General features: G+C 43.9%; 1 protein-coding gene across 11 annotated transcripts; it reads right to left on the bottom strand.

Annotated features, from left to right (window-relative positions):
- Positions 1-18,857: 18,857 nt before the first annotated feature.
- TMEM131L (transmembrane 131 like) lies at positions 18,858-178,522 on the bottom strand. 11 transcript variants are annotated; one of them, XM_022599715.2, is made up of 36 exons: positions 178,339-178,522; positions 177,601-177,671; positions 168,541-168,584; positions 105,548-105,616; positions 101,185-101,308; positions 99,734-99,850; positions 98,778-98,888; positions 77,954-78,031; positions 77,600-77,753; positions 75,940-75,998; positions 75,524-75,632; positions 73,836-73,926; positions 73,169-73,322; positions 72,470-72,640; positions 71,089-71,158; positions 69,886-70,003; positions 61,587-61,728; positions 61,020-61,129; positions 59,954-60,026; positions 57,166-57,293; positions 54,300-54,442; positions 52,447-52,633; positions 52,051-52,236; positions 51,199-51,348; positions 50,241-50,866; positions 44,225-44,373; positions 35,997-36,121; positions 33,137-33,303; positions 31,898-32,083; positions 29,150-29,228; positions 27,474-27,556; positions 22,976-23,096; positions 21,455-21,546; positions 19,961-20,100; positions 19,631-19,843; positions 19,154-19,266 (listed from the first exon to the last, which is right to left on the bottom strand). In XM_022599715.2, exons 1-35 carry the CDS (start codon positions 178,460-178,462, stop codon positions 19,673-19,675), a joined length of 4,722 nt encoding a protein of 1,573 aa, XP_022455423.2. In that variant the 5' UTR covers positions 178,463-178,522; the 3' UTR covers positions 19,154-19,266; positions 19,631-19,672. The 11 variants fall into 11 exon arrangements, 10 of the variants coding, with proteins under 10 accessions (XP_089768428.1, XP_022455422.2, XP_022455421.2 ...); XM_089912302.1 differs by lacking the exon at positions 19,631-19,843 and having other exon boundaries at positions 18,858-19,266; positions 50,241-50,863; XM_022599714.2 differs by lacking the exon at positions 19,631-19,843 and having other exon boundaries at positions 18,858-19,266; positions 35,997-36,118.
- Positions 178,523-219,232: the final 40,710 nt, after the last annotated feature.

Consider the following 219,232-nt stretch of genomic DNA (forward strand, 5'->3'; position numbering starts at 1 on the left):
CCCTCTGTCTGATTTTAAAGTCCCTGCACCACGCATTTCACTAGATCTCCATAGACAAATGCCTATGCTTCATAACCTTGCTAGTTTTACTCAATGAGAATAATACTATTCAATGAGAATGTGACTGAACCCTCAAATAATAGAAAAGGCTAGATTTTTCATAGTGCGTATGTAAGTGCCCCTATTTTGTTGCAAGATTTCTTCATACAAATGTTGACCAAATGCATTGCACAATTCAAGTGTGATTGCCTCATATGAGACACTTAAGCAAAGCAAACCTTGTCTGAAATGATACCATTTACTATTTTGAGAAGGAAGCTAAATGATGATTGTATGGGACCTTCTCAACACCAGTTGACTTTCCCTCCTGTTTAAGCGAGTTTATGCATATAATGTGCTTAACAGAAACCTGGCATACAAAGAGATCAATAACTGTTAGCTGGTATTATCATGCTCATGATCGTTATCTTTCCTGGCTCATAACAGCTTTTCCCTTATTTCCTGCATACTTACTAAAATATAGGTTCATAAGAATATGCTATTCCAGCTCTAAAGGACTCACGCGAATCGCTGCCATAAATCAGCTTCTGGACTGAATCAGTTCAGCCGCCCACCGTGGCCCATGCACCACAGAGCACAGATCCAAAGCCGAACCCGACTGGTTTCCAGGGCTCAGCATAACAGAGTCCTACCCCTCGTCCACAGCGTTATGGGGACAATGGAGCAAAAGGGCCAGAGCTTTGTCGTCGGAGAGACTCGCGTTCAAACCGCTTCCACATGCTAGCGTTATGACTGAGCAGATCACTAGACTCAGTTTTTACATCCGTTAAAGGGGAATGATAACTCGTAGCCAGGGTATAATGCCCAGAAGCTGGTACATGCTCAGTGTTAGCTATTATTTTTTAAGAGGCATTTAAACTGTGGGAACTTAGTTCCTGCTCTAGTTTGCTGTAGGTCAGCCAGTCTAATCCAATTGTTGATGGATCAGGAGAAAAATAATGAGAATGGGGGAAGGAATCTCACACAGTCACTTGCTCTGCCCACAGCCACCTTTCTATTTCCTGATTCAAGGGGCCATTGCCCCCAGCCCCCCAGTATCTGGGGGGACAGCAGAAATATCACCTCGACAACCACGAACCTGCCATTGCTACAGTGGGGTCTGGTCCTCCCTTAACTGTCCATCTGTCCAACAGTCCAGATTGACTTTTAGAAAGTTAGGATACTATGACTCTTGTTTGTTGTGAGAAATAATATTTCAAAGTCTTTTTAAAATAGGTCTTCCGTGAAAGTACAGTAGGGAGGCAGTGTGTGCTGTGGTTACAGATAGAGGTTGTGGGCCCCCTTGCTAACTGCGTGATCCTCTCCAGTTATCACCTCTGTAAAATGAACTTAATAGGGTTGTTATGACGATTAGGCAAAGTGCCTTCTGCAAAGCACAAGCAGTGCCTGGCCTTTGGGAGTGCTACGAGTTGTTTGTCAGTAGAGCCAAAAGAATAATTGTATTCATTTTGTGGAAAATCAACTGGAGAAATGAAGCTGCCTGTCCGTATCTGTGCACAAACATTCAGCATATGAATAATAATAATAGGTGACAAAAGCACACAGTGGTGGGGTGGATGAGAAGAGAAAGCAGGCTGTGGCTCTGCTGACTGAGGAACTCTTAGACCCATGAAATTGCAGAACTCAAAGATGTGCTGGCAGATAATAAAAATTCCGAGATAAAATTAAACAATATGAATGGGTGTGGATATCCGGGTAGATTTTTTTCCCCCCACTCTTTCCTGAAAAAGCATTTGTTTCTAATCTTAAGATGACTGCCAGGAAAACTACCAGATAACTGTTGCCACTCAGATAATCAGATCCCAAGCCTATCTTTCTGGTCCAATGAGGGCGGAAGACCCAATAGGTGAGGAAAGGCTGTATCCAATGTCAACCAAATATAAAGTCACCGACCCTCCCCCCATGTCACTCTCAAAAGAAGCAGGCGTTATCAAGAAAGAATTATTCCTTGAGGGACCTGGAAAGGACTAACTGACCAGAAATTCTGTATGAAAATGATGCCATAGAGAGCGTTCACTTGGACGAATAAGCCCCTTTGATAAAAGGTAAATACACTAAGGAATGTAAATATTATGGGGCTTCCGACCTTAAGATGAATATTGTTTCCCTCTTACCAACTAGAGGAGCTCAGTTTCTCTCAGAATATGAGGGTTTGATGACACAGGTGGAGGTGAAAATTGGGAGCAAAGGGTGTGGCCTCAGGCAGGTTCAACTGGGACAATGAAGGCAAAGTATTAGGGAAGAGGGGGGGACCCCCTCAGAAGCAGAGAATAGAGTCCAGGAAAGGGGAGGAGACAGAGGAAGGAGGAGGGGAGGAACCCACTCCAGGAACCCACTCCAGGAAACCCACTCCAGGGGAGGAACCCACTCCATTTGAGAACACGTTTTGCCTCTTTGTCAAGGGACGGCTCCAGGCCACAACCGAAGGCCCAACAATAGCATACTGTTCCTTTTGGAGGAGAGAGACCTAGGACTGCTCTGGGAGGGGAAGGTCGCTGCTCTCCTTTCCAAGACCGCAGGCCAGCTCTGCTGAGGAAGCTTCCCTGCACCGCGGGCACACAGGAGGATTAGTTCTGCTTGAAATCTCAGAAACTTGCACAACTGGACCAACCCCAGCTCTGCCAGGAAGCGGGCAGGACAACTCTGTCTTGCCGCAGGCTGTCCAGGGAGTGACTTCAGTCAGATTCCACTCTTGCATCACATGTTTCCAGAAATTTCAGTTTTAGGAAATGAAAGCGACTGCTCTGGGGGACCTGAACTTCCTATTGGAAACACTCCATGCCCAGCACAAGCCATCATGCGGGAAGCCAACCCAGAAAGGGGCGGCCTGCAAAGGGAGGGTGTCAAGAGACCAGGACTGTCAGGCACCTATGAGGGGCCAGACATTGGCTTTCTGTTGACAACGTTTACTCAGCGTGTCCTTCTGTCAGGCATGGAATTAGTTGCTGGGGTGAACAGCACAAAGTCATGGCCCCTGCCCTTGAGAAGCTCACAGTTTTAAAAAGGAATAAATTTAACAAAACAGAAACAGACTTACAGATACAGACACCAGACTGGTGGTTGCCAGAGGGGAAAGGTGTGGGTGAGAGGCAAAATGAGTGAGGGGGACTAAGGGGTACACACTCGTAGGAATAAAATAGATAAGATGCAAGGATGTACTGAACAGCACAGGGAATATAGCCAATATTCTATAAGAACTTTACATGGAGTATAATCCATAAAATTATCAAATCACTGTGTCCTACACCTGAAACTAACGTAATATTGTAAGTCATACTTCGATTGAGAACAAAAACTCACAGTCTTACAGGGAAGACATAAGTTGTGCAAGTAATTCCAAGAGGGACAACATGAACGTTACACATAAGGCGAAAGTCTCTCAGCATCCCTGTAAAAGATTTATGAACCCCATTTTTCAGATGGGCACACCGAGGCCCGTAGAGGTCAGAGAAGCTAGTAAGAAGCACAGTCAGGATCTGAACTCCAGTCACCTAATTCCATAGCCCATGTTCTTTCTATCCGCTGCCTTTCAGTCTCTACCATGTGCATATCACCAGGGTGAGAGCTTGAAAAACTATTTACTCTGAGCTTCATACCTTCCGAGGGTGAAGAGCTACGCAAATAGGTGGATTTGCCAAGAGTAGTAGAATGAAAAAAGGCGACAGGAAGTGGTGGCCCCACCCTCACTGGGTCAGTGGTCTTCTGCGTGTCAGTCAGTGTTTCTGGGCCTCAATTTCTTGGGGGTTGTTAAGAAGATTAAATTAGATGGTGGATGTGAAAAGTAGTTTGTAAGTTAAAACCACTGTTCTCATGCTTATTATTCTTACTACTACTTTTCAGCATTGGAAGATACAGTAGTACCTGCCTTGGGAGCAAAGAGCAGGCGTGCTTGCTGCCCAGTTGGAAAGGTTTGAGTTCCCCAAGCTCAGGGATCCTCTGCTGTCATACAACCCACTGTGTGTGCAGGTGTCACGGGGCCCTCGTCACCCGGCCCCATGGGAATCTGGGCTCAGTGAACCATGCAAAATGCTGGTACTCTAGCTGCTGCCGTTGCTGTAAGAAATTATCCTTTGTCACTGGTCTCCCGTGTTCTGCCAGCATCCATGGGACTGTGACAAGCCAACTGGTTAGCTTGCCTTTGGAAGGTGGAAAAGGCAAGGAAACGGACTTTTCTCCGGAAAGGATTTTAGCCCAGTGTCCGACCTCCAAAACTATAAGATTAAAATTTTTTTCTTATCTTAAAGACACTAAATTTGCAGTAATTTGTTAAAGCAGCAATAGGAAACTAATACAGCACTGTCCAGAAGTGATCGTATCTGAGGTTTTACCCCAATTGCAAGCTAACCAGTCAAGGAATGACCTTGACTCTGACACTCTGGTCTCCTTCTTTCATTTATTAACACACTTATGATTATATTGGGCCCCCCCCAGAGAATCTAGAATAATCTCCTCATTTCAAAACCAGCTGATCAGCCTCCTTAATTCCATCTGCAGCCTTAATTCCTCCTTGCCGTGTAACATAACATATTTACAGGGTCTGGGGATTAAAATGTGGATGTCTTTGGGAGACGATTATTGTGCCTATCACAAGTAGTAGGAAAGGAATCCACAAGTGTGACGGTTGACAGAGGGAAGCCACTTTGCAATATAACATTGTCACAAAATATCTACATGTTCGAGTCTGGCTGTCCCAATTTCCTGCATTTCTCAGGACAATTATAACCATCACTATGAAATAAATCCTTATGAAGTTCCCTACATGAGAAATGGCTTTACTGTAAATCAAGGCCTGTCCTCATGGCTTTCATTCTGAGGCTCTTATTTGACAACGAGAGTCCACTACGTGACTTCCTGTTGGTTATGTAGCCTATGTTGTAAACCAGACTATTCCAGACATACTCTCCAAGTTTGGCAAAAATACTAACAGCCAATTTCTCATGACACGGTTAAGACCAATGAAAGTTTTGTTTTATTTATCTGGATTAAGAAACACTCATTTTATATTGTCCTATTTTTTGCTTTAGCATAAATTTAGTTCCTACCATGGATCAAATCATATCATCCTTGTGCATAATGAGAATTGGAACTCAGTAAGAAACTCATGACAGAGTTTTAGTTGCTTTAGACTTTTCAAAACATACTATATTTAACATGTTATATTTAATGAATAATTTATTATAGGCAAGTGTCTCTCTCTTAAGTTAAACAAAACAAAGTTCTTTTCCATTTATTCGTTCATCCACTAAATATTTATTGAGTGCCCACTATATGCCAAGCAATGCTGGGGAATTAGAAGCGAACAAAACAAATCTCTACCCTCATGGAGCTTAATTCTTGTCAGGTGGGTGGGTAGGCCAACATGGCGGCGTCACTGGGTCCCCTGCTCAGGGTCTCATCAAGCTGAAATTCAGATACTGACTGGGGCTTTCACCACAGCCTAAACCAGGAAAAGAGTCCTTCCAATATTTCTCAGGGTTTTGGCTGAATTCATTTCCTGAAGCCGTGGGTTGAGGATTTGTTTCTAGCTCAGGGTCACTGTTGGCTCCTAGGGGCCATGTGAGCATCTCCAATACAACCATTTACTTTATGACAGCTGATACTTCAAAGCCGGAGGCACAGACAGAGTCTGCTAGCAAGACAGGGGTCTTATACAACGTGACATGATTATAGGACAGACACCCCATCACGTTCACCGCATTCTATTGGTGAGAAGTAAGTCACAGCTCTTGCCCATACTCAAGAGGAGAATATTATACAAGGGCATGAACACCAAGATTTAGGGATCGTGGGGACCAGCCTAGGGTCTGTCTGTCACATTGGGACCCAGGATGAGTCCAGAGGGGCCAGTTGTTGTGCACAAGGGAAACTCTGGAACACGGCCCCATCCTACATGTCCAGAGGGCAGAGAAATGGAAATATTTGGTGAGTAACATTAATGACCTCCACAAACAAACATGTAAATATACAACACGTCAAGTGATAATAAATACTATGGAGAAAATAAAGTAGTGTAAGGGGAGAGGGATTGATGGCATGTGGGAATGGGTATCAATCAGGATAGCTTAGGTTATGCTGCTGTAACAAACATACAGAGACCCCTGAGGGTCCAGACAAGTCTCCAGGGAGATTTTGCTCTAGGTAGTGACTCAGCAATTCAGGCTAATGTAAGCTGCACCCACCTGTGGTCAAATCATCTGGAACATGTGGTCTGCCCTCTCACTGCAGAAGAAAGCAAACATCAATATTACACATTGACTCTGAAGTGCTTCAAACCAGGAGTGATGCGACTTGTGCTCAAATTCATTATCCAAAGCTTCAAAAGTTCATAAAAAACAGAAGTAAAACCAACGCAAAACTTAAGTAGGAATTAGTAACCTCACTTGTCTTGCAAAACTAAGTTACAATAAGTTTTGCTTGTATGACGACTCAGGAAATTCTCAAGTCTAGTCTCCGTCTGTGTTTGATTTTAACAAAAGCAATAAAGGGCAAGGAAGTATAGTCTCCACGTGGGTGATAAGGTGAGACCAGGATAGAAGCTTAAAGGGAGAGAGGGAGTATCATGGGGACAGGTAGGGAGTGAGTGTTTTGGCTGGTGAGAAGAGCAGGTGCAAGGCCTTGGAGGCAGAAGCTTTCTTGGTGTCTTTGAGAGATGGTAAGGAGGCCAGTGCTTGGAATAAAGTGAGAAAGAAGGGCAGTGTGGGAGATGGGGTGGTGGGAATCATGTCATGCAGGCTCTTGGCGGTCATGGCTCTCAGGTGTCATGGAAAGCCACAGGTGGGTATGGCGTGCAAGTGTGACACGGGCTGACATATTGAAAGTTCCGGCTCCGGTTGCTCTGTTAAGAATAGACTATCTCAACACCTTGTCATTCAAACCAAAAGCCCACACACTCCATAACCCAACCTTTGTAGGTGGGGCAAGCAGAGCTCTCTCAAAGCTTGTCTCTCTCAGAAGTCACTTGTAATACGTCTCTGAGTATTGGATCTTGGCATTATTTTAGGTACTCTTTCAGAATGTATCAATTCTCCATTTCACCTTGAATAATTATTGGGCAGAAGCTTCCTATCCAGTCATTCTTAGAGATCTGATCCCATTTGCAAATAGTCACCTTTCAACGATGTGCTTTTTATGATACCATCAGCTTCGGAGGTTCTGTAGAAAACAGAGAGAGTAGGTATTTGGTTGTCTCTTTCTGAATCCCAGGCTGAAAGACAAGCCTCTATTTGAGCATGCCCTTCGGTGGCAGAGGGAAGCGTATGAGATAAACGGCCATGCGGCGCCTGTTAAATCTTCTCCTGGAAACGAGCACACTGTCACTCTGCCCACATTTCACAGCCAGAGCAAGAAATCAGGCCAAGCCTGACAATGGGGCGTGGAGTATATCCCACCCACAGGGGGTGCTGTTCAGAGAGGGAGTGGATATGATCTACCTCGGTCACTAGATCAAGTCAGTCTGGTCTGAGATTCCTTAGGAGGTCTTCAGCTTAGAAGCGCAAGTTCCAGCTGAGCGTGGGGCTCTTTGGGAAGGAGGAGAAGGTGGCGAGGGCCCAGTCACGCTGTCACTCACTCTTGGAGGAAGAGTGAGGCCAGGAAGAGGAGTGGTTGTGAGGAGCAGAGAAGCTCCGGGTCACAGCGTCTGCAGTAGGAGAGGTTCACGAAGAGAGGTGGTCTGCAGGAAGTGAAGGTCAGTTGCCTCAACGAGAGACGGCCAATGCCACTGGGGCTATCTTCCAGCCACTGACCTCCTGCTTCAAGTCACCGGGATATGGTAAAAGCAGCAGAGCCAAGTAACGTCTGCAGCTCAGCCTCCAGCTTTCGCTGGTGTGAGCTTTTCAGTCCCATCTCACTTTGCTGTGCACAGGTCACTGTCATTTGTTGGACTGCTGTGTAGCACCTCCCAGGGGCTAGGCGCCTCACTGAGGTGGGGGGAGTGGGGAGGGGGGGAGGTGTGATTCAGGAAGGGGCACGAGGCACTTGTATCCGTACATATGCTGAAAGCAGGATGCCCAGTAGGAAGATGTCTGAGGAACAGGAAGCCCTGCCCTGGGCCCTGTGTCCTGCTCAGTGGCTGAGGTTGGGCGGGGACCAGCTTTGGTCTCTCCCAGTCCTAAGTTTCCATGACCACACCTCTGTATTAGGCCAGCTTTTCTCACAGGAATGACCTGAGAAAAACAAAAGGCAACAAAACTTCAGTATTTAAAACATCGTGTTTTAGCAACAAGGTGGGGCTATTCCACAGTTTATTCTTTTGGCAACAAAACACACAGCTGAGTCTTCCTCTGGCTGACTCACGGCTGCTGACTCAGCTTGGGTTTAATATCACATCAAAGACCCCAGTGGTCATGTTCTCACCTAGGGTGATCAACTATCCTGGTTTCCTCTGGACTGTCCTGGTTTTAGCCATGAAGTCTCACGTCCTAGGCAACTCCTCCATCCTGGGCCAGTGGGGTGGCTGATCACCCAACTCATCCTTTTTTTTTTTTTAATTTTTATTTATTTTTAAGTTTTTACAATGTAGTGTTAGTTTCGGGGGTACAGCAAAGTGAATCAGTCATACATATACCTATATCCATTCTTTTTTAGATTCTTTTCCCATATAGGTCATTACGGAGTACTGTGTAGAGTTCCCTGGGCTATGTAGGTCCTTATTAGTTTTCTATTTTATATATAGTAGTGTGTATATGTCAATCCTAATCTCCCAATTTATCCCTTCTCCCCCTTCCCCCCTAGTAACCATAAGCTTGTTTTCTAAGTCTGAGTCTGTTTCTGTTTTGTAAATAAGTTCATTTGTATCATTTTTTAAGATTCCACATATAAGCAATATCATATGGTATTTGTCTTTCTCTGTCTGACTTACTTCACTCAGTATGACAATCTCTAGGTCCATCCATGTTGCTGCAAATGGCATTAATTCATTCTTTTTTATGGCTGAGTAATATTCCATTGTATATATGTACCATATCTTCCTTATCCTTTCATCTGTCGATGGACACTCAGGTGGTTTCCATGTTCTGGCTATTGTAAATAGTGCTGCAATGAACATTGGGGTGCCTGTATCTTTTCGAATTATGGTTTTCTCCGGATATATGCCCAGGAGTGGAATTGCTGGATCATATGGTAGCTCTATTTTTAGTTTTTTAAGGAACCTCCATACTGTTCTCCATAGTGGCTGCACCAATTTACATTCCCACCAACAGTGCAAGAGAGTTCACTTTACTGCCCACTCTCACCAGCATTTATGGTTTTTAGATTTTTTGATGATGGCCATTCTGACTGGTGTGAGCAGATACCTCATTGTACTTCTGATTTGCATTTCTCTAATAATTAGTGATGTTGAGCATCTTTTCATGTGCTTTTTGGCCAACTGTATGTCTTCTTTGGAGAAATGTCTATTTAGATCTTCTGCCCATTTTTTGATTGGGTTGTTTGTTTTTTTAATATTGAGCTGCATGAGCTATTTGTATATTTTGGATATTAATCCCTTGTCAGTTGCTTGGTTTTCAAATATTTTCTCCCATTCTAAAGTTTGTCTTTTCGTTTTGCTTATGGTTTCCTTTGCAACTCATCCCTTCTAGTGGATTCCGCAATGAACTGCAGGATGCTGCTGGGGCAAATATGTGGATTTTAGCATCAGGTAGACCCAAGTTCAAATCTTTATGTGTGCTACGTCACTTCCAAGCTGTGCGATCTTAGGGAAGTTACTTGTTATTCCAAAACAGAGACAGTATTTACCTTGTGTGATTTGTTACAAGGTCTGTTACAAGGTTCTCACCTCACCAGTCACCGTGTCCCCATCACTCACTTTCTTCCATGTTACTGGCCTCTGTTCTCTTCCTCAAACACACAAAGCTCTCTGTCCCCCTGTGCACTTCCTGTTCCCCTGTCAGGGAGGCCTGGGTATTCCCAGACAGGATCCTTCTTGTCATTCAAGTCCCTGTTTACCTGTTCCCTCCTCATGAGGTCTCCCCTGCCCGCTCACTCAGGAGTCCCTTTCCCAACACTCCCAGGCACTCTTTGTCTTCTCCCTGTTTCATTTCCTTCCGAAATGAGCTGGAATTGTCTTGTCTATTTATGACGGGGGCAGGCAACCTTCTAAAGTGGCTCCCGAAGGCCCCCACTTCCTACTACTCATCTCCTCCCCTTGAGTAGGGGGCAGGACCTAGGAACTTGCTCCTAACAAAGAGAATACGGCAAAGTGATGGCAGGTCACTTCTGAGATTATGTCCTAGAGGCATGACTTCTGTCTTCCCTTTCTCTTCCGATCTCTCTCTCTCTATTTCTCTCCCCCACCCCCAGCCCGCTTGCTTGTTCTGCTGACGCGAGCTGCCCTAATGGGGAGGTGCATGTGGCCAAAAACTCAGGCCAGCCTGCAGCCAACAACCAGCAAGACACTGAATCCTGCCAACAACTACATGAATGAGCTTGGAAACAAATTCTCCCCCAGCTGAGCCTTGAGGTGACTGCAGCCCTGACTGACACCCCAAACGCAGCTGTGAGAGAAACTCTGAGACAGAAGGCCCCAAGCTGAGCTGTGCTGATTCCTGACCCGAAGAAGCTGTGACATAATAACTGTTGTTATTTTAAGTCACTAAGTTGGAGGTCATTTGTCAGGCAGTAATCAAGAACTAAGGCAGTGATGTATCATTTTTTTTTCCCCCTCTAGATTATTAGCACCCTGGTAGAAGGGAGCATGCCTGTCTTATTTACTGTGGTATGTCCAGAGCACAAAACAAAGTGTGGCACACAATAGCTGCTCAATTTTATTGAATGAGCAAATCATGAGGACACGGGCTACCTACAGGGCACGTCAGGACAGATGAAACAAATATTTGTTGAATGAATGAGTAATTTAGTGGCCAATTAAACGTGAGGAGGGTTGGGAAGAGAGAGTGTCTGGGCTGACTTATCTGTTAACTATCAAGCACCTAGGCCCCTACTGTGAACTCAGAAGGTGGTAAATGAATAAGTTAGTAAATGAGCAAACTCAGGCATAGATTTAAGGTAGGGATAGATTAGAAGTGATAAGTTTCATGTTGACACATTGAGAAATATGGGTAAAATGTCTAACAGGCATTCAGAAATAAATCTAGCTTTTCATAGAATGTTAAATGAGAAAAGCAATTCACGGAATAGTGTGTATATCCTATTTTTGTAAAAACACATATACACGAGTCTCAAAGGAAACATAGCGAAATGCTGACTGCTGTTTGTGGGTGCTAGGATTACAGTGGTTTTCTTTTCTTTTTTTTTTTTTCCTTTTGCTTATCCATATTTTCTACAACAGACAGAACAAACAATAAAGGTATTTCCACTTATTCTTAAAACGTTGAGAAAGAGCCACGATGGATTTAAGTCAGTACCATGTAAGAGGTCATTCCCAGGGTGGAGAAGTAACACAGTGAGAGGGAGAAGAGAGGATTACGGTTGCTGTGGGCAAAACCCCCAGCATTTGTAAAGCAAGATTTCTGGTTGGGTCAGAGAAAAAGCATTTGGTGTTGACTGTCAGCAGCATGGCCACCTCCTCTGCGGCCAAGCTCCCTCTGCCTGCCCTGACAGCCCCCTTCTCTGAAACATGTCTCAGGCCTGCCCTTCAAATCCATTTCTGGCCACACCCCAGCCTAATCTGTCTTTTTCTCACACTTGCACGTCTACTGTTTCCTGCTAGCTACCAGCTTTTCCCAGCCCCGGAGGCTGTCTCGCATTTGACACGTAGAGTAATATCCCACGGTTGTTTTCATCATCCTTCTCATTGTAGCCTGGGCATAAAATCGTGAGCTTAAGACTGCTTCAGCCTTCATCTCATCCCCAGTTTAACTTGACCAGACTTTCACTTCCCATCAGGAAGTGAAACATAGGAAACCAACCTATTACCTCCTCCAGTATAACCACTATCCACTTCTCCAAGTTCTGTTTCAGATTTACTCCAGCAATGATCCCTTTCTTGGCTACCTGGGCTTCAGGCCTACTAGTTACTCTGGCAAACTGTTTTTGAATAGCTATTCAGTAATTGACATATATTTGTGCCTGTGACCTTAAACCTTATTTTTCTGAAGTAGAAGCAACACAGGGAGCACACCCTGTGTTTGAGGAACCAGGTTGGGCTCCTAGGGCAGACACATACCACAGGGACTGCGAGCTGCATCCAGTTCCCCGGGATGTAGAAGCCTGTCAGCGTGGGTGCCGGCCGGGTACACGGAACAAGCACTCAACTTTGAGGAACTCCCGGAATGGAGGGGCCGCAAGTCATATTTCCACTGGCACTGCAGGGCCTTCTCCCCACAAGGAGGCCCAGGCCTTGTTGGCTGTGTGGGGTTTAGACTCCATAAACCTCTGCAACTAGGGGGGAAATAAAGAAACCCTCTCCAAGACTGTAGAGCGTGGTTACACATTAGGAGGGCTCAGCGGCATCTGCTACCCGTTGCTCGGACAAGTGAAAGCCTCTCTTTCCCCGAGTGGGACCACGTGACTGGTTCCTGCCAACCAGCTGTAGGCGGAAGTGACGTATGGGCGTACTGTACGTCACTGCCGGGGCCAAGCCCGGAAGAGCAGGCTGGGTCTTGTCAGACCCTCCTGTGGATGTAAACGGGGAAGCTGCTTGCGGAGACGGTCAAGTCACAAGAGCACAGTGGCCTCGCTACTGAGTCCCACCAGAGGACAGTTGCCCTGGAGTGTCATTAGGGCCTGTTTGGGGATCCGTTTGTTTCTGCAGAGTAACCTAGCCTTTCCCAACTAATACACACTCAGCCCTGGATTTTGACACATTATTCTGATTTAATGAACTTTTTCAATTAAAGAAGGAAGGCAAACAAGTGGTTGGTTTCTTTTCAGCAGCACTGTGGTTCAGGAATAGGTGATGGATTGGGGGACGTGGCCTAACCCAGCGCTGCTTGCTCCTTTTGTGGCAGGAATTGCTTTTCATATTGAAATAGACTCAGTGGTCATGTTTCGAGCCAGTGTTGCAGCCCACCCAGTCCTGAGGTCACGGCGCTTGGTCTGTTCCTTCCATTTTTGTTGTTGTCCCTTCCATTTTTTAAACATTGTCAATAAGTTCTACATCTACAGCGAATGAATAAACATCCAATTGGAATAAACATCCATCCAGATGAAATGACACTGGGTAAAGTTTTTGTTTGTTTTCAGTTTCTAAAGTAAGAGTTTTCCTTTATAAATACTACATACATTCTAGGTAGACAAATAAATACATTTTATTTTACTGACATCTTCTCCATACTCCAGCGGGAGTATTAAGTTGTTCAAACGTCTGGGTCACACAGAAATAATTACTTTGAAATGTTAAATAGAGTTTGCATAAATATTATATGTATCTTTTTAAAGTTGTATTTAAAAGGTGATTTTTATAATACTTGCCCTGTATTTTAACTAATTGTAACTAGACTGCATTGCATTTTGTATGTTGCCTACGAGTGTTTAAAGATATTCTTATATGCCTTTAATCCTAGCCCAAGTAATTACTACATACCTCATTTTATAGGATTTTTATTAGGGAATGCTTAGTGAAAGTTTCACTTTGCCTTTGCCTTTAAATTATGTCATTTTATAGCACAATGTAAATTTTATTAGGACTTTAGCATTTGTTTTTAACATACTTACTTTCACCATTGTTAAATAAAATATATTTTCCCTTAAGATTTAATTAAAAGTTTTGGGAGGAGGTGGAGTGATAGTATTTACATGCTTATACTAGACAATCCAAAAAATATATATATCAATACAAAATAGGAAATGAAAATCACTCACAATCCCACCCACCAGATGCTGCAACCTCCCACTGCCCCTGCCCCAAATTCAGTATGGGCTCATACTGTGTATAAACTGTATCCTACCTCTTTCATTGCCTATGTCGTTCTCTCACAATGATTTTTAGAGGCTTCCTCATATTCCTACATCTGAATGTACTGCAATTTAAACCTATTCCTATCGTGGAACATTTATTTGCAATTCATCAGTGTTGTAAACACTGTAATGAATCTGCTCATACATCATAGGCAGAATAACAACCCTGCCCCAAAGATGTCCACATGCTAAACCCTGGAACCTGTGAATATGTGACTGCATAGCAAAAATATGCGACTTTGAAGGTATGATTAAGTTAAGAACCTCGAGATGGGGAGTTAATCTGGGTGGAGCCAATCGAATCAATCACGAGTCCTTAAAAGAAGAGAAACTTTCCCAGCTGTGGTCAGAGAAAAAGATGTGACAATGGAAGCATGGTCAGAGGGGTTCCACGTTGCTGGCTTTGAGGATGGAGGAAGGGGGCCGTGATCCAAGGAATGTAAGCAGCCCCTAGAAGCTGGGGCAGTCGAGAAAGGAGCAGATTCTCCCCTAGAGCCCCCACAAAGGAGCACAGCCTTGCCAACACCTTGATTTTAACCCAGCAAGACTTTGTTGGATTTCTGACCTACAAAACTGTAAGATAATACATTTCTGTTGTTTGAAGCCCCCAAGTTTGTGGGAACTTTTTACAGCAGCGATAGAAAACTGATTTTTGTGCACAATTTTTTTTTACTGTTTTCCTTGGGAGTCAATTCCTAGAAGAGTTTTCAAGGTACCTAATACACATTGCCCACCAACTTACCATCTCATCAGCAATGTACAAATGCCTGCTTCACTTGCCCCTTCCCACCCTGAGACTTAAGTTCCTATGTATCCTGTTGTTTCATGTTCTTTCATTTAAACTGGTGATAGCAATTATATGGAATACTGAAAGTAGCCAATTGAGGGTTTACTATGTGCCAAGCACTATCTAAAAGCTCATTCATTAAATCTTCCCAGCAACTCTATGAGGTATGTTACCATTATTATCCCCATTTTACAGAAAGAGTAAACTGAGGCATGGGAAATTTAAGAATGTGCTAAAGCTGGAGTTAGACCCCACGAAGTCTGGCCCCAAAGGGGATGTTCGTTGATGAGTCTCCCATTAAAATCAAAGCTCCTGATAGGCAGGGTCAGCCTCCACCACCTTACTTACTCTACTTACTGACTCTTACTCAGGTTTTCCCCGGTGGTAACATAATCCAATGTAGTAACAGTTGTCATGAAGAGCTCTGTACATGGAGATTGGTATGTAAGAGCATGTATGTATGTATGTGTGTTTAGTATGTAAGGAACTGTGGTAATTCTCCTGCCTTTGCTTTTGGTCAGCCACAGAATAATCGAAGTATTCCCTAATTATTAAGACTCACTTCTTTACTTCCAGATACTTATGCTCACACACGCCCCTCCCACTCATTCCTTTCCACACACCCCTGTGTATCAGACACTACGCCAGGCACCAGAGACAATACTGAACCAGACAAGAGAGGAGGGCTGTATTAGCGCTGATGCAGTAACACAGACCCCACACAGCAGTAGCCAAACAAGAGAGAACTTATGTGTCCCTTCCCAGTGCAGTCGGAGCCCAGGGCTGTGAGGGCAGGTGCCTCTGTGGTGTCGGAGACCAAGGTTCCTGCTCTCTTGTTGCTCTTCCGTCCCCTAGAGCAAAGATCAGCAAACTTTTTCTGTAAAGGACTGGAGTAAACATTTTAGGCTGTGCCCTGTTTGGAAGAGGAATGAGGAGTGGCTGTGTTCCAGTACAACTTTATCCACAAAAACAGGCCAGAGGCCATGATGTGCAACCCAAACCTGGGCGTCTTGTCACTTCTCTCATAAATAGACCTATTCTGCTCAGGTCTCTGCCGTCCCTCCCACCATGGGCGGTGAAGTGCCCCTGTCCGTCCAGGCTCAGGTGCCTGTGACACCCAGGGGCCCCACCTGCCCCCTCTCTGCCCGGGCCTCGCCCTCAGCACGCACGCAGCAGGCCCAGCGCTCTCCCACCTTGGCCTCGTGTCCCCGTGTCCGGCTCCCCACAGCTGGCCTTCTCCACTGCCACCTCCGTCTCCCGTGTCAACTGGCTGCGGCTGGAACAGCTGAGGACAGCACAAGGGTCATGGGCTGGATGCAGCCCTCAGGGCTCCCTCATCTGACGGGTGCCCCAGCCTTTGACCCAGCCTGGGCCACTGCCTCCCCGCTGGGCCTCTGACCTCTTCAGCGATTCCGCCTCAGTCTTCTCTGCCGCCACCTCCTCTTCTAAACACGGGGGCCCCTGGCTAAGTGCTCAGGACCCTTCTCCTCCCCGAGAGGCCCCAGGCACTCCCACTGCTCTAGAACCATCTGGACGCCGAGGATGGACGCCCCCCCCGCTCTCCAATCCTGAACTCCACCGACCTTCAGATTTGTCGGGGCCACAGCCTCCGTGCCGTCTGCACTTGGGTATGAGGCCTCCCACACCGAATAGTCCAGCACGGACCTCTCAGCCCCCCGCTCCCAACCAGACCCTCCCCCTGCCCCGGGGCTCTTCCTCTCGGTCAAGGGCATCGGCAGGACCCAGCTCTCGAGGCCCAGCAGGGGCACTGGCCTCCCTATGCCCCTCCACCCCAGCCTGCTGGCACCGTCCTGTCACCCGCTGCTGCAGGTGACTGACTGCTGGGACTGTCCCTCCCACCCTGCCCCCCAGGACCGCTCTCCATCCAGCCCTCAGTGTCTGTGACACTCAAATCAGATGACATTCCCTCTCCCTTAAGACACCCCAGTGGTGCCCACTGCCCTTCCCATCCTGTCCTCGGAGGCCTACGAGGCCTTAGGGAGGTGGCCTCTGCCCCGCGGCCTCTGTGCCTGTGGCCCTGACTCACGGGGCCCCAGCCGCCCTGGCCTCTCGCTGCGGAGGCTTTGTCCTCGCTCTTTCCTCTGCTGGAGGCTCTGGCCCGCTGATCTGGGCGCCGCCGGCTTTCTCGTCACCCAGGTTGTACCTCAGATGTACCTCCGCAGGGAGATTTCCCCTGATACCCCAGGTACCCCTGCCACCTCCCCTGCTGGTCACATCACCCCTTGGCCTCTCACCGCTTGCCAGGACCTGAAATACTCATTGGACCTTCTGCTTGCTTCTTCCCTGACCCTGCTCCTGGAATGTGCCAGCAGGACCTTGTCTGTCCTGCCCTCTGCAGCACCCACAGCCCCTGGACAGGTCCCAGCTCCTGGGAGGTGCCTGGCAAATATTTTTAAATGAATAAAAACTTCCAGTTCCCCCATCACTGATTTTAGTCTTATGGCTGAAGATAATATTCCCGCTAAAGCGCAGAGTTTTACTTTCTTTTGTATAGAGCAGAATAAAAACTTGCTTTGGTCTTTCCTGATGGGGAACTGAAGGATCAGTGAAAGCAGGAAATTAAATTAGATCAACAATCTGAGCAGAGAGAAGAACGTGCATCTAAATGTCTCAGACTCTCTCTGGTGGGGAAGTTTTGAACTTGATATTGAAAATGCTTTGGGGCATTTTTCATCAACCTAAATTATTTTATTTTGGTAAAATACACATAACACAAAACTTACCATTTTAACCGTTTTTACGTATACAGTCTAGTGGCATGAAGTCCATTCACAGTTATGTAACCATCACCACCATCCATCTTCAGAACATTTTCGGCTCCTCAAACTGAAACTCTGAGCTTATTAAACATTGACTCCCCATCCCCCTCCCCTTCAAGCCTCTGGTAACCTCTATCCTACTTTCTGACTCTGAATTTGACCGCACTAGGTAACTCATGTAAGTGGAATCATACAATACTTGTACTTTTGTGACGGGCTTATGTCACTCAGCATGTTTTCAAGGTTCATCCATGATGTAGCATGTGTCAGAATTTCCTTCCCTTCTAAGGCTGAATATCCTATTGTCTGTATATACAATATTTTGCTTATCCGTTCTTCCATCAATGGACATTTAGGTTGTTTCCACCTTCTGGCTACTGTGAATAGTCCTTCAGTGAACCTGGTGCACAAGCATTTGTTTCACTTCTTTTGGGCATATACCTAGAACCTAAATTACTTTTCAGCATTATTCAGTACTGGGGATGGGGGATTCCAAGTCGGTAGCCTGAGAGGTTTCCAGTAGCCGTGCATGCTTGGAGGTGCTCCTTGCAGGAGGGCAGTCCCAGGTTACAGTACACTCAGCCTTCATCCAGGGTCCCACACAGCCAAGGCAAAGAGTAAGAAAAAGCAAGTGAACCCAGCATTCCACTCAAAAATCTCTCCCACTCCATTTCCAATAAAGACAAAACAAAATGTAAAAATAAGACATTTTTATTAAAAGCTGAAATGTTTTCAAAGTTTATACATGCAAACAGATAATTCCATCACATGGATTTCTAAGATCACTGAGAGGCAGATACAAACCAGCCTAGCAAACACGCACCAGCACCCTCAACCGCTCAGTACTTGTACTTGGACTCAGCCTGTTCGCTCGGAGGGAAACCGGACACTTACCAGCATGTCCCTACTGCTGTCGTGCCCCTGGTGACTGGCCTGATGGCGGGGAGGGAACATCCCTGTCACACAGAACAGTGCCAGGCTCTCTGCTCCACCCCAGCAGCCCTGCCCACCAGGACTGGTCCGTCCAGGCAAGTGACTAGCAGCTGGCTTCCCAACACTGGAGGCTCGTTTCAATCAACGGAGCACTTGAAACAAAATCCTGGCTGCCTGAGCCACAGGCCCATTACAGCAGCATCCCTCGGAAAGCCACCTGATCAAAGTCACTTTCCGCAAGCTCCCGGGGAGTCCGATGCCCACGGAGGGGGCAATCACTGCAGTGCTTTCTTTCTCAACTCTTACCTTCTTAGAAGCCGCCCTGGTCCTGATTTAAACATTTGGCGTGTCTGACACGCTTCTTGAGTTATGAAGTTAGGACACACGGATGCTTCGTTTCTATCACTGTTTTGTGAAGGATTAAAAAAAATAGAGCACCCAGATTTCATTAAAAAATTTATTTTCATATAAAAGTGCCAAAATAACCACCAACGTCAATCTATGTCAACAACCAGTTTACACTAGTAATCAAAACACAAGCCTCTTTATTCACATTGTTCAAAACTCGAATCTTGTTCACACGTTCCCACAGTAGCTCGAGTCTCTGGACAGTGGGAAGTTTGCGTTCCTGTTCGCGGTGCTAGTCCATATGTCCAGGTCCATATAGGCACGGAATGGGTTAAACCCAGGGTAGTATTCCTTGCACATGACCGCCTGGTTTTCCATGTGAGTCGAGTGTTCCGTGGTGGGGTTGATGGGGCAGCAATTTTCATACACGTCGCTTTGCGGGGCCCAGATGGAACCAAAAAGTCCAGACATTGGAGACAAGCTTCGGGTGCTTGTGAGGTAGGGCTGAAGGGTACATGAGGAGAAGAAAAAAAAAATAAAGAAAGAAATGTTTAAAAAGATAAAGAAGCCCTAGAAAGGCAATGGCAAGGTTGACTATGTGCCCGTGGCTACCACAGTGTAATAAATCCAAGCTACCTGGACATTATGACACTATTCTCAACCACCTGGGTGGCTTTAATTCCATTTTTCTCAAACAGAAGGTCATGAAATTCCCATCAAACTATCGATAACCTTTTTTCAACCCAAGGAAGGACCCACAGGTGGAATGCCCTCTATTTGTAAAGAAGCAGCAGAGCAGGTGTCAGAGAAGCACAGAGGGTGTCCCCAGGCAGGAAGCCCTCCAGACCTGTCGCTGACACTGCCTGACCTTCCTGGAAGGTTCATCTCATCTCCTCCCACAGATGAAAGGTCAGCGAGGCCACAGGAACACAGCTGCATCCCGGAGGGCTTCCTGGCCCAAGTTCAATGTCATCAACAACCATCTCTCCTCAGTGTGGTTTGGGGCGTCTTGGCTGCTGGTGTCTGCAAGCCCCTGCCCATCTGACCACGTGTGAGCCCCCTGCAGAGCGTGGCTGGTGACCTAAGGGGAACAAGCCGGGCTCTGGCTGATCTGAACCCAACCCTAAAGCTACAGTGAGACCAGGATGAGGCAGGCACTGGAAAGAACCCAGGCACAGCAGGGCCGGGCGGCACTGACCGGAGAGCTGACGAGGCCAGCGTGTCCCCAGGCGGTCGGCACATTTGGGGGGCTGTTCCAGGCAGACTGGGAGCTGTGGTCAATGAAGTCTGTCTGAACTTCGGCAGGACAGGGGAAGCCATTGGGGTAGTTAATGTTTTCTACAAAGAATGGGAGACATCGACAGAGGTGAACATTTTTCTGGAGAGAATGGAATTCTCACTTTCAGACAGAAAGCTCTCAAGGCCTTACTATGTTGACAAGTTAAAGATGAACATAAAATAATTACTCCATGACACACACCACCTGGGAAGCCCTCAGGAAGTTCTTCCTCTGGGCTTAATTTTTTGTATTTGATAATTTGATGGGACTCTTTCTAATACACAGAATACACTAAAATACTGCTATACTTTTATAGTAGTAAACACTACCATAGATTTGAATAGTGTCAAGGTTCTTACCAGTCCTTAAAATTTTCTTTTACTGCCTGTCATGCCAATGTCGGCCATCTCCACGTACACCATATGCATTGATAAAGCAATAGGAAACCAAGCCCTTCTCCAACAGCAGTAAGAAGGTATAAACACAGCCTCACAGGCAGAAAGAAAGTTACCACAGCACCCCCTTGTGATTATCATAGAGCACTGCATATATCAAAACCCAGATAAGTACAAGCATCTTGTACTTATATTTGGGCCCAAGAATCTGCAATTTTTCACAAGTTCCCCTTCAAGCTCCTTCCCTTCCTTCTGCAGCACCATCCAGGGGCGTAAGCGTCAGGACATGCTGAGGAACAAGCAGGTAAATGATTCTACCTCACCTGGGACTTGTTTGCCTAAAAAGAGTAACTAACCCCAGCCTCCCAATGGATAATCCAATGGATAATCCACAGTTTAGGTCCACATAGATCCAAATGACCCCGTTCTACCTAATGTGAAGGACTAAATAGATTAGGGTTATTTGTACAAGTCCCCAGACACCTGGGTTTAGAGGGCTTTTTTGGGCTATATAAAATTACATATGGCAGGCGTGCTGGACCCACACGAAGGACTGACTCAGCAGTGTCCTGGAAGATCATTCTTAAAGGCACATTCTCTGCAGTTAGTGTCTTGAGTCCACACATCCTTCCTGCTTTGACTTTCTGAGAATAAAAGAATGGCACTGGGGGACTTCCCTGGTGGTCCAGTGGTAAAGAAAGAATCCACCTTCCAATTCAGGGGACGCATGCTCGATCCCTGGTCAGGGAACTAAGATCCCACATGCCGCGGGGCAACTAAGCCCGCGTGCCACAACTACTGAACTCTCGTGTCTCAACAAGGGAGCCCGTGTGCCGCAAACTACAGAGCTCACGTGCCCCGGAGCCCGTGCCACAACTAGAGCGAGAAAATCCACATGGCGCAACTAGAGAGAAGCCCGTGCGCTGCAATGAAAGATCCCGCGGGCTGCAACTAAGACCGACACAGCCAAAAAAAAAAAAAAAAAACAATGGCATTAGGATTGTCCAAATAGCTTTACCTTCTGGAAAGGCATTGTAGTCGTTCAATTCCAGGGGGCAGTACACACTGGGAAACTGGCCTTCACACGTTGCATTCCAATCAATGAAACTGCTACAAAAAACAAGGGGTCTAGTTTCAGAAACAGGATGTCAACAGATCAAGGAAAGGAAGAGGAGTACGATGTTATTGCCCAGCATCCTCATCGCTGCTAATTCCTCAACTCTGGAAAATTAAAGAAGTACTTTATTGTCACAGAATCAAGGACTTACTAGCTCAACGCTCATCACCCATGACACAGCACTGCAGGATGGATGGCTTGGACTGGATGCCCACTTCCTTTCAATGGGGATGTAATTAATGTACAGCATAGGAGACATAGTTAATCACACTGTGATACTCCGTGTGGTGAGAGATGATGACTAGACCTACATGGTGATCATTTTGTAGCGTATAAAAATAATGAATCACTATGTTGTACAACTGAAATGTAATACTGTATGTCATTTATAATTCCAAAGAAAGTCAGAGATGGAGTTTGATCTGTTGAGTACAGAGAGCCAGGGACTCAGGGAAAAGTGGGGGCAGGGGAGCTTTTCTTTAAATGAGACAAGAAAAAGCAAATAAATTATGCCTAGATAAGGGGAATGGATCAAAACCCCGCTCTCAGTTTGCCAGAGAAGTACTTTCACTTAGACTGTAAAAAACTTGCCCATGGTTAGGTGTAAAGCATGTAAGCAGGACCAAGATTTGAAAGAGAAAATTGCTCTCACTTTTAATTAAAAGGTATTACATTAAAAAAAAAACAAACTAAAACCCACCCACGTTTGTTAAGTCTAACCAGAGGCAGAGCCCGTGGCTGTGGCTTTGTCAGCACGTGGAGGATGGGACACTGCCGAGAGGGTCCCAACACCCACCCAGGGGGCTCAAACACATCCGCTACGAACTGCCACCTTCCGCTTGGGGCAAGGCCAGACTATGACTCACGGTAGATGCTTTGATCCCAACTGCAATCTGGATTTTCATTATAGAAATAAGAAAGTAACTACCTCTATAATAAGCTGAACTCCCCAATAAAACTTCAACTGGATTCTGAGTAAACACAGATATTAACATTTTCTCAAGGTCTCCTAATCGAATGATTAATCTAATGGCAAGTCTAAGAAGCTGCCACTTGTGGAACTATTTTTCAATACTCAAATTATTCGATCTTTAAAAATTTTAAACGTGTTCAAGATTAATGCCAAGGAAAAATGGAAATTTTTGTTCTGTTAGCGGGTAGGAATTATGAGGGACTGTTTTTGTTTTTTCAGTTTTGCATCTAATATATGAATAGCTCGTCTTTTCAGTTTAAAAAGGAAAACACTGACGTGGTCACCGGCTGTTACTTTTTTCCTTCCCTGTTTCTCTCAATTCCTGGCTTGTAATTTTTCAGACATCACAGCTCAACTCCAAAAAGCAGCTGGCAACACCCAGCTCAGGAGCTGGGGAGAAAGCCCGGACCCGGCCGCTGCTGCCGTCATCATCGGGATGGAGCGCATACCTGCTGTGCACCGGGGCGGGCGCGGGCAGCACGGCCGGACCGCTGCTCTCCAGGGCGCAGCCGAAGCCGCTGGTCACACACACGGGCTGTGCGGGCCACAGGTCCCCCGGGGGGTAGAGACCTGCGGAAGAGAACAGGCCTCTCAGCCCCCCTCCTTCTCATGCAGCCCTCGGCCACCCTTCCTGCAAGGACCAGCTCGACTTCTCCTCCCTCCAGGAAGCCCCGCCCCCAGCCCGTATCACCCGCGCGGCTTCACCGCTAGAGCCCTTCTGTCTGTAAAGTGCAAGGGCCGCGCGCTGCTTTGACCTGCACTTCAGACGGGACACAACCGTCTCCTGGCCCGGATTACGAGATCATGGTAGTGACTCAACAAGGGCCTGCCTGCTTCCTGCAAAGCCCCGTCAGGATTCCCAGGACACAGCAGTGAACACGTTGACATTCAAGTGAGCGGAGACAAACATCAAACAAAAGAAGTAAGAAGCTGGGAAAACGGTGCTGTTACAGCCCCAGGGATGAGACACAAGGATTCTGTGACAGTGGAGGGGGCCAACCTCAGCACCAGGGGAGAGAACACCCTGCACCCTGCAGGTACCGGGCGTGGAATGATGTGAGTGAGCCCTGCTTTCCACAACTGTACCTGAGCCTTCCTCGGGAGGGGCCCTGTCCCGGCTCGGCGCTCCCAAGCCGTGGAAGCGCCTGCCTGCTGGGTGTGCCAACAATATGGTCCTGACCTCAGTTTGAACACCGTCCCCCTAAACCTTTCCAGGGGACACCCGGCTCCTGCTCTTCCCAGCAAACACCTGCAGCACCTCTGCTTGTCTCCACCTTCACCACCACAGCCGTTGCTCATTCGTGGGATGCATGGATGGACGCCACTGGTTGGTGGCATGGATTAAAGGGGCAGACTGGCCATCTGCACATGGGCAGGAACTCCACAAAGAAAGAACAGACTCAACTATTCGAAATGCACTGGGAACCCGAAGGTCTACCAGCCAACCAGGCCACACGGGGATGGGGGGAATACATGGACAGGAATACGTGGACACAACTCTCGCTTTCCGGGCAGCGTGTGCGCCCCCAGGGCTGCACCCCCATGTGGGAGCCGGCGGCAATCAGCCGCCTGGAGACCCGGAGACCTGCAGCTCACGGTGGTCAGAGAGACCCTCGAGCGTTTAAAGAAACACCACCAGAGACCACGTAGCTGTCATAGCTGTGGGGGTCTCTCAAGGACGAGGGCCACCTCCTAAGGCCACCCTGGTGTTTGGGGCCTCGCTCAGCGGTTGGGCAGGCACCCTACGGTCAGTCCTGCAGGGCGGGGCATCCTCCCGTGAAAGTCCTGTTGAGAATCGCTGGAACCAGAGGCTGCATGAGCCGATTAAGATCAGATCAACCAAGAACCGCCTCTGCACTCAGGTGCTCATGACCAAATGGACCGGAAGCCAAGACCGCACAGAAACGAGGGGTGTGTATGCTGCTTCGAGAGAATCTCTGTGGGTCTCACGTTTCTTTGCTTCCTGGAATGGATGCTCTGACTGCCCACGATCTGACCTATCTTTCCAAGGATATTTGCTAAACAAAGCCTCAGAAGATGGAGACAGGATCTCCCCCTAGAGCAACGGGCAAGTTTGCTTCGTCCAGCATAATAAAGATAATGTCGCCCATCTGGGCGGCCCTGCATCGCCCCGAAGAGACTGGAGGCCTGAAGGAAGTGTGCTTACAAGATGCTCAGGCTGCTTGCTGTGCTAAGCGTCCTATTCTCTGACCCAGGAGTCTCTTGTCCTCTGGCAGGAGCTACAAAATCATGGCAGGCTAACTTGTTAGCTCGTAATAAGCAGGGTAAACGCCTCAGACCCTTCCCCGGTCTCGACAGTGATGTGATCTGACTCACATTCAATAGCATCCCTCTGGCTGCTGTGCTGAAAAGAGACGGTAAGGTGGTGGCGGATGTTCACCAGCGTTACTGTGGTGATCGTTTTGCAGTATGTACATATGATGAATCATTACATTAGTTATACCCCTGAAACTAATATAATGTTATGTATCAATTATATCCCCAAAAGAAAGAAAATAAAAGACAACGAGATAGTGAGGTGAGGTGAGGAGTAGAGAGATCTGTCGGGAGGCTGCGGCGAGAAAGAACGGTGGACGTGGGGAGAAGTGATCAGATTCTGGGTCTGTTTGGAAGGCAGGGCCAGAGAGTGAGACAACAGATCCCACGTGGGGATGAGGAAAAGAGTCCAGGATGACGCCCAGACTTCTGGCCTGAGCAACAAGAAAGCCCGAGTGGGAGGCTGTGTGAGGAGTAGGGCTGAGCAGGTGAGCGTTCTGTACGGGACACCGGTGCAGGCCCGAGGACAGGTGGCAATGGCAGCTGGCTGTGCAGCAGTGGGAGCTGTCGGGGGGCTGGAGGTGGACGGACCACCAGGAGAGCATGACCCAGACGAGCATGAGAGCTGGGGGAGCCGAGGGGAACTGCACCGGGACCCCCGAGGTCACAGCCCGAGCAGAAGGTCTCAGGAGGCCGGAGTACGGGGCCCCGGCCACGGAGATCACTGGGGTCCCGCAGACACTGCTCCGGTGTCACGGCACAGCCAGCCCCAGCGGTTTCAGGGAGAACAGGAGGAAAGGAATCTAAGCAGCAGGCAGACAACTCCCCCAAGCAGCTCTCCCAGAGAGGCGGGCACAGAAGCAGCCAGATAAGGGGGGGTCAAGGGAGAGAGTGGCTGCTTCTGTGTTAAGGACGGGACGGGAGGTCTCACGGTATGTAAGGATGCTGGTGGGGACGACCCGTTAGAGAAAACCCGACGCCGGCGCCGAGCCGGAGCGGGACCCCACAGAGGAGGGCAGCCTGACAACCCACGGGCCGCAGCAGGAGGGCAGCGGGGGTGGCGGGTGGAAGATGGGGCAGGCGGAGCCTCTCTCATCCCCAGGAAACAGGAAGCATCAGCTAAGAGAACCAGGCAGAGGACTGACAGGTGGGCACGGGGGGGGGGCGGGAGGGGGGGTGGGGGCCGCAGCTGCCGCGAGGGTGGCGGCCAGCTGGCTGTGTGTGCTGCTCTCCAGTCTCGCTCATCTGCACGGCACGGGGCAGAGAAGCTGGAGAACTGGGCAAAACCACGCCCGTGGCTCTGCAAGGAGGGCGCAGCGCAGGGGGAGGGGGCCCAGAGGTGACGTAACAGCAGGTGGGAGGACTGAGGCTGGGCGCGTGAGGGAGGTGCGGGCAGAGGAAGGGGACGGCAACGGCCCTGTGGACAGTGACTGTGAACAAGGGCTCTTTCTGTAGTGACTTTAGGGCCTCAACAGGGATTGTAACGGGTCATCAAAAAGTAGTTGCAGATTACTAACAAAGATGAGGTAAAAAGGCACTTGAAACAAACACACACAACATGGATAAGACACTAGATGACATACGATTCTCCAACTGACGACAAAAGCAAAGACAGGAGAACATGGCAGGCGTACCTGTTTTGACACAGGTTTTCTTTTTCCTCACGGTTCATTAAATCCTCTCTCCCCTCTATCACCTCAAAGAGAAAAGGCGGTACCTTCTAAACCTCCCTAAATCTTGCCTAAGCAAATTATTGAATTTAAGAGTATATTTTCATCAAAACCTTTTATCTTTATTGGACCAGTAAGCAGATCCAACTCACGAATAGTTTATTTCTGTTAATAATCTGACAGCAGATAAACTCTCTGTAACCACAGAGCTGGAAGCCTCCTGCCTTCAAAGTAAAAGTGCTCCACTGTGCTGGGCAACCTTTAGTCCAGCACGATTCACGTGAGCAAAAGCAAGAGCTCGACGGTGCCGCAGAGGGTAACAACCAGGCTCATCCTGCCACCATTCCTGAGCCTGGTTAGGCAGGAAGGAGGCATGAGGAGAAAAGAGGAGAAACGAAGGCAAGAGAGGTGAAGGGAAGGAGAAGGAAAGAGAGGGGGCCTGGAGTTAACCTCCGGGGCAGACCCTGCTCGGAGCGGCTTCCCTCCCTGGGCCCCGTGTCCAGGCTCCTGGGCCGCTGTCCCTGCCTGGCTGAGGCCGCAGAAGCTCAGCGCTTGGCCTCAGCACCGGTGCAGGAGGGAGGCTGGATCAGTGGACAGGCTTCTGAGACAAGGGGGAGGGGTGGGGACGGGGGACAGGCAGAGACACGGGAGGTGGAAGTCGGCTAATCGGGGCGCCGGACCCTCCGTCTGCTCCCCACTTTTCTGCCATCCTAGATGGGAAAGGGAACTAAAGGAGGAGGCAACCCCTGTAAAGGGGCCCCACCTTGCTCCGGGGCCACAGGCCACCTGTGCCTTGTGTCCCAGGACGGAGCTCAGGGTCCGTGCAGAAGGGGCAGCCGAGGCCAGGTGCCCCGAGGACACCAGGGGAGAGGACAGGGGCGTTCCCGACGCTCGAGAGCCGGGGCACAGACAAGCCAGCTCTGTCTGTCCTCAAGCTCCCCGGCCAGCAGCGCGACATGGACACCTGGCCGGTGTCCGGAGCAAGAGCAACGCGCCTCACCTTTATCTTCTTCAACAGCCGCAGGCCCAGCAGGAAGGCTGGGACAGGGGGCGTCCACGTGTCGGGGGAAGCTACTCACGTCTCTGCGGGGAGAGCAAGAAGATGAGCCACTGACCCTCTCTGTACAAGGAAATGCTGAATTTCTGTAGCTAAGTCCGTGTTTCTTTTCGTTTTTTTTGCGGTACGCGGGCCTCTCACTGTTGTGGCCTCTCCCGTTGCGGAGCACAGGCTCCGGACGTGCAGGCTCAGTGGCCATGGCTCACGGGCCTAGCCGCTCTGCGGCATGTGGGATCTTCCCGGACCGGGGCACAAACCCACGTCCCCTGCATCGGCAGGCGGACTCTCAACCACTGCACCACCAGGGAAGCCCCTGACTGCGTTTTTACATGAATTCTTCCCCTCAAAAACCATAAAGATACTAGAGACATAAAGGTATATACCCACAAAAGGGCTGAGGAATATTAAATTCCCAAGATCCAGAGAAGTCTTTTTTTTTTTTTTAAATAACATCTACCTTCAATCTTCTATTTTGGTGTAAGAGTATGTATGTATGTATGTATTCATTCATTCATTCATTCATTCATTTATTTATGGCTGCGTTGGGTCTTTGTTGTTCTGCACAGGTTTTCTTTAGTCGTGGCGAGCGGGGGCTACCCTTTGCTTCGGTGCGCGTGCTTCTCATTGTGGTGGCTTCTCTTGTTGTGGAGCATGGGCTCTAGGTGCACGGGCTTCAGTAGCTGCAGCACACAGGCTCAACAGTTGCGGCACATGGGCCTCAGAATGCGCGGACTTCAGTAGTTGCGGCACGTGGGCTTCAGTAGTTGTGGCTCGCGGGCTCTAGACTGCAGGCTCAGTAGTTGTGGCGCACGGGCTTAGTTGCTCCACGGCATGTGGGATCTTCCCGGACCAGGGGTCGAACCGTGTCCCCTGCACTGGCAGGTGGATTCTTAACCACTGCGCCACCAGGGAAGCCCCCAGGGAAGTCTTGTTTTAACAAACACCAACAGCACAATGCTAACTAAGGTAGTCTGCAGTTTCCAATCTGCCTTTCAGCAGCTGGCAGCAACCTCCCACTCCTGGTTTACTCTCTACCCCTAACAGAAAGAGCTCGCATAGAGCTTTCCTCATCCATTCCATTTTTATGATACCACCCCGTCTTCTCATGGTGCCTAAAACGTAACCACACTCCTCACTCTGAAACCCTCTCCTTCTAACATACCCTGCTCTTCTCCCTCTCAGTAAATGGTGCTTGTTTATTTTGTCCGATGCTGCAGAAATCATCACACAGTGAAAACGTAAACATGTGAGTGTCTCCTAGGTTCTTGCAAACTTTTCTGAATCATCAGTGCTCAGTTTTATTTCAAGTCCTAGAAAAGAGTAGTTGGTTCCCATCCTTACTGTTACTACTGTTCTTCCTACTTTCAGGAGTGACACCTTCTAACGCGGCCGTATCACTGAAAGGACCAGCGATACCAGAGACGTTCCCACACAAGCGTGTTGTCTTGGAAAGATTGCACGCCCTGAATTATTAATAAAATCAGATTTTACTTTCTCACATCCTTAAAAGGTTTTCCTATTTTAGCCTGCAGAACCAAGTACAAAGAAGAAACACACGGAATGAAAGAAAAAAGCAGTACCTGAAACATACTGTAAAAGCTGGAAAACTAAACACTTACGTGGGATTGCAGATGTTATGAGAAAGATTCAAGGAGATGGGAGCTTCAGAGGGAAAGTCATTTTGTGAAACACTGTCTCCTGCATAAAAACAAAAAGGTGATCACAAGTTTTTATAAGCGTAATTCAACTGTGTATATCCTGTGTTAAGATGCAGATCGCTAACATCATTAACCCCTAAGAATGATTTATTTTTCCCATTTAATGGATATTCAGTCAATTTTTTAATTAAAAAAACTTTTATGTATGAATGTGTATGAAACTTGGATCATACTTCAAAAATACTTTGTGTTTTTGATCTTTTACACAATTAATTATATTGGGGGGGACTTCCCTGGTGGTCCAGTGGTAAAGAATCCACCTTACAATGCAGGGGAAAATGGGTTCCATCCCTGGTCAGGGAACTAAGATCCCACATGCCGCGGGGCAACTAAGCCCGCATGCCACAACTACTGAGCTCATGAGCCTCAACTAGAGCCCTCGTGCTACAAACTACAGAGCCCACATGCTGGGGAACCCGCGTGCCACAACTAGAGAGAGAAAACCTGCACGCCACAACTAGAGAGAAGCCCATGCGCCACAACAAAAGATGCCTCATACTACAACTAAGACCTGACGCAGCCAAAAATAAATAAAATAAATATGTACATAATAAATACATCTTTTAAAAAATTATATTGGGGACATTTTCCTGATATTTATTATACAACCTCTGAACATAACTATACTGAGTCTTAGGCCCTGTGTTACAAGCAAGGCCATCACTCACCTTTCTCGTTCTCCTGCTGTTGGCCTTATCCCCCAAGCGAGAGCTGCGCTTCTATTTTTTTTACTGATGTTAAGCACCAATTTTAAAAACTCTCGCGTTAGCACCATCAGGCGTACTGCCTTCAGTGGCCAAGAAGACCATCCCCGCCACCAAACGAAACACCGCAAGCCGTCTTGCATCCAAGCCCTCATGGCGTTCTCCAGCACACAGTAATAAACAGATGTACGTGTATGTCAGTGGGGGGTCATTAGGCAAACAGTGTCTAAAAAGGCACCTGCAGGAAGGGCCAATGATGTGAAAAAGGCTGAGAAACGGACTGAAATCACAAGTGGGCATGTATCTAGGTTTTTATGGTGCCAGGGCCCAGGTCTCCCAGACAGGAGCTTCTTTATAGGTAATCATTGCTGGCAGGAGACACAGCAGAGGCCGCTGTAATGAGCGGGAGGTAGTGGGAAGTGGGCTGGGCTCGGGGGGAGTCAGGGTCCCAGGGCGCCCAACAAGCCACGTGACCTCTCTGAGCCCAGGTCCCTGGAGGCACGGGGAGCGCCCCCCATGGCCCTGAGTACAGAGTGAGCGTCCCATGGACGCCACGGTGACGCCAATGGAACCCCTGTCTCCCCCCTGTCCTGATAACAAAGCTTAACCTGTACTATGTTGACCATGACGGCGAAAAGGAGTGAATTAAATCTTTACGTAGACATGGAGGTATGACAAACAACACTGAGTGAAACAGCAAGACGCAGCATGCTTACTGAAGCGTCATCTCCGTTCTGTAAGTTAAAAGCAATTCTCTGGGGCTTCCCTGGTGACGCAGTGGTTGAGAGTCCGCCTGCCGATGCAGGGGACACAGGTTCGTGCCCCGGTCCGGGAAGATCCCACATGCCGCGGAGCGGCTGGGCCCGTGATCCATGGCCGCTGAGCCTGCGCGTCCGGAGCCTGTGCTCCGCAACGGGAGAGGCCACAACAGTGAGAGGCCCACGTACCGCAAAAAAAAAAAAAAAAAAAATTCTCTGTTTTGTTGATATATGAATGTAAAATAAAGTATGGATTAAAAGAATACACAGCAAGCCCATGACAGTGGACAGTGAGTCTCTCAAGCAGGAGGAAGTGGAAGACTATAAAATATTATCTCTTAAAAAAAAAAGGAGGGCAAATATGACAAAATTAAGAGTTATTAATTCTAGGTGACAGAAATATAGATGCTTCTTTGACCTTTCCTGTATCTTTAAATTTTTCAAAAACAAGGGAGGACCACTGTTCATAGAAACATTATTCATAAGATGCAAAAGGTGGAAAAACCCAAGTGTCCATCAACAGATGAATAGAGAGATAAAATGCAGTCTATCCACAGACAACGGAATACTTATTATTCAGCCTTTAAGAAGGAAGGAAATCCTGACATGTCACAACATGGATGAACCTTGAAGACACCATGCTAAGTGAAATAAGCCACTCACCAAAGGACAAGTATTGTATGACTTCACTTACCAGATACGAGAGTATTCAAATTCACAGACAGAAAGCAGAACAGAGGTTCACAGGGCTGTAGGGGTGGGGGAGGGAGAGCTACGGTTTAATAGGCACCGAGTTTCTGTTTGGGATGGGGAAGAAAGGCCCAAAGATGCATGGTGGTGACGACAGCACGACAATGTGAATGTATTTAATGCCACTGAACTGTACACTTAAAAATGGCTAAAATAGTAGATTTTGTGTTATGTATTCTTTACCACAACAAATGTACAAGTGAAAAAATAAACGTGGAAGTTCTTTGAACTGTTTCCAAGACACAGACTTTAAAAAATAATAATAACAATGGAGGGAGGCAGGAAGGAAGAAAGAAAAAAGAAAGTGGATAAAATGCAAAGCAAAGCAAGCACGGGAATGCAGAGCCCACCGCGGGCAGGCGGCACTGGAAGGCAGATCAGGCCCCTGTTCTGGGTGCCGGGGCAGGAGGGCCAGGAGGCCTCAGTCCCAGACTCACCAGGCGGCAGGAAGTGCTGAGGGCCCAGCATGGGCTTCTTGTCCCCGTCAGAGCTGCTGGCACTGCTCCAGCTGCCCCAGCTGCCCCGGCTGGCACGCACGCTGCCCGAGGAGCTGCCACAGTCCGAGCTGGAGTCTGAGCAGGACTTCTCCACGCGCTTCTTCCCCGGCTTCTGGAAGTAACCCTCTGTGGGAAGTGAGAGAGGAGTCGTGTTTCGCCTACAGAGTTTTCAACCTGATGCCACTTCCAGTAGGAGAGAGGCCAAGGTATGAAGAAGGCAGGGCTCAGCTTCAGGATCTGCCCCCTCTGCCCATCCAGCGAGAAGGAAGACGCTCCCTGAAGCTGACAATGGGCCCTGAGGAAGCCACGGGGGTGAGTCACGGGTCCCACAGGCTCTGCCGTGGGCCGGACAGTGAACGTGGTCTAGCCTGAGACAGTCAACACCAATGATAATCTCGACCTAAAAGTGGTTCTGGAAATAACAAGTACTTCTCTCAAGAAAATCAAGGCTACTCTCTCGGACTGGAGACGTGTAGGTAATTTCTCTCTCTTGTATTAAAATGTCCCCCAAGATATACGTATGACTGATGCACTCTGCTGTACACCTGAAACTAACACAACACAGTAAATCAACTAGACTCTAATAAAAAGTGTTTTTAAATGTCCACCGAGAGTTTCAGAGTATTATCTATGTGTGGGTGGGAAGAACCTCCAGGAAGACCGAGAAACAACGCACACGTGTCTGGAAATGTGCGTGTCGGTGTCCCACACCCCTCCCCCCCCTCAGTACTTTCCTCTCCTGCCACCCTCCACCCCTCCCTGGACCCAGCCCTGGTGCCCCCAGGTCACTGGCCGGCAGCCCTCGGCGGAGCAGCAGCCTGGCTCTGCAGGAACCACCTGGCGCAGGGGTGTGAGGACGGCCTCTGTTCTCCCCTGGCTTTCCCCTACCCTCCTCTTTCACCAAGGGAGTCCGGCCCTGAGCAATCACCCACGGTTGTTCAGCCGTCTGCATGACACTGTCGAGAATGGCCAGATTTTAGAGGAGTGGGAGGTAGGAGGGGCAACCCTACGGGCCTGCTCAGGCTCAGAAGAACCGCAGCCTACTGTCTCATCCGGACAGCTTTCCATTCAGGCTTGAGTGAAGTGATAAGCTCTCACACTGGGCACTTCCCCGAGGAAATAACAATCAACAACAATCCCGACAGAAGCACTGTTTTGTAGCTCCATGCGGTTCCATACCTGCCTCTCCCTGCGAGGCAGGTAAGCTGCTTCCAATGCCAGCATCTGTTTTACATGCTTCCCCAGGGTTTTCCTGGATACACCAGCTCCTTAAGTCGATGTCACTGCTCAGCTCAGACCTTTCAAATTCACTGCACACCAGCTTTAATTCACTCTGTTCCGAAGGCCTGGAAGAGCCACAAAAAAATCATGTCTGCATTTTATCGTGCATACACACATACCTGCTTTCCTTGAGACTTAGCAGAGGTGAAAAGGTGAATCTGGGACAACTTGAGCCCTCTTCTCTCTGGGTCTGCTGGGAGAAGACGATAAGTAAGGGAGAGAGATTAGGAAGAACAAGATTTTGCTGTTTTAGAACGAGAATTAAGTTGGAGCTCATTTAATCTCTTCATATTTTACAGTGAGAGGAGTAAAACTCCACAGGTTAAATGAGTCCCCCAAGGTCAACTGGTAAGTGGCAGGTGCAGGACCAGAACCCATGACTCTCTGTATGTCTTCCTTGGTTTTCGTGTAAAACATGACTCTCAGTAGATGAACCTGCTCCTTGGCGTCTGGGGGAACGTCTGAGCGTTAACTGAAATCTTTTCTCATTCATTCATTTAGCAAACATTTGTGGAGTGACGACCATGAGCCATGTACTGTTAGGAAAGGTGTGGCGTCTACAAAGAAGAAGTTCTTCCCCCAAGGAGTTCACAGTCCAACACTTCTCTAACTAGACTCTGAACTTGAGGGAAAACCTGTAATACAGCTTTATAAATGGAGACACAGAAATGCGTCAGAGAACGCTACGCGAAGACCTAGGTGATTATTTCACACAGTCCAACTTCCGCACCTCATGTCACATCTGTAGGAGGACAGGTGTGAGATGAAGCCGTGGTCTCAGTGGTTTGTGACCACTCAGGGTAAAGAGTATAGAGACAGAGTATAGAGACAGATTGGCAACAGACAATCCAACAACCACCACCTACGTAAGCATCATGTTCTCAAAACATTCTGATTACCTACAAGCTACTTGGAAGTTATTCTTTAACAACGTAATTTGTCTCTTTAGCATGTCAGAAATCTGCTTTCAAAAATATATTGTAACATTTAATTGGTGAAATTCCACCCTAATTTTATATCTTTCTATATGTCCACATCAGAAAAACATGCCACTTTAAAGCGACCACATAAGTCCATCAAATTTTTATGAAAATACAAGGTGTGACTTTCCTTTCTATAGGAGACCACATTGCAGCTTTCAAATAATTTAGCCTAGGGCTTCCCTGGTGGCGCAGTGGTTGAGAGTCCGCCTGCCAATGCAGGAGACGCGGGTTCATGCCCCGGTCCGGGAAGATCCCACATGCCGTGGAACGGCTAGGCCCATGAGCCATGGCCGCTGAGCCTGCGCGTCCGGAGCCCGTGCTCCGCAACGGGAGGGACCACAGCAGTGAGAGGCCTGCGTACCGCAAAAAAAAAAAAAAAAAATAATAATAATAATAATTTAGCCTAAATAAGAATAATTACCCATTAGTAAGTAGTATTTAATAATTACCCATCAATAATCTAATAATGCGTATCTTTCCTTTTTTCCTATTTGCATTTTGCTGATTGCAGGACACAGAACTAGAGCTTGAAGGCCCCCTGGGGTCGCCTGGCCCTCCTCCAGCAGAACAGGACATTCCAGGAAGGGGGGGCACGTGTTACAGGGCTGAATCCCAGGGTCCGAGCTCCTGATCGCAAAGGCGGCAGACACTGTAAGCAGCGTGTTACGTGCCTCCATGCGGGGGTCCTGGCCACCACGTGGGCGGTTCTGCCACAGTTCCCTCCCAACCACAAGAGCAACCACTACAGCAGGGTGGAGTCCCTTCCCCACGCAAATCTGGAACTGCTAGGGAACAAATCTGACAGCAACACATTTAAGTACCTAGCTGAGCTCACAAGAAAGAGAAATCCCCAGATGCCAGTGCTCAAAGGAAGAAAAGCCGGAGCGGTGGGGATGGAGGGGCAAGGTGGGAGGAAACAGGCTCCGAAGTCCACTCGGGACAGGAATCAGGGAGCTCGTCAGCGCGAGGGCCACCTGAGAGGCTCCCCAGGGACCAGGGCGGAGGGCGCAGGGGCACGGGTCTGCCAGAGGCACTCCGTATGTGACGTCAGAATGGATGCGCTACTGACCTGGTGGGAAAAAATTCTCGAGCTACGGAATTTCTGTAAAATTAGGCTTGGAGAGCTACTTCTGGGAACCCAGACACATGGGATCCGCACGAACACGTCAGCACCTTCATTTCACAGGTTAGAAAAGAAGCAAGGTTTCCCAAGGAGGCTGCCTGACTGCCTGGGGTCATGTCTGGCTCTGCCCCCCATCACCTCTGGGGCTTCAGGCAAACCTCGCAGTTATCTATCTGCAGCTCACTTCCCACAGCGGAAGAACCTACCTTCTGCTGGACGATCAATCGGGGCAAAGATTCTATGCGTGGGGACTATTCTCTTGCATTATCGGGACCCTAGATGGTCAGGGTCAAGCTGGGACCGTGGGCCTGCCTGTGCCCAGAGGTCCTCTACCACCTGCTCCACCAACGCCCCTGGTGTGGAGGGATGGCTATGCTTTTCCCCTAAAACCTGCTATAGCTTTTTACATTTTATTAAGTAAAATTTTAAAATTTTGCTCATCTTAAGGGGTTTTCAACAAAATAAATAAAAACATAACCAGAAGATATGTTACTTTTAAGAATATATCTTTATCTCAAAACACAAACATCTACACTGTCATATTATCTGTATCCAACGTAACAAAAATAAGATGGAAACATTAATAGCTAAATGTAAAATTATAGAATAAATAATAGATTAAAAATTTAAAGGGACTGTAAAAATCACACACCTCAAGACCTGGGCAGCACCCCTTTTCTTGTTTTTTCTACATGCTCGATTTTTATTCCAATTTAAATTTTGTAAGTTTCCTTCTTTTTTCTCCTGAAGCCTCTTCTTCCTATAAGGATCTTCCTGCTAAAGAGGAAAAAGAAAACTTTTAGTAAGGGTTTCCACTTACTAACACAAATAAAACCTGTGTATGGTTTTTTTCTTTTAACTTTTGAAGACCAACTCCATCTGAATTCAGAACATTCCAGCACTAGTGAAAACAGACATACATTTCTCAATCTCTAGTCTGTTTTCATTTCCCTTCTTTCTCTACCTCCCCTCAGCCTCTGCAAAAAGAAAAAAAACTTGTCGCCTATAAAATTTCTAAGGGGCTAAAAAGGAAAAACATCTGTTAGTAATTTATGGTCAGCTTGCCCGTTAACCTCAGCAGCAATAAATCCTCCGACCTTCCACCTGTTTATTTGGTATGTGCAATTCACATGAATTACTACTGCAGAAAAATCGTGTAAAAACTCAACTGAGGAGTGATTTGTGTATTTATGTTTTTATTTGTTTATAGATGAACTTTAGGAGAACAGGCAAAACTCCAGAGAATGCTCCAAACTAGTTTAAGCTTTTCAAGTAAATAATGCCAAGAATATGCTTGATGTTTTTTTAATGTGGTTCTGAAAAACTTAATTTAGCATGAGACAGAAATACATTATATATAATATGTATGCATATATATATATATATATATGCATATAAATAAAAATTTTTTTAATTTGGGTTTTTTCCTCTTCTAAATGTTAGGCATGGTCTACTAACAGGCCCAAGGGGAGGGGGATTCCCTTTTTAAGTAGCTCATATCTCTAATGTCTACTAATACTTTCTCCTTTTCTTCCTTCCACCATGCTGCCCCTTTAAAGCAGAAGAAAAATAAAAGGTTTTAGATGCCTGCACATTACATGTCTGGGGTACTGAAAGCCTCATGCTTCCATCAAAGCAATATGCTCACTACAATAGACGAACACTAGAAATAAAATGATATTTTAAGTGTACATGTGGTGGGATTATGGTATTTTTGCTTTCTTCTTTACACTCCTTTATTTTTTCTCCCAATATGTATTACCTTTTTTCTCATTCTGAAGGCATTTTAAAAACATGGTAAGTTAAACATACAAAGTCCTATCCTACAGGACTGTATGCTAATCGTTTAAGTTTGATGCTAAATAGACACATTAAAGACGTATGATCAGATGCGATCCAATGTTAAACATTAAATACAAACCACATTTATTCAAGTACTGCTCTCTGTGAATTTCCAACTTTTGCTGGGGGGGAGGGGGAGAGAGTCTGCCCCTCCCCTGCCTCACTCTGTCCACTTAAGGGCCAAGAAAGGCTCTTCAACACAGCCAGTACCTGAACCTTTCTGTCCCTCCAGGGTCACCCACAAATAAAGGACCAGCCCCAAGTGGAGCCAGGAAGGGTGATCTGAGCAGTAGTCACTCTGGACGTGGCTGCCTTCTCAGCACAGCCTGGTTAGAATGGCATAACAGGCCACAAGAAGGGAGGCACTGGAGGGCTACACCCAGCGGGGACTTGGTGGTCAGAAGCATCGCCACCTACTGTGAGTATCGGTGAGTGAGTTTCAGGAGCACGGGGGACATGCTGGACAAGGAGGTGTGGATGGAGTGCTGGAGAAGCAGCACACACAGGAGAGCTGGGGAAGAGGGGTGTGTGTGTGTGTGTGTGTGTGTGTGTGTGTGTGTGTGTGTGTGTGTGTGTGTGTGTGTGTGTGTGTGTGTGTGTGTGTGTGTGTGTGTATGACACAAAGAGAGACCGAGAGAGAAGCACGGGGCAGTGCAGAGGCATGGGGCTGGGGTCAGCGGGAGGACAGGCCCGCAGTGGATGCCGCAGGTGGGGCAGAGGGGAAAGCAACCTGAGAGCCAAAGCAACAGACTTGTCAGGAAATAGGAGGAAGAAGACAGGGGCAATCGGCTCTGTTTTCTGGTGGGGAGGTGCCACATGTGACGAAGCAGGACTAGCCGGGATCAGAAAGGGTCCACGCAGACCTGAAATTAAGACCAGTCTCTGAGGCCAAACCACCTGGTCTGAACCTCACTTCGTGTGACAAGCTGACTCATCTTGGGCAAGTGACTTAGCCTCTCTTTGCCTCGGTATCCCAGGTCTTCCAAAAGGCTGTTGTGAGGATTAAAGTACCTGACAGTAGTAAGCAGTTTACATAAGACTTAGCTATTATCATCATCATTGTTGAATTGTTTGAACTAAGTTCTCTGATCTCTCTGAATGAGGGACAATTTAACTGGCCGCAGGGTGGGGAAATAAGATTTCCTAAGCTTTAATAGTAAAAGAAAAGGAAGAAATCAAAGAGAAATCACAGATTGACTGCACAAAGGCATTCTTAAAGCCACTGTACATAAGTCAAAGCGAATAAAAATAAGAGGGAAATGACAAACTAAGAAAAAAATCTGATACTATTTGATAGACAAAGAGCTAATACCTTCACCTATGTTCTCATAGAAAACAAGAAAAAAACACTAACACTCAACAGAAAAGTGGGTAAAGGACATGAAATGCAAATTCACAAAAGAAATAGAGAAGGCCAAAAACATGAAGAGTTCCTCCAAAATATTTAATAATAAAGTATGTTTTTAGGAGAGACCAATTACCTCATCTTTCCATTTTGGCTTTAAAAACACAAGTGTGTTGACACTGCGTGTTTATGCCTGCAAACACGAGGACAGGCTAGGGAAGCCGCGTGTGGTACCACGTGTGTCTCTCAGCAGGGCAAGGTCAGACATTCACCTCTTAACTTAGAAAAAATATATATATTTTTAAATATATATATTTTTAAATGTCAGTGGCAGGATCGTGGATGAATGACTTTTTGCTTGTGTTTTTCAGAATTTTACAAAAAATTTTTTACAAAAAATGAAGGAAAATGCTTACTTTTCCCTAGTAAGGGAGGCAAACTGAGATGAGAAACAAAACACCATCACTTACCTATCCCGCTGACCAAGATTTTGCCAAAAAACGGTGCTGCTGGGACCAAAGTAACACAATGGCTGTCGTGCACCGGGCATGAGGGGAAACAGGGACCCTGCTTCCGGAGAGCGAGCTGGTGGCACACGCCAGGGGCCCTGACAGTTGACACCCTAATTCTATTTTTAGAAACCTATAGCAAGGATGTACCAGATATACAGGCCAGACTTAGTTCATCATGCTATTATGAAAATAAAAAGTTGCAAACAACTTTAATGTCCAACTGCTGGGGAATGGTTTGGATTACGGCACAGTTAAATGATGGAATGTTATGTAACCACTGAAAACAAAGTTTCCCATTAATTTCTAACATGAGAAAATTCAGAATTACGACATTGTAACAAAGCTCCATATACACAATAATAATTATCCCAAGTTTTTAAACACTTGCATAGAGAAGGAAGAGAATACAGAAAAATGCAAAAAGTGGTCCATTTTGGACAGATCTTGCCCTCCCTTCTTTATGCTTCTGTAATAATCATGAATTCCTTTTCTAAGGGGGAAAAAAAAAGATCTGCTTACAAGAAAATAAACAGCCAGGGCTGGGATTAAAATTTAGTTTGCAGCTCCCAAATCTGGGCTTCAACCTCCTTTGCCAATAAATCTGGAGGAATGTTCCCCATGTGCTATAGACAGATCTGTACAATTTTCTTAGCTGCAAAGTCAGGCTCCAAGAACGTACAAGAAAAACAAACACTGAGCACTGCACTTGGGAATGTGTTTATTGAGAATGATTTTCTCCAAATGAACAATGAAATGGAAAGTACACTCAAGGTGGTTTAAAGAAGAGCCTACAAAACTGAGAGTGGCCCCCAGAGCCAGCAGAGAGGAAAGCCCACAGCTCCGCCCCCATCCTGCCCAGGTGACTACAAGCAACCTCGGAGCCCCAAGCACAGCCCAAGCCCCCAGACCCTCGGCCCCGCTGCAGCCCCCCTGCAGCCAAGCCCGCTGCCCTCACCCAGAGCAGACGTCCGTCCTGCCCAGGATCACAGACCAGGAAGGGAAGGAGGAGCCTACCCAAGCCCTGGGACCAAGGCCAAGAAGTGTCTGAGTGCCACAGACAGGGATCAAGACACGGCCCGTGCCCCCCTCAACCTGGTGTGAAGACACGGCCGGGGGCACCGGCACAGAGGGCAAGTCTGGACGGGAGCCAGGGGAGACTTCGGGGCTGGGGGGCATGTGAGGTGGGGGCACGGCACCCACACACACGGAAGACGGTGCAGCATCCCCAGCCTGACCTCAGGGTCCCCTCCAGACAGCCCTGCACCGAGGGCCCTGCAGTGATCAGTTCCCACCTCTCTTCCCAGGACACATCTGGGAGGGGTCGGCACCACTCAGCTTCGGCTTCCACTTCATTGCAGGGCAGCACGGACGTCCCCGTTCCCAATGTGTCCAGTCTCTCCTCCCCCAGATCCAATGACTTGACTTCCGCTCCTGATTGCATGCCCTGTCTCCATGGCCCGGCCGGCGTGCCTGCCCTCCGTCACTATACCTGCTCCATCAAGCAGACTCGGGCCGCTGGTCTCCGTGCACACTTCAGAGAATTCACGTCACCCTTCAATTCTAAACTCCACGGGGACAACTTCCAAGTCCCAGGCCCGGGCCGGCCTCACCATGGCAGCTCTGGCTCAGTATCTCCCATCTACCAGGCTCTGCCACGTCCAAGTCCAGCCAACCCCCTCTGTCGGCAATGACCACAGTCACACCTGTCACCTCTTTGATTCTTACTACTGGGCAGTGCTTCACAAGTGCTGCTATTCTAACCACTTGCTATATTCACTCCTCCACTCCTCACAAACCTATGAGGGAGAGATACTATTATTACCCTCATTTTTCAGATGAGGAAACTGAGATGTTGAGTAACTCGCCCAATGTTACAGAGTAAGTGTCGAGCTGGGCTCACACCAGCTGCAAAGTCCATGCTGCTAACCACGAGGCAACACGGCCCTGACAAACATAAAAATGAACCCCAATTCCCCATCTTTTAGTTACCCAGACTTAAAACCTTGGAGTTGTTTTTTGCAAATGGCTCTGCAAGCAAAGCCAGCTCCTCCCCTTTACGCAGCCAGGTGCTAAGAAGTCCTGCTGGTCTTTCTTTTACACTGTCTCCTACCTCCTCTTTCCGTCCTTCACCCCTGCTCCTGCCCAAACAGAATCTTGATTACATCACACCTCCCAGCAGAGAAGCAGCCTCCTGGTGAGAAGAGAGCTGGTATCCATTTCTGCCCTCCCCAACCCAGCCTCCAAAACACTAGGACTGATCCTTCAGAAATGCATTATTCACACATTCATTCAAGCACTCGCTAAACCACCACACTGGCTCTTTGTAACAGGTGCCCTGCCCATCTCCATGAAACTGAACTGAAAGATACTCAATTACGACCTTCAAGAAGATCGCAGTCCACAGGTTGTTTTCCATTTCTTGTACACTCTCCTCTACCCGCCACCCCCTGCCCGGTTCAGGACCCTTCGACAGCATTCCATGATTTGCAGCAGGGTCCCTAAACTGGCCACCCTCAGGCCAAATCCTCCAAAAAGACTTTTCTGTTTGGACCAATGTGCTTTTAAAAATTTGATCCTGAAATTCCTGAGCAGGCAACCTTCCCTTCCTAGTGCTTACTTACTTCCTTGTGTCTCCCACTGAGATCCAGGGACTAAAGTCTAAACTCTGAGTTGGCATACGAGGGCCTTGGCAAGCGGGCAGGACTCTGCCTCTGCCCTCCCCTTCCTTCCCCCTCTTGACTGAGCTCCTTCTCGGTCAGACGACTCCCTCACTGCTCCCAACCATGCCACGAGACCCGGTGGTGCCGGCTGCCCCCTCCCCTCCTCTGCTTCTCTACACTCCCCCTGCACAAGTTCCTTCCTCCTCGGGGCTTCCCATGGCCCCTGCAAGCTAAGCTGGCGTTCCCATCTCTGCAATCCCCCCTACTATGCACTGACTTCAGCACTTGACTACATGGAAATGTCTTTCTCGACAGACCACAAATTCCTGGTTTGGAATGTCTGCGATTTTCTTATTTGGTATCACTCTCATTCCATTTACTTAAATGAAAAATGCATGCTTTTTGTAGAGTTTAAGCAAAAATTGAGTAGCATAAAGGAGGAAAAAAGAAATCATGCAAAATCCCATCACTCAGAAATAAGCAGGTTCTCCCACTGATTATTTGGCAAACCTTATTCTTTAATGTCTTTTTAAGAACCTATGCATACGTAAGGATGGGAGGACAGATGATGGGAGGAATTTAGAACACCAGGACCATGCATTATTTTTAAATATAAATTTAAGGCTCAATTTTATTTGAACTTAGAAGAAAATGAAGTAGAACCAAAGGAATGCCAACTTTCAATAACTGCTTCTTCTCCACATGATACATTAATTGCCTAAGGATCTCTCTAAGGTTAAGAAAAAGATGGTGAAAGATATTTTCGTAGGTTTTCACCCTTTTAAACTACTTGTTTCAGTTTTGCACAGGATTGGCTAGCTACCAAGATAAAATTAAAACTTACTTTCACTTACCTTTCAGTCCCACCCCCTGTTTTTGCAGATTTTATTACTATTTTTGTTTTGTTAAAGTTTTAATATTTGCGATCCACTTTGCCACCATAACTGCCCACTGTTTAACCAAAGTTCTGGATATAAAATGGAGAGAAACCTCAGAAGACCTTTAACACCGCTTCCTCAAACTTCTATCCCGGTTGGCTAAATTTCACTAACTTCATTTTTCAAGGAAGGCTCCCAAGTTCATTTGCGTTTACAGATGAATGTCTGTTGCTTTCGTGCCTGAGTGCCAGCTTCACTGGACATAATGTTCGTGTTCACATTTTCATTCTCTCGAAGATACTGTTCCACTGTTCTCAGACATTCGATGTTTCTACAGTCTGAGGCAAGCCTAGGTGTGTCTTTCTTGATTTTCCTGCCTTTTCCGCACAGTTCTTTAAGCTTTAAGTTCAACACCTTAACCAGGATGTGCCTATGTCCAGTATCACACATCAGCTTTCCCTGGTGTACACAGTGTGCCTTTGGATCTTTAAATTCAGTTTTTCACTCACATTGGGAAATTTTTCTTCTATTACATCTCTGAATACTTTTCTGATCCACTGTTGGGCCATTTACTGAGACAATCATTATTCTAATGTTGGACTGTTTTTGTCTTTGTCCCCTTATCTATCATCATCTTTTTTCCAAAATCTACAATCTCTTAAAATTTTTCCTCCACATTCATTCTGATTACCTCAAAGCCTTTCCTTCAGGTCAATAAGTCAATTTTTGGCCACTGAATAGGTAATGTACTGTCTACATTTATTCACTTAACTTTACAATATCTCTTCCAACCTCATCGTAGTATATTAATTTGCCTTTAAAAGCTAGAATTTTATTGAATTCATAGTCTATAGTGTGAAGTATTTTCAGAGTTCCCTTCAGGTCTCTGGATATGTTTTCATCTAGATTGGGATCTTGGTCTGTCTTCTGTACGTTCTACTCCTTTCCTTCATTTTTTACTATAGTATATTTGAACAGTTGCAATGCTATTTTTTTTCACTGTGCTTATGCTAATACACAGATAGCTCTGTCCTGTTGTGAAGCAGATAAATTCTCCGAAATCCCTTTCCCACCTTTATCTGGGAACTTTAGTTCCTATGAGATACAGGGCTGGGTTCTGCTTTCTAGACACTTTGCAGTGGCCTACACAGTGGGAAGGGAAAGAGCCGGCTGGGTCAGTGCACAAGCTTTGCCCTCTCTTCTGGGATTCTGTCACACCAGGGCCCATGCACTGAAGCTAGAAAGGCATCCCTCTCCTGTGGATCCTGGATAATGCTTCTAACTCAGCAAGATTTTGCCCTAAAAATGGATGTTGGGTAACAACTGGAGAGGCAAGATATGTGATCTGGTTCTACTCCACCATCTTTACCGAGGAGTTAATCCATTTGCTTAAGAACAGCTTCTCTTGAGAATAAAAGCTATCTGATATCACCAAAAATTGTTTTAGTATCTCCTGTATAATTAGAAGATAAATAAACTTCCTGAATACATGAACCTCACCAATTATCAATGTGGATTCAAATACATAACTATCCTCTTTGAGAAGTATGAAATACAGACGTACAGTTATTACATAGATATTTGCACTCTAAGTCCTAAACTTGGGTTTTGTTCTAATAGGCAAGAAAAAAAGGAATACAGACCTCGACTGAAGGTACGTCCTGCTTCTCAGAACATACGTCTTCTTTAGACGCTTTGTGAATCTTCTTTTCTGAAGCAGACTTTGTGTCAACCTTTTTCAAAGTTTCACAATTGTCTACTTCATTCTTGACAGGCACTTGCTGGTTATTCCCTTGAATAAATAAAAATGATTCAATTTCTAGCTAATTATTTCCATTCACATTCCCCACAGTTAAATCTTCTTCCTACACCAAACAATCTCATTTGATTTAATGAGGTTTAGACTTAAGGACTGTTTTGACATCCACAATGCTCTAGAAATTTATTTTGCTTACAGGTGAAAATGTACTTATATTACAAGTTTTACAAACAGTCGTTAAAAGAGGTCATGGGAAGAAAGAGCAGGGGCACACCATTATTCATAGCGGCATTATTCATGAAAGTCAAAAGGTAGAAACAACCCAAACGTGCATGGACGAATGGAAGGATAAACAAAATGTGGTAAATACCATGGAACACCATTAGCCTTAAAAAGGAATGATTCACTGCGCTACAGTGTGAATATAATTAGCATTACTGAACTGTACACACAAAAATGGTTAAGATGAGGGAAAAAAGGAATGAAGTTCCGACACATGACACAACATGGATGAACCTTGAAGACATTATACTGAGTGAAATAAACCAGTCACAAGACAAATATTGTGTGATCCTATCTGTTTGAGGGACCTAGAGTCATCAAATTCACCGAGATAAAAAGTAGAATGGTGGCTCCCAGAGGGTGGGGGGACGGAGTACGGGTAATTATTGCTTAATGGGTATGGAGTTTCTGTCTGGGATGATGAAAAAGTTCTGGAAATGGATGACAGTGATGGTTGTACAATGATGTGAATGTACTTAATGCCACTGAGCTTTACAATTTAAAATGGTAACTTTTAGGTTCTACATACTTTACCACAATATTTTTTAAGTTACGGGAGGGACAGAGGGAGGTAAGATCTTGGGTTCTGGTCATGACTCAGACACTAATTAGTTTTACTAATCAGAAGTAAGTCTCTTAAGCTCCCTGAGCTCCAGTTTCCTTATTTATGAAATGACAATACCACTTCCTCTGCCTACCCTGACTGACTGTTATGGAGATGCAACCGGAACAGACAGAAATATAAAGGGTCACCACCAATAGACACATGAACTGCTGGAGGGCAGGGCCTTCTCCTGCAGGAAACGCCCACCTGCCCTGGGAACAGCACCTGCGGGGTGAGAACCAAGTGCGAGACAATCACGCTGGCAAGGTCTGCACCGGCAGGAACCACACCAGAAACGTGACCTTTCCTTTGTTTTTTCAAATGACGTCATTCCTAAGTGTATTTCTTCTTCTATCCTTGACTTTGACATATGGTCAAACAGACTTCAACGCCACCATAACTGGGCTCAGTGTTCTAATATGAATCGGAAAGGATTTCAGTACCTTCCCCTTTTTTCTTTAACTGAAAATCCCTCACGACACCATGGCCATCTGAGAAAGTGTAGATGCCTACGGTGCAAATACATCACAGCAGAGCAGGCTGCCGGCTCCCATCCGGCCCTGCTGAGGGGCCTGGGGCTGCACGAGGCTCTCAACCCAAACGACAGGAGGGGTCAAACGCCCTCCAGACCCTGCAACCCTGAAGCTACAAATCAAGCTCACTCAAAGCAAGATGCATACATTTCAACGACGCTTAAAAGGTAAGCATTCTTTTATTTTGTTAACGGAAAATTATGTAAATATTACATAGCCATAAAAATGCTGGGGAAGCATAAATTCCTCTGCAACACAGATTGGGTGTGAGACGCCCACAGAGGAAACCATCCAGGACCGCGAATGAGCCAGGAAAAAGCCAAGAGCAAGGGAGACAGGGGTCCAAACAGAAAAAGACATCATAAACAAAGACATCACTTCGGATGCCGGAAGCCATCGGTGTGAACGGAATATAGATATTCTCCTCCAAAAATGTGCTGTGACTTTCCTAGGGTCTTAATTCATGAGAAAATGGTTTTCTTCAGGCCAAGAATCGCACTAAAAGTATTAGCCATCAAAGTTTCTTAGGAAGGGTCAAAATTTAATATCCAACACTAAACTACCCCCTAAAAAGGGATAAAGCACAGACTCTCCGAAAATTACTAATGCCTATTGTGGGGGCCAAGAATTAGGACCAACAATAAAATGAATTCAAATTCAGCCTTTGAGAAATTCTATCACGACAATATTCAAGAATCCAGAAATACCGTGAGCATACACTTCATTTAAAAATGGAGCCATCCCGTGGCATCCTACTAAGTGTGCTTACAGCATTATATGCTTTTCTGCCATTTATCTCACAGAGTAGGAGTATTTGAGCCACAGAGACAACAAAACAAATACAAGAACAGGAACAAGTTAACAGGCCAGAATCCTGCTTGGATTTCTACTGAATCAAATCTAATTGTATGATATATTTTGAGTAAACCACTAGATCTTCATTTCCAGTTGCCAGTATCTGTGCAAATGAGACTATTTTTTGAATTTCTGCAAATATTGGTATTTCAGAAATTTTGGAGGTATCTATCTAATTCAGTGAAAACTTTCAAGTGCTATTAATTTCAAGGTTTTAGGGTATTATTAAATTGAAAAGTTCATTATCCTTTACATTATTATAAGCAGAAACAACGAAAAAATTGCTAACTATTCCTGAGGCCAGAAGCAATTTGCCTCTAGCCCTAATTCTAAGTCTGTATTATTTTGATCATATAATGAAAAAATAACAGTTATAAACAGTTTGAAAAGAGACAAATTTCAAAAGATCCCTTACACGACACATAAAGCCCTGCTGTTGTCAGAGCATCAAGAGACTCTGGACCATGTAACACATGCTTGGAAGGCGTCGCTGTTTCACGGTTGTTTGACAGGCTGATGCCAAAAAACAAGTCAAGAGACTGCATTTCTATCGGGAATTTTAATTTATGATTTACTACAGGCCTCTCAGGAGGAGGCAGGAGAAAGAGCAGGAAAGGGGTGACACATTTTCTGTTATTCAGAAAACACTCTGTTTCTCCACAACAACAACAGTGAGCACGTAGCCAGAGCCATTAATATACAGCCTGGAAGATTTCGTTCTCACACAAGAAGTTACCCTCAGAAAAAAATAACTGTCTCAGAATAAGAAAAGGCCCAGTGCTTCAGGCACCTCCAGGAGTTCTGGCGGGTTCAGGATGCCATTTCAGGCACTCTCGGGAGAAAGGTCACCTCCCCAGTCCCCTTTCCCAAAGGTAGTCTTGTCACTAGACCTGGTTCTAAGAACGTCTGTGTACTTTGGGAGAATGGCTAGAATGTGGCACAGACACTGACTGGTTTCAACTGAGTGAGTGGAAGTTCCCGAGGGGCCATCGGTTCAGCTCGCAAGACTGAAGCTGTTTTCTTCAGATTCTAGAAAGGATCTTAAGATGGAAACACAAAGTGAAATCCTTTTCAAAATAAGAAAAGAACTGATGCTCAAAGTTGGAAGGAAAAACTTGGAAGGTTCTTACGTTTTTGGTTTTCTCATTCTTGAGTGTTCTTTACACCCTGTGACCCCCTGCCTGTCGCCATCTGCCAGCTTATTACAATGCTTTCCTTCAAATTCTGACAAAGGAACCCTGAACCCTCAGTATGACCAAAAGACTCCGTATCTTACCTTCAAACTACAATTTGCTTCCCCTAAATTTCTCAGTCCTTTCTTATTTTTAAAATTCTCAATTCTTTAAAATGTTTAAATTGTAAATTGATGGCAGGCCGCTTGTTTACTTTTTAACCTCTTTGATATTTTCCTAGAATAGTGATGTAAACAGAAAACAGTCAGAACCAAATACATGTCAGTGAATGGATTTCCCTGTGAGGAACCTCCTGCTGACAGATTAATTCTGGAGAGAAATACAGGGCTGCAAATTAGCACCTTTGAATTTGCTGGTATGAACATGGTGGAAAGCCAAAGTTCTTTCATCAAATCTTATGTGATCTGACCAGCAATCACCCTGATACTGCTTAACAGGCTGACAAGTCAGCTAAAGAGGAGTTTAAAAAAAATTCCTGAAGTGAGAGATTGGTTTTCATTTAAAGCAACATAAGCATACCAGTCATCTGTACAGGGAGGAAAGGTTCGGGGCGGGTTTGCCATCTACAATGATACAAGCAAACGCTATGTTTGTGGGCTCCCTTGTTAAATTTACTCACACTTGCCGAAGTGTTATTAGATACTATATGGTCATCTAGGCTCAACTACAGGGATTAAACAGCATGTACTGGACAAGAGTATCCAGGAGCACCAAGTCAAATCCTCTGACCCACCCTGGCACTACATGGCTGGCCCACGCCCTTCAAAGAGCTCTGATGCAGCAGAAGGCCTTCCCGTCCATCCACCCACAAGGCCACAGCCCTTGCGTTCTGCAGGCACATCTACCCAGATGTCTGATGGATGCACTGGACCACAGAAGACGCACTTCTGGAGGAACAAGTCCCTCAAACAAGTCTGATTTGAAGTTTGTATCAAGTCAGCCTATGTCAAATACTGTCCTCAGGCCTAAATGACACATGAAACAAGAGAAAAACCCAGCTAGACTCACTCCATAATTTCACCCTTTCACAAGAGTTTTGTAGTCTGGGCCCTAGACAGTGTCAGGACAGAAATGGATGAACAGACACCCCTCTGCCCCGCCATCAACACCCTCAGACAAGGAATGCTGTGACTTCATGGAGATCTGGTAGAGGCTTCATCCAGGGGGCGCACTCACACACTGGGGGAGAGGCCGTGGGGATAGCTGGCCCTGCAAACAGGAGTCCTCTTCAAGCGTGCGCACTGCTGCCAGGGAAATGGCACCAACAGGGTGGAACAAGGGGCACCGGGAGTGATGCACAAATTGCCCAAACCATGTTCTACTCAGAGGACCCTGCCTTCCTTTTGAATTAGAAACGTCCTTTGATGGAACATTTAAAATTCAGGTTGGTATTTTCCCTACTAAATGCATCAAGTTCATTAGAATCAGCCAATCTATTAATACAATCTTCTCTACAATACCAAGGAGTGAAAAATATGATGTTATTTATATTTAGATGTTTCAAATAAGATCAAAGGTAACTGATTCTTTCAGATTAAAAAGTGTCAAAAATTTGACTCTTAATGGGAGAAGAAATGTGCTTATCAAAATGGTCAGGATAAACACACAAAAATAAGCACAGGCTCTTATGCCAGAAGCCAGAGGGATCAGTTAAAGATTTAATGACAAATGTATGTGTAGGTAGGCTTCCTAGTCTAGCTTTGCTTGCATTTTTATTAACTGCATTTGCTACGAGAGAACATCTACCTTCTTTTAACCAAGGAACGCGACCAGAGAAGAACCAGGGAGAAGGAGCATGCAATGGTGGCAGCTGCTACATACAGAGAGTTGTTAAGTTTTGTTCCATCAGAAACATGCCATAGGCTGATTGATTTCTGCAAACAGTCTGAAAAGCCAAGATAAAAGATACTTCGGGGGCTTCCCTGGTGGCGCAGTGGTTGAGAGTCCGCCTGCTGATGCAGGGGACACGGGTTCGTGCCCCGGTCCGGGAAGATCCCACATGCCGCGGAGCGGCTGGGCCCGTGAGCCATGGCTGCTGAGCCTGCGCGTCTGGAGCCTGGGCTCTGCAACAGGAGAGGCCACAACAGTGAGAGGCCCGCGTACCGCAAAAAAAAAAAAAAAAAAAAAGATACTTCGGAAGAGGTGTCCGTAAATTCCAACAATACAATATGATATTCGCATCATTCTAATGAATGGACTGAAAAAAGTAAACTTCTTAACCATGATGCTCTAAAAACTTGGTGTCCCGTCCTAAACTTTCCTTCTTAGAAATGGTATTTCAACATTTATACCTTTGCTAATAAAACTGTGTGTGTGAACTAAAAATTCAGCAGCCACAGTTCAAACTAAAGTCATAGATGAGAACAAATTCCACTAAGAACAGACTGGAGACAAACAAGAGAGAAGAGTCACCAAGGAGGATGGAAAAATTACCATTATTTTTTCTGGAAATTTCTGGCAAGTCTGACTGGCACTGAGGTGAATTTCTCGGCAAGTGATTTTCAGGTAGTTTCTTAGGGGTCTTCAGAGGACAGACCTCTCGCTCCTTGAGTTCGGCTATGTTTTCTGAAATCTGAAGGTCCGTTTCCTTAGGAAACATACATGTCTGTACTCCTTCCTTCACGTGACATTCGGAAGAAGTATTACTGACAGCAATTGCGTTTTTCAGTGTGTTTTCTTCTTTACTCAGTAAGTTTTGGGGAAGAGTTAGATTCTTCTGCAGGTTGACGTTTAGGCCACCTGTGTACTTGAGGCCCACCCAGGTCTCGCCCATCCCGGCAGGGCATGCGTCCTCTTTAGCAGCAGCCAGGGAGCCGCCTGGGGCCGAGGCCTGCTTGTCCTCTGCAGGGGCGCTGGCACTGCCGGCAACGGCTGCACTGGCTTTGTGTTTCCCGTAATAGACCGAGCACTTGTGCTTTTTCTGCGAATGGCTGTAGGTGGCCGGGCTCCTCTTCGTTGCGTTCTGGATCCTGCTCTGCGGGGGGTTTACCGGAAGGCAGCTTTTCCCTCGACCTTTATCGGAGGGGCTGTAGGTATCGAGAAAGTTCTTGCAATTGCTTCTGGATTTAAGAAGAAAAACATTTAACATAAAGGCAAACCAGGTAAACCTCTCCCTCTCTGTTTCTAACTCCATGAGAAAGAGGGAGCAGTCTGGGGTACACCAAGGAGCTCTCACCTTTCGTTCTTCTAAAGCTCCGGGAGTTTAATAAACTAAGTCCTTACGTGAAGTCTATCTTATAATGAAAGAAATGGTGTAGCTGTCACAACAGTGACTTAAAGAAAATTGTACTGAAACAAATTTGGAACCAAAATGTATATGACCTTAAAACAAAATCAGAAATGAGTCATACCAAAGGTGAGAACCCTCTCCCCACACTACAAGAATTCTTACTTGTGAGAATGGGAGCTAATTACATCCATCGGACTATTGCTTTGCTGTGAAGAGGAGCTGGCATTCTGCCTCTGTCTCGTTTTCATGAACTCCATCAGAATGTACTGTGCTTGTTGGAAGGCTATTAAAATCACACCCAACAGGGACAAACTGAGGACGAAAGCAACGGGGTTCATTACTGCCTGGTTGTGACTGGCATTAAAAAGACTAGCTCACTAACACGACATTGTAAATCAACTATACGCCAATAAAAAAAAAAAAAAAAAAAACTAGCTCTACAGAAGAGTGGTGAATCAATCGATGGGAAAAGTCTAAAGAAATGCTATTAAGATTCCATATCTTACGGATATGGAATGACTCCATAATTTCTGACATCTCTTAAAGATTCAAAAAAACTGTTTCTGAAAATGTGAATATTTATAATTCTGACATACCAGTTCAATTTTTAAAGACATTTCCAGGATAAAATCACATTTTAAAGGGTCATTCTAGTCTTCTAATCTCAAACTGCCGTTGCACTGAGCTAATAACACATCCTATGTCACAGATGATGTTCATATATCCTAAATGTTACATATAACATTCACATCTTCCACCGGGACGGCCAATGAACATATATGGAACACAACTGTCCATTACACTCCTAGGTCCTATGACTCGCCTACAATTAGTTTAGAGAATAGTAAATTCTCTTCAAGCATACCAGGAACTACTTTGTCTACTTCACGAATGTCAAAATTCCACTCAATTCATATGCTTTGATCCCACCGGGCAATATCCATTTCCATGCAACTCGGCTGGATGGCGTCTCCACTCAGTGAGGGAGGAACAGTGGAGAAGGTGGCAGCTTACCTGACAAAGAAGACGGTGAGCCTCCAAAACGACTCCTCCCAGCTGGGTCCCGGAACCACGTCCGCACACAGAGGCAGCAGGTGATGAGGGAGGGTTACGTTGAGAGTGAAGCGAAACTCCAGGTCTGCCGCCGTGGCCAGAGTCAGCTCGCGGATGACCCAGGAAGAGGTGAAGTCTGGAGTAAACCTGACAGCAAGAGGCATCTTTATGAACTTTGATGGTTTTAATTTTAGGCACAAAACAGAATAATCATAATGGCAGCAGAATTTCTTACTTCTGCAAGATAAATACTAACATGAAAACAACTCAAGACATCTTATCAATGAAAAAAAGTTTTTCCCCACAATATAGTAAATGCGACCCTAAACTGAAATGAGGTTAAAGTCCAATGCTCACACAATGCTGATGTCCCGGGATGTGTTGGGGTCCAAGGAAAACTGCTGACAGTCTAGAACTTCAAATCCATAACCTTGGCAATTATACCCATTAATTTTCAGAGATGTCACAGTTATAGGAAGTGGTCCGATATTCTCAACCTTAAAGTTCTTCGTAATTGATAAAATTTGCTTGCTGTCTTTCAGTTCTAGTGAGGATGAAAAGTGATATTCAGTACAGATGAACTGAAAAATTTATTTAAAATAATTTACTGAATCAACATTTACTGAATCCACAAACCATGATCTACATGATTAAAATGTAAAAAAAAATTCAATACAAGCTCAAAGCATGATTCCTAGCTAAATTCTAGATTCTACTACCAGAATATGATAAAAATACTTAACTAGTCAAGGTTTTTCTTAAGTTAAATGATCTGCCTACGTACCCAAAGTAACAAAAATCTCTTCTTTGTTCTTTTACTTATTAAAGGTTAAGGTGAAAAGTTTATTCTTCTCAGAAGCTTAATAGTTTGGATTTACCACGAGCCACCGTGCACCCTGTGCCCCGGGAGCCTCATTCACACCCAACAGGACCAGTTTGGAGGGTGTGTGTGCTTCTGTGTAAAACCATCACGGACACTAGAAACACAGTTCAAACTCCCATTACATTAAGAGGTAGTAAATACTTAAATCCTTGCAAATAATGAGAGCACATTTCATGTTGGGAGTTTAAAAAAGGAAGACGTATCAATTTTTAAAATATTCCTATAAATTTATAACCCACAATTTATTCCATATTAGGACTAACATTTTATCTGGTTCTACGGTTTATACTCCTCCATAACTCTAACTTTCAAGGCAACTCTAAACTATTGAATGAATGAGTGAATGAATGAATGAAAAAAAACGAACACTTTGATGAAGATTTTGAATGCAAAATGGCCAGTCTTTTCAAACTCAGTGCTCATATAGCATAGTTTTCTAAAATAAAAAAATTCACAATCAGGCGTTAAAATAGCTCTACAAATTATCCAATGGTTTCACCAATCAGTTTTCTCCATAGGAGACATACTGTTACACTAAAATGCTTTCAGTGCGTTCCTGAAATTAAAAATAATAACAGGAAAACAAGACAGAATTTACCAAAAACATTCTACATCTATTGTTTTACTTTTGCCTTAGTTCTTAAGGAAGTTCTTGGAACTAATATAAATAGTTTAAAAGCATTTAATTTAAATACATGCAAAACTTAGAATTTTCTAATGGAACACTTAAACAAATTTCTAAATCTGCACTGTCTGATACAGTAGCCACTAGACACATATGGCTACTTAAATTTAAATTAAATTTAAATTAAATAAATTTAAAAATTGAGTTTTTCAGTCACACGAGCTATATTTTAAGCACTCATTAGCCACATGTAGCGAGTGGCTGCCATAATGGACAACACAGACGTAGAACGTTTCCATTACTGCAAAAGGGCGGTTAGTTCACCTTCAGCCTTCTCTCTACTTATCATTTTGGTGTGATTTTTTTAGGATTAGGTAACTGATAACCAAATTAACAGTTTCACACTATTTATCTTAAATATTTGACACTCTACTGGTAACTTAACATTATACTTTTCCCCCCATATCTATTATTTGAGTTGGGTTAAATATCTAAGGCTATTGTTCCTAATCAAGTGGTACCAGCCTACATATGCTCAAATGTTTGCCTGATTTAATTATTAGCATCAATACAATGAATTTACTGTAAATTTTTTAAAGAATCTTCTCATATCTCCTTTTGCTCTTGGCTTTGGCACCAAGCCTGTCCTGTCCAAGTGCCACATACACAGACCACACACACGGACCACACGCAGGGACTCACGTCTCCGGCAGCCCATCAGTGTGGACTCGGGCACCTTAAAGCGCAGTGAACCTCCAGTGCCAGGAAGTCTCCCGCCCACCTTCAGTAGCTCTCTTGCTCCAAATCCTTCCACGCCAATCATGTCGATAACAGTCAAGTTATTCCTACAGAGAAAGGAGATGCAAATAAAAATGCACTGCAGTCGAGTTGTCACAAGATACAATGCACTTGAATTTAAATATTCCTAATTAGCAAAACAAAATTTTTTAAGTTTTGAGAGAAAACTCAGTTTAAATAGTGTGGCGTCTCCCGCCATCTCAGAGCACAGAAGCTGCCAAGCCCGGCAGAGTCAAGGCAAGCTGAGCGGGCAAGAACCAGCAAATGACCATGATCACTCTCCAGTTTCCACCCAAGAATGGAAACCTATATTTTTCTAACCAGGCACCAGGGTGGTGATCAGACCTCCAAGAGACAAAAAGTGAAGGAATAAACTGGGGGGCCACAAAGAAACATTAACAAATTTAGACAAATTGACAAAAACTGTTCATAGGGTGAATTAAGGAGTTTTCATAGTAATTGTGACTGTAAGAAATTCTTCCTTAGGGCTAATTCTAGAAATGAAATCCTATCCTATCTTTTGAACCAAAGATTTAAAATACCATCCTACAAATAGCATGTATCTACTCAAGTTCTTATTAGTCAAATAGTAATTCAGACTAGCTTTTGCCTTTTCATTAACTGAAATCAGGATTCCTAGAATGGAAAGTTCAGTGGAAATGATGTTTAAATGATGCAGACTGCACTGAAAGTCAGTTGCCATTAAGGTAAACCCTAGAAGCAAAATACACTGAGATATCTTTACACCTTCATCTAAAGGATTAAAACCTTTATTGAACCACTTAAAAGCCTTTAAAGTGATGTTAGATGAGTGATATTGTTTACAGAAAAATATGGTGTCTCTCAATACAGAAACCACCAAAACTAAATTAACTACTATAAAAAACTGAGACTTTCTTTTCAAGCCTGACACAGCTTAAGCTGGGATGAGGTAAAGCTTATCTCTACACTTCCCATGACCTTAGTTCTTCAACAGAGAATGGGTTTAAAAGGACACACGTTGTCAGCAGAGCACTAAAATGCTTACTAGAACGTTAGTCATTCGTTTGTTCTAGTCAGCATTACTTAAAATGCTCAACAAAACAGTCTCTTTTTTTAATTTAATTTTTTATCGGAGTATAGATTTACAATCTTGTGTTAGTTTCTGCTGTACAACAAAGTGAATCACTTATACATAGACATATATCCACTCTTTTTCAGATTCTATTCCCATATAGGTCATTACAGAGTACTGAATACAGTTCCCTGTGCTTAGTTATCTATGTGGCAAATCTTTGATACAACACCAATATTCAACAAGTGAAGTCTCTTGAAGGTTCTTTATGATGTGAAATCTGAAACTATATTAATGAATTTTCATAGTTTGTTACATTAAAATCCAGTGGTCTCTCTTGCACATTTTACCAGGGATGATTTTTGGATTATCATAATTAGTTATTTGGAAAAGACGGTTCACTGTGATATGTAGATCTTCCAAATGTTGACACATTTCATTATACTTATAAAAATCACGTTTATTAATATCCTCACTGTGGTTAACAGAAAAGTACTTTAAGTACTGAGAAGCTGTGAAGCTCACAGTGGCAGATACAAGTTTTCCAAAACTCTACTTTTCATGCGAATGCTCAAATTTTATCATTGGCAACAAACACTACCCTTGAAGTGACCGGCTCACTTTGTTCATTTTCAGGAAAATGTTTGCCAAGTACCTGAATCTGAAACAACCATAGTTTTTCTGCTAATCATCCTTTCAAGTAAAAATGGTGTTCCATGAAAAAAAGTGGCTAATTCAGCTTATAATTCAAACAGTCGCCAACATATTTTTCTTGGAGACAACCATGGATGCAGTATGAGTGCTTTATGGGTACTTCTTTTTTTGGCAGGGGGCGTGTACAGTTGTTTTACAATGAACAAGCAGACTCTTTTAAGAACTTCATCTTAGTGCATTTTCTTTTTAGCAGCACTCACCTGCAGAAGAACAAACTCGTATATTAAAGGAAGTCCTGAATAAGAAAGTCTTTTGCCAATTGGTATGACACTGGAAAAGCTTAAAAGATATATATAACTAAAACGTCATTAATGAAAAAATTAAATTTGTGTTAGAAGTCTCACCAATGCAGAGAGGGCTTCAACAGAGATCTGTATTTACTGTAAATTTTTGAAAGAAGACTCTCAATAAAGAGTAAAGAGGAAAAAAAATTCAGAATGAAAAACATTTGGCTGCTTAAATCAGCTGGCAATAATTGTTCATTTAAAAGGAAGGAAAAGAAGTAAAACAAGCCAGTGGGCTCAACTAAGGACTTTTTCCATTGTCCTTTGGGGCTACAGAGAATTCCAGAAGCAAGAGAGACATGAGAACAGTGTAAATCCAAACACCACGGAATGAAAACGTATATGGCAGTGTTTCAATTATTCTTCTGAGCTGAGGACAGAAAAGTAAGTGTGGATGTGTGTGTGTGTGTGTGTGTGTGTGTGTGTGTGTGTGTGTTCATAGTGTGCTCTGCCCTCTGTGACGGTGGATGAGATGCCGCGGGAAGGGTACCGCTGCCCTTGGAGAGGTGGGCACACGCTACCCATGGTACAAGGCAGGAACCTGACACACAGAAGGCCTAAGTGCAGAGACTGAGGGAGCCGCTCTCCTCAGCCACTGCCTCTCCTACCCTTGGACACAGCTCATCACTGAGGGCCTGAGTGAGTCAACGTCACCTCTTAGCTAAAGAGATTCTTGAGAGAAAGAGTCAGCCAGCCAATGAGAAAGAGACACACCTACCGGATTAGGATGAGGGAGGTGACTTTTCCATAGTCAGCTGGCGTGAAAACTACACCAACCCTTTTCCTTTCCAAAGGTTGCAAATGTAAGTGGAGGATGCCAAACCTGGATTCCTCAGAATGCACACCCTGCAAGTCATTAATAAATGCAATTAACTCCTAGAGAACAAGATTCCATCTTCATTAAAATGCATAAACATGACTGCTGTTTCTTTAACGTCTGGATCTGACCACCCAAATCAACCTGTGGAACTTGTTTACCGCGAGAGTTCACACCCATCAAAGGTTCCCGAGCCCGGCTGAGAAGCAGAGGCAGAGGTTGCAGGACAACCTGACACAGAGGCTGGAAAGGGGACTTGCCGCCTGGACCAGATGGGAGCTGGGGCTACAGGCCTTTGATGCAAAGATGCTTTGGATGTAAAACATTACTGAGAAAACAGAGCAATAGCCTCTGCTTGAATGCTACAGGAATCTGACCAAACCACCTGTCCACTGCTGGACAACCCTAAATTCTCTTTAATATTAAGTTTATAAAGAAACCATCTTTATTTAGTTTCTCCATTTAGGAGAAAGATCTTTATTTATTCATATCCTCCTTTATTCTCCCCAAGATTTCTCACTTTCTCTGAATAAATTTTGTGTTCTAAATTTAATATTCAAGATTTAGTTCTTCGGGCTTCCCTGGTGGTGCAGTGGTTGAGAGTCCGCCTGCCAATGCAGGGGACATGGGTTCGTGCCCCGGTCCGGGAAGATCCCACATGCAGCGGAGCGGCTGGGCCCGTGAGCCATGGCCACTGAGCTTGCGCGTCCGGAGCCTGTGCTCCGCAACGGGAGAGGCCACAACAGTAAGAGGCCCGTGTACCGCAAAAAAAAAAAAAAAAAGATTTAGTTCTTCATCATTGTGGTAGACTTTCCCTCTTTCCAATGTTTTTTCTAGCACCTTCTCACTAAAAATAATTTATTAATTCTTTAGAACTGTAACCATGTAGTCTTCATAATATTTCTCTTTTCTATATTTTTAGTTTTTAAATTTGTTTTATCCCTCAGTTATTGCTCGCATTTCCCATACTATCTGAAAGAAGAAATAGCGATGGCATTTGATTCATTTTCATTAAAATTATAAACTTCATGAAGGGAGGAATTCTGCTTTATACACATATGAATGTTGAAAAAAAGCTGCCGATTTAGGGTATTAAAAGCATGATAACAACAGCACCAATTATTAAATAAAATAGTTCTTATATGCCAGGCTCTGGAATATAATTAGGCATATAAAATGCTAAGCATTCTATAAACCTATGGAATCTTCAAACATTATTATGAGTGAAAAAGAGGAGACCTGGAGAGGTTAAATAATTTACCCAGGACTACATGGAGGAGCCTGGCTTTGGAACTTTGAATGTCCAATGGTCTTAACCAAAGGGACCGCATTTCTAAAAATAAACCAACAAAACAAAAATGTAGTTCTTTCTTATATAGCAAAGAATTCTAATAAGGATTTTAAGTTAAATTTGTAGTGTCTCAGAGACATTGATACTGACTATTCTTTTTGTCAATGTAATAAATTAACAATGGTGATATCTCCTTTGTCACAAAAGGTATAACATTCTCAGGGAAAATCTTCAATCACAGATTAAAATCTTTTCGCGAGTTCCACCATTTGTTTAAATCTGAATAGAACACTGACATGTAAAAGAAACTGGCATTATTTTTGGAATTTCAAGTTACATGTGGTTAAGTAGTCGTGGGACAAAATACCTGTTAGCATTTTGGACTCATTTACCTCCCAGCAGTCCTGGGAGGCTGCCTGGTGAAGAGACGAGTGAGAGGGACAGGGCAGGACAGGCTTGCTAACACAAGACCCAACTGCCTAGACCACTGACAAAGGGAAAGGAACGCTACTGCTTGCGTGTTTCTTACTATAAATAACTCTCTGTTAAAAATCCACTTAAAAGCTTGCTTTGATTCGTTCTAACTCACAGTTGGAGGCTATCTGTGGCCCCCCTCTTTCAAGTTAATCTAGAGCCAACAGCGTATCTTTGGAGCGTTATGGGTAGAGAAAGAAGAAAATACCCAAGGCATTTGAATACGTGTGTGTATTAGAACCACAGTGACATGCATATGTGTGTCTGTGTATTTTTTTAAGAGATGCTTCATTTTTAATTGATCTCAAGCACAGAATACCAGTGACCCACAGGACGACTGCGTGAAAACTCAGAAAGCAGGCTGCCAGTTCCCAGTTAAGCAATGTCCTCGCCACGTGACATGTTTACTCCCTCCCTGGGTATTTATGCGAGACCTCATGAGGGCCCAGAGGCTCAAGACTCCCAGAAATCCTTTTTTATAGAGCAGGTGACTATCACAGAAACTGGGTGATCTGCTAAAAACATGAAGCCAGTTTAGTAAGAGAAGATTTCTTTTTAACATATTTGTTTTTACCTTATCTTGCCCTTAAAAGAATTTGATGGGGCCAAGGAATCTTAAGAGAATTATAAATTCTGGGATCTCGGGCTTTATGGTTTTCTACATAGCTCTGATTCAATTGTTATTTCCTCACTCACAGGAATCTAAATGATCAAATTAAAATGATTTACAGGCTCACATGAACCGTGGGCTCCTGCTGCATTAGTTAATTGGAAAAAGCTGCTACGTATACTTAACTCCTAGAGTACAAAAATAGAGAGCCACAGATATTACATAAAGACACTTGAAACACAAATCAGTGAGGCCCATATGCTATGTGTCTAGCTTGTCAGCGTTCTTTTTTCTGTGTAAAGATGACATCCTACCCGGTAAGGGCAAGCCTTGGTGAGCTGGAATTCACTAGTTGTGAAATTGATCATCTGTACATCGGTGCCAAACCTGTAAAGAAAAAACTGTTTAAAAGAGCATTCAGATCACCAAGGAAGAGGAGAACATACGTGCACATATAGATACGTATGCATGTATTTGCACACAGACCCAGTTCACCCTGACCTGTCACTCCTGTGTCCCAGCCCCCCACGCTGTACCAGGCATGTTGTAAGAGCTCAATAAATATTGTTGAATGAATCATGTTGGCAGCACAGAATGTAAAGAATCATATGGTGACAAAAGCTCCCAACATGAAGCCATTTTTTTTTCCCCCAAATGGTTCACAGCTATGGAACCTGATAGGAAGTGACTCTCAGCCATGGACCGTTCTATCTCCCAGTGGATATTTGGCCACATCTAGAGACACTTTTGGTTGCTGCAGCTGGGGAGGTCCCACTGGCATCTACTGGGTGGGAGCCAGGAATGCTGCTAAACATCCTTCAAAGCACAGAACGCCCCTACCCCCACCCCAAACAGAGACTCCTGTGGTCCAAAACATCAGGAATCCTGAAGCTGAGACCCAGGGATGAGGGCAGGTGTCACTGAGCCAGAAGAGGAAACATGCTAAGTGAAACTGTGACTACTGTGCAAAAATAAGATGTAACGGACGTGAACTATGATCATATTTTGTATAACAACACTAGGTTAAAACACACTGAACCACTAAACTCATTTCTTGTGTTGCCCAGAGGTCACTGTGATTTCAATTCTAAATTTTAGGAGTACATGTGAAAAATCATGATTGTAAAGGTTCCCTGACAAGAAAAGAATATTGTGCTGGGCCCTGGACTTGACATGGTAACATTCAAGACCCACACGGTACCCAGAACTGGGAACTGTCCTCAGGGGTCTGCACTGAGGAGATGGGGGCTGTGGTCACAGGCTGATCCCAGGCACATCCACACACAGGTCCCAGGGAAAACGCAAAGGACGTTAAATAATTCTGGGTCTTAACAGGACCTCCCAACACCCCGTGAGAGGTCTTCACCAGCTGGGCATTACCATTTGTGCAGCAGGCGCGCGGCAGCCTCGGGCTTCGGGTACAAGGAGACAGGCAGGAGCTGCAGGGAGACTGGCCATGAGGAAGGGTTCTTCACCACAAAGTACTTCACCTAGATGTGCAGAGAGGAGAGTCAGACCCCAGGGAAGGCAGAACCACTCCTGAGATGCCCCTGCAAAAGTGCATCACCTGCATCTAACCATGAACCATCACCCAGTCAATTCCTCTCCCCTCTGAACTTCAAACTCACTCACTCCTACTGAAGCCCGTGTTAGTCAGGATTTTCTGTTGTTGCAGTTGAATACTTTCTTAGCTGATAAGATTCTGAACTGAATACAGACTTCATAAAACGTGTTTGTTTTAAGCATTTTCAGTCTGTTCATGAGTCTTACCCCTTACTTTTGTTCTTCTGACACCTCCCTCCTGAAAGCACTGAATGGCATACGTGCGCCACTTAATTTCCACTAATTTTGGTTCTGAAACAGTATCTCAAGGTGGCGATACTCTGATAACATAAAAACCCAAGAGCTGGGGTGAAATGAAGAGATGAAAAGATGCAGGACCCTCACCACGCTGTTCCTCAGGGCGGTGGCGCTGAAGTTTAACACGAGGCCAGCCTCCGGGATCAAACGAGGCAGGAAGAGAGCAAAGGGTTCGGACTCCTTGGATTTCTTCGAGTGGGCAAACCGAGTCATTCCTAAAACGTTCCTCCTGTGTAATGCGTAAACAAAGAAATTATGAAAAATAATTTTGACAGAAAAAAAGGAAATCACTTCCACTAAGAGGAACAAGGGGATCTTGGAAAAAAATGATTTATTTGGAGTCTGGGTGACACAAACTACAAGATGATCCTGGAAGGTCCTGTTTTACTAGAGAGCAAGGAAGTGCTCAAAGAATGATGGGCACACAGCGCTCCCATCAGGCAAATCTGGGACAAGTCAGCATCAAAAATAATAACGGTGGTAAGGACCAAAGAATCCACAGTGATGCTCAAAAAGAGTGTAGAATGAACAAAATAATTAGAAACATCACCATTTTTGCAGCCATCAATTCAACAACTGATCCCAGGCAAGGATTATCAATGGATGCCAAAATCATGGGGTGAAACATTCTCAGGGAACAGGAAATGTACATGGTCTTGAATTATCATAGCACATATTACGTATTAATTGCAAAAGGAAAACCATCTACAATGGAGAGAGTCAAATGATTCAACTGAGCAATGTCAATAATGGGACAAACTGACATTTATGTCCCTCCCTCAGGTGATGAAATGATAAAGACACAACACCGACCAAGTAATTAGTACTCTTCCCCGAAATGCTTAACAGGAATGTAAACTTGAAGAACCAACCCCCAAAAATCCAACGTTTTGAATGTTCTATAAGACAACTGGCTAGGACGCTTTAAAACACTGACACTATGAAAGACGAAAAAAGGTGCAGACACTAGTCTGAAGAAAATTAAGGAAACATGACAACCAAATGCAATGCATGGTCCTTGAATGGACTCTGGATTTTAAAAAAGAAAAAAGAGAGGAGGGACCTTCAAGATGGCAGAGGAGTAGGACGAGGAGATCACCTTCCTCCCCACAAATACATCAAAACTACATCTACACGTGGAACTGCTCCTGCAGAACACCTACTGAACGCTGGCAGAAGACCTCAGACCTCCCAAAAGGCAAGAAACTCCCCCCGTACCTGGGTAGGGCAAAAGAAAAAAGAAAAAAAACAGAGACAAAAGAATAGGGATGGGACCTGCACCAGTGGGAGGGAGCTGTGAAGGAGGAAAGGTTTCCACACACTAGGAAGCCCCTTCACTGGCGGAGATGGGGTGTGGGCAGGGGGGAAGCTTCAGAGCCATGGAGGGGAGCGCAGCAACAGGGGTGCAGAGGACAAAGTGGAGAGATTCCCACACAGAGGATCGGTACCAACCAGCACTCACCAGCTCGAGACGCTTGTCTGCTCACCCGCCGGGGCACATGGGGGCTGGGAGCTGAGGCTCCGGCTTCGGTCAGATCCCAGGGAGAGGACTGAGGTTGGCTGCATGAACACAGCCTGAAGGGGGCTAGTGTGCCACAAGTAGCCGGGAGGGAGTCCAGGAAAAAGTCTGGACCTGCCTCAGAGGCAAGAGACCACTGTTTTGGGGGTGCATGAGGAGAGGAGATTCAGGTAACTGCCTAAATGAGCTCCAGAGACGGGCGTGAGCCGTGGCTATCAGCTCAGACCCTAGAGATGGGCATGAACCACTAACACTGCTGCTGCTGCCACAAAAACTTCTGTGTGCAAGTGCAGGTCACTATCCACACCCCGCCAGGAGCCTGTGCAGCCCGCCACTGCCAGGGTCCCATGATCCAGAGATAAGTTCCCTGGGAGAACACACAGCACGCCTCAGGCTGTTGCAACGTCACGTCAGCCTGTACCACCGCAGGCTCATCCCGTGTTCGAAGTGTAACTACTATACCCCTCCCTCCCCCCCCCCGGCCTGAGTGAGCCAGAGCCCCCTAATCAGCGGCTCCTTTAACCCCGTCCTGTCTGAGTGGGAACAGACGCCCTCCAGCGACCTGCACGTTGAGGCAGGGCCAAAACCAAAGCTGAGCCCCAGGAGCTGTGCAAACAAAGAAGAGAAAGGGAGATCTCTCCCAGCAGCCTCAGGAGCAGCGGATTAAATCCCCCCAATCAACCTGATGTACCCTGCATCTGTGGAACACCTGAATAGACAACGAATCATCCCAAAGTTGAGGCAGTGGACTGCGCGAGCAACTGTAGACGTGGGGTTGGCAGTCTGCGAGTGATTTGTTTCTGATTTCTATGCTTATCTTACTATAGTTTTTAGCAGTTGTTAACACTGGGGGATTTGTTTATTGGTTTGGTTATTCTCTACTTTTCTTTTTATTTTAATAATTTTTTAAATTATTTATTCTTTTCTTTCTTTTTTCTCCCTTTTCTTCTGAGCCATGTGGCTGACAAGGTCTTGGTGCTCTGGCCTGGTGTCAAGCCTGAGCCTCTGAGGTGGGAGAGCCAAGTTCAGGACACTGGACCACCAGAGACCTCCTGGACCCATGTAATATCAATTGGCGTGAGCTCTCCCAGAGATCTCCGTCTCAATGCTAAGACCCAGCTCCACCTAATGGCCAGCAAGCTCCAGTGCTGGATGCCCTATGCCAAACAACTAGCAAGACAGGAACACAGAGAGGCTGCCTAAAATCATACTAAGTTCACAGACACCCCAAAATACACCACCAGACGCAGTCCTGCCCACCAGAAAGACAAGATCCAGCCCCACCCACCAGAACACAGGCACCAGTCCCCTCCACCAGGAAGCCTACACAACCCACTGAACCAACCTCACCCACTGGGGGCAGACACCAGAAACAATGGGAACTACAAACCTGCAGCCTGCAAAAAGGAGACCCCAAACACAGTAAGTTAAACAAAATGAGAAGACAGAGAAATATGCAGCAGATGAAGGAGCAAGGTAAAAACCCACCAGACCAAACAACTGAAGAGGAAATAGGCAGTCTACCTGAAAAAGAATTCAGAATAATGATAGTGAAGATGATCCAAAATCTTGGAAATAGAAAAGAGAAAATTCAAGAAACATTTAGCAAGGACCTAGAAGAACTAAAGAGCAAACAATGATGAACAACACAATAAATGAAATTAAAAATACTCTAGAAGGAATCAATAGTAGAATAACTGAGGCAGAAGAATGGATAAGTGACCTGGAAGATAAAATAGTAGAAATAACTACTGCAGAGCAGAATAAAGAAAAAAGAAAGAAAAGAATTGAGGACAGTCTCAGAGACCTCTGGGACAACATTAAACGCACTAACATTTGAATTGCAGGGGTCCCAGAAGAAGAAGAGAAAAAGAAAGGGTCTAAGAATCCCCATAAGGTTAACAGCTGATCTTTCAGCAGAAACTCTGCAAGCCAGTAGGGAGTGTCAGCACATACCTAAAGTGATGAAAGGAAAAAACCTACAACCAAGATTACTCTACCCAGCAAGGACCTCACTCAGACTGGACGGAGAAATTAAAACCTTTACAGACAAGCAAAAGCTAAGAGAATTCAGCACCACCAAACCAGCTTTACAACAAATGCTAAAGGAACTTCTCTAGGCAGGAAACACAAGAAAAGGAAAGGACCTACAATAACAAACAATTAAGAAAATGGTAATAGGAACATATATATCAATAACTAAATGTATATCGATAACTAAATAACTTAAATGTAAATGGATTAAATGCTCCCACCAAAAGACACAGACTGGCTGAATGGATACAAAAACAAGACCCGTATATATGCTGTCTACAAGACACCCACTTCAGCCCTAGAGACACATAAAGACTGAAAGTTAGGGGCTGGAAAAAGATATTCCAGGCATATGGAAAGCAAAAGAAAGCTCGAGTAGCAATTCTCGTATCAGACAAAACAGACTTTAAAATAAAGACTATTACAAGAGACAAAGAAGGACACTAGATAGTGATCAAGGGATCAATCCAAGAAAAAGATATAACAACTGTAAATATTTATGCACTCAACATAGGAGCACCTCAATACATATGGCAAATGCTAACAGCCATAAAAGGGAAAATCAACAGTAACACAATCGTAGTAGGCGACTTGAACAGCCCACTTTCACATATGGACAGATCATCCACAATGAAAATAAATAAGGAAACACAAGCTTTAAATGACACATTAAACAAGATGGACTTGATATTTATAGGACACTCCATCCAAAAAAAGTATACTGCACTTTCTTCTCAAGTGTTCATGGAACATTCTCCAGGATAGATTGTATCTTGTGTCACAAATCAAGCCTTGGTAAATCTAAGAAAATTTAAAGTGTAACAAGTATCTTTTCTGACCACAATACTATGAAACTAGATATCAATTACAGGACAAAAACTGTAAAAAGTACAAACACATGGAGGCTAAACAATACACTAATAAATAACCAAGAGATCACTGAAGAAATCAAAGAGAAATAGAAAAATACCTAGAAACAAATGACAATGAAAACACAATGACCCAAAACCTATGGGATGCAGCAAAAGCAGTTCTAAGTGGGAAGTTTATAGCAATACAATCCTACCTCAAGAAATAAGAAAAATCTCAAACAACCTACACTTACAGCTAAAGCAATCAGAGAAAGAACCAAAAAAACCCAAAGTTAGCAGAAGGAAAGAAATCATAAAGATCAGATCAGAAATAAATGAAAAAGAAATGAAGGAAATGATAGCAAAGATCAATAAAACTAAAAGCTGGTGCTTTGAGAAGATGAACAAAATTGATAAACAATTATTAGCCAGACTCATCAAGAAAAAAAGGGAGAAAATTCAATTAAACAGAATTAGAAATGAAAAAAGAGAAGTAACAACTGATTCTGCAGAAATACAAAGGATCATGAGAGATTACTACAAGCAACTCTATGCCAATAAAATGGGCAACCTGGAAGAAATGGACAAATTCTTAGAAAAGCACAACCTTCCGAGACTGAACCAGGAAGGAATAGAAAATATAAACAGACCAATCACAAGCTCTGAAATTGAAAGTGTGATTAAAAATCTTCCAACAAACAAAAGCCTAAGACCAGAAGGCTTCACAGGCAAATTCTATCAAACATTTAGAGAAGAGCTAATAACACCTATCCTTCTCCAACTTTTCCAAAATATAGCAGAGGGAGGAACACTCCCAAACTCATTCTACAAGGCCACCATGACCCTGATACCAAAACCAGACAAAGATGTCACAAAAAGAGAAAACTATAGGCCAATATCACCGGTGAACACAGATGCAAAAACCCTCAACAAAATACTAGCAAACAGAATCCAACAGCACATTAAAAGGATCATACACTATCATCAAGTGGGGTTTATCCCAGGAATGCAAGGATTCTTCAATATATGCAAATCAATCAATGAGATACACCAAATTAAGAAACTGAAGGATAAAAACTATATGATAATCTCAATAGATGGAGAAAAAGCTTCTTACAAAATTCAACACCCATTTATGATTAAAAAAAAATCTACAGAAAGTAGGCATAGAGGGAACCTACTTCAACATAATAAAGGCCATATTTGACAAACCCACAACCAACATTGTTCTCAGTGGTGAAAAACTGAAACCATTTCCTCTAAGATCAGGAACAAGACAAGGTTGCCTACTCTCACCGTTATTATTCAACATAGTATTGGAAGTTTTAGCCATAGCAATTAGAGAAAAAAAAGAAATAAAAGGAATCCAAATCTGAAAAGAAGTAAAACTGTCACTGTCTGCAGATGACATGCTACTATACTGCAGAATCCTAAAGATGCTACCAGAAAACTACTAGAGCTACTCAATGAATTTGGTAAAGTAGCAGGATACAAAATTTGTGCATAGAAATTTCTTGCATTCCTACACAGTAATGACGAAAAATATGAAAAAGAAATTAAGGAAACACTCCCATTTACCTCTGTGACAAAAAGAATAAAATACCTAGGAATAAACCTACCTAAGGAGACAAAAGACCTGTATGCAGAAAACTATAAGACACTGATGAAAGAAATTAAAGCCGATACAAACAGATGGAGAGATATACCATGTTCCTGGATTGGAAGAATCAACACTGTGAAAATGATTATACTACCAAAGCAATCTACAGATTCAATGCAAACCCTATCAAACTACCAATGGCATTTTTCACAGAACTAGAAGAAAAAATTTCACAGTTCATATGGAAACACAAAAGGCCCCAAAGAGCTAAAGCAATCTTGAGAAAGAAAAACGGAGCTGGAGGAATCAGGCTCCCTGACTTCAGACTATACTACAAAGCTACAGTAATCAAGACAGTATGGTATGGGCACAAAAACAGAAATATAGGTCAATGGAACAGGATAGAAAGACCAGAGATAAACCCACGCACAAATGATCACCTTATCTTTGATAAAGGAGGCAAGAATATGCAATGGAGAAAAAACAGCCTGTTCAGTAAGTGGTGCTGGGAAAACTGGACAGCTATATGCAAAAGAATGAAATTAGAACACTCCCTAACACCGTACACAAAAATAAACTCAAAATGGATTAAAGACCTAAATGTAAGGCCAGAAACTATCAAACTCTTAGAGGAAAACATAGGCAGAACACTCTATGACATAAATCACAGTTAGATCCTTTTGACCCACCTCCTAGAGAAATGGAAATAAAAACAAGAATAAACAAACGGGACCTAATGAAACTTAAAAGCTTTTGCACAGCAAAGGAAACCATAAACAAGACCAAAAGACATCCCTCAGAATGGGAGAAAATATTTGCAAACAAAGCAACTGTCAAAGGATTAATCTCCAAAATATATAAGCAGCTCATGCAGCTCAATATCAAAAAAACAAACAACCCAATCCAAAAATGGGCAGAAGATCTAAATAGACATTTCTCCAAAGAAGATATACAGATTGCCAACAAACACATGAAAGGATGCTCAACATCTCTAATCATTAGAGAAATGCAAATCAGAACTACAATGAGGTATCACCTCACACCAGTCAGAATGGCCATCAACAAAAAATCTACAATCAAGAAATGCTGGAGAGGGTGTGGAGAAAAGGGAACCCTCTTGCACTGTTGGTGGGAATGTAAATTGATACAGCCACTATGGAGAACAGTATGGAGGTTCCTTCAAAAACTAAAAACAGAACTACCATATGACCCAGCAATCCCACTACTGGGCATATACCCTGAGAAAACCATAATTCAAAAAGACACATGCACCTCAATGTTCACTGCAGCACTATTTACAATAGCCAGGTCATGGAAGCAACCTGAGTATCCATCGACAGATGAATAGATAAAGAAGATGTGGCACATATATACAATGGAATATGACTCAGCCATAAAAAGAAATGAAATTGAGTTATTTGTAGTGAGGTGGATGGACCCAGAGTCTGTCAAAGAGAGTGAAGTAAGTCAGAAAGAGAAAAACAAATACCATATGCTAACACATATATATGGAATCTAAAAAACATAAAAAAGATTCTGAAGAACCCAGGGGTGGGACAGAAATAAAGACGCAGACGTAGAGAATGGACTTCAGGACACAGGGAGGGGGAAGGGTAAGCTGGGACGAAGTGAGAGAGTGGCATGGACATATATACACCACCAAAGGTAAAACAGATATCTAGTAGGAAGCAGCTGCATAGCACAGGGAGATCAGCTCGGTGCTTTGTGACCACTTAGAGGGGTGGGATAGGGAGGGTGGGAGGGAGATGCAAGAGGGAGGGGATATGAGGATATATGTATACATATAGCTGATCCATTTTGTTCTATGGCAGAAACTAACACAACATTGTAAAGCAATTATACTCCAATAAAGATGTTAAAAAAAAAAAAGGAAAAAGAAAAAGACAGCTATAATGGATATTTTGGGGTCAACTAGAGAAATGTGAATCCAGACGGTATATCAGCTCATATAATTGCATCAGTGTTAAGTTTGCTGGGTATGTAATGGCAGTGTAGTTATATGGAGGAGAACGTTCTCCTTCGAAAAGAATGTCTTTCCTAATAAAGTACTGAGGGTTGAAGTATCATGATGTCTACAGCTTACTTTCAAATGACTCAGCAAAAAGAAAATGTATGTACGTGCACATAGATACAGACGTAGAGAGAGAGAAAAAAGCAAAAGTGGTAAAAATGTAAACAACTAGTGAGTCTAGATTGATTGGGAATATTTGAATATTTACCATACTATACTTTTCAAATCTTCTGAGGTTTGAAATTTGTCAAAATAAAAGGCTAGATATTAAAAATTCAGTGTTGAAATTTCAATAAAGTATTAGGTCACAATGTCTCCCCAGTGCTGAACAAAGAGAGGTGAAAACATACTTGCAGACGTCACCATTTTTTAATTTCTTCCATCTTTCATACAGTGTATCTGCAAGTTCGGAATCCACATGCCAGGTAGACCAATCCAGAGAAAGGCTCCCTTCCCAGTTAGGATTTTCTACAAGTTAAATCAGATGTACTATTTAGATGTACGGAAAACACAATTCACTTAGTAAATAATGCCAAGGGCTGAGGGTTAAAACTTCTCAAACTGAGAGGACGGTAAAGTGATCAATGCCCCCCTGTCCTCGGATTGCTCTACTAAAAGTCCCTCTAACTCAATGGCAAATGATATATCAAATCAAAGAAACGTATAAAACAAAACTAAATCGAATTATGTGAAGGTAATAACATAAAAGACACATGGCTCATGAATACAGTCTGAAACAAGTTAAAAATCATACTCGGACCATGTTTAACAGCTTTATACCTAAAAGGCTAAACTGCTTCCACGTAAGCGCTAGTCATCATCTAAGCCGGGTTACTAGGCAGAATGCTGATGGGCAAACAGCAAGCCTCAGAAGAGAGCCCAGAGCAGGGCTTAGTCTAGAGAAAGTGCGTGTTTACATTTGTAAGCTGGTCTCCGGCTCACCTTGCCCTCTCTACTTATCTGTTCTGTCTTGTCTGTGCTAAAGAGCATTATCAGGGCGGAAAAGTGGGAATCTCCCAAAGGAAATCTCTGTGCTATAACACTGTCCTTAGATTATATATTTTAATAAGTCAAAAAGCAGGAAGAAAACCAGGAACAGCTTTCTCTATCAACACTCTGGCCCTCAGGCTCAGACAACAACTAGCGCTCCCTATACGATGTTTATGCTCCTGTACTAGAGTCTTCAAACACAATTCCAAATTAGTTTTTTACTAACTTCTAGTCAGCCCTTTTATAAAAGAACCAGAATCTTCCAATTGTTCCTGGCAACAAGGTTGCTATGATGATCAAATAACGTGTCTGAAAAAAAATCCCTTACAAAAGTACAGGCTAAGACTTAAGGGGGCTTTAATTACACAAGCACTCGGATGTTTTTGGAGGATTCTTAACAATTTCAAGTCGTTCTATTAATGATCATGCTCTTAAAGAACAGAATATGATGCAATGACGTTAATAGGACTAATTATTCCATCTACAAATACGAATTTTCCTCACTACTTCCCACCCAATCCCAAACTAGAGTTCTACAAAAAGCCTAAGGGCAAAATACTTACCCGCTTTTGATTTTCTCATGAAATAATGCATGCCACAATGTGCTATCACTTCAAAACCCAGACTCCCTTCCTAGATTGAAAAGTAATATATGAATAACTTACAACACAACACTAAACACAAAAATCCTAATGCACTCAAATGCGTAGCGGACGTTGGCCTCCACCTCAGCGAACTTCCCTTTGTCCAGAAGCCAAACTGCTAGAAAGGGGTTTCTTGGCTTCCTTTCTCCTTGAATGAGAGCTCTAACTGTCTATCACAGGCAGGGTCACTACAGTGGATTCTGTGCAATAATCAATGCCCACAGTGACACCCCTTGGGCCTGACAGACACCAAGCTGCCTTCTGAAGTCAAGATTAAATTAGTCTCAGGACATTCTTAGTAGGGTTTTTAACAAACTGTACTCTAATCCATAGTAACTCCTAAACTACTCAGGACATTTAAATGAATGTCGCACGTCCTAGGCTTGGCAAGCAGACCTGCTGCTTCCACACATTCCTGCAGCCTGCCTGCTCCCTCCCAGTCACGCTTCCAGTATGCATCCTTTGATGGGAAAAGGAAATTTCCAAGAAACCTCCCCTGCTCAAAATATGGATGAATGAAATTAACCTTACATTTTGTTTAGCGTAATTTTAGAAGCCCTATCTTTAAGCTTTTAGCAAAACATAAGGCACTTCTATCTATGAAACACCAACGCTAGTAAGTGAGAAAAATCATAAAGATGGTTGCATGAATGTCTCATAGTGAAAAATTAGAACCCAGCATTATACAGAAGAGCTTGGATCAAAAAGAAGCAATAACAGTAACTAAATGAAAAGAAATAAACATTAAGAAAAAATGAGGCATGTTTAAGATAAGATCTAAATTAAATACAATTTACCCAGATTTTAGAAAGCATTTTCTTAATTGTGAACCCTTTCAGACTTTAGATTTGGCCCGCTAAGGAAATTCAAGGATTATGAGCAGCTGGGAGCCAGTTACCAGAGGTCTAAATAAAACATTTAACGATTTAGTTTATTTGAAGTCATTGCAAGTATGTACTAAAAGCTCAACTGTGTTTGCTACAGCAAGCACATATTCCTTGCTCCATACATTTTGGAAATAAGTGAAAATGAGATCTATCGACCTGTAATGCCTTATTTCATTTGAAAATTACCTCATATCACTTTATGAGAAATAGAAACTCTTTTCAAATAAAGATTTCTGTATCTGAACAATTTATCATTTAAGACTGGCCTGGTAATATCCTTCAATTTCTTAGGCAGCCTTAAAAAACATAAGCTCAACTCGGTCAATAAAGTCCAAGCACTGTAAGATAAGTTAATAAAAAGAAACAATAATTATTACAAAAATTATAACACATATGTACTGTGTAAACAATACCTTGGTCGGCGCCAAGTAAATCTGTAGAGGTACTGCAAAAACAGCACCTACGTTTGTAGTCAAAAATACACGGGTGAATAGATTTATGGCAAAGTCTTTAACGGCAAGTTTCAAAGAAAATATTTTCCAACAGCCTGGAGGTAGAAATAAAGGGCCAGTGAAATTCAGAATCTAAAAAGAAAAGAAGTAAGAGAAATTACTTTCCTAACTAACGCTACTTATGATTAAAATCATTATAATGTGTGATACTAAAGTTTTTCTATACTTTGAGAAATACAATTTTACTCAGTTATTTCCAGGTCCAATATTGAAATATTTTTATATAAATGATAGGTTTCACTTAATATTTAGCATGCAACTGTTTTTAAATTTCACAAAAGTAATCTTGAAATGTTCATAGGCAGTATCTTACAAAAACCTAGTATTGTATCATGAACCAGGCTTCTTTTTACTAAATATAATCTTTTTAGAATAAATTATAATTTATAGTATTTTTAAATAATGGTAACAGCAAATATCTCTAAAAGATGTATCCTGGTCCCTTTGAGCTCCTTGAACAATAATTTGAAAAAAATAAAGAGAGCCTAAAGCTTTAAAATTCATAAGTGAAAGTACGATTTTGTAAATATCAGTTTCACAGTATTTGACACTAAACAAATCTTAAAATAGGCTAAACTTGGATAAAAATACCATGTGTACCTTTAAAACACGCTTGGTCTCCTTGGAAACAAACACATCATTCAATACAACACCACGGTCAAAATGGTTGAGGTACCACATTGACCAAAGCCCCGACGTGTTCTCATGAGTCTCTATGTGAAACTGGGTGGCAGAAGAGTCCATTCGAAAATACCTGTGAATACAGGACATGCATGCCATCAGCCCTGTGTGTACAACAGCTGTTAGCCTGCGAATGAGCCTCCAACTGCAAAAATGGTAGCCGCATAAAATGTCAGAGAACAAATGTAAGTACTGGCAAGGACCAGACAAGTTGCCTTCTTCAACCTTCCTGCCCACGAGTGGAGCATCTGAAGGCCAGAGGGTGCAATAGAGCCAGGACCAGGATGGCTCACAGAGGCCACCAGGCAAAACCAGGACCTGAATGTAACTCAGAAACTGTGCAGGAGTACTTCTTCCTTCTCCCACATGTGGCCGCCTGGCCTGGATCTGATCCACAACCTCCGTCATTCAGCTTCTTCCCTCCCATCCTGCAAACCACCCTTTCACTTCCTACTAGCAGTGCTAATGTAGGGAAGGCAAGTCTAGAGAGAGAATCATGCAAGTCTCCGTTATATTTTTAAATCATCTCTAGATGGAGGGGGTGGAGGGGAACCACTCAATACCAGAGAAAGCGAAATTCACCCACCCTTGAGCCACAGGAGAGGAGAGGCACGCTTTTAGTGTCGGAGTGTTTTTTTTCTTCCTGTCTTCTCTCATCCCACTGTCACAGGATGGAGCTGTTTTGAGGTAGGAGGAAACAAATGTGAAGTATCAGTATCTTTTCTTTCATTATGCCCAAACGAAAACAAGATAAATGTTTTATTTATAATGTTTTAGTTCCTTCACTCTTCTGGCTCCAATAAAATCCTTTCTTGGACACTATCTTTCCGCCTTCCTGGCTGGGTGCCCAGGAAGTTACCGAGAACGTGGCGTCTACCTAACCACCCCTCTTTCCTAAAGCAACCTCTCATTTCTTCCTTGGCAGGGGGTGGGGGGGAGGAGAGAGTCAACGCTTTGTGGCTCTCCTTTCACAAAGATCTTAAGTAAGAGGCAAGTCCTTAGGTCTGCAGAGATGACAAAAGTGAACAGTGAAGAGGCGTGGTGGAGATGTGAGTGAGAAAGGAGCAGCTCAACCTGAGAGCACGGAGGAGATCACAGCCAAAGTGGGCCCGCGCTGCAAAACACTGCTGAGGTATCAAATCACTTTCAAGCATTCCTTGAGCCATGGCAGAACATCAAAACACTGGTACTGAATTCTTGACTCTGATACTAATACTCAACTCTTTTTTTTCTTTTAGCTATATATATGGTTCCCCCCAAACTTCAAACACTAACAAAAAGATGTGAAAATACAAGTCTACCTTTCCCCCTGACTTCCGCATTACCTTAGACAAAGGAAACAACTGCCAACAGACTCCCAAGCATCCTTCCAGGTGCTCTAACATATACAAATACACAGATACCCTTAGAAGAACGACACTGCTGATACTGCACACCCATGTATGCTTCTTAACACCTGCAGACGCTAGCCCCCCCGCCCCCAGAGATGAACTACAATTCTCTGTCAGTGGAGGCTTATACCGTTCTGCTGCCGCAAACAATGCATATTCCTGTATTACAGTTTTGAACATCTAGAGTGTATCTCTAGATAACCTTCTAGAAGTAGAATTAAGGATCAGAGGCACATCTTCAATTTTCACAGACTGACAATTTTCCCTCCCAAAAAGGCTGTATCAATTTTTACCCATGTCAAAAATATGAGGTTTGTTTTCTTCCCAATCATTACCAACACAGAATATTAACATTCTGTTTGACCTTCATAGATCTAAGTCATAAATTATACCTCACGTATTGCTTTAAGTTAACATTTCTTTCAGTGTAAGTGAGGTGGTGCTTGTTTTCTTATGTTTAAAATGCATTTCTTTACAGAAATCTTTTGAACTATAAGTAAGACCCTGAAGATAGGATTGGGTTTATACTCGCTAGACTTTCTGCATTGATTTCTACACAAAGAAACAAACCTGGGGCAGCTCAACCTCTCTGTGAAAGCAGTATGTCCATCAGACTCATATACAACCTGGTCTTTCAAATCACCAACTGAATTACGATCTATAAACTCAAAATCCTGCACATGGGGCAGAATAAAGGCAGCATCACCATCACTTCTTCCATCACGCTACCTCTTATAAGTCTGTGGAATTGAAACCGAGCCCATTCACTTCCTAAAGCCTTGCCTACGCTGTAGTTGTGAGTCATTTCACAGGAAGAACTGCAGGCATAACAACTGGATAAGGAAAATAAAAAGACAATCTCCAATATTTTTAAAATCCGTACCTTTGCAAGTAAAAGAGGCAATTTTTGTAAAGTTTGTTGTGGAAGTAGGTAGGAGTACTGGTTCAAACTGCAGAGACAGGGCATCTCTCTGTGAGAAATGATGTACATCCTGTAACAAAAAGCAATCCACAGTACTGCTCTTAGCTGGAGAAGACTGATCCAGTTTGAATCAACCCTGTTAAAATGACTAAGTAGCTCAGACTGGCATACAGAACAACTGCTCAGCAGATGTGCCTGTAATGGTACAAAGGGGTGCTGACAACTTTCATCCAAATATGGGCTCGAGCAAGGGAGAATGGGTTTAAATGAAAGCAAAAGATAATAGAGACAAGTATTTTCTCAAAAATCCTCATGTTCTGCAATTAAATACACACTTGTAAGTTTAAACTACACTTTACGAACGTATTTACAATTACCTGTATCCATATAAGGCTGTTTCCTGAATGCAATATATACATATTCACTGCCGAATCATCTGTCCAAAAGAATCAGAGCAATGAGATTAAAAGAAAGGGACATCTCATCCTCACACCTTAATACAGTAGTTAAAATACCACATTACACATTTCTATAAAAAAATGTAACTCACTTTTCCACACTAAAATTGAAGTGAGGAGCTATTTTCTGTTGATTAAGTCACAAGAAAAAGGAACCTTGGCAAAAAGATTGACCTGTCAACACAGGCTCTCTACATGATGAACTACCAGTAGAAAAAGTCTGAGTTTAGGGTCATTGTACTACTCCCCTGGATGAAACTAACCAACTGGACAGCTTCAAATAAAGTTAAGGTCTCCTATTGATTAGACAGCCCCTCATTTCCTTATTTCACAACCACATCTGGGAAAAATAAAACCCTGGATCTCAGAATGCAGGCTTCCCTTTAATCCTCACCAACAGAAGTGCTCCCCATGGGACAGGAGTCTTCTCTACACTGATGTCTACCTGGCCATTCTGGGAATCACCAGAAACTATGAACCCAAGGACAGGAAAGCTCTCCTGCTGACCCATGTCTACTACAGCCAATTCTGAGGACTGGAAAGTAAACAATGTTTGACCAACAATTAAGACTGCCAATTTAAAACTATATTTTGGTACCATTTTTTTCTCTGAATGTGTATATGTGTGTACATACACACATACTCTCACTTACCAGAACAGTCTTGATAACCAATGGATAAGAGCAAACCCTACACGATAAATCACATGGATCATATGTGTCTCCTACAAAATCTCTTAGAAACTTAAACTGATAAACTAGGTTATTTTTGGTAAGTAGGACACACAATTTCAAAGATAAAGTTCATAGAAATGAACACTGGAACTCACACTACTCTTCCTGATCAGGAATAAGCAGCAGACGACCAACTATTAAAAATATAAACAGCATGATCTGGTCAACTGAGCTTCTGCAAATCAGTAAAACAGAAACAAGAGACACAAGACTCCAAATACTTCGTGAATATTTATATTAGATTGTCGTGCCCATTTAATTAGTTTACTATCTTCAGAACGCCAAGAAAAATTCTTCCCAGGGAAACACAGAATGGTTTGCCGCTGTCACTTAATTTATTATTTATTTATTTGTTTGTTTGTTTATTTATTTTGTTGCTGCACGCGGGCTTTCTCTAGTTGCGGTTAGTGGGGGCTACTCTTCGTTGCGGTGCCCGGGCTTCTCATTGCGGTGGCTTCTCTTGTCGCAAAGCATGGGCTCTAGGTGCACGGGCTTCAGTAGGTGTGGCATGCGGGCTCAGCCTGTGGCACACAGGCTTAGTTGCTCCACGACGTGTGGGATCTTCCCGGACCAGGGCTCAAACCCGTGTCTCCTGCACTGGCAGGCAGATTCTTAACCACTGCGCCACCAGGGAAGTCCGTTGCCACTTAAGTTACCCCAAAATAATACAGCCTTACTAGCAGGTGCAGACTGAGAACCAGTTACTACTACACTGTGCTAATAATGAAAGCAAAGCCTCTCTGTCTTAGATTGCAATGATACGATCTATAAGTAAATGATATAGAATGATGACACAGGTTAATCAAAATATGTTGTAACAGAAAAGTTTAAAGATTCCACCTTACCTGAGGTCTCAGATTTATCTGTAGCTACATAAACAATAGAGAGATGATCTAACAAATCTTGTGTGTTTTCTTCAAATTCTTTCGAGGCGTTTTCCATTGTTACAATTATGCTCATTTGTAGCCGTAAAACATCGTCTGATTCCACATAGCAACTCTGAGTTCGGAGGGATGGAAAAAAAGGAAAAACTCAAAAATATCATCTGAATTTTTTTGTTTTGAACTTCACAGGGAAAAAAGCACTTAAGGTAAAGGGCATGTGCATTTCTGAGAACAGAACATGCTGTTTTATTTTTTATTTCTAAGCAAAGAGGCAGGAAGGAAGGCAGGAAGAAAACACTAAATTTTTTATTTTACCTTTAGTTGCTGACACACTTTATTATGTAAACTGCATTCCAGTTGCACTTGCAAGAGGCTAGTGTTAGTGGTTTCTGCCTAAAAGCAGAAAAAAGGGGAGAAAGAAATTAAAAGGAAGCAAAAGGCACAATCTACTGTCAGTAATAAACAATCTATCATTTATACAGAAAGGACATTTCTTCATTCATTCACCATATATTTACACGTCTGCTAAATGCTAGGTAAAATTCAATTTACTGGAAATACAATAGTGAATAAAACAGAGAAAAATCTTTTCTGTCACTGAGCTTACATCTAATGGAAATCATAAGCTCTCCCTTGGGCAACATGAAAATTCCTATTATGGCAATAAGCAGATAAATATGTTCTAAATATACACAGGAACACTGTAGTTTGGCATTTCTTATACTTTTCAAACATTTTGTTCCAACGTAGGAGTCTGCTCTTATTTTAAAGTAGGTTCACCCAGTAAGAGCCAATCAACGGTTCTGATGTCTGCCTCCCATCTGCAGAGTGAGCTTAGACGCTATGAGAAAACCACAGGAGATGCCCAAAATTCAACCGGCTATCATTTTTCACGTGTGGAAGAGACGTGGATGGAAGAGACAAAAGTATATGCAAAGACTGCAGAATTTCATAAAGTTCAAAGATCTTAACAGCCACATGGGATGATATCGACATATTGTGAAGACAAAGAAATGCAAAGTCAATCCAGGGATACAGCCATTTGGGTGGGAGGGCGGGGGCAGCAGACGCCGAATACACAGAGAAGTCAGGTAGTGCAGCACGTGAGTCTAAAGGATCTCCGCTGTGAGATTTCCCCTTCTGTTCAGTGTGACGTGTGTCTCGCATTGTGGTTATAATCAAGGCACTTGGCTTGGCAGTCACAGTCGGAACACCCGAAAATCTCAGCAAGGTAAGAAGGCATCCCCCAAATCCTCGGCTGACTTTCGTTTTATGTGGAATCACCACAAGTACGTTTAATTTGTTAGATTTATAAGAACCACCTAAGTACATTATATAAAAACACATGTTTAACCACTTCAATTGTCATTCAGCAATTAATGTACAAAACAAGAACAAAATACAGTTGATCCTCTGTTCCATGGATGCAGACCGGAAGGAACTTGAGCCTCCTTGGAGTGTGGTATCCGAGGGGGGGTCCTGGATCCATTCACCCACAGATGCCGAGGGACCAGAGCACATTACTTTTTTTTTTTTTTTTTCCACATTACATTTTAAAGTGTAGTAAAAAATAGTTAGGGGGTTTAACCAAGCTTGTAAATAGGACCAAACATTAACCAAAGGCTCTTTTAAAAAGTAATTGCAGGTTTCCCTGGCGGCGCAGTGGATAAGAATCCGCCTGCCAACGCAGAGGACACAGGTTCGATCCCTGGTCCGGGAAGATCCCACATGCCATGGAGCAACTAAGCCCGTGCGCCACAACTACTGAGCCTGCGCTCTAGGGCCCATGAGCCACAACTACTGAGGCCTGCGCACCTAGAGCCCGTGCTCTGCAATAAGAGGCACGCGTGCAGCAATGAAGAGTAGCCCCTGCTCACCACAACTAGAGAAAGCCCGCGTGCAGCAACAAAGACCCAACACAGCCAAAAATAAATAAATAAATTTTAAAAAAAGAAACGTTTAAAAAAAAAAAGTAATTGCTAGTATCAGTTAGACTTAGAGTAATATCACCTGTAAACTGAACCTCAAATCTTAAAGAAGAGCTAGATCTTCGAATACGTCCTTCTGTGAGCAGGTCCCACATTAAAGACATACACAGAGAAAGCCCACTACTCCCTGAAGCTGCGTTAATCAAAGTTATAAGTGACCCCCTCGTATCCAAACCTGACAGAAACCTCTTTGGCCCGACCCTTCTCCACCACGTCGCCTTCTCTCGGTGTTCCTCCGTCCTCTTAGGCTCCTGCTTCGCTGGCTGTTCCTCCTCGGGCACCAGCTGTTAGTCACTCCAGATTCCACCTCGGCCCCCTTCCCTCTCTCCCGCGGGGGGTCTGCGACACGCTGAAGCCCCCCACGTTCATCTCAGCAGCGCAGGCCTCTCCGCACACCCACACAGGGAACCAGCGGCTGGGCGCCCCTCTGAATCCTCACCCACGCCCAGAGAGCCAGGTCCTTGCTGTGGGTCTCGTTACTCATAAAGTGGTTTAAGCCAGAAACCTGGAAACCAACTTCACTTCGCCTCCCTCACTCAGCTCCAGCAAACAGACCCAGACCCCAGGTTTGCTGACTGGACCTCCTCAGCAGCCCCTGGATCTGTTCACTTCCCTTTATTCCTAACAAACACCTGAAGGATCAGGGGTCAACTCGCTATGCCGGTAGGCCGAATCCAGCCTACCAATAATCTAACTATAGGTCTTAACCTGACAAGGCAATTTTCTTGCCTAAAATATTCCTTCACATGTTGAAATTATGTTAAAGTTCAAAATTATGACTTTGAACATGATTAAAAATCCTATCTGCACAGTGATTTGATGTGATTTAAAGCCCAATATTTTGTCATTCTTGGTGACAAATTTATAATTTACTACGAATGAATTTATAATTTACCATGTTAAGTAAGATTCTTCTGTTAGCTGAAAACATAACAAAAATAAACTGCAACATTGTTTCGTTTGCTGTACAACATATTTCAGACTCCCACCAGGGGGAGTTCCTATACCTCCAAACGGCCCTTGAAGCATGCTGATTTTTCTCAAAGAGAAATTGAAATGTTCATGTCTTTCTCTCCCAAAAGAACAAAAGTATTGCAATCTCGACTTAAAATCAGAAACTATAACCAAAACATGAGCCACCTGGGGCAACCACAGGCACACTGGGATTACAAATTACCTCTGAAAGGACCCCAGCTGTTTTGACATTTGTTTTGACCCCTTATGCAGAAGTGTGCCGGGCAGATTATAAAAGAAAAACAAACAAAAACCTACTTTTGAAACCTCCCACATTATTTTAATAAATTAATTCCTAAATTTGACAGCTAAAAGAAACAATAATTCCTTAGTAGTTTTTTTAAGATTTTTTTTTTTTTGATGTGGACCATTTTTAAAGTCTTTATTTTGTTACAATATTGCTTCTGTTCCCTGAGGCATGTGGGATCCCAGCTCCTTGATCAAGGATCGAACTTGTACCTCCTGCATTGGGAAGCGAAGTCTCACCACTGGACCGCCAGGGAAGTCCCCTAAGTAGTTTTCACATAAGTGTATGATACTATTTTAGAAGATGGGAAAAGATGTGGTTTGGAGGGGTTAAATGACTTATCGAAGGTCCGAAGGTTAGTTAGTAGAAAAACAGAAAAAAAAAAAAAAAATAGCAGGTCTTTTAACGTAAGTCATCAGTATTTTTTCCAAGTAAATCTGAACGGGCCAAGTCTATTTCTCCTAGGTACTTAAAAGCCTAAAAACTCTTCAGCATGAAAATATGTCTTAGAAAACCATACCAGGAGATAATGTAACAGTCCAGAAAATAGCCCTGTTAAGACTTCTTTTGTACGGCATGTATTTTGCGGAGAAGAAGTATGAATTTAGGGAATGGGATGAAAGAGAAAAAAAAATCACCTTCCTCTACTTGCTAAAAAATTGGTCTTTGTGTACCAGGCCAGGGGCAGAGTGTGATTCCGGGGGTCTGTGTGCAATTAAACAGGAAAGAAAATGATAGACAAAGTTCTAAGTCATCTGAGATGACTTTCACTAACAAGAGTAAACCATAACCTGACAAGAGTATATGAGAGTCTATAATGCATTAATCCAGAGAGAATGAACAACAGATTTGAAATTATGATGTTCCCAGTATTGATCACATATGAAAACCGTTTATTTCAGGAACATAATGTATGAAATATAAAAAAAATTACTTAGATATATCCCAACCTGAGAGTTCTCCTTCTCATTTTTCTTCCCTTTCACAATTCTGAATGCTAAATTGTAGAGGCGCTTACAAAGGTAAGTCTCTTATACCCACGTGTGTCTCAGTTAGGAACACAGAGCCCACATAAGCCATGTGACCATTCCAGCCAGTGGCCCACACATATGGTGCTACGTACAATACAGCAAATCATTTTGTATAAAATGAGTGCTTTCCTGGGTCCCTTCTACACAACACTCACACTCTTTAACTGAACTCCTAATTTAGTGTCTCCTGCATAACAGACAGGCTCAGCTGAGTTCGGTTGCTTCACCCTAATATTAACCATCAGTTGTGTTTCAGCCCTCACCACTACCACTAACCTTCTGGTTCTCAGATCTGTAACCACTGAAACAATATCAGATCTGTAACCACTGACACAATATCAGACCCACTCACGAAAATATTTGTAAAACCCTAAGAACTGGCTGAAATGAGTTGTTTTTATTTGTTTTAAGGGAAAAAGGGTTGACTATTAGCCATGAAAAGGAACGAAATTGGGTCACTTGTAGACATATGGATGGACCTATAGTCTGTCATACGGAGTGAGGTGAGCCAGAAAGAGAAAAACAAGTACCGTATATTAACGCATACATGTGGAATCTAGAAAAATGGTACAGATGAACCTATTTCCAGGGCAGGAATAGAGATGCAGACATAGAGAACGGACATGTGGACACAGTGGGGGAAGAGGAGGGTGGGATGAATTGGGAGATTAGGACAGACATATATACACTACCATGCATAAAATAGATAGCTAGTGGGAACAAGCTATAAAGCACAGGAAGCTCAGCTCAGTGCTCTGTGATGACCTAGACAGGTGGGATGGGGGGTGGGGTGGGAGGGAGGTCCAAGAGGGAGGGGATATATGTACAATGAAGCTGATTCACTTCATCGTACAGCAGAAACTAACACAACATTGTAAAGCTGTTAGACTCCAGTTAAAAAAGAAAAGTGAATAGTACTTGGTCAGAGCAACAGAGTTCTTTCTAATATATAATTTAATATTAGACATAAATAAAAATCAATTTTATCATTAAAGAAAAGCACATGTATCACATTTTTCCTTATCCACATCTTTTTTAAAAAGGCAGTGTGGCCAAGTGGCTTTGCAGTCAACATGGACTGAAGATGAAACCTTGGGGATAATCCCTACCTTTTCCAAGACTCAGCTTCCTCTTGTATAAGACAGTTAATGGACTCACAGCCATGCTACCAGCATTAAATGTGATACATATGCCAATCACAGTGCATGAAGCAGGCCCTCAAAAGGGAGCATTAGCTTTTTCATTCACAATTCATGCATTCATTTAGTAAAATTCCACAACGAATCATTTAAATGCTTCTAGGAAGCATTTTCCCCACATCAAAGTTGTTAGAAGGGAAACTCCTCTTCCCCAGTCCTTTGGTTTCCAAGAGAAGGGATTTTTTGTCTTAAACGTTTCAAATTCTTCTTGTCTTATTTCATAAATGGTTCAGAACCCAAGAAAAGAGAGAAGGGTCATTTACTGCACACCATCTCCCACCCCCCTGAAATGTGCCAAAAACCATTAAAGACAAAACACAATGTGGAGAACAAGTTAACACTGAAATATTAATACTTTTGGTTGGACCAAGTGGCAGTGGCCTGCGTTGTGCAATACCCTGGACTTTTACACTTTGGCAGCTGGCCCTTAACGACCACAACCTGGGCTGGCAGTTCCAGGACAGCCATGTGGGATTTCCACCTTGGTAGGTCATGCAGCGTACAGAAGTGCGATCCAAAGACAAGCAGCTATTTTTATACAATTGGCTGCCGCTGGGCCTAAAGCAAATGGCAAGTGAGCCCTGAAGGCCTGGCTCAGCCCTTGAGCTTGGACCCACACTCGGCCCAAGTTCAGGCTCTGTGATGCAGGCTGCTGTGGCTTGCCCTTGAGTAATACAGCACGGCTTTGACCTAAGTAAGCATGGCACAGACAAGGATGTGAAAGAAAGGGTGTTGCAGTGGAAAACAGTACAGTGGTCCCTCAAAACTTTAAACACAGAATTAAAATATCCAGCAGTTCTGCTCCTGGGTTTACACCCAAAAGTGACAGGAGGGGCTTGAACAGGTATTTGTACACCTATATTCACAGCAGCATTACACATAGTAGCCAAGTGGAAACATCCCGAAATCCACCAATGGATGAATGAATAAACAAAACACGGGATATATATACAGTGGAATATTATTCAGCCTTAAAAGGGAAGGGAGGACTTCCCTGGTGGCGCAGTGGTTAAGAACCCGCCTGCCAATGCAGGGGACAGGGGTTCGAGCCCTGGTCTGCGAAGATTCCACATGCCGCGGAGCAACTAAGCCCGTGCACCACAACTACTGAGACTGCGCTCTAGAGCCCACAAGCCACAACTACTGAGCCCACATGCCACAACTACTGAAGTCCGCACATCTAGAGCCCGTGCTCCACAACAAGAGAAGCCACCACAATTAGAAGACCGCGCACCACAACAAAGAGTAGCCCACGCTCTCTGCAACTAGAGAAAAGCCCACGCGCAGCAATGAAAACCCAATGCAGCCAAAAATTAATTAATTAATTTTTAAAAAGGGAAAGGAAGGGAATTCTGATGCCTGCTACAACATGGAGGAACCTTGTGAGCTAAGTGAAATACGTCAGTCACGAAAGGACAAATACTGTATGAGTCCATGTACGAGGGGACCTAGAATATTCAAATTCATAGAAACAGAAAGTAGAATAATGTTTATTAGGGGCTGAGAGGAGTGGGTAATGAGGAATCACTGCTTAATGGGGGACAGAGTTTCAGTCTGGGCAGACGAAAAAGTTCTGGAAGTGGACAGTGGCCATGGCTGCATAGCACTGTGAGTATAATTAATGCCACTGAACTGTACACTTTAAAACGGTTAAAATGGTAAATTCTGTGCTATGCATATTTTACCACAAGAAAAGAAAAGCGAAAAGGCAGGGAAGGAAAAACAAAACAAAAACAAAATGGTGTCCCAGTCAGGGCTCTCCTCAAAATAGAGAGAGCTTCCAGAATACTATCTGGTGCTTCTATAGCCCGATCTTGAAGAAACTGTGTTGGGTCCAACTCCAGGCAAGCGGTATAGATAGGCTGCTCCAAATTCTGTTCCTTTTTATGCCTTATCTTTATGGATACGAGTCGGAACTGTGAGAAGGTTTATTTTAAGTTCATGTGGTTGGTCCACAGACTCAAGAGTTCCCCTCCAAATCCCTGGCCCTACAGCTATTAATCACCTAAATGCTAACCGCTGCTTCAGATTTTCAAGATCCAAAGTGGAAGATACATAGATGGGGGCAGATTTTAAGAAGCAATAAGGATAATCTTATTAAAGAGATATGCTGTCATCTTGGGTTGAGTCAGAAAAGCAATTTGACAAAATTATTGCATGCACAAAGAAGGCAACCACTAAGGGCTGTCCTTGGAATGATTAGGCTCATTCCGGAAATCAGAAAGGTGCTAGAAGCTTAGAGCTTAGAACACTCTCTCATCTTCCTATCAGGACGAGAAGAACAAAAACAAAACAGCAAAAATAAGCAAGGCAGGTTGATGAAACAGGAGGCAGAGGGGGCCACCCTTTGGAGAAAGGTTGACATCTTGGGGCATAACTGGACAGAGCTGCAACAGAAAAGGAGACCATGACACCCGGTTCAACAGACAGAGACAGGGACAGCCTGGAGTCTAACTCAAGTGAGGGAGCAATATCTTTGTGCTTGTTTGAGCCTTAAAAAAAAAAAAAAACCTCTAATAAAGGAAGACAAGTGAGATCTCAGAGGACTGGAATTGCTCCTCCTAAAGGAACCAGGATTCAGTTCTAGGAACTGTGGAGAAACACACTTCTAAAGCCAGGTACAAAACCCACAGTGAGAGCAACTGAGGACCTACCTGCATCTCCAAAGACTGACACAGCTCTACCAAGGGTTACACAAACTCTGGACAGGCTGTGAGGGGTGGGGGTAGCAGTGGAGATCGGAGATCAGACGAAGATGCTCGAAGCACAGCAGGTGGAGGGACTGTCACCGCCTGTGCCCTGAGGGAACACACTTGCAAAGTTTATGGAATTAGGACTCAGTCTAAGAGAAGGCACAGCATCGAGGAAACCTACTAAAGGGGAACCAGGGAGAACAAGACAGACTGATGCCAGCCCTAGATTAGATGCTGGTCTATTGGGAGAGCGTCTCCGATGTAAGAGCACCCAATGCAGGGAATAGAAGAAGATTCGGCAGCCCCAGAACTTAGCAACTGTATCTCTCTTGCCTTGGGAGAAATCACAAGAAAATATCTAGAGGAACACCTAGAGGAAAAAATAGATTTAGACCAAAAAGGAAAGAAAAAGGTTTAAAAAAAAGAAAAAGGAATGCAGCAATTCCAGCAAACAGCAGTAGCTTACAAGCATTAGGGAAAAAGAGACCGGCAAAAGCAGCTGGTTAAACAGCAAGAAACTCATCTAAGCCTCCCTGACAGGAAAAGGGGACAGGAAGAGACCAGCACATCCTGCAGGCAGAACACAGCCTAGAGACAAAGAAGGGCACACGCACAAGCTGGAGGAGACAGCGCGGGGCTCGGGGGCCAGGAGCTACCTGCACTGGGCCCCAAGCTCCCCAAGTGTCAACAGCAGTTCCCCGCCAGGAATCTGCTGCGAACAAGCTCCACTTGAAACAAGCCAGACGAAAAGGGAAAAACCTTCCCAAAGAAGCAGGTTCCAGAAGCCTCTGTGTGCTCCTGGTAAGAGGCAACGGAAACCACACCACAAACAGGTCTCAAAGTCCCCACCCACAGATGCTCCATCCCTTAACAAAGCGGGGACACCACTCAGCACAGGAGTGCCGGAATCAAGGGCTCCCTGCAAAGAGGAGAGGACAGACATGCCTGGTGACTGGACTGCCCCACCACAAGGCTCTGACTCTGAGCACAGACCCGAGAATCTGAGCATCTCGGTGTCACTTCCGAAGAGAGGAGGTGGCTCCTCCCCAAACTCGCCTCCAGACAGACAACCTCTGCCCATAGAGTTTAAGGGCGCAGGTCTTGGCCTCAGAACAACTGGCATGAGCTGAAGCTGAAACCAAGGTGATGGTTTCAGCCTTCCATCCCTGTCTTTGGCAAAGATGAAGTACTGGGAACAATCCTGCCCAAAATTAGTGCCTTGAGGGCTGGGGGGCGTGTTTTCCAAACTTGGTGGATGTAAGGTTGATAATCTAATATTCCTGTGTGTCTTGTTAAGATTCTAGACTCGGGCTTCCCTGGTGGTGCAGTGGTTAAGAATCTGCCAATGCAGGGGACACGGGTTTGAGCCCTGGTCCAGAGAGATTCCACATGCCGCGGAGCAACTAAGCCCGTGCGCCACAACTACTGAAGCCGGTGTGCCTAGAGCCCGTGCTCCACAACAAGAGAAGCCACTACAATGAAAAGCCCACACACCACCACGAAGAGTAGCCCCCGCTCGCCATGACTAGAGAAAGCCCGCATGCAGCAAAGAAGACCCAACACAGCCAGAAATAAAATAAAAGAAATAAATAAATTTATTTTTTAAAAAAAAAAGATTCTAGACTCAAGCTCCACTTGAAGCAAGCAGAGACAAGAGAGACTTAGTGTTGAACTACTGTAATTTCTGAGAAGCCCTGGGGAAGGGCTGGCGGGGGGCTTTCCGAGAAGTCCTGGGCGGGTGTGGGGGGAGTTACCCCAGCTGCACACAGGCATGGAGAAGCTCTCTGGCTAAGACCAAAAAAAAAAAATAAATAGGAATTAGGGAGGACTTCAAATTCTCTGCATGTTAACTCACAGGCCAACATAATTTGATGTGGGACTAGAACCTTGAACTTTCATGTCTTGCCAAGGATTACTTCTCTGAATTTTAAATTTCTCCCTGAGAGTTTCGTAATAGGAGAGGGTTTATATATAAAAACTTTTTTAAGTGATACATGCATTTTAGCTATGTGCCAGATACTAGGTTCTAAGCTTTCTACATGTATTCATTTATTCAATAACTATAGCACTCCTATGAGGTAGCGCTATTGTCTGTTTTATAGATAAACTGAGACATGAAAGGGTTAGGTAAACTAGCCAAGACCACTCAGGACCAAGACTTTTACCCAGGTGGCCTGGTTTTAGAATTCACTTTCTTATTCACTTCACTATACAGTTCTGTGATGGGGCATCCTTATAAGGCTGGGTTGTTTTTTGTTTTTGTTTTTTTTTTTGGAGTATCTTAATTCTGTTATTTGATCCCCTTTCAAAGCTCTGGTAAGCTTTATTGGATACTTGAAAAGAATTCGGGATGGGAAACAGATGAGGATATGAACTTCAGACCTGGGGCACAGTGTGGCTTTGGAGCAGATTATTGATGAATTATTATAATGCATCTCAGAGCTTTCCAGGGGAAAACTCAACTGTGCATCCCAGTGGTCCACAGAGGATCGACAAAGCAGGGCTGGTACCAGTGGGAGAAGGAACAGGCTCAGGAAGGCAGGAGCACGGCCACGGGAAGTCTGCTCATCTCCGTGCAGAGAGGGAGGGCCATGGGCTTAACAACGGGTAAGCCCAAAGGGTCGAAAGTCCAAAACTGAGGAGCGGTATTAGGAAAGTAAACACTAAACACTAAATACTCCTGATACTCCTGTTCCTTTGCCCCAAGCCTTCCTCTCCCCTCAAGGTAGAGGCAGTTGCCTATTAGTGAGCCACAGACAATGACCCTGCAGTGCAGGCAGGGTGACAGGGCGGGGGCTATTGGAGGAGTTGGTTTCTTTTCTCCTTCTCTCTGTGTCCTGGGTAATGGTGTTTGTCCTTGATTCAAACATCCCTTCCATAAGAGGAAATGCAGATGGTCAACAGGCACGTGAAAAGATGAATGCTAATCATCAGGGAAATGGAAGTCAAAACTGCAATGAGATTATCACCTCACACCTGACAGAATGGCTATCCTCAAAAAGAGCACAAATAACCAAACGCTGGTGAGCATGTGCAGAAAAGGGAACCCTGTTACACTGGTGGAGGGGATGTAAGTTGGTGCAGCCACTGTGGAAAATAGTATGGAGGTTTCTCTAAAAACTAAAAATAGAACTACCACATGACCCAGCAATTCCACTCTTGGGTATATATCCGAAAAATACTAATTTGACAAGATACATACACCCCAATGTTCATAGCAGTTTTATTTACAATTGTCAAAATACGGAAGCAAACTAACTGTCCAACAACAGATGAATGGATATGGATAAAGATGTGGTATATATATATATATATATATACACACACACAATGGAATACTACTAGCCATGAAGAAGAATGAACTGTTGCCATTTGCAACAATATGGATGGACTTGGGGGGTATTACGCTAAGTGAAGTAAGTCAGACAGAGAAAGACAAATACTGTATGATTTCACTTATCTGAAACACAAAACAAACTAGTGAATAAAACAAAAAAGAAGCAGACTCCCAGATATAGAGAACAAACTAGTGGTTACCAGTGGGGAAAGGAAAGAGAGGAGGGGCAAGACAGAGGTAGGGGATTAAGAGGCATAAACTATCATGTGTAAAATAAGCTACAAGGGCACACTGTGCGACACAGGGAATAAAGCCGATATTTTATAATAAGTATAAATGGAGTATAACCTTTAAAAATTGTGAATCACTATATTGTACACCTGTAACTTATGTAATATTGTACATCAGCTATACTTCAACTAAAAAAAAAGTCCCTTCCCATGGGCCACACCACAGTCTACCTGGGGGCCGGGAGTTAGCAACTCTGACCCTCTTACGTCAGCTGACACAGAATGTGGCTTATCAGTAATATAAATTTAGTTTTCTAGCTTCTGATTCTTATATAGCCACCAGTTCAGAACCTGAGGAAGAGAGGTGCTATTTATTGAGCACCTTCAAGTCTTCTAACAAAAGTTTCTGGAATATTCTAATATAGTGAATGTTGGCAGAATTATAATTTCTTGCTTTTTAAGGTCATTTATTCAATGCTCAATCATTTATTTACTATGTGTTCTGTGGCGAGGCTCTGTGCTAGGTGATAAGAAAACAAATACTGGTTAGGACACGATTCCTGCTCTTTAAGGAGCTTATAATCTTATCAAAGGAAAACACATACACAGAAACAAAAGCTTTTGCATACTATCCTTGCTAAGACACGGGTCTCTCAGGGCTTTCAGTAAGGAACTAGTCAATTCTCCAGGAGGCAAAAAAGGGACTAAGCAAGTGCTGAGTTAAAAAGAAGGTCCGAGGGTTTCCCTGGTGGCACAGTGGTTAAGAATCTGCCTGCCAATGCAGGGGACACGGGTTCGAGCCCTGGTCCGAGAAGATCCCACACGCCGCGGAGCGACTAAGCCCGGGCACCACAACTACTGAGCCTGCACTCTAAAGCCTGCGAGCCACAACTACTGAGCCCACATGCCACAACTACTGAGCCCACGCACCTAGAGCCCGTGCTCCGCAACAAGAGAAGCCACAGTGATGAGAACCCCAAGCACCCCAACAAAGAGTAGCCCCCGCTCGCAGCAACTAGAGAAAGCCTGCACGCAGCAATGAAGACCCAACACAGCCAAAAATAAATAAATAAATAAAAATTTTTAAAAAAAGGAGGGGCCGAGAAACTGTTCTCTCCTGGAACACTGTTCTGTCCTGCCCAGAGAGCAGAGATTTGAGAGAAGCAAATGGGGCTGATGGGGGGAGGAAACTCCGCGGGCTGGGGGGTTTGGGGGGCAGGGGGAAGCCAAGGAAAGGGGAACACCCCCACCCCTGGGTACCTCCTGCAGCTTCACCAAGCTTCCTTCCTGTCTCCCATTCACCAGCCCTCTATCTCTTCCCAAACTCCCACTCCACTGAATCATTTTCACTGGAGGCTCCAATGAAAAAAAGAAAAAAATTTAAATTTAAGCAATTTCCTTGCTTTAAAAGCTGCATTCAGAGGCAGGTAGGTTTACAGCATATATTTTCCTAACATACAGTAATAACTCTCCAGAGTCTGACAGACTAACATTTTTGTGTTAAAAAAGGTAACTTTTATCAGGCAAATAAATGTTATTAAATATGTTATGTTCCCACCCAGATTTGGAGGAATTCTTAGCTATCACACCCAGAAAATCTGTGTATTTCATTTAACTTATCCTGTAAGACATCAGGAAAACAGGGCAGCCACAGTGGCCTTTAACCTTTCCCTGTTTTTATTTTCCATCTCCAGATCCTCGTTCAGACTTCTGCAACTTATTTGTTACTGAGAAACCTGCCCCTTTCCATTTCTCCTCTGTCGAACTGTGATTGGAAACGTTCCTTGTCCTCCTTCCCACACTGACTTTATAGCTTCCCTTCCAGACCACCGCACTTACTCGGCAGGGATCAACACCTAGGAGGCGAGTCCCCCGACAGCAACGTGGGGCACCCTCCCCGAGCCTGGCCGGCACCAGGCTCCACGCAGGCTGGCACCGCAGGCCTCTCCAACACCTGTCCCGGGCGGGCGGGCAGGCAGGCACAGGGCCTGACGGCAGCACGCCAAAGCCAGGCTGTGCCAGTCTTAAAAGGGTAGCAACTCCTGGTCTGAAGTGTTATCAGACATCACACACAATCCCCAGAAATAATCTCTCCTGTACACAATCCGGTAACAGGATGCTGCAGACATTCTGAAAAGTTCAGAAAGGAGGTGACAAAATATTCTTCCTGGTCACCTATGTTGAGTGTGACTGTGGTCTTGGGGCTTATTTCTAATTTTTCACTTCTCTGGTTTCCTGTGTTTTCTTATAATTACACTGTAATTTTTTATCGTCACAATCTCCTTTTGAGAGAATTCAATACTATGATACTATGTTAGGACACACAGATCCACTGTTACTTCGTGGGAACTGTGTCGTCGGCTTTCCTCTAATTTAAAACCTCTCTGTGTTTCCCATATTGCCTTATAATTCCACCTTTAACAATAAATATTATTTTACAGTGATTCCAATAATAATAATTTAAGTTCTTTTAACTCTCTGAGACGGGGTTATTGCTATAGTGACCCTATATGCCAGATTCTGAAAGAATGACAATTTCAAATATTGTTTTGTCCAAATAAACCACTGAAACATTCCTCAAATCTCAATGTCTTGGATCCAAAACAACACTAAAGAAAACGTTAAAAAATAAAACTTCTTCTGGGCTTCCCTGGTGGTGCAGTGGTTGAGAGTCCGCCTGCCGATGCAGGGGACACAGGTTCGTGCCCCGGTCCAGGAAGATCCCACGTGCCGTGGAGCGGCTGGGCCCGTGAGCCATGGCCGCTGAGCCTGCGCGTCCGGATCCTGTGCTCCGCAACGGGAGAGGCCACAACAGTGAGAGGCCCGCGTACCGCAAAAAAATAATAATAATAAAAATAAATAAAATTTAAAAATAAAACTTCTTACTTTTTCATGAGCCTAACACAACTCTATTTACATATTACATCCCACCATATACTTTACAGTTACAATCATAGAGTACAGTCTAGCTTATATTCTACTATTCGCTTGTCAGACATTTCTACATAAGCACCATAATTGTAACTTGGAAGAACTACTTAATATTCTACTATGCTGATATATTTAAATTTATCAAATCCTTTTTCGACTGTTGAGGTTTTAGGCTGTTTCTACTGTTTCTGCCATTACAAAAATGCTGCCAAAAAATTTTTTTTCGCATATACCTTTCCTGGAACATGAATTACAAAGTCAACAATATGAAAATCATTACCTGGGAAAAAATTTAAAGCATACTGAGCCAGGACTGCCAATCCCAGCTCTGTCCTCAACCTCCACCAAGTAACCTAAATTCTAAGACCATTCTACAATTTCTAAAATAAGAATAATTACCACCTGCCCTGGTAGTAAATCTGTTGAAGGTCATCTGGTTGATGTGGTGAAAAGGTGAAGTTAGACAAATCTTAGATATTACGACTGGAGATATGCTATTTGGGGCTCTTAACTTGGGTGCCCACTGACTCATCTACCAATGAAAAACTCTGGGGGCTGCCCTCAATATACCAAACACTAAGGTGATGCTGAGATTATGAAAATGAAAAAGAAACAGGCCCGGGCCTAGATAGTCTCATGGAAGAGCAGTGGAGGGAGACAGCCCGGGACACTAAATGTTAAAGCAGCTTTGAACCAAGCGTCGTGGGACCAGAGCAGAGACTGGCCTGGGAACCTGGAGAGGAGGTGATATCTGAACTGGGTCTCAAGGGACAGAATTAGAAGTAAAAGTGGAGTCAGAATGGGGAAAAAGCTTATGAAGGGGAGACAGTCTGTACAAAAGGATGGCATGGTCTAGCAGTGACGGGAGGTTTGTGAGGCCAGAGATGAGAAGAGCAGGGTGGTACCCCCGAGGCTGGAGGAGAAGCTGGACCCAGGTGACGAAGGACCTTGTAGGCCAAGCTTGGATCCTGCAAACAACAGGGACCCAGCAGTGTAGTGACCAGGGAAATAACGAATAGTTTTGTTTAGGAAGACATCACCAGCATGCGCAGCAGGTGCACCGGAGGGGAGAAAGCCTGACTGGGGGATAATCCAGGTGCCAAATGATGACAGGACTGCAACAAAAGCAGAGGGACCTCAGATTCTCACTTCAACCCACTGTCATAGTGACGTCTTGTCTGCTAGGAACGCTCACTCCATAAACGTCAAAACAAATGAAAAAGAAGGGCTAAATGAAAAGGCAAATTAATTCCTCATGTCTGCCCCCTTCTTCCCCTGAGCAGACACACATGTGCAGCGGAGAGGCTGCAATGCACACCCTCCTCTCACTGAACTCAGCCCCTGTGAGAGAACTCCTGGCCAGCACAAATTTAGACAGAAGACTAATCACACAAACACTCTTGGCTTCAGCAGAAGAGTGAGCCATTTAATCCAGTTCGACTGAGCAGGAAAAATGCAAAAGTAAGATATGAATGGACACAAACAAAAAGGACTGGAATGAGCTCATACTACAAAAAGACTGAGATAACCCAACAATTTTTTCACGGGCACCCTAGTTTATTTCACAAGAGGGACACATTTTTTTTTTGTTATTCCAAAAAACAGAGGTCTTGAACCAAGTACAATCTATATGACATTATAAATATTCGCACTCTTTTTCCCCCTATCCATAGAAATAAGATCAAATAAAATGGACATATTTCATCTGACCATTTTCCCTAAATGTACGCTTTCAGAAAAGGAGGATAAAATATAAAACAATGCCCTTTTCAGGGTGCTTTAGTAAAGTTATACTCTGTGACCTGGGGTTGGGCTCTGTCCTGGGGCTTTACAGGTGTTCATTTAACGATCCAACGAGAGACAGTGAGCTCAGTGGAAGGAGCACAGGCTTGGAAAAAGACAGACAGCGGGAGGAAACTGGCTTTTGACCCTCATGGAAGTACTTAATTTTTCCTCCAGTTTGTATCCCTAAAATAAATCCATGGTTTTCTTTACTAGCATTATTTAAATTTGATTTTGTCACAGCTAACTGAATCTTTTAGCAGCTCACGAGACAAGGCCAAGTGCTGCCGCAGTCCCTCTGTGTGAGGTATCACGCGGTAAGCGGCAAGGGTAAGTGAGCCAAAGTGTTCTGATTACATAACTTTCTAGTTGGTACCTTAGGAAGCAGTTTTAAGTATGTGTGAGCAAAGGCCAGTGACAATCCCTGTATCTGAAAGACTCAGGACATATTCATTTCTGCCTAAACCTTCTTGCACTTTAGCTTTCTACCATATGCACTTTCCAGCTCTGTTCTGGAGAAGATTCAGTCATGAGCACTCCTTCCCCCACCCTCCTTCCCTGTTGAGAGAAGAGGCCTCTTGAACTCAGCACCCACCCCAGATTATGGGTTCTGGACCACAGGCAAAAGGTAGACAAAAACACGGGACAGAAAGAATATCAAAATAAAGATACTCCTTTCTGGAAAAGGACAGCCGGCAACCTTACAGCCACTTAAAACACAACTTGAATGCATTTTATGTGTGCAGTTTAAATGCGAAAATATTATAGTCAGGATTTTTTCTGAGGAATGCCATAATTATTTCTTAAGTCTAAATTTTGTAGGTTTTTGTTTTTGTTTCTAGGTGTAGTAAGCCTTGAAAAAAAGACTTTAAAGTTTCTTTTTCTGAATCACTGTAAAAATGAAAGAAGTTTAAATAATTGCCTTTTAAGAAATATTTTTTGATATTTAGACCTCTCAATACTGGGTTCCAACAAAAGATCAGTCAAAAAAATTGAGTTTTACCTTCAAACTCTGAAATGTATTCTACATTATCACGTCATAAGAGAAGGGACACTGTGCTGCGTTCACTGCCCTATCACTTCCTGGAACATTCAAGAAATGATATCTAATAACTAACTGTTGACTGATTGATGGGGGGAGCTATGCTCAACAGGGGCAGCCTTAGACAGTGACTTGACTAAACTCATAGATCCCAGTATAAATGAAAATGGAGAGAATCTACCATTGGGAACAGAGCTGAAGCTGAGACAGTCAAGGAGAACGCCGAGACACTCCAATGGGGGAAGAACTGTCTTTTCAACAAACGGTACTGGGATTACTGGAAATGCATACGAAAAGAATGAACTTGGATCCCGAGCTCACACTATACACTAAAATGAAGTAAAAATGGGTCACAGACCTCACTACAAGAGATGAACTATAAAACTCAGAAGAAAACACAGGAGTAAATCTTTACAACCTTGGACCTTGTTAGATTTGACACTAAAAGCATAAGTGACCAAATAAAAAATAGGTGAACTGGACTTCATCAAAATTAAAGATAAAAAGACAACCTAAAGAATGGGAGAAAAATACATACAAATCATGTACCTGATGAAAGTCTACTATCTAGAATATATAAAGAACACTTACATCTCAACAATAAAAAGACAAATAACCCAATTAAAAAATGGGCAAAGGATCTGAATAGACATTTCTCCAAAGAAGATATAAAAATTATCAAAAAGCACATGAAAAGACGTTCAACATCATTAGTGATTAAGGAAACACAAATAAAAACCACATGAGGTATCACTTCACACCCACTAGGATGGCTATAAAAAACAAAACAAAAAAACAGAAAATAACAAGCCTTGGCAAAGTTGCAGAGAACTGGAATCCTCATATATTGCTGGTGAGATTGTAAAATGATAACAAACACTTTAGAAAACGGTTTGACAATTCCTCAAAATGTGAGACATAGAATTACCGTATGACCCAGCAAAATTCCACCCTTACATAAACACCCAAGAGAACAGAAGACATACGCCCACACAAACTTGTCCATGAATGTTCACAGCGACATTATTCGTAATAGCCAAAAAAACTAAAACAAATCCAAAAAATGAAACCAATTGATAAATGTTTAAACAAAATGTGGTATATGCCTATACAATATATTACTTGGCAATAAAAAGGCAGGAAAGACTGATAACATGGATGAAACTTGAAAACACTATGCTAAGTGAAAGAAGCCAATCACAAAAGACCACACAATTCATTTACATGAAATGTCCAAATTAGACAAATCTATAGAGACAGAAAATAGAGTAACAGTTGCCAGGGACTAAGGCAAAGAAAATGTTCTAAAATTAGACTGTGAGAGAGCGGTGATTGCTGCACGCTCTGTGAGTATACTAACAACCAGCGGGGTATACTTTAAGTGGCTGAATTTTGTTGTATGTGAATCATATCTCGATAAAGCTGCTAAATATAGATAAAAATGCAAAAAAGGAAAAAAGAAACAAAACAGAGTTTCGTACCAGCTAAAGCAGATACAAGAAAAGCCAAGTCACCGCCGTGGTAGGGGGAGCTGGCCAAAACTCGCCTCAGCCCAAGTTCATGGGCCCCTCCAACGGCAGGCCCCGGGCTGGGCCGGGAGGATATGGAAAGCCAAGTCAGGCGGCCCCTGCTTTCATGGGTCTTAAATTCCACGAGTGAAGGAGAGAGTGGCTAAGTAAACACACTATGTGGGCGTGGGATTATTTCACCGGATACGAGTCCTAAGGGGGAAGGAAGTCAGTTGTACTGCGGGCCAACCGAGGTCTGGAACTGAATGGGAGAGACAGCAAGATCCTTGGAGAACTCAAGATGAGAAAGGAAGGATGAAGTGCGGCTTAACTGTGAGAAAAGCTGGGGGAGGGGCGTCTGGGGAAACGGCAGGCACAGAGGTCCAGGGGCAGGAGGGGAAGAGGCAGTGTGAGCAGCAGAGGGAGGGAGGCGGGGGAGGGACAGCGCCAGACCGCGCAAGGCCTTCCAGCCACACGAATGGTTCCGTTTAAGTCCTAAATCCTACTGGAATGCACGGAGAGCAGGTGACTGACGAGGTCCAACTTGCATTTTGGGGAAGAGGACTTGAAAGGGCTGAAGCAGACGCTGGCAGACCAGTTAAGGGGCTGCTACAGTAGCCCAGATGAGGATGGCCCGGATGTGGGGCAGGGCAGAGAGCACCACGGCAAGGACGGGATCTGCCAGGAAGAGTGGATGGCAGGCACGCTCTCATCACACCAAGGCCTCTGAGGGCCTTAATTCCACGTATCCTTAAAGTAAGAGCATTAACTAAGGTAATCTGAACACCCTCCTCGGTTTCAATGCTTTTATCACCACTAACACGGCACCAGGCACTCAAAGCTCTCAGTCACCAGAGAAACCTGGCCATTCCCAGCTGCCCTCCCTCTCCCCTCCTCGCTGAAGGACAGCCCCAAGATAAGGCTGAAAGTGCTCACAGGAAAAGCCCTCGCTGTCAGCACATGCAAATTAAACTTTCTCTAGGCCTTCCAAGCCCTTACAAAATGCAGGTCAGATCACAGCAGTCTCCAGCCTAAAACCTTTCAATACAGTCCCACTGGTTTTAGAACTTAAACCAAATCCAAATTTGCAAATAAAAAGAAATCTTCCTTAAAATCCTGAGGAAGGGCTATTCCATTTTATAAAAAAAGGAAATAGTATGTTAAATCCCTAAGAATGACCTATTGGGTGGCAAAGCACGCAGACATTACATTACAGGTAAATTAATTTTGCTTCTCTCTCCACTGGAATGAGAGCTCCATGGAGACAGAGGTGCCAGACTCATGCCTGGCCCAGAGCAGAGGCGCAGTGAAACTGATGGTGAAGGAAAGCCTGGTTACCATGACCTAGAAGAAGTCCGAGCAGTGGGCTTTCGTTATTCATTAAAAAGAAAGGGTAGGTAAGGTGGTAAGCTTCACAATACGTTGGGTCAAGTGCTTTTGGAATTTCAACAGTTATCCACAGTTGCAGGGAAATATAAATAATCGAAGGGAAAAAACGGCCAACCCTATAAGCGATTAATGAAATACGCATTAAAAGAATGTTAAGGTTCCATTATACACCTACTAAGACATTGAAAACATTTCTCTCCCCTGAGCCACACCCAGGCAGGACTCATGGCAGGAGGGCGGGGAGAGGGAAAGACGCTTGCAGGAATGTCATTACCAGTGACCAGGGAGGGTCTGGCTCCCTGAAAAGCACCCTGGCGAGATTAACAAGCCCTATAAACCGGTTGGTAGTCTTTAACTACAGAATCCTCTTTACAAAATACACCCCAAGGAAACACGTAGTCCAAAAGAGAAATAAAGAAACCTGTAAAATATGTACACGGCCTAATGGTAAAAATAATGCAAAACTGGACACACTGCAAATGACCAACAACAGGACTAAGCAAACTATGGAATATCAACACCGTCGACTATACAGCCGTTAAAAAGGAGTATACGGATTTCACTGACACTTTACATACATACATTCTTTCCATATGTACCAGGATTTTTTCCAAAAGCGGAACATGTTAAAATCCCACTTCTGACTAGGTAAAAAGGTCTGTCTGTACTCTGTGAAAGACACATAAATGTAGAGGCTACAAAGTTTGGTATTTATCAGCATTCAAAATAAATGTCCTACTAAAATCACCTGTGTTTGTGAAAGCTGAACGCTCTGGACCTGTGGAAGCAGAAAGTAAGCATTTGGTAGCTGTTTTACAGACCCTTCTGCAGAGATTCTGCGAGTGCCAATGCCAGACACCTGCAGGGGAAAAAAAAAAATTCTATTACTTTTGAAACACATTTGACGTAGTGCTGAAATACCTTTCCAAAGGAAATCTGTGTTCGTCAACTTGGCCGTCAAGACTATTAATCCAATTATTATATTTATCTTCGTCCCCCAAAAACAAAAATGCAACAAAAGTTGCTGTACTTAAGCTGAATGTTCCTCAGTGCAGCAAATCCCTTCAGAAATAGACAACTTTTCTGATATGGGACCACAAGTTACATGAAATCCTGTAAGAATTAGCCACCAAAGTGATAGATCTTGGCACTTAAATGAAATATGTCACAGATACCGCTTAAGATAAAGATTCCTGACTATTTCTGTGACCAATAACAAAAAGACTCCTCTCCCTCCCTCCCCAGTGCTTTGCCAGAATAGGGAGCTCCCTGGGGACGGGCCCCCAAGCATGCAGTCCGTGTCCCCAGAGCAGAAACAGTCCTGAGCCCGGGAGAGGAGGAGGCAAAACCCCCAGGGGCCGCCCTCACAAGCTTCCTATCCCTGGACTGCTGGAGGTGAGCGTCGTGAGTTTTGAAACCCCATTATATTTTATACTAGAAAACCGTCAGATAGATTTCTCTGTTTTGTTCTGATACCCTTTCGAGATCCAAGGTGCATTCCAGCCGTGCACTTTGCACGAAAGATGGCCACCTGGCCCGTGAGGCAGAGGAAGGAGGAGGGCTGGTTAGCTGGACATCAACTAAGCAGCCTTAGACTTGAATGACATAAACTAGGTGGCAACATTTCCAAAAGGCTTTTCTTTAACACCCAAACTCCTTCATTACGTCAACAGCCAAATATGACCAACAGAAAAAGCTACTTACATGATAAGAAAGAACTCCATGTGAGGAGGTATTAATAAATAAAGAACTTTCAATGCTTCCTTCTTCAGTAGGTAAGAAAATAATTCTGAAGGACGTTTTCCCCATTGCTGGAATTACCTGAAAGAAAGCTACCTCATTAGCCACTTGGAATGGCCCCTCTTTGACAAATTGTCTTTCACAGACTTTCTTCTTGACAATTCCTGTTAACAGATATTTGCGTATTCTTGCACCCTTGATTTATGCATATCATGAATCCCCGAGAATGTCCAAACAGATCAATATCCAACAATCTAAGAGAAAATATCGAAGAACACACCATGGACTTAGGGCAAGACAGCTTTCACCCCGTGTGGAGCCATGTGCCTCATACCTTTCCTTTATTCTCCTCTTCCTCCCCCATGTGTTCAAGGGCCTGTGTCTAACACACTTCCACCTCCACTTAAGTAAAGAGAGCCACCGGTGTACCGACATGTTGCTACTTAGTAAAAGTCAGGGACAGCGTTTATCTGGATGGACTGTCATGATCAAAATACTGGGCTCCCCCTTACTCCACTTCCTGAGTCCCAGTATTAAAAAAATATGGGGATAGTAAGGAAAATAAACTCTAGTAGTAATCTGGATCTTCATTAAAAGCTAAAGACCTTTTAAAAGTTTAAAAATTAAAGTTAACTTGAATTACTAAAATTAAGACTATTAGGGACTTCCCTGATGGTCCGGTGGTAAAGAATCCACCTTCCAATGCAGGGGACGCGGGTTCAATCCCTGGTCGGGGAACTAAGATCCCACATGCCGCGGGGCAACTAATCCCACGCACCACAACTACTGAGCCCACACACCGCAACCAGAGGGAAGCCCGCGCTCCGCAACAAAGAGCCCGCGCACCGCGACGAAGAGTCCGCTTGCCACGATGAAGACCCGACACAGCCAAAAAAATAAATAAATTTTTGAAAAAATTAAATTAAATTAAAACTATTAGAAGATCAGGGTTTTGAGTTCTGTGTTATGGTGCATATTAGCTTCACAAGGAACCACTCACCCCCCTTAGGCCTGTATTCAGAAAAGAGTCCTAACCATCCTAGCACGCTCGCCAGGTGAAGAGATCACCACTGTAAACTTGTACTAGTTACTAAATGCTTCAGCACTGGTAGTCACTACGAGACAAGTAATATTAAGGTTCTTTAAGTATGAAAAAGTCGTATTGAATACACACGCATTACTACCTAGTTTAAATTCGTTAAACTTTTTTTTCCACATAGATAATCAAGAGCCACCAAAATTATGAATCTGAACAACTGAAAAAATAAATGCTAAAGTGAACACATAGAAGGAAAGCATCTGGGTAGCAGAAAAAGGGGAGACAGGCAACAGAAAGTGAAAAAACTACAGGCAAAGAAAGCAAGAAAAGCTGGCAGCCCGCCACAGCACAGCTTCCAAGACGCGTCCACACTCACCCTGCAGTGAACGGGAGGCACATGGAAATGTCCCGCAGCTGTAAACACGGAATTCACCACGACCTCGCTGTCCCTGCTAGGGTTATACGCATAGAGAATCTTCGCTGCAGGGTGTCCCAGGAACCTAGGAGGGGAACAAGGAAAAAACGCAAGGGATTGTATGGTTATAAACAAAATCATCCATCCATCCATATATACACTCTAAACCCAGAAAGCTGTTGAACTTCATTACAAAGTTAAAAGCAACAATCCTATTGTTAATAAAGCATTCTATCCACAAGAGTCAAAAAAATTTTTTAATCCTTTCTTTTACAAGACACTCACGCCAACCCACAGTAGCACCCCAACTGATTTTTGTATTAGAAGAATTCAACCCATCGAGGCCATTGAATGCTTCCAAAAAAACACCTAGGGGGAACTAGGTATCTGTCTGACATGGGTCTCTAATGCAAAAGGAAATATGTTTAGATAAGAAGCTGTACTCACAGAAAAAGCCAATCTTCTTAGGGTTCATTTTCTGAGTAATACACTTAAAGATACTTTTGGGGGGAATGGATTTCAACTGGCAAAGAGACTGTGTTAAGTCTTATAAAAGAAAACTTAATTGTTAAACACCATTCTTCCGAGAAAAATGAAAGCTCTGCAGCACTTTCTAGCTTTGGCTGTTATCCATTTAAAGCATGAGTCTTTCAGAAAACTCTAATGAAAGCTTTGGCTCCTCCATCCACAAACATGCACACAAAAGTGTTACACATACTTTCAAAACTTTCCATGACCCTCAGAGTTAAGAATCTCTGCTCTTCAGCAAATACCCTAACTAATGGAAACCTTGATGTTGAATCTTTTCCACAGGGCTCTCCATCTACAAGGTGGGCTCTGACAAAGGAACTTCAAGAGGAAAGGGGCCAGTTTCTAGCCCAGCTGCCTGGAGCTACCTGCAATGTTCCCTCGAATCGTTTACTCTGATTGCTACTACCCAATACCAAATTCACTCCAGTTAAACCGTGTTGTGATAAATAGAGAGCCAGCAAAAATTTCACTTAAGTCATCTTTCCAGTTTTAACACCCTCAGTGGCAGAGGCCCAAATAAACGGTTCTCTTTAGTATGGCCTAGAAGTGAAACTATATTCTAAATACAGGAAAAAAAATCATCTACATTATGTTTGTGTTTTTCTGATTTTGTTCCAATTTCTCTTATATTAAAAACTAGGGGTTCAGGGTTTCCCAGGTGGCGCAGTGGTTGAGAGTCCGCCTGCCGATGCAGAGGACGCGGGTTCGTGCCCCGGTCTGGGAGGGTCCCGCGTGCCGCGGAGTGGCTGGACCCGTGGGCCATGGCCACTGGGCCTGCGCGTCCGGAGCCTGTGCTCCACGGCGGGAGAGGCCGCAGCCGTGGGAGGCCCGCTGTACCGCAAAAAACAACAACAACAAAAAAAAAACAAAAACAAAAACTAGGGGTTCACAGTTGAATATTAAAAAAAAAACATGTGCTTTAGGAAAAATTAAGTGCATGCTGTTTCTCTTATATACAATAGGATTTCCAAAATACTGTATTAGTGCCATCAAATCCTTGGAATTTTTCTTTCAGCTTTTCCTTCTACTTTTAATCACAAGTCTTAGTTGGAGACTTAGTATGTCCAATATGTATTTTAAAAGTCCTTAACAGCCAGTTACAAATAAAATACAATAAGTGTGATTAAAACGTTGATTTTTTTTTAGAGTGTTCTTAAATAAAACAACTAAAAAATTTTTATACTATCATAGCACCTCAGAAAGCCCTGTGTCAGGAGTACTAGGCTCACATCTGCCTTTTCCCTCAATTAAATTAAATAAATAAGAACTCCCATGATTTTAGGTTTTACGTGAATAATATGAATCAATCAGCAGTTATTAATACTTATCCTCAAAGTTTTTGTTTCCTTCACATAATTGGAATACAAGATTTTTAGTTTCAAAGGATACAAATGTCTCCCTGAGAAACACCTTAAAAAATAAGACCACAAAACTGCAATGTAACAGAGCCCAGTGGCTGTGTCCACCAGAAACCTCATCAGACCTAACAGAGAATGCTGGCTGAAACCTAGTCACCACAGTACTATTTTTATCCTATTTTTTTTTATTCTATTTTTAAAAGTGTTATGAGGATAAGAATTTCCTTCACTAGTGACAACTGGAAGATACTCTATTAATTTAATACTACAAAAGAATGATTAAGATTTCTTATGAATGATTAGCACGTTTAATCTCAGGACCAGCAGAATATTAACCCTTAACATAAACGCTAAGAAGTAGGCAGGGGGCAACTGAATAACATGATCCTGATTCTGCATCCTAGAGGGAAACCAGAACTCTGAGAAGGAATGAGGTTTGCTCAAGGTCAACGCCAAAATAAACAATAGCAAAACCTGACCTAGGGCAGTGAAGAAATGAGAACTCTCTGGTTAAAATGTGTATCTAATGCCTATGGATTAGACCATTTGTTAGATGCAAGGTAAAACTTGGCTAATTTTTTTAAAGTGTTCTGATTTAGGCTATATTTTGTTATTATTGAGTTTTTTTTAACTTCAGCAAAAATAATTTATTCCCATAACCATATCCTGGATCTCAATTATGAGAAAAATAGCATGGTACATGCTGGCTTAGAAATCAAAAGATTTACTCTGTCACTTCCAGTAAAATGACCTTGGGAAAATTGCATTACTTCTCAGCAACAAATATATGAGCATTTGTAGTACATGCTCCAATACAGAGATATTTGGAAATGATTCTCTCTCTTAGACAACACCTACCTCCAATATCCTTCCAGGACTGCGGTTAAGACTCAACTCACAAGAGACATGATTGTACTTTAAGAACTATAAACTACTACATAAACAAAACTGAATTATCCAAAGGTGATTCAAGTCTAAAACTCAGTAACCTTTTCAAATCAAGAACTTTAAACATTTCTTTTCAACATGCTTCCAGCTATTAGAACCAGAAATTGATGTGCAGAGCTAATTAACATACACAGATAATACATACATACATCCAATCATGTGCACTGATGACTGTAGGATATTTTTATATTACTGAAGAGTAAATATACTATGGACAGCCAGTCTCCCATGAACTGGAATTGTTATCCTAATCTAAGTGTATTTACTACTATCCATTTTGTTATATCTACCAATCTGTAACATACACTTTAAAGTAGGTTCTGCACTGAAATTTCTTTTTACAATACTTTTGACAAAAGCAAAGTGAACTCAGAATTTGAAATCAGTGACGTTTGATTATAAAACCTCATTCTTTACCTAAGAATAAAAATATAAAAATTCAAGAACAAAAAAGTAGGCGCCTAGACTCTTGTAAAATCAGCAAGCTCCCTTCGCACTTTTATCACTTCTTCCTTTTACAGACTCTCCTTAAAAAGCTCAACAATGTGCTTTTAAATTTAAAATTCATTATTCTTCATGGCAGCTCTGATATTTTGATGATCAGAAGGAAATGGAAAGAAGGAAACCAGATGAATAAAGGAGAGCACACCAGGAGACCACCACTAACTCACCCCAGATGCTCTCCTAGCACCATGGTTATTTCACTTACATAACTTTTCTTGTAACTGAAAAAAGTTCTTCATAAAACTGAAGTGATGTTCCAGGCTGCTAAAACAAGCAGGGTTTTTAATCCTGAAACACTCTTTTACTTCCACCTCAAAATTCTACTAACGTGAAATTACATCTACTCAGTGCAGCAAAATTCTGCATCCAGGGAGTCTTAACACTTCATTACAACCAACATGAGTCCTGAAGTTCCCTCCTGAGCACAGCTTCACCATTCTCTTCCTTAATTTCTCTGAGTTCCCAGATCAGTCCCTCAACCGACACTCAGATCACATCCCCTTCATCTCATGGTTCTCAACAAGAGGTACTACAAGGAATTACAGCTTCCACGCTGTCTTCCCCACTTAACTTGTTTCCAAAGCCTCAATCATAGTAACTAATGTATGTACAATTTTGAATCCCAAAGCATAAGGAGCAGTAAAAACTGAGTGAATAAGTGAATCTAATTTTAAAAATTCAGAAACCATCAATATGTAGAGTTTTTCGTTATAAAATAACCTGCTTTGTTTCAGAAAAACAAGGACTTACTATCGACTTAAATTATACGGTACATTCATTAAAAACTAAAGAAAGGGCTAAAACAACTCTTACACTCTCCTTTTCACAAAAATGTTCCTTTTCACAAGTTCTAGGATCAATCTCTCTTGATATTATCTATATATTTAAAATATATTTAACATCATACATATACATAAGAGATATCCTGAAAGCAAAGAGTGTAAATAATAAATTACTAAAAATTATAAAGAGAAGATACTTACTGAACTCCAAAATCTAGAACTGATGGCTGAAAATGTAAAGCTTTTCCACTAAATAGCTTGTCTGAGAAGCTAAAAAAGACAAGACAAGACAGATTAATTTTTGTTGTACTTTTAAAATTTGAATGCTGAGTTAAGAGGATATACTTAGGCCGATAGCTCTCATAAGATATAATTTTACTCCCTTATAAAGGAGTCAGAACTAGATTTTAAATGTTAAAGCTGAATTATTTGAAGCCTAATATAATTCTACAGCTGCAAAAATTTACGATACTCTTAGATTATGGTTAGTATAACTTCATACCAAACATATAGATTCTATAAGCATTCAGATAAAAAATGGAGATAGATTTAATTTTTAATAGGCTTCATTTCTGGGCGAATTCAGGAAACATATCTATTTTCACAAACCCCAAATCAAGAAAAGACACACAAGGGCGGGAGCTGAGGGTAAGGGGTTGCAGAGGGAGGGAGCTTCGGCCTCCACATTCGTTAGACAAGTTGTAACAGGAAAAGGATCAGGAGCATAGCCAGGGTTGCTCCCAAAAGCTGAAACCATCACCAGGCCTGTATTTTTAAGATTAACAATCAAATAAAATCTCATACGGCAGGTCATATTTTCAGCAGTTGTTAACCATTACTATGATTTCATTTTCCTTCAGAACCAAAAGCCAGAAATTAAAATACTAAAAAACATATAAAGACATTAAAAAATAAGCTATAACAATATATATACATACTTAAAGACTTAAAATACAAAATATATGTAAAAATATATATAAATATAAAATATATACACGTGTGTGTATCAAGAAAGTATTAACTGTCATACGACATTTCTTTTAAGAAATTCTTTTTTTAAAAAAAAACAAAAAACAGTAGGTCCTTGTTGGTTATCTATTTTAAATATAGTAGTATATACTTGTCAACCCCAAACTCCCAATCTATCCCTCCTCCCCCATCCCTCTCCCCTGGTAACCATAAATTCATTCTCTAAGTCTGTGAGTCTGTTTTGGTTTTGTAAATCAGTTCATTTGTATCTTTTTTTTTTTTTTTTTTTTTAGATTCCCCATATAAACGATATATTTGTCTTTCTCTGTCTTACTTCACTTAGTGTCACAGGACATTTTAAAAGCCATGTACTCCAAAAATACTTAACTGGAGAAGCTCCTAAATGTAGCATGCATAACTGTTTTCAGAGACTCAAGTAAGTTTTCCAAAATACAATCTTTCCATGTTCTCCTCCCACAAAGTAGCCCTCCAGCAAGCCGAGTCCAGAGGCTGGTCCAGGAATAGACATTTGAGTTTGAAACTTGCCGGCCCACAGAAACGCTATAACCTTCAGCAAGCCCCTCTCCCATTTTTCTTGAAGGTGCAAACAATACAGAGAACCCCTTCCAAAATCCTCATCTCATAGGAAGAATCCTGGTTGCAATCTCTTCTTCCTCTCTCCACTTTTCTGCCTCTGTGTAAGCTTCCCTTCCTCCATCCCCTCTCCTAAGAATCCTTTCTCTGTTATCTCTTATCTGTATATCCTTTATTCTACCTCAGCATCAACTGTATTAATAATAAAGGTGACCTCAGTGTCCATCTGCCAACCTCCTCCCTCGTGTCCAGCTCGGGCAGGTGAGAGGTATGCTATTTACTGGTCTCTCTCAAGCCCCAAAAGGCCAGTACTAACTCCATGACTTGCTTGCAAAAAAAGGCCACAAACACACACCCAGTTGCCTCCAGAAATGTTTTAAAGAGCTACAGGAGGCGACATAAAGAGTTGCCAACATCAGACGCACCGCAGTCACCCCCACTCCAGACAGAGATGGTCAGGGCTCAGCATTCCAGAAGGAAAAGAAAACAGGCAACTTCACATGCCAAGAATGATCTTAGAAAAGTCAGGCTACTGTATTAGTAAAAAGTAAAATAACTGATGAGAGTCTTCTTCCTGCCTTGGGTACTGAAAGTGGATTTATCATCAGATTTCACACACAACTTCTGAATGAAGACGAGGTTTTGGAGGATTTAAGTAATTCACCCAAGATCACATAGTCACTAAGAGGCACAGCCAAAATTCCAATGCAGATCTGTCTATCCAGGTCAGAAACCTGAACCCTGCGTGGAGTTCAAGTCCATCCAAGTTCACACGACCTACCCAAGGAACCAAGGCAGTGTCACCTGCCAGGACAGGGGCAGGGCTTCAGAGCTGAGACCCAAAGCCGTCACTTAACTTCTCAAAAGTCCCAGCCTTAGTATCTGTAACATGAAAATAACAACGGTATCCACCTTATAGTTATCATGAGGTTAAAATGAAATAATAATGCCTTTGCTACATGCCTGGCACATAGTTAAGTGCAATAAATATTAGATCGTGTTACTAAGAGGATGACTGTCATCTAACAGGAAAAGCAATGAGAACAGATGCAGAGGCCAACTGAGCATGAGTCAGAGCTGACCTCAGGATTTAGAAGTCCCAAATGGGGTAGTAGTAATTATCTCTGAATAGAACAAGTGAAATATAAACCTGGGGGGTCTCACACCATAACAGAGTTTTCTAAAACCCACGAGCAGGAAGTTTTTCATACCCAGTGAAAATCAGACATTTAAGCAGTACGGTAGAAACTTCAAAGAAACTATTTTTTGACCTCACAATGGAGAAATAAAACCATGTCAGTATTTTTTCCTAAAAGTCACAGAACAGATTTATCTTTCTCATTTGGTCAGTTTCAGCTCACTTGACTTTACAATCTGGAAACCAGATCAAGTTGTACAAGGAGATTTAACATCACTATATGAGTTAAAAAGTTAGTTCCCATAGATAAAACCATTTTAGACACAGGTACTGACCTGGAAGGATCTCACGCACACACCTATGACCTCGAGTATTAAAGACTGAAGGGGGAAAAAAGCAGCAAACTGCCAAAATTTAGTCAACTATGGACATCAACAATCATCCTCAAATATCAGTGCTAGCTAGGAAATCATACTGTGTTTAAAGATGCCAAAGTTTTCATTTCTAAATCGACAACATCAAAGAAATAACTTAAGCCTCAAGAGCTTCAGAAATAAAAGATACACTGTCTTCCCTTTCCTTTTTCTCTCAAAAATCAGCATTACCCTCTTCACATCTGTACCCTTAACAATACAGATGATTCTTTTATGTGGAAGTCCACCTGGCCTCTTGTACTCTCAGGAGTCCTCACATCTGCCATAAAATAAAGGCATGCATCTTGTAAAACTAAATTATAAATTCATGCCATGCCTGTTCTGCTTCTATAGCAGGAACGAGGCACAGAAATAAGACATAAAATTGACAGCAAACTGAGGCGAGGCACTCCTGTTATATGGACCCCGTCCCATGCCCATTTATTCTGAAGATGCCCTCCTCCTGCAGAGTCGCGCCTTCCCTCAGCTTCAGGACATGTGGACAAGGAATTCCACACATGCTTTTTTGAAAGAATATCTTTGCTTAAGATTACCTGACTTTTTTATCTTCTTTCTCTCTCTTTTTTTTTAACTTTGGCCATCTTTTTTCTCTGTATATAAAACAAAGAAACACAGTTCGAAAAAGTGGCTAGTAAGAGGAAAGAAATTTCACTAGAAATGAGAAGACCTTGGGTCAGGTCCCAGCCAGGAGCTCCCACGTGACACAAGGCTTGGTCTCCTCTTCAGCAAATCGAGGGGGCTGGGCTGGATGATGCCAAGATCCTTAGAAAAGCACTCGGATGCCCAGTCCTCCTTCCTAGGAAAATTAAATCGATCTGCGAATATCAGACACACCCTTCAAAAAAATTCAATCCAGTAACTTAGATATAAAAATGAATTAACTATAACCAACTGTTCTTGCCATTCACAAATGTTATCCAACCAAAACACATCATTTCAGACGCAATGCTCCTCCTCTTGGGAACGAGCATCAGGGCCCAGGGGCTCGGGCCCCTGACTCACAGCCCTCGGCTGAATTCGGTGTGGCCCAGCTGCACGGGGCGCAGGCGGCCGGCTCAGAAGAATCTCCCCTGAAGATCGTGATCCAGGAGGCCGGGCCAGGCTTGTGTGCCAACAGGCAAAACTCAAAGATCAAGAGAGTTCAAAGCGCAGGGGAAGAGAAACTTACTGAAAGAGTCAGGAAAGGCTTCGAGGGCTGGGGCTCCACCGACAGCAACCCTCAATGGAAACTGAACCAAGGCACCTCCAGCCAAGCTAACAGCTTGAGGAGCACAGGTCACTTTGGAGAACACCCTCTGAGCATCTGGTGGCTCCAGCCAGATGCAGAGTGGGGAGCACAAAGCCGGGTGGGAGTGTGAGCAGGGAGGAAGGAAAGCGCAGACGGGAGCGCAGCCCTGAGACTGAGAAGGCACTGCCACTGACAAGGCCACTGCATTGTTAATCCCCTTGGACCCTGAGCAGGAAAGAGGGACTTCTAGGACTCAGCTGCTATTCCCAGGGACCTTGGAGGAATTCAGTACTTCTCCCTTATGCAATGGAACTGAAACCCACCGCTGTACAGATATAAGAAGCCCCAGCCTGCAGCAGCCCTTAGGAATCTTGCCCACAGCCAGACTGGCCACCGCAGGGCAAGGCCTGCACAGCCCCACCAATGGCACTGACGCTGCCCTGAGTACCCCTCGGATCCATCGGTACCAGCTCTAGGGCCTTCAGTTGAAGAACAAACGGCCCAGGCTGCATGATTTATGAAATGAGTTCTGTAACTACACGAGTTATAAAATTCTACATCATAATTTTGGTAGTACAAATTGTGTTCTGCTTTACTTTTAATTTAAAAATTACTTCTCCCCAGAAGTCTACTGAAAGGAAAAGAATATGAAATACACAGGCATGTCTACTTAAGTTAGAAATGTCATTCTTCCTGGTAAATTAACTATTCGCAAAGAACAGCTTAAAAATGGAGGCAGAGGGACTCCCTGGCGGTCCAGTGGTTAGGACTCCACGCTCTCCCCAATGAGGGCACAGGTTCAATCCCTGGTTGGGGAGCTAAGACCCCGCAAGCCGCAAGCCAAGAGGCACGGGGGGGAGGGGGAAATGGAGGCAGAAACCCGTATTCTTCCCCATTAAATTCCCAGAGAGGAAAAAAGTCATTTGGTAGTAGACGATTTTCCTAGTTTCTTCTACTATAGAAGCCCTGGGCTTCAAAGTCAAAGTCGAGGAAAGTCCTTGGAGCAGTACCAACAGCGGTCTGTTGGAGGAGGTCTCACTGACAAGAGATCTGGGATTTCAAGCCACCTGGCGCGGTGATGGCCAACCCCTCCAAGGCCAGGACAGAAGTCCTCCACAGCAGTCCACCCCCTGAGTTGCTGATGTCCTTCTCCATCCAGAGGAGGTGTTCCTTCTCTCAAAGACGACCCCTACCTCGCCTTTCTGCGTGGGTCCTGGGCTGATTCCAGGGCCTCCCAGCCCCATCCTGCCCTCCCCAGGGTTTTCACCATCTCCTTACCTGCGCCGTCTTTCTCGTCCACTTACACACGTGAAACTCACGCCCCTTCACTTGAGAAGAGGCCCTGATGCTTCTCACCCGCTCCAAGCCCTCTCTGCCCTTCGCAGCCAGCTGCCGGTGAGAGCCCCAATGACCGCAGGCACGTCTACTGAGCACTTACAGTGCACGGATGCTGTGCCAAGCGCTTGATTACCCCGTGTAACCCCATACACCCTGTGGGTGCTGTCAGTACCCCGCTTCCACACACAGGGACACAGACGCGCTGAGCGCTTAAGTGACCTGCCGAAGCCCATGTAGCCCACTTAGCGGCCGGTGGTTGAAGGGGACCGTGAACCCGGCTCAGAGACCCGCCCCACGCTGCCTCCGGCCCCCTTCTCTCCCGCATCGCCCCTCCCTCACCGAGACTGCTCTTGCTGAGGTCTCCAGGGGTAACAAGCTGTGACCTCGGGGACTGCGCTGACTCACTCTCGGGGCTACTCTCTCCCGGAGTGCCCTCCCTTGGTTTCTAAGCCATTCCGCCCAGTCTTCCTCCCACCCCTGGGGCTCCCCCTGCTCACCTCTCCTAGGTCACCCCTTCCTCCGCCCTTCCTCAATTCTCACTCTTTCTGGACCATCACACTCACCCCTTAGGCTCACCCATCACCAACAGGGTGATGCTTCCCATACAGACATCTGGATTTTTCTGGCTGTCCAGCATCTAAGCTTCCTTACCACATTCACAGATTTGCCACTGTCACCCCTGCTGAGCTGTGAAAGGGCCAATGACAGGTGACCTTGAACAACACTGGGGCTCAGGGGCTCCGCCCCCACACAGTCAAAAGTCTGCATTAACTTTACAGTCAGCCCTCAGGATCCGCCCCCTAGTTGCGGTTCTGCGCCCACAGGTTCCATCAACTGCGGATCGTGTAGTCCGTATTGATAGAAAGAGAGCACGTCTAAGTTCACCTGCACAGCTCAAACACGAGTTGTTCGAGGGTCAACCGCCCTAGTTTTAGTGGCCCTGCTTGCTGCCGGGCGCCAGCACACGACCTAGACTTGCCCAGGCTCACCGGCCCGGGGCAGGGCAGCGGCTAATGGTGCCACACGGGAGGAAGGAGGTGGGGCTGTTCTGGGGTAGTAGCCACCACAGACGGGGAGCAGCAGGGGCCGGGGCGTCCTCAGCAGTCTCCTTCCAGGACACGCTCTGGCTGTGGTTCCCGCTGCAAAGTCCCCTGCTTGCTTGTTTGTTTTCTGAGCCTGGTTCCTAAGTCTTCCTCGAGATTCTCTACGCTGCCCAACATCTTTTCAATGAATTCCTTTTCTGCTTAAATCAGCCAGGGTCGGTTTCTGTGGTCTGACTGATTCATTTCCCAAGCCTGTGTATCTGTGGCCTGGACTCCTCTGCTGAGCTTCTGACTCGTGCTTCCATCTGAAGCGGACGCCAGCCCACAGACGGCCCCCCGGAACCCCCAAACACAATCCAAGATGGAGCTCAGCATCTTCCTTGGTCTCCCCAGTGGTTCACGGCGCTGTCTGCCCCTCCTGGTGAGCGACAGCCAACCCGCCCAGCCGGGAGCCCTGCTGACACCCTGACTTCTCTACCTTTCTTAACTCCACACGCGGCCGACACTGAGGGCCGTCCTGGCATCTGACACGCTGATACCACACAAAGCCATCCCCTCCTTCTAGTCTCACTAGCAGGACCTTACATTCAAAAGACGTTACATCTGCACGTTAAAGAATTTTAAATATATTATTGCGTTTACACATTTAATCATACCACAGTCCACATGCTATAAAGAACGCCTTTAGTTAAGTGGTTAAATAACCATGCAAAAACCTATAAAAGAAAAGGCCAGTAATTAAGCGTATGTTTCCTACTCCCAGCCCAACTTTCTCTTTACTGTAAAACATGGCTTCTCATCTACGGTTTAAAGACTTAACATCTTTTCCTAGACTCTACTATATGTTAAAATAGTTTAAAATGATTTTTAAACCTGCAAAATACAAAATACATTTTGCACTACCTTTCAGCTCTAAGACAAGTTAGCGTGAAAAAGTAAATCAGTACTAGACGTCTCCAGCAGTAACAGTCTTGGCCAGATGCTACACGTGGTGAAGAGGAAGCCAAACAGAAATTCACACAAACGATAAGTGAATGGGGAGACCGGGAATGAAGGCCTTTTCCTCCTCAATCGTAAGTGGACAATGCCAACTTGTGCAATACGGTAGCTATATTTGGAAAACCAACCAACGTGCCCATATAAATTTAGATATTAGTTCTCTGAACATGAACAAGCTGGTTTGTTTTTTTTTTAACTGAACAATTGTTGACTTACACTATTGTTAGCTTTAGGTGTACAGCAAAGTGATTCTCATATATACACATTCTATTTCAAATTCCTTTCCATTATAGGTTATTACAAGATACTGAATATAGTTCCCTATGCTATACAGTAAATCCTTGTTGTTTATTTTATATATAGTAATGTGTATCTGTTAATCCCATACTCCTAATTTATCCCCTGCCCTTTCTCCTTTGGTAACAGAAAGATACTCACTGACATAGAGAACAAGCTATTTTTTAAAGCTCAACTATGACCCTTTAAGCAACTTGGCATATAAACATCACTTTTTCTTCAACAAAATAATTTTATTTCCTAACACATGGCAAACGCATATATCCAATGTGTACTCATCTTGCACATTTATTCACAGATGACTCCAAACTGCAACCGCCTTGATATTTAAGCAGGAACCAAACATTACCTTAGTTGATATGAAAAATGCTTTTAGATGGATAACAGTATGAATATACTGGATGGGTCATAGCAGAATTTGATTAATTAGATTAGTTCTATAAATTTAAAGCTTGGGAAAGCCACTACTTTTGCATCTGACGCTTTCAGACGAATAGGATGCAGCAATATGAGCTTGTATTCCAGAGAAATTCCTTTAGTTTTTCTGGTGATGGAACCACCATCACCAGAAAAAAAGCGGCAATGTCAAATCCCACCAACACTAATTCCTTCACTCTACCTGCATCAGACATTACCGCAGCCAAGGCAGTTTGACCTAAGAATCCAAAGAAGAGTAAGAGGCTGCCTGACTTCCATGGGCCTACAGTCTCACATATCACTCAAGGTGGAGCACAGTCCATAAGAGGGAAAGATGCTGTGAGGCAGGTTCAGAAAAGCTTTCTGGACAAGACGGCGTTGAGCAGGACCAGAAGGCTGGATGTGCCGTGTTCAGGTGAACGTGGAGGAAGGGGTTCCCGACAAGGGAAACACAAGTGAAGGCGCACGGACTTCAGGAAGATTGGTAACACAAAAACGGAAGAACCTAAGGGGATTTCTTATAGTTTCTTGGGAGGATGAAAGAGTCATCCTATATAACTTCAAGGTCCAGAACAACATTTTAATTCAAACACAACGCACTGATTGACTTTTTCAATCCCAACGTGAGCAAATATATCAAAACAATTTCAGGCAATTACGAAGAATATTAGCAATATTGTCCGAAAAAATCTAATGAAAAATGCCTAAGCGTTTTAACTGTCCCTTGAAGGGCCAGCCCTCCTGGCCATGGCATCAGCGCGCTGCAAAGAGCAAGGATTCGCGTGCTCTGAACATGCCCCTATTCAACAAGCTCAAGTCCTCTCCCTTTAAAAGAGAAAAACAAAATCTACCCTCTGAATGCAAATTTTTTTTGAAAACAGGAATGTAGAAGAAGCTCTTCTGATTGGCCTATCAGGCTTTCCACTTAACATACTAACACAGAGCCCACACTTGCCCACAGAGCATAACTCACTACTGCCAAGCTCAGAGCTTACACGATAGAATCCCACCGTCAGCATGGCTTAAACCCTGATTTTTCTCATGTGAAGCCCAAGGCTTACTGACACTGGAGAAACCATCCCGAGTGTGCCCCGAAAAACAAGGACTCCTTAACACAAGACAGAGAGACTGGGGTTTTCTCCTAGGGATGGAGGGGCTGGTAACTCAAAAATGTGTTATGTCAAAACCAATTTGCCCTTGAGAAATAATGGTCACAGTGTCACGGTTTCTCTCACAGGGTTCTGTGGCAGAGACTGGCCCTCAACATCCCTTCTCTCCTTCTTCCACTTCGTTTTTGGCTGGGCACATTTCCCAAGCTCCCTTGCAGTTAGGTATGGTCACGTGACCAGGCTCCAGCAAATGGGATGTAGGGTCCTGTGGCAGGTGCCAGGAACCCTCTGGCCCTCCCTCCACCCTTCCTCCCATCCGCTGCCATGAATACAATGCCACCACCTTGCACCCTGAGGACCAGGCTGGTGCCCTAGGCGAAGGAATGCGGGGATCCTGGGGGAGTGGGGATCCCTGAAGACTGCCTGGAGCCAGAGGCAGTGTAAAGCGTGTTTTAAACCTCTGGTACTTTGTAGCTCTGTGACCTCAAAAGTTAAGTCTAATTGAAACAGCTCTCACCCTTTTCAAACATCAGAACTGCCAGGGGCCACTGCTCAACAGAACTACCACTATCAAAGAGCCCCATCCTCCCAGCCTCTGCATCCTCCCGGCCTCTGCTTGCCCTGGGGAGGTGGGTCCAGCAGTGCCAGCTTTTCATGTGGTCCAGAACCAGAGCTTCCCAATAAATCAGCAGACTAAATGGCTACAGCAATAAAAGTAACCCAAACCTGACAGCAAAACAAAACTTCTAAGCAAAGAAAAGACGGTTCCTGCTGTCCCACACTGGGAAAAGCCAATGACTACGGTGGTGGCCCACGGTGGCTCTGGTCACACACTGGTGCCAACTGAGAAACGCCTGTATAGGAACTGCCCTCAGGACCGGTAATACAGAAACTACCTTCTAGTTTAGAACCTATCGTTCTGCCTCGTAACTGCACATGTAGGGACAAGTCTCACACAGGGACTTGTCAGGACCTCTGTCAGACACTTCAGGGAGCCCAGACCCATGTGACCACAGCAGAAATAAAAGAGGTGCTGGAAGGAACACACAGGTGATGTCCCCACCTGGCCTTCTAGGAATAAAGTCCAGGCAGGGGCCTCACCCATCAGAGCCCAACACCAAATACACTGCGGGGAGGGCAAGGAGTAAAAATTATTCTACTCTTGAAAGACTGCTTGGAACTTCCTCAGTCATTGATACACATGACTTTCTTCCCCAGGGTGACTGCAGGAACCCTACAATGGGGAAAGGCTATCTTCCTGCCCTATTCAAAGTCCTTCAACACCGTGACAAAGTGCAGAGCTCTTGCAAAACCAGAAGAGGAAAATCGGGGCCAGACTGTGTCCTGTTTCCTAGTCAGGCTTGGGAGAAAGGAGTCCAAAAAAGGTTACGGCAGTGAAAGAAAGAAATCTGCTGAATTCCCAGGGCCTAGAGTCACTGGGTCCCCAGCGGAGACCAACTCACAAAGGTGGAATCAATGAGCTAGATGAGTACAAGAGATCGTTTGTGTGACCAGAATTTCAGTTTCCAGTACTATAAAGTTAAGATATCACCCCTAGATCCACCGTGCAGATTAAATGAAATCTGTGTGTAGAGACCTTCGCAAAGTGCCTGCGGTGTGGTGGAGGCGGGTGTCTGTTCCAAGGGCAGCAGAAAAGCAAAATGGTAAAGATTCATGTTCCGATTTCCATGGACTCTCCAGAAGCAAATCAGGATAAGACCAAAAATGTTTCAGAATTTCACATACTGAGGAGGGGGCGGCTTGAGTTGGGGGGGTGGGGGTGGGCTGAAACACCTCCGACAATTCCGGCGAGCTGACAGCACCGGGCTGCTCTCAGCTGGAACAGCAGCAAAGTAGCAGGAGCCTCCCTTTCAGTTCAGCCCAGGGAACTTAATTGTTCTTAATTATACAGATGCCACTCATATGCAAATAGTGCATGAAGGGTTTTCCTTTTAAATTGTAATTTTTCTTTCAAACCCTTGAAGCACTGAAGTGTTACTGCTGAAGAAAGAATGGCCCCGAGGTCGTGGGGCCCAGGAGAGAGGCCCCTGGGCACAACCTGCCCTCCCTTTGTACAGCCCTGCGCCTGTCCAGGGTCTTGCTCCCAGTTCTCTAACACCCTCCCCTCTCCTTGCAGCATTCTCCAGCCCAGACAAGCACGGTGTGAATCCCGCACGGGTTCCAGAGCCCAGCAGAGCAGGGAGGAACGAGGATCAGCCAGCGGCAATGTAGCTTCAGCCCTTCAATCCTTCTGTCAATGAACACCAATTGCAAAAGAAGTCCAGCGCTCCAGTAAAAACTGTGTTTCTAAGATAATAATAGCAACTTGGGAAAAAAAAAAAAAAGCTGCCAACAAGTAAATAAGCGGAAACAAAACTGTCCTGTGCAACATGATTACAACTAAAAACATACAGAGGAAAATGAAAAGGCAATAACCAAAATATTAACAGGCCATGTTAGGATGGGGGAATACTAGTAACATTTCCCTTTCCCCCCGGTTTTCCAAATTTGTTACAGGGTTCAATGTCTTTGAGAATATTAACAGTTTTCAGTTATGTGCTTTTAGAAAACTCAGGAGCGATAGGAAGGTACATTCTTCTTAAATACAACCTGTAATTATTTCTTTTTATCATTCAAGTAACACATTTGCACATTTACAAGTTATCTGAAAGCTAACGAAAGTTTCAACTCTCAAACACTTCTTGTTACTTTGCTCCACTTCCCTGACTCTCCTCCACCTCTTTCAACAGAGATCCCCAGGCTCCAGCCCCAGGCCTTCTTCTTCCCCAGCTACAACCACTCCCTGGCTGATGGGACCCAGTCTCCAGGCTCCATCACCTGAAATTTACACCTCAGACCCAGCCCTCTCAGCAATCCCAGTACTCCAGCTGCCCACCCACAGGTCTACTGGGGTGTCTAAAAGACATTTAAAGAACTCTTCACCCCTGCATCAACAGCCATCTTGGCTCAGCTGTTCCAGCCAATAATCTTGGAATCATCATTGGCTGCTCTCTGCCTTACGCCCACATCCATCTATTGGAAATCCTGTGAGCTCTGCTTGCAAAACAGATCCAGAACCACACCGCCTTCCCCACCTCCACCCAGGCCTGGGCACCACCCTCTCTTGATCTTTTGACCACTGACTGCAATTAACTGGGCTCAAGTGGCCTTCCCACAGTCTAGGTCAACACCAGTCAGGACAGCCTTTTTGAACCGAATTCAGCTGGTCTCACCGCTCTACTCAAAGCCCCCAAAGACTCCCCATCTCATGGGTCTCACAGGAACTAACTCCACAGCACACTCTCCCCATGACTCACCTTCAATTCCCTCCCACCTTGGGATACTCTGCTGTAGCCCAAGGTCTTCTGGCTGCTCTGTAAACACTCCAGGCACAAATTCCCACCTTACAGGCCTCCGCACTGGCCATTCTGTCTGGAACATTCTTTTCCCACGTAGCCTCATGGCAAGCTCCCTTACCTCCTCCAAATCTTTGTAAAATCTCAGCCAAACACCCTGCTTATAATGACAGCCCCACCCCACGATCCTCATCCTCTTTTTCCTTGCCCTATTTTTCAACTTTCTCCACACTACGTATCACCTTCAAACATCCATACAAGTCAGTTGTTTATTATACTCAGATTTGCTGTCTCTCTCCCACACTCTATTAGACTGCAAGTGCCACCAGGACAGGGATTTTGGTCTGTTTTGTGCAGAATGTGTCCCAAGCATTTAGACAACAGTTGCTCAACAGCATTTGTTGCATAGGAGAAAAACTCTTCAACTGGTGTCACGGATTTTTAAAATCACAATCCAGGCCTCAGACTATCTTTTTAATTATCCAGTATAAAGTTAGCCTCACCAAAATATATCAGAGACCACAGGAAATGTCATGAAAAAAGGTTTCCTAAATTTCAATATAAACCTTGACCAAATCTAACTGTTTAAAAAAGGAGAAACAAACTATGTATAGAAAAATTTTAAAAACCAATGTCAGATGCCACGGAGCAACTAAGCCCGTGTGCCACAACTACTGAAGCCCACGTGCCACAACTACTGAAGTCTGCGTGCCTAGAGCCCATGCTCTGCAACAAGAGAAGCCACAATGAGGAGCCTGCACACCGCAAAGAAGAGTAGCCCCCGCTCATCACAACTAGAGAAAGCCCGCGCGCAGCAACGAACACCCAACGCAGTCAAAAATTAAAATAAATTTTTTTAAGTTACCTTTTAAAAAACAAAACAAAACAAAAACCAATGTCAGGCAAGTTATATTTTTTATTCACCTTAAAAAGAAAAAAAGGTCTAGTCATGCCAAGGGTATACAAATTAGAGTGACTTACTAAATTACAAATGCCACAATTTTTCGTAAAATGCCGAGACAACTAAGAAATTAAGAAACAGAGAGGATATTGAGTCTACTGAGAAAAATAAGGCCTTGAATCAGGCACTGAACCATGCAGAGATTAGGCTAAGACCTAGGACCGTAAGAAGAGACCCTGTCTGTTAACCCCTGGCTTGGGGAAGATCTTCGGGAAGCAGCATCCCAGGCCTGGGCCTATTCAAACCTTCTAACTAACATCGAAGCAGCAACATGCCTGAGATGCCCATTCTGGTTCCATTGCTTGAATGAGTGGATTCATAATCCCAGAAGGAAGAAATAAATCTAAGCCTATATAAATAAACAGCAGGTACACGAAAATAGAGGCAAGCTGAGGTGACGCCTGGCACCTGATCCTAAATCTCACTTCTGCTACCTCAGCTGCACTCCGGGTTCAAGCCCCAGTGGGGAGATGTGTCCCCCACACCCACATCCAGTCCCCCAGCTACCGTGGTGGCGAATGTGGCCAATGTGGGGATAAAAGATCTGAGGAATGGAGAGAAAGTCCCTGACTCTGCTTATTCCCAGAGCCGACAGCCCTCCTTCTTCCAGGTTGTGAGAACTAAATAATAAATTCCTTTTAATTGGAATCTGTCACTTGAGGCTGAAAAGGTCCCAACTAACAGTTAGATGAACCCAGTAACTAAAACCTAATTCGTGAGATTGGGTCCAAAAGTCAGGAACACAGGTAACCTCTGGAACATTAAAATGCATTTTATGACTATTTACGGGAAAAAAAAATGTTTTCTGAGAAATAGGGTGATTCTGCAAAAGCTCTAATAATCTGCATCCCCATCAAAAAACTGTCCCTTAAAAAGTACAAACTATATTTTCTTTATAAAAGAACCACAGCTTCTATTGAGGGACAGAAACATTCTAAAATTAGATTGTGGTGACAGCAATCCAACCCTGCAGATACACTAAAAAAACACTGACTGCACACTTTAGATGGGTGAATTGTATGATATGTGTATTATATTTCAATAAAGCTGTTTCAAAAAAAAAAAAAAGCAAGTACACATGCCAGCCTCCTAATTTAATCATCCTGTCAGGAGTCAACGTAGGAAAGGAACCAGGTCATTTCTACAGATGCATCTTCTCAAACACGTAATGGAAGCCCCACAAGCTCATTTCCTTTCTGTGCACACAGATGCCTCTTATGCATAATGAAAATGCCATATGCAGATACGTTTGATTAGCACGTCCACATTTCCCATTATTATGCAGCACTTTGTAACAAGCTGCCGTTAATGCCTGCCTATTATCCAAGTGCAAAATCATTCCGCCTAATTTCAAGCAGCCTGGCAGCTGCAGGGGAAGAACAGCCTTGCCCTCCAGTGGAGGCCCATTTGACATATAACCCCTGTTGCTACAAGGACCCCAATCATCTAGAGCTCATCAATTTCAATCAAGCAGGCACATCTGTTAGCATGTACCTTCCAAATGCCAGCGTGAGAAGACGAAGAGAAGGGCAGAAATCAGGACTAGTGTTCTGGGGTTTGGGTTTTTTTTGTTTTTGGTAGGTTTTGTTTGTGTTTTGGCAGGGGGAGGGGAGGCGGTGAAGAAATCAAATAAAAGCAGAACAGACGCTTACACCAAGAAATGTTCTCCCCTTGCTGTGTCCGTCCCCATGCACTTCTTCATGGACATGTGAGCCCTGATCCTTAAACCACCTGGCCACTAGAGCTCAATGAACTCCACTGCTACTCAATAACTCTGAATTTGCCAGTTCTCCAAATAATCCTTTGACCTCTCTTCTGAGGAGGCATTTCCGTATTTCAAATAGCCTCCATTGTGGTTTTCCTTTAACTATAAACAGAGATAAGAAAATACACTAACAGTACTTCATACAATGAATCAGGGAATTATACTGTGACATTCCATAGTTAGTACAATAACTATGCTGCATATAAAGTATTCCGTTAAATTTTTAACTCTCCTTACAAACAACTCAACTTTTATGCTGCATTCAGTAACACTTTTCAAAATATATTTCTTTCCTCTCTTAACAACAAAAGAAGGAAATCCTGTATACTCCACACTAGAAATACTGCCACATTCTGGCAGTAGTTACAGAATTAATCCCTTGAAATCCAAGAAAAGGTAAATCCTCTGCAGCGGAATTTTAAAATATGTGGCTCCTAAATAGTTCCTTCTTTTTAAAAAGAATCATCATAAGCACCAGCTTGTAGAGTCAAGAAATTATTTAGTCGCCGGAATTCAATTTGGCCACCTCTCAGGATAGCCAGAAGCAGCTTTTTAAAAATATGGATACCAGGAATCCACCAGTTCCTCCTGAATCAGAATCTCTGGGGATAGAGCCTGGCAATGTTTTGGGAATAACGTCCCCAAGCCAATCCCACCGCCCTTGCACCCACTAGAACAGGAGTAGATGTGTTTGGGAACCACAGATCCATTCATCCATCTATCTGCAGCTCATTCTGAGATCCGTCCGGCGATACTTCTGTTTCCAATGCAGCTCATTCCCATTATAAAACGTTTCAGTCTCCGCAAGAGTCAGGTGGCAGGAAACACGCTAGCTGTTTTAAGCAGAAAGGGATTTTAACTTAGGGAATTAAGTGCTTATGAGATCACTGAGGCTCTAGGGAGCCGGCTCTAGGCTGGGCCTCCAGGAAGGAGCTCCAGAGCAACAGCGAACTGCCCCACCATGGGCTCTGGCCTCTGTCACACGGGGAAGGTGGAGCCCCTTGGGAGGCTGCCCTGGAACCACTGAGCCAGGAGTGTCCCAGGACCTGAAAACACTGCCTCTGCCACCACCAGATGTCCTACGGCAGATATCCACTGAGTGGGAGGGTGGGAAGAATCACTCACTCTAATGCTCCAGAGGTTGAACTTACATGAGCTGCAAGTGCTTTGACGCTACTGCACTGAACGGTGGTCACCAGAACGCAGTCCAGTGGGCCAGCCTACTCTGAGCAGAGGCCCTCGCCTCTAACACACACCAGTGCAGCACTTGCCCCCAGGCAGCCTCTGACCCCTCAAGTCTCCCTCCCCTACCTGACCTCCTCACCTCCTCAGGCCTCTCTCCTCTCCGTTTCACGTTCCTGTGGGGACAATGCTCATTCAGATCCCACAACTGTACCTAATGATATCTTTTGAATTTCTTCTTCTTTAATTTAGCTCATAATGCAGCCAATCTAGATCTTTTAGGGTCCTGATTTTTATCATCCAATAAGCTGACTCTTTGCCCCCAAATCCTGTCATTCACCAAATTAATGATTCTTGAACTGAACAGATAGGATTAATTTTTAAAATATACTAATACCACCTTCACTGGAAAATTCTAATATCGTATTATCAAGATCTGACCAAATTCAACCAGCAACCAGCATTTTTTACATGGTATTTTCTGGGCTACATGTCCAACACAGCATGAGATGCTACAAATGCCCCTGACCACAAACAAGGAGTTGCTATTCTCAGAGAAGTAGCAGAGACTTAAGAAAAAAGAACAGTAGAAACAGCAAGAACTTTATGTGTTGCAAATAGAACATCTGACACCAATATGAACCATGAACTGCTCAGACCTGACATAGTGATGGTGATTCTTAAAACATGGTCTCATGAAATGAACATATGGAAACATCTTGTGTAACAGCCCACAGAGTCCACTTTTGCAATCAGATCTTAGTTAATTCAATACGCTGTGTGACTCCAAACATGGGCATATGTCAAATCTGAAAACTCTCCCACAGTTACCCGGATGGGGTGGGGAGGGAAGGCAGGTCTTTCGAGCAAATGAAATCATTCCTGACCCAGGGAGCAGGCCAGAGAACATGTGTGTTCTCTTATGAGTAAAATTAATTTGGTATCGCATTTTTACCCACATTAAGATATCCCCCCGAGGATTCAGTCTTCTCTGCTCATTGGTTTTTCACCTCTTTCAACCCACTCCCTCCCAAAGCAGCAGCGTCTGTTTCTAAATAAGGAGTCCACACCAGTCTCTTACTTTACATGCTTACTTCCGGTAAGTGGAAACATATACACCGAGTGAGCTGTCTTCAAGGTATGGTTGAAGAGGTAGAAGATGCACACCCACAAATGTTTGCTGATTTAAGTGGAAATTTTACTTTCATTTCTTTTGTAAAAGGATTCCAGCCCATCTACCACACTTTAGAAGCATGCTGTATGCAATTTCCTTAAATAGAAAATTCAAAGTAATCCATCATTTCTTTTATTACTGCAAGTACAACCAACTCTATGTGGGACGGAACATTTCCATTTTGTACAGATGAATGTCAAAGTTCATGGACACTAAATTCAGTGTAATTTCTCATAAGCACCAAGATAAAATTAATCACAAAATATCCCGGAAATCACCAATGATCTCGGAACAGACAACAGTGGTGTCCCGAAGCCCTCTGGACGGTGGGGGTAAAAGCAATGGAAGGTTCTTCCTCACCTCCCAGGACCCTTCCTCCTTAATCCAGAGGATGCCAGCCTCCCAGACCACTAAACACAAAGTTTCCCCACAGAAAGGGAGCAAAACTGCAGTGCCTCATGTGACCCACAGCGTACATGTCAGATAAGAAACCATGCTGCACAGCCGCATAGCACAGGGAGATCAGCTCGGTGCTTTGTGACCACCTAGAGGGGTGCGATAGGGAGGGTGGGAGGGAGACGCACGAGGGAGGAGATATGGGGATACATGTATGTGTATAGCGGACTCACTTTGTTATAAAGCAGAAACTAACACACCACTGTAAAGCAATTATACTCCAATAATGATGTTTAAAAAAAAAGATACTGAGAAAAACCACATTAATTTAAAAAAAAAAACAAAGAAAGAAAGAAGCCACGCTGCTGCTTTTCCAGAGTCTAGCCTGTCTCAAGCCCACACTCTCCCAGGGAGGGAACGGCTCCCTCACCCTCCCCCAACCCACCCGCAGCAAGCCCTTTTCTCCCTGTGCTCTTTCTGTTAGTCTCAGAAACTCTAAAACTGAGGCATATGTTGTAACTGCCTTGTTGATTGTACAGCAACTTTAATACAAACACTTTACAAGACAGGCCGAGGAAGGGAACCTCCAGGAGACAAGACCAGTATTTTCAAGGAAGTAAGGGTAGAAACATAGGAGAAAATGGACACGAGGGAGGTATTTCCTCACGTTCAAGTCAGTCTTTCCCTCCTCTACCTGCTTTTAAACTGACACTTGTTCTCACTGTTTTTAATTGTTTTATTGTTTTTAAACCTAGAGATTTCCCCCTATATTTTTTCACAGGTGGATGTTTGATCTGCATTACTGTAACCAGTCTGAACACTCTATTTAAAACCAATCCTCTTTTTTCAATATTTTAAAACATGCCACATGGTTTTCTCCAGTCACTGGAAAAGGATACACTAAACATAAAACTCGGGTTTTTCAACCCACAAAATCTACCGATGCCAAGTGCTAGGAGCTCAAGTATGGCCTTACTCTCTGTTCTATTTTCATAGCCTAGGTTCTCCCTATCAATAAATTTCCATTTTTACAACTAAATAACCCACTCTTTGAAGAGGCAAGCTGTAACCTGTTTTATATTATCTAGTGCCAAAGTCTGAAAGTAAGCAGAGGCTACACTATTTCACCCCCAGTTCTAAAAGTCCAAACGTATCCACACTGCTGTCCACATCACAGAGACAGAACTCGTGGTGAGGGCCTGTCTGGGCCACAGCAGGCCAAGGAAACTCAGAACAGTCCACAGGACAGAGCAGCTGCTCACACGACTGGTACAGCCGACACTCGAAACACACAGGACCAGAAATCAAAGAATCCTCTCAAATTGCAAAAATATGGAACCAAAGAGATGAAGTTAAAGAGAAACAAATGCAAGACGGTTCACTAAGGCAGGAAAGGCTAACACATGGACAGTGGCCCATCAATGCCTGGACCGCGTGCCAGTCACACACGCAGCACTGTGGAGGGCGAGGCACCTTCCGGACAGCTGGTCTTAAAAGGGGCCATCCTCACACAGAGACAGTCCCCACCTCCCCGCCACAGCACAGCCCTAGAAACCAGAAGGAACGTAAAGCCGATCACATGTTCCCATAGGAACTACAACATTACAATTGTACAATCAACGGGTTACATCCCGGTCAAAGGCACCAAATAAACAGCAATGACAATTTGCACAAAATCTATGACACAGCTACAAACCCTCCAAATATTTAACATAAAGTGATCAAAATCAAGCCCAAACACTGAAATTTTGTGTTATAAGTGACCTTACAGACCACAGGGTCTGAATCTCTCCTTCGCCAGGTCAGGAAATGGAAATCCAGAGGGCCACTTGCCCACCGCCAGGGATCTAGTCAGAAGCCAAATGAGAAACAAACCCAGGCCTCCTACCAGCCAATCATGTGCTTCTAGACAAGCGTACTTTCTTTACAAAAGTCCCTGGAACCAGGCAAAAAACACACACCGTTATATATATGCTGTCTCCAAAAAAAAGACATACGTAAAAAACATAACTCCCATATAACACATTTCACCTGCCAACATCAGTCATTAAAAATTATATATCTGTGTGCTTGTTATTAGCTACCATTTTTCTTTTTGGTGTTTTTTAAAGTTACAAAGTACTGGGAGAAGGCCTGGACTGCCCATCCTGAGTAGCCCTGGCTTTTGGCCATCCTCTCCTTCCAGTTAGAGGCTTGGCCTCTCTGGCCACCAGGACCTGCACGTGACCCAAGGCAGGTCCATCAGAGCCCTTCCCCGGATCACATGCACCAGAAGAGAATTCTTGGGGTGGGAAGCTTTGAGAAGAGCCACCTAGCATAGCCAGTGGCCAAACTCCCCACTAGACTTTGAGAGGCCGAAAAAGTCAAACAGAAGCGAAACACAGGAGAGAAAGACAGCCTCCCCACACCTAAAGTGAGGTGTGCTGGTCAAACAGTCTTAGTGAGGAGAGTGGGATAAGGACGATTTCTATCCTCGTGGTTCTTTTCTGAATTCCCTAATCTTGCTACAACAAACCTGGCTTTTGTAATGAGAAATGTCATAAGAAAACTCTGTCATGAAGGGTAGGGCTGGACTAGGATGGACTCCCTTTCCTGACTGCCTAAGCCTCTTCTGATTGGCTGAAACCCTGGGTATCCCCCAGAACACATGGTAAAAAACAAATAAAACTTTCTGCATAAACTATGAGGCTGACTGCAGGGTGAGGGTGATAGCTTCTTTTCTGGGTGTGGCCCCCATTCGGACATAAATTTTATTGTATTTTTTTATATGATTTCTCATCCCTAATTTATTTATTTATTTATTTTAATTTTTGCCTGCATTGGGTCTTCGTTGCTGCGCACGGGCTTTCCCTAGTTGAGGCGAGCGGGGGCTACTCTTGGTTGCGGTGCACGGGTTTCTCATTGCGGTGGCTTCTCTTGTTGCAGAGCACGGGTTCTAGGCGTGCAGGCTTCAGTAGTTGTAGCACATGGGCTCAGCAGTTGCGGCTCGCGGGCTCAGTAGCTGTGGCTCACAGGCTCTAGAGCGCAGGCTCAGTAGTTGTGGTGTATGGGCTTAGTTGCTCCGTGGCATGCGGGATCTTCCCGGACCAGGGATGGAACCCGTGTCTCCTGCGTTGGCAGGCGGATTCTTAACCGCTGCGCCACCAGGGGAGTCCCAGACATAAATTTTAATTTTAACACTAGCTAACTACAGACCTTTTCCCACAATCCTATTGATAATAATATGTTAACTAATGATCACATGAAAATTCAACTCTAAAACTTGAGGGTAATTACAAGCATGCAACCTCCTTTCTGACTGCTCTCCTCAGAGCATCCTTCAAAACAGCTAGCCAACAAACTGTGCAAAGGTCAGCCTTTGCATTTCTAAACCTCAGTTCCTCTTCCTCAAAGACTTCTCCTTCTTTTTACCTCAAGTCTTACCTTTGGAATTGCATCAGATCTGGTTTCCTTCTACACAATGCAGTGATGTTTTCCTTCAAATTTTTAATTTTTTGCTTACTATTATGTCTCTCTCCCCTCTCCAACTCATTCTTGAGAAAACTGTGCCCTTCTCCAGCCTTAGGCAAACTGCCTAAACTCATGTCATATAGAAGGAATCCCATTCGACAGACAGCAACGGAGACAAACTAGGAAATCCCTAAATTTCACAAATACTTCTACTTAAACAGCAACATAATTCTGGCAGTTTTAATTAATGTGGTTTGCCGATGCCTGACATAATATTTGGGAATTATATTCACAGGAAACTCTATTTCAGGTCTTTTTTTAAAAAATATTTATTTATTTATTTATTTGACTGCGCCGTGTCTCGGTTGCGGCATGCGGGGTCTTCACTGCAGCACGCAAACTCTTAGTTGCAGCATGTGGAATCCAGTTCCCTGACCAGGGATCGAACCCGGGCCCCCTGCACTGGGAGAGCAGAGTCTTAGCCACTGGACCACCAGGGAAGTCCCATCAGGTCTTATTTTGACAGGAAATACCAAAGGCACGACAAATGTCCACAGCAAAAAAAAATATAGGTAATTGTACAGTCACATGGTCTTCAATTTTTTTTTTTAGACCAAAGAGAAAACAGTACCATAGAAATATTACACAATAGTTAAGTGAATAGACAAAGCCACAAAAACCTACTCAATCCTTAAGTCCTATAAAGTCTAACCATCAACTATCAAAGTGGGCTAAGGGAAAACCCAGCAGCCCACAGAGGCCGTGGGGATTTCCTCTGACTTTTCTGAATCACCAAAGGCAACTGAAGGTAGGGCCTCAGGCAAACCCAGAGCAGAAAGTGGTCCGTGGGAGGTGGGAGTGGGAGGATGGGGAGGCCCTGGGGAGGGGGGGGCGGTAAGGAACAGAGTGAGAGTAAAGGATGGAGGGACAGCAGCAGGCGTGGCATTAACAAGGAGACCTGGGAGCAACCACCTTCTGGGCAGGGTCTCCAGTCATTCGAAGAAACACACTGGGGACACAGAAATTTATCAACAGCAGAAGGATCTTGCTCTTAAGAACGTCATCTCACTTCATCTAGCGCAGACAAGCCAGAGACTAGAGAGATGCAGGTGGAAGGCAGAATGTTCTAGCAGAGGGAGCAGCGGCTGGGAGAGGGGTCAGGCTTCCTGAAAGCGACACCCTGGGGACCCAGATGGGAACGCTCTTGGCACTGAATCCACCTCTGCTTCCTTCATCCCGTCCCTTCCTTGCCCTGGTGTCCAGCACACGGCCTCCCTCCCAGCCCACCTCAACCCCACGCCGGAAGGAAAGAGACTACCTTTCTGAGGCCTCCTCATACTTGCACATAGTGAAAGCCAGCACACCTATTTGCTAGCAACTTATGAACTTAGAAAGTTGAAATTAAAGGGCACAACACAGGAACTCAAAACCCACAAGCTGAAGCTTCAAAGGTGAGAATGTCCCATTTCATACAAGGCGGTTAAGGGTTCCCACTCCTCTGCTCCACATTCTCCCCCAGCGCCTTCCCCGCAGCCGACACACAGTCGCACTTGATTCCTCACCGTCTTCACGACTTACATTCCACGTTCCCTCACGTCCCTCACATCCGAAGAGGAGGCCAGAGGCCCCGGTACCTGTACGATTCAACTCTAAGCCACTCTGCCTTGAGACGTAGCCTCAGTAGAAGCACAGACACCAAAAATAGTAAGAGTCATGCTGGGTAGGAGTGTTACAGAATGTTTTTCTTCTTCTCTGTATTGCTGAAAGACTGTGAAATAAACGTGCATTTCTTCTGTAATAAGAGTAAGAAATAAAGAACAAAAGAAGACCAACAGCAAAACAAAGCGCACAGGCTACAACACAGACATGACGCTCAGTGAAATAAGCCAGTTCCAGAAGGACAAACACTGATGATTTCACCTACATGAGGTGCTTAGCGTGGTCACACTCATAGTGACAGCAGAAGAGTGGCAGTCAGGGGCTGGGGGACGGGGAATGGGGAGCTAGTGTGTAAAAAGCACAGAGTCACAGTTCTGCAAAAAGAAAAGAGTCCTGTGGATGGACGGTGGTGGTGGTTGCTCAGCAGTGTGAAAGGACCCAATGCCGCTTCATGATTAAAACGGTAAACTTTATATTATATATATTGTATCACAATTAAAATAAATAAAATTTGTTTAAAGAGTTTTTTGATGTTTGTACACTACTGCTTCCGTTTGTTTTTTGTTTTGTTTTCTTTTTTACATCTTTAATGGAGTATAGTTGCTTTACAATGGTGTGTTAGTTTCTGCTTTATAACAAAGTGAATCAGTTATACATATACACATGTTCCCATATCTCTTCCCTCTTGCGTCTCCCTCCCTCCCACCCTCCCTGTCCCACCCCTCTAGGTGGTCACAAAGCACCGAGCTGATCTCCCTGTGCTATGTGGCTGCTTCCCACTAGCTAGCTATTTTAAGTTTGGTAGCGTATATATGTCCATGCCACTCTCTCACTTTGTCACTGCTTCTGTTTTATGTTTTGGTTTTTTGGCTGCGAGGCATGTGGGATCTTAGTTCCCTGACCAGGAACCGAACCCGCACCCCCTGCCTGGAAGGCGAAGTCTTAACCACTGGACCACCATGGAGGTCCCAATAAATAAATTTTTAAAAGGAACAATCTTCAAGAATTTATTGTACCTAAACTAGGGTCCAACTGTATTTAACACATACTTTTCTCGAGTAATGCACAATGGTCCCAGCAATTATAACAGAGACTATCTAATTCCTAACCAGAACAGTGAGGGTGGACATGTGTACTGAGAGAATCTTGCCTGGAAGGCCACGGCCCAGAATTTTCCCTGGAGAAGCAGCCAGCCCCTTCCCTCCCAAGGATACCAGCACCATTACCCACGACACAGCCGCCGCCACCATTAGCTGAATCCCCAACACATATTCACCTGATACATGTTCTCTCCATGCCCACAACCACCCTAGGACAGTAGGTATGGTCTCCAGTCTACACATAGAGAAACGAGGCCCAAGATGACATAGCCGAAAGCGGCTGAAGCCTGGGCATCACCCACCTGGGGCCAGGCTGCTTCCCAGTGTGGACCCACCATAAACCCACTGCCCCTGAGTCACAACATATATACACACACACACACACACACACACACACACTTCCCAGGGTGGACTGCAAGTCTCTCCACCCACTCATTACATACACGCTGGACCCCCGCTCTACAACTTCACGGCACCATGGAAATACTGGATCCAAAGACTTCAACAGAAAAAGCGGAAGCTACAACCACCCCCTGGAAGGTTCCACAGGGCTTCCCATTAACTAACTCCAAAGAGAAGGGAAAGGAGAGGTCTGTGTGGGGCTGGCCTTTCCTGAGCTCACAGCAAGGCTAATTGTCTATTTTTAAGATGGATGCAAACTGAGCACTCTACCTTTGAGGTTCGTTTTAAGATAAAAATAAATCTCCCTTCTAAATCTTAAGTAAAACTGGCACCAAGAAAGATGGATCATGGATGTGCTTGAAGCCTCCAGAGACCCCCACCACCACAGTCCGCTCAGAGGAGGAAGCGGGTCCGGCTGTCCGACACAGGGAGGGCCCCCTTCCTGGCCCCAACAGGAACCCCTGGGCCGGTGCTGTTGCCTTCATCATTCACGTGGCCTTTAGGCACCGGGCTTTACCGGTGGTTCCGTTTTCACATGCATCAATGTAAACTCCCTGTGGTCAAGGGCTGTCAAAACTTCCCTATGCATCCACGGCATCTAATCCTGTTTCCTACACATAACAGACACTTGGTAGAGCAGGTTCTTCAAAGAAGCCTTGTGTAAAAGGAGAGTGTGATCGGAGCCAACAGGCCACCTTCCTAAAGACTCAGTGAATTTCTGTCTCAAAGCCTGATCAGCCGCTCAGCTCCGATGGGGACCAACGAGGATGGCGTCAACGCATCCGACGGCTGGGGGGTCATTTCCCTTTGTCCCTGCTGCTAAAACTGGCCAAATCATATAGGCACTAAATTCACGTATCTGCTTTAAAATTACATCTGCCTGTTGTTTCCCTCCTATGCAAACCAAAGAAAATTAAAGTTTCAAATTGCTCATTCTCCATATTCTAAATGTGTTGGCCAATACACAGGTAAAGATGGCCAAACTCCTTTCATAGCAACTTAAAGTGTCTCCCTGCTTTCATCCCAGCTTTTCTCCTTCTATGGTGTTAATGTCACCTGAAGTTTAAGTAAAACTTCACAATCTCTGTGGCAAGAGTAAAAAGTGATTGGATTTGGGTACAAAGTCTTCAAGTTCAAAAATAAGTATGCTGGGCCACCACATAATTTTCTATCACAGCTTTTGTCGCTTCAGCAACTTTCACTGAAAGTGTGGCCGCAAGCAAGCAATTCAAAAGACAGTATTTACACATGACATCACAACAAGTGCTGTCAAAATCCCAGAGAATTTTCTCTATTAAATCTCTAAGCAAAGAACCAAAAGTATTGCATACTACTGCCCCATCTCTCCAGCTGACCAGCACACTCAGGATGCCCTCAGCTACGTCTCACCTCTCTAAGGGTGCTGGGTCACACCACCCATGTAACAAGGCCCTCACACACAGGATTTCTTCCCCCACAGGATGGCAAGGAGAAAAGTATTGCACATACAGACTAAAAACTGATCACAGCATAGGTAAGAAAAGTGGTCAAAAGTTTAAAATACAGCAAATAAACCACGGGCTCAAGTCTCCCAATGTCCATATAGCCCCAACAGCTAGGATGCCCAGGTGCCTGCCCTGACATGGGACAAAGAGAAGAGAGGAGGTGCCATCGGCAAACAGCTAAATGATCGGCACGTGTGTCCCCCAGAGTCACAGATACCATCAAAAAGCTGAAAAATGGTCCTGATACATCCCAGCGATACTGCAAATAGAGTCTGGGCACCAAGTCAGCCTATTGGGTTTTATAGTAAACATATACTAACATATACCAAAACCTGTCATTACGTTTTGAAACTGTCACACATGATTTTAATCAACAGGAAATTTCTCACCTTACCCAATTCTCCCTTTGCACACATCATGCTAGAGTCTCACCAGTCTATACCCTTCCCCTGCAACGTCACACACACGTACATAGACCTTCTCTCCAGGGTGAGCTAATGTTGAGACAAAAACTAAGTTATTCACTGTGTTTTCAAGCTTTTCTATTCCATTAACAGTTTCCCTGCTAATTACACCTGCTTCTTATTTTCAGAGACCTTGACACTGGGCTCAGCCCCTTCTGATTCTATTTTCTCTTTGGATCTGCTCTGGGATGTCCTGCCTCGGCCCTGTCCTGCCTTGGCTTTTCTCTTATACCAAAACACCGCCTTTCAAAATACTCAGCAGCATCTAGCAGTGCTCTCCAAAGGTGGTCAGGAGATGAGGAGACACTTTTACGTTAAGTTCTCAATCTGGTGATCACAGCACAGAGCACGTCCAGGGGACCTGGGGAGAAGCCAAACACCTGCTGACCAGCCTCAGTTCTAAACCCGGACAGGGCTGGGGTCAAATTACCGCCCTGCATGTGCACCCCGTTCTCCAGGCAGGTCTCAGCGCTCACTGAAAGCCAGTCAGAAGCTGTGACAAAGTGAGAGAGTGGCATGGACATATATACACTACCAAACGTAAAATAGATAGCTAGTGGGAAGCAGCCGCATAGCACAGGGAGATCAGCTCGGTGCTTTGTGACCACCTAGAGGGGTGGGACAGGGAGGGTGGGAGGGAGAGAGACGCAAGAGGGAAGAGATTTGGGAACATATGTATATGTATAACTGATTCACTTTGTTATAAAGCAGAAACTAACACACCATTGTAAAGCAATTATACTCCAATAAAGATGTTAAAAAAAAAAAAAAAAGTTCTGCTCAACAGAAAGCTTAGTGGGTTCTTTTCGCCCCGTTAAGAAACACACACTCATATTAAGTTTAGGAAATATGGAAAATCAGCGATAAACAAATCACCCTGAAACCCCAACCCTCGAGTTGGGCAAATTCTCAAGCCATAAAAATAGGGTTCCAAAAGACTCCTACTCCATGCAAAGGCTTTATAAAGTTATGTTTAAAGTGGTAAATCACAGAGTGAGTTAAAAAAGAGGCTATAAGGGCACTGAGTAATTTGACTGGGTTATCACAGGAAATCAGCAATGTACCAAAATAGATTTTCAACTTCTGGCTAGCAAAGTTTGGGAACACACGATGGCATAAACACACAAACTGCACAAAGAATTATCTTAACTGTTAAAAACCTTCGTAGAGGGTTTCTTTCAATGCTACCATGTTTTTCACAAGCCTACTAGGAACCAAGCCTCAGATGAACAGAAGGTGCCTCATCTAAATGCCAGAAAAGCTAGTAAATAGATTCCATTCAGTTTAGCTTTGAACTGAGTACGTAACGTGTGCCAGGCAGGGACAGATCCACTTTTGTGGGGTTTGACACTTACTGCTTGCGGGGTGGGGAAGGGTATTCTTTAAGGGAAAAAAATACACAATATATTTTACTTTTGAAAATTTAATAAAAAGCATAACCGTGTGAGCACATTCCTAGGCTGCCTCCCATTGAGAACGAGTGTGTTTGTGCAGGTGGGAGGAGGGGCAGGAAACACTTCCTAGAGGAGGGATGTCAGACAGAAATCGACCTGGAGGAGGTACAGGAGGAAACCTCCAGGCTCAGGAAACAAGTCCAATGGTGAAAAAGGAAAAGTATATAATACGAACTGGGGCCTCTTAGATTAAAATTACAAAGATTAAGAAAATACTGACTGGACTTCCCTGGTTGTCCAGTGGTTAAAGGCTCCACGCTCCCAGTGCAGGGGGCACGGGTTCGTTCCCTGGTCGGGGAATATCCCACATGCCACGTGGTAAGGCTAAAAAAAACCCCAACAAAATAGTGGTACTCAGGGCTGGGAAGTTTGTGGGCAAACCAGCAATCCTAAAACACCGACGTGAGAAGATAAACCAGAACCACCTTTCAGGAGGGCAATTTGGGAAAAAGGCTTCAAAACATGCCCACTTTTTGACCCAGCGATTCCAGTTCTAGCAATGCATCTTAAAGAAATGATTGTTCAAAGATCCAGATGCAGTGCGGTTGGGTTTTGTTTTCCTTTTAAAGAAATCCCATATATAAAGTATTAGATTTGAAATTACAGAAAATTCATATAATGTACTACAAAGCAGTCGTTAGAAGTGATGGTCAGAATATATTAAGTTTAAAAATCAAGCGAAACTAACTCGAAAAGATATCTGCACCCCCATGTTCACAGCAGCATTATTGTAATAGCCAAGAAATGGAAACAACCTAAGCGTCCACCGATGGATGAATGGATAAAGAAGTTGTGATGTGTGTGTACACACACACACACACACACACACACACACACACTGTAATATTACTCAGACATAAACAACGAGGAAACCCTGCCATTTGCAACAGCATGGATGGACCTTGAGGGCATCATGCTAAGTGAAATAAGTCAGGCAGAGAAAGACAATACTGTATTATCTCGCTTATATGTGGAATCTTAAATAAAATTAAAAAAAAAAAAACTCACAGAAAAAAATATCAGGTATGTGGTTACCAGAGGTGAGGGATGAGGGAAGGGGGAACTGGAGGAAGGTGGTGAAAAGATCCAAGCTTCCAGCTTTGAGATAACGAAGTACCAGGAATGTCACGTACAACATGATGACTACAGTTAACACAGCCGTATGGTATCTAGGAAAGCTGTTAAGAAAGTAAATCCTGGGAGTTCTCATCAGAAGAGAAACAAGTTTTTTCATTTTTTTGCTTTTTCTCTTTACTGTAGCCATATGAAACGATGGATGTTAACTAAACGTGCTACAGTAATCATTTCACAATACATGTAAGTCAAATCACTATGCTGCACACCTTACACTTACACAGTGATGTATATCAATGATATCTCAATAAAACTAGAGAAAGAGGGGAAAATCAAGTTACAAAATTATACGTGTCAAATAATCCCATTTTAAAATATATAGTAAAAATAATATACTTTATTAATAGAAAAAAAGTCCTGGCTGGATACATTAAAACCTTACAGTACACAACTCAACAACAGAGATACAATGAATCCAATTTAAAAATGGGCAGAGGATTTGAACTGGCATTTCTCCAAAAAATATAAACAAATGGCCAATAAGCACATGAAAAGATGCTCAACATGACTAGTCATTAAAGAAACGCAAATCCAAACCACAATGAGATGCCACTTCATACCCACTAGCACAGCTATAATCAACAAGTTACCTTATAAGTGCTGGTGAGGATGTAGAGAAATCAGAACCCTTGTTCACTGCTGGAAGGAATGTAAAATGGTACAGACACTTTGGAAAACAGCTTAGCAGTTCCTCAAAATGTTTCACATAGAGTTACCATAGGAACCAGCAAATCCACTCTTAGATAAATACTTAACAAAATCAAAAACATATGTCCACACAAAAACCTGTTCAGCAAAGTTCACAGCAGCATTATTCATAACAGCCAAAAGCTGGAAATATCCCAAATGTACATCAATTGATGAATGAATAGACAAAAGGTGGTACAGCCACACAACAGCATATTATTTGGTAATACAAAGGAAAGAAGTACTGACATATGCTACAATGTGGTAAAGCTAAATAAAAGAAGCCAGTCACAAAAGGCTGACCACGTATGACATGATTCCATTTATACGAAATACTCACAATAGACAAGTCTATAGAGACAGAAAGTAGATTAGTGGTTGTCAGGGACTGGAGTGGAGGGATGGGAAGTGACGGCAAATGGGTATGAGGTTTCTTTTTGGGGTGATGAAAATGTTCTAAAATTAGACAGTGGTGATGACTGCACAACTGCTAATATTCTAAAAACCACTGAACTGAACGGCTTAACAGGGTGCATTTATGTGGGACTGTGTGAATTACATCTCCATAAGGCTGCTATTTTTTAATGCTTTTTTATGTTTTAATTTATTTTTTATTGAAGTACAGCTGAATTACAATGTTGTGTTAATTCCTGCTGTACAGCAAAGTGACTCAGTCATACATACATATACGTTCTTTTTCATGTTCTTTTCCATTATGGTTTATCACAGGATATTGAATATAGTTCCCTGTGCTATCTGGTAGGACCCTGTCGTTTATCCATTCTATACCTACCAGTTTGCATCTGCTAATCCCAAACTCCCAATCCAACCCTCTCCCACCCGCTTCCCCCTTATAGTTGATTTACAATGTTGTGCTAGATTCTGGTGTACAGCAAAATGATTCATATACATACAAACACACACACACACACACACACACACAATGTTTAAAGCTGCTTTTTAAAATACAGTAGTTATTTCCATATTTTATGGTGGCTTTAATTTTCTTTATATTTTATAGTATTTTCTAAGAAAACATTAACAGGCATTACACTTACCACTTGGGCAAGCTTGAGTGAGTGCTAACTTTAACTCTGGTTTCCTATTATTAAATGGGGATAGTAGCAATACCCATTTTAACAGCATCTAGGTCATGAGATGGAATAAATGAGATTCCAATTGTAAAAGGCTTTAAAGAGTATCTAACATAAAGCAAACACTTAAAAATTAGCTATTATGATTATAACCTTTAAAATTAAAAAACGATTTCCATTTTGAAAATGGAAACATGTCCTCCTACTGATGTCACTACACATTCTTTTTTTTTTTTTTTTTTTTTTTTTGCGGTACGCGGGCCTCTCACTGTTGCGGAGCACAGGCTCCGGACGCGCAGGCTCAGCCGCTCCGCGGCATGTGGGATCTTCCCAGACCGGGGCACGAACCCATGTCCCCTGCATCGGCAGGCAGACTCTCAACCAGTGCGCCACCAGGGAAGCCCTCACTACACATTCTTGACTCGTTTCTCATCATTTAAGAAGCAGTTCCCTCGTTAGCTGACACAAATGCCAAGTACAAAGTAACTGAGGTGCGAGAGTAACACAGCACTTACTTAACGACAGCCTCTGGCCCTATCAGTGAGCATCTGCTGTTGAGCAGACCCCACACTACAAGCTTTGTGTGTGCACTATATGTATTACACTTTCTCAGCACACTCTGGGAAAGGTACCATTAGTCCCTTTTTACGGAGGAGGAAATCAAAGCTTGCAGGGATTTATCTGATCAAGGTTGTCCAGGGCAAGGGGCTGAACCAGGATTCAAACCCAGGTTTATGCTTTCAAAGCCTATGCTTTGCCATATCCAAGGGAGAACTGGTACCTGAAAAAAAGCTGTTCAAAGGAATCCGCTTAACGTCCACAATAGTGAGAGAAGGAAAAAGAAAAGAAGAGAGAGAGAGAGAGGGAGGGAGGGAGAGAGACTTATCTGGGACTTTATGCCTTAAAAATATAAAACTAAGTTATGAAAATAAGTGTTTTATAGTTAATAAATTTTGTTATAATCCCAACCATGCCCTAAATCTCAGTAGAAACAAAAAATGAGTCAAAAGTTGAGAATTTTTAGCATAATTCTTGACAAATACTAGCATGATATGACAGAAGTAATTTTTGCTAAAATATTTAAGGGCTATATTAATTTTCACAAGAGCATGCCTTAATGTTTTGACATTTAAACCACCCTCTTTTGGAGCATCAACTACATCATCTGTGTCCATTTTCTCTTCTTCCATTGCCAACAGAAAGACACTGGCTACCAACCAGATGGGAAATGGGTGGAACAGAAGCTAGTATTAAGCAGGAAGCCATGTTTGAATGGAGACCATGTTTACAAGTGTTTCATTTATTGCTAAATATTTTTATATTATGACAGTGTCTGCAATACTATGAAACCTCAGTAGTGAAAGTCAGAGAATAAGCAAGAAAACAAGCATACCTATACTGTTTTCCCAATACTTAATCTGCTCACGAAATGTAACCAAACTGAACGCATTCTGCCCTTTTTCAATTTTCAATTTACTCATTTGATAAGTATATTTTGGTTATTATATCTTTTCAAAATTATGAAAAATGACAGAGTAGAGGTCCTATCCTACCTACTTGAGACTGAGAACAGAAATAAGCTTTTAACGGTCAAACCTCACAATCTTCTCTAGTGAATACACAGGTAAAGGCATCAGCAAAGGCATATACCAATTCCCCCCTCAGGCTACCATGACACAAAGTATCTGTAAATGCAAACAGCTTGAAGTAGGAGACCACAGAGCATCCTGACTTTCTCCATGGCTCCATCTACTTCTTCAGGCATTCCCAATCTCTCTAGACACCTTGATAACTAAAACCAGCAGAAAAAATGAACATTACCTAAAGATAAAGGCATACCTGAGTGTGACCAACTGGTGAGTTAAAACCCCACCAACATCTACTGATAAATGCAAAGGGCCTGCATATCTCAACTGGAAAACATTCTTTGAGCAGGAAGAAGGCAGAAGACAAGGAGATGTCAGGAATGTTATGGACAAAGGCTCAGAGAAGAATGGGCCTGGAAAAGTGAAGTGATCTGAGGAAAAAAAGAGCGTGCATTTTTGGACACCATATTAAAATTTGGCAACTATCCTTTTTTGTTAAAATATTGCTAAGAGGGCTTCCCTGGTGGCGCAGTGGTTGAGGGTCCGCCTGCCGATGCAGGGGACATGGGTTCATGCCCCGGTCTGGGAAGATCCCACATGCCACGGAGCGGCTGGGCCCGTGAGCCATGGCCGCTGAGCCTGCGCGTCCGGAGCCTGTGCTCCGCAACGGGAGAGGCCACAACAGTGAGAGGCCCGCGTACCGCAAAAAAAAAAAAAAAAAAAAAAAAAAAATATTGCTAAGAGGCTTAAAAATATTGAATTACGTCATCTTTCCAGGTATTTTAACTAAGGAAAAATAAAGAAATAAATGACACCTGTCTTCCTCCTCATGCTTGCACCCATAACAGGCCTTCCTTCACATTTTTGCTTGCATAATCCCAAAAAGGATTTGGAAAAACTATGTACTCCACACATTTTGAACTTAACATTCAAAATCTCACAAATGGTTGCAAAGAAGATGATTTCTGGCATACTGTAAATACTGAGTTTTAAATAAAACTATTACATCACTTTTCAATGTATCTCTTCTGGTCTAAATTCCATCACCATCTCCCACATACTAACATACATTTAAAAAAATAAATGAATTGACTCTAAGAGTTGGAAGGACTTCCCTTGTGGCGCAGGGGATAAGACTCTGCACTCCCAATGCAGGGGGTCCGGGTTCGATCCCTGGTCAGGGAACTAGATCCCACACGCATGCTGCAACTAAGAGTTAGCATGCCACAACTAAGTAGCCCACATGCAGCAACTAAGACCGGGTGCAACCAAATAAATAAATATATATATTTTAAAAAAAGAGTTGGAAATTGTACATCATTCCCCTCTCTCCTTGATCTCATCTGTCCTTTCCACTCTCCCCAGAGTATTCCATTCTAATATACTTTTATGCTTGAAAGTCCATCATACCTCAAATATCTGTAAACAAATTGAGATTTATGTATTTAACCATACAAATCAGTGTTAAAAGTTTCTTCTAAATTGAGGTAAATACAATTAGCATTGTAAGGACAAAATTGACCAAAGAAATATTACAAATTATTCTAAGTAAAATTTTACTGGAAATGTACATCTTAATTATATGGATGGTACTCTCTCTCCCATTAGTTTATTCTTTGTAGGAGATTATTACTTATTACTGGAATAAGACAAGATGCCACATACAATGTAGGATTGCGTTTAGTTCTTATAGATGCAGGCACTGAGCAAATGAGCTCACATAAACAGGTAGATGGAAATGGAAAAAGATTTTTCTAGCAAAGAAAAATAATACACATCCACGGCTGTGATATTTAATAATCTCTCAGCTGGCCACTCAATTAAGTCTTCTTTCAATTTTATTGGAAGAATGGGAAATTTATTTGCAGAGGATCGTTTACCCAGTGCTTAGAGTCATTCCCTCCCGCAACAGCCATACCAGTTTTTTGTTTGTTTGTTTTTAATTTATTCATTTATTTGTTTGTTTGTTTATTTATTTTTGGCTGTGTTGGGTCTTCATTTCTGTGCAAGGGCTTTCTCTAGTTGCAGCGAGCGGGGGCCACTCTTCATCGCAGTGCACGGGCCTCTCACTGTCGCAGCCTCTCTTGTTGCGGAGCACAAGCTCCAGACGCGCAGGCTCAGTAGTTGTGGCTCACAAGCCTAGTTTCTCTGTGTCATGTGGGATCTTCCCAGACCAGGGCTCGAACCCGTGTCCCCTGCATTGGCATGCACATTCTCAACCACTGCGCCACCAGGGAAGCCCACACACCAGTTTTTTGATCATCCCTTTGCTCAGCACCCTGAGGATGAGGTGAGAGGTGGGTGAGAGGTGTGCCTTCCCTTTAAAGAGTGGTAATTCTGAAAGGAGAAATGTGAAAGGGGAACCAGTAGGCTACCTGGGCCACAGGCAGGTCCATTTTAAGGCTGATTATACGCAAGATCGAAGAATCTGAAACTGATTCCCTTTAAATGATCGGTGCCAGCATATCCCTCAAAAAGGCTTCAAAGTACCCCCAGGTGTGCATCCTCTTGGCTCTGAAGGCCGTTGCTCTAAGACTCCTGCATGGATAGACCTCAAATTCAAAAGCCGGGAATGACAAGACGGGGGTGACAAGGAAGCACAGGACAGAGATTAAGAAAAAATTATCCAAAATCTGATTCTAATTTGGGCTGTTTCATACACATATTCTTCGACAAAGGAGAGTCAAGTGTCAAAATTATAATGTAAGGATGAGTGTTTTTGTACCCTCTCACATCATCAGACATGCCCTCACTTTAAAATGAAAATTTAGCCTTCTAACAAAATAAACACTGCTGTCCCTTTCCTGACAGATCATATTCCAGTTAGCAAGATCAAAACAAGGGCACCATAAAAGCAGCCGCCAGTCTATTACAAAAGAAATCCTGATGCAGCAATTTCAACTTTGGCTGCCCATATCCTGATTCAATTACTTTACGGTGGAGCCAGTAGCATCAGTTTTGTTTTGTTTTTTTAACTCCCCAGGTGATTCTAAAGTGTGGCCAGGACTGAGAACCGCTGAACTAATTAATAACCAAATATTAAAATTTGTTGTTAATTGTGGAGGGGTGATGTACATTCCTGATTTGTAGATTAACCCAAGGTTAAACTATTTTAATTTTCATGATGTATTATTAATCATTTAAAAAGCATTATAGTGATAGAGTTCTATACAGATAAAAATGTACCAACTCTTTAAGTCACTTAAAAGAGGACATTTAAAGCAAACATTAAATCAAATCCCTCAACTGAAGGAAACCTATGAGATACATCTTCAATCAATGTGTGCTGGGAATTTATTTAGTGGATGACATTACCTACAATACAGAGGTGAGAAGAAAATATTAAATGAGAAAACATTTACAGAACCTAGGACATCGCTTGGTACATAGAGGAAACTCAGTAACTGCTTTATGAGTTCTGAACTTAGGATTCAAATGGAACATCTATATAATTTTCTACAGTTCGTGTCTTCATTGCCTTCTTTCATTTGATTTATTGTGACTTCTCAGATTAAAAAAAAAATAACACGTTCAAACACAGGTATAATACACATACCAAAATTTGATACTTGGACCCTCCAATTTTTCTAATCCTCCTGGCACAAACCTCAGAACTATCTTTGTTAAACTCATGAAAATACTATGAACATATAGTCAACACAACACACAGCAGGGTAAAAACTGAAAACTGTCTGCCTCACTGTCATTCACATAGACCCAAACATCCCTGTCACACCCAAATCCATTCCCCGGAGGTAGTGCTGAATGCTGCCTGACTTTGCCCATCAATTCCTTATTCTAACCATCATTAAATGTGATTCATTGTTTCTTTCATACTCTGCTTAAATCCACTCAGGTTCTACTAAGTCCATCCTAGGTCAGGCCTTTACCAGTGCCCCCCTGACTATGCTCAGTGTCTTTTAGCTGATCTCCCTGCCCCCAAGCTGGTTTCCCCACAATCCATTCTATGCATGTGTCGCGTTCTTAGTTGTCAGTCACAGAACCCTTTCTACATGTTTTACAGGCATTTACCGCGGCAGGGGACTAGGCTGTCTCCTAGGCCTAGGGTCTAGGCTGAATCACATTACAGGACTGGTCTTGTAAGGGAGCAGCTACCAGCACCAGAACCAACCAGCTCCGCCGTGATCAGAAAGCTGCCTCTGAAGCCACACCAGCGTCAAAATGGGTATTTCCAGCCTTGCCTCTTTTTTTCACATTTCAGTGGCAAATCCAAGTCTTGCTAGGGGCTCACACTCAAACGGGCAGCACTTAAGTCAAACGTCCGCGCCCTAACAGCAAGAGAGCCTGGTTATACAGTGTGAGGGCTTCTTATGTTTGGGGGTGTTGCTGTGTATTCTCTGTGGAAAGTCAGGATTCACAATACAGAGAGCTACCCAAATATGGAGAGGATGTTCAAAAGATTCTGGGAAACCACAAAAGAACAGAGGTCTATGACAATGAGAAGAAATTCATCTTTCTAAATTATCACTTTGACCACAGTCTTCTACGAAAGAAAAAGTATACATGGGCATGGAGATGTGCTGTGGATAGACAGACAGCCTCCAGCTCCTTCGGGGTCTGCCTCGGCCACCCACCCAAACACAGGCCCTTCAAAGGGCAGCCCACACCCAGTGACTGATGGAGACGGGGTGCAAGAGTCCAAGACTGGACAGCTCTGATGGGCGCGAACACTCCGAAGCTCCCTGTAGTGCGGCTAGGCTCTGCAGACCCACAGGCAGCTGACTCTCCTCCCTCCGCCCCATCCTGCTTCTGCCCCTCCCTTCCACGGGCATTCATCTTCCATAAACATCTTGTACACCAAACTCCATCTCAGCAGCGGCTTCGAAGGGACCCACACGGAGACAGAAAACCCCCTTCAAGAGCTTCCAATTACGGTTACGGGGATGGTTTTTACTCTCCCACCCTTGTTTCTTCCTCCATTTCAGTCTTAGACCTGAAAACAAAACACGAAATGCTCACCTTCAGTCATCTTCCTGAAGCTTCCCCAGTCACTTCTTGGTTAAATAAAGTATACTCTCTCACAAACTCCTCCATAAGGGCTCAAAGGTGCAGAACTCCCTGAGGTTGTGTATGCTTAAAACTGTTTTTCTAGCTTTGATACTTGAAGGACAGCTTGTCTGGATATAAATCCATGGTTGGCACTTAAAGATCTTTTGCAAATGCTGCTCCACTGTGGCCTTGATTTATATGTCATTTTGAGTAACGTGATAATGAGCAAATCCTTGTTGCCCTTGTACATTATTCAATCTTTTTGCGAGGAAACCTAGAGAATTTTTTTTCTTTTCTTTGAAGTCGAGTGCTTTTTCTAGAATATATCTCCACGTTGATCTTTTTGGGTTAATTACCCCCAAGTACTTGACAGGCTCTTCCAATTTATAGATTCAAGTCTTCTTTTATTTTTGGAAAGTTTTCCTGGATTTTAAATATTAGTACCACCACACAACTTTGTTTTTCTTCTTCACAGTCTAATTATACATAAGTTGTTTCTTTGCTATCATCTTCTACTTCACTTTCTCTCTGATCCTTCTTGCTTCATGGAAAAGTTTTCACTTCTCACACAAGAATTCAAGCTATCAAGACCCGGTATAACACATCCATGAGATTTACGTTGTCACATCAAGAAAAACCCCTCTGCTCTGGCCAGCAGTGCCCTGGCAGAACCCTGGGTCTCAATTCCAATGTGATGCCCCTCATTCCTCTCAGGTCCTCTCCTGCTTATTTCAAGAGTCTCTCTCTTACCATTCTGACTCCAAGGTACCTCCATTTTTCTGAATCCTTATTATTTTATTGCCCACCTCATTTTAGTGGCATGAGATATATTAGCCGGGCGATAAAATTATAGTACTCTCTCATATCATTGATGTGTCGTGGGCTTTACAACTCGTTTTCCAAACAGAATGAGAGCCTGCATCCTGACAACTTAACATTTTCTTTTCCTCTTCAGTACATAATGTGCTTTCAACTTCTAATTCAAGTAATACACAAACACGTGTACACTCACATTATAATTAAAGAAATGAGTTTACAGTTTTGGAGTTCATTACAGACAGGTATTACACTGCAACTACTTATGGACAAAAATACATATAAGTTGTCTTCATCCTCCCTCCGAGGTCCCCTGACACTTGCTCTACACCCTATAGTATGCGCCTAGCCAGCCCTAACCTCCCCTCCCACTGGCCCCCTACAACTGCAGGCACTCTCACGGCTCAGCAAGGCTGCTCACTCTGGAAAACAAACTGAGATTCAACTGAGCCCATCCATCCTTGACAAAGGCGTACGGTCGGGGTAAAGTGAGGAAGAGGCACGGAGTCAAGGGTTCTGCTTTTCATATACCCTAAATGTCAGTAGTTTGTAGAAAAAGCCTTTTGGTAGAAGAAAATCTGGTAACCTCGTTAAAAGAATCAAAAAATTTTGCTAGTTCTATGGAATAACTGAAAAAAACGCATCATTTATAAGAAAATCTATATTACAACTCAGACTAACCAAGCCACAAAATAATTATCATTCTAACAAGCCAATTTTTCTCTTGCTTAAGATAAAACACAAAGAACCAACACATTTAGCTTTAACTATTCATTTAAAAGCAAAGACTTGGGCTTCCCTGGTGGCGCAGTGGTTGAGAGTCCACCTGCCGATGCAGGGGACACGGGTTCGTGCCCCGGTCCGGGAAGATCCCACATGCCGCAGAGCGGCTGGGCCCGTGAGCCATGGCCGCTGAGCCTGCACGTCCAGAGCCTGTGCTCCGCAACGGGAGAGGCCCGCGCACCGCAAAAATAAATAAATAAATAAAAATAAAATAAAATAAAAGCAAAGACTTCAATATATTTGAAAACAATATTTATTGAAAAGCGGTGAGTTTTCTGTTTTTTCTTTCCTTATTAAAGATTTGCTTCTAGTCTCAGCTGTGATTCTTCCATAACATAACCTTACACTCATGACCCTCAATCTTTTTCAAAGCGCTTCCATAACCAGCATAGTATTAAATTCTTGTAATGAGGCTGGCAAGGCAGACATTAGCCTTATTTTGTCTGTAGTGAAATAAACTCGGTAGTCAAATGACTTGCCCCAAATCGCATCACTAGCAAGCTGTAGGAGCCAGGTTCCCTGAATCCTTGTCCTAGCTCTGGCCATGAAACTGAATTAAGGCATGAATTTAATATACACCTAACATTTTTTTCTTGACTATTTAATATTTTGGTTTATATCCTAGTACTTGCTTTAAATAGAATTTAGTATAAATAATGACTGAATTTGAAAACGACAGTCACCGAGACAGAATCTACTCATCTTGCTATATTTTAAATAGCTGTCCATTTGTGCCACTTAGCCTACTCCATTCTATCCTACCTAATATGGTTAACCCTGTGCTGGTTTATGTTTAAAAGCTATGTTATGCTCCAAGGGCAAGAAGGAGTAATAACCAAATCCCTGAAATGTGAAAATTCCTTTGCATTCTAAAAAGGATAAGGGAAAAAATGAATTGAACAAGAAAGTTACAGCAATGGAGAACACCACACGAACATTTGTTAAGTGTTAAGGTTCTTGAGAAATTTCCTAAGTGAGAAAGTACTCTCTGAGTTAAGTGTGAGAAACTGAAATTATGTCTTTGCTTTAATATACAGTTTATACAGTTTAAGATTAACCTTTAGGCATCTCTGAGTTTTGCCAGCTAAAAATAAATCTCAAGTATTTGGGTCAAGAGAAATAAACATAGTCAGGAAGACTTAAAAAAAAGATCATCCTGCAAGATGAGACTTTGCAGTAACTGGCTTTCTAGAAATTTCATCTCTAGGAACAGGGTCATGGACCCCGTAGTTATCCTCCGAACAGACGGGAATAATGTGAAAAATCTAAGATGCAGAATTCCCAGGAGTGACAGTAGAGAGTCAGAGCACTCCCAGGGCAGAGATCAAATAACAAGAAGTTATAAACACTGAATGATGCAAGTATCCTCTAACAGTCAAAGGAATCTGCGCAAATTGTCTCCATACCAAAAGGGTACTGTATGACTAATACCAGCCTCACAAGACAGTCTCAGTAATTTCCAATTTTCTCCGTATCGGCAGATCTTTTCAAAAGTAAGGTTAAACTGAACTTTTTCAGTGAAGCCCATTTAAATGAATTTCAGCCATATTAAAAGCTTCTGTGGTTTAACGCCTAGTTTAACACATAATTCTTAAGTGGACCAACGTATAAGTTAATATATCAATGGACCTTTGTGTTAAGTCCCAAAGAGCTGAAACAAATCTTATACTCCAGAAGTGTGGGATCTGGTGTACTGATAATTAAAGCCTACTGCGACAAAGAGGATGCTAGCTACTAACCACAATAGCTGTTTTTTCCTTCCTCCTTAAAAGAAATGCTTAAGTAGTCACGTGGCTGCAGAACAGGCTCCTTTCCCCAGCCTACCTTTTGACTGAGATGCAATCATGTGACTAAGTTCTGGAAATAAGATGTATATTGAAGTTTGGGGACTACCTCCAGGAAATGACCTTAAGGTGGGGGGGGGTAGCCAAATGCCACTGCCGCTCCTTCTTCCTCCCTGGAGAAGTTACGAACGTGACCCTGCAGGGTAAGCAGTCATTTTAGACCAAGAGACAGAGGAGCCACAACCTTGGTGAGCATGGAACCATCACAACAGCCCTGGCCTGCCCACTGCACTCTCAGATAAGCAATCTAAAGGTAAACGTCTATCTCATTTTACCCACTTCTATCTTGTTTATGCCACTGAGTTGTCTGTCTCGTGAAGCTGATCCTAGTCTTGATAAACTGCTTCCCCGGCACAGTAGATGCAGTGATAGTAACAATAGCAGTTACACCTGCACACACATCAGGACAGCTCTTACCACGTGCCAGGAAATACAGTGGATGCTTTGCACACATTATCTAATACTGGCCACAACCTTGTGAGGTGGGCATGCTAAGTCCCACGTCCTCATTAGGCATCCTGCACGGTCAAACAGAAGACCCCTGTGATGTCTTCATTAGTGACCTGACCTGTTCTCCACCAATCCCCACCCACCTCCCAAGAAGAACCTTCAAGAACCATCCCCTTCTCCTTGCCGTTCTGAAAGTCCACAGCAGGCTTGGTGGACCCCCTTCATCGTCATGTTTTAAGCCTTTCTCTGTCTCCTTATCAGTTACCATCTTCATCCATTTTCAATCTTCCAGGATTTTTTGGAAATTTCTTATCAACTGGTAACTCCTCTCCCAAACACTTGTTTACTATGGGCTCTTTCTACCTTTTAAATTTCTATCCTGTCATATTAAATGAGGTCTTGGGAGAGAGAGGAGACGAAGTCACTTGGGGCCCAATTTTCACAACTAGGAAAAAAAAGTGCATGTGTGTGTGTGTGTGTTTGTGTTCTTCTTTGGGCTCAACAGGCTAACACAGGTCCAAATCAACAAGATGAAACCTTAACAAGACCAAATATAAACACTTACACTTAAAGTTTTGTTTTTCTTAAAGGTAATTAACTACCTAAGTATGTATTGAGAAAGAGAACTGGTAAAAAGAAGAGAAAGGATAAGAGAAAAAGAAAGGCTTAAGGGTTTTTTGTTTTGTTTTGTTTTGCATTTGCTCCAGTTTTCATTCAACCATCATGTTCTAAGTGGGAAGAGACAGTGCAGCCGCGCTAGTGAAATCTTAGGCTTCATTAGATCAGAAGAGGCCAGACAAAAAAAGAAATGAATTCACTCCATATGGCACCACTGGGATCTCAACTGAACCCCTTTAGCCAGTATTGGCCAAAGTTAAACTAAAAAAAAGTTCTGACCAAGTTAACATTAGAGCTGAAAAGCATGAGGAATAAGTTAGCCTGGAGATGTTTAAAAAATAATTAGGTAAAATCAACCAAGAGAGGAGATTTAACAACCGTCTCCAAATCTGTGAGGAACTATCTGTCCTCCGGCAGAGAGAATGGCCGTGCTCTGCACTGCTCCGCAAGGCGGACTGCAAACAGCTGGTGGAGGCCAAGACGGCAGACGGGAAACCCCATCGCAGGACAGCTCAGCAACGAGACGCTCAACGACGGGAAGTCAGCGTCAGAGGCGGTGAGCTCCCCATCACCTGACACGTTCAAGCCGAGGCTGAGTAGCCAATCAAGTGTAGAGGACGCCATAAAGCCACTGATTTCTTCATCGGCAGAGGGTTAGACGACTCCCACCGGGCCTGAGACTCCAGAGGACACGCCGTGGCCTGGCCATAGCAAGCTGCTGGGCGGGTGGGTGCTGGGCAGCTTCCACACACCCCCAGGGGCCTATGGGGGCTCCAGCACCTGAGATCTCAGCATCCCTGACCACGGGAAAGGGACGGCCCAGGACCAGCGGTCACAAGCCTAAGGCGCAGTCTCAGCACCATGAAACAGTGAGTGCAGGCCTGACCCAGCCCTCTATACTAATAGAAGAAAGAAAAAAATGTCTAGGATAAGCCAGGTCAAGGTTTAGGAAAATCAGAGGCAGCCCAAGTTCTCTACGTAAGACTGCATTCCAAGAGAAAGACAACAAAAACAGTGAGGCTTCCACACTACAAGGCAGAACTGGCCCTGCTGTGCACGACTGGGAGGTTTCTCTTAACTCCAGAGGGTTTTGGGTTTTTCTTCAAGAAGGGCTGGCAAAAGCTCCAAGCTGACACAACTGTAAAGTTTGGAAAAGACTCTCCTGCATATGTTGTATAAACTTCTAAATGGCAACTTCTCAATTTCCAGCTTCTAACCACTAGTTTCCAAAGGGATTGAAAGGGAAAAAGATGAAGTCAAGCGGGAGGCCCAGCCTTGTCCAAAAGGGCCGAGTGAGAAGAGCCTGGGGTCCCAGAGGATCATGGGATCTCAGGTCTTCCTTGTTTGCACGCTGCATAAATACTAAGGCAGGAAACGATTTGCATCCTGTGAAGACAGAGTTTAAAAGACGTGTAGTCACCCTCCACCTCCCTACCCACCTCCAAAAAGACACACTACACCCACTCTCTCTCTCTCTCTCACATAGTGCAATTATCCATGTATGCTGTACTAAAGAAGGTGCAGCCTCTATTCCAGAATCCTGCAAAAAACATTTTTATGAACCAATTCACTAAAACACATGTTCCAGGATTTCAAATTAAGTAGTGAGCCGGAAATGAGTGGGAGAGCCAGGAGAGCTGGCCTCAGCCCCCTTGGCTCTGCAGCTGCAACCCTGCTTCTCTGCCCAGAGTGGACTTTGAGGAACAGTTCCTAGCCGGTCTCCTCAACCTCTTGGGGGGCAAAAGCACATAAAGGGCTGGAGGTAAAGGGCTCCCTGCACAGGCCTCCTGGGGACCCCCATCTCTGTCCAGGACCCACTAAGCAGTGTGTGTGGATACAGCGAGATGCTCTCTCTCGAGCCTCTGCCCTCTTCTCCCACCCGCCTTCTCAAACTTACACAGACTCGGAGAATGGCAGGCAGATGGAAAAGGAGCCGTGCCTTAAATGTGGAAACATAAAAAGGCAGGGAAGGCAACACAGCCTTTTTCTTAATTTAGCCAGAAACTTCAAAATGCTTGAACACTGGCCTCTGCTACCAAAAGTTTTAAGGATGCTAACAGAAGCTGAATCTACGAGATGTGGCTCTGGACGTTCATTCTACAATTCTTTCAAGATTTCTTCATGGGGCTTCCCTGGTGGCGCAGTGGTTGAGAGTCCGCCTGCTGATGCACGGAGTGGCTGGGCCCGTGAGCCATGGCCACTGAGCCTGTGCGTCCGGAGCCTGTGCTCTGCAACGGGAGAGGCCACAACAGTGAGAGGCCCGCATACCGCAAAAAAAAAAAAAAAAAAAGACTTCTTCATGTTTGAAATGTTTCACGAGAAAAAGAAAAAAATATTTAAGTATTTCTGCATTTTGAGAGGCATCTTTGCGAACACAGATGAAATGGTAAAAAGTGGAAAAGAACACAGTCTTTGATAAAGGAGAGCCAGGCGCTAGTGTTTGTCATCACCTTCTAATTTCAAGGCTGTGAGTTCAGCGCCCAAATTAACTTTCTTTTCTACAGCAGAACCAGCAGACGTGACTCAACTGTGGTGTGGAAAATGCTTTATCTGAGATGCAGGCTTCAAAAATAGGCCTTTGAAATTACGAATAACATAAAATGTAAGACCTAATTTAAACAAATTAACTCTCCAGGTAGATGACCCTATGCAGCAAAAAGTTTCAAACTGGGTGACGGAGTCACGGGTTTGTGACCAGCTTGGCTTGGGGGCTGGAGGAGAGGCGCCTAAAACACAGGCGTAACAGGATGTTTTCAGCTTCAGGCAGCACGAGGCCTGACTCGGAACAAGCTAAACAGGAGTATTTCTCGCACATGACTCATAGGACCTGACGTCCCGGAGCAGGTGGTCCTGGGCAGGCTGATTCCGCGACTCAGTGACGTCAATGAATTCCCGCCTTGCCATTCCTTCAGCATCACAGCCCCACCGCTGTTCTGGAGACGTGAGGAAAACCTTCCCAAAGTCCTCAAACAACAATCCCTTCAAAACTGTCCTCGTAACGTCCAATCCTAGATCGGTCAAGGGCAAAGGCGAGGGAACCACCATGAAGCTGTCATGGTCACTCTACACACACGTCTATGCAGAGGGCGCCGACTCAGGCTAACTGCCAGCAGCCCCTGGGGCTGAGGGAGGGGGTGGCCTTCCCCACAGTGGGGGCTTCTTGAAAGGCAAATATCCCTTTGCCTCAGTGGCCCTCTCTATCCCCAGTGTAACAGAGCAGCCTGTGTTTATCATTTGTATTCCAAGCTCCTACAGCAAATTCTGCTTAAATACAGCATTCAGTGATTTTAAATGGTTTTTTTTTGGAAACTGTAGTTTAGACCCAGCTTCTAGGCAAGTACTATTTGATACCTTTCTAGAGAATTCCTAACCATTAAATCCACAGCCCGATCTATGTTGACACCCTCACTCCAAACAGGATTCTCTTCAACCAACCACTTTCTGTCTTCGGTTACCCCACCCCAGAGCGCGGCTGGCCTGGCATCACGAGCCTTGCTGGCCCTCGAGGAATTGTCTTCAGACTTCTCCCCTGGCCAGGGCTGGCCTCCACGCCCTAAGCCAAGGCACAGCCACATCCTTTGAACAGGCTGAAGCAGTTCACACTTGTTTGGTAAACAGCTGCTACCCCTCCCCCAGGACCCCCTCACACCTCCCCAGGATGGAGCAAGTAAAGGGCAGACACCTGGCAAAGCAGGGCCCCCAACGCCACTGCCGCCGTCAGGGCATCACCTCACGCGCAGTAGGGCGTCAACTCTCTCCCAGCCCCTCTAACCCACAGCTTCCTGGTAAATAAATAGCTCTGCACGATTTTCCCTTTCCCAAGGCCTCATAATCCTCCTTTGCAAGAAGACAAGTTTCCACTCTCCAGGTGAGACAGCCTCAAGCAAGGTCTACCTCGGGATGCGAACTGCCTCAGCGAAGGGGCTCTCCCTGGCTGCTGTGCTCAGATGCCACCAGGGACCCGGGTTAGCTATTCTCAGTCTGTTTCCCCTCCTTATTGTGAGTTTCCCTAAGCCAAGATGTCTTATTTTTTAATGTATCTTATGGCATAAGAGGCAAAAATAAAAATAACACTTCACTACCAAATAAAAACACTGAACTACTTCAAGTGTATTCTTCCAGACTACACAAGTGATTCTGTGCAGCACCACACAGGTAGTTCCATGTTTGGGATAGCATCCCTGGGAGGTGCCATAAGGACAAAACAAAGTAATATAGGGGGAAGCCTATCACAGAACCTGGCACAGACCCACTGAATCGACATCACTCTTTAAGATAAATGGTTCCAGGGTTTCCCTGGTGGCGCAGTGGTTGAGAGTCTGCCTGCCGATGCAGGGGACGCGGGTTCGTGCCCCGGTTCGGGAAGATCCCACATGCCGCGGAGCGGCTGGGCCCGTGAGCCATGGCCGCTGAGCCTGCGCATCCGGAGCCTGTGCTCCGCAACGGGAGAGGCCACAGCAGTGAGAGGCTCACGTACCGGAAAAAAAAAAAAAGAGAGAAAAGATAAATGGTTCCATTATTGAAGTACAATTGACATATAACATTATATTAGTTTCGAGTGTACAACATACTGATTTGATATTTGTATACTGCAAAATGAGCACCACCATAAGTCTAGTTAACATCTGTCCGTAATTTTTTTCTATTAAAAATTCAGTATCATGAACCTCTTTCTCTCACAAACATTTCACTACGACATTATCTATACGGATGTACTGCTGGACACGTAGGCTGTTTCTAATTCTTTCCCAAAATAAATTAGGTTGTTTCTCATTTCTTCCCACCATAGAAAGATGAACATCATTTTAAGTATGTCTTGGTAAACTTAGCCTACTGTTTCCTTAAGACACAGAGTATAATTTCTTTAAAGCATACACACACTTTGATATGTGCTGCATATTCCACTCTGAAGAGCTTCCTTTACACGTAACCTTTTTAATCCTCACGCAATCCTGTGACTGTGAAGTATTTAGTATCACTGTCCCAATTTTATAGATGAGAAAACTGAGTCTCAAGATCACATAGCTGGTAAAGCCAGAGATCGGGTTCAAACTCTGAGCCTGCGGCCTTAGCCGCACTACTACTGGCTTCTCAAACGCAACAATTCCTAAAAAAAGGATTCTCCCTGGAGAAGGGGCAGGTGCAGGCCAGAGCACGGTCCCTTGATGTTATACGGCAGGTGCAACTAATACGAGGACAACCTTCTCGATCTCGCAGCAGGTAATATTGGAGTGCTTACGTGTGCGGCACTGCTCTAAACACCTTACATGTATTTACTTAATTCTTACAACAAACTGCAGTAGGTACTATTCATAATACCCACATTTGAGGGAAGGGGAAACTGAGGCACAGAGTTTTGGCAACTTGTTAATAAGTAGGAAGTGAGATCCAAACCCAGAAGGTCTGGCTCCAAGCACATCTTCCAGCCCCTAGGCTACTAACTACCTTGAGGATGGGAAAAATGCCCTGCCTCCCTCTGTTCATCCTTCCCATCTCCACCTGAGTCTCACATCTTACTTCACAGCTCTCGCCGGGACAGCCTCCAAAAGCTATGTAAGTTTAGAAAACTCACATACTACAATAGCGTAAATAATTCTTAGATACTAAAAATCCTTATTTCGGAAACCAAAAGAAACCTTAAAAAAAAAGTACTCTACAAAAAAGCAGTACTCTACAAAAGTACAGATGTTCCTCCACTTACCATGGGGTTACATCCAGACAAACCCATCCTAAGTGAAAATATTATAAGTCGAAAACGCAATACACCTAACCCACCGGCTGTCAGCTTAGCCCAGCCTACCTTAAATGTGATGACAGCACTTACAGTAGCCGACAGTTGAGCAAAATCATCTAACACAAAGTCTATTTTATAATAAAATATTGAGTATCTCATGTAATTGATGGAATACTGTGCTGAAAGTGGGGAGCAGAATGGGTGTCTGGGCACAGAATGGCTGTCTGTATCGGCTGTTTCCCCTCGTGATGGCGGGGTTGGTGGGAGCTCTGGCTGCCCTGCCCAGCATCACAAGAGTGAATCGTACCTCTTATCACTAGCCCGAGAAAAGATGCAAATTCAAAACTCCAAGTACAATTCCTACTGAATGCGTATCACTTTTTTTTTTTTTTTTTTTTAATTTTTGGCTGCATTGGGTCTTCATTGTTGTATGCAGGCTTTCTCTAGTTGCGGGGAGCAGGGGCTACTCTTCGTTGCAGTGCGCAGGCTTCTCACTGCGGTGGCTTCTCTTGTTGCAGAGCACAGGCTCTAGGCACATGGGCTTCAGTAGCTGTGGCACGTGGGCTCAGGAGTTGTGGCTCGCAGGCTCTAGAGCGCAGGCTCAGTAGTTGTGGCGCACGGGCTTAGCTGCTCCATGGCGTGTGGGATCTTCAGGGCTTGAACCCATGTCCCCTGCATTGGCAGGCGGATTCTCAACCACTGCGCCACCAGGGAAGTCCTGAATGCGTATCACTTTGGCAACATTGTAAAGCTGAAAAATCGTAAACTGAACTACTGTAAGTCAGAGACCACCTGTGCTACTAAAAAGTAATACAGAGATTAACTATATTAAATGTGTATGGAGGACTTCTACTATGTTTTAAAAAAAAATAAATGCACAGGCCATACAAACTGGAATAAAGTAACTAACGCAACAAAATATTTAAAGTTGTCCCTAAACAGATTTACACGAATAAAAGTGATTTTTACCAACCTCCTGAAGGATTTTACTTACAGAGGGACAGAAAACTGACATAGATCACTGAGAAAAAAATACAAAAGACTGGATATCTAACTTCATACTATTAAAACCTATAACCACATCTACCTGGTCAAAATCCCAAAGTTGAGGGGAGGGCATAGACAAAAAAAAAAAAAAAAATGCATGCAATCCAGGTCCTCTAGCTGTTCTTTTTCTTGCTCCAGTTTCCTATTCTACTTACTTCTCCCCTTCTCTCCTTTTATTAGTCAATATTACAGGTGTACAGGTCTCCTGAAGCATCTCTCTCCTTCTCCAGTTTCCCCTTTAGCCCCAATTCAAAAGCAGAAATAAAAAGAAAAGAAAATGTAGATACTGTTGTGCATTTAAGTGAGAGATGGTCCTTAAACTCAACAAGAGACCAGGTTACTTGATATCTGTGCGTCCATGAACCCTACTCCATATGCCACAAATACACTTCTGAACTCACAAAAACAATGCCCAGGACGCACCTCTGAATTGGGTTTTGTTTTTGTCGTGCTTGTTCCCTTTAACTGTCAGCTCACTTTTTCAACCTGGAATTTCGGTTTCCAACGGGGAGCAGCACGCTTTTAATGGACCCTTACTGTACCCACGGTAACTTTAAGGAGTTTAGGCAATTAGGAATAACCTCCCTTAATTATGGTCTAAACGTGGTGAATTAATGAAACCCGTTCCCAACTACCTAAACACATTTCAAATTAAAACGAAGCCTGAATTTACAACCCAGGTTAAATGGATTAAAAGATTAAGGGCTAGAGTGCAAGGGCTTTCTCCACCTCGCTCTCACATTTCAACCTCAAATTACCCCAGCCCTCTAATGACTGGAGGAGTCACTGTGAAAGCGCCTAATTACCCAAGAATTACGCCAACCATAACCAATTTCAAGATCACAGATCAGATGTTCCCAAAACATGAATCTGCTAATTAAAGTTACATGAAAGTCAAATCAACAGGCAATTTGGATGGGACATCCATCCACCTGAAAGCAGACTGATGGATGAAGTATTAAAACCCACAGTAGGGCTCCCCTGGTGGCGCAGTGGTTAAGAATCCACGTGCCAATGCAGGGGACACGGTTCAAGCCCTGGTCCGGGAAGATCCCACACGCCGCGGAGCAACTAAGCCCGTAGGCCACGACTACTGAGCCTGTGCTCTAGTGCCCGCAAGCCACAACTACTGAGCCCGCGCGCCTAGAGCCCACGCTCCGCAACAAGAGAAGCCACCACAATGAGAAGTCCACGCACTGCAACGAAGAGTAGCCGCCGCTCGCCGCAACTAGAGAAAGCCCGCGCGCAGCAACGAAGACCCAACGCAGCCAAAAATAAATAAATGAATTTATTAAAAAAAAAAAAAACCCACAGTAACAGCAGCTATGCCTCACTGTTGGCACTATCAGGCACCCAGATCGTTGCAGTCCAAACATACGGAGGCAGAAAGAGACTCATCTGGATTCAAGCATTTCCAGGGAAGAACAAAAGGATTCTCCCTCCAAACCGATGAATGGCTCACAGGGATGTGCTTCAGCATGTGCGTCAACCCACAAGGATTCACCTGCTGGGTTTAAACTGGGAATGAAGCAAGTTTAAGATACTGATACTTCCACATGCAGCCCCAACACAGCACACACGGCCTGGCAGCATTTTCAGTAGTTGTATTTTTCTGAATTCTAATCAAAGGACTGTGGTTTGATTTCAAGGCTATGCCTGTTTGCTAAACTTCAGTGTATACCGAAATATTCTTCAACCTTCCCACTTATTTCCCACAAGTTAAAAAAAAAAAAAATCATAAAAAATACTTGTCCCCGGCGCCCACACTTTTGTGTAAATAGAGAATTCCCACGGATATGCTCTTACAGATACACAAAAAAAATAATTTAGAAATAAAACCCATTCGACCAAAAGGCCAGGCTCAATGAGTCGGTAAGAAAACCCATGGGCCCTAACGCTGTCCCTGGCGCCCTGGCAACCCAAAGCTGTGTGACCCGTAAGTGCAGCTCTCAGAATGAAAACGCCCAGCCAGTCCAACACCCAAAGTTACTTCCTGGGAGCCCCAGAGTTCGGGGAGAGCAGGGGAAGCAGGTGAGGGGACCCTCAAAGGGCTCACAAATGAGTCTCTGTATGTAATAGGTTGAATCGTGTCCACCTAAGATGACGTGCTGAAGTCCTACCTCAGACCTCAGAATGTGACCTGACTTAGAAACAGGGTTGCTGCAGACATAGTTAGTTAAGATCAGGCCATACTGGGGTAGGGCGGGCCCCTGACACAATACGACTGGCGTCCTTTTAAGAAGACAGCCGTGTGAAGACACGGAGACACACAGGGAGAGCGGCATGTGTGGCAAAGGCAGAGGTGGTGGCATGTGGCTGCAAGCCAAGGGACACGAAAGACACCGGAGAAGCAACAGAAGCTAAGAGGAGGCAAGGAGGGATTCCCTGCGGGTTTCAAAGGGAGAGCGGCCAACACCTTGGCCTCGAGAACTGAGAGAAAACATTTTTGTTGTTTTACGCCACCCCATTTGTGGTACTGTGTTATGGCAGCCCTGGGAAACTAACACAGCACACTTGAACTTGGGCTTCTTCCTCCTGCCCTCCTCCGTCCTGCCCTTGCCGCTGGCAGACACTCCCACTGCACCACGAAAGAGCCCCAGGGAATCCCCGTCTGTGGCCCGCTTGGGGAGCACAAGGCAGGCTCAGCCAGCCCAGGCCCTGGTCCCAATTGTCTCCCTTCTCTCCAGCTCCCACCCACCCCTGGGCACCAGCCCCGCTCCTGCGGCCAGGCCAGCACCCCTGACCCAGGGGGGAGGGGGGAAGGTCAGGCAGGATGTGCAAGTGCCCTTCAGTGTGCTGCTCCCGCCCACCCCAGCTCCTCACAGAACTTTTAGAACATTTCTTTCAGGTTTTTTTTTTTTTTTTTTTTTTTTGTGGTACGCGGGCCTCTCGCTGTTGTGGCCTCTCCCGTTGCGGAGCACAGGCTCCGGACACGCATGCTCAGCGGCCATGGCTCGTGGGCCCAGCCGCTCCGCGGCATGTGGGATCTTCCTGGACCGGGGCACGAACCCACGTCCCCTGCGTCAGCAGGCGGACTCCCAACCACTGCGCCACCAGGGAAGCCCCATTTCTTTCAGTTTTTACTGAAGTAGTATCCTTTGTCTTGCCCCAACAAGCCCCCTACAGACTCACACTCACACACACACACACACACACACACACACACACAGCCACGTGCCCAGAGGGAGCTGGGCCAGGAGGCAGACCCGAGTACACACACACCCTGTACTGCCAGTGGCCACTCCCATCCCATAACTGAGACTTTCTGTTCCTGGGCCAAGGTTTCTTGCCAGACTCACTTCCCTTATAATGAATGAATTATCCCAGAGAAAGTTCCTCAGTTCTCCCTGGAAGCCGACCTCGATGGCCTGCTGGGGGACAGTGGACCCCGACAGGGGGAACCCACCCCCACCCCGGACAGAGCTCATTTAGGAAAATCGGATCGGCTGGCGGAAGGCTGGTCCCATGAAAGGAATGCAGGAGTCCTAGGTTGGCTCAAATCCCGGGCCAGCGACCAGGAGCCGCACTGAGCACAGCCTGTCTCCCAACTGCCACCCGCTGCTTCACCTCCAAGCCCATTTCTGCATCTCATTATTCCACCTTCAGCCAAAGGTGGATTTTGAAATGTGCTCCCTTAGATGCCTCATCCTGGACCAATGGCATCCAAGTCTGGACTTGAGCCACATCAGAATCCCCAGGAGGGCCTGTGAAAGCAGCTCGCAGGGCCCCTCCCCTGGAGCTCCTGATTAAGCTGGGCCTGGGGTGGGGTCTGGAAGCCGGCCTAACAGGTTTCCCGGTGGTGCTGACTCTGCTGGTTCCAGGACTGTGCTTTGAGAAACGCCGCCCTAGCCCCTCCACTCCGCACTGGGCACAAGTGACAGCTGGCGGCACTACTGCAGCCGGCCTGCCCCTCACTCCCCTCTCCCCTGCAGTGTGCGGAGAGCATCACTCCCCAGGGCTGGGGTAAACGCTGCCAATCCAGTGGCCCCACCAAGCCCTCGGCCGGGGAGGGGCTCAGGGTGAGCGTGGACCCATGTTGACGTGTGAGGCGTAAGCGGAAGTCGCTGAGGGGCGCTCCTGAGAAAGAGGCACAGGAGGAAGGTTGTCCTAGGCTGCCCATGGATGTTCAAGCGGGCGGCCGGAGGCCGTGAGGCCCGGGGGGAGCTGGGCAGGACCGGCAGCCAGCAGCACAGACAGGTGGGAAAGACCCGGCTGCCCGGTGCTGACACCCACCTGCTCAGCAAACCAAGCCAGCACCACCCTGCTCCCGGCTTCTTGTTAGGTGACATAATACATTCTTTATTGTTTCAGCTGGTTGGGTCAGGGTTTTCTGTTACCTGAAGCTGAAAATATCTAATCACAAAGCAAAGCAAGCTAACAGGATAGCACGTCCGTCCAGGACAGAGGGCAACCTCTCAGCACACATGACAGTGGCGTATGTTCCACAAATAATCCTAAAATTCCAGATTTGAACTTTGCAGACCATTCCAAAAGCTATGCAGCTGACAGTCAGTGGGTGTGCAACACCCAGAAATAGTGTAAACTGAAGAAGGCGTCTAGCACCCCGTAAAGGGTTACTGAAGACGCAGCTCGGGTCTGTCTTACGAGAGCCAAGCTCATTTTTTTCAGGGGTTTCCCAGGAACCCCCCACTACTAAAGCTCACCAGAGAATTCAATTGTTTTCACCTTATCACTCTTCAACTTAGTCTCCTTCTGCAGAAAGCAGGTACCAGTATACCTAGTTGTGAAAATGGTCTTCTAACCTATTCCACTTTAGAGACAAGGTAGACAAGCGTATCTAGAAAGGGGACACCTCAACTTATGTGCCTGTCCCGCCACCACACAGCTCTGTGATCTTAAACCGTTTTGCCTTTATGAATTCATTCCTCATCTATAAAATGAGAATACCAGCACATATCCACCTGTTTTTTTAAGGACAATGCATGTGAAAGTACTCTGTAAACCATAAAGTACAAGGGCAATGACTTAAATCCAGTTTTGAATGGATTAATTGGATTAACATGGCCTGATTTTGAGAGATAAAGATTAATCACGTTCCCAGAAGAATTACTTCACAAAAAATTCACAGTACATACACACACCTGCCGTGACTATCAACTGGAACACTGTTGCATGTTATTCAAACTGGACTTCACCTATTATCAATAATTTAGTGGCAGCTAAAGGAACCAACATCCACAGGGCACCATAACCCTGAAAGTCACCATTGTACAAGGTATGACATCAACGTGGATTAGTTACTGTGCACATTTTCACAGAGGTCAACTCGAGAGGTTGTGCCTCCGCTTTTACAGAAGATACTCCCTGGGAACTACCTTCGACAGCGGCCGTGGGCTCCTCCGGACATCCGACAGGTGGCATATCCTCTTTTCTACTGGAGAAGTTTAGTTTTAGCCCAACAGCCTCATGTCCTTCAGAGCCGTGTTTACTTGGACAAACTGGGTAGAAACCACAGGACTTGGAGTGAGGGAAAAAGCAGGTACGGCCCTAAACCCATGCTTCTCAGACTGGGATAAGTATCTGTGGAGCAGAGAGAGAATGCCAGGAGGTAAACACGGCCATCTTCCTGAAACATGAATTTTATTAAAAGATTTCTGGAGGAAAAAAAAAAAAAAAGGAATAACCAGTGAGTAATTTTTAAATGACTAAAACTTCTCAATAAATTTTTAATTTTTTTTTTAATTCAAAGAATTTTCATGCTCACAGCACACCTTTCAAAAATCCATTCCCACTACGTTGGGGGAAAGCATTGGGAAGGGCTATACGTAGCAAATGAAACTTTTTCTTGCATCATTTACAAAGTAGATGCAATGGCAAACCCTAAAGTAATGGTTCCAAAAACATCTTTATTGAGCACATCTGAGAAATGCTGTCCAGGCTACCACAGTAATCATTTGTAAAGTGCCAACGTTCTTTTGTTACATTTATTGGGGCGGGGGGGGAGCGGGATCACTGTTACTCTGGAGTCCTATTTTCTCTGTGGAAGACTCTAACAACAAACTCATAATTTGATGACAATTCATTTTAAATGAGAGTAACAAGCTCCCAGGAGACCCCATTATCTCATTATTGGTGTTCCTAGACAGAGAACACTGCCTTGGGAAATCATATTTCTTCTTTGAACCCTGAAATCCCAGGCTCTGCCCCCTTCTTAAGCAATAAGAAGCTTGGTGTCACGACACGTCTCGAAAACCTTTACAGAGCTAATCAACACTGCTGCCAATACTTTGGGCTCCACCCAGGGTACCTTTATCTCTCATCGACCCAAAGCACAATAAAGAAGGGCCAAACAGCCACAATGTCAGCTTGTCTCTTAAGCCCTAAGTTGGGTTTCCAGCGACAAAACACCCAAGTCTGTCTCTTGCTCACAGCGCTACCTTCTCTCTTGTCTAAAATAAGCTTCTCCGAGTGTTTTATACACTTTTTGACCATGTGGTAATTTCCGTGGGCAAGTCTTCCCGAGCTGTTGAATCTGCCTCACTCTTTCTTCAGAGCACCCACCTGACTGCATGGACTCCATAGTTACTTCCCTGTTCAATACTGTGACAAGTGTGTAAGTAATCAGCCAGGCCACTGAATGCCCTGTGGAAGGACGCCAGCTGAGGGTCAGACTTTCGGTGCTGAGTTTAGCCACTTCTCCTCAAGGCATCCCTAAGTCTAACATAATCAACGCTGAGGTTCTGGCACTGGGTGGCCACATTTACAGAACACACCCAAGCTCTCCAGACTTCAATTCCCCATTTTTGTTTCTGGAATATCAACATTAATGAAGTGGTTTGCCTGTTTTTGTTCTAAATTAACCTTCAAAATACACCTGGAATTATGAAAGTTGTTCAAATATATCTTTTCCACATAAAGATACAAATTAGCACAAGCCTGATCACTCCAGAGTATGTAAAAAAAATATATCCAGGAAAAGTAAAAATTTCAGTGAAAATCAGAATTAAGATTCTGATCCTATTATACTATTTTTCTAATTGATTTCAATTGAGGGTTAACTAATTATATAAGTGTCAAAAGGTTTGCTAGAAATTTCACAACCCAAAAAAATCTGAAAGGGGTTTTGTGGGTTAACAAATTTAATATATACCAAGAACCCTGTTTAAAAGCTTGTATTCTAAGGCCAACACCTAAATTATGAGCCCTATTACAGTCAAAGGAAATTCATTTCACACTGTCAGGACCACAAAGGCCATGACTGAATGCATTCACTGCACCCCTCTCGGGGCCACATGACCCTGTAGAAGGTTCCACAGGGCACACACAGATAGAGCTAATAACCCATTCTCGTTAAAAACACGCCAACTGCAGTAACCCAATTTAAAAACTACAACCCCTGATCCTAGTACCAGTACTGTGGTTTCAATGGCAAATATGGTTTGTGTGCTTGGATATGAAGAGCAAGTGAAGCATGACAAGCAATCAATTTAAAAGACTTAAAAACAGGAGGGTGCATCGCTTCATTTAGCACCTCCTCTCCTAGGTGTTAGGTAGTGGGTTAGGTGCCGGGGGGTCAGCTGACTGAGACTCAGACAGGTGGGTGGGCATCCGGAGAAAGGCAATTTTAAACAGAGGAGTGAACGTCCGGGCCGGCAGAACTGCCATGGTGCGTGTGGAGCAGGACGGAAGGAGTTAGTCAGGTGAGAGGTGTGCCAGGGAAGAGAAGAGCGTCTCGGCAAAGAGAGAGGGAGAGAGGCCGTTCATGAGGGGAAGCGAGGCTGGAGAGGTGGCCTCTGTGCCATGCTCAGAAGGTAAGGCTGCTTGTAAGAGGAATGACGAGCAAGGATGCACATGCTTTAGATACATCACTTGGGTAGGAACCTGGAGAACAGACTGGGGTAGCTGTAAAACCAAGGCAGGAGACCATGTGAAGAAGATGCAGCCAGACCTGGTGACCCGCTGGGGACGAGGTCTATGAGAGGAGGCGAGGGGCGTCCTGATTTCTGACTTATGCAAATGAATGCACGGGGGGTGGGGGGCACCGGCCAGCAGTGGGGGCCGGGCTATGGCAGGGGAGCAGCCGAAGCGGGGGTCGGGGAGGGCCGTGGGAGAGGCCGGGAACCTGAGGGGACTGAGCCCAGGAGCTCAGTTCAGGACGCACTGACTGGGCGGCACCGGAAAGCAGAGGAGAGCTCGCTGGGCAACTGCACAGGTGCAACCCCTGGGCAGAAGGTACCACCGAGTTCAAGTTCCTTCTCTCTCTTTAAAAACCCGAGAGAGCAGGCGCCATCACCCAGGGAAATGACAGATGGGAAGAGAGGAGCGTCCAGGATGCAGCCCTGGGGAGGCAAGTTCAGGTTAAAAATGCCCGATTCGGGCTTCCCTGGTGGCGCAGTGGTTGAGAGTCCGCCTGCCGATGCAGGGGACACGGGTTCGTGCCCCGGTTCGGGAAGATCCCACATGCCGCGGAGCGGCTGGGCCCGTGGGCCATGGCTGCTGAGCCTGCGCCTCTGGAGCCTGTGCTCCGCAACGGGAGAGGGCACAACAGTGAGAGGCCCGCGTACCGCAAAAAATAAATAAATAAATAAATAAATAAATAAAAATGCCCGATCCTATCAACACGTAAGGAACGTCAACGTTGTGCTAAAAACACAGCTTTCGATTTCTGAAGAGAAACAAATAAAAGTGGAAAGTCGTTCCCTTCCCCATGGGGGCTCTGAGATAACTCACTGCCAGAAGGAAGCTCCCTGAAGATTAAATCGCTTCTGTCTGCAATTACAACTTTCAGTATGTTGCTGAAAGGTTAACGAGATTTTCTTCATGTTCTGACGAAAACGGTTTCAGGAGAACACATGTTGCTGCCGCTACCAATCAGATAAAAGTACATTAAAAAAAAAACAAAAACAACCTTCCACAGACACCCCCTGGCCAGTCAGTATTTACGATTTTTACCTAACCATTTTAAAAGCAGAGTTAATATACTATTCATACTTTGCCAACGCTTAAACTTTTCACATTCTAACAAATATACCCCAAAAAGGCCTTTTGGAGATGCGTCCAGAGAGTCAGACCAGCTTCCCAGAGAGTGTCACCTCTAGGAAGAGCTGCAATCAGCTCGCTCTCCTTTGCTCCCCTCACTGAATCCCCAACAGCAATCTTTCTTTCTCAGCAGAGGAACAGATTACTGCTGATATGTGAGAACACCCAAGAGAAAAATGAGGATGGAGAGGAGAGAGGGGAGAACGTTTTTCAAATACTGCTTTTCTGGCATTCAACCAAGTACAATTACATAGCATTCACAGAAGATGGAGTCAAGATAGTATAAACAAAATCTTCAATGAGGCCAATTACCCTAAAAGCTTTCCAAACTCTGTTTGAGATCACAGGCAAGCTGCTCTAGAACCCTGCGCCCCAGAATCTACAGTGGTCCAGCCAGGACCCCGCCTTGGCCAGGCTGGGGGGAAACACAGAGTCCCCTTCACTGCCCAGACTCTCTCCAGTGACAGAGGTCAGTGCCACTGACACTTTTCCTAGGATTACACTTTTCCTAGGACGTACTGAGACTCTGTTTTACGATCAAATCTATTTCCCAAGTTAGTAGCTGTTCCTCTACATGGGTTCTCTCAGAGACAGAGCATTCGTTTTGTGGAATTCATATGTGCTGCCTGTGCTGACTTCAAGTTCACCTTAATATCATTAAGGTTAGCGTAGCAGGGTAGTAATTAAAATGAAAATCACAAAAATGTTTGAAAAATGTGTAAGGAGATACTAATGACTTCATAAATAAGGTTAAGAATAAATGGCATTTAGGGCAAACCTAGTCTTGGCCTATAACCCAAAGTATGAAATAAATATCCATGACGTAAATAAATAACTGAATAAAGCAATAAATGAGAGAGAACAGACCTCTTCCATACAGAGGAATTCTAAATAATTTATGGAGGTGGAGCTTATTCCACTTAATGACTTCCCTCCAAAGAGTGTAGTATGGAAAAAGGTAAGAAAAGAAGAACTTTAGTGGAGAGAGCTAACTAACAGTACCTCAGCCAGGTGGTCATGATCAGCATCAAAGTGTTAAGTCACGCTGACAGTCGATACCCTTGATATATGAGGAGAATGGCAACTTATAACTGCGGCCTTCCTCCCCCAAACCCATAACCTCGATCTAACCATGAGAAAAAACCTCAGACAACCCCAAATTGAAGGATGAACTCCTCAGAACTGCCACGGTTTCGAAAACAAGGGAAGTCTGACAAACTCTCACAACCAAGAGGGTCCTGAGACATGACAACTAAATGTGGTCTCCTGGATAAGAGAACATTAGGGAAAAACCAGGGAAATCCGAATAAAGTGTGGAGTTTAGTTCACCGTAATGTACACATGTTGGTTTCTTAGTTGTGACCCATGTACCACAGTAACATAAGGCATTAACACTGGGGTAAACTGTGTGAAGGGTAAATGGGAATTCTCTGTACCATCTTTACAGCTTTTCCGTAAATCTAAATCTATGCTAAAGCAAAAGGCCTAATTTAAAAGTAGCAAGAGATTCTATGAGCTTTGAAGGTATTAAAATCTTCATTTTTTAAAAATCCCAACTGCACAGTAGAAGGTAAATGAACAGTAAGTACTTAGGTGACTGACTGAGCCATCACAGGACATCAGACTCAGAGAGAATTCATTCATTAGACTCAGAGAGAATTCATTCATTAGACTCAGAGAGAACACCAGAAGCTACATTTTCAGAAAATGGACACAAAGGTTTTCTGGTTGCAGCATCCAATCTTCATCATCATCTTTACACAAAAGGCAAAAAACCTCAACAACGACAACAAAAAAAAACCCAAGAGGCTTGGAAGTCCAGCTAAGAGGAAAGGGACTAGGGATAAAATAAAAGCAAAACACTGGAATATTTGATATTGAGAAGATTAAAACATATAAATCAGGGTGGACCAAACTGTGAGTTTTGAAATCAATTCAGTAGTGGCAACCAGCATTTTTTTAACAAAAGAAAATGAAATAGAAAAGTTCCGTGGTTGTGACGGCTACACAACAATGTGAATGTACTTAATGCCACAGAACTGCACACTTAAAAGTGGCTACAATGGTAACTGGTACGTATATTTTGCCACAATTTTTAAAAAATGAAAATAGAAAATACAGTACACCACAGGCAGCAAAGGTAAGCGCTATTTTATAAATAAATAAATAAACACACGTGTACATATTCATACATCCACATATACTGCCTGTGGGTAATAAGTAATCATGATATAAAATGTGTCTTTCATCTGAGTCACTGTCCAAAAGTTTGAAAGCCACTGACTCAATTCCCCCTCACCTCTACATCCTCACTCTGGTCGTCTGTGTCAAAAGAGCACGAAGGAGACTTCCCTCATGGTGCGGTGGATAAGACTCCATGCTCCCGATGCAGGGGGCCCCGGTTCGATTCCTGGTCAGGGAACTAGATCCCACATGTACACTGCAACTAAGGAGCCCACGAGCCACAACTAAGACCCGGTGCGGCCAAATAAATAATATTAAAGAAAAAAAAAGAGCGCGAAGGATAAAATCTACTTCACACCTTTAATTGTGACAGGAAATGGGTGAATAGAAACTAGTTCCAATTAATAAGAAAGAAGAGAAGTACACCTCTGAAAGAGGAAAACCAATGCAAAGGCACACAGGACAATGCCCCTGGAGATGCAGCCCTGCCTTCCTAGCTCCACACTCACCTCAACTGCCTACCCGCATCTTCCCGGGACAGGATGTGTCCCATCAAGCCTGAGATTCCTAGAACAACCAAGGAGAGCTCCTGACTGCCCTCTCGCTAGACCTTTCCCATCACCATCATCGTCACCCCAGATGCTCCAGCCAAATCCGAGCAGCCCTCCATGGTTCCTCTTTCTCTCACTCTCCACAACTGAGTCAACCCAAATTCATCTCAGAACTTTCCACGTGCCTCTGTCCGCACCACCTTCAGCAGGCACCAGCGTCAGCATTTCTCAGCTCTTTTTGCTCCCAGACACTCAGATAGGATTGTGACAAACTTTGAAATCTGCCCCGTATATTTAAGTAATCCCAACATTCAAAATGCTGTACTACTGAATCACTTTGCTGTACAGCAGAAATTAACACACTGTAAGTCAACTATACTTCACTTAAAAAAAAAAAATACATGTAAGGAGAAAAAAAAATTTTTTATGTTATACTGTGAATTTGAATGTTTGCAAAGAATGCAATTTCTGGCCTATTATAAATATTGGCATTTTTAATAAAACTCACTTTTTAAAGTATATTCAAAGGAATCTGAATACTATATAATGATATCCATCATTATTCATTTTAAAAAATATACGGATAGGCATTCCTGTATTGCTGGATATTCCCTCAAAGAATTTTAACCTAATATAGCTTTATGTTCAAAGCCTTTTTCAACAAAACTATGGGTATAAATTGAGATCTAGGGGTTTTTTAAATATCCTGTGACCACAGGGTCTAAGTGTCAAATTTTTTCTTCTGAATTATCATAATTTTTATTAGCACACAACTGATCTAACAAATTTTACAAATTTTGATAGTTAATTAAACATAAGAGTTCAAATTTTATTGCAAATGCATCCTTTAATGAGATTTATGGAACTTTTTCCCCTCAATTGGTTTATATGACTATTACTGCTAGAATGAGACAGGGTTAATTAGCATCAATTTAATCTTATTTTCCTTGTCCCTTTTTTTTTTTTGTAATGTAAACACTGAGAAAGCTTGTTCACATAAATAGATGTGAATGGAAGGAGATTTGTTACAGCACTGACCCTATACGCTCTACACTCCCTCAGCATTTTATCCACAAATCACTTTTTGATAGTCTAACAACTGACAATTAGATTGGATTCTCCTTCAATATTATAGAGAGTAAAGATTTGAAAACCACCAAAGTTACTAATGAATTCATCATCCAGAATTAAATCACTTTCTCCTAACCAATACCAATACTTCAAATTGTCCCTCTGCCCAAGATGAAGCACAAAGCAGGATCGGGGCCCGGAGAGAGGTCTGCTTTTGTTTGGCAAAGTGGAGAAGTGAGACTGCGAAAGAAGAGGTGGAAAAGGAGAACTTGTGACCTCAGACAGATCAGTTTTAGGAGAATATGTGGACGCTGGGGATCTAGAAGCTGATTCTCTGAAAGTTATCCCCACGCTCAGGTACCACTTAGAGTCTTCAGGCACCTCCAAGGGACCAGATACCTCAGTCTGACAACAACTAACCAAGAGTGCCCCGCGACCAAAGCATTCCCTTAAAAAATGTGATTTACATCTTTTGATTTGCTGGCCCCTGCTTAAAATCTTTTAACAACTCATCCTACACTTAAAGAAGTTAAAACCGAACCTCCTCACTATGGCTTCTAAGGTCCTAGCTCATCTCACTACCCTACGACGCCACACTGGCCTTCTCCACGTCCCTGGATTGCCAGCAGGGCTTCCCACCACAGGCCCCTTGCACCTGCCATTCCCTCTGCTTGCCGCCTGGCTGCTCCCACACAGCCTCCAGACTTCAGCTCAAACGTCACCTCCAACCACCTAAGCATGCTATCCATCTCCTTATTCTCTACCACAGCAACTGAATTCTTGATAGTTCCTATTGCAAGCATAACTATTTTGTTTTGTTTACAGTAACGTCTGACTTCCCTACTACACGCAAACAGGTCCCGTTCAGTGTTTTACGTCCAGCACCCAGCACACTGCCTGATGCTCAACAGATGTCCGTAAACAGGATGGTGTATGCACGCCATGGGAAAGTGAAGTTGGGGGGGGGCATGTTTTAACAGCTTTCTGTGCAACCTTATTTTAAAACAAAGCCATATTCATTATTAGAGAGTATAGATACCCCAAATGCCAAAGAGAAAGGTATATCACAGATAATGTTAAATACACAAACACAGACATATCCCAAGACTTCAGACAGCATCCAAAGTGGGCAGAGAAACTTAGCGTGGATTTGCTCCCATTTTTTTCCTTACCTCTGTTCTCGAGACTGTTCCTCCATATCGTCTTCAGAATCACCCTATTGAGAGAGAACAGGCTTTAACAGTTGCTTCAAAGAAACACAAAATTTACCAAAACACAAAAAGTTCTTCAAATCCCACAGGGGTGGTGAGCTTGTCTATAACAGTGCCTGGTAAACAGCAGGCACTCAATAAATACTTTTTGAAAAAAACAATGACACTAGAATGGCACCACTGAAAGCCAGAAACTCCCAAGTGATCCCTTAGATGTTCACTGTAAGTAAACATCCTACCTGTTTAAAATCGCCACCGAAACACAGTCTCAAAATTGGTTTGACATCACTCCTCTCTCCAAGAGCCTTTTTTTGGTGTTTACGGTTAATCGCACAAGATAAAATTTAACGATAATTAAAATCCCCAAACATCAAGAATGCCCTAAATGAGCACCTGATAGATTTTGACTTAGAAGTGGCATAAATATCTCACTCAAATGCACTTCCAAAATCTTCTCTGAGACCTACCATGCCACACTGTGACCAGAAGCCAAATACCAGGTGGTTAAAAAGAGAAGGTGTTTGCAACAGAAGCAAAAGGGCCGATCCAATTAAATGCCGCCTCGGCGCTTGCCCGGCACCCGTGCTCTTGGCACGGCTCTATCCTCTCCCGAAGCTGCACCGCTGGCTGCGGAAACACCCACCCTTCCTGTGCCTCCAGCGCCCCCATCCCGAGGCTCTCCTGGTCGCCCTGACCCCCATCCTCCTGGGCCCAGACCCCGCTTCACTAACACCCTCTGACTGTTAACCCACTCTTGGAGCCACAGGGCCCCAATCCCTATCTGCAGCCCCAGCTTCTCACACCATCACACATGGAGATAAACACCAACCTTCCCACAGGAGCCAAGGCTCAGGCAGGTTAGGTCAGACCCCACAGTACGTGCAGGACCACTTAACCCACAGCTGCGGCCCCACCGCCAAACACCTCCAGACTCTACACACTGTCTCCCCAGAAACAACGACACCAGACTTCTCAACGCCAGGGGTCCCTGCCAAGGGAAGGGCCCCCTTGTGTCAAAGAGGCCATCACACTCCCTGCCCCTGGGCAAACCTGAGGGTCGTCCTACACTGCTCTCCTGCTGTCACCTCCAAGCATGAAGATCTACCCACTCATCAGAAATACAGCTCAGACCTGTCCTTCTCCATCCCTCCTGCCGGCAAATCGGCCCAAGCCATCAGCACCCCAGGCCTGCACTACCACTGTTGACGGGCTTTTCACTCTGTTTGAGACTGCCGCCTTTCCAGGAGGTGGAGAACAGGGAACCCTCATCCACTGCTGGCAGGAATGTAAACTGCTGCAGCCACGGTGGAAAACAGTACAGAGGTTTCTCAAAAAACTAAAAATAGAGCTACCATATGACCTAGCAATTCCACTCCTGGGTATATATCTGAAAAAAAAACAAGAACACTAAATCGAAAAGATACATGCGCCCCAATGGTCACAGCAGCACTATTCCCAGTAGCCAAGATACGGACGCAGCCCAAGTGCCCATCAACAGATGAGCTGATAACGAAGATGTGATATACACACACACACACACACACACACACACACACACACACACACACACTGGACTACTGCTCAGCCATAAAAAGAATGAAATTTTGCCATTTGCAGCCACAATGGATAGACCTGGAGGGTATTATTCTTAATGAAAGAAATCAGACAGAGAAAAACAAATACTATATTATATCACTTACATGTGGAATCTAAAAAAATACACCGAACTAGTGAATGAAACAAAAAAGAAACAGACTTACCGATATAGAGAACTAGTAGTCACCAGGGGGAGAGGCGAGATAGGGGTAGGGGACTAAGAGACACAAACTACTGTGTATAAAATAAATAAGCTACAAAGATATACTGCACAGCACAGGGAATATAGCCAATATTTTATAATAACTATAAGTGGAGGTAACCTTTAAAAATTGTGAATCACTATGTTGTATGCCCAAAATTTATCTAATATTGTACATCAATTACATCCCAATTAAAAAAAATTTTTTTTTTAAAGATTGCTACCTTCAACCCAGCCTGTGTGCCACTGTGAGACCAATCTTTTTCAACATCAGTCGTTACTTACGGACCCAGCAGTCAAGGTCACCGTGTTAATCTCTGCTCAAGAACCAACCTCCAAGCTCCTGAACCTGGAATTGAGCAACCGTCACTTGACCTTGAGACACCCATCCCAATCTCTACAGCCACACTTCAGCAGGGCTCTGGCTCCCATTCAAAGCATAAAACACACCTCCCCTGTGAGGCTCTGGGCTAATGCAGGTCTCTAAGCGGCCACTCCCTCCCCAAAGCCTTAACAGACCCTCCAATACACACTGCTCCTCTCTCCCTCCTCTCCATTCCTACATTTCAGCACTTGGATCCAGCGTTATCTCCCCAACCCCAACAACACCGAGCTCTCAAAGGGCGGGGACCAAACCCCGTAATTTCTCCCCACTCCCTCTTGGCAGTCCCTCCGGACCTTGCTAGCTAGTCTAATTCTCTCATAGCTTTCAGGGGCTGGCTCAAATACCAAATACAGGCCTCCTCAAAGAGACCTACCTTGACCTCTTGAAGTAAAACTCCCATCACCCACATCTTCCTCCAATCTGCCACCATATAGCATTGATGCCCTTCTAACAAACTGCGTAACTTATCACTTAGTCAATTTCTTACTTATTATCTATATGCCTCCACTAAACTGCCAGCTCCACAAGGGCAGAGATTTTCTTTTTTGGTTCCCATGACATCCCCAGTGCTTAAAACAGTGCTCAGCCCACAGTACATGCTCCATAAACGTCTGCCGGGCTAAGCACAGTCTAGGTGTTTCGTAAACACTAGTGGGTATCGCCCCACACCTGTGACATGGCTATCATCAAAAAGACAAAAGATAACAAAGGTCGGTAAGGATGTGGAGAAAAGGCAGCCCTCATGCACTGCTGGTGGGATTGTAATCTGGGGCAGCCACTATAGCAAACAGTACAGAGGCTCCTCAAAAAATTAAAAATAGAACTACCATATGACCCAGCAATTCCACCTCTGGGTATTTATCCAAAGAAACCTGAAACACTAACTTGAAAAGATACATATACACCTATGTTCACTGCAGCATTATTTATAATAGCCAACACACAGAAGCAACCTAAGTGTCCACTGATAGATGAATGGATAAAGAAGATGTGATATGTATGTACACTGGAATATTACTCAGCTATAAAAAAGAATGAAATCTTGCCATCTGTGACAACATGAATAGACTCGGAGGGCATTATGCTAAGTGAAATAATTCACACAGAGAAAGACAAATACCATATGACCTCACTTACTTGTGGAATCTTAAACAAAACAAAACAGAACACCAAGTCCACAGATACAGAGAACAGATTGGTAGTTCCCAGAGGCAGAGGTGGGGAGTGGGCAAAATGGATGAAGGGTGTCAGAATGTACCAACTTCCATTTATAAAATAACTAAGGCATGGGGGATGTAATATGCAGCATAGTGACTACAGTTAATAATACTGTACTGCATTATTTGAAATTTGCTATGAGAGTAGATCTTTTTTTTTTTTTTTGAGAGTAAATCTTAAAAGTTCTCATCACTAGAAAAAAAAATTTTTGTAACTCTGTATGGTAATGGATCTTAACTAGACTTATTGTGGTGATTATTTTGCAAAGCTCCAAATATAGAATTATTATGCTGTACACCTGAAATTAATATAATACTTTATGTGAATAATAGCTCAATAAAAATTTTTCCAATAAAAAAATGTTAAATACCAGTAGATATAACTTTTTACGCGGGCCTCTCACTGCTGTGGCCTCTCCCGCTGCGGAGCACAGGCTCCGGACGCGCAGGCTCAGCGGCCATGGCTCACGGGCCCAGCCGCTCCGCGGCATGTGGGATCTTCCCGGACCGGGGCACGAACCCGTGTCCCCTACATCAGCAGGCGGACTCTCAACCACTGCGTCACCAGGGAAGCCCAGATAAAACTATTTTTAAAACTTCATTTGGACTTCTCTGGCGGTGCAGTGGTTAAGAATCCGCCTGCCAATGCAGGGGACACAGGTTCGAGCCCTGGTCTGGGAAGATCCCTCATGCTGCGGAGCAACTAAACTCATGTTCCACAACTACTGAAGCCCGCGCGCCTAGAGACCGTGCTCTGCAACAAGAGAAGCCACCGCAATGAGAAGCCCATGCACTGCAGTGAACAGTAGCCCCCTCTCGCCACAACTAGAGAAAGCCCGCGCGCAGCAACAAAGACCCAGTGCAGCCAAAAATAAATAAATTAATTAATTAAAAACAAAAATTTCATTAAGCAAACCTTCCTAATTCAAAACATAACATGAAATTACTTCTCTCAGACACAGGCACCTTATCACCACCATACTACTTTCCTGGTCAGACTGTGCTAAAACTCATACAGTAGCAAAGTGGCCAAAAGCTTGGGCTCTGGAGCTAAACTCCTCTTGGATTCAAATCCCACCACTGCCGTGCGTGTTCTTATCGCCTTGGGCAAGTTACTTACCCTCTGTGTGCCTCAATTTCCTCATCTGAAATCAGCTCACAATACTTCATAGCTTTCAGGATCTTAATATGAATTAAGACTCGTAAAGGGCTTAACAATGCCAGTAGTATTCAACCCATGTTGGTTATTATTTTTCTATGTTAATAGTGGAATTTGATTCAACCAAAAAGAAATTTCTATGACAAAAAGATTTCCAAATGCTAGTCAATGCTTCCCAGCCTGGGGCGAGAGACTATTACCTCACAGGGTACCTGAGATACTCATTGTGCCACTTCCTGGTTCACTTTCTACCAATTTCTGATATCTACACGCTCAGGCTTAAGTGAGCAAAATAAACAAGATGCGGGATTTTTCAAGGCAGAAACATTCTTATTCGTCACTGTACCGCAGGGGCCTATCGGGGTCAGGCTCGGGCCAGCTGTTTGCTCGATGGACTAACAAGGCCAGGATCGCACAGCCTCACCATCCCATCCCAGACCAACATGCTTCTGCATCAGGAAACAGCTCCTACTCGGCACCGATGTCCACGTCCCAAACCCAACCACGGCCCTTAGGGGCGAGGCTTCTCACCCCAGTAAAGTCTGAATGGACTAAATGAACAAACTGTAGATTGCCCTTCTTGCTCCTAGAACTGATACAGAAATGTGATTATTAAACAGTAATAGGAACTCGACGCCTAAGGCATTCCACCTGCCATCTTCAGGAGTGGCTAACTTCATGAATAGGGGAACTGTTCAAGACACTCAGCACGGCCTCTCCTCCACCAGGAAGAACCCCTGAAGGCCTACTGCACGCACAACATCGTGGCCACAATGGGGCACCCAAGCGTAGATGCCCAAACCCTCTTAAGGGGAGCCCAGTTAGGGCAACAAGGCACATACAAGACAAAGGAAAAAATCCAGACACTAGAGAAACTCAAAGGGGAGGAGAAATGGAGACAGTGCCACAGCCAACCTAGGGGTCAGGAAGGACTGATCTCGGACAAACGGCAGGGCAATCGCATTTGTGCTTTCATTCAACAGATCCATGTTGGGCCTGCACGGTCAAGGGGCAGGCGAGTGTCCCAGAGGACTGAGCGGAGCTGCAGACAAGGTCACACTGCAAAAGGCCCCGAGGGCCACAGGGGGTCATGGAAGTTTCTGACCTTGAAGGCGGAGTAAGAAGGTGCACAAAGCAGTACCTTGCACACAGGCAATCACTTCTTGACAGTAAAACATTTGACGAAAACATTTGTTTGGCTTCTATAACATCACCACTCTGGAGTCAGTGCGGTGAAGCATGAATGAAGTAGAGTCAGAGAAGAAAAATCCTGTAAATCTAAGAATAAAATTACATGGTTTTTTCTTCCTTCTCATTATCACCATGGATCAAGTTTTAATGTTCTTAGACCAAAATATTTTACAACATAAAAGAGTGTGTAACAAAAAGATATGAATAATGTAACTTATCTATGCAACTGCTGGGCACATGATAGTACTGAGTTATCTGCACTAGTTCAGCCCCTTCAAAGCAGAAAAGCTGTTCCACGCTCTCCAGTGACCAAATCTAGGGGTCAGACGAGATAGTGCCAAAAAAACAGGTAACCTATATTAAGCGCTTACTAAATTCAAGGCACTCAATCCTCACAAAATTCTCTGAGATTGGCACCACTATTAACCCCATTTTGCAGATGAAGAAACCAAGGACAGAGAGGTGGAAAGCGATGGAGCCCTGAGTCAAATCCTGGAAGCCCAGCCAGAGGGATTTATAAGGCTGGCAGTTTATAACAATTCAATTATTATATCTGGTTTTACTAATGATGCATTATTCAAGTTCTTGGTCACTTAAGAGACCCATTTAAAAAAGAAAAAGAGGGCTTCCCTGGTGGCGCAGTGGTTGAGAGTCCACCTGCCGATGCAGGGGACACGGGTTCGTGCCCCGGTCCGGGAAGATCCCGCGTGCCGCGGAGCGGCTAGGCCCGTGAGCCATGGCCGCCGAGCTTGCGCGTCCAGAGCCTGTGCTCCGCAACGGGAGAGGCCACAACAGTGAGAGGCCCGCGTACCGCAAAAGAAAAAAAAAAAAAAAGAAAAAGAAAAGAAAAAGGCCCAATCTATAGAAAACATGTCCAAAATAGATAACTGTATAAATGTTAGTATTCAATTTTTTAATGCCACATCTTCGGACGCTCCTGTTTCACTGATCATTGACAAATCTTCGCTTCTGAAGCCATCTATTAAGTCTTCCTGAAAGGAACCCAACTTACAAAGTAGGCAGAAAACCCGCAAATTTACATAACACCTATAAATATTCTCTTTTCAACAGACTCCCTGACACACGAGGGAACTTTTTCTGAAAAAATTCAAAATACTTTGAAAAGAATTCCCTAAAAATAACTCTCTTCAGAACTCTCTGCAGTTTACACACACACACACACACACACACACACACACACGTGCAGTTTAGATAGATATGCAGCTTAGATAAATATAGACAGACAGACCCATATCTATCCTCACCCCCACCGAGGTACACGTAGGGTAAAACAGTCTCTAAAAAATACACATATAGATGGAGTATTTAGAAAATGATTTTGAATATCAGTTTCACTTTCATTATAGCTTCGATTAAATGAGCTTAGTTATAAATGCTTCTATAGTGAGTATTCCAGAGAACAGCTTCTAAAATTCTAACGTTGTTTACCAAAACAAACTGTATTATACATATAAACAAAACCAGAAATTAAGATTTACATCAGATCACTTTTGAGCCTATAAGTAAAATCATTCATCATATCAGGGGCTTTGACATTTCCATCTCTGAGCACAGAGACTGAGCCTTCGACTAATGCTGTAACAAATGAAAGTCTATCATTTCCTTTCCTTTCAGTCTGGGTTGGCTTCCTACACTAACCAGGAAGAGGTAGAGGGTACGATTGAGTAAAAATGCAAAAATGTATAGATATACACCAGTGCTTCTCAACCGGGGCAGTTCTGCTCCCCAGGGACATCTGGCAAGGTCTGGAGACATTTTTAGCTGTCACAACTTGCGGGGAGGGAGGAGTGACTGCCACTGGCATCTAGCGGGTAAGAGGCAGAGATGCTCCCAGGACAGCCCCCCACAAGAAAGAATTCTCCAGCCCCAAAATGTCACTAACATCTCTGCTGAAAACTCTGATATACACAAATATGACTATACGGCATTTGTGAAAAGTCAATATGCCGAATGTTCAGCATGGTTCTCTCAGCAGGAGTTGAGTGATTTCTATTTCGTTCTTTTCATCTTTCTGCATTTTTGTAACACTACACATCTGCCCTTTACAATCAGGGGGAAGAAATCTATTTAGGAATAAACTTTTAAGAGAAGGACGGACTATCCGCTCCCCATCCTGATGGGGCTTTTCCTCCAAGGACTGGTCCCTTCCAGCCTGCTAGCCTTCAGGGAAGGTCCAGTGCATTTTTCTTCTAAAAAGATCACCTCTCCACCTTGAAGCTGTTATTCGTTAGCCCTGGTTAAGATGAATATTCCAAATATCTCAAAACCAGCCCTCTAAATGCTCCACATACGAGGAAGAACACTGAAACGTAAAACTGCACAGCCTCGCCAGTGAAGTGATAGCTACACATCCTGTTTTCTAAACAGCCACAAGAGACAACATAGAATTAAGTGCTGCCACCAATGTGAGAAGTAATGAACATCTTAAAAGTTACTGGCACACGATCTGAGTAGTCCCTTACAATTCAAACCACCCCCCACCCACCCAAAACATGCATTTGGGGTCACTACTGTCGCTGATGAGAAACAGTCAACAACATTATATTTAAATGTGTACATCTGCAGTCAGTGAGAAATTCTCCTAAAAGTTAAATCTTAAACACAAAGGCTTTGCAGTACTCTACTGAAGCGGTAAATCTGAGGATGCCAGATTCCCAACAAATCATTAGTAATGATTTTTCCACATGCAATCATTACATCACACGGGGGGGGGATACGAAACCTGAAATTCAAGTTATTAACAAGAGGGTGTATTCTAACACAAATTAAAGGCACTTGGACAAAACCCAAGATTACAATCCTTTAAAGTCACATCTTCATCCCAAAGCTACTTAACGCTAACGGCAAGGACCACTCTCTAACATTTCTGAAATCAATATTCCATCCTCCCGTGGTCCTCAGGCACACAGGACGGCTCACGCAGAGATCAGGCACGGGTCCCTCGCCCACCCCGGACCACTGGCGGCCGAGGGGCCCGCCCTTCCCCTCTGCACCGCCGCCGCCGGCAGCGGCCCTGCTGAGGTGGCCTCGGCTCCCACCTCCTGAACTTGGGGCCGGCGTGACTCACGCCCTGTCACATGGCACGGGAGGAGGCCGGGCAGGCCACCGTGGCCAGGTGTTCAGGCTGGGCCCGACCGTTTATTTGCCTTGCAAAGTGGCCCGAGCGCCGGTGCCGCCGTGGGGGCCGGCGGCCTCCGGGCCTCTCCTCCCTTGCACCCGCGCAGCCGCCCCGTCACCTGCCCGTCCTCACCTGAGTGGGCAGCAGGAGTTCCCCTTCCTCCGCCTGCCACAGCTCCACCACGTTCGGCAAGGGCTCGATCGCTGCACCAACACCAAAAAACACACCGCGTTTTTAATGCACGGAAAAAAAACGCTTCCTGTTTCCCGATTGTCCCCCCGTGCACCCGCCTCACCAAAACAAGCCTCCCTTCCCTTCTAGAAGCGGAGGCCACCCGAGGAGCGAGCCGAAGATCGGAACACAATGGACGGGGTGCGAGCCGGTGGCCCCTGAGACGTGCGGGCTCGGGGGCTCTAGCGCTGGGGGGACGGAGAGGAGAGGCCACCCCGCGGGACCCTGCGCTCCGCATCCCGCAGCAGCTGAGACGGGCGTGTGCGGGACACGGCCCGGGCGGCCAGGGAACAAAGCTGCAGGAAGCCGGGCCGCGGCGGGGCCCCAGCGCGCGCCACACAAAGCGGGGGCTGCGCCCAGGGCGCCCGGGGCCCGCGCACAAAGGCTCCGAGGCGCGCGCGGCTAGCGGTCCGCGCCGCGGTCCCCGAGCCCCGCGACTTCCCAGCTTTCTGTTGGCGGGGGGCGGAGGGTGCCGGAGGGGACGCCGCGGTGAGCAAAGGGTACCAGCCCGGAATTGCAACCGCTTTCCTTCCTCCTTTCCCGTTCCTCCCCTCGCCCTCTCATAGCTTTCAGCAGTTCCCCCAAAAGCAAGGGGGGGCGGGGTGGAGAGAGAAGCCAGCGGAGCGGCGCCAGGCTGACCTTGTCCCTGAGCCCCTCCCGGGCGACAGCAGGGCAGGAGAACCTGGAAGACGCCCAGCAGGAGGTTCACGGCCGCGGCGGTGAGGCAGTAGCAGCCCGGCTGCGGGCGTCGGAGCCCCGCCATGCTGCTGCTCGCCCTCCTCTGCGCTGCTCGCCGCGCTTGCCTCTCGCTAGCTGGCGCCCCGGCCTCCTCGCCCCGGGCCCGCCCCCGCGCCGCCTGCCCCGCCCCTCCCCGCGCCGCGTCGCCTCCGCCCCCGCCGCCGCCGCCGCCGCCGCAGCTGCTGCAGGCCAGCCTCGGGCGCGCCGCTTGCTCCGCGCGTGTGCGCCACAGATAGGGAGGGACGGAGCGCGGCGGGGCGCGGGGAACGTGGACAATGCGAAGGCCGCAGCCGCCGCCCCGCCCGGCTCGGAGCACATGGCTGCGGGCCCTCCCCGCGGCGCCCTGCGGCTACCCCCCCACGAGGCTGCGGGGCCCGGGCACGTTCCGCGGGCGTGACAGGGGCGCCGAGAGCTGGCGGGAGGGGCTCCCGGGCCACTATCGCCAAGAACTTTGGGGTGGTTTCCGCTTTGTTTGGGCACGCTGGCCACGATCGGGTTATTACCCACAGGGGCAGGGGCGGCGGTGGGAGGTGGAAATGAGGAGTCGCCCAGCAAGAGGCCCCAGACAGGGTATTAGTGGAAATGATGCAGTGGTTGTCAGGAAAGGCGAGTGGTGCCACATGGCTACTGCCAGTTCTGCAGCGAGGATATCCGGTGGCTGCAAAGTCTGTAATTTAGAATTAAAAAGAGCTCTCCCAAGACGCGAGAGGCTGACCTCAGCGCCGCGTGGCGGTGGTGGGCCCGGCAACTTCTGTGGAGACGGTCCAGTTTGTGACAGGTGGGGAAGCCTCTTCCTAGGGGGTTTAGAGCTTTAAAGACCCTGCACACACTCCTTTCGGATTCCTATTGCAAAATTTAGTCAGCCTCTTCTGAAACCTGGTTGGGGTCAAGGATGTGGTGAGTTGCTATCTCTGACATTCACGGGGTAATATAAGTGATACTTGGAAATACATTTTTTGATGCCTATAACTAAAAAGTACGTCTAAGATCTGAGATCTCTTTTAAGTTAATATCATGCTTTTGCCAGTGGTATCAGGAGCAAGGTTTTTTAAGAGATCTATTTGCGCGACCTGGAAGTTCTGGCAATCTTAAGATATTTTTAATTTGCTGCTTCCAGAGTAGCTTGTATGAAATTCAGAGAATACGAGCCATGTAGAATGAAGAGGGGAAGTGACCGTGGCACACCTGTCTGCTTACATTGATCCTCTATTTAATTGCTTCTGGTGCCTTAGAGTCTAGACAATGGCAAAGCAGTGGTCGAATAGCAGGGCAGATGCGGAGAAGGACTAAATCAATTATGGATCCTCTCTTTCCCAAGGACATAATACAGTACTGTGAACCCAATCTCACACTGTCTGGGCATAACTCTAAACAAGGTTAAATAGCCTAATTGCTTGGCCAGAACTAAACATATAAGAAGATTAGTACAAATATAAAACCTCGATGTGAAAAAAAGGGCACTTTGCATTATCCACTCTCCAGTATTCTCTCTGTCCCTTGCCTTTTTTTCTGTGTTGCCTGCCAGCATCTACCTTTCCTTAGCAAGGATCTCCAGTCCCATCCCAAAGCGTCCCTTCTTTTTTCTCTTAGTTTCACTTCTCTAGGTTTGCATTTGCCCCTTGGGCTCTGAAGGTCTTTCTTCTACTGTGTTAAGGGGGCCTTCTATGACAAGAATACTTGCCCAGCCCACTTCGGCAGTAACTGCACTTTCAAAGTTTGTTTCTACATGAAAGTTCTCTCATTGGCCTATTTATTTACAATACGTATTTTTAAGTCCACTTATGACCATACTACTTAGAAAGGAAAGCAAGCAAACATCAACAGCCTAACAGGTTTTATTCAACAGGTTTCATAAACAGACACAACCCAAAACTTTACTAATTTTTAAATTATTTTACTTTTTAGTAAAAGTCTTTCTCACACCAACCAGTATCTCAGAATCCATGGAAATGGCTTAAAAGATAGAAGAAAACTGCTATGGACCATATATAAACACAGCTCTATTTTATCTTCTACTGAAGCTTTTTAAAGGCCAGCTTAATTTTTCAAGTTGCAGTCTTGTGAACTTTACAAAGTTGGTAATGCTATTTGACTGTTGTTCAAAAAGCCAGAAACATGTATCTGCAGTGCCATGAGGTTGGAGAGGGATACAGGATTACACAGCTGTCTTCTTAGATAAATCTGACCTACTTAGCCTTCTCTGGAGGTATTTTTCATGCTGACTCATGAACAACAGGAAAGTTATGGCCCATTAACTAGCATCCATGTTTTGAAGTAAATTTGTTCTCCAAAGAAGAGTCTGTGTCATTTGTGCTATATTTCCATTATTCCCCTGTGGATAATAGGTATTCTATTAGAGCTGGAAAAACCTTGGCTATTACATAATAGCCTAACTGCCTCATTTTACAGAAGCAACTGAAGCCCAGAAAGGATGAGAAGTATCCAAGTTATAGTGGCAGAGTTATGGAGAAGTATGTATGAAATAACGTTAACTGGAAGAAAATTAATGTAAACATGAATTAACTCAATACGCAAATTATATACAGAAGATTAAAGGGTGGAAGAGACACAGGAGATATTTTACTAGAGTATATCAATTTTAAATTAGATGCGTGTAATTTTTTTTAAACCACTCCTAAAATCAACTAAATCTATACTTACTTTAAACATGCAAGATATTGACCATGCTTTTGACTTACTTTACCCTTGTTCTTTTTTTCTTAATGAGTACAGATGAAAACCAAGCAAGTTTATAAATGTGAGTTATAGCTCGACACATCCCACGTAAAGTTGACGGGGAAGGGTCAAGCCCAAATCACTTATATCTAATCCAGAGAAGATTCAACACACCAGGTCACAAGGTGGTTGTAAAGATTAAATGAGAAACTGTAGGGTAAGCATCCAGGATAGGGGCTCAATAAATGCTAGTAATGGTATTACCCTGTGTTCACGTTGTGGGGACGTGCCAGACTATCATGAGTACGGTAAATTTGACACTGATGTTCAGTTACTTGAATTACCTATTCATTGCCATTCACTGTCATCTCTTATCACTCAGACATGCTGGAAATGGGAATGATTAATGAAAATGTACAGGTAACAGCTGTTTTCTAGCTCACCTATTCATACATTTCAGGCCTCACCCCAGTAGAGACAACAAAACTAAGTCTTTTATCAAATCATCACCACCATCATTGCTGGGATGCAAGCCTCATCCTTGCCTGGGAGGAAATGCCAAGAAGGGATGGTTTTTGAGCTTGGCAGAAACCTAGGGATTATGGTCAGGTACTCTTGAGATGCAAACCTCCCCCTTGACTCAAGAGGACCCTTCTTACTCTTTCTTCCATTTCATCTCATCTCAGGAAGCATCAATTAAGTATTCACACCTTTCTTAAACTACTCTGTTGTGGTTTTTTGTTTGGTTGGGTTTTTGTTTTTGTTTTTGGCCGAGCCATGTGGCATGGGAGATCTTAGTTCCCTGACCAGGGATGGACCCCTTCCCCCCTGCAATGGAAGCACGAAGTCTTAACCACCGGACTGCTTGGGAAGTCCTATTCTGTTGTGTTAATCCATTGTCCTTTTCTGCTGTGGGAACATCAAGCAATTTGAGGGAGCAACAGTATTCATAGTTAAAAATCGTCATCTTTCTTCATGATTTTTTAAACTCATAAAACTGTACAATAAAAAGGGTAAATTTTACTGAATAAAAGTTAATTAAATTGATTACATTTATTAGATAGCTTTTTAAAAAATTAAAGACAGAATTTTTAAAGAGAGGCTAGAATGTGATTTACACAGGATGCCTCGAGTGTGGTCCTGCTACACGTTTAATTATGATTAAATGAATGATACATGAGTGAAAAAAAAATAGTCACCTTCCCAGCCTCCTTTGCAACTTGGCATGGCTATTTGGCCGACTTCTGGTCATTGTGATGTAAGCAGACTTCTACTGGCATGGCTTCAAGGAAAGCTACTGTTTTCCTGATGAAGACGAATAGACTCAGCTAGTACAAGAGTTTTGCACCGTGTTCCTCTTCCTGATGGAATATAGATGTGATGCCCAGAGGTTTGGCAGCCTTCAGACAAGCCTGAGGACACAAAACTACCCACCGAGGATGGTGCACTAGAAAGGCAGAAGTCTTGATCCTAGAGGAATTATAGAATTGCTAGATTGTCTACCTTTTAACATCTTGTTTTGTAAGCAAAAGTAACCCCTTCTTATTGTGGTCAAGTTTTCTGTTACTCCCTGTCAAAAACAATCGCAAGTGAGAGAAAGAAAAAACTTCACCAATACAAAAATGAAAGTGAGCCATAATCATTAACAATAACCAGTCTCAAAGATATTAACAGAATGCTCATATAACAAGAGGAAATAGCAAGTAATACTTGGTTTGTTTTACAAGTGCAAATTAAAAGACCTATCATGTATCATTTTATATCAACTAAATTAGCTAAATGAATAAAAGCAACAAAAGTAAATACTGATTAGAGGGCTGCAGAGAAAGTGTTTAGCACTTAGTAATCTAGTTTATTCTCCAGAAGACAGTCTACTCTCCCCAGGGCCATCACTGTAAGTGTGTGTCGATGGAGCTCCCGTCAAGTGCAGCAGAAACAACTCTTTCTACCATCTTCACCTGTCCTTACCTCCTCAATCTGCTTTGCAGCTGCTTCCTCCTATGCCCAACCTTTGAAAGTAAGAGGACCCCAGGGCTTGGTCCTGGATATTCTCTCTCTCTCTCTCTCTCTCTCTCTCTCTCGATGAATTCATCCAGCCCTGTATATTTAAATATTATCTATAAGCCAACGAGTCTCAGGTTTAGAATTTTGGCCCGAACCTAAAGTTCCACACTCATATATCCATCCAACTGCCTGCTTGCCATCCCCACTTGAATGGCTAATAAGCATCTCAGACATAACATGTCCAAACTCTTTATTGTACCCATCCAAACCTGTTAAATCCCCGCTCTCCCTAACCTCCAGTCCATGGCAGCACCATCTACCCAGTTGCTCGAGCCAAAAGCCAAGGAGTCATATTTAATTCCTCTTTCCTTTACAGCCTTTAAACCTCTCAGCAAGTCCTGAGGCACTCAGCTCCAGAGTATTTCCCTTACCTCACCTTTCTTTCTCCACCACCACCCTGCTAGCGCCCCATCGCTCATGTAGACTCCTCCAATTGCCCTCTACTGGTCTCTCTGCTTCCACCCTCATCACTTATATATATGTCGGCTGTGCAATGGCCAAAATGACCTTTTTAACATAGAATTCATATTATGTATTAATATGAAACCCTCTGGTGGTTTCCCATACAATTAGAATACAATCCAAACTCCTATCCTCGTCCTGCAGGGAGCTGCGCGATCTGGCCCTGCTCACCTTTCTGACCTCATCTTCCACAGCTTTCCGCTTGATAACTGCTCTTCAGCCCGGGGGCCTTTGTGTCCACCGAGCTCACCAGGCTTGACCGCCCTCCGCCCTGCCCCACCTCAGGACGTTTGCACTTGCTGTTTTCTGTTCCTGGAAAGCTTTCTGTCCTGATGAGCACACATCTGGCTCCCTCTCATCACGTACACTGGGCTGCCATGTATGCTCATGCCTGGAGCACCCGAGAAGCAGGGCCTGAAATCCAGCCCTGATGCACCAAGCTGTCCCTGGCTCCAGGCTGCCTACAGTGAGAGGAGCTGCCTTCTGATTCCACAAGGGCACTGACAGGCCAGACCACATGCCCGTGATGCTGCATCCTCCCAGAGGGGGCAGCTTTTTCTAATCAAAATATTCTTTCTTTTTTTAAAATTGAAGCATAGTTGATTTACAATGTTGTGTTAATTTCTGCTGTACAGCAAAGTGACTCAGTTATACATATATACACATTTTTTTCATATTCTTTTCCATTATGGTTTACCACAGGATATTGAATATAGTTCCCTGTGCTGTACAGTAGGACCTTGAAGTTTATCCATTCTAAACATAATAGTTTGCATCTTCTAATCCCAAACTCCCGCTCCATCCCTCCCCCACTTCCCCTTGGCAACCACAAGTCTGTTCTCTATGTCTTGTGAGTCTATTTCTGTTCTGTCGTTAAGCTCATTTGTGTCATATTTTAGATTTCACATATAAGTGATATCATATGGTATTTGTCTTTCTCTGTCTGACTTACTTCACTTAGTATGTTAATCTCTAGGTTCATCCATGTTGCTGCAAATGGCATTACTTCATTCTTTTTTACTGTTGTGTAGTATTCCATTGTATACATGTACCACATCTTCTTTATCCATTCATCTGTTGATGGACATTTAGGTTGTTTCCATGTCTTGGCTATTGTGAATAGTGCTGCTATGAACATAGGGGTGCATGTATTTTTTTGAATTACAGTTTTGTCTGGATATATACCCAGGAATGGGATTGCTGGATCATATGGTAACTCTATTTTTAGTTTTCTGAGGAACCTCCATACTGTTTTCCACAGTGGCTGCACCAACAGTGTAGGAGGGTTCCCTTTTCTCCACACCCTCTCCAGAACAAAGTATTATTTCTTATGTCTAAAGAGAAGGGAGAACTGTCACTGGGCACTCACTTTACATTCGTGTCTTATGTAAACCTGGCAAAAACGCAATGGGATTAGCCTTATTGTCCTTATTTTACATGTTAGAAACTGAAACTGACAGGGTAGATTGTTAATCTGGAGTTAAAATTGGACTCTAATTCTACTGCACCATACTGTCTCCAAAGATAAAAAAGCAAGAACTCACTTGGAAACTTCCATTTTTTTCCCCAAGTTTCAATTCTATTTATTTTAGGATGCTTGTAGGAAGGTTAGAAAAGTCTATGAAGGCCCAGCTACAGTGATTAAGAATAAGTTACGATTGCACATATAGCTACAAATCATACCCCATCTGTACAACGTCCAGGTGATAAATTAAGGTCAATATGAAATTCAGTAAAATCTGTCATTTTTCTTTTGAGTCTCCACACTTTCAGACATACAGATCTTGTCCCTTTACTGATTTGTGTACATAGTAGCTTACAGTCTATTTAAGAAAGTTATTTGTGTAAACTTCTAAAATAGTGACTGCATTAACTGATTTGTTTATACTTGCTATTAAAATGTTCTACTTGGGAGTTCAAAATGTAGACCAAAGAGGAGAATTTATTTTTCTCTTCCTTCATTTCTTTCTTTCTTTCTTATTTGTTATTGGAAAAGATGTAGAAGTAGATTTCATTCAGAAGGTTGGCAAGAATTGCAATTCTGTAAATTGAGTCAATTTCTTGTTAGATGATCTTGGAAAAACTGCTTTTTTTAAGGTCCCACTTAAGGTATAAAACAAAGCCCAGCCTTAGTCTGGGAAGCAGAAATAGTAAGCACTTTTTCAGCTCCATTTAACAGTCTAAAGTGATTCCATTGTAATTCAGCTTCCTCTTCTAGAAATAATGATAACCTTCATACATTGCTTATGTCATGTCAAGCCCTATCCTAAGAGCTCTGCTTATATTAAGTCATTTAATACTTCCAGCAACCATATGGGGTGTAGGTACTATTATTATCCCTAATTTACAAATGGAGAAATTGAGGCACAGATCATAAAGCAATAAGGTGCAGAGCTGAAATTCAAACCCAGGCTGTCTGTCTCTGGAATCCACATTCTTCACCACCAGAGCAATACCGCCTTTACTCTCATGTGAATGGACAGTGATGTAATGGTGATCATTAGAAATGTATAGAAAGCACATGGAAATTGGAAACACTGAATAAAGGCCATTATGGCACCAAGAAAACTAAGAAATTCTCTTTAAGAGGATGTCAATACTGTACAACCAACTTCTGGTCACTGAATGTGTCATGGTTCCAGAAAAAATGGCATGCTTAGTATTGGAAATGGGTCTGTCTAGGTGAGGTAACCCTGAATTAAGTCATATGAACTTCTACATATTGCTGTAGAAGCTCCCCAAACTAATATCATCTATCAAGTTCCATAACTAGATAGGATTCTAATAGTAGCATTTCAACAACACTTATCTGACTTACCCATCTAAACAATCTAACTGAAATTTTGGAAAATGTGTTTCACGACCTTGAACAAGGCACTTCACCTCCCTGGGCCTTTTCTCTTGACTATAAAATGAAGCCATAAAATGATGTGACCTCTAAGGTCCTTTCCATGTCCTGCGTTGAATGATTTTCTGCCCAGACCTGATGGCTTGAGAGCAGGAAGCCTGCATTTTTTTTTATTCATCATTTCTTACTATTCCAAAATCCACTGAGTAAAGCAACTTCACAGCTTCCTGAAACTGCGTGCTTTCAGATTACAATCATGTTAAGTTTGGCACTTAAAGTTCAAATAAAAAGCTGCCAGGTCAGCAGCAGGGAGCCAGATGTTATGGTTCTGACGTGATAAGGGGGATTGTTCTTGCCGTTTCTTCGGACCCGTACTGCCAGGCTCCAGCCACTGGCTAAGGATACAGTCAGCAGGATCTAGGGTCCTGTCTGGGGGGCTGGGCAAGTTACCCAACCGCTCTGTGCCTTAGTTTCTCACCTGTAAAGTGGAGATAATAATCATCTACCTCTCATAAGGCGTGGCAGCAAAATGAGGTCATATATATAAGCCTGTAGAAGAGTGCCCGGCACATTGTTTTGTTGTTGCCATTTCCTGTATTAAGAAAAACAAAATGAGAACTTGAAGGACGTCAGCCCGAAGAGTTTGTAGGATCACAGCAGGAGAGAAGCTCAGGTTGATGGCCCAGACGATGCTTCTACCGAGTCAAAGTTAATGCCAGGCCCACATGAACAGAATGCCCTCATGTTGTGAAAAGGCTCCACTTCAGTTCTTTTATTTAGACATGTGTTTCAATTCCCAGGCGGGCAAGGCAATATAGGGCTTCCTTATTTTCCCTCCAACTGCAAAATAAAACTGCCCAGCCATTGGGAAAGGAACATCTCGATTAAGATCTGATCAGCATGATCAAAAAATACATGCTCACAGGGCACAACGATTCCACATCCTGCTAAACTCAGACCTCCCACACACCTCCCTCGGGAAAGAAGAGGCACACAAGCGATCAGGGGTCTCCACTGCGCACAAACTCAGTTCACCGCACCTCGCCACCCTCGTGGTACCCTGACCGCCTGGCAGCGCAGGGGAGCAGCCCTAGAAACCAAGCAGCAGGCAAACAAAAGGCAGGGCAAGCAACCTGAGCAAGCCAGCAGGTGCATCCCTAACTGGGGCACAGCTCTGAGGCCAAGGGCAGAATCACACACAGCTGGGGGTGAGCCTCGCGACGCGGCTGCAGGAGCTGCAGCCAGAGGACTGGAGAGAAAGCCTCCAACATCAGCCGGCGGCTCTTCGGAGACACCTGGCTTTCCAGAAAGTAGTGAGAGGCACACGACGGAGAAAGCACACCGTCTAGGGCTCGGGAGACAGGTTCAGTCTCAGGGGGCTGTGCCCTTGGTCCCTCCCGCGGCCCTGTTTCCTCTGTGAGCGCTTTAAACCGGGAGCTGCGGGTAAATGACTCGGGGAGTGGAAGGTTGGCGAATTGGTTAAGAGACTTTGGCAGTCACCTGTGTGTAAGGAAAGCAGGATCTAGACTCGAGCGGTACTGGCAGTTTTGCTAAACGGCAATCGAGTTTTTCCCGCCAGTGTGTAGGCAAATTCTTCCGAGCCAGCCCAATAGATTTGAAGAAATGACCCCCTTCCGCTCCCCTTGGAAATTATTTTTGCTCTGTGTTAAAGGTCATTCCAGTCCTGAAATTTTTTTTATTGCTAGATCAGCCTCAATTAAAAGTGCAACTTAAGGGGCTTCCCTGGTGGCGCAGTGGTTGAGAATCCGCCTGCCAATGCAGGGGACACGGGTTCGTGCCCCGGTCCGGGAAGATCCCACATGCCGCGGAGCGGCTGGGCCCGTGAGCCATGGCCGCTGAGCCTGCGCGTCCGGAGCCTGTGCTCCACAACGGGAGAGGCCACAACAGCGAGACGCCCGCGTACAGCAAAAAAAAAAAAAAAAAAAAGTGCAAATTAGGATAACTCTGCAGTATTATTTCATAATGATTAAATTAATGACAACAAAACCGCAAGTTATTATGAAACCCAGTGTTGGGAAAGATTCAAAGAAGCCCACTCTTCACAGTGCCAAGGACAGGACAAGTTGGTACTTTTTCTTGAAGGCAACCGAATACAGAATAAAAGCCATAAAAATGATTGTACCTTTTGACACAGCAATATTCTTGGAAATTTATTTTGAGAAAATCATTTTAAATGAAAAATATTTTACAAGATATTTATGGCAATGTTATTTGTGATAGCTCCAAACTGGAAACACCCGAAATAAATCCACTAACAGGGAAATGGCAACGATAACTATGATAGATTTGGTGAAAAACTACTCAGTACAGTGAGAAATATATAAAAGGTTTTTAAAATACTGTACAGAGAAAAAAGTACACACACGTGAGGCTGGAGCAAAAGGGACTTCTAGGCAATAAAGCCGGGAAAGGCTGGAGGACAGTGTTTCTTTTGGGCAGAACGTGCGGACTGTGAAGTGGGAAGGGAGATGCAGCTCCACTTGGAAAGGTGTAAGCGGCAGGATCAACAAGCACAAGGCGTGTGGATTGAAACACAAACCAAGACCTGAAACTGTAGGAGAGGAGGTGGGTGAGGGGTGAAGTTGGTAACCTCAGTGGGCAAGGGGATCAGTGGTCGGTCCTCTCTCTGCCCCTCCAGTGAGCAGATAATCCAAGGCACTTCTGAAGGAGGAAGCTGGTATGCAGGTCAATGTCTTAGAGGGAGAAGGGATCTGAACAGGAAATGGCTAAGACTGTCCTAGTTGTCAAAGGAAGTTGATGTAATGAAGACAGGACTCTGGGAAAATGTTGCTCAATTATTAAGACCTAACACTTCAAATCACCTCTGAAAAAAAAAGCTGGGGTGGTATCTTAAAACAAACAGGTAAGAGGTCAAGAGGATTACATGGAATAATACGTGTAAAAGCACTGTGCCAACTGAGAAATGCTTGGTAAGTACTTCCTCTGGGGACTAGGGCTTCATTCTAAGGAAGAAGCCTGCAAAGTTAGCCAGTATGTTCTTAACTCTAATCGTAAATCAATAGATGACTTGATAAATTCTTACAGTTTTAGTTTTGACCAAGTAGTGGTAAAATCACATGCTTGTATCTTCACCGTTCAACCATGTTGACTCTTTTCAAGAGATTCCGGTGATCTCTAAGCTAGCCATAATTAAATTGATTGAGTGAATTAGAGAAATAATCTAAAATGCCAGATCAACTATGATTGGCTCCATGATGTTCGTATTCTGCGTGTTTTATGTGGACAAATTTTTTTAATTCTTTATTGAATTTGTTACAATATTGCTTCTGCTTTATGTTTTGGCTTTTTGGCCACAAGGCACTTGGGATCTTAACTCCCCAACCAGGGATAGAACCCGCACCCCCTACATTGGAAGGCGAAGTCCTAACCACCGGACCACCAAGGAAGTCCCTATATTCTGAATATTTTAAATCCAACACCACTCATTCATTCATTCATTCATTCATCCAGGTCAATCTGGAGAGAAGTGCTGTGTCTGTGTAAGCAGGGTAAACTATAAGGCAATAGGAAGTTACAGAACACTATAGACTTTAGGGAAAGAGAAATACGAAAGCAGGGATACGTTATACAAATTGTCCTTTCTGCTGATCAAAATGAGTAAATAACTTACATCTTTGCAAAGGACAACATTTGATCTTTCTTGCTAAGCTTGTCATGCGGCCTCACAACGCCTGCTGAATTACGCTCGCTGCATGCTTGCACTTACACGCACTTACGTGTTTCCTTAATGTTCAGCTCACCAGGGCCAAGACTCAGCTTCTACTTCTGCCTGAGAGATATCAAGTTTCACTCCTGTTGTTTGAATCTTCTATACCTCCCCCCAACCCACCCACCTTCTGTGCCTTATTAAAATGAACACTTTCTTTTGATTTTCTTCTTGGGACCACTGGGTCTAGGGTTTTTTCCCTACTGTCGTTAAACATCACCTGTGTCTTTAAGCCCAGTGTCTGAAGGGATAGAGCAGCACTTCTGGCTGAAAAAGGCAGTCTTCTTGATTTGATACCGGTTTATCCTTGTGATGAAAGTACCGTTTCATTTTTGACGGCCTTAATTTAGCATTTATCCTGGGGGTTGGGTTTTGTGTTGCCTTTACGCGCGCGCGCACACACACACACACACACACACACACACACAGAGCCTAGTTCTTTTTAGGCACCTCTCCAGCTGTGAGTTTAGCAAGCCTTCCTGCTAATGGGGAGACAGACAGAATTACTGCTCCAAACATTCCCCTGCCACTGATCCAGAACATGTGTTATCATATCACACACTCTAAATTGATTCCGAATCCCTGCCAACAGGGCACAGTCTGCATTCCAAATACCTAAGGCCCTGAGACAGTGAATTGTAAAACAGAAATAGGCCATGCTTCCTTCTTTAATTTGTTGTAAGCACGAGTAAGTTTGCTAAACATATTTGATTTTTAGAATTTTTTTTTTCTGAAAACATAGAGCAGCCCACAAAATCTCTATACCTTAGTGACAATAGACTTTATCCTGAAAGTCCCCAGCCCCCCAATTCTTAATGTCACTTCCAATCTCTTGGTGAAGGGTGGTTAACAGGAAATAGGGCAAGACTGAGGGGAGCTCACATTTAAGATAATAAAATGACTCTCATTCAACTGGTGAGAGACGTAAACAGTCTGACTATGATGGTCTCCTGGGAGTAGAGGTCTAGGATTTCAAATGGTATATAAACAGTTGCAGAATCTCTGCAATTACTCTGGAAATGAACTCCTAGTCCAGATGGCAATGTAAGGAATAATCACCTATTTTCAGTCCTGTGCTATCCCGTATGTATGACCTGAGCTACTGTCAATTTATTTCTTGTTCAGAATAATTGTGTAGATTATTGAACAAATATCGCTAAAACTTCTCTTTATTTTTGTGAGTCTTGAGGACTGAAGAGTGGGAGTTGGGAAAAGAAAGAGTAAGTGTCACTAGGAACCTGGCATTGGGAACATCCTGGGGATAAGTAGGGCAGCTGGTTGATCTCAGAAGCTCTGAGTCCCAACTTGGTTACCATGGTCATACCATTCCACCCCATAATTTCACCTGGCAAGGTCTCCATTGTGTCATCACTCCTGAACACTACCCCATCCCACTCTTCTTTGATCCAACTCTTCCTCACTAGATCCTAAGAGATAGCCACACAAGCAGACATAGGTACAGGGAGTTAATTCTTTGTGACAAATGGGATAATGCCAGAGGGTGAATTGCCAGGAAAGTACTCAAACTTTATAGAAGTGGGTTCTGCATATTTATGACTTAAATTTCATTGTGTATGGAAGAGTGGTAGTATCATGTTGGCATGGCTTGGTTTTCCCCAAATGTATCAGCTAGTGCCAACTAATAAATAAAATCTGACTAGCTGCACAACCAGCTGGTTTTCAGGTTGCTCTGGCATAATGAAGACATTGCTCTGCTAGCCTTCAGGAGGCCTGGCTTCCAGGACCAGCTTATGGTCCCCCAGCTGAGTGATTTCCACTCACACCCTCGAGTTCTTTTTTTTAATTTTTATTTTATATTGGAGTATAGTTGATTTACAATGTTGTGTTAGTTTCAGGTGTACAGCAAAGTGATTCAATTATACATCTACATAGATCCATTCTTTCAGATTCTTTTCCTATCTAGGTTATTACAGAATATTGAGTAGAGTTCCCTGTACTATATGGTAGGTCCTTGTTGTTTATCTATATAGTAGTATGTATATGTTAATCTCAAACTCCTAATTTATCCCTCCCCCCACCTTTCCCCTTTGGTAACCATAAGTTTTTTCAAAGTCCATGGGTCTGTTTCTGTTTTGTAAATAAATTCATTTGTATTATTTTTTTTTAGATTTCACATATAAGTGACATCACATGATATTTGTATTCCTCTGTCTGACTTACTTCACTTAGTATGATAATCTCTAGGTCCATCCATGTTACTAATCGCTAGGTCCATCCATGTTGCTGCAAATAGTATTATTTCATTCTTTTTTTATGGCTGAGTAATATTCCATTGTATGTATGTACCACATCTTCTTTATCCATTCCTCTGTCAATGGACATTTAGGTTCCTTCCATGTCTTGTTGAGTGCTCTGGTTCTTTAACAGCAAGATGGAGGAGTTGGGCTGGTGTTGCACCCTGAAGCTCTTTCCTAGGTCTGAAGTTCAATGATCCTTTTCCTTACTGGTCTTTTCTTCTCTGAGATTAAAGATTTAACTGTACATTTCTAGATTGATTTGTTTGATATTGCTAATTTCAAACCTTTAAGAAATGAAAACAATAATGTTTGAAGGAGGAGTGTATATTCTCAAAATAAAGGAATTCAAACCTTATTATACAATTTTTTTTATAAAACTGATTTTATTTTTTTTTAATTTATTTTATTTATCTTTGGCTGCATTGGGTCTTTGTTGCTACACGTGGGCTTTCTCTAGTTGCGATGAGCAGGGGCTACTCTTCGTTGCGGTGTGCAGGCTTCTCATTGCGGTGGCTTCTCTTGTTGTGGAACACGGGCCCTAGACGCGTGGGCCTCAGCGGTTGTGGCACATAGGCTCAGTAGTTGTGGTGCACGAGCTCTAGAGCACAGGCTCAGCAGTTATGGTGCACAGGCTTAGTTGCTCCGTGGCTTGTGGGATCTTCCCGGACCAGGGCTCAAACCCATGTCCCCTGCATTGGCAGGTGGATTCTTAACCACTGCGTGACCAGAGAAGCCCTATACAATTTTTTAAAGGTATAATTATGTCTGTTTGGGAGAGGCAATACATAAGATTATAATAGGAAAGAATGATTCACGTCTGTTTAAGTATAATAGGTGTTTTCATTTCCTGAAAAGTCAAATTATGAACCATTTTATAAAACTAGATTTAAAGTCTATGGCAACAAAAGTGGATTCTTCTTAAGTATCAAGACATAAGTCTACATATTTTTAAATTTATTTGTTTATTTATTTTTGGCTGCATTGGGTTTTTGTTGCTGCACGTGGTCTCTCTCTAGTTGCGGCAAGCGGCACATGGGCTCAGTAGTTGTGGCTCGCGGGCTCCAGAGCACAGGCTCAGCAGTTGTGGCACACATGCTTAGTTGCTCCGCGGCATGTGGGGTCTTCCCGGACCAGTGCTCGAACCCGTGTCCCCCGCATTGGCAGGCGCACCAGGGAAGTCCAAGTCTACATATTTAAAGTCCCCCTGGAGGAATGTTCTCCTATGTTTATTTCTTTGTATCCTGTTACAACAGATATCATGATCAGCACTTTGCTATAAAAGCCACTGACCATAAGTATTTGAATTCATTGACCTGGGTCCCAACCCAGAATGTTGGAACTCTAGTTGATTGTGCTTTAGTTGATTGTGAGATGAGAATATTTAAGAGCCATTTGAAAAAGGGCTGGAGAACTTTCTTCTGTGTAACCTGGAACAGGAGCCAGTTGGTGGTGGTGCAGTGGCAGACAGGAACAGACAATTTTCAGTAGGGAGGTCAAGGTGGGCCTCAATAAAAAGATGACATTTGAGCAGGAGTTAACTTTGCAACTAGCTGGAGGAAGAGTATTCCAGGCAGAGTATACCCTGTGGCAGGAGTGTGCCTGTGGAAAGCCAGTGTGGCCAGAGCAATGTGAGATGGAACATTTGGAAGATGCGATCAGAGAGCAGAATGTCAGGCAGAGTGAGCACTGCCTCCTGGGCCATTGTCAAGACTTTGAAATGTACTTTTACTTTGCAGAAAGATGGGGAGTCAGGAAAGGCTTTCGGCAGAATGACCTGATCTGATGGACATTTCGGGGGGATCCCTCTGGTGGCAGTGTTGAGAGTAGACTGTCCAAGGGCAGCGATGCAACAACCAGGTTGGGGGCTAAAGGGTCACCTAGTCTAGAGATTATTAGTGACTTGCAGCAGGTGAGAGCAGGGGAGGGACTCAGAGGTAGTGAGATTCCAGATCTGTTTTTTTTTTTTTTGCGGCACGCAGGCCTCTCACTGTTGTGGCCTCTCCCATTGCAGAGCACAGGCTCCGGACGCGCAGGCTCAGCGGCCATGGCTCACGGTCCCAGCCGCTCCAAGGCATGTGGGATCTTCCTGGACCAGGGCACGAATCTGTGTCCCCTGAATCGGCAGGCGGGCTCTCAATCACTGCGCCACCAGGGAAGCCCCAGATCTGTGTTAAGAGTCAAGAAGATTTCCTGACTTAGATTGCTTGTGAGATGTGAATTTTAAAAACGGAGCCAAGAATGACTCCAAGCGACCCCAAGAGTGGAGTCGCCATCAGCTGAGATGGTGGTAAAATAAAACTTCCAACTCCTCCACAAATCTGTATTTTTCCTTGCTTTAAAAAACCGTCAGGACGAGGGGAAGATGGCGGAAGAGTAAGACGTGGAGATCACCTTCCTCCCCACACCAGAAATACACCTACACGTGGAACACGTGTTCCTACAGAACACCTACTGAATGCTGGCAGAAGACCTCAGACCTCCCAAAAGGCAAGAAACTCCCCAGTTACCTGAGTAGGGCAAAAGAAAAAAGAATAAACAGAGACAAAAGGATAGAGACGGGACCTGCACCAGTGCGAGGGAGCTGTGAAGGAGGAAAGGTTCCACACACCAGGAAGCCCCTTTGTGGGCGGAGACTGCGGGTGGCGGAGGGGGAAAGCTTCGGGCCGTGGAGGAGAGCACAGCAACAGGGGTGCGGAGGGAAAAGTGGGGAGATTCCCGCACAGAGGATCGGTGCTGACCGGCACTCACCAGCCCGAGAGACTTGTCTGCTCACCCGCCGCGGGGGGGGGTTGCTGGGAGCTGAGGCTCGGGCTTCAGGGAGAGGTCAGAGTGCAGGGAGAGGACTGGGGTTGGCGGTGTGAACACAGCCTGAAGGGGGTTAGTGAACCACCGCTAGCCGAGAGGGAGTACAGGGAAGAGTCTGGACCTGCAGAAGAGGCAAGAGACTTTTTCTTCCCTCTTTGTTTCCTGGTGAGCGAGGAGAGGGGATTAAGAGCGCTGCTTAAAGGAGCTCCAGAGACGGGTGCGAGCCGCGGCTAAAAGCGCAGACCCCAGAGATGGGCATGAGATGCTAAGGCTGCTGCTGCCGCCACCAAGAAGCCTGTGTGCGAGCACAGGTCACTATCCACACACCCCCCCCTTCCGGGGAGCCTGTGCAGCCCGCCACTGCCAGGGTCCCGGGATCCAGGGACAATTTCCCCGGGAGAACTGCACGGCGCGCCTCAGGCTGGTGCAACGTCACGCCGGCCTCTGCCGCCACAGACTCGCCCCGCACTCCGTGCCCCTCCCTACCCCCAGGCTGAGTGAGCCAGAGCCCCCGAAGCAGCTGCTCCTTTAACCCCGTCCTGTCTGAGCGAAGAACAGACGCCCTCCGGAGACCTACACGCAGAGGCGGGGCCAAATCCAAAGGTGAGCCCCGGGAGCTGTGCGAACAAAGAAGAGAAAGGGAAACCTCTCCCAGCAGCCTCAGAAGCAGCGGATTAAATCTCCACAATCAACTGAATGTACCCTGCATCTGTGGAATATGTGAATAGACAATGAATCATCCCAAATTGAGGAGGTGGATTTTGAGAGCAAGGTTTATGATTTTTTCCCCTTTTCCTCTTTATGTGAGTGTGTATGTGTATGCTTCTGCGGGAGATTTTGTCTGTATAGCTTTGCTTCCACCATTTGTCCTAGGGTTCTATCCGTCCATTTTTTTTTCTTAATAATTATTTTTTATTTTAATAACTTTATTTTATTTTATCTTACTTTATTTTATTTTATCTTCTTTCTTTCTTTCCGTCCTTCCTTCCTCCCTCCCATCTTTCTTTCTTTCCTTCTTTCTTTTTTTCTTTCTTTCTTTCTTTCTTTCTTTCTTTCTTTCTTTCTTTCTTTCTTTCTTTCTTTCTTTCTTCTTTTTCTCCCTTTTATTCTGAGCCGTGTGGATGAAAGGCTCTTGGTGCTGCAGCCAGGAGTCAGCGCGGTGCCTCTGAGGTGGGAGAGCCAACTTCAGGACACTGGTCCACAAGAGACCTCCCAGCTCCACATAATATCAAATGGCAAAAATCTCCCAGAGATTTCCATCTCAATACAAGCACACAGCTTCACTCAACGACCAGCAAGCTACAGTTCTGGACACCCTATGCCAAACAACTAGCAAAACAGGAACAAAACCCCACCCATTAGCACAGAGGCTGCCTAAAATCATAATAAGTCCACAGACACCCCAAAACACACCACCAGACGTGGGCCTGCCCACCAGAAAGACAAGATCCAGCCTCATCCACCAGAACACAGGCACTAGTCCCCTCCACCAGGAAGCCAACACAACCCACTGAACCAACTTTAGCCACTGGGGACAGACAACAAAAAACAATGGGAACTGCGAACCTGCAGCCTGCAAAAAGGAGACCCCCAAAAAACAGTAAGATAAGCAAAATGAGAAGACAGAAAAACACACAGCAGATGAAGGAGCAAGATAAAAACCCACCAGACCTAACAAATGAAGAGGAAATAGGCAGTCTACCTGAAAAAGAATTCAGAATAATGATAGTAAATATGATCCAAAATCTTGGAAACAGAATACACAAAATGCAAGAAACATTTAACAAGGACTTAGAAGAACTAAAGATGAAACAAGCAACGATGAACAAGAAAATAAATGAAATAAAAAATACTCTAGATGGGATCAATAGCAGAATAACTGAGGCAGAAGAACGGATAAGTGACCTGGAAGATAAAATAGTGGAAATAACTACTGCAGAGCAGAATAAAGAAAAAAGATTGAAAAGAACTGAGGACAGTCTCAGAGACCTCTGGGACAACATTAAATGCACCAACATTCGAATTATAGGGGTTCCAGAAGAAGAAGAGAAAAAGAAAGGGACTGAGAAAATATTTGAAGAGATTATAGTTGAAAACTTTCCTAATATGGGAAAGGAAATATTTAATCAAGTCCAGGAAGCACAGAGAGTCCCATACAGGATAAATCCAAGGAGAAATACGCCAAGACACATATTAATCAAACTGTCAAAAATTAAATACAGGGCTTCCCTGGTGGTGCAGTGGTTGAGAGTCCGTCTGCCGATGCAGGGGACACGGGTTAGTGCCCCACTCTGGGAAGATCCCACAGGCCGCGGAGCGGCTAGGCCTGTGAGCCATGGCCACTGACCCTGCGCGTCCAGAGCCTGTGTTCCGCAATGGGAGAGGCCACAACAGTGAGAGGCCCATGTACCGCAAAAAAAAAAAAAAAAAATTAAATACAAAGAAAACATATTAAAAGGAGCAAGGGAAAAACAACAAATAACACACAAGGGAATCCCCCTAAGGTTAACAGCTGATCTTTCAGCAGAAACTCTGCAAGCCAGAAGAGACTGGCAGGACATATTTAAAGCGATGAAGGAGAAAAACCTGCAACCAAGATTACTCTACACAGCAAGGATCTCATTCCGATTTGATGGAGCAATTAAAACCTTTACAGACAAGCAAAACCTGAGAGAGTTCAGCACCACCAAACCAGCTTTACAACAAATGCTAAAGGAACTTCTCTAGGCAAGAAACACAAGAGAAGGAAAAGACCTACAATAACGAACCCAAAACAATTAAGAAAATGGAAATAGGAACATACATATCGATAATTACCTTAAATGTAAATGGATAAATGCTCCCACCAAAAGACACAGATTGGCTGAATGGATACAAAAGCAAGACCCATATATATGCTGTCTACAAGAGACCCACTTCAGACCTAGAGACACATACAGACTGAAAGTAAGGGGATGGAAAAAGATATTCCATGCAAATGGAAACCAAAAGAAAGCTGGAGTAGCAATTCTCATATCAGACAAAATAGGCTTTAAAATAAAGACTGTTAGAAGAGACAAATAAGGACACTACATAATGATCAAGGAATCAATCCAAGAAGAAGATGTAAAAATTGTAAATATTTATGCACCCAACATAGCAGTACCTCAATACATAAGGCAAATACTAACAGCCATAAAAGGTGAAATCGACAGTAACACAATCATAGTAGGGGACTTTAACACCCCACTTTCACCAATGGACACATCATCCAAAATGAAAATAAATAAGGAAATACAAGCTTTAAATGATACATTAAACAACATGGACTTAATTGATATTAATAGGACATTCCATCCAAAAACAACAGAATACACATTTTTCTCAAGTGCTCATGGAACATTCTCCAGGATAGATCATATCTTGGGTCACAAATCAAGCCTTGGTAAATTTAAGAAAATAGAAATTGTATCAAGTATCTTTTCCGACCACAACGCTATGATACTAGATATCAATTACAGGGAAAGATCTGTAAAAAATACAAACACACGTAGGCTAAACAATACACTACTTAATAACGAAGTAATCACTGAAGAAATCAAAGAGGAAATAAAAAAATACCTAGAAAGAAATGACAATGGAGACACGATGAACCCAAACCTATGGGATGCAGCAAAAGCAGTTCTAAGAGGGATGTTTATAGCAATAAAATTCTACCTTAAGAAAGAGGGAACATCTTGAATAAACAACCTAAACTTGCACCTAAAGCAATCAGAGAAAGAAGAACAAAAAAACCCCTAAGTTAGCGGAAGGAAAGAAATCATAAAAATCAAATCAGAAATAAATGAAAAAGAAATGAAGGAAATGATACCAAAGATAAATAAAACTAAACACTGGTTCTTTGAGAAGATAAACAAAATTAATAAACCATTAGCCAGAGTCATCAAGAAAAAAAGGGAGAAGACTCAAATCAATAGAATTAGAAATGAAAAAGGAGAAGTAACAACTGACACTGCAGAAATACAAAAGATCATGAGAGATTACTATAAGCAACTCTATGCCAATAAAATGGACAACCTGGAAGAAATGGACAAATTCTCAGAAATGCACAACCTGCTGAGACTGAATCAGGAAGAAATAGAAAATATGAACAGACCAATCAGAAGCACTGAAATTGAAACTGTGATTAAAAATCTTCCAGCAAACAAAAGCCCAGGACCAGATGGCTTCACAGGCGAATTCTATCAAACATTTAGAGAAGAGCTAACACCTATCCTTCTCAAACTCTTCCAAAATATAGCAGAGGGAGGAACACTCCCAAACTCATTCTATGAGGCCACCATCACCCTGATACCAAAACGAGACAAGGATGTCACAAAGAAAGAAAACTACAGGCCAATATCACTGATGGACACAGATGCAAAAATCCTCAACAAAATACTAGCAGACAGAATCTGAAAGCACATTAAAAGGATCATACACCATGATCAAGTGGGATTTATTCCAGGAATGCAAGGATTCTTCAATATATGCAAATCAATCAACGTGATACACCATATTAACAAGTTGAAGGAGAAAAACCTTATGGTCATCTCAATAGATGCAGAGAAAGCTTTTCACAAAATTCAACACCCATTTATGATAAAAACCCTGCAGAAAGTAGGCATAGAGGGAACTTTCCTCAACATAATGAAGGCCATATATGACAAACCCACAGCCAACATCGTCCTCAATTGTGAAAAACTGAAAGCATTTCCACTAAGATCAGGAACAAGACAAGGTTGCCCACTCTCACCACTCTTATTCAACATAGTTTTGATCAGAGAAGAAAAGGAAATAAAAGGAGTCCAAATTGGAAAAGAAGTAGTAAAGCTGTCACTGTTTGCAGATGACATGATACTATACACAGAGAATCCTAAAGATGCTACCAGTGAACTACTAGATCTAATCAATGAATTTGGTAAAGTAGCAGGATACAAAATTAATACACAGAAATCTCTGGCATTCCTATGCACTAATGATGAAAAATCTGAAAGTGAAATCAAGAAAACACTCCCATTTACTATTGCAACAAAAAGAATAAAATATCTAGGAATAAACCTATCTAAGGAGAAAAAAGACCTGTATGCAGAAAATTAAAAGGCACTGATGAAAGAAATTAAAGATGATACAAATAGATGGAGAGATATACCATGTTCTTGGATTGGAAGAATCAATATTGTGAAAATGACTGTACTACCCAAAGCAATCTACAGATTCAGTGCAATCCCTATGAAACTACCACTGACATTTTTCACAGAACTAGAAAAAAAAAAAATTTCACAATTTGTATGGAAACACAAAAGACCCCGAATAGCCAAAGCAATCTTGAGAACAAAAAACGGAGCTGGAGGAATCAGGCTTCCTGACTTCAGACTACACTACAAAGCTACAGTAATCAAGACAGTATGGTACTGGCACAAAAACAGAAAGATAGATCAATGGAACAGGATAGAAAGCCCAGAGATAAACCCACGCACATATGGTCACCTTATCTTTGATAAAGGAGGTAGGAATATACAGTGGAGAAAGGACAGCCTCTTCAATAAGTGGTGCTGGGAAAACTGGACAGGTACATGTAAAACTATGAGATTAGATCACTCCCTAACACCATACACAAAAATAAGCTGAAAACGGATTAAAGACCTAAATGTAAGGCCAGAAACTATCAAACTCTTAGAGGAAAACATAGGCAGAACACTATGACATAAATCACAGCAAGATCCTTTTTGACCCACCTCCTAGAGAAATGGAAATAAAAACAAAAATAAACAAATGGGACCTAATGAAACTTCAAAGCTTTTGCACAGCAAAGGAAATCATAAACAATACCAAAAGACAACCCTCAGAATGGGAGAAAATATTTTCAAATGAAGCAACTGACAAAGGATTAATCTCCAAAATTTATAAGCAGCTCATGCAGCTCAATCACAAAAAAACAAACAACCCAATCCAAAAATGGGCAGAAGACCTAAATAGACATTTCTCCAAAGAAGATATACTGACTGCCAACAAATACATGAAAGAATGCTCAACATCATTAATCATTAGAGAAATGCAAATCAAAACTACAATGAGATATCATCTCACACCGGTCAGAATGGCCATCATCAAAAAATCTAGAAACAATAAATGCTGGAGAGGGTGTGGAGAAAAGGGAACACTCTTGCACTGTTGGTGGGAATGTAAATTGATAAGGTCACTGTGGAGAACAGTATGGAGGTTCCTTAAAAAACTACACATAAAACTACCATATGACCCAGCAATCCCACTACTGGGCATATACCCTGAGAAAACCATAATTCAAAAAAGAGTTATGTACCAAAATGTTCATTGCAGCTCTATTTACAATAGCCAGAAGATGGAAACAACCTAAGTGTCCATCATCGGATGAATGGATAAAGAAGATGTGGCACGTATATACAATGGAATATTACTCAGCCATAAAAAGAAAATGAAATTGAGCTATTTGTAATGAGGTGGATAGACCTAGAGTCTGTCATACAGAGTGAAGTAAGTCAGAAAGAAAAAGACAAATACCGTATGCTAACACATATATATGGAATTTAAGAAAAGAAAATGTCATGAAGAACCTAGGGGTAAGACAGGAATAAAGACACACACCTACTAGAGAATGGACTTGAGGATATGGGGAGGGGGAAGGGCAAGCTGTGACAAAGCGGGAGAGAGGCATGGGCATATATACACTACCAAGCATAAGATAGATAGCTAGTGGGAAGCAGCCGCATAGCACAGGGAGATCAGCTCGGTACTTTGTGACCGCCTGGAGGGGTGGGATAGGGAGAGTGGGAGGGAGGGAGACGCAAGAGGGAAGCGATATGGGAACATATGTATATGTATAACTGATTCACTTTGTTATAAAGCAGAAGCTTACACACCATTGTAAAGCATTTATACTCCAATAAAGATGTAAAAAAAAAAAAGATGTTAAAAAAATAAATAAATAAAAATAAAATATACCTGTAAAGTTGAAAAAAAAATCTAGAAACAATAAATGCTGGATAGGGTGTGGAGAAAAGGGAACACTCTTGCACTGCTGGTGGGAATGTGAATTGGTAGAGCCACTATGGAGAACAGTATGGAGGTTTCTTAAAAAACTACAAATAGAACTACCATATGACCCAGCAATCCCACTACTGGGCATGTATCCTGAGAAAACCATAACTCAAAAAGAGTCACGTACCAAAATGTTCATTGCAGCTCTATTTACAACAGCCCGGAGATGGAAACAACCTAAGTGTCCATCATCGGATGAATGGATAAAGAAGACGTGGCTCATATATATATATATATGGGAACATATGTATATGTATAACTGATTCACTTTGTTATAAAGCAGAAACTAACATACCATTGTAAAGCAATTACACTCCAAGAAAGATGTAAAAATAAAAATAAATAAACAAAAACGTCAGTTTGCTAAAATAACCACTGTGTCATCCCAGTTATCACTCCAGTTTATACCCAAGCTTGTTCTTTTGCTTACACCATTCTTCCTGCCTGGGATAATCCCCCCTCTTCCCATCACTAAAGGGCTAGTTCAAGTCCCACATCCTGGAGTAAGCCTACCCTGACCACATCCCCAGCACAATACTTCCGCTGTTGTCTTCAATGTCCTCTCTGTAATGATTTATTTTAACCAAATAATACGATTTATGGGATCACTGTTGAGTTTTTTCCCTCAATAGCTACTTTCCCTTAAGTTTTTACAGTCTTCCACTTCTTTTTTTCCGGTTTTATTGAGATACTGACATGAACTATAGCATTAGTTTTAGACGCACTGCATAATGATTTCATATGTGTGTACATTGTGGAATGATCGCCACAATAAGTTTAGCTAACATCCATCACCTCACATAGTTACAGTTTTTCTTTTCTTGTGATGAGAACCTTTAAGATCTGTTTTCGTAGCAACTTTCACATATTCAATGCAGTATTGTTAACTCTAGTCACCATGCTGTACATGACACCCCCAATACGTATTCATTTTATGCCTGGAAGTTGCTGCCTTCTGACCGTCTTCATCCATTTCTCCCACGGCCCCACCTGCCGCCTCTGGCAGCCACCGATTTTCTGCTGTCCATTCTTGAGCTTCTAATTCTCTTACTCATCTTTCTCACTGAGAATTCACTCAACAGTGACTGCCCCAATCTGAATACCATGCATTTATCAGTGGTCGTGTTCCAGGCCTGGGCTGTGCCTTCAAGCCCGACGGCGTTCGTCCAGGCTGGGGGTCCCCTCCTTTGGTCTCACCATCACAACATCTTCAGATGTTTCAAGACAGTTAACAATGAAAGCCCTGCCGAGCTGGTGCTCTGGCCCCCGGCCCGGGGCTTGGAGCGCAGACGTCTCCAGGGCTGTTTCTTGCCTTCCTAATCCCACACGGCACTCAACTCCTGGAGAAGCACCCAGACTCTGAAAGGGCCAGCTCACCTGTCACAGGACCAGAAGTTAAAGAACTTCTGGGAAGAAATGTTGGTGTCATTTCCACTTGTCCTCTTGTGTAGATATTTGTATAACAGGGAGAAGGGCAGTGAACTTTAAAAGGGGGCAGGGAATCCTCCATTTCCCAGGCTCAGTGTTTCTCTTCTCCCTCCAAGTGAAGCTTCTGGGCTTCTCATCCAGCCCCATGATTCCAACTCCCACACCCTGAACTGTGTCTCTGTCCCCAGCTTCTCTTCTGGGCACCATGTTACTGACCACAAACCCACTGCTCTCCCTGGAAATGTATACGCTTCTCAAACTCCAAGAATTCAGAATCGAATGAATAATCTCTTCTTCCCCTGCCTACTTCTCTTCTTCCATTTCCTCTCTTGGTTTCTTGCTCAAGGTCAAACTAATGATGTCACCTTCAACTCTTTCTATTCTCTTAATACTAGTAAGTGCTACTCTGAATTTTCTCATAAATGTCTGGCCCTCTACTCCACTCACAAATGAACCGATGGGTGTTAGCTCGAACATCCTTTACTGCAGTTCGCCCTTTACTGCATCCTTTACTGCAGTTCGTCTTGATGTTGCTGCCAGGGACCCCTCTAAAACACAGATTTGATGATCTCCCTGCCTTAAAACTTTGGATGGTTTCCTCTTGCCTACGGAATACAGTCCACGTTCTTAGCAGAGCCTGCGAGGCCGTCCTCTCTGGCCTCTGGCCCCCCCTCCAGCACTTCTTTACTCCCACCCCTCCCCCAGTCACCCCCCACTCCAGGAGTGAACTGACTGCATTTCCTAAAAGGCTCACTGAATTTCCCACCTCTGCTATTGCTATGCTATTCTCTCTCCACACACAGTAGCTGACCCCTTTCTTCCCTTTGCATTTCTACTCATCTTTCAAGACAAAAAGATGTTGATGTATTCATTCAAATATAATTATAGCAGTCACCACCCTATGCCAAGTAGGGCAGGAAGCTACCTTAAAATCGGTAACAGTCACCCCCGCCCTCAAGTAGCAGCAAAGTTTTTGAGCCAGATGGATGGACAGTGGATTTTGTAACTACACGAGATGATCAGTGTTGTTGGCCCGGTCCTTGTCGCCTGGGGGTACCTCCTCCACTCTCGCAGGAGGGCTGGCGACCCTCTTACCTATAGAGGTAGGGCTGCTCACCCTCTCTTCTGCATTTCCCTCAAGTAAACTTGGTCACCCTTTTCTGCTCTTACGTGTCTTTGTACCCCTGGTACATCTTCTGCACGTGTTTCAGAACCAGGTGGCAGTGTCCTCACGAATACTGACCAGAGCCACCTGTGTCTTCCACTGGACTCAATCCAAATGGCAGCAAGCACCAGGGACAGCAGCAGTAGACATCACCTCCTAAAGTCCTCATCTAGATCTAGAATAAACATCATTTCTCTAGCAAACTTTCTAAAACTTTTTTTTCTAACGCATTTTTATCATGCCTTTCCCCCACAGAACCTACAGCGGCTTCCCACAGCTGATAACGGGACTGTAACTGGGATACCAAGTCACTGATTCCTCTGTTTCCACCCTGATGGTGGGGAGAGGAGAATGTTGCCCAGAATTGGCACAGAGGGGCCCTGATTCATCCCATCCATTATATTCACTGAGGTTAATGAGACCCTCTTCTGAGACACAAGTGTGTCTATCTGTTGTTCAGACTTAGAACACAGTATTTCAACCAAGTAATTTCAAACATGTATTGACTGTTAAGCGCTTGGTGACCATGGCTTACACATGCATATGACCAGGTGGTCAGATGGTTTTCCAGTTCTGAGGAATTGGAACCTTTACTTGAAGGGCACTTTTAAAAGGGATAGTTTTAAGACAAAGTGTAGTTTGAAGAAGATAGACTTGTTCTGGGTGTGGCTGTGTTGGTGCGTAGGGCCAGGGCACTCAGAGGACACTAAACAATTAGGATTATGCCCATGAAGGGTGACAGGCAGGGAAAATTCAGGGAACAGAGAATTCATTCATTCATTCATTCATCCATTTTTGTTTAGAATTTTGACGATATACCTTCTTTGCAAACCATTTGCAAATCGTTTGGGGTGGTCACAGCCTGGACGATATGGCCAAATTCAAACCCACTCAGACCTTCATCTTCCCCACTTGAACCACATCCTCACCTTAAGTCACAAGTTACTCTCACTCTAGCTTGCCGTGCCTGCCCCTGCTTCCACTTTTGGATTATTCTGCTTACCAGGGGCTAGAATATTACCTAAGACCTACCCACCCCTCATTCATTTATTCAGTCAACAAATATTCACCGAGGCTCCACGTTTATGGGACGATGCTGGGAGGGGCCACGAGTACCGGTGAGCACCAAGCTGGTCTCCACACCAAACTTGTTCTTATTTGGGTGCTTTTTCCTCCATTAAGGCTTCATTAATAGTTTAGCCAATATTATCTGAACAAAAGAGCAAGTCACACACCTGCCATGAGGTATGACGACAGCTCAGGATATCTGAAATCTAGTCTGCTCTGGAAAGTGTAATTAACGTCCTCCTTTCTGTCCACACTGCTGTACTGTCTGCGCTGTAAGGAACTAAGGAAAGAAATGGTTTTCTTACTCTGGACTGGAGTTTTGGATGAGACTAGATCCTGGTGGCAAAGGGATAGTGGGGATGAGAGTGAGAAAGACCACAGCCTCCCTGGAACACTAGCTGCTTATCACTCTCGTGATGCTGGTCAAGACAGCTACTCTGGGGAACTCTTGTTAGGTTTTGTTTTGTTCTGTTTTATTTTAAATAGAGTTCATAGACACTACTACCAGATTTCAAAACTCTAGTGGTATAAATAACTTTGGACATGGTTCAGAGAAGGCCCCCGGTGAGAACCACCAGGACTAAAGTGTGGGCAAAGGTGTCTATTAACAGACAAAGAAATGGAAATCGCTTAGCTTGGAGGACAGCAGGTTTACAATAAACTTAATCATGATCTTTAGTGGATAAAAGACCACAGAAGAGCAATGGACCTGTAGAAAAAAGACAGTCTTCCAGCTGCTCCACTTTAGAATCTCTGTTTTTAAAAACGGGTGAGAGAAGTACACATAATTTTGTTATAGTAAGGTTGAAAAATGAAGGGTCCCTGAACACTATGTGCAGGGTGTTGTTTATACAAAAAGTAGGAAGGAGCCTCTGCATTCAGAGCGCTAAAGGATTTTTAAAATAGCCATCAAATGTACTTAATGCCACTGAACTGTACACCTAAAAATGGTCAAAATGGTAAATTTTATGTTACATATATCTTAAACACACACACACACAAATATCCATGAAATAAGGCTAGAGCTAACACCTTCCCAATTGCTAAATAATGTCACTTTCAGGAAAATTATTTCAGAGCACCCAAAATACACCAACTCCCGTATTTTTCTAAAACTCTTATAATAGCCTCAGTTTTCCTGCAAAAGCAAAGGACTCTTAAAAGGAGAAATGCAAACTGTTAGCACATAGCCTTCTGACTTGAATCCAGACGCAGAGCGATTGGATGTAGTGGAAGGTCAAAGCACTGTCTCCTAGACCACCTCTGTGCAGAATTTCAGTCAAGGCTGGGGAACAGTATACCCGGGAGGCTGGCTGGGTGGGACAATATTTTTTACATCAGGCCAAAATGTCTAAGAACGGAGTGGAGAAGTATGAATTCTTGGGCTTCTTCATTCTTGAATTTTCTTCTTCCAGATCCTCCTTCCTCCACTCCTGAAATTAGAACTTCCTTCCATTTTGTTCGTGGAACAGTCAGTGGTCTAACTTGTAAACTGAAACTACAGGGGCTACACAGTTTCCTCTCCCAACTGTCTTGACAGGAAGAACACTGGCTTTCTTGTCCAGCTCGAAAATACAGGCCTTTTCTAGTTTCAATCTTCCAGAAAATAATTTTACATTAAAACAGCTCAGAATGTCTTGTAAGAAACACGAACGTGTTCCCGCAAAAGAAAATCTTTTCAAATCTATCTAAATATATATTAATATATTTTAGATATATCTATATCTAAAAATCTTCAAATGGTCTAAAAACTCTAGTGTCTCCCATCCCCCTTTTGTAGTGCCTTTGAGTTATTTCCATGGGGACCATGTCTGTGCATCGGCTGTTGTAAACGCTCCTGTTTTCCTAGGTCCCTGCTCTGGGCGTGAAGAGATGGGCCAGGGGTTACTGACAGGCCCTGGTACCGTGCTTAACAACACAGACTTCAGAGACTACTGAGTTTGGGAGATTATTTTCAGGGCCAGCTGTCATTTCAAAGCACAAGGTGAGATTCAGGGTGCCTTCCTATCTGCCATTACCACAGGTGCCCTGCAGTGACTTAAAGAAAAAGGACTTTTTGATTTTGGGGGAATAAGGTCAAAAGCCACCCCCAAAGCCATTTTTGAGCTGATAAGGGGAGTCTTATTTCAGTAAAAGGCACAGAGTTTTGAAATTAAGGTTAGAGCTGAGAGGAGGAAAGTTATGAATTTCTTTAATTCACTTGATCTAAAAACCAAAACACAGCTCAGAACTCAGTGTCCAAAATTTGGATCCAGGAAAGGTATTCCTTTGTCAGGAATTCTACCTGAAAGAGCAGAGGCATGCCTCTTCCTTTTTTTGTTTTTCCCATATATTCTACCCAGAAAACTCTTATGGGGGGGCTCAGGGGTCAGGGAGAGAAGGAGGGGGCAGGAATCAAGAGGACTGAGGGTTAACTCTGTCCTCAGTCTCATCCACTAATGGATGGTCTCTTGTTTGTGAGATTAAAAAGAACCCATCCCAGGAACTAAGAGGCCTTTGAACAAGGCCCTTGAAGTTCAGCCCCAGCCTCTTCTGCAACCAAATAAATGCTAAAAAATGTATTTGCTGCTGTAGCAGTTTTTAAAAAGTGATATGGATACATACACATTTTTCTTTTTAAGAAAAAGCAGACCTTGCATCATGCCTCCCACTTAAAAAGTATAGGCCCATTCATCTTTAAAATGGAAGGCACGCTGCAACCTGGATGTACAGTATGCTAAATTAAATAAGCCAGTCACAAAAGAACACTGATTCCATTTACGTGAAGGACATAGAAGAGTCAATTCCTAGACACAGGGAGTAGAATCGTGTGGTTGCCAGGGGCTGGGGGAGGGGGAATGGGAGTTATTGTTTAATAGGTACAGAGTCTCAGTTTGGGAAGATGAAAAAATTCTGGAAATGATGGTGATGGTTGTACAACAATGTGAGTGTAGTTCATAGTACAGAACTGTCCACTTAAAAATGGTTAAAATGGTAAATCTGATGTTACGTATAATTTACCGCAATGCAAAACATTTTTTTTTAAGTGTAGGCCCTCATCTGGTGACAGTTCTCTTTTCTAGATATTTTAACCTGGTGTAATCCATGTCTGGTTCCCAAAATATACTGCAAGACTCATAAATTTGGTTTGTCTCTTAGTAAATATCTTTTTTAAAAGTTTGTATATTTGAAAGTCGCCAAGAGAGTACATCTTACAAGTTCTCACCACAAGAAAAACAATTTGTAACCATGTGAGGTGACCGAAGTTAACTAGTCTTCTTGTGGCGATCAATTCACAATATATACAAATATCAAATCATTGTGTTGTATACCTTAAACTTATACAATGTTATATGTCAATAAAACTGGAAAAAAGGTTTGCTTGTTAAATTCTTGTGATGTATTTAAGGAGTCTGTTAATTAAGTTTAAACATAGTATATGAATAAAGAAATATTACATTAATATTGTATTAAAAACTCATAAGATCTGAATGATTCACGCTCATAAATTTGGTTTAGCTCTTAGGAAATGTCTTCTGAATCGCAACTGGGAACATAACAATGACTCAAATCACACCCGCCGTCTGCCAGCTGCCTGCCCCCGATGGAGGTGCACAGCTTATTTTTACAATTAGCCTTGAGCAAGAGTTGATTAAATGTTTGATAAAATAACTTCTTGGAGGACGTTGCTTTCCTCCTACTTTCTCACCCTCTTTCCCTCCTTCCTTCCCTCATGAACACCACATAAAAGTTTGTAATTTTTTTTCCTTCTTTTTAAAGTATTAGCATCAAAGTTGGATGAGAACTTCATTCCTTTCTGAATGCAAACTGCCCACGTTCCAGTCCAGAAATATCTCTGATCTCTCTCCAACCTAGGCAGTGACCTTTTGAAGAGCTGGCGTCTCATCCATCACCAAATCAGGGTCTAAGGTGCAAAGGACACTTCCTGTGTGTCTTTCCCCCTATGTGGTTGCTTCTTAGGGGGAGGTGGGCGGGGTAGCGCGCTGAGAAATGAAGCCCTCTTGTCCCTTAGTTCCTCTTTCTGTTTCTGCAGTTTTCACTTCCCCTCCTATCAGAAACCCCCCTGTGGCTGTAACGCTTTCTCCCCTCCTTTCCCTGTCATTTCTTTTGAGTGTCTTCCTTGACACCTCTTCCGGGCTGGTCCCCATCACCCCGCTACTGCTACTTTCTCTGTCTTCACATATTGATTTCCATTTCCCCCAAGGTATTGGCAGACGGTTTCAATACTTTCAAGAGTACCCTTCACACTTGCAATCCCAGTTGGCCTTTCCTGGCGCTTTTTCACACTGCAGACATTGGGTGAAGGAGCAGGGGCTGCCGTCTGACTGCTGTCACTTGCCAGCTACCACCAGCCATCTGGGGTGAAAGGGAGAGAACTTGTGTGCAGTTCCCTGATGCTCCCTGGTGAGTCAGAGAGAGATTTTTGGGAAGCCTTTACCTCCCACTCTTTGTTGGAGCTACAGGTCCCCACTTCACCGCAATGGTGTCTTTTGGAAAAATAGAAATGAAATAATGTTGTATTGAGTAAGCTGCCTCTGAAGCCTAAAATCTCATCAGGGCCTTTGCTGCCTGTCAAAAATTCCAGTCCTGGGCTTCCCTGGTGGCGCAGTGGTTGAGAGTCCGCCTGCCGATGCAGGGGACACGGGTTCGTGCCCCGGTCCGGGAAGATCCCACATGCCGCGGAGCAACTAAGCCCGTGTGCCACAACTACTGAGCCTGCGCTCTAGAGCCCGCGAGCCACAACTACTGAGTCTGCGCGCCTAGAGCTGGTGCTCCGCAACAAGAGAAGCCACCGCAATTAAAAGCCCGTGCACCACAACAAAGACCCAACGCAGCCAAAAATAAAGAAATAAACAAATAAATTAAAAAAAAAAAACTTACATCTGCTAACCCCAGCCAAGGATTTTTAGGTCTCTGATTGAAGAACACCCTTCTCTCTAAAGTAGTTGTCTAGTCTTTATATAAACATGTGTTTGTAGAGTAAAAAGTTGCATTTCTTGAAAACTAGTTCACGAGTTATTCAAACTCTCTTTCTTGGAGAAAATTAGGAAGGCATTTCTAAGTTTATGTGTAATATTCCTCCTATATTATAGGACCACCGAACAGGCCCACACCTCTGGCTTGCCCACTGATTTTTATAACTAAGAAAGTGAAAAGTAATTACAAACATCCAACAGGGTATAGGAAATCTATTTTCACTCAGTGTGCATCCTGGAGAATCATCCTGCTTCCATCCTAAATATCATTCCAAACTCGGCATCATTCAGCAGACTTTTAATTATGGCCCAGGGCTGTGGCCATGACAGCGTTTCCCATTTCATTTATTGATTTATTCAGTTTCCATACAAGTAGCTACTTCAGCAGCACTTTGAAATAATTTTGTTTTCAAGATATTAATGGACATTCGTATATGAACCTACAGTTTACAGAATGCTCTACATCCATTACCTTTTGACTCCCTCCTAATCACTATAAGTAGTTGTGGTTTGTGAAAGGACTTTTAAAATAGTATCTGCAGCTGACATTTGCCTACAGATAAGTACTGAGGCAAGGGCTTACTTAATGAGGGGATTCCCAGGCAGTTCTCTGGGGATGTGCAGAAGATGCCATATTAGAATAGCCATAACTCCTCCCATTTTTGTTATTTTTGTGGAAATCTGTGAATAGCATTATCTTGAGTGTACTACATCCTGAAATACTCAAGTGGTTCTGAAAATGTACTAAGAAAAAGGTTATAAAGTGGATCAGTGGGAAAAAGGAAGAGGTTTAATTTATATATATATATATATATATATAATTTTTACATGTAATTTATATATCACAATCAAAATTACAAATAATAAAAGTATTCCTGTAAATTTTACAACCCAGAAGGTATTCAGTACCTGAGAGAGAATGAGAGAGAGAGAGCAAGAAAGCGAAAGGTGGGACCTTAGAAATCTTGGCTTTCTAAGATTTCTAAATCTTGGAACTTCCTTCCCTTAGAGACATAAAAGGTGAGAACAGAAAACGTGAGGGCTAGAGGTAATCCTTCTCATAAAAATAAACATTCACACACACCACACACACACACGCACACACACACACACACACACACACACTGCTTAAAACAGCTAGAAAGATTCTTCATTTCTTTTTTTCCTCCAAAATGTAAATGGCAGACTTTTTTATTCAACTGTATTTCAAGGGTAAGTTGACACTGGACGCCCCTGGTGGCGCAGTGGTTAAGAATCTGCCTGCCAATGCAGGGGACACGGGTTCCATTCCTGGTCCGGGAAGATCCCACATGCCTCGGAGCAACTAAGCCTGTGTGCCACAATTACTGAGCCCACACGCCTAGAGCCCGTGCTCCGCAACAAGAGAAGCCACTGCAATGAGAAACCCGTGCACTGCAACAAAGAGTAGCCCCCGCTCGCTGCCACTAGAGAAAGCCCATGCACAGCAATGAAGACCCAATGCAGCCAAAAATAAATTAATTGATTTTTTTAAAAAGGGTAAGTTGACACCATCATCTGAGAAGTTACTCCAGCCAGAAACTGGGAGTCACCTTTAACATCGCCTCCATCCCACCCCCACCCATCCCAGCCAACCAGCCATTCAGCCTTTTCTATTCGACTTGTGAAATACGTTTAAGGTCTGTCGACTTCTCTCCCTCCTCGTCCTAATCCAAGCCTCCACCACTTCTGACCCGGATTCTCACAGAACCCGTCTCCCCGCTGCCAATCCCTCCGTCCACACTGCACACCAGGAGCCGCCAGACAGACCTGCCATTGCAGAGTGAACGGCAGGAGGAAAAGCTTAGAGCTTCAATGTATCTCATCCTTTAAAACGACTGTTCTGTATTTTATAATACACATAACATGATGTGTATACAAACGTGCTTGTATTGGCATGCGGAATTTAAATGTTTTATTGATAGAGGTACACTCCTTAAAAAGTTTGGTGGGCAGTACTCTATACAGCAGTCAGAGTGATTTTTAAAAATACATATCTGGTCATGTTAATTCTTTAGCTTAAACCATTCAGTGGCTTCCCATCATCCACAGAGTCCAAAATCTGTGACAGTTCCTGCAAACCCTGAAGGACGTGTCTACATCTCTGGTCGCCCTGCAACCTCCTCCCTTTCCCGGGCGTGGGGCTCTGTCCCCCTGACTCTCTGCTCCTCCTCTGAAGCCACGTTTTTCCCCGCAGGAAACCACACACGCCCTTCCCTCGGCCTCCACGAAGCTTTAGGTCTCGGGTTTAATGTTTTCTTCCCTGACAACCCCTGCCCCGCACACCATCTCTCTCCAATCCAAATGTCCCTGGGTTCAGATCTCCTAGCGCCCTGCATTTTCCACCACGGGACTTGGCAGAGCTGCTATTATACATGTATAGTTTTTGTTCAATGTCTTCCACACTAGGCCATAATCTTCAGGAGAACATGTTTGCTACTGTAACTCCCAGTACCTAATAAGTACAATAAATGTTTGTTGAACAAAGAATGAATTCAAGTACCGATTCCCACTCACACACTTACTTCTGAAAGTTAGGGAGCCTCAGAGGACTGTCAGAGCATCGTCTCAGGGAATCTCTGGCCTTTCCAGGGTTCACCTGCCCCGCTCCAGAACACCTGAAGACTGGGCCCTGATGAGCCATCTGTTTGTCTACGAGGACTTTTGAGAGGCCCATGAACAATCCCTCCCCAGCACTGTCTGAAAAGCTTTATCACAGCACTTAGTGATGTGTAACCACCTCTTTCCGCTTCTGCTTCTACACCAAGACTGATTGTCTTCAGGACTTGGAGCTTCTCATTCATCTTTGGGAGTAAAAAGAAGGCATTTCACAAGTGACTGGAGATTTCTGGTGTCCCAAGTTCTTTTGTAAAAAAAAAAAAAAAAAGTTTCAGCTTGTTTAATTTCCAGAATTCGCAAAAAGTTCAAGCTATCCTTAGAACAAGGCAACTGTACTGGGTGGATATCTTTATTTTTTATTTTATTTTTTTTGCAGTACGCGGGCCTCTCACTGTTGTGGACTCTCCCGTTGCGGAGCACAGGCTCCAGACGCGCAGGCTCAGCGGCCATGGCTCACGGGCCCAGCCGCTCTGCGGCATGTGGGATCCTCCCAGACCAGGGCACGAACCCATGTCCCCTGCATCGGCAGGCGGACTCTCAACCACTGCGCCACCAGGGAAGCCCGGGTATCTTTATCTTTTAAAAATTTTTATTGAAGTATAGTTGATGTACAATGTCGTATTAATTTCTGCTGTACAACAAAGTGACTCAGTCATAAATATATATATTCTTTTTCATATTCTTTTCATGATGGCTTATCACAGGATATTGAATATAGTTCCCTGTGCTATACAGTAGGACCTTGTTGTTTATTTATCCTGTATATAATAGTTTGCATCTGCTAATCCCACACTCGCAATTCATCCCTTCCCCACCTCCCTGTTCTCTATATCCATGAGTCCGTTTCTGTTTTGCAGATATGTTCATTTGTGTCGTATTTTAGATTCCACATGTTAAGTGATATCATATGGTATTTGTCTTTCTCTGATTTACTTTGCATAGTATGATAATCTGTAGGGCCACCCATGTTGCTGCAAATGGCATTATTTCATTCTTTTTTATGAATGAGTAATATTCCACCGTAAATATACCACATCGTCTTTATCCATTCATCTGTTGATGGACATTTAAGCTGTTTCCATGACTTGGCTATTGTAAATAGTGCTGTTATGAAACAGGGGTGCATATATAGTTTCTTTTTTTTTTTACTTTTAAAATTTATATATTTATACATATGAACAAGACTTACCAAAACATTAACTATATTTTTTCTCTATAGAAGGATTACAGGTGAACTTTATTTCATGTTATGTTTATCTATGTTTCCCAGCTTCTATGGAGGTGTATACTAATTTTATTTTTTTATTTTTTAGAATTTTATTTTTTTATACAGCATGTTCTTATTAGTTATCCATTTTATACATATTAGTGTATACATGTCAATCCCAATCTCCCAATTCACACCACTACCACCACCCCCCGCCACTTTCCTCCCTTGGTGTCCATACATTTGTTCTCTACAACTGTGTCTTTAATTCTGCCCTGCAAACCACTTCATCTGTACCATTTTTCTAGGTTCCACAAATATGCATTAATATACAATATTTGTTTTTCTCTTTCTGTCTTACTTCACTCTGTATGGCAGTCTCTAGATCCATCCACATCTCTACAAATGACCCAATTTTGTTCCTTTTTATGGCTGAGTAATATTCCATTATATATATGTACCACATCTTCTTCATCCATCATATGTTGATGGGCATTTAGGCTGCTTCCATGACCTGGCTATTGTAAATAGTGCTGCAGTGAACATTGGGGTACACGACTCTTTTTGAATTATGTTTTTTTCTGGGTATATGCCCAGTAGTGGGATTGCTGGGTCATATGGTAGTTCTATTTGTAGTTTTTGAAGGAACCTCCATACTGTTCTCCATACTGGTTGTATCAATTTACATTCCCACCAACAGTGCAAGAGGGTTCCCTTTTCTCCACACCCTCTCCAGCATTTGTTGTTTGTAGATTTTCTGATGATGCCCATTCGAACTGGTGTGAGGTGATACCTCATTGTAGTTTTGAATTGCATTTCTCTAATAATTAGTGATGTTGAGCAGCTTTTCATGTGCTTCTTGGCCATCTGTATGTCCTCTTTGGAGAAATGTCTATTTAGGTCTTCTGGCCATTTTTGGATTGGGTTGTTTGTTTTTTAATATTGAGCTGCATGAGCTGTTTATATATTTTGGAGATTAATCCTTTGTCCATTGATTCATTTGTAAATATTTTCTCCCATTCTGAGGGTTGTCTTTTTGTCTTGTTTATGGTTTCCTTTGCTGTGCAAAAGTTTTGAAGTTTCATTAGGTCCTATTTGTTAATTTTTGTTTTTATTTCCATTACTCTAGGAGGTGGATCAAAAAAGATCTTGCTGTGATTTATGTCAAAGAGTGTTCTTGCTATGTTTTACTCTAAGAGTTTTATAGTGTCTGGTCTTATATTTAGGTCTCTAATCCATTTTTATTTTATTTTTGTGTATGGTGTTAGGGAGTGTTCTAATTTCATTATTTTACATGTGGCTGTCCAGTTTTCCCAGCACCACTTATTGAAGAGACTGTCTTTTCTCCATTGCATATCCTTCCCTCTTTTGTCATACATTAGTTGACCATAGGTGAGTGGGTTTATCTCTGGGCTTTCTTTGACCATTGATCTATATTTCTGTGCCAGTACCATATTTTCTTCATTACTGTAGCTTTGTAGTATAGTCTGAAGTCAGCTCCGTTTTTGTCCAGCTTTGTTTTTCTTCCCTCAAGACTGCTTTGGCTATTCGGGGTCTTTTGTGTCTCCATACAGATTTTAAGATGTTTTTGTTCTAGCTCTGTGAAAAATGTCATTGGTAATTTGATAGGGATTGCACTGAATCTGTGGATTGCTTTAGGTAGTTTTCACAATATTGATTCTTCCAATCCAAGAACATGGTATATCTCTCCATCTGTTGGTATCATCTTTAATTTCTTTCATCAGTGTCTTATAGTTTTCTGCATACAGGTCTTTTGTCTCCCTAATCAGGTTTATTCCTAGGCATTTTATTCTTTTTGTTGTAATGGTAAATGGAATGTTTCCTTAATTTCTCTTTCAGATTTTTCATCATTAGAGTATAGGAATGTAAGAGATTTCTATGCATTAATTTTGTATCCTGCAACTTTACCAAATTCATTGATTAGCTCTAGTAGTTTTCTGGTGGCATCTTTAGGATTCTCTATGTATAGTATCATGTCATCTGCAAAAAGTGACAGTTTTACTTCTTTTCCAATTTGTATTCCTTTTATTTCTCTTTCTTCTCTGATTGCCATGGCTAGGACTTCCAAAAGTATGTTGAATAATAGTGGCGAGAGTGGACATCCTTGTCTTGTTCCTGATCTTAGAGGAAATGCTTTCAGTTTTTCACCATTGAGAATGATGTTTGCTGTGGGTGTGTCATATATGGCCTTTACTATGTTGAGATAGGTTCCCTCTATGCCCACTTTCTGGAGAGTTTTTATCATAAATGGGTGTTGAATTTTGTCAAAAGCTTTTTCTGCATCTATTGAGATGATCATATGGTTTTTATTCTTCAATTTGTTAATATGGTGTGTCACATTAATTGATTTGCGTATATTGAAGAATCCTTGCATCCCTGGGATAAATCCCACTTGATCATGGTGTATGATCCTTTTAATGTGTTGTTGGATTCTGTTTGCTAGTATTTTGTTGAGGATTTTTGCATCTATATTCATCAGTGATATTGGTCTGTAATTTTCTTCTTTTGTAGTATCTTTGTCTGGTTTTGGTCTCAGGGTGATGGTGGCCTCATAGAATGAATGCGGGAGTGTTCCTTCCTCTGCAATTTTTTGGAAGAGTTTGAAAAGTTTGGGTGTTAGTTCTTCTTAAATGTTTGATAGAATTCACCTGTGAAGCCATCTGGTCCTGGACTTTTGTTTGTTGGAAGATTTTATTAATTAATTAATTTATTTTTTCTGTATTGGGTCTTTGTTTCTGTGCATGGGCTTTCTCTACTTGTGGCAAGCGGGGGCCACTATTCACCATGGTGCACAGGCCTCTCACTATCGCAGCCTCTCTTGTTGCGGAGCACAGGCTCCAGACGTGCAGCTCAGCAGTTGTGGCTCACGGGCCTAGTTGCTCCGCAGAATGTGGGATCTCCCCAGACCAGGGCTCAAACCCGTGTCCCCTGCATTGGCAGGCAGATTCTCAACCACTGCACCACCAGGGAAGCCCCATTGGAAGATTTTTTTTTTTTTTTTTTTTGTGGTAAGCGGGCCTCTCACTGTTGCGCAGCACAGACTCCGGATGTGCAGGCTCAGCAGCCATGGCTCATGGGCCCCACCACTCCACGGCATGTGGGATCTTCCCAGACCGGGACATGAACCCGTGTCCCCTGCATCGGCTGGCATACTCTCAACCACTGTGCTACCAGGGAAGCCCCTGTTGGAAGATTTTTAATCACAGTTTCAATTTCATTACCTGTGATTTTTCTGTTCATATTTTCTTTTCTTCCTGGTTCAGTCTTGGAAGGTTATACATTTCTAAGAATTTGTCCATTTCTTCTAGGTTGTCCATTTTATTGGCATACAGTTGCTTGTAGTAGTCTGTTAGGATGCTTTGTATTTCTGCGGTGTCTGTTGTAACTTCTTTTTCATTTCTAATTTTATTGCTTTGAGTCCTCTCCCTCTTTTTCTTGATGAGTCTGGCTAATGGTTTATCAATTTTGTTTATCTTCTTAAAGATTCAACTTTAGTTTTATTGATATTTGCTATTGTTTTCTTTGTTTCTGTTTCATTTATTTCTGCTCTGATCTTTATGATTTCTTTCCTTCTACTCTCTAGTTCCTTTAGGTGCAAGGTTAGATTGTTTATTTAAGATTTTTCTTGTTTCTTGAGGTAGGCTTGTATTGCTATAAACTTCCCTCTTAGAACTGCTTTTGCTGTATCACATAGGTTTTGGATCCTTGTGTTTTCATTGTAAATTGTCTCTAGGTATTTTTTGATTTCCTCTTTGATTTCTTCAGTGATCTCTTGGTTATTTAGTAACATATTGTTTAGCCTCTGTGTGTTTGTGTTTTTTACATTTTTTCCCCTGTAATTGATTTCTAATCTCATAGTGTTGTGGTCAGAAAAGGTGCTTGATATGATTTCAATTTTCTTAAGTTTATTGAGGCTTGATTTGTGACCCAAGATGTGATCTATCCTGGAGAATGTCCTGTGTGCACTTGAGAAGAAAGTGTAATCTGCTGTTTTTGGATGGAATGTCCTATAAATATCAATTAAATCTGTCTGGTCTACTGTGTCATTTAAAGCTTGTGTTTCCTTATTAATTTTCTGTTTGGATGATCTGTCCATTGGTGTAAGTGAGGTGATAAAGTCCCCTACTATTATTGTGTTACCGTCGATTTCCTCTTTTATAGCTGTTAGCAGTTGCCTTATGTATTGAGGTGCTCCTATGTTGGGTGCATATATGTTTGTAATTGTTATATCTTCTTCTTGGATTGATCCCTTGATCATTATGTAGTGTCCTTCCTTGCCTCTTGTAACATTCTTTATTTTAAGGTCTATTTTATCTGATATGAGTATTGCTACTCCA

This window comes from Delphinapterus leucas, chromosome 5 (assembly GCF_059928025.1).
Source record: "Delphinapterus leucas isolate spDelLeu-1000000601 "Yukka" chromosome 5, BTC_Dleu_Yukka2, whole genome shotgun sequence".
Taxonomy (NCBI): domain Eukaryota; kingdom Metazoa; phylum Chordata; class Mammalia; order Artiodactyla; family Monodontidae; genus Delphinapterus; species Delphinapterus leucas.

Excerpts from the sequence above, each read along its gene's own strand:
- TMEM131L (XM_022599713.2), bottom strand. The coding sequence starts at position 178,462 with ATGGCGGGGCTCCGACGCCCGCAGCCGGGCTGCTACTGCCTCACCGCC. Across the intron at positions 98,889-99,733 it reads ATGGAGTTCTTTCTTATCAT|GTGTCTGGCATTGGCACTCG; the intron begins GTAAGTAGCTTT and ends TTTCCCCTGCAG. Across the intron at positions 60,027-61,019 it reads GCGCGCCTGCTGCACAAATG|GTTTGGCACCGATGTACAGA; the intron begins GTAATGCCCAGC and ends TTTTCTTTACAG.